The sequence below is a fragment of the Neofelis nebulosa genome, chromosome 16, assembly GCF_028018385.1.
Source record: "Neofelis nebulosa isolate mNeoNeb1 chromosome 16, mNeoNeb1.pri, whole genome shotgun sequence".
Taxonomy (NCBI): Eukaryota; Metazoa; Chordata; class Mammalia; order Carnivora; family Felidae; genus Neofelis; species Neofelis nebulosa.
This window is the reverse complement of record NC_080797.1, coordinates 56,019,803-56,296,284: the sequence shown is the minus strand read 5'-3', so window position 1 is coordinate 56,296,284 and position 276,482 is coordinate 56,019,803. Positions and strand designations below refer to the sequence as shown.

The following is a 276,482-nucleotide window of genomic DNA, read 5'->3' as shown; positions in this document are numbered from 1 at the left end:
GGCACTAGACTCATAATTAGGGTTCCACCCTCATGGCCTAATTACCTCCACAGAGTTCACAGCAGCTAAGACCATCCCCATGGGGATTAGGGTTTCAACATATGAATTCCTGGGGGGGATATAAATATATGGTCCATAGAGTGACCTTTTGTGTCTTGCTTCTTTCACTTAGGATAATGTTTTCAAGGTTCTCCCATGTTGAAGCATGTCAGTACTTAACTCCTTTTTATGGCTGAATACTATTCTATTGTGTGGTTTGTAGCACATTTTGTTTATCCATTCATGTGTTGATGGCCATTTGAGTTGTTTCCACCTTTTGACCTTTGTGAATAGTTCTGGTATGAACATTTATGACTTATTTGAGCCTAAAGGATTTGCTGGATCAGATACTAATTCTATGTTTAACTTTTGTTGTTTTTGTTGTTTTAGAGAGAGAGGGTGAATGGGGGAGGGGCAGAGTGAGATAGATAGATGATAGATAGATAGATAGATAGAAGGAAGGAAGGAAGGAAAGAAAGAAAGAAAGAAAGAAAGAAAGAAAGAAAGAAAGAAAGAAAGAAAGAAAGAAAGAAAGAAAGAAAGATATGTAGAGAACCTTAACCTTGATCCCCTGACCCTGGGATCATGACCTGAGCTGAAATCAAGAGTTGGACACTCAACCAACTGAGCCACACAGGTGCCTCTACATTTAACTTTTTGAAGACTCTTCAAACTGCTTTTCACAATGACTGCTTCCTTTTTACATTCCAGCAGCAGTGATTCCTGTTTCTCTACCTCCTCACCAATACTTGTTATTTTCCTTCTATCATCATCATCATCATCATCATCATCATCATCATCACCATCCTGATAGGTGTGAAGTGGTATCTCATTGTGGTTTGGGTTTGTGTGTGCCTAATGACTAATGGTGTTAAGCATCTTTTCGTATGCTTATTGGCAATTTGTAAATCTTCTTTGGAGAAACATCTATTCAAGTCCTTTGTCCATTTAAAAAAATGGATTGTTTGTCTTTTTGTTGTTAACTTAATTTTTGAAAAACATTTTCATTGGGTATAGAACTCTAGGTTCATAGTTTGTTTTTCTTTCATTGGTTTAAAGACGTTTATCCATTATCTTGTTTTGTTTCTGAAAAAGAACAAAACAAAACAACAACAACAAAAAATCCTAATGTCATCCTTTGTCCTTCTGTGTGTGTAATGTATCTTTTTCCTCTGGTTGCTTTTAAGATTTTTCTCGTTATCATTGGTTTTGGTCAGTTAAATGAAGATGCGCTTTGGTATTGTTTTCTTTGTATTTTTAGTGCTTGCAGCTTGTTGAATATTGTGGATCTTGATCTTAATTTTTTACAAGTTACACCAAATTTGGAAATTTTTCAGCCATTTTTTCTTTTAAAATGTTTTTCTTATTTTAGAGAAGAGAGTGATCTAGTCCCTGGTACTCTATTCTGTCTGGGAGTGGGAGTCTCATGTGTGTAGTTTTGAGAGTCATAGTTTCATAAGACATAATAAGAAAATCAGTGGCCTCTTACCCTCTACTCTGCCCCCTTTTTCTGCTCTCTGGGCATCCTCTTGCCTCTTTGGCTTTTTTGTTCAGAATTACTTATATATTTCTAAACAACATGCTTATGTTTACACACCTCCCCCCCCCCCCCCCCCCCCACCTTAAATGCTGTCTGTTTCTGGAGATAATGACCTCCCTCCTCCACATTTCACTACCCCTTTTCTCCCTACATCCTGCCAGTATGATTACGTCATCATTTCCGGTCAGAACAATATTCAGAGTTGATAATATTATGACTGTCATTTTGTTTATAGCTATGCCATGTAATCAGTTACAGGTATGGTTTTTTTGTTTTTTTTTTTCCAAACAAATGTAGACTTTATTTTTTTTTATTTTTATTTCTTTAAATATTTTTTTTTAATTTATTTTTTAATATATGAAATTTACTGTCAAATTGGTTTCCATACAACACCCAGTGCTCATCCCAAAAGGTGCCCTCCTCAATACCCATCACCCACCCTGCCCTCCCTCCCACCCCCCATCAACCCTCAGTTTGTTCTCAGTTTTTAATAGTCTCTTATGCTTTGGCTCTCTCCCACTCTAACCTCTTTTATTTTTTTTTCCTTCCCCTCCCTCATGGATTTCTGTTACGTTTCTCAGGATCCACATAAGAGTGAAACCATATGGTATCTGTCTTTCTCTGTATGGCTTATTTCACTTAGCATCACACTCTCCAGTTCCATCCACGTTGCTACAAAAGGCCATATTTCATTCTTTCTCATTGCCACGTAGTATTCCATGGTGTATATAAACCACAATTTCTTTATCCATTTATCAGTTGATGGACATTTAGGCTCTTTCCACAATCTGGCTATTGTTGAGAGCGCTGCTATAAACATTGGGGTACAAGTGCCCCTATGCATCAGGACTCCTGTATCCCTTGGATAAATTCCTAGCAGTGCTATTGCTGGGTCATAGGGTAGGTCTATTTTTAATTTTCTGAGGAACCTCCACACTGCTTTCCAGAGCAGCTGCACCAATTTGCATTCCCACCAACAGTGCAAGAGGGTTCCCGCTTCTCCACATCCTCTCCAGCATCTATAGTCTCCTGATTTGTTCATTTTGGCCACTCTGACTGGCGTGAGGTGATATCTGAGTGTGGTTTTGATTTGTATTTCCCTGATAAGGAGCGACGTTGAGCATCTTTTCATGTGCCTGTTGGCCATCCGGATGTCTTCTTTAGAGAAGTGTCTATTCATGTTTTCTGCCCATTTCTTCACTGGGTTATTTGTTTTTCGGGTGTGGAGTTTGATGAGCTCTTTATAGATTTTGGATACTAGCCCTTTGTCCGATATGTCATTTCCAAATATCTTTTCCCATTCCGTTGGTTGCCTTTTAGTTTTGTTGGTTGTTTCCTTTGCTGTGCAGAAGCTTTTTATCTTCATAAGGTCCCAGTAATTCACTTTTGCTTTTAATTCCCTTGCCTTTGGGGATGTGTCAAGTAAGAGATTGCTACGGCTGAGGTCAGAGAGGTCTTTTCCTGCTTTCTCCTCTAAAGTTTTGATGGTTTCCTGTCTCACATTCAGGTCCTTTATCCATTTTGAGTTTATTTTTGTGAATGGTGTGAGAAAGTGGTCTAGTTTCAACCTTCTGCATGTTGCTGTCCAGTTCTCCCAGCACCATTTGTTAAAGAGACTGTCTTTTTTCCATTGGATGTTCTTTCCTGCTTTGTCAAAGATTAGTTGGCCACACGTTTGTGGGTCTAGTTCTGGGGTTTCTATTCTATTCCATTGGTCTATGTGTCTGTTTTTGTGCCAATGCCATGCTGTCTTGATGATGACAGCTTTGTAGTAGAGGCTAAAGTCTGGGATTGTGATGCCTCCTGCTTTGGTCTTCTTCTTCAAAATTACTTTGGCTATTCGGGGCCTTTTGTGGTTCCATATGAATTTTAGAATTGCTTGTTCCAGTTTCGAGAAGAATGCTGGTGCAATTTTGATTGGGATTGCATTGAATGTGTAGATAGCTTTGGGTAGTATTGACATTTTGACAATATTTATTCTTCCAATCCATGAGCAGGGAATGTCTTTCCATTCTTTATATCTTCTTCAATTACCTGCATAAGCTTTCTATAGTTTTCAGCATACAGATCTTTTACATCTTTGGTTAGACTTACTCCTAGGTATTTTATGCTTCTTGGTGCAATTGTGAATGGGATCAGTTTCTTTATTTGTCTTTGTGTTGCTTCATTGTTAGTGTATAAGAATGCAACTGATTTCTGTACATTGATTTTGTATCCTGCAACTTTGCTGAATTCATGTATCAGTTCTAGCAGACTTTTGGGGGAGTCTATCGGATTTTCCGTGTACAATATCATGTCATCTGCAAAAAGCGAAAGCTTGACTTCATCTTTGCCAATTTTGATGCCTTTGATTTCCTTTTGTTGTCTGATTGCTGATGCTAGGACTTCCAGCACTATGTTAAACAACAGCGGTGAGAGTGGGCATCCCTGTCGTGTTCCTGATCTCAGGGAAAAAGCTCTCAGTTTTTCCCCGTTGAGGATGATGTTAGCTGTGGGCTTTTCATAAATGGCTTTTATGATGTTTAAGTATGTTCCTTCTATCCCGACTTTCTCAAGGGTTTTTATTAAGAAAGGGTGCTGGATTTTGTCAAAGGCCTTTTCTGCATCGATTGACAGGATCATATGGTTCTTCTTTTTTTTTTTGTTAATGTGATGTATCACATTGATTGATTTGCGAATGTTGAACCAGCCCTGCATCCCAGAAATGAATCCCACTTGATCATGGTGAATAATTCTTTTTATATGCTGTTGAATTCGATTTGCTAGTATCTTATTGAGAATTTTTGCATCCATATTCATCAGGGATATTGGCCTGTAGTTCTCTTTTTTTACTGGGTCTCTGTCTGGTTTAGGAACCAAAGTAATACTGGCTTCATAGAATGAGTCTGGAAGTTTTCCTTCCCTTTCTATTTCTTGGAATAGCTTGAGAAGGATAGGTATTATCTCTGCTTTAAACGTCTGGTAGAACTCCCCTGGGAAGCCATCTGGTCCTGGACTCTTATTTGTTGGGAGATTTTTGATAACTGATTCAATTTCTTTACTGGTTATGGATCTGTTCAAGCTTTCTATTTCCTCCTGATTGAGTTTTGGAAGAGTGTGGGTGTTTAGGAATTTGTCCATTTCTTCCAGGTTGTCCAATTTGTTGGCATATAATTTTTCATAGTATTCCCTGATAATTGTTTGTATCTCTGAGGGATTGGTTGTAATAATTCCATTTTCATTCATGATTTTATCTATTTGGGTCATCTCCCTTTTCTTTTTGAGAAGCCTGGCTAGAGGTTTGTCAATTTTGTTTATTTTTTCAAAAAACCAACTCTTGGTTTCGTTGATCTGCTCTACAGTTTTTTTAGATTCTATATTGTTTATTTCTGCTCTGATCTTTATGATTCCTCTTCTTCTGCTGGGTTTAGGCTGCCTTTGCTGTTCTGCTTCTATTTCCTTTAGGTGTGCTGTTAGATTTTGTATTTGGGATTTTTTGTTTCTTGAGATAGGCCTGGATTGCAATGTATTTTCCTCTCAGGACTGCCTTCGCTGCGTCCCAAAGCGTTTGGATTGTTGTATTTTCATTTTTGTTTGTTTCCATATATTTTTTTAATTTCTTCTCTAATGGCCTGGTTGACCCACTCATTCGTTAGTAGGGTGTTCTTTAACCTCCATGCTTTTGGAGGTTTTCCAGACTTTTTCCTGTGGTTGATTTCAAGCTTCATAGCACTGTGGTCTGAAAGTATGCATGGTATAATTTCAATTCTTTTATACTTATGAAGGACTGTTTTGTGACCCAGTATATGATCTATCTTGGAGAATGTTCCATGTGCACTCGAGAAGAAAGTATATTCTGTTGCTTTGGGATGCAGAGTTCTAAATATATCTGTCAAGTCCATCTGATCCAATGTGTCATTCAGGGCCCTTGTTTCTTTATTGACCGTGTGTCTAGATGATCTATCCATTTCTGTAAGTGGAGTGTTAAAGTCCCCTGCAGTTACCACATTCTTATCAATAAGGTTGCTTATGTTTATGAGTAATTGTTTTATATATTTGGGGGCTCTGGTATTCGGCGCAGAGACATTTATAATTGTTAGCTCTTCCTGGTGGATAGACCCTGTAATTATTATATAATGCCCTTCTTCATTTCTTGTTACAGCCTTTAATTTAAAGTCTAGTTTGTCTGATATAAGTATGGCTACTCCAGCTTTCTTTTGGCTTCCAGTAGCATGATAAATAGTTCTCCATCCCCTCACTCTCAATCTAAAGGTGTCCTCAGATCTAAAATGAGTCTCTTGTAGACAGCAAATAGATGGGTCTTGTTTTTTTATCCATTCTGATACCCTATGTCTTTTGGTTGGTGCATTTAATCCATTTACATTCAGTGTTATTATAGAAAGATATGGGTTTAGAGTCATTGTGATGTCTGTATGTTTTATGCTTGTAGCATTGTCTCTGGTACTTTGTCTCACAGGATCCCCCTTAGGATCTCTTGTAGGGCTGGTTTCGTGGTGACAAATTCCTTCAGTTTTTGTTTGTTTGGGAAGACCTTTATCTCTCCTTCTATTCTAAATGACAGACTTGCGGATAAAGGATTCTCGGCTGCATATTTTTTCTGTTCAGCACACTGAAGATATCGTGCCAATCCTTTCTGGCCTGCCAAGTTTCAAAAGAGAGATCAGTCACGAGTCTTATAGGTCTCCCTTTGTATGTGAGGGCACGTTTATCCCTTGCTGCTTTCAGAATTTTCTCTTTATCCTTGTATTTTGCCAGTTTCACTATGATATGTCGTGCAGAAGATCGATTCAAGTTACGTCTGAAGGGAGTTCTCTGTGCCTCTTGGATTTCAATGCCTTTTTCCTTCCCTAGTTCAGGGAAGTTCTCAGCTATAATTTCTTCAAGTACCCCTTCAGCACCTTTCCCTCTCTCTTCCTCCTCTGGGATACCAATTATGCATATATTATTTGTTTTTAGTGTATCACTTAGTTCTCTAATTTTTCCCTCATACTCCTGGATTTTTTTATCTCTCTTTCTCTCAGCTTCCTCTTTTTCCATAACTTTATCTTCTAGTCCACCTATTCTGTCCTCTGCCTCTTCAATCCGAGCTTTCGTCGTTTCCATTTTGTTTTGCATTTCGTTTAAAGCGCTTTTCAGCTCCTCGTGACTGTTCCTTAGTCCCTTGATCTCTGTAGCAAGAGATTCTCTGCTGTCCTGTATACTGTTTTCAAGCCCAGCGATTAATTTTATGACTATTATTCTAAATTAACTTTCTGTTATATTATTTAAATCCTTTTTGATCAGTTCATTAGCTGTTGTTATTTCCTGGAGATTCTTATGAGGGGAATTCTTCTGTTTCGTCATTTTGGATAGTCCCTGGAGTGGTGCGGACCTGCAGGGCACTTCCCCTGTGCTGTGGTGTTTAACTGGAGTTGGTGGGCGGGGCCGCAGTCAGACCTGATGTCTGCCCCCAGCCCACCGCTGGGGCCACAGTCAGACTGGTGTGTGCCTTCTCTTCCCCTCTCCTAGGGGCGGGATTCACTGTGGGGTGGCGTGGCCCATCTGGGCTACTTGCACACTGCCAGGCTTGTGGTGCTGGGGATCTGGCGTATTAGCTGGGGTGGGTAGGCAAGGTGCACGGGAGCAGGAGGGGCAGGCTTAGCTCGCTTCTCCTTAGGTGATCCACTTCAGGAGGGGCCCTGTGGCAGCGGGAGGGAGTCAGATCCGCTGCCAGAGGTTTGGCTCCGCAGAAGCACAGAGTTGGGTGTTTGTGCAGAGTGAGCAAGTTCCCTGGCAGGAACTGGTTCCCTTTGGGATTTTGGCTGGGGGATGGGCGGGGGAGATGGCGCTGGCGAGTGCCTTTGTTCCCCGCCAAGCTGAGCTCTGCCGTCGGGGGCTCAGCAGCTCTCCCTCCCTTTGTCCTCCAGCCTTCCCGCTTTCTGAGCAGAGCTGTTAACTTATGACCTCCCAGACGCTAAGTCCCGCTTGCTGTCGGAACACAGTCCGTCCGGCCCCTCCACTTTTGCCAGCCAGACTCGGGGGCTCTGCTTGGCCGGGGAGCCGCCCCTCCGCCCCGGCTCCCTCCCGCCGGTCCGTGGAGCGCGCACCGCCTCGCCGCCCTTCCTACCCTCTTCCGTGGGCCTCTCGTCTGCGCTTGGCTCTGGAGACTCCGTTCTGCTAATCCTCTGGCGGTTTTCTGGGTTCTTTAGGCAGGTGTAGGTGGAATCTAAGTGATCAGCAGGACGCGCGGTGAGCCCAGCGTCCTCCTACGCCGCCATCTTCCCAGGATCTACCACAGGTATGGTTTTTGATACTATTTTTCATTTTGTTCTTAGAGTTATTGTCTTATATTTGTATTTACATGTTTTCCCAAGTCCCTATTACTAATTCAGCCCCAAACTCTCTACCTCTTCAGCTGACTAACACATGAAGCATCCCATTGGTTGTATAGTGTCCATCCACTGAAGCCTGAAGCCACTTGTTCCCATTTTGGATAGTGATCCTCTAGGCCTGCCCCACAGCTGTCATTCTGGGGTCCCATCCAGAGGACTGTGTTGGCTTCTTTTTTTTTAATTTAAATTTTAGTTAGTCAGCATACAGTGCAATATTGGTTTCAGGGGTAGAATTCATCACTTACATACAACATGCAGTACTCATCACAGGTGCCCTGCTTAATCTCCATCACCCATCTAGCCCATCTCCTACTCATCTGCCTCCATCAACCCTCAGTTTGTTCTCTACAGTTAAGGGTCTCTTGTGGTTTGTTTCTCTCTCTTCTCTTCCCCTCCTTCCCGTATGTTCTTCTGTTTTTTTCCTTAAATTCCACATCTGAGGGAAATCATAGGTATTTGTCTTTCACTGATTGACTTATTTCACTTAGCGTAATACATTCTAGCTCCATCTATGACATTGCAAATGGCAAGAGTTCATTCTTTTTGATGGCTGAGTAATATTCCATTACATATATGTATACATATACATATATATATTTAAATATTTTTTTTACTGTTTATTCGTTTTTTTGATAGAGACAGAGAGTGAGTGGGGGAGGGGAAGAAAGAGAGGGAGACAGAATCTGAAGCAAGCTCCAGGCTCTGAACTAACAGCACAGAGCCCGACATGGGGCTTGAACTCATGGACCATGACATCATGACCTGAGCTGAAGTCGGACACAACCGACTGAGCCACCCACGCGCCCCTATATATATATATATCTTCTTAATCCGTTCATCAGCTGATGGACATTTGGGCTCTCTCCATAGTTTGGCTATTGTTGATCATATTGCTATAAACATTGGGGTGCATGTAGCCCTTCAAATCTGTATTTTTGTATCCTTTGGGTAAATACCTAATAGTGCAATTGCTGGATCATAGGGTAGTTCTATATTTAGTTTCTTGAGGAAACTCCCTACTGTTCTCCAGTGTGGCTGCACTAGTTTGCGTTGCTACCAACAGTGCAAGAGTGTTCCCCTTTCTCCACATCCTCACCAACACCTGTTGTATCTTGTTAATTTTAGTCATGCTGACAGGAGTGAGTTGCTATCTCATCATGGTTTTGATTTGTATTTCCCTGATGATGTTTCCCTGATGATGAGTGATGTTGAGCATCTTTTCATGTGTCTGTTAGCCATCTGTGTGTCTTCTTTGGAAAAAGGTCTATTCATGTCTTCTGCCCATTTCTTTTTTTTTTTTTAATTTTTTTTTTCAACGTTTTTTATTTATTTTTGGACAGAGAGAGACAGAGCATGAACGGGGGAGGGGCAGAGAGAGAGGGAGACACAGAATCGGAAACAGGCTCCAGGCTCCGAGCCATCAGCCCAGAGCCTGACGCGGGGCTCGAACTCACAGACCGCGAGATCGTGACCTGGCTGAAGTCGGACGCTTAACTGACTGCGCCACCCAGGCGCCCCTCTTCTGCCCATTTCTTAACTGGGGTTGTTTGTATTTTGGGGGTTGGGTTTGATACGTTCTTTACAGATTTTGAGTACTAACCGTTTATCAGGTATGTCATTTGTAAATTTCTTATCCCATTTGGTAGGCTGCCTTTTAGTTTTTTTGATTGTTTCCTTCGCTGTGCAGAAGCTCTTTATCTTGGTGAAATCCTGATAGTTCATGTTTGGTTTTGTTGCCCTTATCTCCAGCAATGTGTCTAGTAAGAAGATGCTACAGTTGTGGTCAAAGACGTTGCTGCCTGTGTTCTCCTCTAGAATTTTTATGTTTTCCTGTCACATTTAGGACTTTCATCCATTTTTAATTTATTTTTGTTTATGGTGTAAGAAGTTTCATTCTACTGCATGCTGCCATCCAATTTTCCCAGCACCATTTGTTGAAGAGATTGTCTTTTTTTTCCATTGGATATTCTTTCTGCTTTCTCGAAGGTGAGTTGACCATATAGTTGTGGGTTCATTTCTGGGTTTTCTATTCTGTTCCATTAATCTATGTGTCTGTTTTTGTGCCAGTACCATACTGTCTTGATGACTATAGCTTTGCAGTACAGCTTGAAATCCAGAATCGTGATACCTCCAGCTTTAATTTTCTTTTTCAGGATTGCTTTGGCTATTTGGGGTCTTTTGTGGTTCCATACAAATTTTAGGACTTTTTGTTCTAGCTCTATGAAAAATGCTGTTGGTATTTGGATAGGGACTACATTAAATGTGTAGATTACTTTGGGTAGTATAGACATTTTCACAATGTTTGTTCTTCCAATCCATGAGCATGGATAACTTTTCCTTTTCTTTGTGTCCCCTTCAAATTCTTTCATTAGTGTTCTATAGTTTTCAGAGTATGGATTGTGTTTTCTTCTCTCTCTCGGGTTTCTGTCTTTGGTTTCCTGCAACCTGTTTTTGAGGAAGGAAGCTGGATGAGGAGATAGCAGAACATCTTGGTTCACAAAGAACTGTCTTTTGATGGAGACCTGTGTAATTATGTGTGAGTTGGTCTAGTCACTCCTTCTTTTTACTCAACTGCTACCAAAGAGTTAAAGATAAGCAGCTGCAGAAATGTGCATCCCTCACACTGCCCTTCCATCATGAGGTGTGGTTGTCAAGATGGTGTGTGCACACTTTCACTCAGCTTTACCTCTTCTGAGATTCCCTGTTGTCACTTAAAGTTTAGGAAATGCCAAAAGCCCACCTCAACCTGCCAGCTGGGTTGATCCAAACAGTCAATAATTTGTCCGTTTCTAATAAATTATGTATGTGTATGTGTATATGTATACACTTACATATATATATATATACTTACATATATGTATATACTTACATATGTATATACTTATATATGTATATACTTACATATATGTAAAACTTACATATATATATGTAAGTTTTCATGGGATGAGAACTTCTTGAATGAGGGAAAGCTTAAAGATCTGTTCCATAGCAACAATCCAAGAATAGCCCAGTCTCAGTGAGAGGAGAAGGAGCACCGAGAAAATCAATACACATCAACACACCCCGGGGACACCACTGACAGTGAAAGCTTTCTGGTTGCATTGCAGCCCCCGTCCTCATGTATCTTTGCACAATTTCTACTTTTCTGCAGGTGATCTGGGAGACTTTGCCACTCAGAGATCATGGCACAAACAGTTACTAAAATCACAGCGTCAAAATAGTCTCTTGATCATTTCTCGGTGGCAGTGGGCTTCCAGTAGACTTAGCTCCTCCCCTTGGCCTCTGCACTTATTTCATGCACGAAAGTGGCTTCAAACTCTGTGTGCATAAATGAAGTGACCAACTTCAGAAAAGTGGTCTCAAAGTGTCCGTTTTCCCACCTCCCCTATGCTTGTCCTCTTCTAATCGTTCTGTCTTCCTGTTTCTTATATTTCAGGGTAGGAAAAGGACCTGTGCTGAGAAGATGAGTCTCAAGGTTGATTTGGAAACAAACTTTGCTGAATGTGTCTTAAATGCAGGAAAGATCATCCTTGGGGATACACAAAGGAAAGAAATGAATCCTGAATTGCGGAAAAAACAGAGGAAAAACATCTTGAAAGCAATATGTGCTCTGCTGAATTCTGGTGGCGGAGTGGTCAAAGCTGAGATTGAGAACAAAGACTACAATTATGAAATCCATGGAGTAGGCCTGACGATGCCTTCAATTTTTAAAGGCTATTTAGATGAGATGCAGCAGGGAGAACTCTTTTTGATTTTTGTGAGATCCTGGAACGCAGATGCCTCTGGTGTACGAATTGCTACCTTGTGCTCCAATTTGTGCTATAGATACAGAGCATCTACTGATGTCATGGATTCTAAGGAAGCATTGGCATTCCTCAAAGGGAAAACTCAGACTCTTAGGAATACTGATTCCAGTTCATTAAGTCCACACAAAGTTCAGGTTGGTGTGCGAAACGAGTATAACATAAGGGCCTCAGCTGCTGCTGTATTCGCTAGAACTCAGCTTCAGTACCTAGAAAAGCTCAACTTTACTAATTCCCTCCACGTTGAATTTAAAATGTTCTCAACAGAGGAGTCACAGTGCTTTCACCAGAGTCTCCCTAGTTGTGTTTCTGCATTTGCAAACACTGAAGGAGGGTATATATTTTTTGGTGTGCATGATGAGACCCATGAAGTCATTGGATGTGAAAAGGAGAAAATAGATCTTGACATGTTGAAGGCTTGTATTGATTCCTGTATTAGGAATCTCCCTGTCCATCATTTCTGTACACAGAAGCATGAGATAAAATATGCTGTCAAATTCCTTGAAGTACACAATCAGGGGACCCTTCATGGATATGTCTGTGCAGTCAAGGTGGAACAATTTTGCTGTGCAGTGTTTTCCAAGATGCCCAGTTCCTGGCAGGTGAAGGACAATTGTGTGAAACAGCTGGACGCGAAGCAATGGATAGCTTGGATGATGGAAGCCGACCCAGGTCAGGGAGCAGAATCCACAATGATTATAATGTTCATTTGGGGGGACAGAAGGGGAGAGGTGAGGGAGGAACTAGGGTATTATTTCAAGATCTAGGCAAAGAAAAGCACTGTCTTAATTGCACATGCCTGATTTGTGATTTCCGATAGATACAGTTGGTAGGTCACTGCACTTCACTCCCTCTGCCTATCTTGAATACCTTGCATTCAGCAAAAAGATGTTGCCCTGGGCTAATAGACCTACCAGAGGTTGGTGCAGGGGGCTGTCTGAGCTAGTAATTTTTATTTTCACTCCCTTTCTTGTGTTCATTTTGAAGTCTCTTCTTTACCTTTCTGAATATGAACTCCTTTAATTATTCAGGAAATTCTTTTTCACGTGCACATATGTGTCATCTTTAACCCAACTGTCACTTTCCGTTCTTGGTCCCTGGAATAAATATTCTCCCTTTCTCATCGCCCCTCTTCCATTCTGAACCCAAACACAAATAGTCCGTGGCTAGCTCTCTCCTTTCCTACTTTTCCTTTTCAAAGTGAACATGTGCTACTCACCAAGAATGATAAGCCAGAGTAGTGTTGGTGATGTACATCCCACTTGGAAAAAGAAAGTCCAAGATGAAATTAGACAAAATAAATTAATGGTAACATCTTCAAAAGTCCACAAAAATAAAGAACATTTCAGAGTCTTCTCAGAAATATGTATCCATTGAACTTCATTCCTTCTTTTTAAAAAATTTTTATTTATTTATTTTGAGAGGGATAGAGAGAGCACATGAGCGGGGGAGAGAGGTGAGGTGGGGGGGAGAGAGAGAGAGAGGGAGAGAGAGAGAGAATCTCAAGCAGGCTCCATGCTCAGTGTGAAGCCTAATGTGGGGCTCAATCTCATGACCATGAGATCATGGCCTGAGTCGAAATCAAGAGTTGGATGCTTAACCAGCTGAGCCACCCAGCACCCCAAACTTTATACTTTCTAATTGTATTTTTAAAATGTAAGCATTCTAAAAAATAAAACATGAGTTTCAATAGAATACAATTAAAATGAAAACTATTGCTCCATATAGTACCTCACCCTGCCCAAGATATCAATAAACTTTCTTGAGTTGACTCAGAATGTATACACAAGGATCTGTGGGCCAAGGCTTTGGGTTCTAAGACAAAGTGAAAGACTACAACACAGCTTAGCTATAATTTGGAGTCTGCATTTTTGCATATTGAACTGTTACTTCTTACTTCCTAAGATCTTTCCAGATTTTCTGAGATGGTCCTTGCATTGAGTTTGTCATCCACTACACCCCGCAGCAGGACTGTGTGCACTCATAAGAATTTTGAATGTCTGGAAGCACAGCAAAAACGTTACTTTCCAGGTAATTCATGTCTGGTTGCTTTGGAACATGTTGGTTGTTCATTCATATGAAAAAAACCCTGGACTCCTATTTATATTATAGAAAAAAAATCAATTCCAGAAGGTTTAAGGACTTAAATGTCAGAAACAAACCCTTGAAACTTTAGTAGATGTACACAAATAATTTTGCATCATTGAGGTAGGACAGGATTTCCTACACTAGACCTAAAAATTTTAACCTTAAACAAGAAGATTGATAAATTTCACCACACTAAAATTAAGAACTTATGTTACTCAAAAGATACCTTAAAGAGAGTGAAAGAATCCATGACAAACTTGAAGAAGATTATGAAATCCATGCAGTTGACAAAGGACTGGTATCAAGAATATATAAAGAACTTACAAAACTTGTTAAAAGCACAAACCACCCCATAGACAAATACACAGTAGTTATAAAGATGTATTTCTCCGAAAAGGAAACACCCATGTCCAATAAACTTAGGAAGGGCTGTTCAAGCTATCGGGATGAGTGAAATGCACTTCAAAACCACAAGTAGATACTATCCTACACTATTTAACTGAAATAACAGATGTTGGAGACGTTCTGGGTAATCAGAATCTTTTTTTTTAGCGAGATACAGAAAGAATGTGAGCGGGGAGAAGAGCAAAGGGAGAGAGAGAATCCCAAGCAGGCTCCATGCTCAGCATGTAGCCCAATGCGGGGCTCAGTCCCACCACCCTGGGATCATGACCCACGCAGAAATCAAGAGTTGGATGCTCAACCAATTGAGACACTCCAGCGCCCCTAATCAGGATTTTTGTACATTGCTGCTATGAATTAAATTGGGTTGATCCCTTTAGACTAAATTGGTCATTTGGATATTATGCCAGTCAGTAACTTTTTCTAGTTTCTAGGGAAGCATGTGTACATATGCATCAAGAGATGTCTAAAATTGGAGAGATCCCCGTTACTGCTCTAGGTTACTATTCGTATTGTAGTATATTCACCTAGTGGAATACTATTCAGCAGTGAAAATGAATGTACTACAAATATATGCAAGCATAAGGCTGAATCTGAGTGACATAAGTCTGTCTTGTCATGACGTTACTCATAGATTTACCCAATTCTTTTATTGATTGTGTAGTGTTTCGTAGTATCCCTAAACATAGATGTTACTAATTTTAGCTGCTTTTATTGTAAAATATACTATACGTACAGAAAGTACGTTGGGTGTAGAGATTACTTAACTAAATTCAAACTTTAAAAAAGAATAATTAGTACACAGCAAAACCTGTGTAACCATCACCTAGGTCAAAAAATAGAACTTTGCAAACTACCCTGCTACCCACTTCTTTAACCAGTCCTTTCTTTGATGGAATTTTATATGACACCTAATTTTTTTCTATTTTCAACAATGCTACAATATACATTTTTCTAAAAATGCCTTGAGGTGTTCCTTAAAGATAAATTCCAAGTAGTAACAATTGCTTGTACCCTTCAGTGAACGTTGCCAAATCGTAATTCAAAACATAGACCAGAATCCACCAAATGGTATTATCATGGCATTTCTCTTCTAGAAGAAGCTTGGAATCATTTTGTTCCACCTAAAAGAAAAGGACACGTGGAGATTATTGTGATGGCAACCACATGAAATTGATAAATGACTTTGGGAAGAATTGTCATTTTTACAACAATGAATTTCCTCATAGGTGAACATGGGATGTTTGGCCATTTATTAAAGTCTTCTTTTACTATATTTCATCAAACCCAAGGAAACAATATTGTATTATTATTTTATTTACCACGAATAAAGAAAATATTGCCAATTTAAATTAGAAGATGTATCTTGATTTCAGAGATATTAAAGTACACTTATAATCAGTGAAATAGGTTACATCTCTTGATTGTTTCGGTTTTATCTATATTGTTGCTATATATGTCAAATTTTATTCCTAGAATGATAAGTCAGCCAGAGAAAGACAAATACCATATGACTTCACTCCTGTGTGGAATTTAAGCAAGAAAGCAAACAAAGAAAAAAAAGAGGCAAACCAAAAAACAGACTCTTAACTATAGAGAGCAAACTGGTGACTATGAGAGGGGAGGGGTGGGGGATGGGTGGAATAGGTGATGGGCGTTAAGAGTCACTTATCATGATGAGCATTGAGTAATGTATAGAATTGCGAAATCACTGTATTGCACACCCGAAACTAGTGTAATACTATATTCTAACTACCCTAGAATTAAAAAGTTTAAATTTATTACTAGAAGGAGATCCTTATATGATAATAATTTCTGATTGTGAATTGCTGGCATTTAGGAAAGCTCTTAGCTTTAAAATATACATTATACCATTTCCAAACATTTTACTTAATAATCGTATTAATGTAAAACCAAAGGTAGTTTTGAACTAACCTTTCCTATGTTTATATGTTATTCCTTTACTTAGTTGAAATCATTGCTCAATAATTTGTAAATGATGTTAGATTAAAATAGGAGGAGGAGGAGGAGCCCTTAGTTTAGTCCATGGTATAGAAAATAACTTTAGTATTTGTCTGAGCCCAGACCAATGGTACTGGTGTGTCCAGATTACTTCCTGGATACTTGATGTACCACAGGTATCTTAAACTGAACATTTCCAAAATCAGTCTTCCATGCTGACAATCTTCTACTTGTTCTGTATATTCTGAATATTAATCTGTATGAAATATTCTTTTTCTGCCATTTCTTCCACATTGTGTCTATGAATTGGAGAGTCCATCCTCCATCCAGCCAATCACAGAAATCTGGATTCATGCTTGTGTCTTCCATCTACCCTGAATTTAAAATTTAAATTTTGTGTTTATTTTTTTCCTGGGGAGAAGGTTCATAGATTTTGTTAGAGTCCCGATTTGGGCTTGTGATGCCAAAAGTTTCAAGAACCCTTTTTATACATATAAAACACCTAAATCTTTTTTTAAAATACTTATAAAAATTAATTTTTAAAATTTACATATATAAAATGGGATTTTTTCTTAAAGAATTCTAAAGGTATAGATTCATGTAACCACCACCAGAGTAAAGACACAGAATAGTTCCATCACCCAAAAAAGGCCCCTTCATTCTGCCCCTTTGTGGTCAAAATTCTCCAATCCCTAACCCTTAGCAGCCGTTGATCTATTTTCCATCCCTATAATTTTGCCTTTCACAAAATGTCGTGTAGGACACCTCATATAGTTTATAACCGATGATAGGTGTTTCTTCCTGATTTATGGAGACATAATTGGCATATAACATCATCTACATAAGGTGTACAGCATGGGGTTTTTTCCCCTATTTTTAAAAAAATCTTTCATTTTTTAAAGTAATCTCTACACCCCACACGGGGCTCAAACTCACACCCCCAAGATCAAGAGTTGCATGCTACACCACCTGAGCCAGCTGGGAGCCCCCAAAATGATTTTTTTCAAACCTGTACATATTACACAATGATGACCACAATAAAGTTAGCTAACATACCCATCACTTCACATAATTACCATACGTGTGTGTGTGTGTGTGTGTGTTGAGAACATTTACGTTCTCTCTTAGCAACTTTCACATATATCACACAGTATTGTTAACCCTAGTCAGCGTTGCCAGGTGCTAAGATAGCACCATAAGGCCTTTTTCTCCATCCTCATTTCCTCCTTTGTGCCTTTCACTTTAGACATCACAACACAAACTTCTTGGAGGTGCTTGCATGAGTTTCTTGTCTTGTGCTTTACTCATGAGTCCCCTGTTGCCTATCTCTCCATTCTCGCATCCTTCAGAGGGCTAACTCACAGCCATCCCTTAAGCAGCTCCGGTGTCTCCTTCTTCAGAAAGACTTTCACATTTTCTTTTTTCCTGAGGGCTCCCTCTCCTTGGTGATTGCATAATGATCTGTGCACTTCTTGCCCATTGCATTTACCAGTTTGTATAATTATTGTTTGTCTCTGTTATGCCAGTCACTTATCATCTCCATTGGACTGGGAATTGTTTTATTTCCTATCACTAATGCATCCTTATGCTGACACGTGGTTGGGCCCAAATGTGGATTGAATCTATTACGGATAATGATGATTCTAGCTTGTTTGCAGATTCTCGAATTTATTCCAATTCTTTTCCTGTTTAGTATTACCAGACAGAATGGTGTATACACCAGAAAGCATCTACAAGGAGCTGTTCTCAACACATAAAGGACTCAAAAACTTAATAAATAAGGAAATGCGCTCTTTCTCTCAAGGAATATTGATATTCTCTCGAAGCTGGGCTGTGGACGTGGGTCTGCAAGAGAAGCAGGGAGTCATCTGTGATGCTCTTCTGCTTTCCCAGAACAACACCCCACGCCTCTACACTATCCTCAGTGAGTGGGACCCAAGCTGGAAGGGCTACTCTAGGACAGTCGCCCGCGTCTTAAAACAGACGCTGGTGAACACAGGTGGCTACACTGGGAAATTGTGTGTCACTCCCTTGACCTTCCTACTGAATCCTGATAATACAGCAACGACTCTTCATGATTTGGATTTGCAAATTTACCCCAACTCCTATAACCTTAGGACCACCCAGCACATGGAAGCTCTGTTACAGTCCCTTGTGATAGTCTTGCTCGGATTCCGATCTTTCTTAAGTGAAGAGCTGGGCTCTGAGGTTTTCAGCCTCCTCACAGATAAACAGTATGAGTTGCTTTCAAAGAACATTCGCATGACTAAAGAGCTGTTTGTTCATGGCTTACCTGGATCAGGGAAGACCATCCTGGCTCTTAGGATAATGGAGAAGATCAGGAATGTGTTTCACTGTCAACCAGATGATATTCTTTACATCTGTGAAAATCAGCCTCTGAAGAATTTTGTGAGGTATGCAGCCTAACTATAATGATTTTTTAAAAATAATTTTGACTGGTGTGGTTTTAAGTTTGCATGTGAAAAGTCATATTGTAATGACTAGGTCCAGATGTGTTTAAGAGTATAATTGGCTTCCTTTGTTTGAGTGGGGTAACTTGACTGTGTTTCTCTACATTTTCAGCCAGAGACATGTCTGCCAGGCAGTGACCCGGAAAACCTTCATGAAAAATGACTTCCAAAAGATTAAGCACATCATCATCGATGAAGCTCAGAATTTTCGCACTGAGGATGGAGACTGGTATGAGAAGGCAAAAGCCATCACTCAGAGAAAAAAGGATTGCCCAGGAATTCTCTGGATCTTTCTAGACTACTTTCAGACTACCCACTTGAGCTGCAGTGGCCTCCCTGCTCTCACAGCCCAGTATCCAAGAGAAGAGCTCACCAGAGTGATCCGTAATGCAGATCCAATAGCCAAATACCTACAAGAAGTAATGCAGGAGGTCAGAGAAAATCCTCCATGTAACATCCCGCCTGCGTCCCTGGAGATGGTTCATAAAGCTGAATGGGCTCAGGGTATTCCGGGCTACGTGGAGATTATGGAGTACTTGGACATGGAAGATATGGTGTTCCAAGTAGCAAAGAAATGCCACTTTCTCTTTAGGAATGGTTATTCTCCCAAGGACATTGCCGTGCTTTTCAGCAAAGCAAGTGAAGTGGAAATATATAAAGATAAGCTTCTAAGAGCAATGAGGAAAAGAAATACATCTCAGCTCGATGGGGAATCTGATCTTTTAGTACAGATCCAAGATGCATCGGATATCATGGCCAATCACATTGTGTTGGACAGTGTCCGTCGATTTTCAGGCCTGGAAAGAAACATCGTGTTTGGGTTCAACCTAACAGCTGAGCCAGATATTTTCCATAATCTTCTGCTCTGTCTGGCTTCCAGGGCAAAGAAACATCTCTATATTCTGAAGGTTCCTATTTGACAGGAAGATCCCAGGCTAAGAAACAATTAGGTAGCTCTCATCTCTAGTTAACCATGAAACTATTTGATCTAAACATTGAATTATCGAGTATTTTATGAGCCCTCACTCTGAGCCATGTACTCTGCTAGGTGCTGGGGATCAGGGGTAGGGTATCAAACTAGGCAGACAAGATTTCTTCTTTAGGGCAGAGGTAAATCACAGACAAGTAAACAAATACAAGTACAAGACATTTCAGATAGGGGCACCTGGTTGGCTCAGTCAGTTAAGCCTCCAACTGTTGATTTTGGCTCAGGTCATGTTGTCATGGTTTGTGAGATGGAGCCCTCCTGTCAGGCTCCATGATGACAGCACAGAGCCTGCTTGGGATTCTCTCTCTCCCTCTCTCTGCCCCTACCTCATGTTCACTCTCCCCCACTCCTCTCTTTCAAAATAAATAAATAAATATAAAAAAAGAAATTTCAGATAGTAATTAGGGTCATCAGAATAGTAATTAGAGGGCCCTGAGATGCAGACATTGTGTGTGTGTGTGTGTGTGTGTGTGTGTGTGTGTGAACACATAGGCAGGTATAGAGGGAAGAGCTGGTTATTCATGGTGGCTGAGGAAGCACTCAATGAGGGAAGGAGTCACAGGAATATCTTTGAGCCATATGTGCCAGGCAGACTCAGATATTGTGACTTTTAAAAAAATATTTTCACTATTTTCAATACAGCAATGGTGCAGAAATGCTTGATATCATGTACTGGGAGAGTATGAAGGACACAGAGAGGTCATGTGTCTGGCCTTTTATGGGCCAGGAATAGTTGTGGAATATTTCAAAATATAAGATCAGAAAGTACAAACTGCAATTTTTTAGAAACCACATTACATGATTCTTTTCCATTAAGTTTTTTTTAATGTTTATTTATTTTTGAGAGAGAGAGAGAGAGAGAGAGCACAGGCTAAGGGCAGAGAGAGAGAGCGACACACAGCATCTGAAGCAGGATCCAGGGTCTGAACTGCCAGCACAGAACCCGATGCAGGGCTTGAACTAGTGAACTGTGAGATTGTGACCTGAGCTGAGGTCCACTGCTTAACCGGCTGAGCCAACCAGGCGTCCCTATGCCTTTCCATTTTTATTCTGTTAGTGATGGTAGTAATTCTGATCACTATCTTTGAAAACATTTTGTGTGCCTTTTGGTTATTTGGGATCTTGGCTCCTTAGCTCTGCTTTAATATTATTCCCATGGAGAAAATAGGTTACTGCATGAACCTATTCCCCAGGGAGACACAATTCCCCAGGGAGACAGGTTGCATTTTATTTCTTAATTTTAAAATAAAAGGGCCTTAAGAAGATGAATGTACTGGACTTAAAAGGTCCATTTTGCTTTTAATTTAATCTAATAGCCAATGAAATTATAAAGTAAATATACAATATTTTTATTCTGCAGAATCTTGAGGATTTCAGCTAGTTTCTCAAAGGCTATTGCTATAGAAGAATTTAGGAAGTCTTTAAATTCAATGAAACAAGCCTTGAAAGACAAAGTGAGGAAGCAGCCAAAAGAGACAAAGAGGGATCTTGCTAAGGACACAGATTGTGAAACAATACAGAATAAAAAATAAATTAGAAGCAACAAGAAATTGAAAACCCTGTTCCTGACATAGAGGAAGTCTTGAGATAATCACACAAATGGAGAGAAATTAGACAAATATTACTGTAGTTATCAAGAAGATCTATCTAGAGTGTGAGGATCCAGTAAGAATGGATGTGGAGTAGAAAAATCAATAAGTGGAACAATAAAAATGTTCTAAGATATAATATGGGAAAATTATAAAATATATCTTCAGATTGAAAGATTTCTTAACAATCACAGCAGACAAATCCAATTGTCTGATCCTTCTGGCTTCTGATTTCTCTGGAGCAATATTCAAAGCAACAAGACAATGGGCATGCTGTATTTCAATTACATTTGATCTCTTTTATTGGCTTATTGGTTCTCTTTGTATTGTTATTTTAGTGGTAGCTTTAGGGTTTACAGTATGTATCTTTAACTTATCACAGTCTTCTTTCAAGTGATATGATACCATTTCATATGATGTATCAGAACTTTACAACACTATCCTTCCATTTCTCTCCAGGTTTTGTGCTTTGTCCAGATACATTGTACTTCTATAAAAACCATAATATGTTGATGTTATTTTGCCTTAAACAGCCACTTGTCCTTTAAAGAAGTTTAAATAATATGAAAAAAAATTCCTTATCCTTACCCATGCCGTTACCATTCCCGGTGGTGTTCATTCCTTTGTGTCTTGCATCATATTCCTTCTGCTCAAAGGAATTTCTTTAACATTTTTATAGTGTAGGTGAGTTATTGATAAATTTGTTCAAATTGTGTGCGCATGGAAAAAGTACTTTACCTCTGCTTTTGAAACATAGCTTTGTTGGATAGAGGCCTAGGTTGGTAGTTTTGTCTTTCAGTAACTTACATATATTCCTTCATTGTCTTTCATCTTACATCATTTCCAAAAATACGCTGTAATCTGCATCTTTGTTCCTCTGTACACAATGTGGTATTTTCTCTGACTTCTCTTAAGATTTTCTCTTTAGTCTTGGTTTAAGCAATTTAATTATAATAATGTTTGGTAGTTAATAAATTTCTTGGTGAAGGAGACAAAATGACACATGGAAGTTTTTTTGTGTGTCTCACATCCATGAAATACAGCCAGACCAACACTAAACCATCCTGCACACCTAGAAAACTGAGGATTAACACAATAATCTGCACAATCTGAACCACAGAATTCAGCAGGTATGTGGCGCAGAGAGGTGAACTGGGGGAAAGAGAAGCCACGGAGGGCAGGGAGCCACTTTTGCATGCAGAAAGAGGACAGAGATGGGGTGGGAGAAGAATATGGGAAAAGCACTCCCCCCCCCCCCGAAAGCAGCTGGAGAGAAAGTGGAAAAGTGGAAACAGCCGCAGGGACTGAACAAAAAAGGGAGAAAGGAGAAAGGAGAGGGTTTAAATTCTATTAAGATTCTAAAAACAGGGGTAGTGCAGAGCCTGGAACTCTGCCACTCAATACCTGGTGTTGCTGTCATGGGAAGGGCAAATCTCCAGGAGCAGAGAGCAAGGTCCTCAGGGTCATCAGGCCTCATGGAGGAGAGATGGTTCTGATGGAAGGACATATGGTAGATGTAGGGTAGCCAACCCACAAAGTTCCCAGTGGACCCCAGAGAACAACTACATTCGGTGGTGCTGGAACAAGGACATTAAATGGCAAGTCTGGTGCCAGATGTGTGTTGTGATGTACCATAATCCCTGAATCGCTGCCACTCCATGATCACGTGAACTTTCTCTGGGGTGGGTTGGCACCCAGCCACAGTCTCTGGGCATCAGCAGCAGCATGGTCTTGAGAATGTTCCTGGGGACAGGTGGGCACCTGGCCCTTGCTGAGACCCTCCTCCCAAAGGTCTGAGCGGGGCAAGACTGCAGTCCCTCAGAAGTGAGGGGATGGGAAACAGCTGCATCTGAGATAAAACTCAGGAGGGATGTGCTGCCTGGCAAGCTGATGGCTTAGTCATGGACAGTAAAAGTGGGGAGCGGATGGAAGCTGGAGACAAAGGAGGGATACACGATTGCTGGTCAGAGCACAGAGTTCTAATGGTAGAGACTGGGAAGCTGGGTGATGCCATTTTCACCCCTCCCGTGCATGTGCATACACACCCCTAGACTCCACAACAATCTACCCCAGTAAGCTAAGCAGCACCATCTGGTGGAGAATGGAGCCATTACAGTAAGCCCTGCCCATCTGGGCCAACCTCACTATTCAGGAACACCACAAGTCTCTCCATCCTTTCATTTTATTCTATTTCATTGTATTCATTTTTTTTCAAATTTCCAATCATTTTCCTTTTTTCCTTTCTTTTCTCATCTTTCCCTTTCTTCTGTAATCTATCAAGCTCCTTTCAACAACCACACCAGAACACACCTAGGATATAGCATCCTTTATTTGATTTTTTATGTGTTGTTTTTAATTTTTTAATTTTAAGTTTTTAACTTATTAATTCCTTTTCTTCTTTCAAAATGACAAAATGAAGGAATTCAGCCCAAAAGAAAGAACAGGAAGAAATGACAGCCAGGGTCTTAACACAGATACAAGCAAGATGTCTGAACCAGAATTTAGAATTTAATAATAATACTAGCTGGGGTTGAAAACAGATTAGAATTCCTTTCTGCAGAGATAAAACCTAGTCAGGATGAAATAAAAAATGCTATAACTGAACTGTAATCTCGAATGGATGCCACAGTGGCAAGGACAGATGAGGCAGAGCAGCGAATCCGAGATATAGAGGACAAACTTATGGAGAACAATGAAGCATAAAAAAAAGAGGGAGACTAAGACAAAAGAGCACGATTTAGGAATTAGAGAAATCAGCAACTCATTAAAAAGGAACAATATCATAATCACAGGGGTCCCAGAAGATGAAGAAAGCAAAGGGTGTAGAAGGATTAGGTGAGCAAATCCTAGCAGAAAACTTTCCTAATCTGGGGAAGACACAGACATCAAAATCCAGAAAGCACAGAGGACTCCCATTAGATTCAACAAAAGCTGACCATCAACAAGGCATATCATAGTCAAATTCACAAAATACTCAGGCAAGGAAAGACTCATGAAAGCAGGAAGGGAAAAAAGTCTTTAACCTACAAGGGAAGACAGATCAGGTTTGCAGCAGACCTATCCACAGAAACATGGCAAGCCATAAATGAGTGGCAGGATATTGTCAATGTGCTGAATTGGAAAAATATGCAGGCAAGAATTCTTTATCCAGCAAGGCTGCCATTCAAACTAGAAAGAGAGATAAAAAGTTTCCCAGACAAACAGAAATTGAAGGAGTTCATAACCACTAAACCCACCCTGCAAGAGATTTTAAGGGGGACTCTTTGAGAGGAGAAAAGACAAGGAAGAAAGACCAAAAACCACAAGACTAGAAAGGACCAGAGAACACCACCAGAAACTCCACCTCTACAGGCAACATAATGACAATAAATTCATATCTTCCAATACTCACTCTAAATGTCAATGGACTAAATGTTCAAATTAAAAGACATAGGGTAACAGAATGGATAAAAAATGCTGTTTGCAAGAGACCTACTTTAGACCTAAAGACACCTTCAGATTGAAAGTAAGGGGATGATCATGCTAATGGTCACCAAAATAAAGCCGAAGTAGCCATACTTACATCAGACAATCTAGACTTTAAAATAAAGACTGTATCAAGAAATGGAGAAGAGCATTATATCATAATTAAGGGTTCTATCCACCAAGAAGTCCTAACAATTGAAAACATTTATGCGCCAAATGTGGTAGCACCCAAATACATAAATCAATTAATAACAAACATAAAGAAACTCATTGGTAATAATACCACAATAGTAGGGGACTTCAACACCCCACTCACAGCAATGGACAGGTCATCTAATCAAAACATCAACAAGGAAACAATGGCTTTGAATGACACACTGAACCATATGGACTTAACAGATGTATTCACAACATTTCATCCTAAAGCAGCATAATATACATTCTTCTCCAGTGCACATGGAACGTTGTCCAGAATAGACCACATACTGGGACACAAATCAGCCCTCAGCAAGTACAAAAAGATTGAGATCATACCGTGCATATTTTCAGACTACAACGCTATGAAATTCGAAATCAACCACAAGAAAAAATTTGGAAAGGTAACAAATGCTTGGAGACTAAAGAACATCCTACTAAAGAATGAATGGGCTAACCAAGAAGTTAAAGAGGAAATTAAAAAGTATATGGAATTCAATGAAAATAATAATACCACAACCCAAAACCTCTGGGATGCAGCAAAGGCCATCATAAGAGGAGAGTATATAGCAATCCAGGCCTTCCTAAAGAAGGACAAAAGATCTCAGATATACAACCTAACCTTATGCCTTAAGGAGCTGGAAAAAGAACAGCAAATAAAACCTCAAACCAACAGAAGACAGGAAATAATAAATATTAGAGCAGAAATCAATGCTATTGAAACAAAAACAAAACCAGTAGAACAGAGCAAAAGCTGGTCCTTTGAAAGAAATAACAAAATTGATAAATCCCTAGCTACTTTGGTCAAAAAGAAAAAGGAAAGGACCCAAATAAATAAAATCAAGAATGAAAGAGGAGGGATCATAACCAACACAACAGAAATACAAACAATAAGAGAATATTAAGAGCAATTATACACCAATAAAATGGGCAATCTGGAAGAAATGCACAAATTCCTAGAAACATATAAACTACCAAAACTGAAACAGGAAGAAATAGAAAATTTGGACTGATGCATAACCAGTAAAGAAATCAAGTTAGTAATCAAAGATATCCCAAAAAACAAGAGTCCAAGGGCCAGATGGCTTTCCAGAGGAATTCTACCAAACATTTAAAGAAGAGTTAAAACCTATTCTCTTGAAGCTGTTCCAAAAAACAGAAATGGAAGGAAAACTTCCAAACTCTTTCTATGAAGCCAGCATTACCTTGATTCCAAAGCCAGACAAAGACCCCCACTAAAAAGAACTATAGACCAATTTCCCTGATGAACATGGACACAAAAACCTCAACAAGATACCAGCCAACTGAATCAATTAAGAAAATTATTCACCACGACCAAGTAGGATTTATACCTGGGATGCAGGGCTGGTTCAATATCTGCAAAACAATAAATGTGATACAGCACATCAATAAAAGAAAGGACAAGAGCCACATGATCCTCTCAATACATGCAGAGAAAGCATTTGGCAAATACAACATCCTTTCGTGATAAAACCCTCAAGAAAGTAGGGATAGAAGGATCATATCTCAAGATCATAAAAGCCATATATGAAAGACCCACCACTAATATCATCCTCAATGGGGAAAAACTGAGAACTTTCCCCCTAAGGTCAGGAACAAGACAGGGATGTCCACTCTCGCCACTGTTATTCAATATAGTATTGGAAGTCTTAGACTCAGCAATCAGACAACACAAAGAAATAACAGGCATCCAAATTGGCCAGGAGGAGGTCAAATTTTCACTCTTCGCAGATGACATGATACTGTATATGGAAAACCCAAAAGATTCCACCAAAAAGCTGCTATAACCGATCCATGAATTCAGCAAAGTGGCAGGATATAAAACCAATGCACAGAAATTGCTTGCATTCCTATACACCAATATGAGGCAACAGAAACAGAAATCAAGGAATCAGTCCCATTTACAATTGCACCAAAAACCATAAAATACCTAGGAATATATATAACCAAAGAGGTGAAAAATCTATACACTGAAACCTATAGAAAGTTTATGAAAGAAACAGAAGAAGACACAAAAAATGGAAAAATATTCCATGCTCCTGGATAGGAAGAACAAATATTGTTAAAATGCCAATACTACCCAAAGCAATCTACATATTCAATGCAATACCTATCAAAATAACACCAGCATTCTTCACAGAGCTAGAACAAACAATCCTAAAATTTGTATGGAACCAGAAAAGACCCCAAATAGCCATAGCAATCTTGAAAAAGATTGGAAAGGGCTTGAAAAAGCTGGAGGCATCACAATCCCAGGCTTCAGTATGTATTACAAAGCTGTAGTCATCAAGACAGTATGGTACTGGCACAAAAACAGACACTCAGATCAATGGAACAGAATGGAGAACCCGCATATGGACCCAGAAAGGTATGGCCAACTAATCTTTGACAAAGCAGGAAAGAATATCCAATGGAATAAAGGCAGTCTCTTCAGCAAGTGGTGCTGGGAAAACTGGACAGCGACATGTAGAATAATGAACCTCAACCACTTTCTTACACCACACACAAAAAAAACTCAAAATGAATGAAAGACCTAAACATAAGACAGGAAGCCATCAAAATCCTCAAGGAGAAAGCAGGCAAAAACCTCTTTGACCTTGGCCACAGCAACTTCTTACTCAACATGTCTCCAGAGGCAAGGGAAACAAAAGCAAAAATGAACTATTGGGACCTTGGCTAAATAAAAACCTTCTGCACAACAAAGGAAACAATCAGCAAAACTAAAAGGCAACTGAAGGAATGGGAGAAGATATTTGCAAATGACGTATCACATAAAGGGTTAGTATCCAAAATCTAGAAAGAACTTATCAAACTCAACAACCAAAAAACAAATAATCCAGCGAAGAAATGGGCGAAAGATATGAATAGACACTTCTCCAAAGAAGACATCCTGATGGTCAACCGACACATGAAAAAATGCTCAGCATCACTCAGCATCAGGGAAATGCAAATCAAAACCACAATGAGATACCACCTCACACCTGTCAGAATGGCTCACATTAACAACTCAGGCAACAACAGATGTTGGTGAGGATGTGGAGAAAGAGGATCTCTTTTGCACTGCTGGTGGGAATGCAAATTGATGCAGCCATTCTGGAAAACAGAATGGAGGTTCCTCAAAAAATTAAAGATAGAACTACCCTATGACCCAGCAATTGCACTACTAGGTATTTATCCAGGGATACAGATATCCTGTTTCAAAGGGACACATGCACTCTAATGTGTATAGCAGCACTATCAACAGTAGCCAAAGTATGGAAAGACCCCAAGTGTCCATCGATGGATGAATGGATCAAGAAAATGTGGTATAGGGGGCACCTGGGTGGCTTAGTCAATTGAGTGTCCGACTTTGGCTCACGTCATGATCTCGCGGTCCATGAGTTCAAACCCCATGTCAGGCTCTGTACTGCCAGCTCAGAGCCTGGAGCCTTCTTTGGATTCTGTGTCTCCCTCTCTCTCTGCCCCTCCCCTGCTCGCACTCTGTCTCTCTCTCCCTCAAAATAAATAAAATATTGAAAAAATTAAAAAGAAAAGAAAATGTGGTATATGTATATATATATATATACATATATATATATATATGTATATATATATATATATATACAATGGAGTATTAGTAATCCAAAAGTATGAAATCTTGCCATTCGCAACTATGTGGATGGAACTAAAGGGTATTACGCTAAGCGAAAGTTGTCAGTCAGAGAAAGACAAATATCATATGACTTCACTCATATGAGGAGTTTAAGATACAAAACAGATGAACATAAGGGAAGGGAAGCAAAAATAATATAAAAACATGGATGGGACAAAACATAAGAGACTCTTAAATATAGAGAACAAACAGATAGTTGCTGGAGGGCTTGTGGGAAGGGCGATGGGGCTAAATGAGTAAGGGGCTTAAGGAATCTAGTCCTGAAATCATTGTTGCACCATGTGCTAACTGACTTGGATGTAAATTATAAAAAGTAAATAAATTATAGAAAAAAATAAAATATTACTATGTAGTCACCCTCAAAAATAAGTAATGCACCTCTCTCTGGACCAAAAAAAAAAAAAAAACAAAAAAACAAAAACAAAAACAAAAACAAAAAAAACACAACAACCCATAAGGCATTTGCAGAAGGAGGAAAGAGGGGGTAAACTATAGTAATGAACAGTGGCTGACACTGCCACAAGGCCATGTAAGCCTTGTTGCAAACTCAGGGTTGAATCTCCAAGCCAGAAATTGTTGCTGGAAGGCTGAGGCCAATTCTGTCTGGTCCACACTTGGTTAGACCTAGGCCTAGAATTTAAATAGCTATACTCAGGCTTTCTCGCTGTTGGCACTATTGGAAATTTGGGCTGGATAATTCTTTGCTGTGGGGGGCTTTCTGGGGATTATAACATGTTTAGCCGCAACTTACCCACCCCCCAGTTACAATAAGCAGAAACATCTCTAGACATTGCCAAGTGTTCTCTGGGGGGCAAAAGCACTGCCACCATACCTCCTTTGAGTAAAATAGTTTCCAGAAGTGTGGGCAGAATATGCAAGTCAAACAAGTAACATACTACAGTCAAGATTCAGAACATTAAAGATCGTTTTAATCCAAAAGAGAAAAGACTTGGGATCATTTACTAAAAGAAGAATGAAGTTTATAGTACCTATTTCATTAGCAAGACTGGATGCAAAAATAATATGGGCAGTAGGTTCAAACTGCTATGGAACAACAATTTTGAACCTAGACTTCTCTCCCCAAATTATCATTCAAGGTTGAAGGCACAATAAATACATCTTCAGACTTGCAACAACTGGGGATTTTTTTTTTTATCAGTCATGGCCCATATCTGAAAGGGATACTGAAGAATGTACCCAGCACAAGAAAAATGAACTAAGGAGAAGGTTGTGGTTTTAAGAAAGAAGGGTGAACAAGGAAATCCAACATGGCGGAGAAGTAGGGGGACCCGATGTTCCCTGGCCCCTCAAACACAGCAGTGTTGATTGAGGCCCAAGGACTTTGAGTTCCAAGAGTCCAGGCTGCAGAGTGACAAAGACATCTCCGGGGGCCCACAGGGACAACCTGGTGGGCCATAGGTGCGTGATCACAAACTGGGAGAGATAAAACTGGCCATGGAGGCACAGATGGTAGGGATCCCCTTGTGTGGAGAGACAAAGGGAAGAGAAAGAGTGGCTGCGGAAGCATAGGACTGTATCTGGACGAGACAAAAACCACATACTGGGATGGACAAAGATCCAGTCTCCAACTGCGGAGTTTTCTCTGGACTGGGGCTTGGTGCCCTGTTTGTGCACCAGGGGAAAGGGGAGCCAGCCCGGTCTTGGTAACTAGTTCAGGGGTGTAGTCCACAGTGGGAGAAAGCAATCCTCTCCCTCAAGTGCTGTGGGAAGAAGGTATATAACCACTTAAAGGACAAAGACCCTGCCTGCGCCCGCCAGCCAGAGGCCATATATCGGTGGTGGGGAGCAGCACTTCCCCATAACCAGGGCGCACAGAGCGGGACCCTTTAGGACTTCGGGGTTTAAATCCCAGCTGACAGCCAGGGAGGTGCAGGAGTCGTGGGAGCGGAACAAACCACCTCATTCCCACTCCTGGCACTGCAAGGACAGCTTGAACAGAGTGGTTTGGGACACCCGGTCCGGGGAGGAGAGACTGGGGTGTTGCCATTTTTCTCCCCATCACCAACAAGGTGGGGCTTCAGGGAACAGACAGTGGGCCCACAGTGGAGGTAGGACCTGCCTACACGAATCCACACCCCTCCACACCCGGTAACTCGTATCTAGAGGAGTGGAATTGACATTTATGAACCAGACAGCCCCTCCTCCAGATCAGTGCTGCCATCGGTTCCAAGTCACCCAGCGGTTTTGCATTTCCTGATTTAATTCTTGGACAATTCTTATTATATATATATATATATATATATATATATATTTTTTTTTTTTTTTTTTTTTTTTTTTTCCTTCCTTTTCTCATTTCCTCCCTCTGCTAGTCTGGTTACTCTGCTTGTTGGTTTGTACTCTGCTTGTTGGTTTGTTTAAGCAGACATATTTACTCTATTCTTTTTATACCTGTTCTATAACCCCTTTATTTTCCTCTTTCTCTCTCTGGATTAAGTCATATAGTTTCTCTGGTCAATTTTTATTCTTTCTTTTTCTCCACTCCTGTCATTTCTCTCTTTGTATGGGATATAGCCTCTTCCATTAACAATGCCCCCACTCCATCATTCTGCTGTAGCTGGTGTTTTTGCTTTTTCTGTTTTTGGTTTGTTTTCTTTTCCAGAGCTACATCAACGAACAAATCAAAGTATACCTGGTGGATGACCTAAAACATAACTACGAGTAGGGAGATAAAGCAACCAGTGTCACAACAACAGAGAGCAAGTAACACACTCCAAAAAATGCGTCCTGAAGAGCCAGGGCCTGGACAATGTAAGAAAGAAGGGAACATATAAATCAGTAAAACATAAATTTAATCTATGTGTATTATTTTCTAATTGCCAAATAATTCAATAGCCTTCATATATGCAAACTACATCTATTAGAATATATAATGAAAGGAAAAAATCCTATAGTAATTCCAAAAAAGGATCAATTAAAAATAACTGCAGGAGGAAATATACAAACTCCCTAGGAATAAAGCCATCATATGAAACTGAAGAACCCAAAAGAGAACTTAAACTGATGAAAAGCAGACTGTTTTTGGATAAGAAGACTCAAAACCATAAATACATCCATTTTCACCAAGTAATCTATAAATTCAATGTCATTCCAGTAAAATACTAATAGATCCTTCCCTGAAGCATCATAATGATTTTATAGTCATTGAAAGATAAAAAGCAAGAATATCCAGGAAAAATTCTAAAACAGAAGAAATCTGAGGGTAATCAGCATTACCAAATGTTAAAGCATATTATAAAGCTACAGTGATTAAAACAATGTGGTTCTGCTGTTTGGCAGATCAATGGAAGAGACTAGAATGTCCAAAAATGAATTCAAATATGCGTGGGAATGTAGCAAATGCTAAAGGTGGTGTTTAGATGAGCTGGGAAATAATGGATTATTCAATAAATGATGTTAAATGACTTGGGGACCTATCTGAAAAACGTTAAGTTTGTGTCGTACTGGACAACAAAATAAATTTCAGATGGACTCATACCTATGGAATATGGAATCACAGATGTACATGGAGAAAAAGTAGGACATTTATCTTTAAATGTTAGTGTAGGGAAGGACTAAATAGAGCCATCAATCAGAAATCATCAGAGAACACGTTTGACTATTTTTGTAAACAAATATTGATTATTTTAGAGGTGCCTCACTGGCTCAGTCAGAAGAGCATGTGATTCTTGATCTTGGGGCCATGAGTTCGAGCCCCACATTGGGTATAGAGATTAGAAATAAATACATTTTAAACAAATATATTGACTATTTTAAACAGAATTATCTTTGTAGCAAAAACACCACAACTAGGTCAAGAAACAAACAACTGGGAAGGTATTTGCAATGAAATTCAAAGACAAATAGTTAACTCCTTATTTTTAAAAAAGTGTCTACAAATTAAAGAGAAAAATAAATTCTAATCTCCTAAAAGGAAAACGGGCAAAGGATGTGAATGTAGAACACAGAAAAGAGATTTAAAACAATTCCGTGACATCTGGAAACTTCAGTCATGATATAAAAGTATCAATTAAAAACTACAAGACAGGGGAGCCTGGGTGTCCCAGTCAGTTGAGCATCCAACGCTTGAGTTCAGCTCTGGCCATGATCACATGGTTCATGAGCCCACACTGAGCTCTGTGATGAGAGCGCAGAACCTGCTTGGGATTCTCTCTCTCTTCCTCTCTCTCTCTCACTGCCCCTCCCCCACTGGCACACGCGCGCGCATGTGTGTACGCACACACACACACACACACGCTTGCTCTCTCTCAAAAAACTTTAATAAAAAAACCACAAGCCATTACTCATTTTCACTCATTAGGTTGAAAAATCATTGAATTCAAACCTAATGATTTTACTGTTTGACAGGGGGAAAGCCTTATCACTCATTGCCATAAAGTAGTACAACTCCTATCAAGAACAATCTGGTAAAAGCTCAGAAAATTTTTAATGTTCAAATCCCTTTATCTAGCAATTCCTCTTTTAGGAATTTATTCTACATAATGTTCAAACATGTGTGAAATGATTTCTGTACAGTTAATTGAAGTTCGTTTTATTTCATTTCTTTTTTTTTTTAAGTAGGCTCCACGCCCAATGTGGGGCTTGACTTCAAAACCCTGAGATCTAGAGTCACATGCTCTAGCAACTGAGCCAGCTCAGCACCCCAAGTTCACTTTATTTCTAATAGCAGAAGACGGCAAAATAATAGATACCCATCTTACAGGATCAACTTGATTAACTTATGGCATATCAACACACTATAATACTATGAAGCTATACAGAACCAGAGATCTCTATATGTATTAACAAGACCAATTCTATATTGCATGTTGAACAAAGCAACATGTTGAAAAATGCCTCCCTTTTGCCTATAGAATTGGTAAAGTATGTGCTTGTAAATGCATTAAATATCTTTTCAGGCATAATAAGAAATTGGTAATAGTGTTTGCTCTAAGGAAGGACAAATGAGCATCAGTGAGACACAGTTGAGTAAACAACAGTTTTTGCATTGTGTGGCTTTTGGATGTTTTTTAAAAGTTTATTTATTTATTTTGAGAGAGAGAGAGAGAGAGCACAAATGGAGAAGGGGCAGATGGAGAGAGAGAATCCCAAGCAGGCTCCGCACCACCAGGGTAGAGTCCAATGTAGGGCTCGAACTCATGAACCCACGAAATTGGGGCCCTGAGCCAAAGGCAGCAGCTTAACTGACTGAGCCACCCAGGCGTCCGGCTTTTTTTCATACAAATGTAACAATTTTGGGTATTTACTGATGTGATTTTGCCCTGTGTGTTTGTGTTTGTGTGTGTGTATGTCCGTGTTAATTTTTGATGTAACAGTATTAGGACTTACTTTCTTAGTTTTATATAGGGAGTGGGGAGGGATAAATTTGGAAAAATACAAAAAGTTAAAAAATAATATAATAAAGCTTTCCCAACTAGGATTTGTAAGTATTCACATTTTTTTCATAATTGCTTCAATCTTTAAAAAAAATTTTTAATGTTTATTTTTGAGACAGAAAGAGACAGAGCATGAACAGGGGAGGGTCAGAGAGAGAGGGAGACACAAAATCTGAAGCAGGCTCCAAGCTCCACGCTGTCAGCACAGAGCCGGACGTGGGGCTTGAACTCACGGACCGTGAGATCATGACCTGAGCCGAAGTCCGACGCTCAACTGACTGAGCCACAAGGCACCCCTCAATATTTATTTTTAATAAAAGAAATAAAATGCCTTCACAAACTTTTAATTCCTCTTTCTTCTCTTTTCCATCTAATTTCTCTCCTCTTTCCCCAGCAGCAAAAGCCATCGTGATTTCAGTGGGCATCCTTTCAAGCTATCTGTTAATTGTTTTACATATGCACAGTGGTGGAGGATGAAGGAAGGTGGAGGGCAAGGCTCTGGGAAATCATGTGACTGTGGCATTTAGGCTCTGTGGGAACAATAATAATCATAAAAATTGAAGAGTAGAGTGGCTTTTTCCTTTTCTGTTTTTATTTTCAATTTAATTCATTTCTGTCTTTATTTTTAATTAATTAATTTTTAAATTCACATCCCTGTTAGTTAGCATCTACACAACAATGATTTCAGGAGTAGATTCCTTAATGTCCCTTACCCATATAGCCCATCCTCGCTCCCACAACCCCTCCAGCAACCCTCTGTTTGTTCTCTATATTTGAGTCTCTTATGCTTTGTCCCCCTTCCTGTTTTGGTATTATTTTTGCCTCTCTTCCCTTATGTTCATCTGTTTTGAATCTTAAAGTCCTCATATGAGTGAAATCATATGATATTTGTCTTTCGCTGACTAACTTCGCTTAGCATAATACCCTCTAGTTCCATCCATGTAGTTAAAAATGGCAAGATTTCATTCTTTCTGATGGCTGAGTAAAACTCCATTGTATATAGATACCACATCTTTGTCCATTCATCCATCGATGGACTTTTGGGCTCTTTCCATACTTTGGCTATTGACGATAGTGTTGCTATACACATTGGGATGCATGTGCCCCTTCAAAACAGCATACCTGTATCCCTTGGATAAATACCTAGTAGTGCAATTGCTTGGTTGTAGAGTAGTTCTATTTTTAATTTTTAAAGGACTCTCCATACTGTTTTCCAGAAACAATCAGCAATATGGATGAATTTGCATTCCCACCAGCAGTGCAAAAGAGATCCTCTTTCTCCACATCCTCGCCAACATCTGTTGTTGCCTGAGTTGTTAATGTGAGCCATTCTGACAGGTGTGAGGTGGTATCTCATTGTGGTTTTGATTTGGATTTCCCTGATGCTGAGTGATGTTGAGCATTTTTTCATGTGTCAGTTGACCATCAGGATGTCTTCTTTGGAGAAGTGTCTATTCATATCTTTTGCCCATTTCTTCGCTGGATTATTTGTTTTTTGGTTGTTGAGTTTGGTAAGTTCTTTCTAGAGTTTGGATACTAATCCTTTATGTGATACGTCATTTGCAAATATCTTCTCCCATTCCTTCAGTTGCCTTTTAGTTTTGCTGATTGTTTCCTTTGTTGTGTTTTGCCAAGGTTCCAATAGTTCAGTTTTGCTTTTGTTTCCCTTGCCTCTGGAGACATGTTGAGTAAGAAGTTGCTGTGGCCAAGGTCAAAGAGGTTTTTGCCTGCTTTCTCCTCGAGGATTTTGATGGCTTCCTGTCTTACGTTTAGGTCTTTCATCCATTTTGAGTTTATTTTTGTGTGTGGTGTAAGAAAGTGGTCCAGGTTCATTTTTCTGCATATCGCTGTCCAGTTTTCCCAGTACCATTTGCTTAATAGACTGCCTTCATTCCATTGGATATTCTTTCCTGCTTTGTCAAAGATTAGTTGGCCATAGGTTTGTGGGTCCATTACTGGGTTCTCTATTCTGTTCCCCTGATCTGAGTGTCTGTTTTTATGCTATTAAATTTTTTTTTTAATGTTTATTTATTTTTGAGAGAGAGAAACAGAGTGCCAGCGGGGAGGGGCAGAGAGAGAGGGAAACACAGAAACCTAAGCTTCAGGAGTAGAATTTAGTGATTCATCACTTCCATATAAACCCAGTGTTCATCCCAACATCCCATTTATGCTCCTCCCCCACCTCTCCTCCCCTCCAGGAACCGGCAGTCTGTTCCCTGTATTTTACAGTCTCTTATGGTTTGCCTCCCTCTGTTTTTATCTTATTTTTGCTTCCCTTCCCCTTCTGTTTTGTTTCTTAAATTTTTCCTAGGAGTGAAATCATATAGTATTTGCCTTTCTCTGACTGACTTATTTGGCTTAGCATTATATACTCTAGTTCCACCCACGTGGAGGAAGCAATGTTATTTAAAAAGGTGTGTTACTCTGGGGCATCTGGGTGTCTTAGTCAGATGAGCACTCCACTCTTGATCTCGGACTTGGGCTTGTCAATTCGAGCCCCACATTGAGTGAAGAGATTACTTAAAAAAAAAAAAAAAAAAAAGATGCGTGTGACTATCTGAGAGGCAGCAGGAGATTTCTCCTTTTCTATTTGCTTCTCTGTATTTTCTATGTTGTGTACGGTAAGAATAAAGGCCAATAAAAAAAAAACAAAACAAAGAAAGAGTTGGCGAAGCTGGGGCTACCTTCCCTGTGTCAGTGTTCCTGACCTGCAGGCAGAGGTCCCGTGGGCATCCGCATTTGCCTGGTGGGTTTGGCCCTTCCCGCCCTTGGGCGGCTGGTGGAAATTTGCAGAGCCTGCAGTCTGTTAGCCAATGGACCTTACAGGCTTGCCCTGCCAGTGTTATTTGTTTCACCAAGCTGCCAAGTGTCAGGCTCCTGGCGGGGTGATTCTACACGGACTTTTCAAGCCCTCCTCGCATTCCCTCCCCTAAAAACTCAGATGTGTCTGGAGAAGGGGTGAGATCTGCCCTGAATGCTCAGAGAGGAGGAAGGGGTGAGGAAGGGGCTGCTTCGAGGAGGCAGATTCGGGCATACACATCCCTCTGGGTGTAAGGAGCACCTTGGGGCCGTGTGAGATGATTAGTCCAGACCAGACTCCAATGGCTTCTCCCAGGGGATACAACACTCCAGCCACTTTGCTTGTCCCAGGTCCCCTTTTTGTGGTATTGTGGTAATCAAGTTTCTTCAGCTCAACACAGCCAAGACTTGTCACCAGAACCCACAGCCTTTGAAATGCACGGAAGTCATGTTTTAAAACAAGATCTGGGAGGAGCGCCTGGGTGGCTCAGGCGATTAGGTGCCAGACTCTTTATTTTGGCTCAGGTCATGATCTATCTCACAGTTGGTGAGTTCTAGCCCCTGGTGGGGCTCTGCACTGATAGTGTGGAGACCGCTTGGGACTCTCTCTACTGTCTCTCTGCGCCTCTCCCGTGCGCGCTCTCTCTCTAAAGAAGTAAATAAACATAAAAATCTAATAAAAAAAAAAACAGAATCAGAGAGAAAGAGAGAGGGAGAGGGCTGAGGGATTGGGGACGGATAGACAGACAGAAAGAGATGCCTGAGGAACCCTCAACTAGTGAAGTCTCCCTACCCTCAGTTGCAGACCTGTGAGAGAAGCTCCAGATGATGCCAATCCCAACTTTCAAGCCACCCCAAGCTGAAAGTGAATGAAGCAGAGATAAGTGTTCCCCTCTCTGGCCCGTCCACATTCCAGACCCTCTGGTCCATGACTATAAAGAATGGTTATTTATGCAACTTGAATTTCAGGATAATTGGTTATAAACCTGTAGTGACTGGTACAATACCATGTATATTCTTCTCTGACCCTTTTTTCAGGTTGTCTTTTCCCATCAACATTATGTTCCTGAGATTCATATTCAGTAGGGAGGTGCACCTAACGTTTTGAACCCAAGTAGCATCTCCCAGATCCACATTGTGTCACAGAATGTATACACGCTCTCCTTCTCTAAGGACTTTCCAAATTTGATATCTTTAGACTTTTACATTTCTTTCAATCATTATAGTTTTTACAGTTTTTTGGTTACAGTGCTGCAAATATCTATACGTCAGTTTAGATACAATGACATCTCCATGAGATTATGATTTCCAACCCGTCAACATAATATAGGTCTCCATATTTATTTACATTTTCTGCAATGTCTTACAATGCAGTTATAGACAATTTTCTGTAAAGATCTTACAATCTTTTGCTAGATATTCCTGTGTCCTTAATTTTCAAAGCAGTTTTAGGTGGTATCTTTAAACAATCGTTTTTTCCTACCTGTTTGATAATATAACTACAATTGCTTCCCACTCATAGATCTCTGGTTCCAACAAATTGACATGTTTTCTCATTGTACTATGATTTCTGCACTTTTTACCATAGCCAGTCAAATCACCTTCCTTTCAAAACTTTATGCCTTTTAAGAATTGATTCTTACCCAAATGGATTAGCTATGACCTCTAAAGCAACAGAAAATAGAAGTAATGATAGTAGTCACTTTAATTATGTTCTTGACCTTAAGGGGACATCTCTGGGTTTGTTCCACTATGGAAAATGTTTGCTGTATGTTTCGTTGTAAATCCTCTTTGTCCATTTCCAAAAGTTTGCTAATATTTCTAATTTAGTAAGAGTTTTTATCATGAATGTATATTAAACATTTTTTTCCATGAAACCATTAAAAATTTTTTCCACATAGTTAACTTCACACCAGCTACAAAAATCATGAAATGAAGAACCAGTCATGAAACTGCAAATTCAAAGCCACTGGAGTGATAAGCAGGTTTCCCCAGAGGATGGTTAGAACAATGATCCACAATCTCATGAATTCATATTTCAGTAGTAAACATGGCACGTATTTAAAATAACAAATATAGGACAGCAGTAGAGAAACTATAGCATAAACAGCACGAAGTATATATATTTGTTAAGACAGATGACATTTCTAGGCACAGTTTTAGGCAGTAAAGAGGACAGAGACACATAGGTTAGTGTGCATGGGTCTCCACAAAAATAGAATCTGCATAAATTGCATTGTTAGCCATACAGTTATATGTCACTTACCAGTCAGTACCTTGCATGTTTAATAAAACACAGCTACATGGTAATCCATATGTATCCTTTACATTTCAAAGGGGCGCCAGGGTGGTGCAGTGGGTTGAAGGACCTATTTTGCTCATGTCATGATCTCAGGATCCTTGGGTTTGAACTCCCCCTTGGGCTCTTTACTGACAGCTCAGAGCCTGAAGCCTGCTTCAGATTCTGTCTCCCTCTCTCTCTGCCCCTTCCCCATTCACGCTCTGTCTCTGTCTCTCAAAAATAATTGTTGAAAAAAATTGGCTTCAAAATCGTTCTTGAAAATCTTTCAAAAAATGAGATAAAATAAAATTTACATGTTGAACTTAGAAACAGCTAAATGATTGTACAGGAAATCTAATTAACTAGCCCTGCGGAGTACTTTATGCTCTATGTGTGTATGTGTATATTTCTCTCTCAAATGAACAATGGATTTGTAGTTAATAGTTGTGCTTGTAAGAAAGCATCAAACAAACCTAAAGCTGCAAACACATAATGTTTTTTTAATGTTTATTTTGAGGGAGAGAGAGGGAGAGAGAGAGAGAATGAGCAGGGGAGGGGCAGAGAGAGAGGGATAGGGGATCCCAGGCAGGCTCTGTGCTGACAGAAGATTGCCTGATGTTGGGCTCAAACTCAGGAACTGTGAGATCATGACCTGAGCCCAAGTCTGACACTTAACCTGGGTGACTGAGCCACTCAAGTGCCCCAAGACATAATGTTAATGTAGGTGAAAATTCTCTTGTGTTTAATGAATGAGTACTGAACTTTATCAAAACCTTTTTCATCATCTACTCAAATGATCATATGATTTTTCTCTTTTGATTTCACATTAATTACACTGATTGATATTCTAATGCTAGAATCAACAGTAAATTCCTAATTTAAGCCATCCTGGTCATGATGTATTATCATTTTACATACTGCTGGATTTGGTTTGCTAAACTTTTGTTTAGAATTTTCTCATTTAGGTGATGATGCTCTACAATTGTTTTTTCATGCTTTACCTCTCCAATTGGTTATTAAAGTTCTAGTAGCCTCACAAAATCATTTAGGGAATGTTTTCTCTATTCTCTTCCACAGTGGCAAGGTCATCAAAGGCAGAGGCTGGGGAACTGTTCCAGATTAAAGGAGATTTAAAAACAAGTAAACTAAATGTAATGCATGATCCTAGATTGAATCCTAGACCAGAATTTTTTTTCTTTTGCCATGCAGCATTTATTGGACAAGGATAAAATTCAAATAAGGTCTACAGATTACATAACAGCATTGTATCAGCATTAATTTCTGCTTTTTAATATTGTACTGTGAGTATCCTTAGTTTTAAGAATTACCTGCTGACATATTAGAGGTGAAAGACTCTCATGTCTACAACTCATTTTCAAATGTTCCAGAGAAAAATTGGCAGTAGGAGGAGACACAGGGACAAGGAGAGAGAAGGCCATCAGGATAATCTACGGTCCACGGACTCTGGTCACAGTGACATCTAGTAACTAAATTTAAATGTTCGCCTTTCACTATGTACAAACCTTTACAAGTTTTGCTATAGGTAGGACCTGATGTTCCTTGCAAGTTGGGAAATAAAAGAAGAGACCTTTCTTCATGAGATGCAGAGGTGCATGGAGGGGACAAAGCTTGGAAAGGTGTCATGTCAATCCAGGCTGTCCCCACAGAGGTCTTAGTACAACAGTGCAGAGCAGAAAGAGATAGGAGACTACCAGAAGAGATCTGTAGAATGTGGAAGCATTTCTGGCATTCTCAGAACTCTTAATGGAGGGAAACTAGATAAAAGACCAAACCTTCTGTATTTACGCACAATGAGAGCTCAATCTTAGTTGGGCATGAGGGATCTCAGAGCTGGAGAATAATTTTTTCTGCTGCAAAGTAAAAGACAATAAACCAAATACTTTGTCCCTCCCTTCACTTTGTGTCAAATCTAGAGGAAAGAGAGAGTAAAAACAGGTGTTACGGAGTTTGGGGTCAGGTAGATTCCCCAGTGTGTGAAGGGAAACCTCATCCTGGTTTTCAGAACTACATGAAATACATTGTAAATGTGATCCATGCCTTGAAGAGGGAAGCAGATACGAAGGGATGAGATCGTCACAGCCTTATACACGGGAGAATAAAAGGAGGTTGTAGCAAAGTGGGATGTGGTAGACATGGGGATGCACCACGCAACCCCCCTTCAAGGAAAGACTTGCTACCCAGATTCACAGAGGGCCATCAGCACAGCCTCTAAATGCCACCTCCTGGAAGACTGGCCTCAGTTGGGGGTGAGCCGCATTGTCTGTGGTCATGAACAACTCCTAGGCTCACAACTCTCACCTGGCTCCTGGAAAATGAGATATGTGACAACATAAAGGCCCAGCCATTCAGCTCAACGCAAGACTGTTCCACATTGTATACAGTATATATATTAATATATATTATATTATTATTATATTATATATATTATATATATATAATTATTATAATTATATTAATATATATATATAATTGTGCTCTGTTGGGCACAATTCACTCCACAGCATCTGCCGAGTTGGCTGAGGTGGTGTTGAGAGTTGCATCACAGTTCACCTTTTTTTCTCTGCCCAATTCTGCTTCCTTCTATTTTTTCTTTTCATGGTTTCCATCTGTCCTAAACATCTTGCACCTGAAACTCGATCTCAGCATCTGTTTCTGGAGAATTCAGCCTGCAGCATGGGCAGACTCTGTAGCCACAGGAAAAAGAAATAGTGTGGCAGACATAGTGGATTATGGACATAGATATTTTCCTCCCTGGAGTGAGAGAAACAAGGAAGACAGGACCCTGGTTTAGCATGAAGGGAGGTGAGGAGAAGGTTGGCATAGGTTTGGATGTTGGTTCTGATGCTTTCAAAGAAATCCCAAATAGACAATGGCATAAAGAGAGCAGAAGCTTATTTCTCATAGAAAAGTTGAAAAATGGTGGGTTAGCGCTCCTCTGAGAAGTCATCAAAATCCAAGACTCCTTCCATCCTGTTGCTCTGCCTCACTCCACATGCTTCACGTTCTAATCAATTAGGCTATGTTGTGGTGCAGGGGCACATCCTCCCCCAATCTCAATGGCTCACAACAAACCTGTTGTTTCTTGCCTATAGCGCATGTCTACTGGGGGTTCCCATTGGCTTGGCTCCACATCCCCCTCATGTGGAGATCCAGGCTGCCAGAAGATTCCCTGGGATATCACCAGGGTTCTGCCAGAAGGAAACAAGAGCAAGGAGAAGTAGCACACATCCCTTCTATCGGCATTTAATTGGCCACAGCAAATTATATGACCAGGCTTGATTCCAGTGGGCCAATAAATGTAATCCTGACTGAGGGAGGGGCAGAAAATATTTTGGAAATATATACAAAATATCACATGTATGTGCCCACAAAGATTCACTTCTCTCTCTTTCCAATTCAAGATATAGCCCCACCACCACCACCTTTAAGGACACAACTCAAAAATTCCATCCTAATGGGATGTCCCATCATAAACAATGCCCAAATCCTGTGATAGTCTGGATAGGACTATCACTGGATGTCTATGAATTATACATACAAATTAATATATATACTCTATACAATGTGGAACAGTAATGGGACAACCCCAACACCTCCCCCCAATGTAGACAGGGGGAGAATGGGAAGGACAGAATAGTCGCTGGTGCACAGAAATTCTTAAATCCTCCAGGGGAGACTTTGTAGGGACTCCTTTCCTGGTGTTGGGAGTGTTCCCTAATCAGTTTTACTCCCCAGTAAGTGGTTCCTCCATGCATTTTTCCCTGTGGTACCTCGTTTCACCCTTATGGTTCCTTCTTTTCTATCACCTTCTTCAGCCACATTTAAGTGGGAATTGGGAGTCACACCCTCTTTGGATGCTGAGCATCTTTCTCCACACACCACTTGCCCACAGAATGGGTCTAATGGGTTCTTTTAAGTCTCAAAGAGTCAAGGTTTTTACTTTTTCAGCCAAGATTAGGGCTCTTTGGCAATTTAGCTCTGTCAACAATATTCTGTTGTTTGAATCTCTTTGACCCCATTCACTCCCTGTGCCAATACCTACATTGATTTTCGAGTTACACTTCTCTCTGTAGATATAATTACATATATTACCTTGAACTTCACAGCCTTCCATAGGAGACCGTGCATTCAGGCTCTTTTCTCTGAGCCGTTTGGTCCACTGAAAGGATTTGTTTGCTGTCAACTAAGTTGACTCAGAGGCTTCAGTCAGAGGCTGAATGGCCACTGCCATCTTGACCAACCCCAGAAGCGTCTCAGATTTCTTTATTAGTTGGAGATGAGACACATTTGCAACTGTCTACCTCCAAATGTCCATAAATGTCTATATTCTCTATTTTCTTTCCTTCTTGCTTGTAACAAAGTAAAACAAGTAAATGCTTTCCTAAGCACACTAGGGTTTTTTTCCATCCCTGTTAAGTTATTCAAGAGCAACCAAGGAGAATTACTAACACCTGTTTCCTGATCTCTTGCCCAAAGTGCAGAGACCTACTTAACCCATTAACTTTATTCTAAGGTATTGAAGATGACTGTTTTATCAAATATTTAACTATTACATGGCATAGGTTGCCATCTTCCCAGGCTGCAGTCATACTTTTTCACTGCACACAGCTTGGCCCTGGAAACGAAGCCACATATTTTAGTGTTTTGTTATTGTTGTTTTGCAGGATTCCCCCTAAGCACCAATTTCTGTATCAGTCTGAGCAAGCCAGGTTTTGCTGTAGTAACTAATTATCCCAAACGTTTCAGCGACTTGAAACACCAAAAGGAAATTTGGCTGTATACTTCCTTTTTTTTTTTATGCCCAAACTCATCAAATTCTATGCTTTAAACATGTGCAGTTTAACGTTTGTTAATTATCCCTCAAGACAGCTATCTTTATTTTTTTTTTAATTTTTTTTTTAACGTTTTATTTATTTTTGAGACAGAGAGAGACACAGCATGAGCGGGGGAGGGGCAGAGAGGGAGGGAGACACAGAATCGGAAACAGGCTCCAGGCTCGGAGCTGTCAGCACAGAGCCCGACGCGGGGCTCGAACTCACGGACCGCGAGATCGTGACCTGGCTGAAGTCGGACGCTTAACCGACTGCGCCACCCAGGCGCCCCAAGACAGCTATCTTTAAAAAGGAAACATGAAGAAATAGACCGTGGGCTCCCTGTGGGTGACTCTCACTGAAGGTGAGATCCTCCCTTTGAGACTGACGCACCCAGAACCCCCAAAGCCAAGTCCACCCCGATCCTCACTCAACGCATCGCCCTGGGCGTCGGGGACCTGACACTCGCGCCACCCGCAAGTCCAGTCCCTCTCCGCGCCCCCTGTGGTTCCACTGCGGGCTGCGTGGGGACTCAGGAGCCGCACCGCTGCGGAATCCCCGACCGCACCTGCTCCCTCGGCAGGCTGGGACCCCGCGGGCTGGGACTCGCGTAGCCGCAGAGATTGGTGTGCGGGAGGGGAAGAACCGGCCGCCGTGCAGCCCGAGTGCTTTTAAATTCCCCGCGGAGAAACAGAGACGGGGCCTGAGGTCCCGCCCTTTTCTGAAAGCGCAGATTCCGCCAAGTGCAGTAGCCCTAGGTCGCCTCCTCCTCGGAGTGGCTGCCACCGCAGGCGAGGGGCGGCCACGCAAACTGAGGGTCAGTCCCGGAAACTGAGGCTCAGATCAGGAAAGAGACTGGACGACACCACGAGTGGCCACCCCGGGGAGGATGAAGGTAAGAATGATTCTTACAGGGGCACGTGGGTGGCTCAGAGGTTAAGCGTGGGACTGGGCTCAGGACAAGATCTCTGGGCTCAGGGTGAGTGGGTTCCAGCCCCGCCTGGGACTGTGCGCTGACTGTGCGGAGCCTGCTTGGATTTTCTCTCTCTCCCTCTCTCTCTGCGCCTCCCTCTCTCGTGCTCTCTCTCTCTCTCAAGATAAATAAACTTAAAAAAAAATTTTTTTTAAGAATGATTCGTTACATTTTTATTATGAAATATTTCAGATGTACAAAAAGGCTACGGTCACCTGTGTACTATGACCCGTCCTAAAAAAGGATACATTACTACAGCTGAAGAGTCCTGTATATTCCCTCCACGCCTCTTTTCCACCCTCCCTCCCCTCCCCTCTGAAGACCATCTCCCCTCCTCTCCCTCCCTCTTCTTTCTCCATTCACAAGCCATCCTTCTTATTCAGTGGAGATAGTATCTGACCTAGTAGCCAAGTGTAGTTATTTTGGAAGTTCCAAAGCGATCCAAACGTCTGGCACGTGACTTCCTTGCTTCTTGAGTTCACCCCACGGAAAATCAAGGACAAGATACATAATCCGTTTGTATGCCTCAACTCCATGAAACAGTTTTATCAAAGGGGATACCTTGGGGCTCCTGGGTGGCTCAGTGGGTTAAGCATCAGACTTCAGTTCAGGTCATGATCTCACAGTTCATGAGTTCCAGCCCCTAGTGGGTCTCTGTGCTGACAGCTCAGAGCCTGGAGCCTGCTTCCATTTCTGTGTTTCCCTCTCTCTCTGTTCCCCTCCCCACCCCCACCCCACCCCCCTGCCCACTCATTCTCTGTCTCTCTGTGTCTCTCAAAAATGCATAAATATTTTAAAAAATTAAAAAGATTCTGTGTCTCCCTCTCTCTCTCTCTCTGCCCTTCCCCTGCTTGTGCTCTCTCTTTCTCAAAAATAAACATTGAATTTTTAAAAAAAAATTAAAAAGAAACAAAACAAAAGGGATACCTTAATTAGAAGCATTACATCCAATTCTCTTGTATTTATTTTACCAAATGATACTAAAGTCTTCTAAATCTCCACCGAAGTATTAGTAAGACAGAGTTGGAGGGTTTGGGTAAAAATGGCTGAATATTTAGCTTCGATATGCAGGACTGAGAAGGACCAGGGTCTGTGCTCCCGGCTGCACAGCAAACCGACTTTCAGCCTGCCCACAGTGTTGCTTAACCTGTACAGGAATCCACAGAACACCGCCCAAACCACGGACCGACTGCACTGTCACAGGAGTGACGTGCAGGCACTAGAACCCCAGGATGACTTCTCGGAGGAAGTGTTCCCGGAGCTGCAGGAGAAGTAGGCAGAGATGGAAGAGATAAATGTGTGCTGAGGGGCAGGGGGAGGGGACCACCTCAAGGGCTATGTCTAGGTGAAGTTTCCACGGCTAGAGGACGAGGCAGCACAGACAGGGGCTGAAGTCAATAACCGCTGGTTCAACTGGCTGCCCATGCTTCATGGGGAGCTGTCTCCTGTCAAGGACTTCCTGGGAGTCTCCCTGTGGGCAGTATGGGGGCGGGGGGCATGTGCCCACAGTGGCTTCTGCAACTTCAGGCACCTGTGGCCCACCCAGCTCCCAGAACCTGTATGGGAGGGGACCCAGGCACAGACTAGCCTTGAGACCATCCCAAGACCAGTGCCTAAGTCTGAACTCCCAAACCAGCTGGAACTCCAAACCCCCCGACCCAAGATCAATCTGGATCTCCAATCCAGAGATCAGTCCCTGTGCACCTGTCCTGGTACCACCCAGGAACTCTGGCCCCCCTCAAGGTCCCATACTGACCACTGTCCCTGAGAAAGAAACGGATAAGTGCATGGCTGCTTCTGAGACTCTGGCTGCCTTGATCTCCACCCCTAATAGGACAAATGTTCCTGGCCCTCCTGAGAGCTCCCTTAACTCCCCTGTGCCACCCTCCCCAGCTCCAGGGCTCCAGGATGTAATCTGTTCAACACAGGGAACTTCTCTTACCATCCCTCTCCCAGTTTTGTACTGAGGGTTTAAAAAAAGAGGATTAGTAAAGAAGACATTCTCACATTTTTAAAGTGCTACTAATTTCTGGCCTAAAGTTCATTTAAATATATTGTCTCCTTATCAGCAATAAGATCATACTTCCAAAGTCAGATTTTCCTATTTCTCAATTCAAAAGTTTTTAGAGAGAGAAATGCTTTACATTAGATGGAATGTTGTTTAAATTTTATTCTTATTTCTACATTTGTGTCTACATCATGTGGAAACATTTTGTTTCTGTATTTCTTGTTTCTACATCATGTTTATTCTATTCTGAGTGTAATACTTACCTTTAAATATTTTTTCTCAATTTTAACTTTTTTCAAGTAGAAAACATTATAAAATTCAGGCTTCTGAAGATTAAATTAGCTAATGCATTTAATGTATTTGTGTAAGTTTCAGAGAGTCATGTTTATAGGGTGACCAGTGAGCTTATCTCCTTATTTTCTCCATGCCTACTGAGTGTTTCTTAAAGAGTTGACATATTTAAAGGATTGGAGATTTTGGCTTAATTTCCTTTTTTTTTTTTTTTCTTCCTGGAAATCTTAGAGTCCCCTCTATTAGATTCATATAAGCACTTAGTAATATGTCAAAACTGACCAATATAGGACCACAGGATTTGAGGATATTCATGCCTCTTTATTTTCTAATATCTTCTGAAGCTAGACTATTTTCAGAGGAAACTACTTCCCTTAGCTATCCTTAGCATATCCTTAGCACTTCGCAAGGAACAAACAGCTTTCTCAACTATAATACTTCATTTCAGAAATGTTGGGGTCCCCACTGGGGCATAGAATTCCCCAGGATTCCTGATTGCATTTATCAGTTCCCTAGCAGTATAGGAAAACTCAGTCCATCAGGTCTCAATATTCTTAAAGCAAGACACTCCCTCACTTTGATCAAATTAAATGTGGAAATACTGAAGGGGATAGAAATATACTCGGAACAAACTACATACTGTATGATTCCAACCATTCTGGAAAAGGCAAAATAATGGAGATAGTGAAAAGACCAATGGTTGTTCACAGTTTGGGAGGAGGAAGTGCTGTGGGGAAGAAGAGGTGGGATACAGGGATTTTTAGGACAGTGAAACTGTTCTGCATGATACTCTAATGGTGGATACGTGTCATTATACCTCTGTCAAAACCCCGCGGAATGTCCAGCACAGAGAGCGGACCCTAATGTAAACTATGGACCTTACTTAGCAATAATGAATCAATATTGGTTCAGCCCTTATAAAAAATGTACCACACTAAGGCAAGGTGTTATTAATAGGGGAAACTGGAGGGGGAGCAAGGAGGCATATGGGAACTCTTGGTACTTTCTGCTCAATACTTTCCTAGAACTACTTTGAAACATAATGTATTAATTTTGAAAGCTCCAGGTAGAGGGGCACCTGGGTGACTCCTCAGTTAAGCATCCAACTGTGACTCAGGTCACAATCTCACAGATGGTGATTTCCAGCTTAGGGCGGGGCTCTGTGCTGACAGCTCAGTCTGGAGCTTGCTTCAGATTCTGTGTCTCCCTCTCTCTCTGCCCCTCCCTCACTCCTGCGCTCTCTCTCTCTCTCTCTCTCTCTCTCTGGAAAATAAAGCAAACTTTAAATGTTTTTAATAAATAAATATTTAAAAATATAGAAAAATTAAAATATAAAACTCCAGTTGGAAAAAGAACAGGAGATATGAAGAGACATTTCATCAAAGAAGATGTACATGGCAAATAAACACACGAAAAGACATTCAACATCACCAGCCATTGGGAAGTGCAAACTAATGCCACAGTTGGCTATCACTGTTGCACCTATACGAATGGCTAAGGTAAGCAGCATCAGCACTAACAGCTAGTGAAGGCACAGAGGAACCAGATCTCTCATACATCACTCATGGGAATGTGAAATGGCACAACCACTCGGGACAAGGCTCTTTGTTTGAAAACTGTGCATTTATTTATTTATTTATTTATGAGAGAAAGAGAGGAGTGCGTGCAGAATGAGGGAGGGACAGAGAAAGAGAGACAGAGGGAGACAGTGAATCCAAAGCAGGCTCTGAGCTGTCAGCAGGGAGTCTGATGCAGGACACGAACTCAGAAACTGCAAGATCATGACCTGAGCTGAAATCAGATGCTCAACTGACTAAGCCACCGAGGTGGCCCCAGAAAAGTTTCTGGAAAAATGAAGTATGGGCTTACCATAGAACCCAGCAATGGCACTCCTGGGTATTTATCCCAGAGAAATGAAAATCTATGCCCACCCGAACCCTGTGCATAATTCTTTACAGCAGCTCTACCTGTAATAGATTCAAACTAGGAGGAATCAAAGTGTCCCTCAATAGGTGAATAGTTCAACAAAGTCTGGTGCATCCATACCATGAAATACCACACAAAAGTAAAAAGGAACAAACTATTGATGGACACAACAACTGGAGAAATCCTGAAGGCATTATACTGAGTGAGAAGTCACATACTTTATGAATCAGTTCATATAACATTCTTGAAATTACACACTTCTAGAGACAGAAAAAAGATGAGTGGTTCAGGGTTTAGCGATGGTGGGACAGGGAGATGGATGTATATGAGTATCAAGGAGTAGCCTAAGGGAGATCTTTGTGGTGGAATTGTTCTTGATGAGGGCAGTAGGTACCCAAATTCACAATAAACCTATACCATTGTACCAATGGCAATTTCCTGGTGTGGCACATTGAACTATAACGACAGAAGATGTAACTATTGGAAGAATCTAAAAGGCACACAGGACCTCTCTCCACGATCTCTGAAACTTCCTGTGAATATGTACTTATTTCCAAATAAAAAGTTCTTTTAAAGACAAGTATAAGTGGAAAGGATATATTTGCAACACAGAAATGACGGTATTAGCATCAGAATATACAAGGAATGCCTACAAATAAAAAGATTAAGACAAGCAATCCAATAAGGAGCATGGGAAAAGATTTGAACAAACTGCAGAGGAAACACAACTGGCCAATGAATATAAGAGAAGATGCTCAGCCTCGGAGGAACTGGAGAAATGGAAGGGAAGACCGAGGAGTCGTCATTTTATTCCCTTCAGATTGGCAAACGTTTGTAAACCCGGCAACATGAAATGTTGACCAAGATGTAGGGAAGTTGGAACCCTGATTCATTATTGGTAGCAGTATAAAATGGTGCAACATTGTGGAGAGAAGTTGGTAGTAAACTCAACATGTACATAAGCTTTGACCCATCAGTTACACACTTTGGTTTATACTTTTCCTGTTGGTTTATACCTTAGTAAAAAACAAAAACAAAAACACACCCATGTCAATATTGTGCATGTGGAGACAAGAGCAGTCATTTTAGCACTGTGTGGAACACCAAATTCTGGAAATAGCTTAACCATCCATCAATAATATACAATATATATACAATAATATTTATTGGGGGAATATTAGGAATGAGTTTAAGAGAATTAACTAGGGGCGCCTGGGTGGCTCCGTGGGTTAAGCATCCGACTTAGGCTCAGGTCATGATCTCACGGTCCGTGAGTTCGAGCCCCGCGTCGGGCTCTGTGCTGACAGCTCGGAGCCTGGAGCCTGTTTCAGATTCTGTGTCTCCCTCTCTCTCTGCCCCTCCCCTGTTCATGCTCTGCCTCTCTCTGTCTCAAAAATAAATAAACGTTAAAAAAAAAGGGAATAAACTATATAACACACACATTGACATAGATGTGAGAAACAATAGGGGCGCCTGGGTGGCGCAGTCGGTTAAGCGTCCAACTTCAGCCAGGTCACGATCTCGCGGTCCGTGAGTTCGAGCCCCGCGTCAGGCTCTGGGCTGATGGCTCGGAGCCTGGAGCCTGTTTCCGATTCTGTGTCTCCCTCTCTCTCTGCCCCTCCCCCGTTCATGCTCTGTCTCTCTCTGTCCCAAAAATAAATAAAAAACGTTGAAAAAAAATTAAAAAAAAAAAAAAGATGTGAGAAACAATATTGAGTTCAATCGAGTCGCAGAAGTGTACACATAGAATTATAGCTTTTTTTGGTGGGGGAGAGAGAGAGCGGAGGAGAGGGGCAGAGGGAGAGAGAGGATCTTAGGCAGGCTCCACACTGATCTTGGAGCCAAGGCTCAGTGCGGAGCCTTGTGGGCTCCACCTGGGGCTCACCAAGGGGTTCACCAAGGAGCTCGATCCCACAACCCTGGGATCACGACCTGAGCCAAAATCAGGAGTTGGATGCACAACTGACCGAGCCACCCAGGCGCCCCAGATTATGCCATTTATCTCAGCCTAACATGCACATGCGACAATGTTCATATCACTCCTGGATATGTGTATGTAAAACAGCGTGTTAAAAACGCGATAAAGGGGCGCCTGGGTGGCTCAGTCAGTGGAGCGTCCGACTTCGGCTCAGGTCATGATCTCATAGTTCATGAGTTTGAGCCCCGCATCCGGCTCTGTGCTGGCAGCTCAGAGCCTGGAGCCTGCTTTGGATTCTGTGTCTCCCTCTCTCTCTGCCCCTTCCCAGTTCATGCTCTGTCTCTCTCTATCTCTCAAAGGTGAATAAACGTTTAAAAAAATAATTTAAAAAAGGCAATAAAGACATGAAGTAAACTCAGAATATTCGTTACCTTTGGGAGGAGAGAAACATGAAACTGGAGATGGAAGGCAAAGAGAACCTCACATTTATCGACAATATTTTATTTTTCAAATTTTAAAAAGGCTTGAAGTAACTATGGTAAAATGCCAACAGTTGTCCATTTGGGGCAAGAGGGTAACAAAAGGCGGGTAACGAAAGAAATGTTTGTTATAATATCTTTGTACTTAACAGGAGTTTATCTTCCTTGCTCTTATGAAACATACACCACACAAACTCAAAGTGGGATTATCCCAGAATACAAGATGGTACAAGAAAACCATTAATAATGTAAAATATCACATGAACAAAAGTCAAAATTGTCTCACATACAAAAATCTGTTTGATAATAGTCAGAAGGTGTTCTAGAACAGCATTATTTTAGAATAGTAACAGGAAGATTTTTTTTTTACTTTGAGAAAGATTTGAGGCAACATCTGTCTACACACACACACACACACACACACCTCTGACCCTGGAGACAAGGGCTTGGGGTGTGGCAGTCAGAGTGAGTGTGCGTGTGTGTGTATGAATGAACATATGCAGGTTGGAAATGGTGATGTGAGGAGGGGTCCATGGTGAGGGGAAGTAGGGTTATGAGAGACTCTGAGAAAATACAATCCACAAAGAAACAAAAAACAGACACAGGACAGAGGAGACCCACACCTTCATACTGGCTCTGACTGTTCCCCAGCATCTTGCTATGCTGTCTTGTATTTCACAAAGACCCAAGTCAGAAAAGTTATGGTCCAGGGAGCCAGGGTTGATAAGTCAGTTAAATGTACGACTTCAGCTGAGGACATGATCTCAGGGTTCGTGAGTTCCAGGCCCCCACAAGGGCTCTCTCCTGTCAGTTCTGAGCCTGCTTTGGATCCTCTGTCTCCCTCTCTCTCTGTCCCTCCCCCACCCATCCTCTCCCTGTCCCCTCCAAATAAATAACCATTTAAAAAATTTTTTTTAATATATGAAATTTATTGTCAAATTGGTTTCCATACAACACCCAGTGCTCATCCCAAAAGATGCCCTCTTCAATGCCCATCACCTACCCTCCCCTTCCTCCCACCCCCCATCAACCCTCAGTTTGTTCTCAGTTTTTAAGAGTCTCCCATTTTTAAATTTTTAAAAATGTTTATTTACTTTTGAAAGAGAGAGAGACAGACAGACAAAGCGGGAGCAGGGGAGGGGTAGAGAGAGAGGGAAAAACAGAATCTGAAGCAGCAGGCTCCAGGCTCTGAGTTGTCAGCACAAGCCCGATGTGGGGCTCAAACCCACAAACCGTGAGATCATGACCTGAACTGAAGTTGGACACTTAACCGACTGAGCCACCAAGGCGCCCCCACATGAAACTATTTTTTACTGTTTATTTTTTTGAGAGAGAGAAAGAGAGAGCGTGTGCAAGCAGTGGAGGGGCAGAGAGAGGGGGGGAGAGAGAGAGAGAATCCGCACTGTCAGCTCAGAGCCTGATACAGGGCTCCAATTCCAGACCGTGAGATCATGACCTGAGCCGAAATCAAGAGTTTGCTGCTTAACCAACTGAGCCACCCAGGCACCGCCCCCCCCCCCCATCAAACTATTATTAAGGAGGAACCCCTGGGAAGTGGAATTGGAGACGAAGAAGATAGGGAGAGAGGAATTATTTTGTCAAATAAGCCTGAGTTGCTCGGGAAATGTGTCATGCAATAAAGAAAAGCAATGCTGGGGGCACCTGGGTGGCTCAGTTGGGTGAGCATCTGACTTTGGCTCAGGTCATGATCTGACAGTGAGTTCCAGTCCCGCTTCTGGCTCTCTGTTGTCAGCGCAGAACCTGCTTCTGATCCTCTGTCCTCCTGTCTCTCTGCCCCTACCCTGCTTGCCCTCTCTCAAAAATAAACATTAGAAAAAAAGAAGAAAGAAGAGTGATGCTAGAGCCAGTTAGGGAATCAAGCAGTGCATCTCACGGACTTTCTCACTTAATTTTTCTAGTAGGCTCTGTAATTCCAACAGCTGTAGTTAAGCCCCGTTGAACTTTCTCCTGGATTTCCTTTTCTTGATTGGGCTCCTAATGCTGCTGATCTTAGATTTGATTATGGTTTTTTTACTTACCACTCTGATCTGCCACTTCCTTCCACAACCCGCAGAAGTTACAGTTCCTTTGAGCTCTGGTTTGCTTGGTTTCTTTTGGGTGTCCATTTTAGAGATTGCAAGAATATTATAACATGGATTTAGCAATCATTTTTTTAACACTGAGAAAAGGTGTTGTGCACTAGAGGGAATTGAGTTTGAGATGTCACGAGCCAGATAATTAATTCCCAATCTTAACTGTTCATTGGAAACTTTCACAACCTTTTTTAAAAAAATGCAGATTCAAGAGCTCCTCCCACAGACATGTGGAATTCAACAATGAATCAATGAGTCAATAGTACTTTAAAGGTGATTCTATGGTCAGTCAGGCTTCGTTGTTGTTGTGTTTTTTGTTTTTTTTAAATTTTTTTTTCAACTTTTTTTTTTTTTTTTTTTTAATTTTTGGGACAGAGAGAGACAGAGTATGAACGGGGGAGGGGCAGAGAGAGAGGGAGACACAGAATCGGAAGCAGGCTCCAGGCTCTGAGCCATCAGCCCAGAGCCTGACGCGGGGCTCGAACTCACGGACCGCGAGATCGTGACCTGGCTGAAGTCGGACGCTTAACCGACTGCGCCACCCAGGCGCCCCGTTTTTTTTTTTTTTTAATGAAATTTTCTTTTACTAGACTCCCATTTCCTTTTTAAAAAAAATTTAATGTTTATTTATTTTTGAGAGAGAGATACAGAGGATGAGTGTGGGAGGGTCAGAGAGAGGGAAACACAGAATCCTAAGCAGGGCTCCAGGCTCTGAGCTGTCAGCACAGAGCCAGGGGTGGGGCCCAAACTCAGGAACCTTGATATCATGACCCTATCCGAGGTCTGATGCTCAACCAACTGAGCCACACAGGCGCCCCTCCCATTTCTTCTTCTTTTTTTTTTTTTTTTTTTAAGTTTATTTATTTTCAGAGAGAGAGAGAGAGCGTGAGCAGGGCAGGGACAAACAGTGGAGAGAGAGAATCCCAAGTAGGCTGGTCACTGCAAGCACAGAGCCCAAGCAGGGCTCATTCCCACAAACTGTGATATAATGAACCCAGGTGAAATCGAGGGTAGGATGCTTAACCGACTGGGCCACCCAGGCACCCCCCAGACTCCCATTTCCTATCTCTCATTACCACAGTCTACTGGCTCACTATTCATGGTGGATTGCCATAGAAATTACTAGTATTAGTAATTAGTATTAGATTGTCACAAAAACCCAATTTGTACCAAATCTGGCCAGTGTCATTACTTCATGATATTGCCTACATGTGGCAAGCAGAGGGGTAGTTATCTGATTGAGAAAAGTAATACAATACACAAATTAGCTTAGAGTCACAGCATTTCAAAAAATCATGCTTGAGAAGTATCCACTGAGAAAAACCCACAAGAGCCCAGGGGATGTCTTAATAGCCACTGCTCACAGAGGCTACTAAGTGTTGTGTCACACCCTGTCCCAATAAGCATTTCTAGTACCCCCTCAGCCCTAGGAAGAAACTAAGCTTCCCAAGGGTTAAGTAACATTGTTGATAAAGTAATTTCTCATAATCACCTAATCACCATCTGACCGTGTGCCTGGCTCTGAGAATTTAGCGGGGGTTCGATAGCTACTGTCTGTTGACTCTTGGGTTTGTACCAAGCACATGAAACAAAGCATTTAATCTTTACAACAACCATCTGAGGGATATACTGTTGTTTTTTTGCATTTTATACAGAAAATTCGGTTAAGCCGCCCAGATTACATTTGGGTGCTTGAGTCTGAAATTTGAACCTTGTCATGTCTGACTCTGAAACCCATGCAAGTGCACTAGTTACATCTGGGGAAATAAAGATATGTAAGTGACCATCCTTACTCTCAAGGAGCTCCCAGTCTGATTGGAAGAGAAGGGTGTATACATCTATTTCAGGACAGAAAGAAAAGACTTGGAGAAGGGGTCAATAGTTCTCAACCCTGGTGGCATATAAGAATCATCTGGACGACTTTTAATAAATACCGATGCTCAAGCCCATGCCTAGAGATGCTTATTTAATTGGGTGTTTGCCCTCATCACTGGTATATTTTAAAGCCCCTTTGCCCCCGTACAAACGATTTTCAGGAGTAGCCAGGGCTGAGAACCACTGAGTTAGACCTTCTACTTTAAGCCAGAGTGAGTTATTGAAGTAGACTAAGAACTGATAGACTCTCAAATTCAATATATAAAACAATTATTTTTATTTGTATTGTTTTGTTTATAATATTTATTTTGGAGAGAGAGACAGAGCGTGAGCAAGGGAGGGACAGAGAGAGGGAGACACAGAATCTGAAGCAGGCTCCAGGTTCCGAGCTGCCAGCATAGAGAAGGGTGCAGGGCTTGAACTCACGAAGTGCAAGATCATGACCTGAGCCAAAGTCGGATGCTTAACCAACTGAGCCACCCAGGTGCTCCTGAAATAATTATTTTTAAAATGAATTATTTTATCAGATTATATAATGTATACATACAGTTTAAAAAGTTAAATCGTACTGAGGCTTATGACTAAAATATAGCAGTTCCCTGTTTTTTCCATTCCCCTAATCCCTCCTCACTTGACTCTTTAAATTAATTTTAGAGAATTCACACACCTCCCATTATCCAAATGTTAATGCAGTGGTGTCTTTTGCTTCATCAGAAAAGAATTACTTGCTGAACTTTATTTCTCCCACCCAAAGTACCCAAATATCCCCAAGAAACGGTAAAAGGGAGGAAATGTCAAGTAACAGAAGCAGGAAGAGGCAGGGAGGGGAGAAGTTCTTCTGTTCAGTCCATGGTCAGTAAAGCTGACCATTAGGTTTCAGACTGGCCTGTCTGATCCTCTCCCATCTCTTGGAAAGGTGATGGGCTTTATGTGAAATTATAGCCAAAGGAATATTTCCACACTTTCTTTTGCATTCATGCCTGCCCAGCATCAATAAAGTTTTCTGAAACCTTTCTAGAAATTAAAAGCAATCTGGAGGGGCACCTGGGTGTCTCAGTCGGTTAAGCGTCCAACTTCAGCTCAGGTTACAATCTCACTGTTTGTGGGTTCCAGCCCTGCATCAGGCTCTGCTGACAGCCTGATTCAGATTCTGTGTCTCCCTCTCTCTCTGCCCCTCCCCAGCTCATGCTCTGTCTCTCTCTGCCTCTCAAACACAAATAAAAGTTGAAAAGCAATCTGGAAGCTGGAATATTTCCAAAGCAACTTAAAAATCCTTACAAACAGGAAAGCAAGTTTGCATTGAAGAGCACGGCATTGGCTTAGCTGTTTGGGGAGCTGACCAGAGAAAGGGAACTGTGTTTTATTTCTACTTCACATACAGTGGAAAGAAAACATGATAGGAGAGTATTACGTAGATCTTGTTATGCTGACAGCTACTTCTCTGGCACAGTTTAGAATGACTTTGGCACTATCCTCAAAAAGTTTTTAAGCTAGAGAATGGCTGCAAAAGGAGAGACCAAATTTAGGTCAGGGGGATGGCGAACGTTTAATTTGAGGAGTTGGCCTTTTGAACAAAGACTTGATCGACAAGCTAGGATTTCAGCAGGTAGAGGGGCAGACAAGGCTTTGAAGGCAGAGAAGAGAAGCACAGCCAGAAGCCAGGAGTGGGTAGGGATGGCATGGGTGGTAGAGTTGCCATCCAGGCTCCCTGTTGATTAAAATTAACACCAAATCATAATGGAAGAGCTCAGGGATGTGCAAAGGCCTCTTACAGACAGACCATTTCCCAGGCCAGCAGCAGAGGATAAGCAGTTTTGAGCCTAGGTGAACATATGAACAGGTAGAGGATGAACATGAGCAATCTGTGTGTGTGTGTGTGTGTGTGTGTGTGTGTGTTGGGAGGAGTAAGGGGAGGGTTGGTGGTCAACCTGAAAACTTTGGAAACTAGGAGAGAAGAAAAATAAATTTGCTTTATTTTGTAAACCTGACCTGTCTGAGTCCTTGTCGTGGAAATATCCCTATTTTAGAGATGACTGCACTAGTCGAATATTGCCTAGACTCTTCACACATTTGAATGGGATCCCCATTGCTGCAAAGCTATGCTCATAATTTGGCTTCCAATGTTGCCATTGAATATATGGATTAGCAAAAGCATCTGGCCCACTTACTACTACAGTACTCACTATAAACTGACAGGGTGACATTTTCATGTGTGTGTTGGTCTTTTGTGAGCTTGACTGGCATCAAACCATCTCCAAGAGACCAATCCATGCTTAGTGCAAAGAGGAAATCAAGTTGTGGGCCCATGAAGCTCGAGACCCATAGCCAGTATGAGGTACTCAATAAGGTGCTGCCCCTGAGATACCCGGTTAAAGTAAGTAGCCTGGGGGGCATCCTCCCTCCCACTCCCAAAATGGGTCAGCAAGGCTGGGCTGCCTTAGACGCCTTGGGAGAGGAGGTATAACAAAGGACGCATTAGGAGAGGAAGTCAGGGTGTGTCATGGAAAGCCTTGAGAATTGGTTTGGCTTCTAGCCTGCAGGGCCTCCCTACAGATACATTGGCAGGGAATGCCACACAGTTAGTTCCCCATTTAAGGAGAACCGCTGGTGCCTGAAAGATGGACTGGATAGGAAAACCAGAGGCAGGGGACCAATCATCAGTCTGCCATAGTGTATAGGAGGAGGAAAAGGACAGTAACAGCATACAGAGTGAAAGGTCACTCCCAAGAGACATTTCTTGGCTCCACACGGTACTTACTGTGCCTTGACTTTCTCACTTGCAATATGTGAGAAGGAGTAGCTGCCACCTCCCCCAGAGAAGAGACTCTGCTCTTTCTGGCACCTGTATTGTTAAAATAATTTTCAAAAAGCTGCCCTCTTTTCATAAAGCACGTAGAGGTGTTTAATGGCTCATGAGGCAAAACGGAGCTCATGTGCTTCTTCTGACAGTGCACATTCTGGACTCAGCCCAAACGCAATCTTCCTCTCCAGGCCTGAAAACTGTTGAATACGGTCTAAGATGATGTGACTGCCCCAAACACCGGAGGCCTGGCTGAACACAACCTTCGTTGCTCCAGGGGTTACAAATAATTCCACTGCTTTTAGCAGTGCAGGCTCATAGCGTCCTCTGTCCTCCCTTTTCCTGCACAGAACAGCTATGTCTTTGGGCAGGTAGCCACATTGGAACAGGTGGTGACACCTTTCCGCCACGTGTTTCACAATTTGTTCCATAGTGAGGCCAGTCTCTGTGTCATCCACCCCAGGCAGACCCTGGGCACATACTGCTTCCTTGTAGGCAGTTTCCCTGAACAATGGCAGTGTGTCTGGGGACCTGCCAGAGGGCAGATTTGCTCTGATCCCTTCTCATTTCTTCTTTCGTGACCGTTGCTATTTCCAGAGCACAGTGGATCCCATTGGTGATTGTTTTTCGAGGAAACTGAGCAGATGAAGGGGGGAGGCCATTAATATCTGCATGATGGACTTGGAAAGGGTCCAGAAAAACCCAGAGAATCCCATGATGAAGGTTTTCACTCCCAGCTCCCCTCACCTTTGGAAGGGTGATGCTCCTGGCCTTCAAGTACTAGTCTCCATATTTACTGCAGAAATTCTCAGTCTCATCCATCACTATGTGTTTAACCTCTAGGAACTCCCCTTGTAAGAAGGTTTTCTGAGTCACAACTCTGCAGGTGGTTTGTTGGCTAGAGGATGAAAGAGAGAATAAGGTTTCAGGCATATATACAAAGGGAACACCATATGCATCACTATCTACATCGGAATTAGAAGCTCGTTCTCATCTGGAGACTGATTCATTGACTCAGTGGTGTCCTAAACACTACAAAACTACTCTACTTACAAGTTACCTGATAGAATACATAAACTGCAAACTCTACTCTTTGGGGTTATCTAATTAAATCTGCACATGAAAATTTTTGAAATGAACCCAGGTAGGAGATTTCATTTCTATTACTAGTCCATTTCTGCTGCTTGACAATCCCTAAAGACAGGCTCATTACATTGACAGCAAATCTCAAAAGCAATTTCCACTTGTTACTATCATTGCTTAACTTTCTTCCTTTTTAGAGCAGGCGAGCAGGTCCCTGGAGGCATAATTTTTATGTGCAAAAGAGGTATGGGCTAGGATGAATTCCTATCTAAAGCAAATCCTATTTCCCCACTTACTGGTAGTACAAAACCAAAGCCTTTTTAGATTTTGGTAAGGAAAACATCAGGAAGTTGCTGAGTTCCATGACATGTCAAGTAAGATAGAAAATCTACAGGGCTATGCCTCTCTGGGACTGCTACTCTGTTTACTTAGCTCAATTTTCCTTTGTAGTATGTTTTAGTGTACTAGAGGAGGAGGAACAAATTAGAGGAGGCAAGAAACAGCCAATTTCGTTATATAGATAGATATAGGTAATTTTTTCAAAGTAAAGTTGGTTGTTTCTTTCCTCTAATTTAGATCCAAATAACATCATTCATTCCTATAGATTTCCTGATTTACATATGCAGTCCTTGGGGATTTACTCCCCCTATGCCCTGAATCACAGCTACTTACGTTCTCATGTACCTGTTTCGACTGTGTAGACTTCTTGAAGTAAAGCACCGATTCTTAGCCCCCTCATATTAGGGGTTCAATAAACAGCTTGTTGAATTTGCTTTTTGACTGGGATATTTTTAATCTTACCCATACAGCACAGCCCTTAGCACAGTTTACAAGATCCTCCATAATTCGGAATCTACTTCCTTTCTAACTTCAACACCTGCTACATACCTCTACTCCCTCCCTACTCCAGTAAGACCTACCATTCTGATTCTCTCATGTGCTTTTGCACTTGCTGTGTGCCCTTTGCCTAAAAAGCCCTCCACTTCTCCTACTGACTTCTTAAGAGTGTGCCAAAGGATCCTTCACCCAGGACTATTTGCTGGCCAACCTCCAACCTAAGTTAAAATAAGCATATCCTTATTATCATATTAATTATGCAACATTCAATTTGCTTATTTTTTTCTTATCTCCCTTATTGGATCTTCAGGGCCCCATCTTCAATATGTTTTTCCCTGGTAACACTAAATGTACACATTCCTAGCATATAAGTGGGGCCCCAAAAGATTTATTGGGTACATAAGTAAACCAAACCAAAAATTAAAGTGAGTTTGCCCTCATTTGCTAGATTGTATAACAACCAATTTTTTTTTTTTACTACACTGAAAGGTAAAGACTTAAATCAGAGGCAAATTTGCATGTTTTCTGCAATTGTCGATTCAGAATAAGTCAAACAAATGAAAACAGTTTATAAACAAAATGAAATGGGTATTTAAATTCAAGTTCCTGTTAGGTATAATGTCTAATTAACTGAAATACTCTATGACTTTGAAGCATTAAATATCAAGCAAAATGTATATTTAAAACAAAACAGGCTTATTTCCACTTTTCTTAAAGTTAAGGCCAGAGATTGTAGGGAAAAAAATGTTTCTAGTTAAAGAAATTTAAAGTGATATATAGTTGGCTAATTTGTAATGAGATGTTTAAACCTGAGCATTACATAGTACCCATTTGTAGCTCAACTACCTGATCATTTGGAGATGTGTATAGGGTTTGGGCTCTCACATTTATGCAGCTAAGGCCTCACAACATCTTAAACTAGAAATGCAGATTCCTCTTGAGATACTGTCGAAAAGACTGACTAAATATGTTTATCATGTTGAGTCAGTGGCCCTCTTACATCACATAATCCTTTAAAGAGTCACTTTCACAAACATAAAGGATCTCTTTTGGTTTGCAGTGCAACAAATGCTTAATTTTCTCCACGATCTTTATGGCTAGGGCTGTCTTCCTGGTTCCTGGAAGGCAGTGTATAAACAATTCTCACGGCTCCTGAAGGCTTTCTGAAAGCAACTCACATTGCTCCTCTATGAGCAAGTTGAAAAATTCACAGCCCAGCTGGTCACTCAGAAGAGATTGGAACACAGTGAGACTATGATAAAGGCTGGCAACAAGTCTTCCATTTCATCCTTGGCAGCAAGCCTGTAGGACTGGGGGTAGTGAACAGGGATTTCATTGGGGCTGCACTGTGTGCTGGACAGGTGCATCAACCTTGGGATAGCACACACTTTCCCTGTGTAACTACCAACGGTTCCCAGTTTCTGCTTTAACTGATGAACAGTGTTTCGGCCATATTCAAGCCCTCCAATCCAACCGGGGCGTATTAAGATCGTATAGAGTACCAGGGGACTGTTAACTGCTATTAGAAGAGCGTCGCACAGGACATCCCGGTCTTTCCTTAAGCCAACATCACTGGCCCAGCTTCTAGAAAATATCACAATCCCCTGAGAACAAGGATATATCTGTGTCTTCATTAATTCCTTGAGTGCTTTATGATCTGAGAAGAGTTTCTTACAGAGGGATACTGGTTTAAACTGTATCTCTTCCTGTGTCACTGAAAATGCAAGAAATAGAAATTACAAACTAAAATTTACAAAAGCATATTGTAAGTATTCCTGCAACATCATAGGAAGAAAGGAATCTAGCCATGGAACTATGGGTTTCCTCGTCTACAAAGAAAGCACCCCCTCTTTATTTTGATGTAGCCCAATAATTTATTTTTGCCTTTGTTTCCCTTGGCTCAGGAGACATATCTAGAAAGACCTGGTAATCACAATACTGGGTATTTACCCAAAGAATATGAAAACGCTAATTCAAAGGGATATAGGCACCCCTATGTTTATTATTGCAGCGTTACTTACAATAGCCAAACTATGGAAGCAGCCCAAATGTCCATTGATAGTTGAATGGATAAAGATGTGAGAAATATATATATATATATATATATATATATATATATATATACACATGGAAATATATATATACACATGGAGATATATATATATATATATATATATATATATATATATATATAGAATATTTTTGGCCATAGAATGAAATCTTGCCATTTGCAATGACATGGATGGATCTAGAGAGTATTATGCTAAGTGAAATAAGTCAGTTAAAGAAATAAAAATACCATATGATTTCAGTCATATGTGGAATTTAATAAACAAAACAAATGAACAAAGAGGGGAAAAGACACAAACCAAAAAACAGACTTTTAACTATAGAGAACAATCAGATGGTTATCCCAGGAGAGGTGGGTGGAGGCATGGATATGAAGGGGATTAAGAGTACACTTATCTTGGGGTGCCTGGGTGGCTCAGTCAGTTGAGCACGAACTTTGGCTCAGGTTATGATCTCACAGCTTGTGAGTTCGAGCTCTGCATTGAGCTCTGTGCTGACAGCTCAGAGCCTGGAGCCTGCTTTGGATTCTGTCTCTCTCTCTTGCCCTTCCCACACTTGCATTTTTTTAAAAACGTGTTTTTTAAACATTAAAAAAAGAATACACTTATCATTTTTTAAAAATTTTAACATTTATTGATTTTTGGAGAGACTGGGTGTGAGTGGGGGAGGGGCAGAGAGAGAGGGAGACACAGAATCTGAGGCAGGCTTCAGGCTGTCAGCACAGAGCCTGAGGCAGGGCTCGAACTCACAGACCACAAGATCATGACCTAAGCTGAAGTCCGGTGCTTAACTGACTGAAGCCACCCAGGCGCCCCAAGAGTACACTTATCTTTTTTTTTTTTAATTTTTTTTTTCAACGTTTTTAATTTATTTTTGGGACAGAGAGAGACAGAGCATGAACGGGGGAGGGGCAGAGACAGAGGGAGACACAGAAGCGGAAACAGGCTCCAGGCTCTGAGCCATCAGCCCAGAGCCTGACGCGGGGCTCGAACTCACGGACCGCGAGATCGTGACCTGGCTGAAGTCGGACGCTTAACCGACTGCGCCACCCAGGCGCCCCAAGAGTACACTTATCTTGATGAGCACTGAGTAATATATGGAACTGCTGAATCACTGTATTGTACACCTGAAACTAATGTAACACTGTAATTAGCTACTCTGGAATTAAAATTTTAAATTAACTCAATAATTTTTAAAAAGAGAAAGCACCCCCTCTTCACAGGCCAGGACTACAAATTTCCTATTTCTGGCAGCTCTTGTGCAGGAGAAGGCAATAGGGAGGAGTCTTCACAGAATAGAATAGCCTCCTGGTACCTTCTCCTCAACCCCAAGTGGTCCACTACTGTTAGGAAGGTATTTCTTCCGGCTAAGGGGTGTGTGTGTGTGTGTGTGTGTGTGTGTGTGTGTGTGTGTACCTGGTGCTTTAGGGATCCAAGAACTTTCCTTCAGGACATTGATTCTTAACTTGTGGCAGTTTTGCCCCTGGGGGACATTTGGCAATATCTGGAATATTTTTTGTCATAGCTGGAGAAGGTGCTACCAGCGTCTAGTGAGTAGAGGGCAGAAATGCTGCTAAATATCCAACAAAGTCACAGGGCAGCCCCCCTCAACAAAAATTATCGAGCTCGAATATCAATAGTGCCAAGATTGAGAAGCTCTGCCTTAGGAAGAGTCCAGGTGACCCCATGGTTCACCTCTCTCTTTTATTTTTAAAATTTTTTTTTCACTGTTTATTTTTGAATGAGAGAGACAGAGAGTGAGCAGCAGAAAGAGAAGGAGACACAGAATCCGAAGCAGGCTCCAGGCTCTGAGCAGTCAGCACAGAGCCTGACGGGGGGCTCGAACTTACAGACCGTGAGATCATGACCTGAGCCAAAGTCAGATGCTTAACCTATTAAGCCACCCAGGCACTCCAGTTCACCTCTTTCTGATTGGAAAGCCAGGGGCAGCTGTGGTATAGACTTAAAGAATTTAAGGGGCGCCTGGGTGGCGCAGTCGGTTAAGCGTCCGACTTCAGCCAGGTCACGATTTCGCGGTCTGTGAGTTCGAGCCCCGCGTCGGGCTCTGGGCTGATGGCTCGGAGCCTGGAGCCTGTTTCCGATTCTGTGTCTCCCTCTGTCTCTGCCCCTCCCCCGTTCATGCTCTGTCTCTCTCTGTCCCAAAAATAAATAAAAAACGTTGAAAAAAAAAAAAAGAATTTAAGAGAATTCCTATATTTTCTCAAATTTGGAAAACAAAAGCCATACGTGACTGGAAGCCCCAAAGCACACAGAAATAGTGTGGATACAATAACTGAGAAACAAGAGTCCATCGTATATATTATTTCAGGACCATTATGTCTACATTTGACCTCCTTTAAGGACTAATTGCCTTGGACTAATTGCTACCAATTCCTCCCAATTTATTATTTTTTGTAAACCCTATGTTCAATGTGGGGCTCAAACTCATGACCCCAAGATCAAGAGTTTCACGCTCTACCAACTGAGCCAGGCAGGCACTCCCCAACTTTATTATTATTATTATTATTGTTACTATTTTAACTTTAATTTAATTTTGTTTTTTTAGGGTTCATGTCCAGCGTGGAGCCCAATGCAGGACTTGAATTCACAACCCTGAATCAAGACCTAGGCTGAGGTCAAGAGTCAGATGCTTAACCAACTGAGCCACCCAGACGCGCCCCCATTCTCCAACTCAGTTTTAGAAAGCAAAGTCCCTTCAGCTATAATGAAGAAGGAATACCTGGAAACAGACATTGTTGTAGAGGTCTCTTAAATTCCAGGACTTTTTTGGGAGATGATGGGCTTCCTAGGGCTGATGGAGCTGGTGAACTCAGGTGAAAGCTGTAGTCAGTGGCCAGACTGGAAATTGCTAAACAAACACACGGCAAGTTGTTTCAGATGAAAAAAGAAAACTCTTTTTCATTGCCCTTACTACTGTTGACGTGAGATGTGCAGCGTGCCTGAGCCACTCACGCTTTCTACGCCTCAAACAGTTCACATATGTTAGGAAATGAAGACTGGGGACTCTTGGAGTGTCACGCATCTTCTAAGTCACTATGTGGCTCATTTTGGGCAAGTCATTTCCTCTCTCTCGTGCGAACGTGAGCTGGTGGCCCCTAACGTTTCCTTCTAGCTCTGATATTCTGATTCTGGGTCACCCCTAAAAGGAAAGGCTGCTGGTGGCTGATCAGAAAAAGGTTAGCACAGTATTTTTTTTTTTATTTTGTTATAGTTTGTTTAAACCCCCATTCAAGGTTTAGTTGGATCAGAAAGCGGCAGGATCTCTAGATTGGGGTGTGTGTCTATAAGAAAAGTAAACTCAAATTTAGGACAGGAGAATGATTTAGCAAAATCACTCGAGTCTTGATCCCAGCTTCTCTTATCAAATTTGGAACATATTGACCATGAAGACAAACTGAACTGTAAGTCCTTTATGGGTTGATTAGAAATCACCAGGGCTGATTCTGAGCCAAATTGTAAGGGAGGTGAAAACACTATGAGTCCTTCTTCCCCTCCCCCATCCCCTGCTCAGCATCTCCTTTTACATCGGGTTTTCCCCATTTGGTAGTGCCCCAAGCCCACTGGTTGAAGACATTAGCTCTTAATGTTACAGAAACCATTCAAATTTGTCAACAAGCTTCCCTTAAAGGAATTAGTGGAGGGGCACCTGGGTGGCTCAGTTGGTTGGGCAACCAACTTCGGCTCAGGTCATGATCAGCCGGCTGGTGGGTTTAAGCCCCACATCAGGCTCTGTGCTGACAGCTCAGAGCCTGGAGCCTGCTTTTGGATTCTATGTCTCCCTCTCTCTCTGCCCCTCCCCCACTCATGCACGCTCTCTCTCTCTCTCTCTCTCTCTCTAAGAATAAATAAATATTAAAAGAAATTTTTTAAAAAAAGAATCAGTATGGGGCGCCTGGGTGGCGCAGTCGGTTAAGCGTCCGACTTCAGCCAGGTCACGATCTCGCGGTCCGTGAGTTCGAGCCCCGCGTCAGGCTCTGGGCTGATGGCTCAGAGCCTGGAGCCTGTTTCCACTTCTGTGCCTCCCTCTCTCTCTGCCCCTCCCCCGTTCATGCTCTGTCTCTCTCTGTCCCAAAAATAAATAAAAAACGTTGAAAAAAAAAATTTAAAAAAAGAATCAGTGAATTCATCCTTAAACAGTGTTTCTCCCAAATACTGACTTCAGAGTGACCCTGTTGATTAATGTTTTTGACTAGAAAACCAGCCTACAAAATTCTTTCAACAGGCAGTTACCGTGCATAAGGGAACTTTCACTAATTCATAGCTGATCGGATAAACTTCCAAAAGTGGACCAAAATCCAAGCATTTCTTGACCTCAAAGAGTTTATATTCTGGGTCTCTGGAGCTGAAAATATTTTTTTAGGATTGTATTTTTAAGTAATCTCCACACCTGCCGTGGGGCCTAAACTCACAAACCCAAGATCAAGAGTTACACACTCCACTGACTGAGCCAGCCAGGCACTCTGGAACTGAAAATATTTTCAAAAGAACGCTGTAAAGGGAGAATATTTGTAAGCAAAATTGCTTTCTATCCTTCAACGAAATTACCTGACCAAATACCCATGGAAGACACAGAAGGCGTTCCTCCCTGGCTGACTAGATTATGACTTCTCTTCTGCTTTACCTGACTGAATATCCAGCATCATGGCCACCCAGTGCTCCACCGTCAGCCTTGTGACAGAATTGTCCCTCATGATCCAGGAATCCGGGGCCTCTGTGAATACTACACAGCAGAAGGGCCCCATGTGAACCACATAGACATAGCCGTACAGGACATCGTTTTGGTACACATTCAAGGTTTTGGTTGTGAAATGCACCTTTGGCTTCTCACAGCAGAAGTGGAAGGTTGGCAATTTTTCTACACAGCTTTCTATTTCCCTTTTTAGTAAGTCAGGGTTCACTTTTTCTCTCTGACAGCCAAACACTTCTTTGTTCTTATCATCTACTCCAATAATTAGGTATCCCCCGAGGGTGTTGGCCAACGCAGAAACGTAATGAGGCAGCATTTCTTTAATCCGAGGGACAATCTTTCTGGTGGTGAACCTTTTAAGCTCCACACGTGTTGACTCCGTAACATTGAGTCTCTCCTTATACAGGAGCCTGTCCTTTTGTTTTTTTAATTTTTTTTTTAATTTTTTTTAATGTTTATTTATTTTTGAGAGAGAGACAGAGCATGAGCAGGGGAGGAACAGAGAGAGAAGGAGACACAGAATCTGAAACAGGCTCCAGGCTCTGAGCTGTCAGCACAGAGCCCTACACGGGGCTCGAACTCACAAACCATGAGATCATGACCTGAGCCGAAGCTGGATGCTCAACCGACTGAGCCACCCAGGCGCCCCAGGAACCTGTCCTTTTGAAACAGTTCTGAGGCAGACACCCTCCTATCTTCCTCTTCCTGAATGTATCCATAAGGAACTTTCTGAGAACTCCACTCCTTCACCCTTGATCTTCTTCTTTGGGCTCTAGACTGCTTCTCTCTGAGAAGCTCCAAGGCACTGCTGGCGCTCAGGTTGACAGTGGAAGTCACAGCTCTCTGGTAGAGATTGGAACGCAAGCTGCAAATCCTTAGGGGGAGGCTGGAGACATCTGGGCTCCAGGACTTTACAAAAATCAGGAGATTGTGCCCCTGCTGCATGTAGTCAAGGTATTTCTGTGAACCTGAAGGAAGGAGCTTCTGAAAAGAAGTTTCCAGGTCCTGCCCCAGCCCATGGCATCGTTAACTGTAGGTTTTATCATCAATCTCTGCTTTGATCACACCCCCTCCAGAATTTAACAGCGCACAGGTAGCTTGGATGATTTTCGCATTCTCCATTCTTTTCAGATAGCTACTGGCCATCTTCTTCCTGCTCTCTTCTCCAAAAGTCATCCTGCCCACGTGTACAACTGTCTTGGGATAGAGCATTTCCATGTCGGTCTGGACGCCATCCAGCCCAGCAGTCCCTCTGTGCTCCAAACAATAACAGAAAGGGGTTCCAGGAAATGACTTGGACAGAAATGTGGTTTCTACATTAACAAGAATCCTGGAGATTACAATGTTTTCTTTGAATTTACAGATTACTGGAGATACAGTTTAACATTGGAAACACTCTTTGATATTACTATTTTCTAACAACGTTGCAAGCTCCCAAGCCTTTCCAGCATGAACAGGTATAGGTAAAGATGAATGTTTAATATTTTGCCATAACAGAAAGATTCCATTGCTGAAACTGTTAGTTGTTTTTCATTTAAAGTCAGGAAGCAACAACAGTGAGCCCAGAGATAAAGGGCACGGATTGGCACAGGAGCCAAAGCAAGCTATACAGAATATGCAGAGGCAGAAGTTGAGCCAAAAGTTGCTCCTATTTATAATTCAAAGGGAAAGGAAGGCAATAGAGAACTAAGGGAGAATAGTTCTGGGGTATATGTGATGTGGTCTTACTATAAAAACAAACATAAAAGTTGGTGTTCTTTATGCACTATTTTATACATTTAAAACATTTGACTCCTGGAAGAATGTCTATTGATACCAAATGCAGAAACCGTTATAGCTTCTCAAACCTTCTTCTAAAAATACGTTTCTTCATACACAGTGTGAAGTAGGAGCAGGAGTGTTCTTTCTCTTCTAAATAGTTCTACCCTGTGCTGGGGGAGCCTCCAAGGCTCAGAAGAAAACGTGAGCCTTTGGAACATAGTCCTTAAACTATGGTCGATTTCCCTTTTTGCTTCACGGACCAGAGAGCAGCCATCCAATTTGAACTCAGGGCTCTGAAGCAAATGTTTCACAAACGGCCTTGTTAGCTCTTATTTTTTTTTATTTTTTTTTAACATTTTTTATTTATTTTTGGGACAGAGAGAGACAGAGCATGAACGGGGGAGGGGCAGAGAGAGAGGGAGACACAGAATCGGAAACAGGCTCCAGGCTCCGAGCCATCGGCCCAGAGCCTGACGCGGGGCTCGAACTCACGGACCGCGAGATCGTGACCTGGCTGAAGTCGGACGCTTAACCGACTGCGCCACCCAGGCGCCCCTTGTTAGCTCTTATTAATTGCAAAGCAAAATATTTACTAAACCAAATCAAAATTCTTCCTCTAGGAGAAGAGAACCATTTCTTCTGTGTGATCTCCTCCAAGTAGAGGCCATATGGGTGTTGTTTATGCCCAGCAAGAGGGGAAAAAAGCAGGCATCCGCAGGATGGGTACCCTCCTCTGCCATTTGTTTGCTCTTGGCTGCCTTCTCACTTCCTCCAGGCAAACCAGAATCAGCCTGATGAATTGTTTTTTTCATATGTGAGCATCTTCTGTAGGTAAATGTAAACATATGGCTCCTAGAGAAATTTCTGTTCATATAATAGAATCACAGAAGTGTTGGAAGTGTTGGCCCTTTCTAGCTTTGAGACCTCAGTTATGCTAACCAAAGCCTCAGATTCCTTCTGTGTAAATTAGAGATAATAATAGTGTCTTCTTTGTACAATTCTTGTGAGAATGAAATGTAGCCTGGGGCTACATGTCACAATAAAAACTGCTATTTAGTGATTGGCTTCTTTGGGCCAGATATGCAACTCTGATTGTCTCAAATTGCCCTTATGACAACTTGTAAGACATGCATTATTTTCATCATCTTATAAATGAAGAAACTGAATTCAGGGAAGTAAAGCTCAAGGCTACACACCTAGTAAGTAACAGAGCTGGGATCTGAACCCCTGTCTCTTGCAAAACTCATTTACTATCATTCTGCCATGCAGCCTTACTGTTAGCCAGAATAAGATACACGTCCTGCTCACAATCTAGAGAGGAAAAACATGTATTAACTCATTGCAATTCAACAGATATAATAACATCAGTTGAGCACTTTACCTGCTATGCATTCTCTGTGTGCTCATTCAACTCTTATAACAGCTTGCAAATATAGTCACATGCATGACCATTATACCTAGTGCCACTCTGGAGAGCTAATAACATATGAACAGTGTGCTCTGGGTGTTCTGAGGAGTGACAGTAACTATGCTTGTGAGTATAAGATTTCATAAATGAGATGGTACATGAGTTGCAACCTGCAAGTAAGAATGCACCAGGTTGAGGGGCACCTGGGTGGCTCAATCAGTTGTGTCCAACTCTTGATTTGGGCTCAGGTCACAATCTCACAGTTTGTGGGATCGAGCCACACGTCAGGCTCTGTGCTCACAGCAAGAAGCCTGCTTGGGATTCTCTCTCTCCACCTCTCTTTCTGCCCCTCCCCTACTCGTGCACTGTCTCTCAAAATGAATAAACATTAAAAAAAAAAAAAAAAAAAGAATGCACGAGGTTGAGAGGGAGAGATGGGGAAGGAAAGGGAAACCAGGTAGAAGAATTGCACACGAAAAGACCCATTGTCTTCACTGTCTAACGTCCCCTGTCCTGAAACTACAATGGAAATCCTTAATAGGTCTGGTACAGAGACACTCCATTTCTCTTCATTCTTCCCTTTTATTTCTCGAACTTCAATCTAAAATGGAACCAGAGGGGGCCACCTGGGTGGCTCAGTTGGTTAAGTGTCTGACTTTGGCTCAGGTCATGATCTCACAGTTCATGAGTTCAGGCCTCACATCTGGCTTTCTGCTGTCAGCACGGAGTCTGCTGTGGAGGCCACTTCAGAGTCTCTGTCTCCCTCTCTCTGCCCCTCCCCTGTTCTCTCTTTCTCTAAAAAATAAATAAACATACATACATACAAATAAATAAATAAATAAATAAATAAAATAAAATAAAATAAAATGGAACCAGAGGAGAGAAAATGAAATCTCACACAAGGGCCCTCAGGAAAATAAAAAGACTGAGAGACTCATTTCTCATAAATGCCTGATTTACAGAAAACTGATACTTGATATATTTTTGAGAGAGAGAGAGACAGAGACTGTGTGTACAGGGGCACACATGTGCAAACAGGGGAGGGGCAGAGGGAGAGGGAGGTAGAGAATCCCAAGCAGGCTCCATGCTCAGCCCCACACTGGGCTCGATCTCCTAAGTCGTGAGATCAAGACCTGAGCCCAATTCAAGAGTCAAGGCACTCAACATATTGAGCCACCCTGGAATTTTCTTAAATAATAGTGAGTTGGTCAGGGGTTAAGTTTTACTTATGGTTCCCAGAGGCACAAACAAGAAATAACCCAGGTCAGGTTGGTCTTGCAAAAGAAGCTAAATTGAAGTTTGTTTGTATGACCAGACTGGTTGGTCTGGTCTGGTTTGCTTGGTGAATTTTCAAATCTGGCCTCCCTTTGTTTTTTATTTTAACAGACTCTAAACTGAGCTCTCTCCTCCTTACATTCCCTACCCAAATATGCAGCCTATCCCAAACTCTCAAGGGACTCAATGTAACTTGCTAATGTTTGCAAGTCTTGAACTGCAACTCCTCTGCTCTTCCTAAATAAGCTCATCTTTTTGACAATTTTGCACTTGTCTCAGTCTTCCTTTTTATTTAGGTTTACACCTTCTACCCATCCCTTTCTGACACTCATCACATTCCTCACGCTGCTTTTCATATGCCACCTCTCAATTTCCACTTCCACAATCCTAATTTAGGTTCTTCTTAGCCCTCACCTATGCCAATCACTTGCTATAGTTTCCCTTTCTTTCACTTCGCCCTCTTTTGATCTATTTAAAAACACATTTGCATACATAGTTGTCAAAAGTACAGCTCTGATCACTGATCTACTCCCACTCTGAAATCTTCAAGTCTCCCACTTTCTCCAGAGTAATCTACACAGCCAGTAAGCCACCATCTTTGATGAAGTCTTGATTTGTCTTTCAAATTTCCCACCACCTCCTTTCTTTAACACTAATAGCGGTCCTCAGACTTTGGTATGAATCAGAATCATCCCTGGGGCACCTTTCAATAATACATCTGCCTGGGATCCAACGCTAGAATTTCTGATTAGATAGTCTGGGTTGTGCTCCAGGCTTTTTGGGGGTTTTGTTGTCTTTGATGCTAGAAGACATATATACTAAGTATCCCCTGGTGTTTTCTAACTCACCGAATTTAGAAACACTACATTTTTTCGACTTTACTTACATTTCCAAGTTCCTCCATGCTTTCTCATTTAATTCGGGCGTCAAATTATTCCTTCTGCCAGAATCTCCTAATTTTCAAAACCCATCCATCTTTCCAGACTCAGATCAAATGCCACCTCTTCCAGGAAGTCTTTCCAGTTCTCCTGCGCATTTCTTTGATATTTAGCTGCACTTTTCTTGTGGAAAGCTGATCTAGGAAGCGTCCAAGCGCCCGATCAACGAAAGAGTTCACAGAATGGAAAGGGACACATTCCTCCGAGCCCCCAGCCCTCAGCCCTCCCGCGGGAATCGGACAAGTGCAGTAAATCCTATTGGATCACTATCTGAATCGATAATTCTTCCCGGAAATCCCGGGCACAACTCTTTCAGATGCCCTCCCCGGTTGTAAAACAAAGGACCGGCAACTGGCAAAAGACGTCCCAAAGTCCAAGGGCAGGGAGTTGAGAGGCAGGCAGGAATCGCTCAAAGGCTGAAAAAGCACTAGCCTGAAGACGAAGACCCCACACTAAGAAGCAACCGAAAAGGCGCTTCCGCCCTCCATCCCGCTCCACGCCTCAGTGTCGTCTGGCCCTCCGATTGGCTGCTCCTCGCACCACCCCCCCCGGCAAAGGCTGTGACCCACGTGACTCAATGGCGGCCGGAGGATTGGTTGTCCGGATGGGGCTGTTCTGGGCGAGGAGGTCTCGCGAGCGGCAGCAAAGCTAGGCTACCAGCAAGCGAGAAGCAGGAGTGAGTTGTAGCCAAGAGCCGAAAGGCCGGGTGTCTGCTGCTGTCAGTCTCCGCGGGCCTGAGCAAACCTCCCGAGATAGGGCGTAGGAGCTTGAGGAGTTCGGAGAGCGGGCTGTGGACTCGTGCCTGGGTCTTTGGTTTGAGCCCTGGCTTCGGCCTTACTCGTATTTCCCTGCAAGTACGGCCCCTCTCAGTCTTTCCTGAAGTCGGTGCGGTTTGGACTTTATTATTATTATTTTGTTGAGAGTCCATTGTATGGAAGCACCGGTTGACCTGCGCAGCGCGCCGTGGAGACCGCCATGAGGTAGAAGGTAGGGGAGGGAGGGCTTAGAGATGCTTGTATGGTTACCTGCGTGCAGTACTGGAGGTAAGTTGGCTTTTTAAATTGTGCTGATGACTTTGTAATCTAGGTTTAGGAGGAAGGGGCGCCCAGTGACCGAATTAAACGTTCATTTATTGAGCCTCGTCCTATGTACCAGGCACTGTTCCGAGTGCGATGGATGCAAAGGCCAGGAAGACACTGGCCTGGTTCTTGAGGCAGTCCGTGCCATGGGGCCGATGGCAGAGATGGAAGGAGGGGTATGTGCATGGGTAAATAAGTAGCGTGTGGTGGCGTGCTGTGGTGGGGAAAAGTGCTGTGTAAGTGAGACGAGAGGATGACAGAGACCACTTAGAGAAGGTGACGTTTGAGTAAGGTTACTAAAATTAGAAGTTCTCCAGGTTGAAAGGGTTGGGGGAGGCACTCCAGATGGAGCAAAGTGTACTGAGGAAAAGAGCTAGGAATGTGTGCGTGCTGTGAATGGCGGGAGCACACTTGGAGCTCCGCTCCCAAGTTTCGTGCTTTTAGACAAAGTTATTTAAGTTCTCTCAGCCTCTGTTTTCCTCGTTTTTAATGTGTACTTCACCGGTGTAGGAAGATGAACTAAAGACTCCAGCGTAGCCCCTGTAAAACAGGCACTTTGTTAGTCCCCTCGCCCCCCGCCCCTTTTTAATGGAGTTTAATTGCTGAATGGTTAACACAGACCAACAGCTGTCAATTTTTAACTAAGGAGTATCGATCTATTGACATTTATAGATGGCTGAAGGAAGCATGTGCTGTCTCCAGAATTGTTACTTAGGTACTGACAACACCATGCTGAAAGGCTGGGGAGGGTGACATTGTGATCCAAGTACTTTTCCACGTCAGTGACAACATACCACCAGAAGGTGTCATTTAGAATAAATGAAATGCAGTCAGCTTTCTTACTCAGAAATTGATTATCCAGGTTTTGAATTACTTACACTTTGCATTGCTTTTTTTTTTAAACATTTTTTTAAATTTTCTTTTTTTTTTTTTTAAATTTTTGTATTTATTTTTGAGACAGAGAGAGACAGAACATGAGCAGGGAAGGGGCAGAGAGAGAGGGAGACAGAATCTGAATCAGGCTCCAGGCTCTGGGCTGTCAGCACAGAGCCCGACGCGGGGCTCGAACTCACAGACTCTGAGATCATGACCTGAGCCAAAGTCGGATGCTCAACCGACTGAGCCACCCAGGCGCCCCTTGCATTGCTTCTTTTATCTTTCCTATGGCCTGGAGAAAAATGAAATTATATTTAACTGGTAGTGGAAAAATGTAAATCTGATCATCAAACCTCTGTTCTCTTTCCAGCTCCACTGTTAGTTAATTTGTTGTGAACCTTTGGCAAAACGTAGCCTCTCTGGATCTTGGACTTTTAAGATAGAAGATTCCAGTATAAAGATTTTATGATTATACTTTTTCTCTTTGTTAGGAGCAGAATTATAAATCAAACTGTATATTAAATGAGCTGGAGTTTATAATGGAATGTAGTAGAAAATCTTTTCTAAAGCTTTTGCTTTAGGACAATAAATCTCTTCACAGACATCCCTGAAATTTTATCATGCCTAGTGTTTGGGCTCATTAAAAAAAAAGTTGGGGGGCACCTGGGTGACTCAGTCATTTAAGCATCCAACCCTTGATTTTGGCTCCAGTCATAATCTCACAGTTGGTGGGATGGAGCCCTGCATCCGCCGGGCTCTGCACTGACAGCCTGGAGCCTGCTTGGGATTCTCTCTCCCTCTCTCAAAAATAAATAAACATTAAAAAAAATTTTTTTTAATCATAAATGCTTCTCCACTCTCCTGTATTTCAAAAGCAAAAAAGTTCCTCCAAGTTTGCATTTTTGTACAGACTTGCTTAAAGCAAAACATAATGGAAAATAAAGTATTTGTTGAAAACCCATGGTTGAAACTTATCTATAAAGAAGCCTTTATTTTTTTCATAGGTTAACCTAAGTTTTCTTGGATGTGGAGAGTGTTGGGCTGCTCTTAGGTATAGAAAGATGTGAAATGGAATGATGCGATGATGAGTGAAGTATAGTCTGACCTGGTATTGCCACTGCTTCAGTGTTGGCCTTGACCAGGGTATGATCCCTTAATCTTCTCTCTGAGCTGATTCTGGTTGTGGTTTTTCCACATTGGTATGTTTTAATCTATTTGCATACTGATTTTATTATGTATGTTTCTTTGATATTCTTTTGAATTGCTGATACTTTGCTGTTTTCCTTCTTAGGTTGAGGTGAAAAATCTGGCTTTTGATATCTTCGTGGAGGACTACATTATTTCAATCCTGAATCTGGTTCAGTTTTCTTATTGACTTATTATGATATTAAAAATGCTTAATTAACTATGGTGTTTGTTTTCGTAAAACCTTGCGCTCTAACAAGAACTTTCACAAATATCTATTACATTTTTCTTATGGTACACAAAAGTTAATATTTTCAAATCCATAGGTTAATCCATTTCAAAATTGAATCAACTTTGTGCTATCAGAGAATGTGCTTTGAATTGCTAAATGAGTGAAAATATTGGAAAACACTTATCTCAGCAGAGGCACTTAAATTATTTTCATCCTTCCTCTACCCATATATTTTCACCAACCTGACCATCCAGTGGCATGAATTTTACTACACAGAACTGAAGTGTTTCTGTAGTATTTCTAAGACAGGGTATTTCACACAAAGCTGAATTCTTGCTGTTGGAGTAGAGGATTTTTTCTCCAAGTATTAGATTAGCAATAAACACACACACACACACACACACACACACACACACACACACACACAAGATGTCAATACAAAAATACCTCAAAGTCAAAGGTGGTCTGAATTTAAACACCTCAGTAATCTTTAAGTTTCCACATAATCATGACAACTTGGAACAGCTCTTTGCCAAAAACATTTATTCTTAAAATTTGTTTCAGCATTTCACAGAAACTTACTAATAGCCAGAATAATTTGTGCCCATTTTGCAGACTCTTAACAGCAAGAAGAAAGAGCTTATTAAAAGATTCTTTTGCACAAAGTTAGATCAGTATTTTAGTTCATCTCTTAATTAGATTTGCTTTCACACTGAAATCTTCAGACAACAATATACACTCAACCCCTACTTTTCTTTAACCAGTTTCCCATCTGTATGGCTCATTAAGGGATCTTCTTTAAAAGTTGATAAACTATAACAGGTGTTACTTAAGTGGATCACAGTATATGGAAGGCGCTTTTTGTTCTTCTAAAGTGTTTCTAAGTATGTCTATAAAGAGCAGGTCTATGTTTCACATTGTTTGCAAACTGATAAAATATCTTCTTCATAGGCAGATAAATGCTTTCTTTTCTCAAGAAGAAGGCTGCTACCTATTCACTACCCACTTTATGAGGTCTAACTTGGGTTTTTCCTGAGAGCTTCTATACCTCTTGTTCTTCAAGGAAAAGCTTCTGTACTAACTATCCCCTTTTATCCACGTCCTGTACATTGACCTTCATGTCTCCTGTCAGTCCTGATTCTCATTCTAACAAGCTTGGTAAACTCTAAGTAGGAATCTAGAGAGCAAGTTAAAAGGTTAAGATCAATGGATACATCTTTTTAAAGAAATCCATATACAGTTGACCCTTGAACAACACAAATTTGAACTGTGTAGGTCTACTTATATTCGGATTTCTTATAGTACAGTACTGTAAAAAGTATAAATTTTTTTTTAACTTTTATTCATTTCTCAGAGACAGAGCATGAGCAGGGAAGGGGCAGGGAGAGAGGGAGACACAGAATCTGAAGCAGGCTCCAGGTTCTGAGCTGTCAGCACAGAGCCCGATGCGGGGCTGGAACTCACAAACTGCGAGATCATGACCTGAGCTGCAGTCGGATGCTCAACCGACTGAGCCACCCAGGCACCCCCAAAAAAGTACAGTATAAAGGTACTTTCTCTTAATCTTAGTATTTTCCCTATCTTATTTTACTGCAAGAATACGGTATATAATACATCTAACATACAAAATGTGTGTTAATTGACTATTTGTGAGGCTTCGGGTCAACAGTAGGCTATTAGTAGTTCAGTTTTGGGGGATTCAAAAGTTATATGTAGGGGGCCGGTGAACACATGTTCAGGGGTCAACTCTAGTTATTTAAAGTCCATATAATTATGAGTGGAGGATGAGAAGTATCAAACGATGCTACATACTGTGCTGAAAATCAGTCCTGTGGCCTTATAGTGCAGTAATTATGTTGTGAGATAAAATGCTAATCCCTTTCAGTTCTCAGGGGAGTACAGTTTAATTAGATGTTGTACTTCTGTTGGATAACCTGTTATGGGACAAGCTTGGTGACTCCTGACATAATTAAACACACAGCGATAACAAAACACATAGCCAGAGGTGGCAAGAACAGTATCATTCACCCGGGTTTTACGACACAGTGGGCACACAGTCTTCATTTTGGGTAACAGAGGAGAATCAGAATTGTAGTCCAGGTGTACAGGTGGTGGCGGAGTAGGTAGGGCAGTCAGCGATTTGACGGTTTCTTGATTTTCAGATGAGTACCACCACTCAAGGAATTGCAGAAAGAATACTCCCACAGAAAGGCCAGTAGAGAGGGATAAGGCAGCACCTCCCACAGCTTTCTTCAGAGCTGACTTTATCTTCTCACCAACACTGGTGGGAGAACAAAACGAGGAGACAAAAGGAGAAACTGCTTATGTAGGTATCATCACAGAATGGGTACTAAAATTATAGTTCTTACACTCTTCATCAGAATCACCGATTCAGTTTGGGGATTCAATAGTTGCTAGATTGGCACTGTCTCCTTAGTATCTGTTCTAAATGATTTCTTTTTTCTGACCTACAGTCTTTTGGGAGTATAGGAGCTAAACTTTGTATTTAATGACTAGGGTCTTCTTTGTTTTTGTGTTTTAAGAAAGAAATTAGACTGATTATGTAGATTGTGTGTGTGTAAGATAGTATATCCAGAAAAAGGAACAACGCTCTTAACAAAAAATAACTTAGCAATATTGAGGAATATGAACTTGTAGGACACCACAAACACTAACTAGAAGCAGTATAGTATTGTGGTTAAGACACAGTCTTGAGAACTGTTGATCAGGCTTGGATCTCAGTTCTGCCACCTTCCAGCCATGTGGTCTTGGCAAAGGACTTCAGTATCAGGGCTCAGTTTCCTCAGCTGTTAAATGGAACAATGAATTTATTTCATTCAGTTGTGATGAGGATTGAGGTAACGTACGTAAAGCAAACACCTAGCACAGGGCCTGACGCACGCAGCAAGCGTGCACAAAAATGTAGCTAGTGTGTGGGGCGCCTGGGTGGTGCAGTCGGTTAAGCGTCCGACTTCAGCCAGGTCATGATCTCGCGGTCCGTGAGTTTGAGCCCCGCGTCAGGCTCTGGGCTGATGGCTCAGAGCCTGGAGCCTGTTTCCGATTCTGTGTCTCCCTCTCTCTCTGCCACTCCCCCGTTCATGCTCTGTCTCTCTCTGTCCCAAAAATAAATAAAAAACGTTGAAAAAAAAAATGTAGCTAGTGTGATCAGGAAGTTTACCAGGAAGTTTACCACTCTTGTTCTATGGACACGAGAATTTGTCTGCGTTTACAAAATACCTCAAAGTGAACAGAGGAAGGTGGATTTAATAAAATTGGTTCTGATTTTAGAATATGTTAATGAAATATTTGGGGGAATGTTAAAGCCTTACCTCTTGGCTGGTTGCTGCATCATGCTGGCTTCAGCTGGTCTGTGCTCCAGAGCTTGTATATCCTGAACTGTAAGTCGACCTAACCGAACACCAGCCAGCCTCAGCAGTGGTGAGTGATGCTGAGCCTTTCCTAGGATGTATTGAAGTTGTTGTACAAAAAACCAGCCTTCCCATGCCATGTTAACAAATGGGTAGGCTGCCAGGAAGGCTCTATAAAACTGTTTCCAACGGGAAGAAGGGGGATGAATAGAATATTCATCCTCTTCTCTCAGGCTAGAAACCAGCTTCTCTAGCTTCACTTTCAGGTAGGGAAGAAGAACCAGGAACATAATTGACTTCCAAAGCTGCTGCTTTGGGAGACCAGCAATGGCCAACCTCTGAAGCTTGTGTGTGTCCTCCATTACAATGCGCTTTAAGCCATAAAAATTTTCAGAGAATGAGGCACTGGTTTTGGACAAATAATGCTGCTGGAGCAGAAGATCTAGCAGGGTGAAGATTTCATCAAACCACCTCCAAAAGAAGCCATAGTGGGCAGGATTGGATTCTGCAAGAACCTAAAGCAAAGTAAATTAATAAAATGAAATTCATTCCATTTCACAATTACTATGCATTGTATTTGCATTTCCCCTTTTTTCTTCTAAATTCTATACTTTAGGCTTAAATGAGCACTTCTTTTGGGGTCTGCCCTATCCTCCCTGAAGTGCTGGGTTATTCAGTACAGGGCTCTACACATAACATGGACTCAATAACCGTTAAACCATAGGATGTGAATTATAATTATTGGTTTGGTTTTTACCCAGATCCTAAAAACTCTCAGAGAATTGACACCTTACCTTGACCACATGCTGAAGAGCAGGTCTCACTGCTGTCATTAAACTCTCCTGTGCTACCACCTCAAAGATGGATGGCTGGTCATCCACCACAGAAGCAGTTGTGATGTGAGCCCCGTGCTCAGCCATAATTTCCTGTGGGCACTGGGTTTCACTTTGCCCACAAACTCTTTAGTAAGCATGAACTTGTTTTCCTTATCAAATGGGTGCTCAGTCTTAAAGGTAATCTTTCTGCAAGAGACCCAAAACTCCTTTTTCACGGAAGTGGGGGAAAAAGACCTCTTCTGGAGGCAGAAGGGAGGGGTCTCAAACTAAGGAGGTTAAGAACGAAGTTAAGGCGGACGCGGGTGGAAGTGGTCTGTGGGGTAGGGGTGACCTGTCAAATGCTGTACCTCACAGGGCAGAGCATGCCTATGGGGACAGGGATGGGCGAAGGAGTGATATCTTCTGGAGCTGCAGCCCTGGAGGCTGCGAATCAGGGACTCTAACTCGTGAGGGCTCAAGAGCCAGCTAGCTCTGAGGGGTTAGAGGTGCCAGTGCGGACTCGGTACGCGAAGACCGGCTCCAGCCGTTGGCTGCGAAGTACCCCCGCCAGGGACCGTCCTTGCGCGCTGACCCCCGGCGAGGCGCGAAGGACCCACGATTCCACGTTTGTAGAGAGGCCCCCGCTTTATGACAGGAGCCGCACCCGGAAATAGAAGCCACTGGGGACTGGGATGGCTGGCGGACGGGAGGCGCTCTAGCCCCGAACGTGGCCCGGAAACCGGAACGAGCAAACTCTATGACCCCACCGGAGCTTCCGCTTCCGCTTCCGCTCCCGCTGAAATTAAAGAAGTGATTTGGGGAGGTCTGGCTTGGAATTGGATTCTCAGCTCGATTTACTTTTCTTAGCTAGGTTTGCATCGCATCCCCGATGGGAAGCCACACCTCTGAATCTCTCTGCAGAGGTCTTTTTGGAAAGGTGTTTGGGGCGCCGCGCGACGTCTGGCACCCAGAGCCAGGAGTCCGAGCCTGCTGCTGAGGCCTGTGTTCCTTTGGGCGATTTAGTTAAGGGTGGGGGGACGAATGGGAATGTGGACACACGGAAGTTCTCTCTGTGTGCGCCGGGCGTGGTGATTAATTTATAGTCGGCCCTCCCAGGAGGGATTTGCAGCTGGAGATAGAAGTCTTTAGCCTTATTGCCGCTAATTTGAAAAAAAGAAAAAAGATGAGAATGAGAAAGGTTCCTGATGTTCCTCCGAACTTGGAACGGTCACTTTCCATTCTAGCCGGTAGGTTAACTGTCTTGTAGGCGTAGTTACGTTCAAGCATAACTAGGCACTTGCCACACTTGATGAAAATGGTTCCTACTCTCCTATACAGTTGGATGTGTCACAGCGATGTGAATACAGGACTAAGAGGAATCCTGATGAGTTGTAACTAGAATCAACTGGAGACGCTTGGAAGATGGTACTTTTCACTGTATACCAAACTTAGTGTAATTTACAATTAGCAAAGGGCTTTTACATCATATGCAACTTACCCTCTCTTGAGTTGCTTTTTCACGTTTAACCATTCCTCTTTCTTCAACCCCTCCCCACTTCTGTGCTAAATAGATAGGAATAGAATGTATTCACTGCTTTAGAGGACCTTGTGGTATAAAGATAATTGGTTTGCATAATGAGAACTCTCAAAAACAAGATTTGGGTTTAATTGTTTCAATAAAATCTTGCAAGTTAACCTTAATTATAGTTCTAAAAGGTTTTTTTTACTCCACCAAATAACCTGCCAGCGAAAATCACATTGATACAAGATATTTTACTTTAGGGAATTTTAAGGACTAGAGATAATGTATCTGTATAAAGCACCCGACACGTATTAGGTGTTCTAACAATGGTAGCCCTTATTTGCAGGCTTCTCTTTTTTCTTTTCTTTTAAGTTTGTTTATTTTGAAAGAGAGGGAGGGAGAGAGAGAATCCCAAGTAGGCTCCACACTTTTAGCACAGAGGCTGAAGCAGGGCTCAATCTCACGAACCAAGAGATCATGTCTTGAGCCAAAATCAAGAGTCAGGTGCTTAACTGACTGAGCCACCCAGGCGACCCATATGCAGGCTTTTCTTAATTAAACAACAAAAAGACAAAGTTGAGACGGCATCTACTATGACAAGTGGGAAATTGGCTAAACATTTGTATCAATTTTAGGGTTCTTTGGTTACTAGCAAAAGAAATAGCCCACTATTTAAACTAAAAAAAATATTGGAAATATATAGAGTAGTTAACAAAATGAGGAAAGCCAGCTCTAAAAGGACAGGAACTACAGTCCTATTGGATGTCTCTAGCAAGAATTAGTAAAGTCTCACCCAGGCAGCATTGTTAAAATGAATGAGCTTCAACAAATTTCTGCCACTGTACTTAGAATGCAAACTGTATTGCCCTACCTTAGTTCAGATGTCTTCTCCACTCTGTTTCAGGGAAGAGGGCAAGACATCTTGATTAACGGTCTTTGAAAATACCCCAAAAGTAAATTGAAATTGCACAAGGAAAAGGCAGTCAAAAATAGTTAGTGTCAATTATTACAGCCAACAAATAACCACCTCATCATAAATCCCACCCTCATGTTTATAATGTAATAATAGATAAGACACATAAAAAGTGCACTTATGTGAAGAGGTATTCAGAGCCATCAGACAGGCTAATATGACGTGAGTTTAGAGGAAGAGATAACTATCAGCTGGGAGGAATACACACTGCTAACCAGTTTAAACAGAACACCCTTATTGGCCTGCATAACCAAAGGCAAGAACATTGTTTCTAACCTCATATTTTATTTCCACTTCCCTTTGCCAGTTGCTCTTTAATGCAATGATGTAACCTGGTACATTCTGTACCTCATATCATAACAGATGTCCACTGAGAAAGTTTTATGAATCAGGTGGACGTCAAAAGATAAGTACATTTGGGGCAAGTATTAGTAGTGGTGACAGAACTTTTGAGGCTAAGGGAGCAGCATGGAGTGGATAGGAGGAACAAATTGTTGCTTGCTTTAACTGTAGAGGCACAAATAGGAATAGTAGAGAGTATGTTGAAAATAGATTTAGACGGATTATGGAAGGTCTTAAATGCTAGTTTTAGTACTCTGCCTGTGGATGGTAATTTATTTAATAAATATTCAGTAACTTTAAAGTTTATTTGTATTTATTTTGAGAGATACAGAGAGCAAGAAGGGAGGGGCAGAGAGAGGAAGACAATAACAAGCAGGCTCCACGCACTGTCTGCACAGAGCCTGATGTGGGGCTCAAACTCACGAACAGTGAGATCGTGACCTGAGCCAAAATCAAGAGTCGGATGCTTAACCTACTGAGCCAGCCAGGTGCCCAATATTGAGCAACTTTTATGTGTCAGGCGTTATGTTGGGTGATGGGTATAAAGTAGTAATAAAAACAAATTGTATCTGCCTTCATGGAATTTACAGTCTAGTCGAGGAGGGAGATAATAAATAAATTAAGATACAATTTGTAAATAGAATGAGAGGGCTGGGATGGTGTGGTGGTGTGGGCTGGGAGTGCAGAACCTTCTAGAATGGGTAAACAGAGTGCCTTTCTGAGGAGATTGCAATTAAACCAAGACCTAAATTATAAGCCAGCCATGTGAGGAGTTGCGGGAGGAGGGGGTAGTATTAGGTAGAAGGAGCGGTATTTGTGAAGGCCCTAGGATGGGAAAGAGTTTAGCATATTTGAGGGCTGCAATAGCTAGCAAAAGGAAAAATGAAGAGTAACTGAAAGGCATAAAATGATGTTAGAGAGGTAGAGGCCAAACCATGCAATGACTCTGGCCATGAGAAAGAGACTGGATTTTAGCCCAAGTGCAATGGGAATTCATGGAAGAATGCCAGAATCACGATGAGGTTTGTATTTTTAAGATGACCCTGTAATGATTATGTGCTTATGTTTACTTTATGAAAATTCATCTGAGCTTTACATTTATAATGTGTGCACTTTTTGTAAAATGTTTGTTATACTTCAAAATAAGTGCAATTAAAACCTAAGGGCACTTGGGTGGCTCAGTCAGTTAAGCGTCCAACTTCAGCTCAAGTCATAATCTCACAGTTCATGAGTTCCAGCCCCACGTCGGGCTCTGTGCTGACAGCTCAGAGCCTGAAGCCTCCTTCAGTTTCTGTGTCTCCCTCTCTCTCTGTCCCTCGCCTGCTTGCACTCTGTCTCTGTCTCTCGAAAACAAGTAAACTTAAAAAACAAAACAAAACAGAACAAAACTGGCTGCTGTGTGGATAATGGTTGGGAGAAAAGTTGAGGTTTCTAGTATTCCAGGCAAGAGGTGATGGTGGCTTGTATTAATGAGGTGGAATAGAGGGGATTGGATGAATTAAAGATTTATTTTGAAGGTAGATTGACAACTTGGAGATGGATTGGATGTGACAATTAAAGGAGAGAAATCAAGGATGACCCCAGGTTTCTGGCTTGAGGAATGTAGTGTAATTTATCAAGATGATCACGCAGTAAATACATACATAGTATGTGCAGCCATAGTTCTAAGTGCTTTACATATATTAATTCCCTTCATCCTTATAACAATATTTTGATTAAATATTACTATCTCCCCATTTTATAGATGAGAAAACTAAAGAGCATAGAGCTTCGGGGAACTGGGGGAAGGATAGGTTTTGGACATATTAAGCATAAAGGAGCTGTTGAAAGGTTTTGAATAGAAGAGGCATATGAATCAAAGTCTCTAAGATTTTTCTGGTGGCTTCTTCGTTATGAATCCACCTCTGATTTTTGGGAGTTGTAACTGGAACCAGGTTTTACAGCAACCCTCATCCCATGATTTGCTTAATTTGGGTGGGCCATAAATATAGAATTTTCCATAAGTGTGGTTGGCAATTTGGTGGTGAAAAGTTGGGAAAAGGTCAAGGCTAGAGATAGAGATTTTGAAGTCCTATGGGTAGGAAAGATCATTGAACTCATGGTATTGCTAAAAATAGTGTAAAGAAAATGTATCAATTTGCAAATGACATATCGGACAAAGGGCTAGTATCCAAAATCTATAAAGAGCTCACCAAACTCCACACCCAAAAAACAAATAACGCAGTGAAGAAATGGGCAGAAAACATGAATAGACACTTCTCTAAAGAAGACATCCGGATGGCCAACAGGCACATGAAAAGATGTTCAACGTCGCTCCTTAACAGGGAAATACAAATCAAAACCACACTCAGATATCACCTCACGCCAGTCAGAGTGGCCAAAATGAACAAATCAGGAGACTATAGATGCTGGAGAGGATGTGGAGAAGCGGGAACCCTCTTGCACTGTTGGTGGGAATGCAAATTGGTGCAGCCGCTCTGGAAAGCAGTGTGGAGTTTCCTCAGAAAATTAAAAATAGACCTACCCTATGACCCAGCAATAGCACTGCTAGGAATTTGTCCAAGGGATACAGGAGTCCTGATGCATAGGGGCACTTGTACCCCAATGTTTATAGCAGCACTCTCAACAATAGCCAGATTGTGGAAAGAGCCTAAATGTCCATCAACTGATGAATGGATAAAGAAATTGTGGTTTATATACACCATGGAATACTACATGGCAATGAGAAAGAATGAAATATGGCCTTTTGTAGCAACGTGGATGGAACTGGAAAGTGTGATGCTAAGTGAAATAAGCCATACAGAGAAAGACAGCTACCATATGGTTTCACTCTTATGTGGATCCTGAGAAACTTAACAGAAACCCATGGGGGAGGGGAAGGAAAAAAAAAAAAAAGAGGTTAGAGTGGGAGAGAGCCAAAGCATAAGAGACTGTTAAAAACTGAGAACAAACTGAGGGTTGATGGGGGGTGGGAGGGAGGGGAGGGTGGGTGATGGGTATTGAGGAGGGCACCTTTTGGGATGAGCACTGGGTGTTGTATGGAAACCAATTTGACAATAAATTTCATATATTAGTAAAAAAAAATAAAATAAAAGAAAAAAAAGAAAATGTATCAATATAGAACTTAAAAAAATCCTCACTATTCTCTCTTTCCAGTATCCTATATATCTTCTCTTTTCAGCCACATTTTCTTATGGAGTTATTTGTAACTCCTGTTTTCATTTCCTCACCTCCATTATCCTCAAACTTCTGCAGCATGGCTTTTGCCTTCTGTTTCTACTGACGGTCCCAGCAATGATGACCTTTTACATTGCTAAATCCTTGGACGCTTTTCAGTCCTTCCTCCTCCTCTCTCTAGCAAGTGATACTGTTGATCATTCATACATTTACACATTCAACAAATTTTGGAGAGGGGAGGGGGGCTAGGTCGCAGAGATAGAAGAGCGAATAGGTTAGTATGTTCCTACTTTCATAGAACTCTAAAAACATCCTAAAAAGTTATAGCCACCAGCTTTTCCTTCTCCTTTTCTACTTCGCAGTCTCCTTTGCATTTTGGTTTCCTCAGCTACTGCGCCAGGCACTCTCACTCTCCACATTAATAAAAATTAAAGACTTACTATTTTTGAAGCAGTTTTAGGTTCACAGCAAAATTAAGAAACAGGTACAGAGATTTCTAGGTCTCGGTTTCCAAAAGTAACTTACTATTGTGTAAGCACTCCTATTACAAGCCAGGTGCTTTACCTACTTTATCCCACTGAAACTTCCCAAGCCAAGAAGAGATAGATTGTTGGCTCCTTTTCACAGACAAGACTAAGGTTAAGGAGACATTAAGGAACTTTCCCAGTCATTCTCAAGACAGGGGTTTGAAATCAGAAATTCAGATCCGATGCCATCTCATCCTGCTTTCCAACAGGATATTTCACCGTTTCTATGGGAGAGTTTTTAGAGAACTGTGCGAGGAAACAAATCCAGAGAACGACAGTTTGTTTAATACATCCCTCTGTATAGCCACTGAACTCCCTCTTGGGTCCAGTATCCAGTCTCCGGGGAAAGCCTGTCCGTCTCCAAGGCGACAGAGCTCGCCGCCTTTCTGGTTCTGCCGCGCGCGGGGATGACGGTGCGCGGCGAGGTTCTCTGACGTCAGAGTTTCCTGTCCACCATCTTTGTCTCTGGCAAAGTGGGTTTTGCGCAGTGGCTTAGACCTGGAGAAGGAATCGTGACGTGCAGGAAACCATTACAACACCACTCGGGCCGTGCTCTCTGGCTGCTGCCGCCACCCCCGCCCTTGCCTCCGGTGAGTTCAAGGCGGCTAACTTCGGGGTGCGTCCGTCACTGCTGGGGGGAGACCCCAGGTTGACTTGGACACTGGCGGGGGGAAGAGGAAACCCTAGGAGCGTGACCGTTGAGTATGAAGTGAGCCGTCGGGTGTGACCGTTGTGAGGAAGAGGGTTGGAGAAAGGGACTCCACCGCTCTGGCGGGGCGAGGGAATCCTCGGGTGTGGCCGCTGGGAGTTGGGGGGCACCTGAGGGAAGATACGTTCGAGGTCGGGGGGTTGGGGCCAGAGGCCAGGGGTGTGGCCGGTAGAGGCTGGAGGCCAAAGGGGAGAACCTTCCTTCCTCCCGCTTGGCGTCTTTCACTCAGAGGTGGGACGTGTCCAGCTTAGCAGAAGGGGAAAGGGATTCCCCCCACAGGTTTGTCCATTGATGGGCGAACCTCTCCCGTCTCCCGTAATGTGAGGATAAGCGACACCTCTCTCCCACCTTGTAATGGAGGAACATATCCCTAGAATCCTGACCACCTGGGGCAGAAGAGGAATTCCTGACACTTGGGGGGAAGGGAGGAGAAACGTTCAGACCCGATGTGAGGTGGGGGAAGCAAGTAGGGATAAATCTTAGCCCCGAATTTTTTCTTTCTGGGCTTAGCAGGAATGATCTGGTTTGAGAAAGGCTGTAGATTAAGCCAGAGGTAAAGAAACTGGAACAGCCTGTTATTTCCATATTCTTTGAATCGAAAGAATTTATTCACGCTGTTTGTTTTAGGAGCAGTCTTCTATGGGGGTGGGGGGCGGCGGGGATGTTAATGATCTCACCTGGCTGTTTCATTATGGAGCTGAGCACATAAAGTGTTGCTGCTTCATTAAACGGATTTTTAAAAGAAGTGTGTCTTAAATGCCAGAAACTGTTAATCATTGTGGTTTAAAAGAAGTAAAGCACAGTAAGTTTAGAAAAGGCCGTATGACCACGAGGGTGGTCTCAATGAGGAACAATTTAAGTGACTAATTACCTGCTTGGTATGCCTGTATTGCTTAGCCTCAGGGTACACTTCTAAAATAATAATAGAAAGCAGCAGATGAAGGAGATGCAGCTGTACAAGAAAACGTGTAACACATTCCAATGATGACTAAGCGTGGTGGTGAGGTGAGAACTGTTTGCAGGTATCTTGACAGTTTAAACTCCCAGTGAAGCAAAAGGATAGCGTGTTCTGCGGACAGCCTCGCTGGAAGTTGGGTGGTAAAATTAACACAAAGCTAACATTCTGTGAATTAAGAGACAGACTCAAGAAAGCCCAGTTCTTCCATCTTTTTTTCCCCTTAAACATCTATATTTTATTTTATTTTTTAATTTATTCAAAAAAAGGTGTTTTTGTTTGTTTGTTTGTTTGTTTTTTTTAAGTTATTTATGTATTTTGAGACAGAGAGAGGGAGACAGAGAATCCCAAGCAGCCTCCGCAGTGGCGGAGCCTGATGTGGGGCTCAAACTCACAAACCGTGAGATCATGGCCTGAGCTGAAATCAAAAGTCGGACGCTTAACCAACTGAGCCACCCAGGCACCCCACTATCCATATTTTAAAATATTACATTTTATGCACGGATTTGACCCAAGCTGGACAAGGAGTGAATTAGATATGATACGTTCTCCTTTACTTCTTTCTTTACTTCTAGGCTTAAATTTTCCAGAGTTTTGGTATTTCAGTTAAGAATCGGATGTAAAGGGGGCCTGGCAGGCTTCAGTAGGGCATGCTACTCTTGCCCCATGCTGGGTGTAGAGATTACTTAAAAAAAAGAATTGGATGTAAACCTTTTGAACTTCTTACTGTATAATATTAACACATTACTTTGTAGTCTGACATTTTTTTAATGTTTATTTTTGAGAGAGAGTGGGGGAGGGGCAGAGAGGGGGGGGGCCAGAGGGTCCAACGTGGCCTCCACCCTGACAGCAAGTCCGATATAGAACTCGAACTCACAAACCATGAGTGAGATCACGACCTGAGCCAAAGTCTGATGCTCAGCTGACTGAGCTACCCAGGCGTACTGGTAGTCTGACGTATTTAAGTAGAAGTCACATCTTGTGTCTATTGTAATTAGATGTCTTATGATTTCTTATGAGCTAAATGATAATGGAAGACACTATTATCTTTGCATTGAAATTTCTGATTATTGAGACATTGAAATATCTCAGCACCTTTCACACTTGTAATAAAAGATGGCCGAATGGCCTTTCTGCTCTATAATTAGGTTAACTCCTGCCGTTTTTTTTTGCTGTGAGCACCAAACTGTAAAGCCCAGCTCTGTGTGAAAAGAAGGGACTTAGTGGCCTCACCAAGTCTAAGTTAGCCGCCATTTCCCAGAGAGCCATTTGAAATTGAGACCCTATTAATTTTTTTCTGGCCTTATTTTCTTTAGGGGGACTGTAAGGAGGGAGGAATAGAAGAGAAGGGACTTGGGGCACCTGGGTGGCTCAGTCGGTTAAGCGACCGACTTCGGCTCAGGTCATGATCTCACAGTTCGTGAGTTCAAGTCAGGCTCTTTGCTGACACTTCGGAGCCTGGAGCCTGCTTCGGATTCTGTGTCTCCCTCTCTCTCTGCTCCTCCTCTGCTCGTGCTCTGTCTCTCAATAATAAATAAACGTTAAAAAAAATAAAATAAAAAAAAAAAGAGAAGGGTCTTTCACAACCTATATTTGGGAGAAACTAGGTTATGTTAAATCCAGATATGTAATCCTGTGCAGGGAAGCTTTCTCTGAAATGCAGTGACACCACACTCCAGGCTAGGTCAAGTAAGAATGGTTGTGTGCTTTCCCTGTGATAGCTTCCTTGTTCAGCAATATCCCTAGGCCAAACCACAGGCCTTCAGAACAGTCAGTGACTTGTGGAGTTTGATCTGGTGGAAAGGTAGTGTGAGTTCAAACTCCATAATGCCTTTGCTTTTTCCTGGAGTTCTCCTGTAGGAACAAAAAAAAGGGTGGTTTTTTTTGTTTTGTTTTTTTGTTTTTTTTTTTTCGGGAAGAGCTTGGTTTTTGAGGCTCTTCAGTGAATATTTGATTTTTTTTTCCCTATTTTTTTCAGCTCTATCTTGGCTTCTTTTTCTTTGGCTTCTAATGCAGGCTACATTTTTCACCATCTTGTATTTTGGAGAATCTGCTTATGTTCATCCCTGGCTTGTGATTATCTCCTTTAAAAAATACATATGTAATTTTTTTGAAGTGTAATTCACATAACAAAATTAACCATTTTAAAGTGAATAGTGACATGTAGTACAATCCCAGTGTTGTGCAACTACCACCTCTTTCCACTTGTTTTTGTTTAGACTATTTTCATTTTTCTTGGAGTTTTCTTTTGGCTTAAGGCAGGAACTGACTTAATACAATGTGTCCCTGCCAGTATGGGTAAGAGATGTTTCATTACTGTTTTTTCCAACAGCAGGAACTAAGAGTGATAGGTTTTTCCTTTCTTTAAGAGCAGAGATTCTTAATTTAGGATCTAAGATTACTTGACTCTCTTCCCTGAAATTTTGTGGGTGGGTATGTTATTCTCTAGTTAAGAACACAGTGCTCACAACGAATAGGGAAATATATTCCTTGACAATGAAATTTAAGGGAGGTAGTTAAATGTGTGGGTCATTAATAAAGGTAGAACTTCAGACTAGGTTAGTTTTATGTTTAACAGACTGTGGTTAAAACTGTTCAGAATTTAATATGTGGGGCACCTGGGTGGCTTAGTTGGTTGAGCGTTGACTCTTGGTCTCAGCTCAGGTCGTGATCTCATGGGTCATGGGATCGAGCCCCACATCAGGCTCTGTGCTGACAGTGCAGAGCCTGCTTGGAATTCTCTCTTTCCCACTCTCTGTCCCTCCCCTGCTCATGGTCACACACTGTCTCTCAAAATAAATAAGGAAAACTCAAAAAGAAAAAAAAAAGAATTTAATATGTTTGGTGTGCCTGGGTGGCTCAGTGAGTTAAGCGGTCAACTTTTGATCTCAGCTCTTGATCTCAGGGTCATGAGTTCGAGACCCTTGGTAGGCTCCAGGCTGGGCAAGAAGGTTACTTAAAAAAAATTTTTTTTTAAAATATGTGTATATGAATATGAGATCTTGAGAAAACAACAATTTTTGTGCCCCTTTTCAAAGAAACCGGGCAAGGGGGTGGGGGGATGGGGGGGCATCTGGATGGCTCTGTCGGTTAAGCATCTGACTTTGGCTCCCATCATGATTTGTGAGTTTAAGCCCCGCAGCGGGCTCTCTGCTGTTAGCATGAGTGCTCTCTCTCGCTCTCGCTCTCTCTCTCTCAAAAATAAATAAAATGTTAAAAAGCAAAAACAAGCAGTATGAAAAGTTCCAAGCAGATTTTGTTTGTAAATCCTAAACAAGTTTTAAGTTTTGGTGATCTTATTGGACTTAATAGGCATAGTAACATCTTAAGCCATAATGGCCTTGAGCTATGGCTCTCCTGTTAGGCTCTAGTGATCGTTTCTGTATAGCCGTTTCTCTCTTTTTATGTGTAAGTTATTATGTGATAATTTCAGATTTATTCCAGGTCTTTTATGTGAAGGACTCCCTTTCTTCAATTTGCCCATTTCAAAATTAGTGTACATTGTAAATGGATTAAATGATTATAACATTCTTCAAATTTTTTCTAGAAAGGCATTATGAAAATACTGCAGAAGGCAAGCCCCTGTTACAGGTTAATTTTTAATTATAACAACTATCGGGGCACCTGGGTGGCTCAGTGGTTGAGTGTCCGACTCCGGCTCAGGTCATGATCTCGTGGTCCGTGAGTTCGAGCCCCGCGTTGGGCTCTGTGCTGACCGCTCAGAACCTGGAGCCTGTTTCAGATTCTGTGTCTCCCTCTCTCTCTGACCCTCCCCCATTCATGCTCTGTCTCTCTCTGTCTCAAAAATAATTAAACGTTAAAAAAAATTTTTTTTTTAAACAACTATCAAAACGGGAATTTCTTTTTTTTTCAAAACAATTTTTTAAGTTTTATTTACTTATTTTGAGAGAGAGCACACGCAAGAAAGCGCGAAAGCATGAGCAGAGGAGGGGCAGAGAGAGGTAAAGAGAGAATTCCAAGCAGGCTCCACACTGACAGACGCTCAACTGACTGAGCCACCCAGGTGCCCCTAAAATGGGAATTTCTGTATTCTATAATGTTTGTGAGTTCTAGCTCGCGTCTTTTAACAAGGGAATTCAGTGAAATTCTGATACAACCTATAGTGCTCTTGCATAAGGATCAGGACTGTAAATAATAGCCACTTGGAAAGATCTCAGCTGAGTCTAATTTCCTTTAGGTTGTTCAAGTGGCACATTTTAGAGATCAAATTTGAGCCAGGCTGTTTTCATTATTTCATGTTTATTTGGCTCTTTTTCCTTTTCCTTAATTACATCGATTTGTTTAGTGCTTAGGTCTTTTCTCTCTGATCCATATTTACTGTTGTTTGCCATATGTGGTATTGCTCAAGTTTGCCAAATTTATGATCACTCATGTTGTGGCATGACAGTAATGAGCAGGTGCCAGGCATCAGTCCTAAATTTGGTAGTAAGTATTGTTGATGATGGTAAGGAAGAAGATACATGTTTTTGAGTGCAGAAGGGATATTATTAAAAGAAAATTTTAATACATTTAAAGATACCAAGTACTTTGGACGAAGTCTTGAGTTTCTCAAATCAGAAAACATTGTCTCATTATTTAGGGAGAAATGTGACCAGTCCATGCCATTTTTGTTTTACTAGTAAAACCATGTGTCAGCTGGATTGATTTCCTGGGAATTGGAACCGAAGTATTAAACTTGAGGCTGAGATCCGTGATCTTTTAAATTTTAACGCCAGTTCTGGTTCTCTTTTGTATGCAATAGTGACTGAATAAATCTCTCTCTCTCTCTCTTTTTTTTTTCTGGCCTTATTTTTAACTGTAAAGTGATATTATTCTTTTGGAATACAAAAGAATTATTGAAGAATGTTATTCTTTTGGAATATTCTTTTGGGCTAAGTGTAGATTGTTGGAAATATGAAAACTGTAATTAAAAAAATCCATGCATGAGGCATGTTTGCCTCTAGATATTTGTTGTGAAAGAATATTGTCCTATTAATTTAGTCTTTTTTTTCTTAGATTCCTTTTCTCAAGTGTAATAGTGAATAGGTTGGCACAACTGTTTTCTCTTTCTACTTTGACCTTAACATTGCTTCAGGATATGTGTTTTCAGGATATGTCCCTTGAGGTAGGGAGTAAATCGCATTTTCCTGAATGGAAAGTAATTGGGAGATCTTTCAAAACAAACTTTTTTTTATCTTAAATATTTGAGTGCCTAATTGAAGATGTATTTACAAAAAGGTCTAGCTTTAGATCTTCGAGGTGTTGAGATAATTATGGATAAAATTACAAAGCCATAATAGGTTCATATTATCAGTCCATTCCATTTAGCCTGTTATTTTGCCCCAGTTCCTTGAGGCAAGAGTTACATTCTTAATTATCTTTGCATCTCTTGAATCACCAATAACGGTGGTAAGGAAGAAAATACTCAATTTTGAGTACAGAAATTATTATAAATGTTCTTAAAAGTAGTTGAATTCCTTGCTGGACATCAATAATTTGGATAAAGGAATTTTTTTCTCTTGTTGTAGGTGCACATTAAAGATCCAAAACCATGACTGACTCCAAGTACTTCACAACCAATAAAAAAGGTAAGCATGAAAACTTGATTAAAGAACTTTTAAGTTTGAATTCCTTCAAAAATTGTGGTTTAAGATCGTCCCACCTAGAATGTTTCTGACCTCTTTAGACATGCATATTGTGGACTATCTCATTGGGGATCTACTATTTGTACAGAAAAGTGTATTTGAATAAATTATTAAAGGATGGGCTTTTAAATATAGATAGAGCTGGGATGCACTTCATTTTGGCTTGGAGGTTCTGTTTTGGTGAAAGGATGAAATCCAATTTTAATTTGTCGAAGATGGGTAGGTCTGAGGAAGGCAGAAAGGGAAGCAGCAGCACATTTATTCTCTTTTAGTTTTTACTTGGAAATATTAAAGCAGGGGCACCTGGGTGGCTCAGTTGGTTGAGCGTCCGACTTCGGCTCAGGTCATGATCTCGCAGTTTGTGGGTTTGAGCCCCGAGTTTGTGGGCTCTGCTGATAGCTCGGAGCCTGGAGCCTGCTTCAGATTCTGTGTCTCCTCCTCTCTCTGCCCCTCCCATGCTTATGCTCTGTCTCTGTCTCTCAATAATAAATAAACGTTAAAAAAAATATATTTTTAAATATTAAAGCAATACAGATCACGTAAAAAGTAAAAAAGAAATTTCTCTTTCTCCTTATTCTTGTTCCTTAGGTGAACTCAGGGTGTATCCTTAGTTTTTTTCTGTGCATATAAATGCAAGTATTAATACATATGTTTAAAAAATTTTTATCTTTAACAAACTTCATGCAAACAGTACATAGAAACTTGATATTTTCATATCCCTCCATATAGATCTACCTCATTCTTTTAATTTTTTTTTAATGTTTATTTATTTTTGAGAGAGAGAGAGAGAGAGAGACAGAGCACCAGTGGGGGAGGGGCAGAGAGCGAGGGAGACACAGAATCCGAAGCAGGCTCCAGGCTCTGAGCTGTCAGTACGGAACGTGACATGGGGCTCGAACCCACAAGCTGTGAGATCATGACCTGAGCTGAAGTCGGACACTCAACTGACTGAGCCACCCAGGCGCCCCAGATCTACCTCATTCTTTATTTGGGCTTTGTCTAAATATGTTCTTTATACTTAAAACCGGGAACCTTTAGAATCAATTCCATGATTTTTAGGTTATAGACTGTGGATTACTTGAATAGCTTTGAATTTATTAACCTCATTGTCTTTGTAATCAGAAATGTAATGCTGATTTTTACATTTGTGGGGTAGGAACTAAGGATTCTTGGGAAAATCCAAACTCCTCATCTTTTGTAAAATTGTTCCTAAATAATAGCTCATTTCTAGTGTGATAGATGGCCCTCCTATCAAAAACAGACTAGTTTCATTCTTCTCAACCTGTTGTTGAGAAGCTGAGATTTACTTTTCTTCAGGATTAGGATTCTGTGCTTTGTATTTAGCAGTCTTTATATTTACTGAAGCATTCTAACCATGACACAACTATCATTCCTCTTATTCCTCAACAACTTTTCTCCTCAAATGGACCTTTTCTCCTCTCTTCCAGTGGATGAAATATAACTTCTCTGCCTCAGAATTTATCTTTCTTGTTTCCATTGTAATTTACTGGCCTCGGCCTCCTGACTGTCTTCAGATTTAACTAAGTTTAGTCTTGAAGAACCAAGGGTCCTTCTATCTTGTCTGATTCATTGCGTGTATTTATTCCGAAAATATTTATTGAGTGTCCACTGTGGAGTTTCTTTTCTGCAAGAGACAGAGCGCAAGTAGGGAAAGGGCAGAGAGAGAGGGAGACATGGATCCGAAGCAGGCTCCAGGCTCTCTGAGCCGTCAGCACAGAGCCTGACGCAGGGCTCAAACTCATGAACCTTGAGATCATGACCTGAGCCGAAGTCTGATGCTTAACTGACTGAGCCACCCAAGCGCCCCATAACACTATGGAGTTTCTGATTAAATATCCTAATTTCTTTCAAGTCAGAGTAGATGCAAAGGACACTGAATATCCTTTGGTTTCTAAAAATCATTTCCAACTAAAAGGAATCGGGACTCTTTGGAAAAGGAATCAGGACTTTTTGGAGAAATAACTGATTCCAGGGTGCATCAAGGGAAAGTACAAGATGAACATGAACATCTTATGCCAGAAAGCAAAAAAAAAAATTGATGGGACATATCAAGGAGCAGCATGGTTTGAAGGGGCTTCCACTTGCCAAATTTGAGATAATTTGAGCATTAAAAAAAGTGATCATTAGGGGCACCTGGGTGAATCAGTCAGTTAAGTGTCCAACTCTTGATTTCGGCTTAGGTCATGATCTCAAGGTTTGTGAGTTCGAGCCCTACATTGGGCTCTGCACTGACAGTGTGGATCATGCTTGAGATTCTCTCTCTCCCTCTCTCTCTCTGCCCCTCTCCTGCCCACTTACTCTCTGTCTCAAAAGTAAATATTAAAAAAAAAAAATTACCATAGTAGTAGATTATAACCCACTGAATAACATATACACGCATAAATCATAGTTTTAACTGATTTAGGCAAGAGTCATCAATGAATACTAAAGCAACTACCAGGTGAAAGCTTGATGAGGAACAAGATATTTAAATAGTCTTGAAGTTTCCTTTCACAAATTACTAATCACAAAGGAAAAAATAGTAACTTTACAGGGTCGGGACTTGGTATTTACCAACTTAACCACATAGTTGATGTTAACATCACCTATAATGGGATGCATTAACATTATTTGCCTCTTGATGTCATTCACTGAGAAAAACATACCATCCCGTAAGAATTATGCCTGTCAAAATGCATAACCTCAATGTAATCATGAGGGAACATCCATGATAAACCCCGTACCGAGGGCATTCTGTAAAATAACTGGCCTAAACCTTTAATAAATGTCATTATCATGAAAGACAAAGGCTAAGGAACTGTTTCAGATTAAAGAAGACTAAAGAGATACTATAGTAAAATATAACATAGTGATCATTGGATCCTGGCCTGAGGGGGGATGGTGGTAAAATTACTATGAAGGAGGTTATCAAAACTTTTGAGTTGAGTCCATAGATTAGATGATGATGATGTGTCAATGTTAAATTTCCTGATTTTGATCATAGCATTATGGTTATATAAGATAATCATTTTTGGAAATTGTACATTGATGTACTTAGAGCTAAAGAGACAGGATGGCTGCAGTTTACTATTATTGTTTACTATTATTCAGGAAGAAACATGTAAATATATAGAACATATGATAAAGCAAATGTGGCACAATGTTAACAATTGGGGACTCTTGCAACTTTTAAGATTGAAATGATTTTTTTTTTTTTCTTCTATTGAGAGAGGGAGAGCGAGAATCCCAAGCAGGCTTTGCACTGTCAGCGCAGACTCGACCTGGGGCTCAATCTCACAAACCATGAGATCCTTACCTGAGCCAAAATCAAGAGCCAGATGCCTAACTGACTGAGCCTGGTGCCCCTGAAAAAATGTTTTTGTTTTGTTTTGTTTTGTTTTTTAATTTTAAAATAGGAGGGCACACTGTGGTGGTCTAGAGTGAGCAAACAGCATATCTGCTTGATACGCTGTTTTCAGGAAAGTGCAAGCATATCTGGCCTCTTCTGGTCATTTGGAGTTATGTCAGGGTAAACAAACTCTTCTATTACAATACAGAGAACTACATAGTGAGTTTCTTAATTTTATCAACTGCTAGTCCGTGACTTTCAATCTTTCCTACACATTGGAATTTCTCAGGGAAGTGTAGAACAATACTAATATCTAGGACCCTCCACCTGAGATACCCTGACTTCATTGGTCTGGGCTATGGCCTGGGTGTGGGGATTTTTTTAAGCACCCCACATTTTTCTCCTGTGTAGCCACGATTGAGAACCATTGCTGGCTGTTAGCAGTGGTTGGTAGATTTGATTAGTGGGAGGAGGAAGAGAAAAATAGAAGAACTTGTATGTATGAGATAATTTGTGCCCTCTTTGGCTCTCACCCAACTTCTTCCCTCTCTTTATTTTCTATACTTCACAAAAACTATTAGCACTTTGTCATTCATTATCAGCTTTTTTTCTGATTGTCTTACCATTCTGAAATGGTATTTATTTCTTCTTTTGTTAACATTTTGTGTGCTTTATGACCAAGGTATTGTCTATGTTGACATAAAAATGTATAATTAAAAAACTCCCCTAACTCTTCAAACCTTCTTTTGTAATGAGTCCTGGTAACCTTTTTTTATTCAGGGATTTGTAAAAGTTTGAGACCTACAGATTGAATCACGGCTGGGTAAATACCACATTTTAAAAAATGGATAGACTGTGTTCCTTTTACTTCCTGCAACACCCACCAGAGCTGCCACTGGAACATATTCTTTAAGTTTATGCTAGGATTGGAATAGTTTCAGTTACATCCTGTTTTGATCCTTCAGCTCCTGCTGCTATTCACAGTTCAGACTTTTGAAACCCTGTGGCTTGTCCTTTACTGTTCCTAGAAGTAAATGATGGGAACCCTGAGAGCTGGATTTGGCAGCTGAGGACTTGATGGAGAGGAGCATGACTCTAAAGGGCCCAGCTTTCCTGACTGCTATTTTTGCAGTTGTTGATTAAATAAAGCTGATTTTTGTAGCATTAATCTGTTTGCCTTGTTGGTAGTGGATTTTAATGTCACAAGCCTTTTTAGTGGTCAACTTTTATGTTTCTTACCAGTTTCATCCTTCCCATTGAGAGGCTTTAATAGATCACAGAATTTGCTGTCCCCACTGTTCCTGTACTGATGAATGAAGTCTGGTTAAAATGAACATCAAGCACAGTCCTAGAAATGGAGGAAAATGAGGCAGTGTTGTTGAAGAGTTTAAGAGTACAGATGGAAGGTTGAACGGGGAGTAGCCAATTTCTCTTTCATAGGCTTAGTGGTATATTTTCTTCTTTCTTTTAAAACCGGTGGAAGATTGTTACCTTTTCTTTCAGCGCCAGTTTTCTGAAGATAGGTGAGCCTGGTCCTTAAGATAGTGATGATATCCCTGGCATTTCCCAGGGTGGGGCCTGAGTACTCATTCAGGATTGTGCCTTTAGAAATGGTTCTGGTTTGTACCATTCTTGAAGCTTCAAGATTATCATTTTTGTTAGATCAGTTGAATAGGATGGGGCCTTTAAAGCCTGTCAGCTTCTTAAAGTGCTAATTAGAGCAGTGATTCTCAGCCCTGGTTGTGCATTAAAATCACTTGGAGAGGGGCACCTGGGTGGCTCAGTCGGTTGAGCGTCTGACTTCGGCCCAGGTCATGATCTCACGGTTCGTGAGTTCAAGCCCCACATCAGGCTCTGTGCTGACAGCCTGGAGCCTGCTTTGGATTCTGTGTCTCCCTCTCTCTCTGCCCCTCCCTAGCTCATGCTCACTTGCTTGCTCTGTCAAAAATAAACTTTAAAAAAAAAAAAAAAGAATCACTTGGAGAAACTTTAAAAAATATGAACCTAAGAGTTCTGTTTGACATGCTGATTTATTTGCCCCAGAATAGAGCCTGAGCATTGTTATTTTTATTTATTTTTATTTTTTTAGTGCTTATTTATTTGTGAGAGAGCGCATGTATGCACACACAAGTGAGTAGGAGAGGGACAGAGGGAGAGGGAGACACAGTCTGGAGCAGGCTCCAGGCTCTGAGTTGTCAGCACAGAGCCTGACGTGGAGCTCAAACTCACAGACTGCGAGATCATGACTTGAACTGAAGTTGGACGCCCAACCGACTGAGCCACGCAGGCAGCCCGTTATTATTTTTAAATACCTCCCAAGTAATTTAGTGTCTAGCCAAGGTTGAAAACCTCTGGATTCAGCAGTCAGGAGACACAGTTCTAAGGGCAGCTCTGTCACTGACTCACTCTGATCTTTGAGCCTTAGTTTTTTATCTGTGAAGTTGAGAGTGGGTGAATGAGCTGATATCTAGTGTCTCTTTGGCTTGAAAACAGATTTGTGAACCTGTTCCCGTGCCTACATTTATTGTTTCCCTTGGGACCTTGAAATTCTGATGGAAGATCATCCCTCAGACGCCGTTCTCTCCCCTGTATAGTAAGATATGAGATTTGCTTTTTCCCCACTCCCACACTTCTAAGATCTGGATTGCAGCTTCCTCTCTGGCATAACCTAAATGATGGTATCTTTATCAATGGTCAATTAATATTCTAGGGATTTGAATTGTACCTATCCTGTAATTTTTAAATTCTCTACTTCAGTTGCTGCCCTGTCTCTGGTCAGCTGTCATGTTATTTATTACAGAGTGTAGTATTTTGCTCTAGTTTTCTGGTCCTAGGATCTTACCAATTTGTTCTCTTTTCTTGTAGGAGAAATCTTTGAATTGAAGGCTGAACTCAACAATGAAAAGAAAGAAAAGAGGAAGGAGGCTGTGAAGAAGGTGATTGCTGCCATGACTGTGGGGAAGGATGTTAGGTAAGGGTCATCACTCCTGCTGTCGGTCACTTTAGACCCATACCCTATTTTATGGCTTTTACTGCTTTTCATTTAACTGTTGTAAACAAAGAACCTATAAGAATGGGTTTGTCCCACTGAAAATCACAAGGAAGTATAGTTACTTTTACGTGAACTCTGTGACTTTTTTTTGAAGAATGAAACCAGTTTGATTTTCTTGCGTCCAGATCTAGCATAAAACCTCCTGAGAGCTGGCACAGTTACAGATCTGTTGCTGAAGTAGTTTTAGGAGATGATAAAAATGTACCGGGAAGCAGAAGCTCATATGTTCTTTAATTGGCTCGAGCCAATGTTCTTAACTCTACAACTCTAGAATCAGTTGCTGAATTCAAGATGAAAATCAACGTTAACAAAGTCTGTTTTCTCACCCTCCCTGCTCTCCCCGTAATTCAGCCAGACCATTTGGAAATAGGTACAGATTATCCACAAGCCCCTGAGGATTCCCAAAATCCTTTCGGGGGATTTATGAGGTCAAGGCTATTATAGTAATACTTAGGTGTTATTTGCCTTTTCACTGTGTTGACATTTGCACTGCTGATGCCTTAGTGCAAATCAAGGTAGCAGTGCCAAACTGTGATAGTAGTCATTGTATTCTTCATCACCACTTACTTCCAGGAAAAAGGGCAGTTTCACTTAGGGCTATTCTTCATTGAAGCATTAAAAATGTATTTTATTAAGCCTTGAAATATGAGTCAGGTCTTTTTAATATTCCATGCGATAAAATAGCAATTATGCATAAAGCACTTCTGCATAACATAGTGTGATTGGTTGACCTGGAAAAAAGCCAATTGTTTGAACTGGGAATACCATTTTTAAGTAAAAGAATGATTGACAGACAAATTATAGTTAATCAGATCTTCAGTATTTGGGAGACATTTTATCAAAAATGAACAAAGTGAACCTGTCACTTCTAGAGAAAAAAACTGACAGATCCATTTTGAGCTTTAAAGTAAAAATTAGATTGTTGGAAAACTTGTATCTCTCATTATGAGCTTGACAGCATCCCAATACTTAGAGACTTTTCTGATGAGATTGGTGGTGAAATGAATTAATGTATTATTTACTGTTCTCTGATGAAATGTGTCATTGGGAGGATCTGCATAACTCAACCAATATTTTCTAAATGACCAGTGCATAGATCATAGAAGTGTCCATGGGTAAAAGATCCATTCACATTAAGTGAAAGAAGATAGATCTTATTGCAAGCAAGTTTAAAAAGTTTGATATGGTTTCAGATTCCACATTGTAGCTGACTTTTAAGCTGATTAATGTGTGTGCTGAAAAAGACAAAAGAGAAAAAGCCTTTGTCTAGCTTCAATGTATCAAAGAATATCCAGTTATCTGAAAAAGCTGTTAAAATACTCCTCTCTTTTCCAATTAATATATGTGTATGATTTGCTTCTTACACTTCAGTCAAAACAACATTCTACAGGGGTGCCTGGGTGGCTCAGGCGGTTAGGTGTGCAACTCTTGATTTTGGTCAGGTCATGATCTCACAGTTTGTGAGTTCAAGCCCCGTGTCGGGCTCTGTGCTGACAGCTCAGAGCCTGGAGCCTGCTTCGGATTCTGTGTCTCCCTCTCTCTGCCCCCTGCCCTGCTCACACTCTGTCTCTGTCTCTCAAAAAGGGAGTAAACATTAAAAAAAAAAAAAAAAAAAAATTAAAAGCAACATTTCTAAAAGGTATGTCCTAAAATATTATATGTGAAATTATATGATGTCTAGGATTTGGTTAAAAATAATCCAGAGTTGGGGCGCCTGGGTGGCGCAGTCGGTTAAGCGTCCGATTTCAGCCAGGTCACGATCTCGCGGTCCGTGAGTTCGAGCCCCGCGTCAGGCTCTGGGCTGATGGCTCGGAGCCTGGAGCGTGTTTCCGATTCTGTGTCTCCCTCTCTCTCTGCCCCTCCCCCGTTCATGCTCTGTCTCTGTCTGTCCCAAAAATAAATAAAAAACATTTAAAAAAAAAATTAAAAAAAAAAAAAAATAATCCAGAGCAACTAGATGGGATAGGGACAGGGAGGGAAGGAGAATGGATTGAGGACATGTATTAATACTTGTTTATAGCTGGGTGATGGATATATTGGGTTCATTATACTGCTGTTTCTATTTGTTAGGAATTTTTGTAATGAAAAGTTTCGTAAAAACTCTATTTTTAGAGACTTTCTTGAGACCCAGGGTTATAGTTTCTTTAGAAATTCATCTCAGTGAGATAATTATTATTGCCGTGGGGACATTTGTCCTTGCATCAGATCACTTTGTAAAATAAGGCCATTTCTTCAGGTTCTATCCATTGGCTTGACACCAACATCTTTTCATTTTTCTTTTCTCTTTTCTCCTCTTAGCTCTCTCTTTCCAGATGTAGTGAACTGTATGCAAACCGACAATCTGGAATTAAAGAAGCTCGTGTACCTTTATTTGATGAACTACGCCAAGAGTCAGCCAGACATGGCCATCATGGCTGTCAACAGCTTTGTGAAGGTAACATTTCCCCCAGGGACTCAAGACCAGTCTCTTCTGTCTTAAGTAACCTTTTCAGAAGTGTTTCTTGATATAGTTAATGTCTGCATTGCAAATAAGCAACCTCTGTTCCAAAAGAGGGCCTCTGGAGAAGTACTGGCACTGACTAGGAATGTTCGTGTTTTTAAGCCTTCTTTATGCCAGCATTTGTCATCCAATTCAGACCATATGGAGAGCTTTCAGTTAGCTGGTCTTGGTGTCCTTGCCAGATGGAAGAAGAAAAGCAGGTGAAGAAGCCTTAATGTTTTACCTACCCAGGCTGACAAAGCTTAGGTATATCATTGCAGTTTCAGTAACCTGGGCTTTATCTAGTTTCCCTTTGTAAAAATTATGCTTATGAGTTAGAAGTAGTAGAAACCACAGGAACTACTACCTCTGTTTTGTCTTACTTAATAGGTCTTAACACTGGATTAATTTTTTTATTATGGAAACTTTCAAACATAATGAAGTAGAGGAAATAGTATTATAAATTCCTACCCATCTTGTAGTTGCAGTAGTTAATAACCCATGACCAGTCGTGTTTTATTTATTCTCCCATACATGTTTTCCTGACTCCTCCTCATTTTCCTACTAGATAATTTTAACGTAAATCCCAAACATGATAAAGATGAAAAATAATTTCATCCTTACATTTGTCAGAATAAGATCTCTTTTTTAAACATAACTACAATTTTCACATCTTAAAAAATTGACCATTAAGAAATTTCTTATTATTAAACATGCAGTCATAGTTTTCCTATCATTAGATTTGATGGACATAATGAGGCTGTACCTATTAAAAAGTACATATTTTAATATTTTATATATATATGTATACATATATATATATATATATATATGTATATATATATATATGGTTTTTTGCTGTTTTTTCCCCTTTGTTGGGAATTTAGTCTGCATTAAAAAAAAGACAGTATTTCTAAAATTAGCTTTTATTAAACTGTTCTGAAAAATAAACTACATGCTTTCTTATGGAATTTTTGTTCTTTACCTGTGTTTAGCTACATTGTACAAAATCAGAGAACATAACATTCTGTCTGGTGGTTCATAGGTGGACTACATCATTGGGAAGATAATTTAGTTTACTTGTTTTGTACTTTGGTGTATACAAGGTTTAGAGTGTTTAAAGAAATTTTTTAGCATAGTGCAATTTAAGGAGTATTCTATTTGTACTGTATTTGGAAGCATTTGCTAATAAAGGAGAATGTAGGAGTGCCTGGCTGGCTCAGTTGGTAGAATATGCAACTCTTGAACTTGGGTCCATGAGTTTGAGCCCCATGTTGGGTGTAGAGTTCACTTAAAAATAAATAAGTAAATAAATCCCTCATTTGGGGAAAAAAAAAGGAGAATGTATGTTAATGGGGATCTTGGACGGCTCTCTCTGCTGTTTAACTCCAGGAACTTGGGGCAGGCCCAAACCAGTTTCTCTCTCCTTTGCTTTCTTGGCTGTAGGCCCCAGAAAGTCCCAACCTATTTTCTCTCTACTTGATACTTGCAGACTGGCTCTGGAGTGGAACACATCTTTTCAATTCCTCATTTTTTTCCTGTTGTTAAGGCAGGTCCACTAATAGCCATGGGGATGGTATTACCAGCTCACTAAGGTGCTGCCCTTCTGGGCATTTCTTCACTGTGTTTATAAAACAATTAAATGATTTTCTAAGCTAAACTCTTAAATAGGCAACTAAGGTTTGTACTTAGGAAACAATAGCATGGGATGATTTATGTTCTGATATAGAATGTAACTGGAAGCTTACATTAAGGAAATATTTTTTTGTGGTTTGTATAAACTAGACTATTTACTTTTAGTTACCATGTACACCTACAGTTGTCAATGATTTTTTTTTTTTTTTTTTTTAAAGGACTGTGAAGATCCTAATCCTCTCATTCGGGCCTTGGCAGTCAGGACCATGGGGTGCATCCGGGTGGACAAGATTACAGAATATCTGTGTGAGCCCCTCCGCAAGTGTTTGAAGGATGAAGATCCCTATGTTCGGAAAACAGCAGCAGTCTGTGTGGCAAAACTCCATGATATCAATGCCCAAATGGTAGAGGATCAGGGATTTCTGGATTCTCTGCGGGATCTCATAGCAGATTCAAATCCAATGGTAATAAACTTCTGCTTTTATAAAGAGAATAGTGCTTAAAATGGGTCCCTTTTAAAAAAGCATGTTTAAAACAAATCTTATGTTTGGGACATTGAAACCTAGGTTAGCTATGGGAAGTATGAATTCTGTGTGTCCCTCAGATTATCTGTCTCACACTGTAGGTGTTTCTGAGGTGAAAACCAACTACTAAAATACCAGGGTCTTAAAGCAAACCTTTGCATCATACCTATCCCTGTATTTGCTCAGCAACCGGTTCTTTCATCATTTTTTTAAGAGGATTTTACCTTAAATTGATAGCAGTTTTTTAAAGATGATTTCTTCAGATGTTTGTGGTCTTTTCTAGCAGTGTGGCAGTAGAAACAAAGTTATATTTATTGGTTAGTGATTTTTATGCATTCTTCTACAGGAAAATTCTAGGACAAGATTCTCTTTTGACAACTAACGTTTTAAACATTTGGTAGCTAGGAGTGCCTGGGTGGCTCAGTCGGTTGAGCGTCAGACTCTTGGTTTCAGCTCAGGTCATGATCTCATAGGTTGGTGAGCTCGAGCCCCACATCAGACTCTGTGCTGATGGTGCAGAGCCTGCTTGGGATTCTTTCTCTCCCTCTCTATCTGCCCCTCCCACGCTTATGCTTGTTTGTGCATGCGTTCTCTCTCTTTCTCTCTCTCTCTCAATAAATAAATAAATAAACTTAACCAAAAAAAAACCTTTAGACATTTAGGAGCTGGAAAACAACTTAACACCTTAAAGTTTGGAGTACTTTTATTTCTCATATTAACATTTTTAACTTTGTCCATATAATGAAGGGGAGAAAGTCCCAAGTGGTATGTTGACTCTGCTGGTTACTGGAGCTCATTTGAATTCAATGATTGGTCAAAGTATCATTGCTGAGAAGATGAAGGAATATCGCCACCTTTTCTCCCCTTTTTGCCTAATACAATATTTACTTAGAGGTGAATAATTGTGAGTTAATCAAATGAGTAATCTTTGAATATTTTTCTTGTTGTTGAACTTTCTGGAATTTGCCTTGAAATAGACATTGCCTCTCACTTGCAAATTACCCACTCAGATCTCTGCTTTGATATTTCATTTGGTTCATCTTATTCTTTGAATAGCCTTGGCTTCTGTTTATTCTCCTTCAAGTTTAGTATCAAGGTCAAAGGATGAAGCAAGCCCCACTTTTTTTTTAGGGTACTATGGTACTTACTATCATCAGGAATCTTTTTAGCCACCTTCTAGGTACAGAAGTGGGTGCAGATATGGATGTGCTTAAACTATGACTTCTGATAGGATGTCACCATCAGTAAGAATATTCAGCCTTTCCTTTTTTCCACCTCAAGTAAGATCTTGTGACTTCTCCCCTGCTTTTTTTTATTCCATACAGGAAGAAATTTATAGGGGCGTCTGGGTGCCTCAGTTGGTTCAGCGTCCAGCTCTTGATTTTGGCTCAGGTCATGTGATATCACGGTTCGTGGGTTTGAGCCCCATGTTAGGCCCTGCGCTGACAGTTCAGAGCCTGCTTGGGATTCTCTCTGCCCCTGTCCTGCATGTGTGCTCTCCCTCAAATAAGTTTAAAAAAAAAAAAAAAAAAAGAAATTTACAAGGCATTAGTATCTATGTTATAGACTGTGTAGTTGGTCCTAAGTTGTATTTTAGTGTTGTTTCTGAGTCACGGTTACTCTGAGCAGCTGTACTGGAAATTTTCTACCTGAGGACAAATGAGAAGATGAAAAGTATTTGGCTTCCGTGCTCCCAGTTTCAGGCATCCAGATGAATAGGGTATTGTGCACTCATGGAAACTTGTTAAATAGTGGGGCTAGGAATGTGGAGTGGAGTGAGGTGAAAATGAATTCTAACTCATTTAGGCAATTCCATTTTGGGGAGAAAAAGGCATTTTTACACTAATGTAAATTCTTGAAAGTAGAACCTACAAAATTAGATGATTAGGGATAGGGAGTAACTGATGGTTTAGTAAAGGCTTGCTTTTTCTTTTTTCTGCTCTTTTCTTTTTTTTTGTACCCAAGCACTTAGAACTTAAAACTTTATCCAGATCAGTTGAGAGGGTGGAATGATTCTGGAACAAGCCTAATTTAACTTAAGTTTTCATTATGGAGGAAGGGCTGGTTTTGGCCAGATCCTACTCTCAAGTAACATGTATGCCATTTATTTATTTATTTATACTTTATATTATGGGAATTTTCAAACATATTCAAAATTAAAGTGACTAAATGAAAATGAGATAAGTGAAATGAATCCATTTACCATCATCAGATTCGGTAATTATCAGCATGTGCTAGGCTTGTTTTACCTGTTTTCCCCCATGCCATACCTACCTATATAAGTAATATAAACAGGCAACACATCAGTGGGTCTCTGTTTGAATTTAATATAACATTATATTAAACTATACTACTCTTAATAAAATTTCCTAATCTGTTTTTACTACAGCTTATCAGGAGGTGATTTCAGGGGATTTTCACAAGTTACCTTTGAGGAAATATTTAGAGAAAATTTAAGGTCACCTGGTAGATTTTGAGAAACTTTCAGGAGCCACTTTTGTTTACTGTGTCTTTATTGCCGATTTTCCTAGAGCAGGTGTCAGCATTAATTATCATTGGACCTATCGCTCTCTAAATAGAAAATCTTTTTGATTCTCGTCACATTTCTCAGCAGCAGAACTTTTCCCTTGATATTGTTCAATGGAGTGCTAGCAAGGCTCACAGGGTGCAAAATTTAAAATGGTACTCACATTCAGGTGCCAACTCCATACCTGCAGAAGCCTGAAAGTGGAGTGTCTCCTTAAGCTTGTGCCTTACTTGCCTTACTCTTGTTCTGATCTTGTTTTACATACTCTTATTCAAATCATTTTTTGAGCTCTTCATGCTTGTTTTAGTGAAGAACTGAAAAGTTTGTGTTAAGATAGCCAACAGACACCCATGCCTACCTTTGATCTTGAACCCATACTTTTCATCTCAATCGATGTCCTGCTTTTTGCCAAAAAGTATTACAACCGGCATTTAGACCACTGATTTTCCTTTTTTATCAGCTGGGTCAAATACTGTTGATAGGAAACAGGTGAGTACATGAATGTAAGGTTTAATAGCTCAAACATCTGAGAGATTCCAAAGGATTCTGATGACCATACATTCTTAGGAAAAGGGAAATTTAAACTTAAATGCATTCTATACCAGATACATGCTTTTACTTACAATTTATTGCTTCGTTCTCTTATCTTCCCAACGCAGTAGAGGTTATTCCATGTTGAGATCAAGAAGTGTACACTCAGGAAATTATCCCAGAGTCCTACAGCTAGTGGTAATATAGCCAGGATTCTAACCTAGTTCTGAGTCCCAATACCCGTTATTGGTCACTGTCTTCATAGAGGTATGTCTATAATAGAATTTAAATGTGTGTATTCACACGTACACATTTAGAACTGTTTTATTGTCTCAAAATGGTTAAAATTTTGAATATATGAAGGCCTTTAATTATCTGAGACCTGTTTTACTGTGGAAATCCTCTCAAGCTCCTTACTCTGATGCTTGAGTCCTCTTCTGCTCTGGAGGGTATTTTGTTGCACTGTTTCAGAAGTTGTTCCACACGGTGGCAGCACTGCACCAGAAAATACTAGAATCTCTTGCAAAAAAAAAAAAAAATAACGTTTCCAGGGGGTTCTGCTTTAGTAATTTTCTTATAGCTCACTTCAGAAGGGCATCCTAAAGGTGAAAGCACCTGCAGAAATGACTTGGAAATCAGAGAGTAAAATGTTGATCAAGATCTGAATACTTTTGGGGTTATGTTGATTTCCAAGCTCATTCCTGGGAGTAGGGTACCTTGCTGCAAGTAATAGATTTGTTTTCATTTCTTGTCTTTCTGGGGGGGATCACATGCACTTCCTTTTCCTATAGTTATCCAATTTATAACAGTTAAAGCAGACTTTCTAGTGAAATACTATTTGAAAGAGAAAAGATAGACTTTGAAGTAAAAAAATTCTCTTAAATTCTAGCTCAACGTCACTGAGTTTCTTCTTCTGTTGAATGAGGGGCGCCATTGTAGAAAGGCGTTAGGAGTATTTATTGAGCTGTGGTATAAAAAGTGCATATTCAAGGGGCACCTGGGTGGCTCAGTTGCTTAAGCATCCAACTTCAGCTCAGGTAATGATCTCACGGTTCATGAGTTTGAGCCCCGCGTCAGGCTCTATGCAGACAGCTCAGAGCCCGGAGCCTACTTAAGATTCTGTGTCTCCTTCTCTCTTTGCCCCTTCCCTGCTCACACTCTGTCTCTCTCCCTCTCAAAAATAAATAAACATTAAAAAAAAAATTAAATAAAAAAAAGCACATGTTCAAGTGCTTGGCTTATGGGAGCTCATGAGAATGATGGCTGCTGCTCCTGTAACTATGAAATAGACATTAGACAGGGTTAACGTTATTGCTACAATATTAACTTAAAAGGTCCTGGTGCCGATGATAGCTGTACAAACTCATATAGTACAGTCTTTTCTGAGAGAATTAGAGCCAAACTTATTTTCAGATGCAGATTTTATTATTCATTATTTTGAAAGCAAACCTGTATTCAGAATGAGCAACCACTTTGGAGCTACAGGAGAATAGCTCCCATGACTTCTTCACAGATGTCAGAATTTTTTAATTTAATTTTATTTTTTTACATTTTATTTTATTTTGAGAGGCAGAGAGAGACAGAGCACAAGTAGGGGAGGGGCAGAGAGAGAAGGAGACACAGAATCCGAAGCAGGCTCCAGGCTTTGAGCTGTCAGCACAGAGCCCAACATGTGGCTTGAACTCACAAATTGTGAGATCATGACCTGAGCCGAAGTCAGGTGCTCAACCGACTGAGCCACCCAGGCACGCCCACAGATGTCAGAATTTTTAGAATTTCCACCAAATGTATATTTACAAGAAAAAAATGCACTTTTGGGTGATAGTGATTGTTTTGTAGCTTTTTTCCCGTACATTAGGATTTTCCCTCCTTTACTATGGTTTTTATTTTTTCCTCCAAGGCATTTGAGATATTCTGACTTCAGTTAGCATGTTCATGCTAGAGTCTGCCACTCCTGAGACTCCCAACAACCTCATCGCATGGTTGCTTTTGTTTGTGAACTTGGCTCTCCTGAGCCCCATTGGCTTAGGACTTTGCCCCTTTAATGTCTTCTAAACTTTCTCCATTCTGCTTCCATCAGTCACCCTGAGAACTGCCCTGGGAAGCCCCACTTCCCTCTGTCCTGTCCTCTCTGCCAAAGCACAAATTACTGAATAAGTAGGAAACCTATTTCTGTTTGATGAGTGTTCTGCACGAGCAGTATGTTCTCAGAATAGCCTCAGCTTGGCCCAGAATAGCCTTTAGCAAAGGTTCTGGTTAAAACTGCTAGCATCTTGGGGCACCTGGGTGGCTTGGTCAGTTAAGTGTCTGACTTTCAGTTTTGGCTCAGGTCGTGATCTCACAGTTTGGTGAGTTCGAGCCCCGCATCAGGCTCTGTGTTGACAGTGTGGAGCCTGCTTGGGATTCTCTCTTTCTCTCTCCTTCACTGTCCTCTTCCCCTGCTCACAATGTCTCTGTCTCTCTAAATAAATAAATAAACCAGTTAGCTTCTTTTAATTAGAAATTATTCTAGAAAGCTATCTTATAAAGAGGCCTTATAAAAATTTTATAAAGAGGCTTTAACTGGGTTCATTCACATATATCATGCAAGTGAAAGACAAACAGAACCCACATTCCGAGGATCGACATAGGATGAGAAGCCTCCAATGATCCGGTGCCAGCTCACAGGTCAAATGGCAGTCACATCTTTTTGGTGACCATCACCAGCATGTAGAAGCAGCATGGTATTATGGCAGTGGATCTCAACTGGGAGCGATTTTGCTCCCCAGGGTACATTTGGCAATATCTAGGGCACTTTTCATTGTCACAGCTAACCGGAGGGATGTTGCTAGTATCGAGTGGGTAGAGTCCAGGGCTACTTCAGACATCCTGCAGTGTACAGGACAGCCCCCTAGAGCAACCAGTTATTCATCCCCAAATGTCAGTAGTGCTAAGTTTGCAAAAATTTGGATTATAGAAATAATAGAAATAGCATATAACCACATAGGGCCAGAGTGGCTGCTGTTTTGAGTCCTGGTGTGGCTGCTTAATAAAAATGTTGCCCTTAGCAAGTTATTTAAAATGAGCTTCAGTTTCCTTGTCTTTAAAAAGGTAATAATGCTTATTTTACCCAATTATTTTGAATATGAAGGAATAATAAGGAATAATTTAAAAATTTAAATAATGCCTGGGGCACCTGGGTGGCTCATTGGCTCAGGTCTTGATCTCAAGGTTCGTGAGTTCGAGCCCCGCATTAGGTTCTCTGCTGTCAGTGCAGAGCCCACTTGGGATCCTCTGTCTCCCTCTCTCTGCCCCTCCCCCACTTGTGCACACTCTCGTACTCTCACTCTCTCAGTCTCTCCCAAAAATGAACAGTAGGGGCGCCTAGGTGGCTCAGTCAGTTAAGCATCGGACTGCAGTTGAGGTCATGATCTCACAGTTTGGTTCCTGAGTTTGAGCCCTGTGTCGGGCTCTGTGCTGACAGCTCAGAGCCTAGAGCCTGCTTCAGATTCTGTGTCTCCCTCTCTCTCTGCCCCTTGCCTACTCATGCGTTCTCTCTCTCTCTCTCTCTCTCTCTCTCAAAAATAAACATTAAAGTTTTATTTAAAAAAACATCAAAAAATTTTAAATAATGCCTGATATGTAGCAAATATTTAATAAAACTGTAGCTATTGAGGAACAGACCTAATATTGCATACTTTCTGATTATTATAATTTCTATTTAGGCCTTAGAAAGTTGTGATTTGTTGTCAGTCAGTCTGAGATGGTACATATTGAAAAACTCAAGTCTCTAGATCACTTTGTAAATTTGAGGATTTTTATCAGAATATAAATGATGCCCTTGTGGGCTATGTTGTCTTTCAAAGATCAGTCTAGAGCACACAGAAAAACTTCATGACTTCATTTAATTTAGTATTTTCTATGATTTCTGTTATCCCTAAATGTATATTAATAAGTAGAGTTTTAAAGTACAATTTCATACGTAAGTAAAATGAGAAATACATAATGTTCTTCGTGCTAAAAGTCCATAAAGGAGTTCCGGAGCTGGTAGAATTTTAGGTGCATGTGAGAGTGCCTGTAGGTGGTAGGCACTTAATAAGAGTAATGTGGGAGGTAATATCTTCAGTCTGTCTGGGTTCCCCATGTGAGTAATGTTGTATTTGGTACCAAAAGAGGAGCGATTTCTGCAGGAATGGAGTAAGTAGAATCATTAGAGACTGCTTTGATATAAGGCCGATTGCCCAGCTCTTGAATCTCCCACTGGTTGATCTGAGTGTTGTTCTGTCTCTGCTTATAGAGGAAGTAAATGATTTTTGTTTCCTGTGTAATAAACTCTGGAAATCTTTCTGTGATTCTCACTTCTTTTTAAATCAGTTTTCTATCAGTTGTTACTAACTTATAGGTTATTTTTTTTATTCTTTTTACATTTTTTTAAGTTTATTTATTTTGAGGGAGGGAGAGAGAAACCCAAGCAGGCTCCATGCAGAGCCTGATCTCACAACTGTGAGATCATAACCTGAGCCAAAATCACGAGTAGGACCCTTAACCAACGGAGCCATTCAAGTACCCCTGGGTTGTTGTTGTTGTTGTTGTTCTTCTTCTTCTTCTTCCTTTTTTTTTTTTTTTTTTTAATAAGCTCATTTAGGGGGGATAATTTTAGAATAACAGAAAAGTTGCAAAGATAGTACAGAAAGTTCTCATATACTCTTCAGTCACTTTCACTTAATGTTAACACCTTACATAACCATGGCACATTTGTCAAAACTAAGAAATTAGCATTGGTACATTATTATTAACTAAAGTACAGATTTTATTTGAATTTCACCTGTTTCAACACAAATGTCCTTTTGCTATTCTAGGATTCAATCCAAAATACCAAATTGTATTTAATCACTTCTTTTTATAAAGAGTTGACTCACTCTGTATGAAAGTGTCTCAAAAACAGAAAAGTGCTTTGTAATTATGAAATGGTATCTTTTCCTCCCCCCAGTACTGGATAGCATAGTGGTTAAGACTCAGACTCTTAAGCCAGACAGACTTGGGTTTGTATGCTGGTTCTATCATTTCTTGGCTCCCTGGATTTCTTTCCATCCTTATCTACATAGTAGAGGTGATAAATAAAATTTTTCTCGTAGGGTTGTTGTGAACATTAAGGAGAGAGAGCTTGCAGAGCCCTTAATCCTGAACCTGGCAGAGAGAGCCCTCCATAATATAACTGCCATTTATGGTCCATATTGTATAGTCACTGTGCTGCTGGAGATTAATAAGTTTAAAGGGGTTGATTTTTCAATTGCACATTTATTCTTAAGAGATTTAGTTCTTGGGGCGCCTGGGTGGCGCAGTTGGTTAAGCGTCCGACTTCAGCCAGGTCACGATCTCGCGGTCCGTGAGTTCGAGCCCCGCGTCAGGCTCTGGGCTGACAGCTCGGAGCCTGGAGCCTGTTTCCGATTCTGTGTCTCCCTCTCTCTCTGCCCCTCCCCCGTTCATGCTCTGTCTCTCTCTGTCCCCAAAAAAAAAAAAAAAGATTTAGTTCTTTTGTATATGTTATTTATTTAAAAGCAGGCATTGTTTTTAGGGTAATTCTGGGGGCAGCTTACCCACAAACGAAGCTAGGTCTGTTTACAGTGTTACTACACCATTGCAGAATTACTTTTAAAAGGTAATTTTTCCAGGAAATCCCTTTAAAGCAGTTCATCAGCAAGTTCGTGAAAAGTGGATCTGTTGTACATAGTAATACTGAAAGATCACAGCTCATTCCTTTCTCAGTGTTCCCTTCAGGATGATCTCAAGGCTTTTAATGTGGCAGGGGGTTACTTTGTTCTCATAGGGAGATAACTGGTATGGTCATACATTTTTGGTTTGTGTTGCAGCTTGCTCTACTGTAATTTCAGGGTCTGTGGGCCCACTAACCCTGATTGTTAGGAGTGCCTTTTGTCTATTTGTAGATACCTATTTGTGATGTGAGAATATTTGCATTTTGTCAGACCATATCTTAAGCCACTTTAAGTAATGAATTCTATTGAGTCTTATTTGTGAATCTTAATTGTTACCATGTATACAGACTTCCTTGTCATCATGAGCTGTGTTGACTCAACCAGGCAGACGTGTTGACTCAAGTTCCTTATTCATGGGAAGATGAAGGGGGAAAAATGGCACATTTTAGGATGTAATACAGTTGGCATATTATCTATTGGCATTCTGGACAGTGTGTTGGGTAAAAGTACGAGCTCTAAGTTTTATGTGAGGGGGAAAAAATTAACTGGTACCACATAGTCATTGTGTCCTTAAGGAGATGATCAGGACTGAAACATGCTTGGAAGAAATACATGTTGCCTTGTGCTTTCACATGTCAGTTGAAGCAACTCTATAAAGGAGAAAGCAAGATTATGTATATTTCAGCATAATAGATTTTGGTTAGTTATTATGCTTTCACTTGATTTCAGTCTTTAGGGGCACCAACCAAAAGGGTTGTAAATTGAACAGGAAAACTGAAGTATAAACCTGGATAGAGAGTATGTGACCTTGAAGGTCATTGCTGGAAATGGAAGTCCTCTAAATAGTACTTGAGTTAATAGGGAGAAGTCACGGTACTGGAAAGTGATGTCTTTCTTGGGTTCTGAGGCTATGGAAATGAAAGTGCAGGATGAAAGTCATTCAAAGGGACAGGGACATGTGTGAGAGATTTCTCGTAAAGGGGCTTCTGTCTGTGACACTCCAGTCCCACAGGAGATCTGGATTTCCCTTCTAGATTTCTTTTTTTACAGGATCATTTTTATTTTAACCCTACCTGCAGCTCTAGCTTGCTCCTTTTAAAAAAAAAAATGAGGTCAAATTTATGTCCTTATAATTGATGCATATCAGATAGGGGTAGCTTATAAATCAGATTTTATAGCTGGATAGTAAATCCTGCCTCTTTAAGTGCTGTCAGGATATGATTATCTCTGAAATATATGAAGTAGAAGAATACATTTTTCTCCTTGTATAAATCTCCTTGTATAAAGGCGTGTCACCTTTGCCTGGACATAATGCTTTGATTGTATTATCCTCCCCCACCTCTGATGTTTCTTTCCATTTCTCCCAGCTGAAGTTCACAGCTCCTGGAAATTCTGCAAATGCTGAACGCAGAGTGTTTATTACTCAGAAACTGGAAGCAGACACAAACCTTGAGTTCATATTCAAGCACTATCCCTTGCTAGCTGTGTCAACGAAACAAGTCACTAACTTCTCTAAATTGATTTATAAATTCATTTTTAAAGCCTGTTTCCTTATCTGTAATAGGTGGATTTTGATAGCTACTACCTCAGAGTTGCTGTGAGGATTAATGGCACATAGTAAGTGCTCAAAACATTTCAGTAGTTACTGTCTTTTTTTCTCTTTGCGCAGCCTTATCTATTAGGTATGGTATAAAGTAAGTTAAAACACAATTTGCTTACCTTAAAAAAAGCTCTGCTGGCTCCAAGGGTCCATAAGGAACTATCACACTGAAGAGAAGTCTGTAGTTAAGGCAGAGAAAGATGTGTCTAGTATGGAGTGTGATTTTATATGTATCTATATGTTTTGTATATAAATGTGTATATGGATGTTTGTGTTTAACATCTGTATCTATAAAGTATACACATTACATTACGGGGTGGGGTAGGGAGAAGTGTTTAGTTGCAGTCATCCCAAGAAACACCATAGTTGGGAGGCAAGATGAATAAAAAAATTTTTTTACACTATGTATGTGTTCCTTTGTAACCTATATGCCAACTTTTTATAAATCCGCTAATGTACTGAGAAAACTCATTTAAGGAACCCTATTTATAATTATATTTTTAAAGCAAAGCTTCTTTAGAAATTCCTTTCTAGGTTGTCTTGCTGGTTCAGTTGGCGGAGCATGCAACTCTTGATCTCAGGGTTGTGAGTTCAAGCCCCATGTTGGGTGTAGAGATTACTTAAAAATAAAATCTTAAAAAAATATAAAGGAAAAAAAGAAACTCCTTTTTTGGGAACTGTAGTTTTTTTTAAGATTATAGTTAAAAGGCTGTTCTCTTCCTGGCAGTGTTTCCTAAGAGAAGTGCCAGTTTTCCAGGGGAGAAATATTATGCATGTTAGTCTTAGTTCAAATTCAAAGTGATAGTTCAAGTGAAAGAGACCTAACCTTTGGGGTTTTTTTTTGTTTTGTTTTGTTTTGGTTTTTTTAACGTTTATTTATTTTTGAGACAGAGCATGAACGGGGGAGGGTCACAGAGAGAAGGAGACACAGAATCTGAAACAGGCTCCAGGCTCTGAGCCGTCAGCAGAGAGCCCGACGTGGGGCTCGAACTCATGGACTGCGAGATCCTGACCTGAGCCAAGTCGGACCCTTAACCGACTGAGCCACCCAGGCGCCCCCTAACCTTTGTTTTAATACATGGGTATATTAAGGCAGTTACTCCAAGGGTTAGATTTTTTTCTTTATTATGTTGAATTACTGTTTGGAGAAGTCTTTCTGGAAAGAGGAAGTAGATCTTAAATTCTAATCAGTTATTTTTAAAGTTTATTTTTACAAATAGACAATATATGTGCTGTGTAAATAGTACAAAATTCCAAACAAGCAGAGTATAAACATCAACAAGTGAATTGTCCTGTTACCGTAACCACCCAGCTGCTGTCCTGAAGTCAGTCTTTTTTCTTTGTCTACTTTAGAGTTGGTGTGACTAGCTTAAGTTTCCTTTAGAGTGGGAGAAATGTGGCTTAATGACCAGAAGACTACTACTCAGTCCCTACAGGCCCACCGTAGTATGTTTCTGAAATCATAACAGCCTGTGAAGATTAGGAGTTGAGAGTGGAAAGACAGAACAGAGGAACTTGGAGAAGTTTTAGAGGAACTGTGGAATTTTGTTATTGGGGATGCATTTTTCTCTAGTTGGCCATTGGCTCAGTGACTGTTTGGCAGTAATCTCTTTTCTCAATGCAGGCCTTTCTAAATGTAATCCTATAATCTGGTCTCTCTGGATCTTTTAATGAGATTTACTTTTCCCTATTTCCTTTTTTTGTTTTAATGTGATAATGAGTGGAAATTGCCTTATTTTGCCACCATAACATATACTTCATTAGCCGCATTATACACTTGGTTTAATTTCCAATTGCCTATGATAATGACAGGGGAATTCTAATTGTTCGTTCTGTTCAGCATCCTTCTGTTCTCTTTCCTCCATTGCTTTTTTTTTCTGACCTTTTCTTTTTCTACATTTCCTATTAACAGACTTTATATTTAACATGTAATTTTTCTAACTTCAAAAGGATTTAATAGCAAAAATGGTAAATTGTGGTAGGACATCTTATCTTGGACAGCTGGTAACCAAGATTGGGCATGTGTTGTCAGTAACAATTTGAAAACAGGCATTTGGTCTTCTGATATGACATTTTGATCCTTTATAATATAATGTCAGTCCAAGTGTAGAATACATGAGAAATCTCTTTTCCCTGCATGTACAGCACCTGAGATGATGGAGAGGATTAGTATTTCACTCTTCATGCGTTTTGTTTTTCCCTAAATCCCATGCTTGATGATAGCAGACAAAAATTAAGTCAGAAAAGAACTTCATACCTGCTACCATGTGGTATGTGGACTAGACAATTCTTCCTGATTTGTCTTAATAGCAGTAAAATCATATCATATCCATAATCATACTTACAAGTGAGCCTTTGATTTTTCATCTTGGAATTTTGTAATCACTAAATTATAGCTGAAGAGGATTCCATTCATGGCATCATACCTTTTATGTAATTATGAATGTTGTCAGACTTACGTTATGTGATTAAAAAATCATGTTGTCTAGACATTTATATTCTAGGATAAATGCTGGGATAGCCCGCAAACTACTCAGATAAGGTGGATGGTAAAATCAATAGCTGAGGGACATAGTTCAGCGTCCGACTCTTGATCTCGGCTCAAGACATGATCTCACAGTTCTTGGGTTTGAGCCCCGCATCGGCCTCTGCACTGATGGCATGGAGCCTGCTTGGGATTCTGACTCTCCGCCTCTCCCCTTTTTCTTGCTGGCAAAAGGATACAACTCTTAGTTTCTTAAGCTTTTAACAAGGGACTTCAGTGAGAACTAAGAATGAGTTGACGTTTGAACAATTTTAATATATATGACTGAAGCTGCTATCTCTTATCTCATTGATACTTAGAGAATATTTGGATTCAGTCTTTACCTTGCTTGTTTTTAGTAACACCTGGGAGCCTCACTGAAAAATGGGGTTATAGGGGTGCCTGGCTGGCTCTGTTGGTAGAGCATGCAACTCTTGATCTCAGGATTGTGAGTTTGAGCCCCACGTTGGCCATACAGATTACTTTAAAAAAATGTGGTTTTAGGAGCGCCAGGGAGTCTACATCAGTTGAGCATCCGACTTTGGCTCAGGTCATGATCTCGTGTTTCTTGAATTTGAGCCCTACATCGGGCTCTGTGCTGACAGCTCAAAGCCTAGAGCCTGCTTCAGATTCTGTGTCCCTCTGTCTATGCCCCTCACCTGTTTGCATTCTCTCTCTCTCTCTCAAAAATAAACATTAAAAAAAAATTTTTTTTTAAAGTGTGGTTTTAAATTCACTTGTATAGGGCCATAGTATAGTTTCTTGTGTGTTTTTATTTTTGTGTGTTTTTGCAATTTTTAAAATACTTTAAATATTCACTGGCAGGGCTCCTGGGTGGCTCAGTTGGTTGAGCGGCCGACTTCGGCTCAGGTCATGATCTCGCGGTCCGTGAGTTTGAGCCCCGCATCGGGCTCTGTGCTGACAGCTCAGAGCCTGGAGCCTGTTTCAGATTCTGTGTCTCCCTCTCTCTGACCCTCCCCTGTTCATGCTCTGTCTCTCTCTGTCTCAAAAATAAATAAACGTTAAAAAAACATTAAAAAAAAAAATATTCACTGGCTGTAGACTTATTAGTTATATCAGGAATAATCTGTAATTTTGATAAAGGTTCACTTTTTTTTCTTGAAACTAGTATGGATTCCCAGATCTGTAAGTCAGGATACAAGTGTACTTTCTTATATTTGGTAGCAATTTTTCATATGTCATACTGCCTGAAAAGGTTACATTTGAGGCACCATATTTCTTTGAGTCTGAGATGGCATTGATTATAAGATGTGCTATTTTTTGTATTACCTACAAAGAAATATATTTCCTATTAAACTAACATGCTTTTGGTTATTAAATGCATCTTAATTTCAGAGATGTTGATGTGAAAAACTGTGCAACTAAGTCTTGAAGAGTTATGGTAATAGTACCACCTTAAATTTGCATAAGGCTTTATAGAAAGCACATATGTATATCATATATCTGATTGAGCCTCAAACTAAAACTAATCTGTGAGGTGGATTAAATTATCCCCAATTTTCAGATGAGGACCATCTCCAGACATGATCAATAGTGAACTAGGGTTTCAAGCTCATAATTTCTTACTCTGAGACTCATGATATGATTGACAGTATCACCTCCTCACTCCCCCTTACATGCATACCCATACAGCTCTATAATTAGCCTAGATTTTTCTGTCTGTTGCCTGCCTAATGTACATGTTTCATGTTTAAACTTCATTGATCTTATAACTGTTCATGTGTCTTGATTGTATTGATAGTGTTGAATACTATTGAAATTGTTAATGTTCTAACAGTAAATCATGTGTGACTTGTGTGACTGTCTGCTAATACGTGAATTGTTTTAATTCTGGGTTCCTGACCACTAAGAAGCTCTATATACCATCATTGGTGGTGTAATATGTTTTGAAAGCAGTCTATCTGTTTCTAGCTGACTGGGTAAAATGTTCAGGAATGGTTATGAGTTGAGATCTATGAAGTGGTCCAGAGAATATTATTTATTTATAATTGTACTGTTCTTGGTAAATCCAGGTCATGTCTGTTTCTTTCCCAGGTGGTGGCTAATGCTGTAGCAGCATTATCTGAAATCAGTGAATCTCACCCAAACAGCAACCTACTCGATCTGAACCCACAGAACATTAATAAGCTGCTGACAGCCCTGAATGAATGCACTGAATGGGGCCAGATTTTCATCTTGGACTGCCTTTCTAATTACAACCCTAAAGATGACCGGGAAGCTCAGAGGTCAGTCTGTTTTCCTGGATAGTATCTGGGAGACTTGCCTGCTTGAATAAGTTCTGTCTATATTAGAATAAGGGTCTCTTATGTTGGCAGAGATCAGTGGCTTGTGGGGCAGATACTGCTATCCTCATGGTATTTTGTCACTGGATTTAGGAACATTATAGGTGGTGGAGTGAACCATGCACAAATAACTCTTCCTAAGGGATGTGTATTTTTCTTTTATTTAAAAAAATTTTTCTTTTAATGTTTATTTTTTGAGAGACAGAGACAGAGTGTGAGCAGGGGAGGGGCAGAGAGAGAGAGGGATTCACAGAATCTGAAGCAGGCTCCAGGCTCTGAGCTGTCAGCACAGAGGCTGGCATGGGGCTCGAACCCACAAGCTGTGAGATCATGACCTGAGCTGAAGTCAGACGCTTAACTGACTGAGCCACTCAGGTGCCCCAAGATGTGTGTTTTCCATTTCTTGTTTGAATACTGTAGTTACCCTCTGCTGAAATCTCCCTCATCATGGTTCCACATACAGCAGTTTCTGGCCATTTGGTACACAAAGGTTTTTGAGTGTCTCTCACCATAGTGACAAACTTTTCATTTTATGAGATACATAGTAAGTGGCTGGATACCAGTTACTAAGCTGAACTATACCTATCATTCAGTAATAGAGAAAATGTATTCAAGTCTGCAAAATATGTGATGTCTTCCATTAGATACAGAAATCACGTCAGTCTGAATTTAGAGAAGATTTTGGAAGGTGCACTTGGATTGTTGTGCTCAGCCCTTTACCAAGTTCACTGTTGTAAATTTTCTTTGACTATCACAAATTGACTACTAAATTTTGTATGCACCTACACACAGTTTACAGGATTGGCATTATCACCAATTTTTATTGAGTGTTTTGTGCATATAGGCACTATAGTAGGTAAAGTACTTCTGAAGAAATGGTGGCTCTTTGACATATTTTAATTATGTAGATAAGAACCTTCCTTGCCTGGATGAATCTCAAGCTACCATAATGTAAGTGCTCTTCACTTGTCTGGGAAATTGTTCCCTCTGAACCTGATTAAAACTCACCCTGATCGTTTCTTTCCATCCTCTAAAGTACAAGTATCTTATGGAAAGAACTTCATGTAAAATTTTATTTTTTGTTGATCAGTGACATCTCACACTTCTTGTTCATTCACTTAGCAAGTATTTATTGAGGCTATGATGCCTGCCAGGCATTGTTATAGGCGCTGAGGATACACTGTCACCAGAATCGTAGCCCTCGTGGAACATTTATCCTGAGAGATGGTGCAGAAGTATATAATAATATAATATAATATAATATAATATAATATAATATAATATAATATAATATAAATCAGAGCCTGATAAGTACTAATGAGAAAGATAAAGTAGGGAGGAGATCTAAAAAATGCTGGGCATTTGCGGACGAGGAATTGTGTTTTATCAAAGGGTGGTCAAGAAAGGCCTTGCTGAGAAGGTGGCTTTTGTGTAAAGACCCAAGAGCTGAGGGAGGTCAGAGAGTCAGCCAATTAGATATAGGAGGAAGGGAGAGGATCCCAACTTAATTACCTTGAATCCTTAACTGCATATAATCAGCTCACCTCTCATGTTGACCAAGAGCTATCAAAATTAGGTTAATTTCTGAAGAACCCTCAACAGAAAATTAAATACTCAAGATTTAGTGAAGCCTTTAAGCATAGGTAGCAGGGGCTAGGAGAATGGGGGAAAGGTATGGGAGAATATTGCAGTGGTGTTCTGTAACTTACAAACTTTTTCAGTGATTTCCTTAATCATGAAGGCAAGGAGTTGAATAGTTTTCCTGGTCAACTCCCTTCCTTCTGCATCATATAATGACACCTTCAGTGACAGATGGTTGGCATCTCTCACTATGAAGTAACTCTTAAAACTTAATTTGACATCCTATAAGTTGAGGAGAAATAGTCTGTGAGGCAGGAAGCCCTTATGGAATATGGGGAGACCGACGACCATAAAACAGGAAGGTAAGTGGTGTGAGCCTCAAGTATTTTGGGTATTGCTTAGTTTCCTTGCAGTTTGAGCATCCCTTATTGCTGGTTTCCTGAGGTCTTCTGATATCTCTGCCTGTAGTTTGCCTGTAGTTTGCTGCAGTATAGGATCCCAGTTCTGTTTACACATGGAGCTTTGACTTTCCTGATTCTCTAGTTTCTTGATACTGGGGCCATGGTACTCTGACACATTACATCATGGACTGGATTGAACAAAGAAATTTTAATTCAAGATATTAATTTTCCTTTTTTCTCCTCAGCATCTGTGAGCGTGTGACTCCCCGGCTATCTCATGCCAACTCGGCAGTGGTGCTTTCAGCAGTAAAAGTCCTGATGAAGTTTCTGGAGTTGTTACCCAAGGACTCTGACTACTACAATATGCTGCTGAAGAAGTTGGCCCCTCCGCTTGTCACTTTGCTGTCTGGGGAGCCAGAGGTGCAGTACGTCGCCCTGAGGAATATCAATCTAATTGTCCAGAAAAGGTTGGGAAACCAAGAATTGGTGATTAAAGTGTTTGTGATTTTGAATTAAGCTTAATAATATCAATATTAGAGTGTTAAGTTTTATTGATTTTTATTTTTAAAAAGTTTATTTTTATTTTTTTAAAGATCACACTTTTTTTTTTAATTTTTTTTAACGTTTATTTATTTTTGAGACAGAGAGAGACAGAGTATGGATGGGGGAGGATCAGAGAGAGAGGGAGACCCAGAATCCGAAACAGGCTCCAGGCTCTGAGCTGTCAGCACAGAGCCCGATGCGGGGCTCGAGCTCATGAGCAGTGAGATCATGACCTGAGCCGAAGTTGGACGCTTAACCGACCGAGCCACCCAGGCACCCCTATTTATTTATTTTTGAGAGAGAGTATGTGTGCAGGGGGGGCAGAGAGAAAGGGAGAGAGAGAATCCCAAGCAGGCTCCACTCTGTCAACTCAGAGCCCAGCACAGGGCTTGATCCCATGAACCGTGAGGTCACGACCTGATCCGATATCAAGAGTCGTATGTCAACTGATTGAGCCACCCAGGCGCCCCTAAGTTGTTGCTGCTGTTGTTGTTTTAATGTTTGTTTATTTTTGATAGAGCACAAGCGGGGCGGGGAGGGGCAGAGAGAGAGAGAGATGGAGACAGAATCTGAAGCAAGCTCCAGGCTCTGAGCTGTCAGCGCAGAGGCGGATATGGGCCTCAAACCCACAAACTGTGAGATCATGACCTGGGCCAAAGTTGGATGCTTAACCAGCTGAGCCACCCAGGCACCCCCCCCCCCCCCACTAAGTTCTTTTTAATGTATGGAAATGAAAATGTTGAATGGCCAAGCAGCTTGTCCAGGGTGAGGAGGCTAATAGTTGTTTTTGGAGTGTCCCTGTGATAAATACATAGTGCTGCTCTCCAATGTAGTTGTTTTCTGAAGGGCCTCTTAATAGTATACCAGCTTGTGCCTGCTTCATACAGTTCAGGCTGTAGTTTAGAGCCAGATTGTTCTTCCAGCAGTTCTTAGCAGTATGTACCCTAACCCTTAAAAAATTTCTACCAAAAGGGGAACTGGTTAGAGGGATGTACAGGAAGTTTGTCAGGTTTTGGGGATGGGGAGGAGTGAGTAGAGAGCAGAGAGACACAGATTAGATATTAATACAGACTTAAAAGGACATGTCAATATATGCCTCACCTTCCTTATCTTGTGTTTCTGTGTACCGCAGGCCTGAAATCTTGAAGCAGGAAATCAAAGTCTTCTTTGTGAAGTACAATGATCCCATCTATGTTAAACTAGAGAAATTGGACATCATGATTCGTTTGGCATCCCAAGCCAACATTGCTCAGGTCAGACGTAAAGCAGACTCAGGTTTATAAATCACGTAGATCTTAAGGTCTGGCCTTCAGAAAAAGCAAGGCCGTGAAATTGCTTTTTGAGAATCCTTAATGATTTTCTACTTCCTGGATTTTTAACAGGTTCTGGCAGAATTAAAGGAATATGCCACAGAGGTGGATGTTGACTTTGTTCGCAAAGCTGTGCGGGCCATTGGGCGGTGTGCCATCAAAGTGGAGGCAAGTGTCTAGTGTAGTTGTGATCACATTACAGGATTCGGAGTGTTCTCTTCACTCCTTTCTTTAAAATGGGTTTCTTAAGTTTATTAAAATAATAAAGCACATAGGTAAAATTCCCAGAGGGAATCATTTTTATCTCTTTGTAGTTTCAGTTATTTTGACTACTCCCATGTTTCTAAATAATATGCTAATGGTATTTATTGATTTACCAGTTATACACATTATCTGTTAACTTTGTGCTGTAAGTACCATTCTTCATGTACCCCACTGTTCCTACTTGAACCATCCTATTCTCCAATACTTATATCATGAGGTTTTTTGCTCCTGTATTGATTATCTTTGTAAATTGAGATAATATGCCTTCATTTATTTTTCTATTGACTAAAAGTTAGAAAACTCACCGTGCATATTATGACCAAATATTTAGGGCCAGTAGAATACAAATGATTGTATTTTCTTTCCTGTAGAGACTTTTTTTTTTTCTGGAGTTTCTATAATGGCCTTTCTTTTTTTCTTGCATTATATGTCTTCATTGCATCCCTATCTTCTTCCATCCAAACTTTTCAAGCATAGTATCAAATGTGTGTAAGCCTTTTTTTGTCCTAATCCCTTGTCTCTTCAGTCCTCTGTCCTCTCACTTGCCCCAGTCTGGCTTACTGCTTTTTTGGCCTTTGCACAGCCATCATTCCATATAGCTTCTCTTCATACCTCCTTGTTGTTATTAGTCTTCTTTAATAGCATTCCTTTTTGTGTGATTGCCATAGCTTCTTGAGTCTCTGACAATATGAATTACAGTGTTTTGTTTCTACAGTTTAAATTTAATTGTCTGGAGTATTGTATGGTGACCGTTGCAGGTCTATATATAATTTTTTTTTTTAATGTTTATTTATTTCTGAGACAGGGAGAGACAGAGCATGAGTGGGTGAGGGGCAGAGAGAGAGGGAGACACAGAATCAGAAGGAGGCTTCAGGCCCCGAGTTGTCAGCACAGAGCCGGACGCGGGGCTCGAACTCACAAACCGTGAGATCATGACCTGAGCCGAAGTCGGACGCTCAACTGACTGAGCCACCCAGGCGCCCCCTATATATAATTTTTTAATTGAGGTGTATACCATGCTTATAGTAATTTACAGCCCATTTAAATTGTTTAAGAATGAGATAACAGAAAAGATCATCAGGACTTCTGTGAGCACAGGCAGGGCTGCTGATGAACAGGTTTCTGCTTTAGGGCAGGGAGTTGATTTTTACTTGGAAGTCCTCTGAAAGAGCCTCTCTGTGACCCGAGAGGGGGGACTGATTTTTAGCTTGGTTGCAGCCTTCCAGTAGGTGTTAATGGGCTATAGCTTATATTGTTCTCCATATTGTCCTCCATTTGTTTTTCATCATTCAGGAATTTGTTGAAATTAATGAAAACGTCTGTTCACTATGATGTAGTGGATTCGGAACTCCGTATTTGTTCTTGCTACTTGACTCTATGCAGTTCTGCTTAGAGTCAGAGGATTGGACCATCTGATTTCTCAAGGATACTAAAATAATTTGCACAGTATGTCCAGTGCTTCATGGGAACAGAAGGAAACAGATGCTGTGTCAGAGAAGCATCTATGAAAGCCACGTTCCTAATTAGCCTTCCTTTTATTAAGACAGTGCTGCTTTGTGCAGTTACCATTGATAAATCATTTAACCAGAAGTTAATTACTTCTGGTTCTGATCGCTTAGTTCAGATATTTAATGCACTCTGTTACTCCACTGAGAAATAGGAAGTCTATTTATTGGATCTTGATACATCTCTTTTGTCACCATTCTTCACATTCTTTTCTTACTGAAGTATAGCCACCCATTTACTGTTAGATAATTTTCGGAGATTTTGGTAGCATTAAGAGTCATTTTGTGCTTTTCATTGCCAGTCTGTCATCACCTTATTCACTTCTTTTGCAAAGCTCTAGAGTCATACAAAATTATCTCTCATTCCAAAGTTAAAAGAGATTTTCTATCACTGAAATTACTAGAAAGTGTTCTCCATCTGTATTCCTAGAGACTGTTAATGCCATGTATTGTGTAATGGGAAAGTAGTCCATAATCTGGAAGGGATAAACTTCTGATGGCTTTCACTTCTTCCTTTGACTTGGGATGCCCAGGTAGGAATATGAGAGCATGTGAGGAATGAACTTTGGAAACGTAAGATCAGCCTTCTAGCAAGTGCTCTCTTATCTCAGGTTGCCTGGATTTGCTGGAGCACTTTTTCTAGACCTGATTCAGTCACGAAGGTTATCAGTTGGAAAGAGGTGCCTAGCCCGAACACACTTATTAGGGCCAGAGAAGAAATGATGGTCTGTTTCTAATAAAGCATTCACGGGAAGGGGGAAGAGCCAGTGAGGGAATTATAATAGACTTTCTGTATAGCCTCTGAACCAAGCTGCTGCTTGCATTCAAGAATGCCGCTGCATTCTCTCGGGGCCTCTTACCTTTTTTAATGTGTAGTTGGTTTCAGAGATATGACAAATGAGAAATAAATGAATATTAGTTTAATGCTAAGCTGCGAGAGAAGGGCCTACCTAGCAAGTTTAGGGTGTCTTTAAGAGTTAGAGTTGTATTTTTATAACTGTAAAGATCGGTGTTTCTATGTTGCTGTAAGTATTCTGAAGTGAAAAAATATGTATAATTTTGTTATTAAGTTGGTTAGGTTAAAGATTAAGCAGTAAGCTGCTCAATCAATAAATAGCATTAGAAAGGCAGTCCAATAGTACTGGTTTTTTCCATATCTTTTGTCTATCTTTTGCCTATCTTTTGCCTGATTTTTTAGTAGATTTTACTCCACTCCTCCCCCAGCTTTATTGGGGTGTGATTGACAAAGTTATATATATTTACAGGGTATACCTGTTTCTTCAAGGAAGAGATAAACCCCTGGTCCTTCTTAGTCAATTGATTTTATTTGTTTCAGAGAGATTAAGGTACTAAGTTCTCACTTCCCAGTCTTCTGTTCTGTGGTGTTTACTACAGATCAGGGTAAGATACTGATATGTGTCTCATCCCTTAATTTAAAAACAAACAAATGTATTTTTCCTGCTAGGAAAACCATATGTGTTTGCTACATAAAATTATATAAGCTAATTTAAATGAAAATAAAACACTGTTTTCTCCTACCCCTGTTCTACCCTCCCAGAGATGATATGGACATGATTTTAAATCTTTGTCTATATAGTCTTTCATACACCGGTGTACTTTTTACAAAAATGAGATGATTCTAAAAATGCTATTTACTTTTGTGGTCTGCCTTTTTTATTGAATTAGGCATGGACATTTTTCTGTGTTATTAGCATTTTATATCATTTTTAGTGGATTATAGACATGATGTGTGATTGCTTCTAATTTATTTAGCCTTTCTCTTATTGTAAGACCTTAAAGTTCCTGCTCTTTTTCCAAATAATGACATAAAGAGGATCTTATAACCAAGTTTCTGATCTCTAGTGGAGGTGAACATTGTTTCATTTATTAGCCATTTGAAATCACTTGTTCATGTCCTGTGACATGTCCTTTTTCCAATGAGTTATCTTTTCCACAATGATTTTTTAAAAATCTCTTATAATTAAAGATATTAATCCTTCACTTTGTAGCAGTTGTTTTCCCAATTTGTTTTCCTTTTGATTTCATTTGAAGTTGCGATTCACAGAAGTTTACGTTTCCTTGTGTAGTGAGTTCTGTTTTGTTGTCAGGGGTTCTTTAGTGGTACACCTAGAAGATTGTGCTTCACCTCAAACTTCTATAAAACCCACTGTTATTTTCTACTTTTATGGCAAAGATTTTATTTTTTACATTTAACAATATTTTCAATAATTAAAACAGAAGGAATTTTGGTGAAAAATATGAGGGTGAGGATCAAACACCAGACCAAACCATCTTTTCCTTACTGTTAGGAAATGTTGTCTTATACTAAATTTTGTAAGTGTATATTCTGTATTTCTCTGTTTCTGGACTTTTTTTATCTGAACAGTGATTGGATGTTTAATCTTGTTCTTCTGCCATACTGCTTTAATGGTAGTAGGTGTTTTGTTTTGTGTTTTCCTCTTTAATCAAAAGCAATATGGTTGAGATGACAATTTGCTCAAAAATTACTGTTCCAGAGGCGCCTGGGTGGCTCAGTCAGTTAAGTGTCCAATTTTGGCTTAGGTCATGATCTTACATTTTGTGGATTTGAGTCCCGCGTTTGGCTCTGTGCTGATGGTTCAGGGCCTGGAGCCTGCTTCAGATTCTGTGTCTCCCTCTCTCTCTGTTCCTCCGCCGCTCGCTCTCTCTCTCTCTCTCTCTCTCAAAAATAAAGATTAAAAAAAAATTACTGTTCCAGACTTAAATATTTCTCAGATATTGATGCATCATGGGAAATAGCCTTTTGTCTTTATTATAATAATGATACAAAGGGCTCACTAAATGTTAACTTCATATCAAACTCTGTGTTAAACACTTCATTTGTGTTATTTATGATAATTTAAAAAATTTTTAATGTTTATTTTTGAGAGAGAGAGAGAGAGAGCATGAGTGGTGGAGGATCGGAGAGAGAGGGAGACACAGAATCTGAAGCAGGCCCCAGGCTCTGAGCTGTCAGCACAGAGCCCGACTCAGGGATCGAACCCATGAACCGTGAGATCATGACCTGAGCCGAAGTCAGACACTTAACCAACTGAGCCACCCAGGCGCCCCAATGTTATTTATGATAATTTAGAACTTATAGCAGTCTATATCCTACATACTCTATAATTTATCACAACTTATATGTGATAAATTTTTCTAATTTTGCTGTTGCAGTAACCACACAGGAATTACTGGCTGAAAAGGAATAAAATAGAATCCAAAAATGGAAAAAATACATAAAAGATGGCAGAATCATTTCATGGTGCAACAGAATCATCACATAGCCTTAAGATGCAGTTTTGTTTTTATTAAATTGCTTGGAGTGGTTTAACTTCGTACCTTTAAAAGATTATATTCCAAAGTTTTCAGGCATACACTAAAGTGAAATTGATTAATGAGCTGTCATGTACACATCATCCATTTTGAACAAGTATCAACATGTTGCTGTTTTTATCTTCTCCCTTATTCTTCAAGGGAATGAAGTGCTATTGTATTTTTGTTTTTTAAGTAGGCTTCACGCCCAACACAGAGCCCAACCTTGAACTCACAACCCTGAGATCATGACCTGAGCTGAGATCAAGAGTCAGACACCTGGGGCACCTGGGTGGCTCAGTCGGCTGAGCGTCCAACTTGGGCTCAGGTCATGATATTGTGGTTCGTGGGTTTGAGCTCTGCGTCAGGCTGTGTGCTGACAGCTCGGAACCTGGAGCCTGCTTCAGACCCTGTCTTCCTCCCCCTGCGCTCCTCCCCCACTCGTGCTCTGTTTCTCTCTCTCAAAAATAAACATTAAAAATAATAATAATAATAATAATAAAATAAAGAGGCCCCTAACCAACTGAGCCACTCAGGTGCCCCAGTGCTACTGTATTTTTTTTTTTAATTTTTTTATTCTTTCTTTATTTTTGAGAGAGAGACAGATTGCGAGTGGAGGAGGAACCGAGAGAGAGGGAGACACAGAATCCAAAGCAGGATCCAGGCTCTGAGCTGTCAGCACAGAGCCCACCATGGGGCTGAGTCCCAAAGATCACGAAGCTGAGCCAAAGTCGGATGCCCAACCGACTGAGCCACCCAGGTGCCCCAAGTACTATTGTATTTTAATATAGATCCCAGATATGATCTTACAAAAGTAGTCTAATGTGTATATCTAATAGAGTATGTCCCTAAAAAAATACATTGTCATGATACCATTACTATACCCAACAACTAACAATAATCCTTTATCTCATTGAATACCCAGAACATGTTCAATTTTCCCTAGTTGTCTTTTTATAGTTGGCTTGTTCAAATCAAAATCTAAAGAAGATTCACATGTTGCATTTGGTTACTATGTTTCTTAAGTCTTACTTCCTTGAGGTGCCATATATTGAAGTGATTATATCATTAGGTTTATACAGTTTTCCAGAGTCTGGATTTTGCTGGTGTAGTTTAGTGATGTTGTTTATCTCATTCTGTCATCCCCTATAAATAATTAAATCTAGAGGGTTGGTAATGTTCATGTTCAGTGTTAGGCAAAAGTATCTCCTTTGATGCTGTGTACTTTCTATTGCATCTTATCAAGAGGCATCTAATGGAGTGACCCATCAGAGTGCATCATGAGATATGATAAATTTTAGGCTTTGATTTTTAGGGTCTCTTGTCCGAAACCTTTCCCTTTTTAAAAACTATGACCTAGGGACGCCTGGGTGGCTCAGCACGTTAAGCGTCCAGCTTCAGCTCAGGTCATGATCTCACAGTTTGTGGGTTCGAGCCCCACGTCGGGCTCTGTGCTGTCAGTTCAGAGCCTGGAGCCTGCTTCGGATTCCGTGTCTCCCTCTCTCTCTGACCCTCCCCCACTCATGCTCTGTCTCTATCAAAAAATAAATAAACGCTAAAAAAATTTTAAAAACTATGAGCTAGAGTTTTAGTACATTAGTTTTATCACTTGTATTCTCCCATATTCCCTTCATTAATAAAAGGTTAATAGATCCAATTCTATTTTATAAATGAACTAAAGGCTGTGGAAAATTGCAGTTTACTGAGGCCATAGACTTTCAGTTAGATAGTTCAAAAGATCGCAAATTTTCCTTAAGAGTTTTTTGAGCCACAGATAACTTGGAAAATATAATGAAAGCTATGAATCCTCTCCCTGGAAAATATGCTTATATGCACATATGCAATTTGGCAGTTTCATTTCAGGAAGTTTGTTTTATTGGTTGATTTTAATTTTAAGTAATCTGTACACTCAGCATGGGCCTTGAACTCATTACCCTGAGATCAAGAGTTGCATGCTCCTCCTCTAGCTGAGCCAGCCAGGCACCCCTCATTTCAAGAGGTTTAAAGCCATGAATTCCAGATAAAAATCTACCTTGGCTTATTCTTTCCTCCTACCTTGACATATTCTTTCTTCTCATTTCTATTCTCGTGGCTATCCAAGATGATACAACTATCATTTGATCCAACTCATTTGTCAAGTATATTTTTGCAATGAATAAAATTTGGGGTTTATCTGGAAATTCTGTGTATCTCCATCAGATAGCCTAGCCTGTAGTGTAGCTTGGTCAAATTAGGTGCCTGATCTTTTAGTTTAGCTTAGTTGGTGCACATGTATGTCACAAAGCTATTTTTATATTGAGGTTGCATTATTGGAGAGATCGTCTGACTTGTCATTTATTGTGTTCCTCTTCATAGCAATCTGCAGAGCGCTGTGTGAGCACATTGCTTGATCTCATCCAGACCAAAGTAAATTATGTGGTCCAAGAGGCAATTGTTGTCATCAGGGACATCTTTCGGAAATACCCCAACAAGTATGTACAAATACTTCTACCCTCTTCTTCCAACCATATAGGAAATGTGTAAGGCACTTTGAAATTGGCTAGGTATAAATTATTCTTTGTAATGTAACTGGTCATAATAGGATATTTTGTTAAAAATCCTATTAAAATGGATACCTTATGAAAAACAACTTTTGTTTATTTAAAATTTTTTTAATGTTCATTTTTGAGAGACAGAGAGAGAGGGAGACAGAATCTGAAGCAGGCTCCAGGCTCAGCACAGAGCCCGACGCAGGGCTCGAACTCACAAACCGTGAGATCATGACCTGATCTGAAGTCAGATGCTTAACCGACTGAGCCACCTAGGCGCCCGAGCCTGTGCATTCTCTTAACCAAAAGCCTTTATAGTTTGGTGGTTTGGTTTAGGGTACCTTGTTGGTCATTTTTTTTTTTAGCCTTCATTGTTAAATACACTTCTCAGTTGTGCCCTCAATAACTATAGTTGATTTTGCTACATCAGGTATGAAAGCATCATTGCCACTCTTTGTGAGAACTTAGACTCGCTGGATGAACCAGATGCTCGAGCAGCTATGATTTGGATTGTGGGAGAATATGCTGAGAGAATTGACAATGCAGATGAGTTACTGGAGAGCTTCCTGGAAGGTTTTCATGATGAAAGCACCCAGGTAAGTTCTCACCTGTGTCCTGTGTCAGATCTTTTGGGGAAATTTTCAGGGAAAGTAAAGGTTGAGCACTTACGTGTGTGTGTGTGTGTGTGTGTGTGTGTGTGTGTGTGTGTGTGTGTGTGTTGAGAATTGGTGACCTTTTCAATTGTGCTGATTTCTTATGGAGCAAATCTGCCTTAGACCAGTGGTTCTCAAACTTTAGTGAACCTAGAGTTTGTTAAAGCACAGGTTAGGTTGCTGGCCCCACCCTTGGAGTTTCTGACTCAGTGGGTCTGAGATGGGCTTAAGCATTCTCATTTCTTACCAGGTTCAGGGTGCTGCTGCTGCTAGTGGTCCAGAACCACACTTTAACAACTAATGGCTGAGAGCAGTAATTAGCACTTTTTAATTTTCTGTCACCGGAAGATGATGACCTATTCCTGTTCATAATGGTTGTGGCTCATTCCAGCAGGTGTTTTCGCTTAGAGCTGGGGTGAGGGCTGGCATGTGCAGTTTGAAAAGATTCTCTGGATAGCTAGATTTCTTCCCATCTTCTGTCTCTCCTCTACCAAAATGGAGAGACCTGACCTTGGAACTGTGGGCACAGAGAAGCAGATAAATTATAAAACCCTTTTCCCCTGGCATTTGCACTCATTGCAAATTGAAGGTCATGTATGTAATCCACCATAGTAATTTTAATAGACCTTTACAAGGAACACATACAAGCCTATAGCTTTGTGTATGGTTCAGCAGCCCATATTTTTTTTTTACATTAAAAAAAATTTTTTTTAATGTTTATTTATTTTTGAGAGAGAGAAACAGTGTGAGTGAGGGAGGGGCAGAGAGATGGGGAGACAGTCTGAAGCAGGCTCCAGGCTCTGAGCTGGCAGCACAGAGCCTGATGCGGGGCTCCAACTCATGGACCACAAGATCATGACCAGAGCTTAACCAACTGAGCCACCGTGGCACCCTTCAGCAGCCCATTTTTAATTAGCTGTGATCTGGCATAGTTTTACTGTTTTTTGGCTCTTGCCCTAGTATGACAGATAATTCCCTAATTTCTCCCCAAGTTGTATCTTTTGGTGGAAATGAATATAAAGGATTTAATAAATAAGCAATTTTTTGTGCCAAAAATGCAATTTAGGGACAAGAGGCTAGTGAGTTTGGGTTGTTGTTTTTTTAATTAATTTATTTTTGAGAGAGAGAGAGAATGAGCAGGGAGAGGGGCAGAGAGAGAGAGGGAAAAAGAGAACCCCAAGTAGGCTCTGTACTGCCAGTGTGGAGTCCAATGCTGGGCTCAAATTCACAAACCTTGAGATCATGACCTGAGCCAAAACCAAGAGTCTGATGCTCCACTGGCTGAGGCACCCAGGCTTAGAAAGACCAGGTAGTAATTCGTAGATGGGTAAGCACTACTTTGGAAATAATGGTAGGGAGTAATGTAAATGCCTTTCACTTTCTCTGTTAAATTACATCCCCATAGGTGCAGCTCACTCTGCTTACTGCCATAGTGAAGCTGTTTCTCAAGAAACCATCAGAAACACAGGAGCTGGTACAGCAAGTCTTGAGTTTGGCAACACAGGTATGAAATCTAGAAAAAGCATGGGTTTGATTTGTCTGCTTTTATATTGAGGAAATCATGAAACTCTGAGAAGATTCAATTTGGGGGGATTTGTTTATTTATTTTTACTTATTTATTCAGTTATTATTTTAAGTAGGCCCTATGCCCAAGTTGGGGCTTGAACTCACAACCCCAAGGTCAAGAGTCACATGCCCCACTGACTAAGCCAGTGTGGCACCCCTCATTTGGGAAGATTTTAATTGGAAAGGGCGCAGTCTTTAGATCCTGTTAAAATATAAAAATAGTGCCTCTTATACATATAACATCGAATATAGTTCGGTGCCTTTTAAATGAACTGGCTCCAGTTTCTGTTGAACTTAGATGGGCTTAACTTAGATATTTTACTTTTAATGAATGACCTACAGTGTGAAAATGACATCGAGTCTCACAGTACTGGGTGACTCACTTAAGTGTCACTCCTTCTGGGTGACTTAATTTCACCTTCTAAATGAAAGTACAATGATTTAATATTGGTAAATGCCTCAACAAAGGTCTCCGATATTGTTCTTTCTACCTTCTAGAATTGGTTGCCTTTCTCTTTAAGTAATTTCAAAGTGCTTATGCTGCCTCCTTAATTATTCGATATTTTTGGTCCTCCCTAGGATGAGTTTGATTTCAGAAATGTGGCAACTGGAGGCCACAGATGTATTGTCACCATTTTAGGTCCACAGAAATCAAAACAATTATTTTATCTAGTGTAACTAGTATAGCAATCATCAATTCATCATAATTTCGTTATGTTCTTAATTGAATTTGAGAACTGGCTGGCTATAGCAGGCTGTCAGAAGTTCAGGTGTGTGTTGACACATGGAATCAGATTTAGATACTCAGTTTACCATTTTTCTTATTCATCTCTGTATAGTGGTAGATAATCAAAATTTGAAATCTTTTCATAGTACTTTTATCTGTTATCTTTCCTATTATTAATTTTACATCTTTTAATATATATCTGTAAGCATTCTTTGAAATGTTTCTTTAAAAAAAAATTCCCTTTTAAACATCTTCCTTTGCCTGAAGCAAAGCAATTTCTATAACCATCAAGGCAGTGGTTATTTAATTCCTGTATTGAATTGAGCATTCTAGGCTTTTTTTTTTTTTAATTTTTTAATCTTTATTTTTGAGAGAGAGAAATAAAAAGCGTGAATGGGAGAGGGGCAGACAGAAAGAGAGAGAGGGAAACACAGAAGCTAAAGCAGGCTCCAGGCTCTAAGGTGTCAGCACAGAGCCCGATGCAGGGCTATAACTCAAGGATCTCTTGGTGGAAATGAATATAAAGGATTTAATAAATAAGCAATTTATAAATAAATAAATAAGCAATTTATAAATAAATAAGCATCTGAGCCAAAGTCAGCCACTTAGCCAACAAAGCCACCCCAGTGCCCGAGCCTTCTAGACTTCTTAGTGTAGACCCTTGATCACCCACTTGTATCTGTGTTAAGGTGGATTTACAACAAGTTTCTAAAGAGAATTTGGGCCTTGCTCTCTCTCTGCTTATCTCTAGATAGGGATAGTCTTAAAATCAAGCAAGTGTCCTTGGTAGGTTCCATTGTAGTCACCGGTTCTCAACCCTATCTCCATCTCCATTGTCTGTTGAAGGCCTATGGGTCTGTATTTCAAAGGCGTCACAAGAGAGCTGTATTTTGGATTCTTGTCAGATTATCTCCTGTTATTTATCAAAATTTGCCTGAGATAAAATGTTTAGGGAGGATTGCTTAAATAATACAAGGACTCTCTGTTCTTACAGATAAAATTTGCCACTGAATCAAGCCAGACTGGTAGAGAGCTGGGTATCTAGACTGCATTGTACCTGACCCTTAATTAAGTTACATTTACTAAATTATACCGATACATTCATCTAATAGTAGGGTTGTCATGAGAAACTATCCTATTTGGATCTGTTGTCAAAGTCATTTGTTATTCCATTATATGTTTTTTTTTCTTTATGAGGTTCCATCAAACAAATTCCTAACCAGTTTTGGATTCTCCTAAGCATTGGTAGGTATGTAGTTAACTGACCCTCTGAATGGCTTATGTAACTAGATTTCGTGTTCATATGAGTTGGAAACTTTAGAGTCAAATTTAAGGATCTCTTGTAGAAAATGTGTAGGTCATTGTGGCATGCATTTTTCTGTTTCTAGTTCTGATTTATGCTCTCTAGTCCTGGATGCATTTTTGGAAGCTTTGCTAAGTCCTTTTCTGGGACTAGGGCAGGGTATAAGTAGACCATCAGATATTCCTGATTGAGACTTTTTGTACAAGGACTAGTATAAAATCTTTAATAATAACCATTTTTGTTGTGCTTACTATGTACCAGGCATTCTTGTAAGGACTTTACACATTAATTTAATCTCAGTAATGGTTGATACTGTTATTATTCCTATTTTATAGATGAGGAAACTGAGACATAGGCCCAGTTAAGTATGTGGCAGAGTGAGGAGTCAAACCCAGGTAGCCTGGCTCCAGAGTCTTTGCTCTTATCTATCATGCTGTGCTGCTTCTCTAGCCTGAAGGTCAGGGATGACTTTGAGACTGCGTACTCCTCGCTTTACCTCTCTGAAGCACTATTGTGCATAAGCCAGTACATGCAAGTGAACTTAGTGGTTTTAAGATCATTGTAGGTGATTATTTCATATTTGGTTGTAAATAATCATTAAGCAGTTTTTCTAGCCAACCCTTTTCTGTCCAGTTAATGAGATCTGAGGAGTTAGCATAAAAGAACAGCACATTGGTATATAAGTCTTTTCCACTGGAAGTTTTTTTCTCTGTTTTGTGCCCTCCACCCCTACCCTCCAAGTTTGTGAAATAAGAACCTAATAACTTGTTAGGTACCAATATTAGGAACCTAATAACTTATTAGGTACCAATTTCAGTTGAGGGCAGAGTGATCTGCTAAGTTGTGTTAATTAAGTTTATTTATTTTTAATTTTTTTTAAGTTGATTTATTTATTATTTTTTTTTTTTTTAATTTTTTTTTCAACGTTTTTTATTTATTTTTGGGACAGAGAGAGACAGAGCATGAACGGGGGAGGGGCAGAGAGAGAGGGAGACACAGAATCGGAAACAGGCTCCAGGCTCCGAGCCATCAGCCCAGAGCCTGACGCGGGGCTCGAACTCACGGACCGCGAGATCGTGACCTGGCTGAAGTCGGACACTTAACCGACTGCGCCACCCAGGCGCCCCTAAGTTGATTTATTTTGAGAGAAGGACAAAGCCTGAGTCCGGGAGGGACAGAGACAGAGGGGGTGAGAGAGAATCCTAGGCAGGCTCTGCACTTCTAGTGCAGAGCCTGATGCTGGGATTGAACTCACAAAACATGAGATCATGATCTGAGCCGAAGTCAGATGCTTAAACAACTGAGCCACCCAAGCATCCCTAAGTTGTGTTCATTTGAATTGGGTGATGGGAGTTCTATTTCTGCTACATCCCTGGTTCGAGACGTGCCTGAGCAAATTTCTTTTTAATACTGTTCCTTTCCCATTTCAACAATAGAGTTAATTAATACTGGGTTCTTTTGTGTGTGTGTTTTTTAACCTGTGCTGATAATTCAGTGAAGTAATGTGAAATATTTATGCTTCTAACTTTATTTTTATTAAATAAAAACATTTTTTATGTTAATTTTTGAGAGAGAGAGAGGCAGAGTGCAAGTGGGGAGGGAGCAGAGAGAGGGAAACACAGAATTCGAAACAGGCTCCAGGCTCTGAGCTGTTAGCACAGAGCCCGATGTGGGGCTCGAACTCAAGAACGATGAGATCCGAAGCCGGCCGAAGTCAGCCTCTCAATTGACTGAGCCACCCAGGTGCCTCTGTGCTTCTAACTTTAAATAAAATGGTGGTTAATTAGAAATATTATTACAGGAAAAGAAAATGAACCCTAGAATCCAAGGCTTCATTTCAAAGGTTTGTCTTCTCTGCTTTGGTAGTTATAGAGCAATCAGTTAAGAATACACACAGAAGTGTCCAGACTTTAATAATTACCCTGTATAGTATATTCAAGAAAAATTAAGATGAAGACTTCGCTATGAGCTAGAGAACACCATCATCAAAATCACCGGTGCTGTGGGGCGCATGGGTGGCGCAGTCGGTTAAGCATCCGACTTCAGCCAGGTCACGATCTCGCGGTCTGTGAGTTCGAGCCCCGCGTCAGGCTCTGGGCTGATGGCTCAGAGCCTGGAGCCTGTTTCCGATTCTGTGTCTCCCTCTCTCTCTGCCCCTCCCCCGTTCATGCTATGTCTCTCTCTGTCCCAAAAAAAAAAAAAAAAAAAAAAAAAAAAGTTGAAAGAAAAAAAAAAAAATCACCGGTGCTGCTTGCTGGAAATGTAAATTCCTGGGCCTGATCCTGACATAATGAAAATTTCTGTGATGTGGCCCTAGAATCTGCTACTGAATGACTTTCCTGGTATGTTACAATGTTGATGCATAGTACAGTTTACTGTTTTAGAGCATGCCTGGTAAGAATTATTTTGGAAGCTCTTAAATTTTTAGAAATGTACTATTTTTCTGGGGCACCTGGGTGGCTCAGTCAGTTAAGCATCCAACTTTGGGTCAGGTCATGATCTCACGGTTCATGAGTTTGAGTCCCGCATCAGGCTCTGTATTTACAGCTCAGAGCCTGGAGCTGGCTTCAGATTGTTGTCTCCCTCTCTCTCTGCCCCTCCCCCACTCATGCTTTGTCTCTGTCTCTGTCTCTCAAAAATAAACAAACATTAAAAAAAAAAAAACAGTCATACTCCTGGTAATAAAAAATGTGGTATTCACACATACATACTCACACACACAATAGAATGTTACTCTGCCATGAGAAAGAAGGAAATCCTATGGTTTGCAACAACATGGATGGACCCCACAGGCACTATGCTAAGGAAGATAAGTCAGGTAAAGAAAGCCAATACTGTTGGTTTCACTTATACGTGCAACATAAAAATGCCAAATTCATAGAAACAGAGTAGGATGGTGGTTACCAGGAGCTGGGGGGTGATGGAGAATGGGGAGATAGTGGTCAAGGATACAAGCCTCCAGTTAGAAGATGGATAAGTTCTAGGGATCTAATGCTCATCATAATGATTATAGTTACTACTGTGTTATATACTTGAAAGTTGCTAAAAGAATAGATCCTAAATGTTCTCACTACAAGAAAGAAATGGTAATTAAGTGACATGATGAATATATTAGTTAATGCTACACCAGTAATTATTTTGCAATATATAAGCATACCAAACAACATATTGTATATCTGAAATTTATTTATTTTTTATTTTTTTATTTATTTTTGGGACAGAGAGAGACAGAGCATGAACGGGGGAGGGGCAGAGAGAGAGGGAGACACAGAATCGGAAACAGGCTCCAGGCTCCGAGCCATCAGCCCAGAGCCTGACGCGGGGCTCGAACTCACGGACCGCGAGATCGTGACCTGGCTGAAGTCGGACGCTTAACCGACTGCGCCACCCAGGCGCCCCTGAAATTTAAACAATGTTATATGTCAGTTTTATCTCAATAAAGATGACTAAAAAAAAAAAAAAAAAAGAAAGAAATGTACTATTTTCCCAGATCCTGGCCAGGAACTAGGGGGGCTAACAGAAAAGCAGGTCCAAAACCAAATTTTCCGAATCACCAAACAGGGAATGGCACCTTAAAATCATAAAAAGTTTTGATTTTTATGTCACATGTCTTGACTGGGCCTGATTTATTGTGGCCTCCATATAAATAGTGAGGCAGTGTTGACCAGCTTACAGTAAGCCTAACAAATCAGCCCTCAGAATAGCAACATTCGAACAGTGAAGATCCTTGCCTGTTCTTTAGCTTCAGGCTTTGGAAAATTTGCACTCATTTCTCATAGGACCATATTTTTAAAGTGTGTGTCTATAAAGATTTACGGTGCATATACCCTTTAATTCAGGGATTCTGTATGCAGCATTTTGCCTTATTGCCGTGTTTTGAATTTGTGGAGTATAGGGGGACTCCAAACTTCTATCATAGATGTACATAGTTTTGTGAATCCCCACAGGAATTAATTAATTAATTTTGTATTTGGTTAAGTATGTACATAATGGAAGAGAGAAATAATTTGAAGTAAAAAGTAGTTTTCATCCATACATTATTAAATTGTATTATTGTTTAATACCTCAACAATATTACTAATCTATGAAGACAGAAGACTGAATTTTCCTGGGCAAGTGATGTGCAGTATTCATTTTAATTGTGTATAATAAAAAGCATAATTAGTATACAAATTTTAAATGGTGTGCTTTGGGGATTGAATATATAAATTAAGATTTAACTTTTATGTATCAACAAAAGCTGGGGTGGGGATTGCTTTCCTGACCTGATACGTCAAAAAACTGGTAGTCTATTCTTTTAAAAAATCAACTTGTTTCGGGTGCCTGGGTGGCTCAGTCAGTTAAAGCGTCAGACTTCAGCTCAAGTCATGATCTCTCAGTTCGGTTCGTGCGTTAAGCCTCACATCAGGCTCTCTGCTGTCAGTGGGGAGCCTGCTTTGGATCTTCTATTTCTCTGCCCCTCCCCAGCTCATGTGCGTGTGGGCACTCTCTCTTAAAAATAAACATTAAAAAAAGTCAACTTACTTATGTTTTGTGATGTTCAAACTTTGTTTCCAAGTAAAATAAGTAAGGAGATCTCAGCCTATTTATAAACCAATTACTGGACTTCTCAAAAACAAAACAACTTATGTAAATTGAATATTATCACTGTTTCCCTTTTTTAACCCTGGCATTTCAAACACTACAAACATTTTTATATGCTATGTAACACAACCTATGAATGTGATCAATATTCTCTTGAGTTATATTTACCATTTTGATATTCTGTTAACTAACTTGCCGTATTGCAGTGTTCCTTATGCTTTTTAAAGTTTTTATTTGTTTGAGAGTGAGTGGGCGGGGAGGGGCAGAGAGAGGGAGACACAGAATCTGAAGCAGACTCCAGGCTCTGAGCTATTAGCACAGAGGCTAGTGTGGGGCTCAAACTCAAGAACCATGAGATCATGACCTGACCCTGACCCAAAGTCGGACGCTCATTAACCAGCTGAGCCACCCAGGGGCACACCCTTACGCTTTCTTGTTTTTAACCAGTGGTCTACTGTGGCACAAGTTAAACAATACATGACTAAGAATAACCATAGGAAACCATGTAGTCAAAACCATTGGGTCACTGCTAGTATTTATTAAGCAGGGTGTTAAGTGCCTTAAGTGGCTAACTCATGAACCAATTTATCTGCTTACTTAGAAACTCACGTGGAAGCCCTCAAATTGGCCTAGTTTTGAAGAAAATATTTTTGTATGTGTATTTTAAATACAGATACTGAAACAGCGACTTACTGTTGTGGCACTAAAACAGCTGGAATGCCATCATATAGACATACTCTGAGAGGTAGATACCAGGATATTTATCGCTACTTTGTGATGTTCACATAAATGAATGCATGAATGGCAGGAAGGAGAGAGAAAGAGGCAACAACCTAAATGTCCATTGATAGGGCACTAGTAAATAATGTTGCAGTGCTGTATATACTGGGGAAGTTTGCAGGTGTATATGCCAGTGTGGAAAATACCTTGCAGAGGAGTATATATAATGTGAAATTGGTTTTATATAAAATGGATATATATATGCTTAGGAGCTCTCTGGAAGGACACATAACCACACTGTTAAAATGGCTATCCTGGGGATGTAAAGTGGGGAAGGGTTGGATGTTTGGGGAGATTTAAAATTTTTATTTATTTTTATTAAAATATATACATATTTTTAAAGATTTTGTCCTTGACACACAAAAAAATTATTTTTTTAAAGATTTTGTTTTTACACACCTAGTGTGGGGCTTGAATGCACAACCCCATCATCAAGAGTCATGTGCTGTACCAACTGAGTCAGTCAGGTGCCCCAGAGACTTATTTTTGTACTACAAACTTTTTTTTTTTTTTTTTTGAGAGAGCAAGCATGAGTAGGGGAAAGGGGCAGAGGGAGAGAGAGAGAGAATCCCAAGCAGGCTTCATACCTAGTGGGGAGCCTGACAGGGGGTTCAATCCCATGACCCTGGGATTATGACCTGAGCAGAAATCAAGAGTCAGACGCTCAACTGGCAGCTACCCAGGCACTCCGATATGTTACAAACTTCTAATTGTGATGTGGCATTGATGAATTTTTTTTTAGCCATGAGTATGAATAAAAATTATTTTAAAACTACCACAGAAAAAACAAGACCACTAAATTAAAAGGTCACCCCTTTGGGAAATGTTTAGTTCCATGCTCTCCTTAACAGTCATTTATTATTTTAGATAGTAGTACCTCTCATACTATATTGTAATAATTAGTATTCTGGACTTGTTAAAGTCAGGCACTATGTGTCTTATCTCTTTATTTCCAGGGCCTAGCCAGTGTCTCCATAGGAGATACTTAATAAATATTTGAATGAAGAAAGAAGGTATGGGTGAAATATTTTTAAAATCAATTTCATGAATAATTCTGCTGATGTTTATAGCAGTTAAAAAACATTTTTGGGGGAGGCACCCGAGTGGCTCAGTCGGTTAAGTGTCCAACTTTGGCTCAGGTCATGATATCATGGTTCGTGAGTCCGAGCCCTGCATCAGGCTCTGTGCTGACAGCTCAGAGCCTGGAGCCTGCTTCGGGTTCTGTGTCTCCCTCCCCCTCTATCTCTGCCCCTCCCCTGCTCACACGCATGTACCCTTGCTCACTCTCTCAAAAATAAACGTTAAAAAAAATTTTTTTTAAAGAATTATTTTGATGTTCCAAGGCTGTCTCAAGGAGTTAATTTCTATCAGATTAAACTCTTATTTTCCATTTCCCATCTTCCCTTGAATTTTAGTCTTAGAACTAACCCATCTCGATTTATATTTAAATTCTTTGGAACATTAGAGATTACAGAATTATGACTGTATTAAAACTGTGTTGAGTTTAAATATCTTAACAGCCAACTTTATAAATCACTACAGCATTGCCTTAATATAAATCTAACAGGTTGGGTTTCTGTATGGAGAAAACTTCCATTTAAACCTTCTTGCCCTTGCCTTTCATTAGGATTCTGATAATCCTGACCTTCGAGACCGGGGCTATATTTATTGGCGCCTTCTCTCAACGGACCCTGTCACAGCCAAAGAAGTAGTCTTGTCTGAGAAGCCACTGATCTCTGAGGAGACAGATCTTATTGAGCCAACTCTGCTGGATGAGCTAATATGCCACATTGGATCTTTGGCCTCGGTATACCATAAGCCTCCCAATGCTTTTGTGGAAGGAAGTCATGGAATCCATCGCAAACACTTGCCAATACATCATGGGAGGTAAGCAGGTGAACTAGGTTTTGAGTGAGAAGTAACTCTTTTAGACAGAGTTGGTCTTCCTCCTGTTGTTATAGCCTAGAAAAGAACTTGGTATGCATTTTGCAAACTTACTATAATGCCCTGGGGTCTCCATCTGAATACCAGTGACCACATACGTAATAGGTGAAGGGCTCTTCTGTGTTCTAATTTGGGAAGTAGATAAGATAACAGCTTTAGAAAATGATGAAGACCTTTTTTTTTTTTAACTTTTTAGTTTATTTTTTGAGAGAGAGACATGAGTGGGAGACATAAGCATGAGTGGGAGAGGGTAGAGACAGAGGGAGAAAGAGAGAGAATCCCAAGCAGGTTCCACACTGTCAGCAGAGAGTCCAATGTGGGGTCCAAACTCACGAAAAACTGCGAGATATGACCTGAGCCCAAATCAAGAGGTGGGCTCTTAACCAACTGAGCCACCCAGGGGCCCCATTGGTGAAGACCTTCTAAACTGATAAATTTGAAAGTTGTTTATGTCCCCAGATGAGGCTAGAAATCTTTTCAAGGCTGAAAATTTGGAAAAAAAGACTATACGTACCTTTAGCTATCTTATTGCTTTAGTGTAACTTTGGTAGAAGCTTATGGATAAAGTTAGCAGATACTGCTTTTGTGCTATAAAGCTATTAGTGAAATAATATTTACAGGATTGTTTTATAAGAGCAGCCTAGATTCCTTCCTTCTACTGGCTTTGGGCTCTGTTCTTTTTCTGGCTCCTTAAGGTATAAGGTTAGGTTTGGGATTTTTCTTGCTTCTTGGGGTAGGCCTATACAGCTATAATCTTCCCTCTTAGAACAGCTTTTGCTGCATCCCCAAGATTTTGGTATGCAAAATGAAAACAACTGTGTTTTCATTTTCATTTGTCACCTTGTTTTTGATTTCCTTTTTGATTACTTGGTTAACCCATTCATTGTTTAGGAGCATGTTATTTAGCCTCCATGTATTTATGTTCTTTTCCAGCTTTTTTTCTTGTGATTGATTTCTAGTTTCATACCTTGTGGTCAGAAAAGATGCATATGATTTCAGTTTTTTTGAATTTAGGCCTAACGTGATATATTCTGGAGAACACTTGACAAAAATGTGTATTCTGCTGTTTTGGTATATTCTGAATGGAATGTTCTGCATATATCTGTTAAAAAGCATTCAGTCTAAAAAAGAGGTTAGAGTGGGAGAGAGCCAAAGCATAAGAGACTCTTAAAAACTGAGAACAAACTGAGGGTTGATGGGGGGTGGGAGGGAGGGGAGGTAATGGGTATTGACGAGGGCATCTTTTGGGATGAGGTCTGGGTGTTGTATGGAAACCAGTTTGACAATAAATTTCATATACTAAAAAAAAAGCATTCGGTCCTATGTGTCATTCAAAGCTCCTGATTGATTTTCTACCTGGATGATATATCCACTGATGTAAGCAGGGTGTTGTTCCTTGCTGTTATTGAACTACTGTCAGTTTCTTCCTTAATGTGTGTTAATAGTTGCTTTATGTATTTAGGTGCTGCCATGTTGGGTGCATAAATATTTACAATTGTAATATCCTCTTGTTGGATAGTTTCCTTTATCATTAGGCAGTGCCCATTTTTGTCTCTTGTCATGATCTTTGTTTTAATGTCTATTTTGTCCATTGTAAGTATGGCTACCCCATCTTTATTTTTGCTTCCATTTGCATGGTAAATGTTTTTGCATCCCTTCATTTTCAGGCTGCACATCTTTAGGTCTGAAGTGAGTCCCTTATGGGCAGCATATAGGTGGCTCTTGCTTTTTTTGTCCTTTCAGTCACCCTGTGTTGTTTTGATTAGAGCATTTAGACAGAGTTGGATGCAGCAGTGCTGTTCTAAGAGGGAAAATTATAGCAATACCTTCCTGAGACTTAACTCAGGAAGCAAGTAAAATCTCTACTTAACCTTACACCTAAAGGAGCTAGGAAAAAAAAAAAAAAAGCACAAAGCTGGTAGAAGGAAGGAAATAGTAAAGATAGAGCAAAAAGAAATAGAGACTTAAAAAAAAACAACAACCAAAAAAGAATCGATCCAGGAAACTAGGAGATGGTTGTTTGAAAAGATCAATAAAATCGATAAACCTTCAGTCAGACTCATCAAGAAAAGGAAGAGAAAGGACTCAAATCAGGAATGAAGGAGAAATAACTGACACCACAGAAATAAAAAGCATTAGAAGAGAATAGTATGAAAAATTATATGCCAACAAATTAGACAATCTAGAAGAAATGTATTAGTTCCTAGAAACCTGTAACCTTCCAAAACTGAATGAGGAAGAAATAAAAAATTTAAACAGACCCCTTACTAGCAATGAAATTGAAACAGTAATCAAAAAATTCCCAACAAACAAAAATTCAGAACCAGATGGATTCACAGGTGAATTCTGCCAAATAGTTAATACTTACTCTTCTTAAACTATTCCCAAAAATAGAAGAAAAAGGAAAGTTTCCAAATTCGTTCTATAAGGCCAGCATTACCCTGATACCAAAACCAGAAGAAGACACTACAAAAAAAGAAAACTACAGGCCAGTATCTCTGATGAACATAGATGCAGACATCCTCAACAACCTACTAACAAACTGAATCCAACAATACATTAAAAAATGATTCATCTTGATCAAGCGGGAATTTTTCCAGGGATGCAAGGATAGTTCAGTATTTGTGAATACTGAATACAAATGAATTAACATAATGCATCACATTAACAAGAAAAAGGATAAAAACCATATGATCACCTCAGTAGATACAGAAGAAGCATTTGACAAGATACAATATCCATTCCTGATAAAAACTCTCAACAAAGTAGGTTTAGAGGGAACATACTTCAACATAAAGGCCGTATATGAAAAACCTGTGGCTAACATCATACTCAGTGGTGAAAAACAAAGCTTTTCCTCTAAGATTAGGAACAAGACAAGGATATCCATTCTCTCCACTTTCCTGGGTACAGCAGTCAGACAAGAAAAAGAAATGAAAGGCATCCGAGTTAGGAAGAAGTAAAACTTTGAGTGTTTGCAACTGACATGCTATATATAGAAAACACTAAAGACTCCACCAAAAAACTAGTAGAATAAATGGACTCAGTAAAATTGTAGGATATAAAATTAATATATAGAAATCTGTTTTGTTTCTATACACTAATAAGTAAGTGGCAGAAAGTTAAATTAAGACAATATCATTTACAATTGTACCAAACCATAATATACCTAGGCATAAACTTAACCAAGGAGGTGAAATACTTGTACTCTGGAAACTATAAAATGCTGATGAAAGAAATTAAGGACAGCAAAAACATGGGAAGATATTCCATGCTTTTGGATTGGAAGAACCCATATTATTAAAATGTCCATACCACCCAAAGCAATCTACAGATTTAATGTAATCCCTGTCAGAATACCAACTGCATTTTTCACAGAACTAGAACAAACAATCCTAAAATATGTATGGAACCACCAAAGACCCTGAATAGCCAAAGCAGTCTTGAAAAATAAGAACAAAGTTGGAGGTATATTTCCAAATATACTACACAGCTGTAGTAATTAGATAGTGTGGCACTGGCGCAAAAATAGGCACATAGATCAATGGAACTGATTAGATGGTCCAGGAATAAACCCATGGTTTTGTGTTGGAAAACTGTATAGCTACATGTAAAAGAATGAAATGACCTCTTTCTTATACAAAAATAAACCCAAAATGGATTAAAGACCTAAATATGAGACCTGAAACCATAAAATTCCTGGAAGAAAACAGGCAGTAATTTCTGTGACCGAAGGAAACATTTTTCTAGATCTGTCTCCTCAGGTGAGGGAAACAAAAGCAAAATTAAACCATGGGGACTACACCTAAATAAAAGTCTTCTGGACAGCAAAGGAAACCATCAACAAAACAAAAAGGGAACCTACTAAATGCGAGAAGATATTTGCAAATGATATATCCAATAAGGGGTTAATATCCAAAGTATATAAAGAACTTACACAACTCAACAGCAAAAAACACAATCCAATTTAAAAATGGACACAGGACTTAGACATTTCTACAAAGAAAAGATGGCCAACAAACACATGAAAAGATGCTCAACTTCACTAATTAGAGAAATGTGAATTAAAACCACAGTGAGAGGGGCACCCGGGTGGCTCAGTCAAACTTCAGCTCTTGATTTCGGCTCAGGTCGTTATCTCACAGTTTGTGAGATTGAGCTCCACATTGAGCTCCATGCTAACAGCATGGAGCCTACTTGGGATTCTCTCTGTCTCTGTCTCTGTCTCTCTCTCTCTCTCTCTCTCTCTCTCTGTCTCTCAAAATAATATTAAAAAAAATAAAACTACAATGAGATATTACTATATACCTTCAGAATGGCTAAAATCAAAAATGTAAGAAATAAGTGTTGGTAGGATGTGGAGAAAAAGGAAATCTTGTGCATTGTTGGTGGGGATGCACACTGGTGCAGCCACTGTGGAAAACAGTGTGGAGGCTCCCCAGAAAGTTAATAGAATTACCATATGATCCATTAATTCCCTATTGGGTATTTACCCAAAGAAAACGAAAACAGTAATTCGAAAAGACACATGCACCCCTATGTTTATTGCAGCATTATTTACAATAGCCATGATATGGAAGCAACCTAAGTGTCCATCTATAGATGAATGGATAAAGAAGATGTGGTATATATACACTATGGAATAATATTCAGCCATAAAAAAGAATGAAATCTTGCAGTTTGCAACAATATGGATGGACCTAGAAGGTATAATGCTAAGTAAAATAAATCACTCAGAGAAAGACAAATACCAATGATTTCACTCATATATGGAATTTAAGGAGCCAAACAAATGAACAAACCAAAAAGAAACAAGGAACAGACTCTTTTTTTTTTTTTTTTAACATTTATTTATTTTTGGGAGACTGAGAAAGAAAGCATGAGCAGGGGAGAGGCAGAGAGAGAGGGAGACACAGAATCTGAAGCAGGCTCCAGGCTCTGGGTTGTCAGCACAGAGCCCAACACGGGGCTCGAACCCACAAACCATGAGACCATGACCTGAGCCAAAGTCCGATTCTTAACCAACTGAGCCACTCAAGTGCCCAGAACAGACTCTTAAATATAGAGAATAATGTGATTGCCAGAGGGGTGGTGGGTAGGGGGATGGGCAACATAAAAATATACTTGATGAGCAATGGATTAATGTATAGAATTGTTGAATCATTATATTGTACACCTAAAACTAATACAACACTGTATGTTAATTACACTTGAATTAAAAGAATAATAGCCTAGATTCAGTGTAGACAGTTTTTCAGTTACCTGTACTCTTTTTTGCCAAATTGATCATAATATCAAGGGAATTCTATTATGAACAGCTTCTCTGGTAGCATGGAACTCTTTCTTGCTTTTTATTGATCTCAAAATTTTAATTTTAATTTAATAAATTTAATAAACTCTTAGAATGGATATCTTGGAGTTTTTTCAGAATCTCTTTCCTTCCTTAATCATAATAAACCTTAAACCTAAGTTTGATCCCAGATTGACTAAAAGTGATTAATGTGTGTCTTGTACCATTTTCTAATACATATTGTTGTTTAAGTGGTTCAGAGTAGCCAGAGTGTAGGATTTATTGTTTTACAAATTAGCGTAGTCAACATTTTCAGCTCTGTTTAAACAGACTGTGCACACAGATAAACAAAAAGGAAAGGTCAACATCCAAGCAAATCTTTAATTAATATTCATTAGTCTGACTCTTTGGTTTTAGGGCAGGTGCTATGATTTTCACCCAGAGGAGCTGTAGCTTCCTAAGGATTAGGCCTTGTAACAGTAGGGTGTTTTGCCTCTAGGCAAATATATTTAACCTTCTCTAGATGTGATCATTTGACTTTTAAGTTCATGCATCTCATCCATCTCCTAGTCTGTTCTTTAAGTTTGGGTAATAAATAGGGATTTTGTTTTTAACTTGCCTCTGTAACCATATTTATATGCCATTTAAATTACCTGTCTCCTGATAACTTAAAAAAAATTTTTTTTTAATGTTTTTATTTATTTTTGAAGGAGAGAGACCGCATGAGCAGGGGAGGAGCAGAGAGAGAAGGAGACACAGAATCCGAAGCAGTCTCCAGCTCTGAGCTGTCAGCACAGAACCTGATGCGGGGCTCTAACTCATGAACTCATGAACTGTGAGATCATGACCTGAGCCAAAGTCGGACGCTTAACCGACTGAGCCACCCAGGGGCCCCTCTCCTGATAACTTTTGACCCTTGGATGGGGAAAGTGAAACAAATCAAGAAATAAAAACAACCCTTTCTAGAACACAAGAACCAATATTTAAACCATAAAAAGGAACACAATCTCTTACATAAGGTCTTTATCTGATTGATAGTCTTTAATTTGTTACCTTCACAATTCCTTATGTGGTTGCTTTTTAGGTAATTTTTTTTGTCCATTTGTGCTTGTATTGTTTTTTTTTAAAGGAAACACAAATGCATAAAAATCCCTTTTGAAATAAATAGGGATGATATAGGGCGCCTGGGTGGCTTAGTTGGTTGAGCGTCTGACTTTGGCTCAGGTCATGATCTCACAGTTCTTGAGTTTGAGCCCTGCATCGGGCTCTGTGCTGACAGCTCAGGGCCTGGAGCCTGCTTCAAGTCCCATTTCTCCCTCTCTCTGCCCCTCCCTCGCTCACACTTCACCTGTCTCTCTCTCTTTCAAAAATAAATAAACATTAAAAACATATTTTTAAATAGGGATGATATATTGCTGCAAATGGCATATCCATAATAGTACTGACATTACCTAGCTCTCTTCTGCATCACGCAGTTAAGAAGTGATATGCCTCTGACATGAAATACAGCTACACTGTAAAACCTTATCCTGCCTCTTCTAGAGATCTAAAAATGGTTACTAAACTAAATCTTTTAAAATCACTTGGGAAAGGGAAAAGTGCTTTTGAGTTGGGTATTGCTTATTAAACTTGGCTTCTCAGGGCTGTGGGAGAGATGTGAGATGGTAAATAGTAGTCTAATTTAGAAAAATCTCACCTTAAAAAATACTGCTTTGGTGACAGTTAAGCAGTTATTTCCCAGGAGTTCATGATGGGAAACATTTTCACGTTTATTTTCTTGTGTTTGTCATTTAGAATGCATAATGATTTACCATTTTCTTGTAGAAGCCATAGGAGTATTTACGTCTTTTCATCTAATGCACTTTACCTTCTCATGGAAGGAATTTTTGTGCGTTGTTACCTATTCTGCCTTCTATTTAGAGGTACTGATAATATGACAGAACACTTCTTAAATGGCACATGTCATAAGATGATAGAATTTCATGTTCAGAAATATATTTTATAGAGATTTCATATATTTCTTGGCAGGTGTATATGAAATCGCTTCCCTTTTTGACTTCCTTATTAATTTTTGGCTATTTTTGCCTCTCTTCCCCCAGTCTAGATACTTTTTATCTTGGTTTCCTTGACACTTTTTGCTCCTAAGTCATCTTTCTTAGATTGGTTTTCTGTATTTTATCTTTGCCATTCTGTGTTCATTCTTTTCTCGGATTATTAATCTTGATGGTGTTGCAAGACTCATTCTGAACCTTCTCTGTTTGTGCTTCTCTTTATTCCTTTAGGAAACTGATCTAAACATAGGTACCGCTGATCTATTACAAGGCTTTACGGTTTACACCATGTTTTCATTTCATCCTCCCTAAAATAGATCCTTGTGTTTTGATGACATTGTTATCATTTTATTGATGAGGAAAGTTTGTCTCAGAGAAGTTGTCACTTGCCCAAGATCACACAGCTGGTAATTATTGGAGCCAATACTTGATCTTTGTCTTCTTAATCTAGACCATCTACTCTTTACACCACACCCCGTGGTACTCTCTTACAGTCTCTTCTCCTAAGCTATCTGTTAGACTTCTTGACTTATTTTTCTTACTTGAAACTTAACAATGGAACCACATTTATATTTCCCATCATCCCTTCAGATTTCTCTGTAATTATGAGGAGCATCACTAGTTTTTTGCTTCTTAGTTTTTGTTTATTCTCCAAATTTGATTATTCGTTCTTCTTTCTTGTATGTTCAAGAAAATATTGTTAAAGGAATTTTTACAGTGTTTTTTTTTCCTTTGTATTATGTAAATCTTAGAAAACATGCAAGGTAGGGTGGTATAGCAAACTCATGTCTCCTTGTCCCTCAGCCTCCACAGTTACCACTATATTGCCAATCTTGTTTCATGCATTACCCCCACAATTTTTTATTTTTTGAGGGAGCTGGAGTATTTTAAGTCAAATTCCAGACCTCCTATCATTTCACCCATAAGTACATTACTGGTAGCTCTAATAGATAAGGATTTTTTTTTAATGACATTAAATTATCAAGCCTCACAAAGTACAATTAATATTGAATAAGCAGTCTGAACTACTTTCAGACTTTCTTAATTGTAATTCTCTATTGTCTTTTAAAATTTATCTAGGATTGACTTTATTGTTCCCTTAAATGTTTGGAAGAATTCACAGTGAAACCATCTCAGCCTAGAATTTTCTTCCTGGGATTTTCCCCACTTTTTAAATAGATAAATCATGTATAGTAATCTTAAAAAAAATTTTTTTTAATGTTTATTTTGAGAGAGAGAGCATGCAATTGGGGGAGGGGCAGAGAGAGAGGGAGACACAGAATCCAAAACAGTTTCCAGGCTCTGAGCCGTCAACACAGAGCCTGATGCGGGTTCGAACTCATGAACCATGAGATCATGACCTGAGCTGAAGTTGGGCACTTTACCGACTGAGCCACCCGGGCACCCCTCATTTATAGTAATTTTAATGCTGTGCTAACCTTTAGTGTATAGCTCAACACATTTTTACATTTGTATACAATCATAACCACCACCCTGATCAGATATTTCCAGCATCTTAGAAGATTTCTCATGCCCCTTTGCCATTAATACCCACTCTCCAGAGATAACCATTGTTTTAACTTATATCACGGCAGTTTTGCTTCTTTTTTTTTTTTAGGTTTATTTACTTTGAGAGCGAGAGACAGAGCAGGGCAGAGAGAGCATCCCAAGCAGGCTCTGTGGTGTCAGCGTGGAGTCCGACACAGGACTCAAACTCATGAACCATGAGATCATGACATGAGCCGAAATCAAGAGTCGGATGCTTAACTGACTGAGCCACCCTGGAGCCCTTGCTTATTCTTGAACATGATATAAGTCAGTTGTATGTATGTTGGGGCTCTTATGGATAATGCTGCTATGAACATTCTAATGTATGTCTTGATAGACTTATGTACTTACTTCTCCTGTATATATACCTAGGAATGGAATTGCTGGGTCATAGAAGATGACCCAGTGGCTATACAAGATACTGCCAGTTTTCCTGAGTGATCAGGAAATACACTCCTTCTAGCAGTGTATAAGAGTTCTGGGTGATCCACATCCTCAGAAGCACTTGGGATTGTCAGTTATTTTAATTTTTGCCATTCTGGCAGATGTGTGGCAAGGCCTTGTTTTAGTTTTCATTTGCATTTTCCTGTTGAGTAGAGATGGCTTAAGTCCCTCTTCATGTTTATAGACATGATCCGCTTTTGGTAGAGGACCCTCTACTTTAGGTAGTAGATCCTCTTTTGTGACATGCCTGATCTTCTTATTTTTTAATGAGTTCTCTTTGTAGGAATTCTTTATGTAATGATTGAATGACTTGTAGGAATCTTTTATGTGATTTGAATACACGTCTTTTGTCAGATATATGTATTGCAAACATCTTTCTGTAGTCTGTGAGACAAAGACTCGTTTTTTGTAAATGGTGTTGTTTGAAGAAAAGATGCTCTCAATTTTAATGAAGTCCAGGTCATCACTTTTTTTTTTTCCTTTTTATACTTAATGTTTTCTGTAGAAACATTTGTCCACTTCAAGGCCATCAAGGTCCTCTCCTCGGTTTTGCGCTTCACATTTATGTTTGCTATGTCTCTTTAATTTTTATTTTGTGAGATAATAGGAGTCAAGGCTCATTTTTTCCTCACACAGCTATCCAGTTGACCCAACATCACCTAGTCTCGGCGCTCGCCACTTTTTATTTTCGTGCGTGGTGGCTGTAGCAGTTTAGATTACTCTTCGCTGATCCCCATGCTCATTCTCCCATCTTCGGTCCATTTTCCATACAGCTGTTAGTGTTTCTATAATATTTTTAGTTCTTTGTTCAACAAATCAAAGTGATTCTGTATTGCCTATCACAAAAAATTAACTTCCCAGGCTAGTTTCCAAAGTTTTATCTCCCTCATTTTCTCTTTCCCAAAATCTTAATCCCAATCTCTTGTCCTGCCAGTACAATTTTTTCACCACCTCTGTTGTCAGATTGCTCATTTCTGTGCTTTTGCACTAACCATTCCTTCCTTTTAGGAAGGTCTCTCTCTAGTAGTTCCCCATAACTGTTCTGTTCTTCAAAAGCTAGTCATAACATCATTCTCAGAAGCTTTTAGAATCAGCTGCACCTGGTTTTGTCTCTCTATCCTATCAGTATGCAGGCACTCCTACGGTACTCGGTTTTACCTGTTACACAGTAAGTGTGCTTTTCAGTCATTTTGTAAATGCTGCTTTTTGTTGTTGTTTGAGTGTAAGTTATTTGTGGGCAGGAAATATATTTTCCTTTTTTAAACATACTGCCCTGGAGGGCGCCTGGGTGACTCAGTCGGTTGAGTGTCTGACTCTTGATTTCGGCCCACATCATAATCGTATAGTTCATGGGTTCAATCCCCACATTGAGCTCTGTGCGCTGGCAGCACCGAGCCTGCTTGGAACTCTCAGTCTGCCTCTTTCTCTGCCCCTACCCTGCTCGTGCTCTCTCTTTCAAATAAGCAAACTTAAAAAAAAATGGGAAAACCCTGGTGTTTTTATTACGGTGCTACATCTTAGAGTAGGTGCTCAATTAAAATTGACTGATGAGGTTCTGTAGTATACATTTAGTTTCATTTTAGCAGCTATATTTTGTTTTTTTTTAATTTTTTAATGTTTTATTTATTTATTTATTTATTTTAATATATGAAATTTATTGTCAAATTGGTTTCCATACAACACCCAGTGCTCATCCCAAAAGGTGCCCTCCTCAATACCCATCGCCCACCCTCCCCTCCCTCCCACCCCCCATCAACCCTCAGTTTGTTCTCAGTTTTTAACAGTCTCTTATGCTTTGGCTCTCTCCCACTCTAACCTCTTTTTTTTTTTTTTTCCTTCCCCTCCCCCATGGGTTTCTGTTAAGTTTCTCAGGATCCACATAAGAGTGAAACCATATGGTATCTGTCTTTCTCTGTATGGCTTATTTCACTTAGCATCACACTCTCCAGTTCCATCCATGTTGCTACAAAAGGCCATATTTCATTTTTTCTCATTGCCACGTAGTATTCCATTGTGTATATAAACCACAATTTCTTTATCCATTCATCAGTTGATGGACATTTAGGCTCTTTCCATAATTTGGCTATTGTTGAGAGTGCTGCTATAAACATTGGGGTACAAGTGCCCCTATGCATCAGCACTCCTGTATCCCTTGGGTAAATTCCTAGCAATGCTATTGCTGGGTCATAGGGTAGGTCTATTTTTAATTTTCTGAGGAACCTCCACACTGCTTTCCAGAGTGGCTGCACCAATTTGCATTCCCACCAACAGTGCAAGAGGGTTCCCGCTTCTCCACATCCTCTCCAGCATCTATAGTCTCCTGATTTGTTCATTTTGGCCACTCTGACTGGCGTGAGGTGATATCTGAGTGTGGTTTTGATTTGTATTTCCCTGATAAAGAGCGACGTTGATAGCAGCTATATTTCGATAAAAAGTAAGAATTGCTGTCATCTTTTCATGTGTATTAACGAATTATTATAAAGTAAGAGGTTTTTTTCCCCCCTCTTGTGTTTTACAGATTTGACGTTCATTCGTTGCCTTGTTATTATGTCCCAGGTGAAACTGACTTTTCTCTTTCCTCCTCTTTGTGTGTGTGACTGCAGCACTGATGCGGGTGACAGCCCTGTTGGCACCACCACTGCCACCAACCTGGAACAGCCTCAGGTTATCCCCTCTCAAGGTGACCTTCTAGGAGACCTTTTAAACCTTGACCTTGGTCCCCCCGTCAATGTGCCACAGGTGTCCTCCATGCAGATGGGAGCAGTGGATCTCTTGGGAGGAGGTCTAGATAGTCTGGTGAGTATCTTTCTTCTGTCTTTCTTTTGGTTATTTTTAATTCTTGATGTGCTAAAAAGCTTTAGGACTATTCAGCTTTTTAAATTTTTTTTTTTCAACGTTTTTTATTTATTTTTGGGACAGAGAGAGACAGAGCATGAACGGGGGAGGGGCAGAGAGAGGGAGACACAGAATCGGAAACAGGCTCCAGGCTCCGAGCCATCAGCCCAGAGCCTGACGCGGGGCTCGAACTCACGGACCGCGAGATCGTGACCTGGCTGAAGTCGGACGCTTAACCGACTGCGCCACCCAGGCGCCCCAGGACTATTCAGCTTTTTAGAACTAGACCTTTCCTTGATGAGCAGAGCAACGTCCTTTGATAAAGGACAGAATTATTTGTCTTCAGAGAATTAATTGATACTAATTAATTGGTATGGGGCACATTTACAAATGCACAGGATGGTTTTGTTGCCCTGCCTCTAAATAGAACTTGTGATGTTTAGCCAACCTGTTGTTCAGCAATCTTAATATTTAGTATCCTTTCCAGAGCTTATTACTGTTCCTGCTTCTTAACTCTGGATAGCCCCTATAATTCCTTTTTCCCTGAACAGCATATAAATGATCTCAGAGAGATTATCTTATCTTGAGTCTTTCAAACCTTTGGCTTTTTTATATTTTATTGGCTTATGCCCTAATTCTGAAAGGCTTTGAGGCAGCCATTTGAGCCATTTGTGTAAAAACGTACCTTGATTACAGTTGGGAAGTACTGCTTGATTGGTTCTTTTTATCCACCCTGCCCTTCCTCCCACCCATACTTCCAATTTAATTAGCTTCCAGGATTCTAATAATAAAAGGCTCCAACGTCCAGAGTATCTGTGACTATGTGCTAATGCTAGTTTTAGTGGGAACTAAAATTAGTTTTTCTTGCTGTACAAGATAAATGAGAAATATTAAGGATAACCTTCCGTCTGTGTAGCAAAGACTAGAAAAATAACAGGTCACATCACATGGCTCCCTGGAAACTAGGTTTTTAACTGAGGTAGAATTAGAGGGACTCTTTTAGCCAGACATTTGCACGTTTGTATGTAAAGACACCCAAACAAACTTATTTCCCAACATGAGAAATTGGAAGACATGCCATAGATAAGAAAATATATGTTCTCAGAGATTGCATAATGCATTATGTCTGGGATTTATGCCAGCCAGTACAGGTGCATTTAATTTTTGGCTGGCAGAGGATCTGAGAAAATTATTGTTTATTTATTGTTTTTCCTTATTGTTTTTCTTGGCAAAGTAAGCATTTGCTTTTCATAATTCATATTTTTAATGAGTAGAGTTGACTGATTATGTAAAAATAGCTTTCTCGTGTGATCATTCTGCATGGCTGTATAGCCTCCGTGTAGACTCAGAAGAGTCTATGGAGTCTCAGGAGACTGAACAGTGAATACTGAAATAATAATGGAGACTTCCAGGAATCCCACATAAACATTGAAATAGCTCTTCCTGTTCTGTTGACAAATCACCCGCAGGTTATGTGTTATGTCCTTCTTAAGTGTATGCCTTACAGCCCTACTTATTAATTTACCTGATGGGTGACAACATAATGGACTCATTGAACCTAAGAATGACAAATTAAGCTTGAAGGATGGAGGGGAGAAAGAGGCCCTATATTTTAATGTTGTCTGGCTCTGGCTCAGGATTTTCTGTTCTTCTTGACCCACTTTAGTGGAGAAAGAAACAGACATGTTATTTCGGTGTGGCTTGTATTAGCAGTTGCTGGCCCTTAATGCCAGTGAGTTTGCTCCTTATATTTTGCTTAGCTATCCACAAGTGTTACTTCAAATAGAAAAAATGTTGCATTTTTTAGGTTGTAGTAGCTGAAGTCACACATGGGCCTTTTTTTTTTTTTTCTTGGTAAAGGATGTTCTTTTGGGGGTGGGGAGTATGTTTCTCCATTTGGATTTGTAAATCCATAGCCTTTGCTATGTAGGCCCAGTCATGTTCCTATGTAACTCTATTATTTTACCTCTTGCTGACTTCAGTATTCAAAATGGTATATACTTGGTGTTATAGCCCTAGAAAGTCATGTGGTTTTCAACTTATTCTGTAATATAAATTTATCTCAGAAATTAAGGGGTAAAAGTTTTGCTTTGTCTGTATGGGGTTAAATATGTATTCACTTAGAGAATTAATATCCTTTTAAGAGACTATCACAAAGAAGGCCTAAACCCAGCTGTGTGGAAGATGAATTTCCAAGACAGCCTATGCCATGATATTTTTTAAATGCTTTATTGTTCTTGTGTAAATTATCTAATTTAAAGGGAAAATAGTCCTCAGAGTTTTTACTTAATCTGTATAGATAGTGCTGTTTCTTGAATGAATCTTTTCCTTATGGTAATGCTTCTCAAACTATAATGTAAATCTGTATAAATCTTATAAATCTCCTAGACATCTTGTATAAGGTAGATTCCGATTTAGTTGGTCTGGGTTAAGACCTAGAAGTCTGCATTTGTAACACGCTCCCTGGTCCATGAGTCAGATTTTGAATAGTGAAGCCATAGAATTTCTGTAACCACTTTGAACCACTTCAGTTTGGTGCTTGAACCACAGCTGTTGGTAAACCCAGATGCCTTTTGCTCTTGACCTTATTAGTAAACACACTCCTGGAAAGAGGGCTTCTCGAGAATTCTGCCCCAAATTGAGGGAGAGAAACTCTTGAAATTAACTTCTTAAAGGACCTTCTTTTACTGTCTCAGATGAATAATGTTGCTAGGAGTGGTAGAATTTGACCCAGTGTAAAATTAGGCCTAGGTTAGAGTTATGTGTTCCCCTGGCAAGCAGCTCTTGTTACCTTAGTCAGCAAGGCCTCTACAGTGTTTCTGCCGCTTTTATCATTGCTGACTAATAGAACCCTACCCGTAGGGGTCAGTGCTGTGCTGCTTATGAAGCATGACAGTTACTAACCTTTCATTTAGCTTTGGGGTTCTCAACTCCACCTGCATTAGTCCCACATTAGTACCATATTAAAAAAATACCATCAGTCTTTGGGCTCAATCCTAGAGTAATTAAGGAGAATTTCTGGGAGATAGGACCTAGACATTGGTAATTTTGGAAAGATGCCCAAGTTATTTTAATTTTGTATCCAAGGTTCAGAACATTGAACCAAAGGAAGTTGCAAATGGAGTTAGGTAGAGATGTTAAAATTGATCTCTAAGCCAAGACATTGGTTTTGATAGAAGATTTATATTCTGGTGGGCCTCTTCAGTACCTCCTACAAAAACAGACCTCTCTGACTTTACCTCTGTTCCTTCCCCCCATGACATTTTTCTGTTGTGATTTGCAATTAGGTGGTCAAGCCTACCAGAAATTGGCCAGGAGTTGAATTTGATCAATTTAGATTTAGTTATTCAGTCCCAGCATTCTTTTTACTTTTACTCACTTTGCATAATTGGAGACTGGAAATTGTTTTTGTATTTTGGATTGTCTCCCATTTTTCTGCCCTTCTGTCTTATAACTTGATATTCACTAGAGAATGTTCTTCTCTTTTCATATTCTTGTGATCCTCCCATTAGATCTTGTTTTACCTTCTTTCATTATCGCATTTATAAAATTTTGAGATTTAGGGAATAGAGGCTTTTTCTAGAATTGTTGTTAAGGAAATATTTATCTGTTTATCATTGTTATTATTCTTATTTGCCATAACACCTGAAGACTTCAGCCTTCTTCCATCAATAACAGTGACTCCTAACAGCTGTGATTTTTAAACTGAAAAAAGAGTGAGTGGGGATATTGTTCTGATATAGAGAAAATACACAGGGGTGCCAGGGTGTCGGTTGAGCATCCAACTTCAGCTTAGGTCATGATCTCGCAATTCATGAGTTCAAGCCCCATGTTGGGCTCGCTGCTGTCAGCGCAGAGATCACTTTGGATCCTTTGTCCCCCCCCCCCCCCCACAGCCACCCCCGCCCTTCCCCAGCTTGCCCTCACTCTCTCTTTCAAAAAGAAACATTCAAAACACACACACACCCCATGTCTCCTAGTTGATATATATATATATATATTTAGGAGGCAGGCATCTTTGAAAATCATTGATTTAGGCAGAGCTGCAGATTTAAAAAATGGAATGCTTTTTCATCATCGGACTCGAGTCAAAATGGATTTCCTCCATACTCTTTTCGGTCTCCTTACTGAAATAACCCCATTTTTAGTTTCTGCCTGCCTTAGCATATTCTCTTTTGCTTGAACTCTGCAGATAGTTTCCTCCTTCCGTTAATATAAACTTAACTGTCACCTTGATGTTGGATGAATTGTATTGAAACTTCCATAGTTGATATAAAGCAGGATAGTATACTATCTAAATGTAGGCTTACAAAAGTAGTACTTGAGTCTTTGTTTCTTAGTTTCAGAAATCGTGTATGGGTCTTTTGTGCCTCTAATACGAAACCTAAGAAAGTGCTCATTCTGGGTAGCGTGATTTTTCTGACAGTCCAAATCCGGGTTTGGTGTAGTGTGGGAGATGACCTGACGCCCATACTCATAACTCCTGCATACGTGTTATAAACGTACAGCATTCGCTGATAGGTCTGATATCTCTGAGATCACTGAAGTAATAATAATTGAATCTTGATTTTTGTTGTTGTTGCCTTTACTTTCAGGCTGTCAGCATAGACCTTGGCTAAATTATAGCCTTTTATTCATCCAAGGTGCCATGCACTATTCTATTTAGATAAATAGCGCTATTGTACATGAAGAACGGAAAGGAAGCATTATCCAGAGTGCCCTTTCTCTTTGCTGACAAAGGTTTTCCTGCCAGAGAAATGTCCATTCAGTGTGCCCAGCTGGAGTATTGTGGGATAGAGGAGAAATGGCCTTTTCCTAACTCCAGTGTATGTTTTTCAAATCCTCCCACTCTATGTTGTTGTTTTTTTCCAGTATAATTAACATGCAGCGTTATATCAGTGTCAGGTGTACAATAGAGTGACTCAGCAATTCTCTACATTCCTCGGTGCTCACCATGATAAGTGTGCCCTCCCACCCTTTCTTTTATTTTTACCTTTCAGAAATTTTAAGTCGGGAACTATTTTAGTGATAATTTTAGGTTTTTTTAGCCCACAGGACTAAACCACTACATACTAGCTTTGCATCTTCCTATTTCTTCCTCTGGAAAATATTTGCAGTGATTAAAGAGCTTAAGTTTTAGAGTTGGTGCTGTTGTGGAGAGAGGTTTTTGAATTTTAGCCCAGTTTGCCTGGTAAATCTTCAGTGTGACTTCTGTAACCCCATTGTCTTTTTTTTTTTTTTTTTAATATTTATTTATTTTTGGGAGACAGAGAGAGTGCAAGCAGGGGAGGGTCAGAGAGAGAGGTCGACACAGAATCTGAAGCAGGCTCCAGGCTCGGAGCTGTCAGCACAGAGCCCGATACGGGGCTTGAACCCACGAAGTACGGGATCATGCCCTGGGCTGAAGTCGGACACCTAACCAACTGAGCCACCCAGGTGCCCCAACCCCACTGTCTTTTTATCAATGTGTAGATTTGACCAAGGCTGGCCTCAGGCAATTTGGGGGAATAATTACGCAATACTGAGTTCCTATTTCTGTTCTGGTTTCCTGTGCTGCAACTCTTATAATTTCTAAACCTCAGAATAACTCTGCAAGGAAATTGGTATTGAACCCCATTTTATAGAAAACTGAAGGTGTCATAGCAAGTAAGTCTCAGAGTCAAGATTTGAACCCAAGACTATCCTGTGATTCTTCTAGTTTGTTGTCATCTTCTAAAATAGAGTGTGGTCTCACCTAACTTTGGTACTTGTCAAACTGGAGTACACATGGTCTATGGAGTACTCAGCAGAGTGCAGATGCATTTATAGCTGCAGAATAAACTTGGCTCATTGTCTTGCAGTGTCATTCTTATTTGATGGTAAGGAATATAAACACAGACTAAACACCGCTGTGTAAAGGCTTAGACTGTAAAATTGCATGAATGTTTAAGATAAAACACAAGGCTTGTTTGCCCTATGCCTCTTCTCGCTGTACATCCCAGGTGTTGAGTTTGGGCTAGCGTGCCACTAGGAGGCACATGAAAGCTTGAGAAAGACTGTAGAAGTGTATTCATTTGTGAAAACAGGGACCAAATAAGTTCATACATCTGTTTTGCAGCAAAAGGAACAAGATTGTTCATCTTACCCTCTTTGTAAGCAGAGCCACAAAATGCTGTCTTCTCATCTCTTTGCCAGTGAACTGTGATATAAACCACTAGTGCTATCAAAGCAAATAAATGATGCACAGGGCATTCTGCTGAAAACTTGCTGTCAGAACTGCTCTGACAATAATACACTTCCTCTCTAGAAAGGACTTTGGCCTTAGGATGGGGACTGGGTCCTTTTTTTCCCTAATTGGTTCTGTTCATGTGTGTCAGAAATGTCGATGCCGATAGGATGCTCTAGGCCAGTTGATGAAACAGTTTTGTCAGGCTTCTGTCCATTTTGTGATAATTTTCTCCAATAAAATGATTCATTTCAAAATTGTCCTCCCAAGAAGTAATCTTGCTAGTATTCCTGTTTATATGGTTAGTAGAACATTCATTCCCTGAATAAATATTTGAGTGCTGATTCTATATCAGACTTCATTCTATGTACTGGGAACATAGTTGTGTCTAGCCCTTGCAAGCATACGTTCCGGTGTGGGGAAGAGAGATGACAAACAACTCTATAGGTAGGTAGTGAGGACGGCAAAGGAAAATGAGACAGGAGGAAGAGCTTCTCCTGTGGAGTTTTACTATACTCCTCATTGGGTTCTGTTGGAGCTAAGAGACTGCTAGTGACACATTCTGTTCCTTGTCCCACCTCAGGAAGTGTTCTGTTACATCCCCCTACTTTGCTGTTGATAATCAAAGCCCTTTTTTTCTGTCAAGCTAAAGAGTCATCTGATGATTTTGTGGGATCTCAACTAATTTTCACTATTTCACATTTGGTCCATTCTTAGCTGTCAGTTTGTTTCATAGCTTTTGCATGGTTACAGATCCTTTTCACCAGTTTTAGTTGTATTTTATGATACTTTTCTGAATAGCTTTTTGAAGATCAAATTAATATTTGCAGCCAAACAGCTGAAAATTACACTTTTACCTAGGAGATGTTGAGTGCCTTCTAAAATCTAAAACCCTAATAGGAAAAACATAGACTAATGTTTTTAACACCAATAGGATTTTGGTACAAATTTTATTATTTGTGATGGAAAGCACTGTATGCTATTTTTACATCATTCTATTTTGACTCCTTAATAATAACAGAGCTATCAGTAAGCATTCCTTTAGACTCCCTTTAATTAAATCAGTTCTGAAAAGCATTAAATGAAAAAGGTAATAACTCTAGACAGAAGCAAAGAAATTTGTGAGCTTAAGATCTGCACTTCTAATTAAGAGAATGTCTTGAGACACTCAGCACCACAGGTTTAGAAGAGGTCAGTATATTTTGGACTGGCCAGATACACGTACCTGAAAGGAGCTAACCAAGATTGGCCATTGTGATCATTATTTGTGGAACTTTTTCTTCTTTCTTTCTTTCTTTCTTTCTTTCTTTCTTTCTTTCTTTCTTTCTTTCTTTCTTTCTTTCGTCTATTTGGTGGCCATCTCAGCTGATAACCCTTTTTTTTTTTTTAATATTTATTTATTTTTGACAGAGAGAGACAGAGACAGAGTGTGAGCAGGGAAGGGGCAGAGAGAGAGGGAGACAGAATCGGAAGCAGGCTCCAGGCTCCTAGTTGTTAGCACAGAGCCCGATGCGGGGCTCGAACCCATGAACCATGAGATCATGACCTGAGCCAAAGTCAGACACTCAAGTCACCCAGGGGCCCCTGATAACCCTTTTATAAAAAGACTTCTTTTCTTTTCTTGGAGTCGGGTAGACTTGTTGCCTTTAGAACCTTAGTCCTGAGTTCTCCCTCTGTATTTCTGCTATTTAGCATTTTGCCATTGGATGAGGGTGTTTTCTTTTGGTATCTAGCTGAACTAGAGTTGTGGGCAGACTCAGCTAAAACTTTTGGCTCAACCTGGTTCTGTTGCAGAGATCGTGTAACAATGCTGAAATCCCTTTAGCCCATAAGTTACAGTAAATCACCATGAACTCATTGCTTTCCATCCAGTTAACATTGCAAGGATACATTATTATATAGTTCAGCATGAACTGAGCCCAGTTCAGCACTACTTCAGGGATGGTAAAGTGGCCAGTATTAGCAGTGGCCAAATGTTAATATTATTTTCAGTGCCATTTAATGACTATCGCCACTATGATTTAGATAGGGGACGGGGGGAACCAAACCACTATGGCTTGGTTCACTAACCATACCACCATTTGGACTTGGGTATCAGCTTCAGACCTTTCAGAAAATTCTCACTTTTCAACATTTGAAATATTGTTTTGCCAAAATTGACACTTCTCCTTTCTTCATCTTCATCTATCCTGGTTTAGCTGGCATTATTTCCTTCATGGAGATTCTGGGAACTGTGGGAAGTGGTTAGCTCCAAGAGACACTTAAAACACAGTATCTAGACACCTGAGATGGGGATTAAAGCCATGCTCTGCACACCTAACCCTTTTCACTCGGCTCCCACCAGCTCATTGGATAACAGATATTACTAAATTTTTACAAGTCCTAGTTTGGCTGATTTTGTACCCTACCTGATAAGTATAGCCGGACTAAGATGAATCTAGTCTGACTCCAGATAATACCAACAACTGAACTGAAATGGTTGATGGCTAGTTGAGGCCAACATGAGAACTTTTCTGAGTTTTTTTCAGTTTTCCAGCTGCTTTTTCTTAATATTTGCAATCATCCTGCTTGTCACTGTAGACAAGAGAGGCCACTCACTGGGTAATTGGTCCCATCCTTGCTGACATGTCTTTATTAGTCACTCCTGCCCATGACTGTGCTATCACCTTTGTCATGTTTTCCAAGAGGAGGATGATAACCTCCCTAGGAACTTTTTCAGTCAAAAGGAAAGATGCTGAATAAAGTCTGAGTAGATTACAGTTTTGCTAGTCAGAAAACGTATTGAAGCTATCCTTTCCCTTTGCTCTCTGGACATAACAGTACTGTTAGGTGAACCTTTACATATTTGGCTATGTGTCTCTTGATACCCTTTGGGTCCTGTCTCTTAAGATCAGATTTCCTGATTCTTGGTTGAAGCTGTGTTGTATCTGATATATTGAACATAAACATGGGAGTATTGGAATTGCTTTTCAGTTTCTTTAATGGTTTTGAATAAAATTGACAAGCAGTGTGGTGGGGAGAGTACATTCAGATCTTATCTGGCTAAGATAATGTTCATATAACACTCAAAGATAATAAGAATGAAATCTAAGAAAATAAAGGCTGTAAATGGGCTTTATTTCCTTTGGAAATAATACCACCAGTGAGTGCCTTTTATCAATGTCTTTTATTGAATTTAGCATATTGGATAAAACCACTGTTTCTCTTCCAGTGTGTGGTTTCTTCCTTGCCAAGTGCCAACCAGGTCCGTAAAGAATTCGCTCTTTTAAGCTTGGATTGTACGCCTGGCCAGAGGGGAGGAGAATGGTTGGGGGGAAGAAGGGATAATAAGCCCATCAGAAAGTCAAACCAGATCAAAGCAGCAGGACAAATGAGACATTGTACATCCATCCCATCCTTATTAAGAGTTTTTTTTTCCTTTCTGCTCAAGTTGTAACTTTCTTTTTATTCAGGAGTTAGCTCCAAAGTAATTTTGAACGGATCAATCTTTTCTGATTCCAAATATTAGTTAATTCTTTAAGGCATTGGTTTTCAACCTTGTCTATACATTAGAATCACTAGGAGAGCCTTTCAAAATTCTGATGCCCGGGCTCCACCCCAGCACAATTAAATCACTACCTTGGGGGGGGGGGGGGTGAAACTTGGGCATAGTGTTTTTTTAAATGCCTCCCCACTATACACACACAGGTGGTTGACTGAATTGTGTATCTAAGGTTGAAAGCCATAGTTGATAGAACCCAATTGAAGTACTCTTGAAAAGTTTATATCTTATTCCATAAACCTCCTGTAATCAGCCTGCCTTTGCAAACTTATTTTCTATGGCTGTTTTTTTGTTTTGTTTTGTTTTTTTATATACACATATCTACCCTGTGCTCAGTCTAATTGGACTACTCATTCTTTTTGATCCTACTATTATTCATGCTCTTTCAGCCTTTGTTCATGCTATTTGGGAAATAACCTCCCCATTTTTACTTTTTATAATCCCACATTACCACCTCTTTGAAGCTTTTCATTATCCTTCAGCCAAAAGGAGGCTCTTCCCTTCAGTACTTATCTTTTTTGCTTTAGTATATTCTGTATGGTTTTGCATTCATGTTCTATTTCTCCTGCCAGTTTGCAACATCTGGGTTTTATTCATCTATGTATTCCCCTCACTGCCTGGCATCTTTACATTCCCCATAGTGCCTTGTATCCGGTTGACATTATAGGAGTGTTTGTTTGAATAAAAGGTGGTTTTCAGATGTCATGCTACAGATGTGTGCTATTCCAGAACCAGGGAGAAAGCAGGTGTGTAATATCTTTTCTCTTTACTTTAGACTTTCCCAGTTATTTGAATTCTTAGTTGTGATGACCTTTTTATTTATTTACACATGTTGATTTTTGGCTTGTATTCAACCATTAAGTAATTTTCAGGAACCACGTTCTAGAAATGGCTCTTTGAGGTTTGGAGTGCTCTGTAACTTAGTGCAGAGGATGCTTAGTAATGCTAGTTCTGAAGCACCTGCCTTTTCTGTCACGGTAGAAACAGAATTTTGTCATATGTCTCCAGGTTTTTCAATGTAGAGTATTTTTTAGATTTTGGCAACACTGTTTCATGTATTTTTTCACTGCGAAGATAAATACTCTTTCTCAAATCCTGAAAACCAGTACAGTTTTGTTTTTTAACATAACCACACACAAAGATTTCCAAGTTTCTACCACTAAATGACAGATAATAAAGGAAACAGTGTTTTGTAGAGTAGACAAGGCATTTGGTGATTCAGAGAAGAACTTCAAATGTACAATGAGAACTAGGGAAGAGGCAAATGTGGAACCGTAGCCAAAAAAGGTGGTGCTTGCTTTTTAAACAGCGCTGGTGTGTGTGCGTGTGCGTGTGTGTGCGTGCGTGTGCGTGTGTGTTTCTTCATGCCAGCTATTTTCAGCTTCTGTTCTTCTTTAATGCTTTTGTCGTGGAAGACTGACTTCAGGGTGCATTATATCAGAGCCCTGAGGGGAGAAAAGGCCAGATTAAGACCATGTGGAATTATTTTCCTGTCACCTAGCTAATTAAGTCCATCTAATTCTCCAATAGTTAGCATCCTTTTAAATGATCTCCAAATAAATCACAGCATTTCTCCTTAGTAGTGTCAACTGTGAAAGAGATTTGAAGCACTGCATGCCTTCCTACTTCCTCCCCAGATAGGATATCTTCCTCTCCCAGCTGTTTTCTTTCTTAGGAAAGTTCTAAACTCTAAAAATCACTCTTGTTCCACCTGTAATTTTTGAAGCTTGAAATTGCTCAATACTGGTTTGGTTCCCACTTTCTCAGTGGAACAGCAGGTTTTGTAGATCAAAGCACATTTTAGTTTTTCTTTGCTTTTCTTTTTTTTTCTCCCTTAAATTTCCTTTTAAGGAAAAAATAAAACACATTCAAAACATTACTCCTTGGAGATAGAGCTTCTTGGAATATGTAAATTCTTTAAGTCCTGTTTCGGTTTGTGCCTATGTACCCCAGTGGGAAGATTGGATCTGAAACATCCCTGAGATGTCCCAGCTCCATCTTCTTTCCAAGTTTTCTCAGAACTCCCACACACCGTCAATGCCACTACGCGGTTCCCCTAGGACATATTTTCTTTGCAATCTAGAATTTCTTTAGGCTTTGGGAGTCAAGTTGAATAGCATGTATTCCTAGCAACTTGGTAGAGCTATTTACAGATTCTAAATGGGCATCTAGTACTTAGCTAAATGAACTCTACCTCTCTCTCCTCTCTCTCCTTCTCTCTTTCAGCTTGGCAGTGACCTTGGCGGGGGCATTGGAGGAAGTCCGGCAGTAAGTGCCATCCGTTTTTTTCACCATGGGATGCGCTGCCCCCTGTTTGATGCCTTTCCTATGCACACATTCTCAGGCCAGCCACCGCTGCTATCTAGCATTGTACACCAGAACCTCTGTAGAAGCATATGAAGAGTAGAAAGTGGCATAGGGTTACTTGGAATCTTCGGAGGTGTACACCACATGTGGTGTAGGGACATCTTTAGGGATTGGCGCTCTGGTGTCTACAGAGGTCTTTGTCTTCCTGACATTAAAGAGCTAAAGGAAATGGAACCTGCCATCTTGACTAGAGAATGTTCTTACTCTTTAGCATCATCTAGAAAGAACTTGAGAGAGTCAGCTGGACTCAGAGGGAGATTCTCCTCGTAAGTGACTGAGTTTGGGGGTATGAATATCCATCTCCCCCAGGAGAGTTTCCTACCAGATATTTATGCCTAAATGGGAAAGTAAGACTTGTCTGCACCCAAGTGGAACTAGAACTGCTTTCTAAGTTGGATGCTTCTTCTTTCTATAGAAACAGCCTCCCCCTTCATTAGGGTGCCCGTAGGCCTTTTGCACAGAATCATGGAAGCTAAAATTGGAAACAAACAGAAAAGATCTTGGATCACTCTGTTCCTGATCCTACTGTTTTAGTCTCTCTTGATAGAACTTCTAAAGAGTGTTTGTATATCATCAGTGATGAAAAAATAACTGTGATGATTAAAAGGATAAAGAATATACTAATTCAGCTCCTAAGAATATTATAATTATGATGTATTCTTGTTGTTTTATCAATACTACTAAAATATAGAGCAACAGGCTAAGGGCTATTAATGTGTTCTTCCTGGTCCCCCCTGCCCCTTCCCTTTTTCCCTGCAGGTGGGACAGTCGTTCATCCCATCATCAGTGCCTGCAACCTTCGCTCCTTCACCTACTCCTGCTGTGGTCAGCAGTGGTTTGAATGACCTGTTTGAACTCTCCACAGGGATAGGCATGGCACCTGGTGGATATGTGGCTCCTAAGGCTGTAAGTAAAGCAATACTTTCGTAATGAACAAGACCTGAATAACTTGGCATTTTTTGTTACTTCCACTGATAATAAATCCGAAGTTTGGGCACTTGTCCTAGGGGATTTAAGAGGAAGATAAAAAGTGGTCTAAAATTTGGCAATAAGAAGCACTGTAGCATCCTCATTAACCATTTTTATAATTAGACTTAAAATTAGAAGTATTAAATATTTGTGTTTTGTTCTTGTGTAGAAATGTTGTCTGGTTTGTCAATGCTGATGTCAGTCTAGTATAAATCCAGTTAACAATGCAACAGCAGGGTCAGGGAGGGTAGAATACACTAGAGGGGTACATATACACTAGAGGGGTAATGTTTTTACTTGTCATCCTTTCCATTCCCTGTTTCAGTTGGTATTACAGATGGATTCTACTACACTGTTGCTCACATGCAGCCTTCCTGGGTTTTAGTGTACCTTTTTAGAGTGCTGATTTGGGTTTCTGTCATTGGTGCTTTTCTAGTCTCAGCCTTGCTTAATGTCATGCTCAGACTGAAATTCAAAAAGGGAAACTCACTGTAAGTGAAGCTTACTTCACCCTTTGGTGAAGTACCATCCAGCTAGGCTCAGTCTCTTGTAATTGCCTTTCTGAGGGACAACCTGCCTGTCTGTTTCCTAAATTCTCTACCTGCTCACCTGACTCGTGGAGGATCCCTGCTACAGAAATATAGACCAGTTGTCCATTCCAGGGGTCATAACTTGATCTACGCAGCAGCTGAAGAGAGAAGCCAAAAATAGGATTTAAAACTGAACCGTAATATTTTGGCACAATACAGTAGCTTTGTTGTGAGGTTTCTGTGTTGGATATTATCCCATAGACTTTTCATTGTTGATTAAAAGATTATCTAATGCATTTTTTTTACTAACATCAAAGTAATACATACAAATGACAAATGTAAATAATGCGGAAATAACAGATGGAAAATTAAGTCTTTCTGCCCCCACTTTCTCATAGATAGCCCCTATTAACTTTTGTGTGTTCTATAAGAACATATACCTATGTCTGTGTCCTTTAACTACTAATGTCAATGGAATATACTGTTTTCCATCTTGTTTTTTCCCTGCTGTATTCTTTTGAATGTCTGTATCCACTGTATTGATGTACCACAACTTACTTAATCATTCCCCTGTTGATGGACATACAGGTTATTCCCTTAGTCCTACCACACTCCTCCCTCTTTCTTTGTCATTATAGCACTGCAGCAAACATCTTTGTGTATGTATAGTGTGGTATATATATAAATATTAAAATAGACATTCTCTGGGGCGCCTGGTTGGCTCAGTCAATTGAGCATCTGACTCTTGATTTCAGCTTAGGTCGTGATCTCACGGTTTGTGGGGGTGAGCCCTGTCCAGCTCTGTTTTGACAGTGGAGCTTGCTTAGGATTCTCTCTCGCCCTCTCTCTCTCTCTCTCTCTCTCTGCCCCACCCCACTTGCACTCTCTCCCTCTCTCTCAAAAAATAAATAAACATTAAAAAATAAAATAAGTATTCTCAACTTACCTTCTAAAAGGAGACTTCAAATTACATTCCCAGCAGCACAATGCAAAGTGCCAGGTTGTTTATATTCTCCATTAAGGGTTATTGACTTTTAGGATTTTTGACCCTCTGATAGATGAAAAATATCTTATGGTTGTTTTGTTTTATTTTCTTCTTCTTTATTTCTTTAGTGTGGCTGAATATGTTCCCAAGTTTATTCACTACCCACTGATGCTTTGGTATTTAATCTTTGGTGGTCAGAACAATTCATGAATTTTCTGATTTTTTTTTTTTTTTTCTTAATTAACTCTTACAGTCCAGGGGTTTCTGGGGCCAGGGGTGGGTTATGGATGAATTATATAGAAAGGATAGACATTCAAATTATTTAAACAACATCTAAGTACTATTTACCAGAAGCTATAGCAAGAGTTAAAAATCTACGTAAGACATGGTCTTTGTCCTTAAGATTACTGATAATAGTTTTGGTGATGATTAAAAGAAAAGTCTTCAAAGATACAGACATACTATTTTCATTAGTAGATTCAGTTTCTTCACTTTTAAGCCTGTTACCAAAAGTGCCAATAAAAAAAACCAAACACATTATACTCATTGGAGTTTTTCTTTTCCTTGTCTATGGAGTTGGTAGCAGTACTGAAGCAGTAAAATGACCAAGTTGAACAGAAATGGAGAAGTAGCCAGGGTTACTCATACTGTGTGTGTGTGTGTGTGTGTGTGTGTGTGTGTGTGTGTGTGTGTGTGTGTTTGGTTTGGTTCTTTAATTGAGGATGATCTCAAAATTCAGAAAATATGACATTATCCGGAGCCTTTTGGATCTAACTTGATATTTATGGTATAAAAATCACCATAATTTCCTAAAGAAGCGAAATCTTAATTTAATCTTTATATATTCAAAACAAAGAGCATGAAGATAAATCTTGTGTGGTTCCATTGAGCTTTATACTGTCTTTTAGGTCTGGCTGCCTGCAGTAAAAGCTAAAGGGTTGGAGATTTCTGGAACATTTACTCACCGCCAAGGACACATCTATATGGAAATGAACTTCACCAACAAAGCTCTGCAGCATATGACAGATTTTGCAATCCAGTTTAACAAGAATAGGTAAGAAGTCTGAGTCCTTGGCTCAATCACTAAACAGCATTGTGCCTTATGTCCAACAAGAGAATGTTCCGTTTAACAATACGTTAGATATGCATGTCAGAAGGGCGCCTGGGTGGCTCAGTTGGTTAAGCAGCTGACTGCCAGCTCAGGTCATGATCTCGTGGTTCATGGGTTCAAGCCCCACATCAGGCTTTGTGCTGACAGCTTGGAGCCTGGAGCCTGCTTTGGATTCTATATCTCGCTCTTTTTGCCCCTTCCCTGCTCGTACTCTGTCTCTGTCTCTCTCTCTCTCTCTCTCTCTCAAAAATAAATAAACATTAAAAAACCAACTCTCATGTAGGCAAATGTTGAGTGTAGAGTGAGTGCTGGCTCTTGTGTGTCTGTTCACTTGTCAGCTTCAACTCTGGAAGCCCTGAGGAATTTTCTTGAGAAATTTATTCATATGGAATAAGGAAATCAGAACTTACTGTCTTCTTAAAGGATTCTAGGACTAGAATGTTTTTAATAAACCATTTACCAAAAAAAAAAAAAAAAAAAAAATTCTAATTGAAATCCATTTATTCATTCAACAAATAATTGTTAAGCATCTATGTGCCAGACATTCCTAGGTGCTGGTGCTAAAGTAGTGAACAAAACAAATGTCTGTCCAAATCCCACATTTTGGTGGGAAAAATGAACATACTTTGATTTATGTAAGATATTTGAAAGATAATAAACCTGTTAGCTGAATATATAGGCTGACAATCTGCTTTGCCTTAATAAGGAAGAGAACATGAAAATGTAAAATATTGATGTCCTGTAGTTCTGAAACATCACTGTTCATTATTAAATATTGTGGTTCAGGAAACTGCCTGCTAGACTTTGATGGCAGATTCATAAATACAAGATATTCAAACTTGTTTCTAACAAAGTAGTAATTGGACCCCATAAAGCAGATTTAATAAAATTTGTTGATGGCAGCTTGCATCGGCGACTGTCTTATTTACTTCTAAGCATTTGGAAATAACTTCTATACCCTAGATTTGAAAGTTGGCACATTAGAAATCACTTAAGTGTCTAGAGAGAAAACTTTCTCAGGTTAGTTCTGTTTCCAGCTATTTTCAGGGAGCTGGCCAGGTTAAAAGCCAAGGCTGATGGACAGATCTGTTGTAATAATGGCAGTCTGCATAGCCTATCTTCATACTCATATCTATTTGTGTTTGCTTTTTTTTTAAGTCTGATATTGAGAAAATCTTATATCTTTGTTGATGGCTCTGCTTCTTTTTTTTTAATAAAATTCCGTTAGTCCCTGTTTTCTGTGAAGATAGTCTCTTGATTTCCTACTGTAACTTATATCTATTCTGCCCCCCACATTGCCTAATGTCAATAGTACTATCTCTCTTTGGATTTACTTTTGTACCTGAAGTATACTTAAAATTCTACTACTTGATTTGTCATCTTTGAAGTCCATTTATGACAGATGAGAGTTGAGGCCAAGAGTTTATTTTTCTTTTTTCTACACACTTACCCCTCTCCCCCCACCCTTTTTTTTTTGTTTTAACCTTTATCCCCATCTTTGTTTTGGCTTGGATTTGTGCTTACTGCCAGTCCTTTTATTTAAGTTGTCCTTTCTTGAAGACATGTCCTTTCTTGAGGTATGTTCCTCAAAGGGGGCTCATGTAAACAGCAGTCCTGTGAATTAGACAGTCTTTTGTGGTTAAAACTATGACCTTTATCCTTGAAAGTCCTTGACTCAAATTCTTTGTTTCACTCCCTTGTCTTTTGTCATTGAATATTCCTGTGGAAAAGTCTATGGCCAGCCTCATTTTTCCCCATGTTAGTGTGTAAGTGATGACATCATTTTGCCTGGCTGCCCAAAATTTTGAGGTCCAATAATTTTATTAGGATATTCCCAATATTAACCAATCTTTGTCAGTTTTTCCTGGAATAAGGTGTGCCTATTCCATGTGTACATCCAAGTCCTTTACTTCAAGAAAATTTTTAGGGTTATATGTTTAAATTTTTATACTGTTCCATTGTTTAGATTTTCCTTTTTGGAGAACTATGTTTTTATTAACTCTTTTTTGTCTATCTTTTATAAATGCTTTTTTCCTAATTTTTTCTTCTGTATAAATATATATATATATATATATATATATATATATATATATTTCATGACTTTTTTTTATTCATAACCCGAACGCTATTATCGTACCAAAATTTTCTTTATATCATTAAATTCTTTAATATTATTAAACATCCAATCAGTGGGTTTTTATGGTGGTGTAATGTTCTTGCACAGTTTGCTTTGTCTGAACAGGGTTCCTAATAAGGTCCCCATACATGCCAATTGGTTGATTGTGTCTTGTCTCTCCAGACCTATAGGTTTCTCTTCTCTCTTTTTTTCTTGAATCTATTTGTAGAAGAAATTACATATTTTTATTTGTGGAGTTTTCCACAATCTAGGTTTTGCTGATACATCTGTAAATTGGAGGCAGATATATAGGCTTGATCAGATTTAGACTTGATCTTCTGGCAAGATTGCTACATGGATGGCGGTGATTTTATTCTCTATGTCTCTTACTGTGTTTACCATCGTGTCTCTTGTTCTTTGTAACTCTCCCTAGCACTGTAATTGTATTTTTTTCTGTAATTTTTTATAAGTGATGAAGTCGTCTCCATCTTTTCTTTTGCTTAGCATAATGCTTTGTGGTGTATCAGTAGTCTGTCCATTTTATTGCTGAGTGGTATCCATTGAGGAGTGTACCACAATTTGTTTACCTTTTACCAGTTGGTGGAATTTAGGGTTGTTTCCAGTTTTATATTTTATGATTAAGGTTGCTTTGACTATTTCATATACAAGACTTTGGTGGATGTATGTTTTCAGTTTTCCTGGGGAATTACCTAGCAGTGGTATTGCAGGGTCATATGGTAAGTGTGAGAATTTTAGCTATTCTATATCCTTACCAATTTTAGCCATTCTTACGGATTTATAGTAACTTGCATATAATTTATTTCTCATTTTAATTTTCATTCCCCTGGCCCCATCGATTGAGTGTCTGACTCTTGATCTCAGTTCAGGTCTTGAGCGTATTGACCATTCTTATCTTCTTTAGTGAAATATCTGCTCAGATCTTTCTTTTTTAGTTGTTTTATTATCAAGTAGTATAAGTCTTTGTATATTCTAGATACAAGTCCTTTATCAGATATATGTCTTGCATATACTTTTTGTGGCTTTATTTTCTTAACTGTCTTTCAAAAAGCAAAAGTTTTTTATTGCTTATACTTTTTGTGTTTTTAAGAAATCTTTGTCTGATCCATGGTTACAAAGGTGGTTTCTTTCTGTGTTTTTTTTTTTCATAGAAATGTTCTAGATTTAGCTTCTACATTAACTTCTGTTATCCATTTTGAGATAATTTTTAATGGTGTAAAAGTAAGAGTCAAAGTAAACTTTGTTTTCCATAATAACCCTTGAAATCAGATACTATAAACTGTCTTTGTTCTTTTTCAAAACTGTTTTGGCTATTCTAGGTCCTTTGCCTGCTGGGATTTTGATTGAGAGTGCAGTAAATATGCAGATCAGTTTGGCAGAGAATTGACTTCAAACAGTATTGAGTTCTAATCCATCAGCTTGCTTTATGTATTTACTTAGATCGTCTTTAATGTCTGTCTGCACTGTTTATAATTTCTCATGTATACCTCTTGCACATCTGTTGTCAGATTTAAGTATTTCATGGTTTTGATGTCGTAAATAGCATTCTTTTCATCTTAATATTTGTTTCTTACTGGTATATAGAAGTAGAATTGATTTTTGTATATTGAAGTCATATCTTGCAACTTTGTTACACTTTTTTTTATTCTTTTCTGAGTTTTATTGACTCTCCTTTACCTTCTCCTGCTGTCTGGCCATCTCTTCCCCAGGTGCTTCCTTCACTGTTGTGCCCTCCTTTGGTAGCTGCAGTTGCTTTATTAAGTCTGTTTTCCCCTTAACTTCCTGTATAAATGTTTCATAATTTCCATTGTTTTTACGGCAAATCATTTTCAAGTATGTTTTGTTTGTCAATAAGGAAGTTTGTACTGCTGTTTTTCCACTTTTATGTAATAGTGTCTTTGAATGTGTGCTGTGCTTACACCATTTTGATACTCCTTTTTTAATGAGTTGGAACTTGTAAGACTAGCTTAGCAGGAGACTCCTGTAGATGAGGAAGATAAGCCAGGGTCATTTTTTAGGCTTTGCTGCTCAGAGACTCTCCCTCTTTACTGCTGTGTGGCTACAACTCCTTTACCTCTCAGAACCTGACTTTATTAAAGTATACTTTTTATTTCAATCCTGAGCTCTACAGATTTCCTTATTGGTCTCTACCTCTGTCTTCTAAGGTATCTGTTTCCCCTTTAGAAGGTAGTGCTTTTTTTTTTTTTTTTTTTTTTATGTTTATTCATTTTTGAGGAAGAGAGCATGAGCAGGGAAGGGGGAGAGAGAGAGAAAGGGACAGAGGATCTGAAGCAGGCTCTGCCCTGACAGTAGCAAGCCCAATGGGGGACTCGAACTCACGAACCTGGAGATCATGACCTGAGCCAAAGTAGGAAGCTCAACCAGCTGAGCCACCCAAGTGCCCCTGAAGGTGTTGCTTTTTTGAGCTCTATCACCTCCAGGCCCCGCTGGGGATTTTCCACCTTCTTTCTTCATCTCACCTCTGTGTTGTTTCCTGTTTGATCTTTGGCCTACTCACAGCACTTGGCACCAGAATGGGTGGGGGGGGTCTCTTCTGAGAATGGGTATTTCCCATCAGTATGTGAGGCCTGCTACCTGCCACTAGTTGCCTCTGAACTCGTTGTGCGTTTGCACTGCACCTTTCTCTCTCTCACTGGTTCTGCTCATCTTGTGTGCTTTGGCCACACTTTAATATAATTGGGAATTTGTAGGTTTTCTCTAGCTTATAATTTTGCAGAAGATGAAGCTGTAGATTAGTAAGGAATTTTTTCCTCCTTTGTTTCTTCTATATCATTTCTAAGAAGAGCATTTAGAAGATTAGGTTGATGGCATGTTTCTATCCTGATACTGCTTTCTTGACAGAGTTTGCTGACCATGAGAGCAAGATCATAAGAGCAGAATGGCTTTTTGATCTACAAATGTTACACCAAAATGAGTGATGTGTATTCTCAGGATCACTTTATTATTACATTTTGATATTCTAAAGCATAGTTTAGGAAAAAGAGAGTGTTTCTTCTGCCATCCTGTGACTCTTGAAAGATGTTAACTATGTAAGCTCTGTATTTATTTTATATAATCTTAAGTGTTCTTTCCCCTAAGAATTATCTAAGAAAAGATATTAAAAAAAAAAAAGAGAAACAGAGACTTATTAAATCTGTCCCTCTGGTTGTGTGAAAACATAAGAAACTAACAAAGTAATTCTGTACTTATGTTTTCTCCTTCCTCAAATCCATTTCATGGGAAACAAGGGCTATATTGTAATCAGTGTTATAGGAAATTAGAATTGAGCACCTTGGTTCCTGCTATTCCTTCCATTTAATTTTTTTTTTTTTTTTTAATTATGTTTTCAAGGCATCTGGGTGGCTCAGTTGGTTAAGTGTCTGACTCTTGATTTTGTCTCAGGTCATGACCTCATAATTCATGAGATTGAGCCCCACATCAGGCTCTGTGCTGACAGCATGGAGCCTGCTTGGGATTCTCTCTGCCCCTCCCCTGCTGTCTCTCTCTCTCTCTCTCTCAAAATAAATAAATAAATAAATAAACATAAAATTAAAAATATGTTTTCTTGATATGGAGTAAAGAGCCACTGGAACCCAAAGATGTGCCTAAATCCTGCCTCCTGGTTAACCTCTGGGATTTCTTCATTCTCTTTCCTAGCTTTGGTGTCATCCCCAGCACTCCTCTGGCCATCCATACACCACTGATGCCAAACCAGAGCATTGATGTCTCCCTGCCTCTCAACACCTTGGGCCCAGTCATGAAAATGGAGCCTCTGAATAACCTCCAGGTTAGAGTTTTACTTCACTCAGGGATGAACTTGATTATCTTCCCAATTTTATTTCATTTATATATAACACAACTCCTCTCTCTTCCTTATATTAGGTTTGGTAATGGAATATTCAGGTCTGAAACAACTATGGAGAAGAGTTTTATTTTTTATTTAAAAGAAAAATGCGTCAGAGCAGTGCCTGGCTGACTCAGTCAGTAGAACATGCAACTCTTGATCTTGGGGTCATGAGTTCAAGCTCCACATTGGGCATAGAGTTTATTTTGTTTTATTTTTTTTTTAATTTTTTTTTTTTAACGTTTATTTATTTTTGAGACAGAGAGAGACAGAGCATGAATGGGGGAGGGTCAGAGAGAGGGAGACACAGAATCGGAAACAGGCTCCAGGCTCCGAGCTGTCAGCACAGAGCCCGACGCGGGGCTCGAACTCACGGACCGCGAGATCATGACCTGAGCTGAAGTCGGCCACCCAACCGACTGAGCCACCCAGGTGCCCCTGGAGTTTAAACATAAAAACAGATTTTTTTAAAAAGTCCTACATTGATATAGGAAGTTATTCATTATTTTGCTCAACAAACATTTAGAAACTTTTTAAGATCTTATTTACAAACTTTTTTTCTTAAGACTTTTGTAGTGAATTTGTCATTTATATGAGAAAAAATTTCAGTAGAGATTTATATAGAGGTTATCTTTGAGCACACAACCAAAATATAGTTATCTGGATTTAAAGACACCCCCCCCCCCATTAGCACATAACTATGCTAAGTAGCATCTTACAGAAGCTCAGAACTTTATCAGGTCTACAAGAGCCTCTCAATCTTGAAAATATTGAATTTTTTAGAATGCTTAGTACTAGCTGAGAGTTTCATTCAGTTTTCATCTGTTTTGAATTTCTCTTTGAAATATAAGCCTTCTGGAGTTCAAGAAACATGAAGGCACAGTAGTAAGCTTGTAAGCTAAAGTGTGGCAGTGTTGAAGGGTTATTAATACAGATATAAGCCCTAGGTGTTGGGGATTTGTAAATGCCCACAAGGACAAGAGAGACAGTCTTGGGCCCACCAGAGATGGGGAACTCTAGCTGATCTCTGCACAGAGCTGATACCCTGGAAGGGGAACTCCCTCAGTGAAAGGGGACTGGGAAAAGTGTTTCCACTAAGGCAGGTGATGGAAAAGTATCTCTCTGACCAGCGTTCTGGGTGCCCTCTTATGACAAATCCATGGCCCAGTATTTTGCTATACATGGCGTAATATACGGGCGTGTAGTCCAAATATAAAAGCTATTTGGTGAAGTGTTCTCCAAACCAATAAATGAATGTAACATTGGCCCAGGACTGGTGAAACCCAGGGTACCTGGAACAAGCAAATACAAAGCAATCATTTTGCAAGAGCTCTAAACTTCAGGGCCATCAGGACTCCCACCTGAAAAGAAACTGTCTATTGACAATGAGTTCACAAATTGAACCATAAAAAGAGGGAAAGGTGTACTGTGAGAGACAGAAGTCACAACAAAGCAGAGGACAAGTATTCCTCTTCCACCAAGAACTTGAAATGAATAGTCTGGATGAGACTAAAAATATAAAATATGTTGGAAATGATGAAAGAAAAATATCAACCTTCCACTTCCCAGTCAGGACAGGTGAGATAGCATTGCTCAGTGTTTCTGGAAACACCAGTGTGAGACCTACTACTGAGACACCAGCAGCAGAATTACTTGGAGTTAAAACCCATGTTCTTCTGTAATTTAAATACCAGCGCACCAAGCCTGTTCGCAGGTTCACTACCTCAGTGCCACAGTTAGTTGATGCCTCTTTCTCAGCAAAGGGTATAATGATTCAGAGCAAAGATGAGTGAGTCATGATAGAACTTGGCTCAGACTAGAAGAACAAAACAAGACTTACCGTGCAGATGGAGCTGGCTGTTACTATGACGAGAGCAGTGTGTTAAGGGGCTTTTCCAGCACAGAATCCTGAAGTAAGGAACTAACCCAAATCTCCATCTGCTCCCTTTCCATTGAAACCTAACCTCCTGTTGGCCCATAGAGCCTCCAGCATAATATTTGAGGACAGTCGGCAAGAATGCTTTACTTTAGGAGTAGGATAGGGAATTTGGGTCACAGAAACCAGGGCAAATTTTCTGCTCTTAGAACAAAAAGGAAACAATAAAGAAATGAATGTCAGTTTACTTTCCTTTTTGTATTTCCATTTTTCATTCAGTGAAATGAACATCTGGAATAACGAACCCTCATAAGAGCAGTTGATTCTTAGTCCAAATCCCTCCCTCAAAAGTGTTGATTAGGACTTATAAGTATTTGTTTTTGCAAACCTGAAGTTATAAGAAGCAAACATTTAAAAAGTTTCCATCTAAGTAGAGTATAACAAATCATCTCAGCTTTCTCTAGGAGAAAAGAAAAAAACTTACATCTGTAGTCAAGTACTTATTGTTGGAGTTTTCTCCATGGTTCTCTTCCTTCACGGATGTCATAATTATCGCTGTTTTCTCATTAATTGGCATTTCCCAGTGGAGAAGATAAGTAAAAACTTAAAAGAGAAAAACTTTTTTCCCTATGAGCAGCTCTATTTAATGTCTGCTGGTGGGAGTTGAAAGTTATGGCTAGTTTTAAGGTGGGTGGGTTTCTGTAGATTTCAGCTTCCATTCTGCCCTTGTCCCAATATAAACAAAAAGAATCCAGTATTAACTCCAACAAATTTAGATCATGAAGATCTAGGATAAAGCCAGATAAAAATTGATTGACATTTAAACATTATATTTGCATAAGTGTTTAAATTCAAGAACTCATGTAGGAAAATTAGTACTTTTCTACACTTTAGACTATAAAATCAGAAAGAAAAAATGGGGTTGGAGGAAACGAAATTTTGAATGCAGTGTGGGTTTAACTATTTTGGCTGATTTGATATCAATATATAGGACAAATAAACCCAGCTGCCAGAACTTAATGTAGCACTTAGTACAAAAACTTTTCATTGTAATGCTCATCAGACTACTTACTTACAGCCTGTCTGAAACACTATTGAAAGGTTGAAAAGACACTGTTACTGTTCCCTCCTAAAATATAAAATAGATTATACCTTAGAGACAAGAATTAAATACCTAGTAGAGGTGTGAGCCTAGAAAATGTCTCCTACTGCACTGATGTTGTTAAAACCTTCATGAATCCAACTTATAAGTATTACACAAAGTAAAGTTTAGCTTGCCTCTGCTGGGATTCTTTTGAGTTTATTTATATCATACAATTATATTCTTTGAAAAAGAGACTTGGGACGCGTGGGTGGCTCAGTCGGTTGGGCGTCCGACTTCGGCTCTGGTCATGATCTCACGGTCTGTGGGTTCAAGCCCCGCATCGGGCTCTGTGCTGACAGCTCAGAGCCTGGAGCCTGTTTCCAGTCCTGTGTCTCCCTCTCTCTCTGCCCCTCCCCCACTCTCACTTTGTCTCACTCTGTCTCTCAAAAATAAATAAATATATAAAAAAAAATAAAAAGAGAGACTTGATTCCCTCTATTTAAATGAAACCAAAACACTAGCAAATGTCTAAATGAATTATTTCTAAATGAGTCTTCTCTGACATCCTTGACCTTCATTTCATCTGTGTTAGTTGCTTAGAAACATTTTCCCAATATACTTCTTCAAACTTGACACCTGGCAGGCTACTGCTTCAAGTCAGTGTCTGCAAAAAGACAATAGACTTACAGCGTCACATGTATTCATTCTGGTCTTTGCACAGATGCTGCAGAGTTCTCACAGCTGCTTGGCTTCCCTTCCCACTGGGCTATAAACTCTTATGGGATCATTGGTAGCACCATTCTTTCAAGTTTTAATTTTGTCAGGGTTATAAAAACAGTTTAAAGAGTCAACCGGTTCTATAGTTAATTAAGAAAAACCCAGTCTCCAGCCTTCTTGCCCCGACATGACCCCCCAATTTCTCTTTCCACAGAGTCCATCCCTCTCGCCTCTTTCAGTTGATACCTTTTGCATTTACTTCTGTATGTCTGAATAACATGCTTGTATTGTGACTTCTGAATTTTTCCGTTTTAGGTGTTCCTGTACATCTTTCCCCACTCACTGACATTATCTTCATGCCAATTTCCTCTCCTTCTATTTTCCCTCCTATTCTGCTAGCTCAGAATTTGCTTTAATCAGAGCCCAGTGTTTACATTATTATTGCTGTACTTCAGAGCAGAGCTATAAAGGATAATTATTTTTCTCTCCATAAAACTTTTTGTAAGTAGTTAGTTGCATGCTTACCTGTTAATACCTGTCTCTTCTTGTTTGCTTAATTTTTAAGTTTATGTATTTTGAGAGAGCCTGTGCATGAGCAGGGGGAGGGGCAGAGAGAGAGGGGGAGAGAGAGAATCCCAAGTAGGCTCTGTGCAAAGCAGATCCCAGCGTGGGGCTTGATCCCACAAACCTTGAGATCATGACCTGAGCCAAAATCAGGAGTCAGATACTCAACTGACTGAGCCAACCAGGTGCCCCAGTTTTTTGTGTTTTTAACTATAATTCAGTCCCAACTTCCAATGAAGTCAGAGCCTTCAAACACAGTTTATCACGGGGCGCCTGGGTGGCGCAGTCGGTTAAGCATCCGACTTCAGCCAGGTCACGATCTCGCGGTCCGTGAGTTCGAGCCCCGCGTCGGGCTCTGGGCTGATGGCTCGGAGCCTGGAGCCTGTTTCCGATTCTGTGTCTCCCTCTCTCTGCCCCTCCCCCGTTCATGCTCTGTCTGTCTCTCTCTGTCCCAAAAATAAATAAAAAACGTTAAAAAAAAAAACAAAAAAACAAAAACACAGTTTATCACTTTTCACTTTATTGAGGGTCCCCTCTGGAGTTTTCTGACTTGCTCCATTCTGGACTGGTTTTCTTTTATGTGTGAAACATGGCTGTGATCCTGGGAACTCCCTTCATCACTATTCCACGGTTCATTGCCTTCACCTCTCTTCTATGTTGGGTCTCCTTACTGTATTTTTCTTTTCTTTGTTTACTCCCTCATTTTGATGGAAAACATCCTCCAGTATCTTCCGAGAATGGTACATGGAGAATAAAGGTTTTAAAGTTTCACGTGTTTTACGGTGTCTTTATACTTTTTGACAATTACTGTATAACATTCTAGGTTACAAATCACTTTCCTCCTAGTGTGATGCCATTCTAATTTTGCGCTTTTGTTTCTTATTGACAACTTATATTATTCTTTATCCGTCATGTTCTGAAAGTTAACAGTGATGTGCCTGAAGAGGTATGAGTCCCTTTTCACCCATTGTACCAGGTACTCATTGGGCTTTTTCGAAGTGGAAACTTGAGGCCCAAATTCTGGGTGGTTTTTTGTTTGTTTGTTTGTTTGTTTTTTAACTTTTATAGATCTCCCATTATTTGCTTGCCATTTAGATGTTGACCCTTCAGGGAAAATCCCTGTTTTTCCCTCCTATTTTCCATCTCTTTCTCATTTTGCTTTACTTTCTAAAAACTTTTTATGGAAAATTGTTAACATTACAAAAGTAAACGGAATAGTGTAATGATATGTATGCCATACCTGTCATTCAGTAATTATCAATCCGCGGTTAATATTGTTTCATCTATACCCCTATCCCCAGCCCTACTCCATATTATTTTGAGAAAATATCGACATAGCATTTCATTTGTAAATATTTCAGTATATAACTTTAAAAAAAAGAGTCTCTTTTTAAAAAATATAACCACAGTAACTTGTTCACATTAAAAAATTAACAAGAATTCCTTAACATCAAATACCCAGTGTTCAGGTTTCTAATTATCTCAGCACCTTAACCTTTTTGTTTTTCTCATTACTGTTTGTTTGAATCAGTAAAGTGCACATATTATGATGGCTTGATATCTCATAACTCTCTTTAATGTGTACTTATTTTGAGAGAGAGAGAGAGCAAACAGGGGAGGGGCAAAGAGTGAGGGAGACACAGAATCCGAAGCAGGCTCCAGGCTCTGAGCTGTCAGCACAGAGCCTGACACGGGGCTCAAACTTACAAGCCACGAGATCATGACTTGAGCCGAAGTTGGATGCTTAACCACCCAGTCCATCCCAAGCTACCCAGGCCCTCCTCTCATAACTCTCTTTAGCTACAGTGTTCAGTAAGGTAGCCACTAGCCACATGTGGCTTTTTAAATAGAAATAAAATTAAATAAAATAAAATTTTCATTTCCTCAGATGTATTAGCCACATTTCAAATGCACGTGTGGCTAGTGGTTACTAGGTTGGGCATTGCAAAAACAGAACTTTCCCATCTTTGCAGAAAGTTTTCTTGGTCAGTGCTGATCTGTGGGTTCCCTCTCTTTTTTTTTTATCTTTGGTTTTCAGCAGTTTAACCATTACGTACCTAAGTGTTTTCCTTATATTTATCTGGTTAGGGGTAAATTGATTGTCTTGGGTCTGTAAGTTGATTGTTTCTCCCAAATTTGCCATCATTTCTTCAAAGTTTTCCTGCCCCATTGTGTGTCTCCTCCCTCTGGCACTCCAGCTACACAAATGTTAGACCACTTAATATCGTCCCTCAGATCATTGAGGCTGTTCTTTTTATCATTTTTCTCTGTTCTTCAGATTGAATAATTCCTACTGATCTGTTTTCAAGTCTATTCACTCTTTCTTCTGTAGGCTACAATCTTCTATTACTTCATGCAGTATAATTTTCTTCTCAGATAACATACTTTTTAATTCTAGGATTTCCATTTGGTTCTTGGCTAAAATTCCCCATTTGTCCACTCAGAAGTACAACTGGAGAAGCCTGTTTCACACCATACCCTCCTTCATCCCATCTCTACCCTTTGGCCATCCCTTGGGCCTAAGGGTATGCTAACTGACCCTCAGCAAAAGTGATAGAAGTTCTCAAACAGGCCCTGGAAACAGTGTTGGGTCTGTCTGCCAGGAAATTCTGTGTGTTCTATCTGCGCATATCTCTTTGGTCCTGAGAATTCTTCTATCCATTGGTTGCAGGGAGGCCACAGGAGGATCAGAGTATGGCTTTCTAAACCAGGAGATCCAGGGCTGGACCACCAGTTTATTCATCACTGAGGGCAGCTGGAATCCTCTATGTCAGTACTTCCACATCTTTTTTCTTGGGCTGGCTTAATTCTTCCCGAAATTATCTTTGACTCTCTTGTCTAGAATATAAAGGCTTTCTGCCAGCATTCTGGAAGCTAAATTAGGAAAGATGGCTGAAGAGTCTCAGCATTCATTATGCATAAATTCGCTGAATTCATCACCCCTATTAAAGAATTAATCTTTAGTTTTTCGCAAGGGTTGAGGGCCTAAGGTAGCTTAGAATGGTGGTGGGGATCTCAGACTCCCAACAGCACCTTAAGCCTGTTTCTTTTAACACCGTCTATCCACAGTCCCCTCCATACATTTCTAGAGGTGTTGCCAGTCCTGAGCCTTTGAGAATTCTGTGGTGGTGTTGCTAATGCATGTATTTTACACTACCGAGATTTTATTGCTCCCCAGTCTTTATAATTTATACCTTTAATTTTTTTCTTTAATTATGACAGAATTTCTTCCAGGAGAAAGAAAATTTGTAATTTTCAGTCTGTTGTCTTTACCTGAAAGTCTGATAACACCTTTATAAAAATTCTTCTTTCTATAGTAGTTACAATTAGGAGCCTTGGAGGTAAACCTATATATGGTTTTTGTTATCAACCTATTGCTTTTAAACCCTACATAAGCATTGTTTGATAGCAGAATGAATACTAATTAGGGAAAATGTCTCTGGTTTTTTTTCTTTGAATGTCTCTTCTAAAACAACTTCTATTCATTTTACCCTTGGAGTGATTAGGGGAAGAGCCTAGCTCCAGAGAACACAATCTTACAGTCCTATTTATTCATATCTTTAAGATCTTTGTCAGCCAAAAGGGTTTTTTTGTTTTTTTTTTTTTTTGCGCCAGTGTATGGCCCTGAGAAAATTCTGTCCCTTGCTACTCCTACATTGCAGTTCCAGCCTGTGAGACAATCAGTTGCAGATGGTGCCTGTCCCTGATATTTCATGGCTTACATATGTCAGTTCACACTCAGAAAGCCCATAGCTGTAGCTATTGTACCAAAAAAACTGGTAAATGCTTCCAAATGGAAGACCTTTTCAGCAGCTTCCATCAAATGAAGCTAACCAGCTTGGCATTTGCTGATTTTTCTTGACTGTCGTGCAAGCCAAACAAGTTCAGTGTTAAAAAACTTCTTTGGTCTTCCAGGATCCACAGTTGAGGACTCTGCACGCTGATTGCTTTTATGGGACTACATGCTGCTTGAATAGCTGTTGAGTCCTTGAAGTGGTGGATTTTATGGGAACTATAAGAGGTTCCCAGGCCGGACAGATAGATCCAATGCTGAAAATAACCTCTGTAGACAGGACGGAACCTGAAATGTTCCATTAACAATATGTAGGTCATGGAGTCTTGGTTATGAAAGATGAAAACATTTTACTACCAAAGAGAAGAGAAAATTACTTTCTGTGATTGCTGCTTCAAATTTTTTTTCTAATCTTTACTTATTTTTGAGAGAGAGAGACAGAGTGCGAGCGGGGGAGGAACAGAGAGAGAGGAAGACACAGAATCCGAAGCAGGCTCCAGGCTCTGAGCTGTCAGCACAGAGCCCAACACGGGTGTCAAACTCACAAACCGTGAGATCATGACCTGAGCCAAAGTCGGATGCTTAACTGACTGAGTCACCCAGGTGCCCCTTTGCTGCTTCAAATTTGATTCATTTTTCATGTCTCATCTGAGAAATTAGACTATCTTTCATACTAGATACTGCTTTTTTACTAGGTTATCCTTACTGAGAATACTCCTTATCCTTTTCATCAAGATAATCAAGACTCTACTAGGCAATATTTTTTGTCTTTCTAAAATAATCAGCACTCAACAACTGGCTTATGGGACTCTCTTTTAGGATATACTTATTAATAGCAACTGCCCTGCTTGAATAACCACCCATAAGCAGTAGCCAGGAATTCTGTACCCAGATAAGCAGAGGTGGTCCAAAGCATCATAAATCTGGCATCAGTGGCAGGACACAGTTGTTCCTGAAATTCAGAATTCAGTTCTGAAAACACCCAGGCTTGTGACCTAGTTCCTCATAAAGAAGGGTCTCTCAGATCAGATTACTCAAGTAGCTGAAGCCCATGCTGCAAATCTTCAGCAAAAAATGAATTTTATAACGTAGTTCTAAAGTGGTAATAAAAATGATTTGTGGGTTTTCATCTATTAAAATCCCAGCCATCTTTATATCATGATGGTAAGTTAGGAGTTGATGATGAAAAATGGAATCAATTTTGTGGCTTTGGTTTGATAAATAATTAGAAAGTAGATTTAACAATGTGATCTTTATGCAGTAGGGGACTTTGAATTCTGAGTAAAAAGTAGGCACCTCTTTCTAGTCCCTGTGTTCTCATTATGGCTGATAATTTATGCAAAGCCATACAGTACGTTGTGGGTTGGAATTAAAGAGAGTTTACTCTGATTTTTCTGAGCTGGATTGAAGCCCACTCAAGAGCCATATCCTGCCCTCATTCATATTTACTCTCTTATATTTTGCCATAACATCATGTTCATTGAGATAAAAGAATTTGCTTTATTTACAATTTTTATGTAGGAGTTAAGCATTGGCTTCATGGTATTGAGGTCCATGTACCTTGAAAATAAAACTTCAAACTATTTCTGATGGAGTTTACCCTATATTAGCAGTAATGGTATCAACATCTACATGAATACTGGTAGTGATTTACTACCCTAGAATGGCCCATTCCATCTTAAGCTAGAAAGTTATTTATATTGACTAAAACGTGTCTTCCTTTAAATTCTGTCTGTAGATCCTAGTTCTGCAGCTTGTGGTTTTATAGAACAAGTTTCTGTCTGAATCAAGGTTCATAGGGCCTGAAAATCTGTCAGTCTGAATTCATTTCCCTTTCAGTCCACTTCAGGAAAGCCTAAATTTATGGAAGGACATTTATTTGTGTGCACTGCAAGTAGATGCCAGTTTTCTTCTAATTTTAAGTAGAAAAATTGGTTAGAAATAGAGACACTGGTGAATGTGCTTAGAATCAGTTACAGTTTGGAGACCAAGGGAAATAGTATTTAGCCATTTTTGAAAAGTGTGTGAGTAAATGGTGGTCCTTGGTTTGATAACATTCCTTTCCAGAAGCCATTAAAGGAGTTGGAAGGCTGAAAGCACAAAACTTCTCAATTCCATAGCTCATGCTCTTCACAATAATTTCTGTCCTTCTATGTGTGACCTGTTTCCCCAGTAAAACTGCTCAGAGCCAGCATCTGTGCATGGTGGCCTGTCCATGTGTCCAGTCATCTTGAAAACTATATGCCCTCCTTTTGTCCATGTTAAGATTAGATAATATACCGGGGCAGAACATATGCACACCTGTGAACCCCTTTGATTTCTGACTTGCTGCTAACTAATCTGAGACTGTATGTTTATTATCTAGAACCTAGTTTCATTCTAGATCAGTTTTACCCCAAGATTTAAAACTGAGTAATGTTCGGGGCTCCTGCGTGGCTCAATGAGTTGAGCATCCGACTTCAGCTCAGGTCATGATCTCACGATCCGTGGTTTAGAGCCCCACATGGGGCTCTGTGCTGACAGCTCAGAGTCTGGAGCCTGCTTTGAATTCTGTGTCTCCCTTTCTCTCTCTGCTCCTCCCCCACTCATATTCATTCTCTCTCTCTCTCTCTCTCTCTCTCTCTCTCTCTCAATAAAGTAGATAAACATTAACAAAAAAATTTTTTTTTAATGAGTATTGTTCATTCATTGAGGTCTGTGCATTTCCATTGGGTCTTCTGTCTTATGACATATCAGACTGGGGTGTGGAATATCTAATACTTTAACTGGTGGTTTACTAGTCCTGTTTTCACCATTTTGTGATTCAGTACAGTATGTATTAAATGTATTTTTTAAATTGAACAGTAAGCCCTACATAGCAAGCAGTTCATGCTGTTACAGCAAATAGTATTCCGAGATGCAACAGCTACAACCAAGGTCACATCAGCTAGACCTAGCAAACAAAGGAGGGAGAGAGATGGGTACCTTTAGGTTTAGAACCTATATAGATCTGGCAGAATGTTTAAGGTAAGACTTTAGGATTTGGGGAACTGTCAGGCAGGCTGAAAGGCCTGTGAGAATGTTGCTAGCTGTTTCTGGCAACTGAAACTGAATAGAGTCATTCTGTTGTAGGCTGCTGGAGGAAGAGAGAATTTGGGGTTTGTAATAGAGGTTTCTGGATAGTAACCAGATTGGTCAGTATAGTATGGCAGGTGAGTTCTGTGTTGGCAGAAAGAGATCACGTACACATTTGCTATAAGTTTCTGATTTATTTTGCCTGACATCTAAAACTTCTTTAAAATAAGGAAGCTAGGGAGCACCTGGGTGGTTCAGTCGGTTGAGTGTCCTGAATTCAACTCAGGTCATGATCTCATGGTTCGTCAAGTTCAAGCCCCGCATCAGTCTCTGCTGTCAGCATGGAGCCCTCTTTGGATCCTCTGTCCCCCTGTCTCTCTGTGCCTCCCTCCCCCCGCCTCAAAAATAAATAAGCTTTAAAAAAAAAAAACAAAAACGAGGAAGCTACCAGAGCTTCAGTGTATCTTAGCATTATTTTCCCTTATCCAGGTTCCTTGTGCACAGCTGCCCTCTCCAGTGACCTTCTCCATATAGGTGTGGTCCTATCAGAGTTTCAGTAGCGGCTTAATTTTTGCCATACCATTGCCCTGTTCTACTCAGGTATACATTGCCTGTCTGAAAGAACTTGTGTTGATATTTTTTTCTAAGCAGAAAAGCCAAAAGCCCAGCAGTTGTCTCTAGGGCCCTGTGTGATCTAGCCCTGCCTTTCCTCATTGACTGCGTCTGGGACACCTTTCAATTTTAATCAGAGGACTACAAGTACAAATTCATTTTCTTCCAAGTAGGCAAAGCAAACATTAGAAGCTATTGCTTCTTTACTCTGTTCATCAATATTTGAAAGGGCAAAATCACAGCACGTTAATGGACCCCAATTCCAAGGTTGGAGATAACTAGGAAAATAGAACGTATTTCTATTCAAATATTTGGAGAACGTTTTCTGTTGCTAACCTATGTCTGTGTGCCACTTTAAAATAAATTGCCACTACACAGCTACTTATTAAACTGTTATCCTAATTGCCTAAGACTATTTTGGATAATATTTTCAGAGTAACTTTGGAGGCTCAAGGGTGCTCTGTAAGTGTCTTAGAGCCTCAGAGAAAACCAAAATCATTTGGATGCCTGGTAAGAATTAGAGCTGAGCAATTCCCTTTTTACTGTAAGACTAGAAAGAAACCTGTCTTTTTCATAATTGTGATAGACACAAAGCTAGAAGGAGACAAATTTTAAGAGCGGAAAATGATTATCTTTTGCCAGTGGATATTCATTGTATCTCATTGCTCAATTCTTTGCGAGGTAACAATTTATTCAAATACTCAAAACAGTCTAGGGGTGGTTAGGGGTGGCTCAGTTGAGCATCGGACTCCTGAGTTTAGCTCAGGTCATGAACTCACGATCTATCCATACCACTTTACAATCTATCTTTCTTTCTTTCTTTCTTTCTTTCTTTCTTTCTTTCTTTCTTTCTTTCTTTCTTTCTTTCTTTCTCTTTCTTCTTTTTTTTTTTTTTTTAAGTTTATTTTGAGGGGCAGAGAGAGGGAGGGAGAGAGAGAATCCCAAGCAGGCTGCACACCCAGTGTGAGCCTGACCCAGGCCTCAATCTCATGACCATGGGATTATGACCTGAGCCGAAATCAAGAGTCAGACACTCCACTGACAGAGCCACCCAGGCGCCCCACATGCCACTTTACAATCTTAACCTTCTCTTTGGTGTTCTAGAGATACTAAGTTGGCCTGCATTCTAATTCGTGGTATAAACTTTTTGGGAGTTTTTTTGAGATGGAAATTAAGCAGATCTCATGACAGGATGGAGACCATAGGAGGAGTCAGGGTCCTTTTGGTTTCTTTTCACCTCCTCTCAAAACGGCCTACTAAGAGAGCTTGGCTCTTAGGATCTCCTTGCCTTTCTAAAACCCAGTGATTATAAGGCTCTTATAGTAGAGGGTTTACAGTTTAAGAGATCATCTGGGGGTCTGTTCAGAGCTTTCCTTTCCCTTCTAAGAGCTCTTTGGTCATGGAACCTTCAAATGCTGAAGTGCCATGTTGTTGCCCAGGAGTAAATTACAGACATGGAGCCACTGCTTATATCAGGAGGAGGGGAACCTGTCGAATTTTCTCTGTACAGAGTCCCACTGTCCACGCACTCTTAACAATGAGAAAATCCTATCTGTTTGAGAGTGAACAAGTCTGGCTTTTATCTACGATAGGCAGCAGGTTGGTACCGTTCGAGGGCTTCTCGGCTGCTGTGTAATCCCGTCTGATTTGTTGGTGGAGTGAGAAAGAATATATAGAGATTCCAACAAGATTGGAATCTCAGTCTTGGAAGTAAACTAAAGATGCTGGTCAAGTTCAAATATGATTAGCATCAGAAGGAAAGTAAATTGACACTTTTGGTGGCAGGTTTCGTGATTACTTCTGCTCTGTTTTTAGCTGTAATTTCTTTTAAACTTTAAACTTCAGTTTCTCAGGATTCTCAACTTATTGGTCCACAGGATTTGAGATGGAAGACCATATTTCATACTACAGATGGTAGATATTTGGGGGGCATTGACCAGAGATGCAGAAGTACAGGTGGGAAGTCCAGCAGCTAGCAGATTGAGTCTCAGATGACATACATCACACAGTTGGAGTATGTGCCATTAAAAACCTGTCACTCAGAGCCATTCCCTCAGGATCTGTTGACTAGGTGGTGTGGCACTTAAAACACATCTGAATCATCATTCCTCAGAGAACTGGAGATGGTTGGCGTCACTGCCTGGTCCTAGCTTGGACCAGCCTGCAAATACTCTTTCCAAAATCTAAATGGAGAGGAGGAATGAAAGAAAAAAAAATATTCTTCAGAGACTTGGAAAGGTCACAAGTGACGTCATGAAAGAGTAGATGATATACTCTTCAGAGGTGAGCTGTGTGCCACTTGCCTGGGTTTTTCTTGTGGCCCTGCCTCCTGCGGTTATCTCTGGTGAGAGGCTGCATTTACCAGAGTTCAGACTGAGTTCATCTCGTACCTTTTTATAGTACTTTTGAGTACACTGGAACGAGGTTAGAATATTAATTTAGCCTGCTTGTCTCCAGCTGTGCACCATAAAGAGGCTTCAGCTACCGCAGCAGGCTTCCTATACTACGGAAGGAAACTAATTGCTACTTACAGGCCGAAGCTGACAGGCTGCACTTTCCCCGGCAGCCACTGAAAGTAACTTTTGAAAATCATTATTATTATTAAACATTTATAGCCCGCTTTTGTGTTTTCCAACTGCCTCATAATCATTTCTTTTTGCTCCTCCTATTGATGTCCCTGAAAGGCAAGTTGATATTGTTATGGTCACACGCTGCACGTGACAGGGCAGAGGCACAGAAGATTAGGTAATCTGCTCTTTGGTGCCATCTGTGATCTGTTTTAGGCGTCCTCAGAGCAGCTTGAGGTATGCACTCTGTTCCTTTGTCCGTTGAATCCATTTCCTCACTGCTTGCTTTTTACATAGCGTGTGAGTATTCATGGCTTTTATACTTTTTTGACTGACACTTACAGTAAGAAATACAGTTTCTGTACACACACACACACACACACACACACACACTGCATACGTAAAACCAAAACAGTTTTGGGAAACTGTTCATAAGATGCACTATCATATTTTCCATCCTGTTTTATTTTTTAATTTATTTTAGATACATTTTTATTTTGAGAGAGAAAGCCAGCGTGTGAGCGGAGGAGGGGCAGAGAGGAAGAGAGAGAGAGAGAGAGAGAATCGATCTCAAGCAGGCTCCATGCTCAGTGCAGAGACTGACACGGGGCTCGATCTCACAGCTGTGAATCATGACCTGAGCTTAAATCAAGAGTCTAACATTTAACTGACTGAGCCATCCAGGCGCCGCTGTTTTATTATTTTATACAAGTTTCAACCCACTATCTTAATCTTAAGAAGCATCATTTGGTCATGATCCACAATTTTTAAACACACTGCTAGGAGGTACTTGAAGAATACACATGGGACATTTTCTGGAGCATCAGTTTTACTCAAAAGTAAAGGGAGAAAACCCATTTTCATATTAAAACATACAGATGCATTATGGAATAGTGTGGAACTTCAGAGAAATTTTGTTCTTATGATGGGCTACTTCATCATCTACCCCCAATCCTCACCCTTCCTTCTACTTCCACCCTGGTATATATGTCCATACTTTCCTCTTCTGTTAAGGGAAATAACACTATAAAAAACTTGAGAAGTACTGTCCTTTTGGAAACTTTAGACCAAGTTTATATCTTGTCTAAACCTGAATGGTTTTCAGGTACTTTGAGTAGTACATTTTACAGTTGGTATTCTTATTGAGTACTCACTCTGTACCAGTCACTGTTCTAGAAACTGAGAGCAGTTTCGTAAATAAGACAAAACCCCTCCTCTCATAGCATTTCCATTCTGCTGCAGGGCGGAGTATGTGTGGCACGGGGACAGGCAGTGAGTAAAACAACAAATAAGTAAAATAGTAAGTCAGATGAAGGCATTGGAGAAAAATAAAGCAGAGATTGGGATAGGCAGTCCTGGGGTGGTGTAATTACACCTTGGTGGTGTAATTTTATAAATACATTGATCATGGAAGACCTACGTGGAAAGATAATATTTGATTAAAGCAAAGACCTAAAGGAGGCGGGAATAAGCCATGCAGATTTTTGGAGGAAGAGAATTCCAGACAGAAGATACAGCAAATGCACAAAGCCATAAGATAGGAGAGTGCCTGTTCTGTGCCAGAGAAAACAGCAGGCCCCTGTGGCTGACATGGAGCTAGCAAGGAGAGAGTCACAGCACATAATATCAGAGAGGTAATAGGCATCAGATTATAGGCATTCGTAACTTTGGTTTTTATCCTTAGTGAGATGGGAAGTCATTGGAGGTTTGAGCAGAGAGGTATTTATGAGCTGACCCACATTTTAAGAACTCTCTGGCTGCTGTGTTGAGAATAGACTGGGGTGTTACAGGGGGTGGAGGAGGCAGGTGCAGAAACAGGGAGACTGTTAGAAGGCTTTGTGGTATTTATTTACTGTTTAGGGATAGGGAGGGGAGATCAAGAAATTGGTTTTAGACATGTTCAGTTTGAGATAATTAGTTATCCAAGTAAAGATACTAAGGCAGTTGGGATATATATGTTGTAACTGATTTCCCATACGCAAGCTAGGTATTGATATTAAAGCTCTCGGAAAGTAGTTCTTCAGCTTGTCAGGATTATGCCTTCCTATTCTGTATATGTTGGGATGGTGAATTTCAAAATAAGAAAGCTCTCTAAAGCAATCAGTATTATCCTCTTTAAGGTTCTATTTAAGAGTAGCTGCTATCCGGATTGGAACTGAGCTGGCTTCATACTGTGTTTTTCCCTTGATTCTTTTTGGCCTCAATGCCTAAAGAGTGATTGGCATGTCATCCTTGGAGAATCTAGTATTTGGGTTGTGATTTACTCCCTATGTTATTCTTAGCATATAGATGTTCTTCTAGCTCAGTGATTTCAAACAAAAAGCTTTTATCTATCATCCACCTGTCCCTGCCTCACTGAGTACCAGTATACCTAACAATAGATGTTAATGGGATTATGTTAGGCATACAGATGATAATAGAGGTAGAAAAAGTTGGGAAATGAATGTTTCATTCCATTTGCTCAACATCTTCCCCTTAATTTCATGCAACAAATATTTATTGAGCCGTGGGCATGTCAATGATAGAGCCCCTGCCCTCAAGGAGCTTATTATATTATGAGGGAGGCAGATGTAAACCGTTACGTTATGGTGGAAGTGTATGCACTGGGTGTGTGGAGAGGGATTAGAGTTTTCCTGAGAAATCTTAAACTTGAACTGAATCTTCAGATTAAATAGGTATTGGGACACCTGGGTGGCTCAGTTGGTTAAGCATCGGACTTTGCTCAGGTCATGATCTCACGGTTCTTGAGTTTGAGCCCTTAATCGGGTTAGTACAAGCCCCACTTCTCTTTCTCCCTCTCTGCCCCTCCCTCATTTGCACCCTCTCTCTCAAAACAACAACAACAACAACAACAACAAAAGATATTTTTCAGACAGCTGAAGCTTCAGGGGAATATATTAAGCAGGAAGAACAATATGTAAAAAGGCACAGAGCTATGAGTTTCAGTGTTTGGAGAACAAGAAGTAATTTTGATATGGTTAAAGTTAAGGAAATAGGCTGGAGAGGAGGTAGGCAGGGGTCAGATCCAAGAGAACCATATACTCTTGAATGGATGCAGTAGCCAAGAGTAAAACTGGGAGCTACCAAATACAGAGTCTGAAAAGCTAATGTAAGAGGGGAAGTGCCTCCTCCAGAGTGACCTGTGCTGTGGATCCCATAAAGAGAGATTTTACTAAGGGCACAGTAGCAAGAAGAATCATTAAGCTAACAGTTTGCTAATACGCCTTTTTTTTTTTTTTTTTTTATCTCTTCTGATCTCTTTTTAGCATAGCGGTAGTACTACATTTGAGCATTTGTAAGTTTTCACTTGAGTCTAGTATGGTTATCCTTTATATGAAAATTCTGAATAAAAAGGCAAAAAAGAGGATGAAAGAAGAGGGAATTTTTCTTTCACAGACACTTGTTAGCTTACTTACTGTAAGCCAGGCACCATTCTAAGTGCTTCATCAGTACTCACTCACTATTCTCTTAACAATCCATGCATTCAGCACCATTATCTTCATCTGCGGACAGGACACTGAGCTGAGTACTCCTTGCCCAAAGTCACAACAGCTAGTAAATGTGACAGAGTCAGAATTTGAAATCAGGTGGTCAGGTCTGGTTCCCAAGTCCACGTTCTGAACCACCACTGGTGTCTGCTGCCTCTGATCTGGGTGTCCCAGCTTCTCAGAATTATTCTAGAGCAGAAGTCCCAGGATAGTATTCAGGGTGTCCTGAAATCCCTGAAATTGTATGTCAAAATGTTGCGTGTATGTTTTTCAGGAAGAGGCTCCGTGACTTTTATCTGTTGTCAAGGGGGTCCCCGAGGTAGAATGGTTTAGCACTACTGACCTAGAGGAGCTTTTCATGTCTTTTCCATTGTTAAAAGGCTCCAATTAGAAGGATTCCTCAGAAGAATAAGATACTTGCAATCTTATTCAGACTCCTTAGGTGACACTGTTTGAAATTAATTGCTTCTCTGCTTGGTCTTCCTAGGAACTTTTTCCAAACTAGACCACACCAGGCTCCAGATTTAGATTGTTATTTACATAGGATGAAGCCTTGGCTTCTGTTTTGAAAAATCTCTCCAGATGATTCTAATATGTCTTTGGTTAAGAACCACTAATGTTATCCCCTGGAGGACAAAGATTATATTTTCTGTATTCTTCCTTCTATTTCAAATGCTTGGGATATAGTAAACACTAATAAAGGTTTGAATGAGTGGCACATTGTGAAATATGACTGCTTTATATTCAAAGATGATAGTAATGATAATCACTCACATTTCTCATAAGACTTTTCTATAACCCACACTAGCCCACCTCAGTTTTCCCTTCTAAATAAATACCATTTACAGAGCCCGGCACTACCTCAGGATCTTCTTGATGCCCTTATTTGAAGTAAGAGTTCTCTCATTGCTGAGTACCGGATGATTTAGAAAATACCTCTTTCCCAGCAGCCCACAACTGGTATAAATCTTTTCAAGTGGTACTCCAGTACATGTAAATGTCTGTGGTCCTCTTTCCTGAGGTTAGTTACTCTGCTTACATTTACTAGACTCTAGCTTTTTTAGAATCCTGCTGTCTCAGCATTTGGGGCATCAGATTATGTGATATAGGTCAGAAACTCCTAGGGGATTGGTAATTGAAAAGCACAAGTTACAAAGAAAGTAATTTGATGGGTTCTTCTGGGAGAGAGAGAAGAGAGACAGTGTCAAGTAGACATAACCAAATTATGGAGACGAAGTAAAGGTATTATTTACGCTGGGGGAGTTGAGTTGATGATAAACGTCAAAGAACTGGAAAAACTTGAAAAGAAGATATCTATCTGTATCTCGTGGCCAAAGTTTTGATAAAGAGCTAGATACGCTGTTGAAGTTTGGACATTTGCCCCAAAGGGGTGAAGGAGGGGTGCTAGATAAGCCCCCCCCCCTTTTTTTTTTTTTTACTTTATTTGTTTAGAGCAAAAGGAAAGAGAAATAGGCATGGTTACTGATTATAGGACTTACCCAGAGAACTGTTTTCCTGCCGTGCCAAGAGCATAGATGGGAAAGTTACTAGTGACTGAAACCAGTGGGAAGTGGTGGTTTAGAGCAGTTCTCCTCCTCCTCTCCCATCTTACAGTATGTGGTTTTTGTCATCTGCTGCAGTGGAACCTGCCTGTTTCTGAATATATACACCAATCAGTGTCACCCCTGAATAAAAGTACTTATTGTAGCTTTTTAGAAATATAAACAGCATGCTCTGAATTGAACAACAGGCTGTGGTAGAATTCACAGCCTCCCTAAATCAGGAGCTTGTATTGTGACAAGAAAACTCATTTCTTTGCTTGCTGTAAGTCTTTTCCTTTTTCTAGTCCTCAGATTTAGCAGTGTTTGACCAGCAAGCTTTTTCCAACCATAGGGCTTAAGAAAGAAGATTTTATAAAAGAAAAACTTTAAAACTTGTATTTAGAAAGGTGATGGGGGGTGGGTAGTGCTGTCTGGCACCAGTTACTTTGGAAAGAGGAAAAAGTAAAGGTTTGGAGTCAGATTTGCATTTGAGCCTGCTACGTCTGTGCACTAGCAGTGTGACCCTGGATGTTACTTAATCTTTCGGAACCTCAGTTCCTCATCTGTCAGATGTGAGCAGGGAGTGACACCTACTTTGGGATAATAACAATGAGGATTAGAAATAATACCATTAATAGTACTTAGTAAGTGGGAACAGAAGCTACTACTGTTAATAACCATGGAAACAAACAATAACTGAATAGTTTATTCTGGGTACAGAACTTAACACCTTCAATTTATCCCTCCAGGGCTCCTTCTGGAAAGAGGTAGAGTTGTGGGTTGTCCAGGGCTCTGACAGTGGAATGAGTAAGGGATGTGCTTTGCAGTGTATGGGCTGGTATGTCTTGATTTGGGAAGTCCTGCACTGTCTGTAAGAGGAAGGAAATAGAGTGATATATTTCTAGACACATACTGTTCCTTCCCTCCTACCTGGCTTCCTATGATGTCCTGATTTTCCCTCGATACTTTCTTGGCAGGTGGCTGTGAAAAACAATATTGATGTCTTCTACTTCAGCTGCCTCATCCCACTCAATGTGCTTTTTGTAGAAGATGGCAAAATGGGTAAGTACGTCCTCCTGTCCTTCTGCCAAATATACCTTTGCCCTTCCTCTGAATGTCAGAGTATACCCCAGAAGCTTTTTTAAGATTAAAAAAAAAAAAGGTGGGGGAGGGAGGGTAAGTCTGTTTTAAAGGCCTAATGCTTACTAATTATATTTATTCTCCTGAGTCACAGTTGATCTTGCTTTGCTGTCGGTCTCTCTATCATAGTGCCGGTTTTCTGAATAATCCGGTCACTCCAGCACAGAGTAAGTGGTTTGGTGACAAGGAGATGTGGATTTGAATCTCACTTTCGCTGTTGGTTAGCTGTGTGGTTGTGGCAAGGTGCTTAACTTTCCTGAGTTTCAGTTTTCAAGTTTGCAAAGCGGAAGTAGTTATTGTAAAGACTTGATGAGATAATATATGCAGATTTAGCACTTAGCCCTATACTAAGTTCTTACTGTCTCAAAATAAGAATTCAGTAATTTGCAATAAACCATTAGTACTCCTCATGTGGTTGTTGACATTTCTGTCTTCCCTTACTTAAGAAACCACCACCTAATAACACTCACTTATACTGGTACATATTAATTGTATTGGTACTTAATTGATTTGATTCTTAAAATGGCTCTTTGGGTAGGCAGGACAGATGTAATTATGTATGATGAGATTAAGGGTCAGAAAGATCACAAGACTTACGCAAAGTCATGAAACAGGAGAACAGTGGAGCCAGCGCTGAATCCTGGATGTAGACTTTTTTCCAGTAATGTGAGATTGATCGGTGTGGAGTATTTGCACAGCTGAGGACTGGCTCTGGGTCTTGGCCACTCCTGGCTGTGTTGTAAGAGCCAGCACTCCTGAAGAGAAGTGGTTAAGGCATCAGAAATCGGAATATTGGCAGACTGCACATCCTCCCCTTCCCTCTGCTTCCCCACACAGAGCGCCAGGTCTTCCTCGCAACATGGAAGGATATTCCCAACGAAAATGAACTTCAGTTTCAGATTAAGGAATGTCATTTAAATGCTGGTGAGTAATGACTCTGAATTTCTTGTGCAGCTTAGTAAATCAAATTAGGTACTTGAAAAATTTGTTTTTAATTACCTCTGCTTTCCACATCTACTTGTTTCTGGTGGCTATATGCTAGGTATTTGACTTTGTAAACTTCTCTTTAAAAACTTGAGATGTTTTTATGCAGGGTACTACATTATTCACAAGCTAACAGATTTCACAAACTAGAATGGGTCCATCCACCCAGTTCCTTAGCAGTTGAACATGTGTTAGTCATGTCTCTTGCACATCCCCCTGTAAGCCTCAAGTAATTGAAGTGGCATTTGAGGATATACACTCTCCCAAGGATTAAAAGGACTGTTTCTCCTTTTGTATCAACCTTCAGTATTAGAAGAAAGGTGACTTTCTAAGATCCTTATGCAGAATCTTGTGATTGTAATTAAACAAAAATACATCATAACTGATTAAATTAGCTTTTTTTTCTTGAGTTGTATCAACTTTCATATGATGATATTAACCTCTATAATCACCATTAAAAAGCCCCAGGCCCTTCTGTAGTTAATTTTATTACTGCAATAGAACATCAAAGCAGGAACCCAAAGAGGAGAAACCATACAGCTGTATTATTCCCTAGGTCTTGATAGGACTTGTCTCATGGAAGTTTCCTGAGGAGTTAGAAGGGGCCCTGAGCTTTGCAGTGTCCTGCCTTGGTCCCAGGCGCTCTTTTTTTTTTTTTTTTTTTAATGTTTATTTATTTAGAGAGAGAGAGAACAAATGAGCAGGGGAGGTACAGAGAGAGGGGGAGAGAGAGAATCCCAAGCAGGCTCCGCACTACCAGCACAGAGCCCGATGCAGGGCTCAAACTCATGAACTGTGAGATCGTGACCTGAGCCGAAACCAAGAGTCGGATGCTTAATCGACTGAGCCACCCAGATGCCCTGGCAGTCGCTCTTTTTTGAGGTTAGCACAAAGCTTTCTAAGTTTGAATGAAAATGAGGCTTGGTGCTTGGTACCTTCTCCTCCTCCTTTTATCTATTTCCTCCTCATTTGTCAATGGTTTGCACATGGGGTTTTCAGTGGCTGTCCCACCATAACTGCAGCACAGCAGTGGGAGAAAGGGGCAGTATGGGAGTACAGAGAAGGGTGAGAAACTGTCTTCTCTCATTCCTACCTTTTCTTTTTAACTTTTGTCTTTTGGGGCTCTATGATATATGTATTCATCCTCTGTGTTCAGACAGATCTTCTCTTATGGGGCTGCTCCTGAACCTTTGAAGAAGTGTCTGAGGAGATAGTCTTCTATAATTTCCATTGTAATAACTATGTAGTTGATTCTCTTCAGGAACACCACAACATCTGCCTTCTTCCTAATGTAGTCTTGATCTAGGTTTCTCACCCTGACTGGTTATGTATGTATTAAACAAAACTAAAGTTTTTGCTACATTTTCTTTTTTTTTTTTTTTTAATTTTTTTTTTAACGTTTTATTTATTTTTGAGACAGGGAGAGACAGAGCATGAACAGGGGAGGGTCAGAGAGAGGGAGACACAGAATCGGAAACAGGCTCCAGGCTCTGAGCAGTCAGCACAGAGCCCGACGCGGGGCTCGAACTCACGAACCGCGAGATCATGACCCGAGCCGAAGTCGGCCGCTTAACCGACTGAGCCACCCAGGCGCCCCAAGTTTTTGCTACATTTTCATAAAAAGTCATAATCCAGAGGCACCTGGGTGGCTCAGTTGGTCAAGCGTCTGACTTCAGTTCAGGTCACGATCTCTCCATTCCCAAATTCGAGCCCCACATCAGGCTCTGTGCAGACAGCTCGGAGTCCGGAGCCTGCTTCGGATTCTGTGTCTCCCTCCTCCTCTGCTCCTCTCCTGTTCATGCTCTGTCTCTCAAAAATAAATAAATGTTTAAAAAAATTGTTTTAAAATTCATAATCCAGTTGAGGTGCTTTTGGTGCCATATTCTAGGTAGATGACGGTGTTACCTGTCCTCTCTGAGGCTCACGGTCAGCTACCACAAGCCTCATTTCATGAGTGTAGGAGCTTGGGTAGCCTTCCATGGCAGAAGCTGTGCTGCAGGAAGCTGTCAGGTGCAGAATCCACAGTGGCTCATGGTGAGAACCAAAGCAGATCATGTTAGAGAAGCACTCGTACCCAGCTTAGAAGACACCCTTTGTTCAAGTCACTCTTGCGGTAGTTGGTCCTATGGCAGCATTTCATATATTATTGTCCTGAGAACATTTGTCTCTCAAAGAAAAAAGGGGGTTCTGTGGTTACAGCTGCAAAAGGCAGTGCATGATGGGCCTCTACTAGAAGTTGCCATTGCATGTGAGCACACATAAAAGCTGAGGAGCCCACCATTGTGGAAACCTGTTTAACTCAAGGTTAACTGAATTTATTGACCATGGAATTTAAAATCACAACACGCTTATTAACATCCTGTGGAACACAAGTGTTCCTTTTTTTTTTTTTTTTTTTTTTTGAGATTTAATTTTAATCTCTACACCCAGTATAGAGGTTCGAACTCACAACCCCGAGATCAAGAGTCACCTGCTCCACAGACCGAGCCAGCCAGACGCCCCAACACCAGTGTTCCTTGAGCATGATCTGGGAAACACTGGCCTATAGGGAACAAAGGAAGGCCAGAGTAATTGGAAAGGTTTGGTTTCAGACATCCAGTATGAAAGGGAAATGGTTTTTCAAAAAAAAAAGAAAAAGAAGTTTGGATGACTGATGGTTTTAGTCTGGCCTGCCAAAATAAAAGATCCCCCTACATCCAGATTGGAGTTCTGAACCCTTACTGCACTTTAGTGTACATTTATGATCTTGCCAAGGAAGAGATGTCTGGCCTTTCTCCCAGTGGGGCTATGTCCTCTGCTGTAGCCTGGCACAATTTCTCAGAGCAAATTCAGTTTTGATCAATTCTGCCATGGCTTCATGCCAGTTCCTCACTGCCTTGGGTGCTCCAAATACCAGCGAATAGGTTTTTCAGTGACATACTGCCTTATGGCAGCACAGCATATGGAGTGGAAGGAAAAACAGCCACTTTTGTTTTCTTCAGGAGGCCAAGGCCATCATTTTCCCACACTAAATCACTGCTAATCTGCAAGACCACTTCCTGCAACTAATCCTTTCTAGCTTTTCCTCTGCATCCACCCCAAAGTCTGGAGTGGCCTGGCCTTTACATTTCCCTCCAGTCCTGAGGGCTCTATTAACAGTATGTTTCCAGGTTTAGTGCCTTCTGATTCAACACCCTGGGTCTAGCTGGGAGCTAAAAATACCATCCTTTCCAGCTGATCTGCCCTAATCACAATAGCACCAACACTTTAAATAGCTTTTCTGTGCCAGAGTAGACATTTGACAGATGGAACTAACACTCTGAGGGCTACAGGAAGTCACAGGCTTAAAGGACTTAGCAACCTGGCCTTCAGTTTTCACTTTTGCTCTTCCATTTCTTTCCATAGAAAATAAACAGGAAACCTCTTCCCTTCCTAAGCCTTAAAAATTATAATCAGATCTTAATAGAAAGGTGTATATGATAAGGGGCTTGTGGGACCACTAGTTGTGTAAATACTAGAAAATGTTAAATCACGAAGGCACTAATGTATGGGTTTCCCTGCTTCCTAGCACTTGTCATCTCTCCTGGTGTCAAGAGTTTGCATGAATCTGTTCTGCAGCTTACCATTAGCTACATGTCAGGGTTAGTGTATGTCTGGGATCACTATCTTAATTGCACAAGAACTAGTTGCAGTGCTTCGAGAAAGGAGCCTTTCTAGCAAGCAGTCTACAAACCTGTTTTTTTTAATTGTTTATTATATTTTTAAAAGCTCAGCAGCATATTGTATCTGTATTCACTAGTTAGGCACTACAGTAGGGGACAGATCTTTCTTCTGGTGGGATACTTAGGTAGGGGTGAGTTCTGTTTCTCTGTTTTGTTGTCGCTCTCCCTGTCCTTTGGAACATGTCAGAAATGGAAATGCTTCGCTGGCCATCACTTAAGTAGAGTTTGGTTGCTCAAATGGTAAAATGTGTTTTTTTCAGCAGTCGTAGTTTAGGACTCAGTTGGCCCCAAATGTAAATTTCCCCTTCCCACTCTCAAATATAAGTACCATCTCCACTCTTCCTGGTGCTGGAAGAGATGTGACCTTAGCTAAAGTAGGAAAATGAAGATCATATCCACACCTCCTCAGATTTTAGGCCCCAGATTCAGCCAACTTTGGGGAAGAAGACAAATGAACAAGAAGAAACCACATCTGAAAGCAAGTATAAACCTATTTGATATCTTTTTTAGTCTATCCTTTAGGGCAGATCTCCTTGTCTTTACAACTCCTCCTAACATTCTCAGACTCTCAGAGTGGTGGTAAGATTACATCTTATTTCCCAGAAGTTCAGGTGTGTTAACACACACACACACACACACACACACACACACACACACACATATATACACAAATGATACCTTGTCAAGAAATGTATCCCAGTCTGGCTGGGAAGCCTCCTCACATCTGGCTCCCATTGCTATTCTTTTTTTTTTTTTTTTTTTTAACATGTATTTATTTTTGAGAGACAGAGAGAGACAGAGCATGAGCCAGGGAGGGGCAGAGAGAGAGGAGACACAGAATCCAAAGCAGGCTGCAGGCTCTGAGAAAGCTGTCAGCACAGAGCCTGATGCGGGGCTCGAGCCCACAAACTGTGAGATCATGACCTGAGCCGAAGTCGGATGCTCAACCGACTGAGCCACCCAGGCGCCCTTCCCGTTGCTATTCTTAATAAGTACATTTAGTACAGTCCGATTTTTCTTTCCTCTATCTGTCTTCAAGCTCAAACCTAATATGTAAGATTTATAAAACTTGACTCACGCATACCTATGTTCTAAACCCCTCCCTGCAGTTGGTCTTCTGGTAGAAATTATAAAATTATATACAGCCATTCAGTAGGAGCAGAGCCAGGTTTCTGGCCAGAATGTTTCCTAAATGTATTAACGTTACCTTCATTCAACTTGTTTATTCTGCCTGGCTGTTTGCCACGTTTTTTAATTCTGGAAGGCTGAGTGTGTTTGTGTATTTGTGTGCTTCCATTTCTTACCCTGTCATCTCTTACGTAAGTGGTGAAATCATGAGAAGTCTGTAGGAACCTGGGCCTTGCTATATATACAGTCTAGAACACATTTTTGCCCATGCAGCAAAGTGCCTCTTCAGTAAAAGCTCCTGTGTGTGTTTTCTGTTTCCTTGGAAATGGGCAAGAGCCTTGAAAGTTAGGAATAGCTTTTACAACTTAAAACAAGCCCCCCTGTCTTAAAACAGGACATTTCTGTCAAAATACATTAGCCAAACTCCAGCTGGTGATGTTGCCTAGCAACTCAGTGTAAGCTGCAAGAGCCCTTCATTATGGGAACCAAGGTGGCAGAACTGCCTGACCCTCAAGAAGGTGATTAAAAAGCACGTTGAGGCCCCCTCCTCTAATAGTATTGCACATAATTACCATGAGATACACTTTTTAGCTCCCCAGAGATAGCCGGTTCTTAAGTTATAACTGCTTTGCTTGGTGTTAGTGAAAACTTGGAGGTAAAAGGGGAAGAGTTAAGTAACAACTAAATATGGTGCAAATGTTTAATGAATGGGCTTTAATGCCTCCTTCACTGAGCTCTCATTGGTTTGAATGTGGGAGAAAGACATGAGAGTAAGAACTACTTCCAAGATTAGCCCACATCTAAGTAGGTGGTTTTTAATGCCTATGGCTGTGTGTGTGTGTGTGTGTGTGTGTGTGTGTGTGTGTGTGTGTGTGTGTAAATCGGCCTCTCTAGCACCAGTCAGAGGCTCATTCGCCGGTATTGATGGCAAGTACCCATTGTGCCCCAGATACCATGGGACAATGATGAGAAACTCCAGGATCCCTGTGCTCAGAGAGCTTCTTCTCTAGGGAGAGCAGAGAGGCCAGCCATCGTTGCATTTTTTTTCCTAGAGAGCACAACAGAATAGGACAGATGTTTATGTGGAGAATTCCTGAAGTCAGCATGAGTAATATGAATTCTCATCAGAAACAAACGTAATAAACTCTCAACAAAGAAGCAGCATTTATTCGTCTCTGTTCTTAGGAGTTTCTTTCTCTGATGCTTCACCATCTCTCCTTTTGGCAGTCAGAGAACAAGGAGATTGAAATGACCTTTAATTCTGGACCTTCATGTCTCTGGGATGTGGCAGTCACAGGGAAGACCACAAACACCAACCAGGTCTTACCCTGGGCCGGGGGCCACAGACGCCTCTGCTGTGCTGAGCAGCCACAGTCCCGGGTATAGGGCCAGGTGGCCGTCCTCTTAGCATGACTTCAGTCTTTCTCACAGTCTTTGGTTGAGACTTTTTTTTTATTAATTTGGAGACTTGAGAAATCATTTGCCGGCTTAAAAAAAAAAATTCTGAAACATCCAGGTTAATACATTTGACTTGCAGGATTTCTACAACTCTGGGCCCTTTTCTGATCCTGGCAGTTGAGGCCAGAGTGGCTCACAGTGAAGTAGTAGCGATTTGGGAAGTAAGTGTGGATTTGATCATCAGTCTGTGTATCCCTGTAGATCTGGGATCAGTGTTCCAGAAGTGGATACCAACATGGCAGGCACTATAGCAGTACCTTTACACCTGCTGTCTTTGTCCTCTTCAGAACGTTTTTATCTGTCTAGCCCCTGGTTTCAGATTACCAACTCTCTGACCCACCATAATCTCCACAGGTAATCTTTACACTAATGTTTAGGTGCACCTTACTCTGTTTTTCTCTCCTGGAATCTGTTAGGCACTTCAAGAGCCTCTTCCTCACGCACTGCTGTTGTGGGTGAAGGGCTTTCTGAAATGTGTGCCTGCGTGAGTATGACCGTGCTTCTCAGGAGACTATACTTGTGGCTCATGAGGATGTCAGAAAAGTTAGCATGCATTTGTTATTTTAACTGAAGGTTAACATTTTGAATTTTTAATCTGTGTTTCTAGACACTGTTTCCAGCAAATTGCAAAACAACAACGTTTATACTATCGCCAAGAGGAATGTGGAAGGGCAGGACATGCTGTACCAATCCCTGAAGCTCACTAATGGCATTTGGATTTTGGCTGAGCTACGTATCCAGCCAGGAAACCCAAATTATACGGTAAGGCCTTTCTGAAAATAGGTGAGATGGGTTCAAGGAGGGAGGTAAGAGCCCTTTCATTTCTTCTTAGCACCACGGAAAGACCTGGTGGAGGCGCTGCAGACCCCAGACATCCAAAACAAGCAGTCAGTCAAGAAGCCCCCATTCACCTCGTTGGAGGACCTTGTCTCTTCAGTGTCTGTCTGCCCCATCCAGTAGGCACGGTGGCTCTGGCAGCAGGGAGTGTGTGGACTTGCTCTGGAACGTGCAGGGTTCCTCACGATACTTCTCTAGCATTTCTGTGCATGTGGTGCTGTCACAAGCTGCTAAGAGGGCTGTTTACATAGCTCATGTCAAGAAGGCCTTCTTTCCTGCCCTTGGAGTTCATGACTTAAGACTGTCAGAGTCAAAGACACATGAGCCTTATAAGCCTTTGTTTTCACAGCACCGTGTGTCCTGAAATGCCCGCTGAGAAAGGTGAGGCGAAACTGGGGCACACCTTTGGAAGACTGCAAGGGGACTTTAGTTTGGAAAACTCCTTTGGTTCCATAACTGGACTAAAATTAAAATTCTGGCAGTATTTTTAGAGCAGGAGTGATTGCCTTGAACAACAAAGACTGACCCCTGAGGCACTGGACATTGTTTGCTGTTATGACATGTAATCTCCCACCAGGATGCTGCTTGTCATCTGCATTTTGTAAAACGAAAGCTTCTGGGATGGGGAAAATATCTCAATCTTATGTTGTCTTTGAGGTTTCTGTAGGCTGTTTTGAAGGAAGGGACAGGAAAGTGACAGAAGAGAATATGGTTCAATACTGAAAAAGCTGAATAGGAGATTAAGAGGCCATTTTAGCCACTGAGTGAGAAAAGTCTGTGACCGCACTCCTTAATTTTAACAGCCAAGTCTGTTTTCATTAGCATACATCAAGGGAATAGTACCACCCGGAACTGAGAATTCTTGTGTTTTCCCTACTAGTTCCCTCCTTTGAAGCAGCTGGAAGCACACGTGTGTGTGTGTGTGTGTGTGTGTGTGTGTGTGTGTGCGCGCGCGTGCGCGCGCACATGCACGCACGCACACACTCCTCAGTTCTGTCAAGCTAGATTTTTGTGAGTGGGAAACTTCAGGCTTCCTCCATGAAGTAGACACTCCTTCCACCCACCTTCTCCTCCACCAGTCTCATCTTTTTTGGAAAGAAACTACCCCATCGTTTACTTTGAGTTCCCTAAGAAAGGAAAAAACCCTTCTGTGCTGTTGCTGAAAGGGCAGGTCTAAACTGTCGAATCAGGTCTTGTAAAATAACTCTATTTTCTTCCTTAGAAATGTGCTCTTAAGAGAGGGGCGCCTGGGTGGCTCAGTTGGTTAAGCGTCTGACTTGATTTCAGCTCAGGTCATGATCTCCTGGTTCGTGGGATTAAGTCCCACATGGGGCTCTGTGCTGACATTGCAGAGCCTGCTTGGGATTCTGTCTCTTCCCGTCTCTGACTGCCCCTCCCCTGCTCTCACTCAGTCTCTCAAAACATATAACTAAGCATTGAAAAATAATAATGTGCTCAGAGAGTGTGTGTGTTTTGTTTATCTATTTTATTGTGTACAGGCTTTCATCTCAGCTATGTTAAAGAAGCGTGGTCACTCCTTGTTTGCAGATAAGGAAACCAAAGTTAAGAGTGTTTATCAACTTGTCCAAGATCATGTAATTTGTTGGTAGTTGTGTTATGCTTAGAATTCAGGTTATATCTTGACCCTTACACCATCTTCACTGTGAGGATAGTGAGAATTTGGAGAAGGACCTCTTAATGTCACTGTCTTAAACATTGCTTATTTAAAATTTTCTAACTTTTTTATTTTGAAATAAGTTGAGACTGACAAACTTTGAAAATGGTACCGGGTTCCCACATGTCTTTCACCCAGTTTTCCCTACTGGTAACATCTTATATGCCCATAGTACATTCTCAAACAGGTTATTGATATTGGTACAATACTATTAACTAAACTGTAGCCCTTACTCAGATTTCACCAGGTCATACATTATTCTGTTACTGTTGATGCGGGTGGTTGGCAAGTGTACAGCACTGTGCACTCTTACTACATGTATGTAGATTGGTATAGTCATCATCACAGGCAGGACATCGAACTGTTGCGTCACTGCAAAAAAGTTCCGTTCTTGCTCTCCCTTTATAGCCAGATTCTCATCCAGCCCTGTGCCCTGGCAACCACTGATGTTCTCTCCATTACTGTAATTTTGTCATTTTGGGAGTGTACTATAAATTTAAATTCTTAAAATATGAAATCTTTTGACGTTTTGTTTTTGTTTTTGTTTTTGTTTTTGCTTTTCGGTTAGCACAATACCCTTGACATTCATCCAGGTTGTTAATGTGTAACAGTAGTTTGTTCGTTATGACTGAGTAGTAGTCCACCATATGGATGTACCACTGCTTATCCATTCACCTGTTGAAGGACATTTCCTCCCCTATTTTTTCATTTTAACAGTTTTTATTTAAAGTCATGTATAAGATTATTTTATTCCTACATCTTCCCAATTATTTCTTTTTTATATTTGCCCTTTTCCTTTCCTACTTGCAAGATTTGGCTTTATGTTCAAGGATCTTCTTGCAGTCTTTGCAGTTTTAGTCTAGTAATAACCACCTTGCCAGGCTGGATGCCCACATGGACAGTTGTGCCTTTCGCCCTCTCTCGCTGTACTCGTTCAGTGTAGATGACGTATTTCTTCCTGTAAACCTGGACTACGTTGCCAATTTGCTGACCTCTGTAGTGCCCTCGCACAACCTGTACTTACTTCCTCATCCTTTTGGATGGGCGTGGATCGAACATTGTACTTCTGTCTCAGCTGTTTGGAAAGAGGGGAAGACAAAATCTTCCTGCAAATGCGGGAGGGTACATTGACATGCCTTTTACGGTGCTTCCTCTGGTCAGAAGTCACAAAGGGATTGAACTTCGTTTTGGCCACTGGAGCTTCAGCAGTGGCCACAGAAGGGAAGAGCCTCCTATATATTTTTTTTAATTTTAAAATACAGATTTATGTGCGGTTGTAAGAAATAATCCAGTGGGATTTTGTCCTCATTGTGCCTTTTTATAGCCACACCCACCTCCCTTCTTTCCTTGTATTTATAAATGGTAAATTTGTTTATACTTCCTTGCCCTCTTTCCTGTTTTCCATCCATCTGGTGTCTAGGTTCCTTCTGCCCACAGAACAATCCAAATTTTCCATCACAACATGTGACACAGACCTAATCCATTCCCCTAAATGGCGCTGCAGACTTCAAAGTCCCTGGGGTCTGTTTTCTTCCTTCCATCACCCTAACACCTATTACACTATTGATCTGTCTCAGCAAGGTATTAAGGAGGAAGAAAATCTGGTTGAGCCAGTACTAATGCTAGAGGACCGATGGTCCCTAAGCCTCCCCCCTGCCCCTTACTGTATTTCATTAGGAAAGATGTTTATCCTGTAAGGATGAGGCCCTGTCACTCTAAGTAGCTACATCTTATCGGGAAAGGTAACTTGTCCCTGGTAAAAAAGTATGTGTTCCAGACTGTAAACCAGAAGTAGATGTGTTAAATACCTGGCTTACTGAGGCATAAGAGGTGATTCTTCTTTCCTCACTGGGTCTGGATGTGTGACATTCCAGAGTGGTTGGTATTAAAGATGTGTCACATAAGTAGGCCAGCAGTTCAAAAGTTAAAACCCTGGTAAGGTCTCTTTTCCCTTAGTAACCCAAAACAAGACCCAGAGTCGCACCTTTATTTTATAAGTCAAATTATTTGGTTTTATTAATTGTTTTTTTTATGTATGTTTCCCTTGTACTTCAGGATTTAGGAAAATCTTTTTTTTTTTTTTTTTTTTTTTTAATTCATTCTAGCTTGTCTTAGTTGGAAGAGCTAACAAAGGGGAAGACCCCTTTGTTAGAGGTCGGCATGGCTTGGAGAGGGGAGTATGATATAAGGAGAGAAAGATTGATTTCCTCATCCAACCCCCTCTGCAAAGAGCAGCTGAAACTTAGAGTCCAGGCCTGATCTGTCCATGATTACTCCTCCCCTCCCCCCAGTGCTAGCTTGGCAGATCGGGCTTTTGTAGAGGAAGGCAACATTTCCTTACCAGTAATGAACAACAACAACAAAAAAAGAGTCTCCAAATGGTACATCTTACAAAGGTGTGGAAAAAATATTTGGGGAGAGAGGAACCACCCCTCTGTAGTCTGAGAGTTAACTCCCTTAGGCTGGTCGTCCTCTTTTTAGCTTCCTCTCCTCCTCTTCTGAACCCACCTACTTTCCCACGAGAATTTTCCACGACACTGGCAGTGGAGAGGCTGTGGAGGAGGAGGTAGAAAATTGCCTCTATAGTCAGGGAAATGCCTAGAGCTGCAACTTTGACCAAAGTAGGGAGCTGTTTTCTATGCATAATGACATTCTTAAATTAGTCGGGGTTGTTTTTTGGTTTTGGGTTGTTTTTTGGTTTTGTTTTTGTTTTTACATTTGTCAGAATTGCCTTCCTGATTAATGTCAAACAGCAACTTTGAAAGTGCCTTAGAGACCGAATATTAAAGCTGTAAATAAATAGAGCCTCTTTTGATGTTCTTTTGTTTGGCTGGTTTTTGGGTTTTACCTTTTTTTTTTTTTTTTTTTTTTTTTTTTAAAGTAATCTCTGTGCCCAAGGTGGGCCTCAAACTCACAACCCTGAGATCAAGAGTCACATGCTCTACTGACTGAGTCAGCCAGGTGCCCTGGTTTTTGCATTTTTTTAATTTGCATTTTTAAACTTTTGAGGATGTACGTTTTTTTTCAAGAAATTCAGGGTTGCAACAACATGGATGGAACTAGAGTATATTAGGCTGAGCAAAATAAGTCAGTCAGAGAAAGACAAATACTATCTGATTTCACTCACATATGAAATTTAAGAAACAAAACAGGTGAACCTAGGGGAAGGGAAGGAAAAATAAGATAAAAACAGGGAGGCAAACCATAAGAGACTTGTAAATACAGAGAACAAACAGGGTTGCTGGAGGGGAGGTGGATGGGGGATGATGGGCTGACTGGGTGATGGGCATTAAGGAGGGCACTTGTTGGGATGAGCACTGGGTGTTATATGTAAGTGATGAATCACTGGATTCTACTCCTGAAACTAATACTACACTGTATGTCAACTAACTTGAGTTTAAATTAAAAAAAAAAACAAAAAGAAATTCAGGGTTGACCAATATCTTCCTGATATTTTTGCTAAATATATTGTCACCTTTTGTACTATGTGAAATTGCCCAGTGTCTCTGAGAATAAAGAGGTAAAGGAATGTAAAATCTCATAGTGCTATATGGGTAAAGACAGGTTTTACTTACATACCCTAATAGATGAAAACAATGGTGTCAGTAATGCAGAAAGCAAATGTTCAATTTTCTGGTTCTAAATGCAATTTGCATGCTTCTGTTATATTACTGTTAATAATATTTTGGTTACTGTGATACAGTCAAGGATTTCAAATCTGAGAGGGAGGGAGAGAGAATCTTCAGCAGGCCCCATGCTCAGCACAGAGCCCGACATGGGGCTCGATCCCATGACCTGAGCCGAAACCAACAGTCAGACGCTCAACCGACTGAGTCACCCAGACGCCCTAATCTGGGTTTAAGTTTTGTGCTTATTGACCCACTAAATGAAAATCTCAGTGTTCAACATTGAAATTGTTTTATTAAAGTTTTCGTTTTAATTTGATGATTGTGAGACTAGAAGAAGAGAAGTGGTAGACGAGTGGCATCAGGAGTGTCTTTGCCTGTTTAGGGAGGCAGCAAATGAGGAAACTGGTGCCGTAAATTGCTGTCTGGTTATACTAAGTCAGTGTCTCTTGGTGTTCACATTTGCCTTCCATAACAGTGTTTTTGCTGTCCTCCGTGTAATACAAAAAGGACTAGTACCTTGGATATCTGTCCTCTCTTATGCTTTTATTTTGCTTGATCGTACATCTTGAATTGGAACTGAGATAACCATCCTTGTCTGAGTGAGAAACTGGGGCAGGCAGCCGAAATGACCCCAACAAGTTAGACTTTCACCCTTCCCTTTTCATTTGGTAATAATCCCTGTGACCCTTAGCAGAGCATTGGAGTAGCTGTTCCCCCACAGTCAGAGGTTTTGATGTTTTTAGTATGGATGATTCCTAACCTCACAGACCCACAGAGAATGTAGGTGGAAACACAGCACAAGTTGACATTGATTAAATTGAAATTTTAAAACCCACAGAACTTAACAGAACCTCTCTTGGTTTGGCCTCTCAGTGAAAGAGGCTCTTCTCTCTTTGCATCAGAAAGAGATTTCCTTGAACTGAGTACTGGCTACCTTTCAAGCCAATGCCAACCTCCATGCTAATCCTCTTCTCCTTTTCTCCCTAACAGCTGTCGCTGAAGTGTAGAGCTCCTGAAGTCTCTCAGTACATCTATCAGGTCTACGACAGCATTTTGAAAAACTAATAGACTGGTCCGGCGCCCTCCGGCCATCCTGTGATTGGTGCAAGCCAAGAACTCTTAACTGGAAGAAATTGTGTTGCCGTGTAGAATCTGAACCCAAACACACTGAGGCCACCCACCAAGGTAGTGACTAGTCTAACCTGTGCTAACATTAGGGCACAACCTGTTGGATAGTTGTAGCTTCCTGTGAACATTTGTAACCACTGCTTCGATCACTTCCCTCCTCTTGCCACTCGCCACCGCTATCTGTCCTTACTTGTGAGCTTCTCCATAGTGTGCCAGTGGCTGGCATTTTTGAGTGTAGTTTGATATTTTGTAATTGAGAGCTCATTTCAAAAGCAGAAAAAGACAAAAAATATTAAAGCAAGGAAAAGTGTCACTGAAACATAAACTGCACTTTATTGTTTTATATTTTTGTACATATGAGAAATGGAGGGCATAGTGTACCTGGTAGAAAGTGTTAAAACACCTGACTGCCATTAACCACACAGTCCTGGAGAAAGAAATGCAGTTATTTGCATCCCCTGTTAGGGGTTCTCTTATCTGTGGCAACCTTGCCCCTGCTCATTTGGGTTTTCACTTTCTTCTCTCTCCAAAGTCCCTCCCTTTCTTTATGATTTCCAACCCCCCCCCGCCCCCCCACACCCCTTATTATCATCTCATCTGATTGCTCTGCAGTTGGGAATGGTGGTCTTCCTTGAATGGTGTTTCAGGGTGCCGGAAATAGGGCCTGTTGGCACTAAAGCTGAGAGACGTTAGAGCGTCCTACATTCCTTTCCCTCGATCTAACCCGTTAACACTGATCAAGGAATTTGAGTAGAGATGGGGATCAGGAACCAAACTGTGCTTCCCCCTCTCCCTGCCCTGGATTTAATTTAATTCTCAGCTCCAATTCAGATCTAAAATCCTAGTTTTAGAGTTGAAACAGACTTTAAATAATAACTTATCCAACCCTGTTTTTCCTAAAATGGAAAAAGACAAAGATGTAGACTGCCTGAGGCCTTTTAGCTGTTGAGTCGCAGAGCGGGAGGACTGGGTCTCCTAAATCCCCATCAGTGTTGTTGGAGACTGCAAGAGCCGCTCACTCATTTTTCTTTCCTCAACGCCTTTCTCTTACCTTTTCTGTCCTGCTTCTTCGTGGCTCTTCTCCTACTCCATGCTGATTTTGGCCCTCCATTCACTGGCATCAGGTGGCAGCAGAGTGTCTCTTCAAGTTACCGGGAGGTAAATCCAGATGCCAGAATGAGAGGGTAGCTGAGTGTTCCCACACGTGCTCCTAGAGCCACAGTTCTTGAGGCCAGCAGGGTGGGTGCAGAGATGAAGTGAGCTTAGAGAGGTCATGGACTCGCTCTATCCTTTAACAGTCTGCTCTGCCCTTTACTTATGTTAATTAGGCTTCACAGGCAGTTGACACCACCTCAAGAGGGATGGTCAGTTGTTGTCATCTCTCCGAAGACTGGGAGATACGAAATCCCCTAACACGTTGGGCGTGTTTTGTCCAAGAGTGCTTTGTGCCCAAAGCACCAACTCTTTAGCTGTGTTCACACTATTACATCTGTGGGCACTTGTCACACTGCCTGGTGCCCAGTGCTCAGGGTCCGGGAACAAGACCGCTCTTCTCCGATGCCCTGTTCAAGTCAGAGGCACTTTGGGGCCCAAAGGCCTCATGTTGAACTCAGACCTCAGAGTGAGTCCAAGGGGAGAAATCCTAGAAAACAGCAGAAACTACCCTACAGCCCTGTCATGTCTGAAGTGACCCTGATTCATACGAGGTACAAAGCTTTGGGGGGGTGGGTCCCCCAAAGCAATTTCCTAAACCTTGAGACTCTCCAAGAGAAGAATTACTGGGGTCGGGGGCCCTTGTCCTGCACTCACCACCCAAGGCACGTGGAGGATAGGAAGTAGCACAGGGGACGTATGTGGGAGGTGGGTAGGTTGGCTGTGTGTCAGGTGGAAAAGCAGGTCGATAAGTTTCCTTGTTGGGAGATCATGGAGTCGGATGGACACAGGCAGTGAAGAAGGTTCACACTACAAATACCAAGTTCTTATCTCCGAGCAAACCGTGGTTGCACAGGGAAATGTACGTGTCAGCTAAACAGACAGCACACAGTTTTATACCAGAGTATGTCCCTCTGCCTCTGAAACGAGGCTTCTCTCACCTTCCCCAGCAGTGGTGGGTAACAGCTGCTGTTCTCAGCTCACCTGACTGAGCCAATCCCGGAATCCTTCGCTCCTTGGGGAGGCTGCCTCCTGTCGCAGCCCCGAGCGTTCAGGGAGGGATCCTGCTCCGTGGAAGAGGACCTCTCTCCTGAAGAGACAGACTGTCGCCTCCACTGCAGCTTCCCTTTTGGCCCATGTCAAGCTCGGCCGAATCGGGGAAACAGAGTGGAGCTTGCCCTCCATTCTCCTCTCCTCTGCCTCCGTATGTCTTTGTAACATCAGCTGGTATCCTACAGAGGGCAGGGAAGCACACACACACCCAGAACTCTTGCTGGTCAGAGATTCCCTGAGTGTCTGTCCTCGCCTGAGCCTGTTTCGTGTGTCTGTGTTGTGGAGAGCAGTTGGGAGTGGGAGGGGAAATGTTGCCCTAAGAATGCTTATCATTCTTTGGTTATTGGGATCTGTTCTTGGGGAGGGTGGGGGTGGGGGGAAGCTTGACCTTGTGTCTTCGTCAATAAACTCATTTACACAAAAGGAAGTTTGTGGTGTGGACTTTGTTCCCAGAACCGACCCTCTAGGATGCAACACTGGTGGCCAGGAGAGGGATGGAGCACTAATAAGCATACTGTTAGAACTTTTCTTTTGGCTGCCTCACCGTCCCAGGGATTTAGCCAGATGAAATTAAGACTACATAAGGAAGAAGCCTGTATCTCACGGAGGCTCCTGTTAACCAAGCCCCCTGTCACCACCAGCACCATGGGCGGGAAGTGCTCACAGGAGCTAGTCTGTATCCCCTGGCAGGTTCTCTGCTAGGGCCCCAGGCAGATGGTCCCAGGGACAGCCAGCCAGCCAGCCAGCCAGCCAGCCAAGGCACAGGGGCAGAAGCGGCACAGCAGAGCTACTCACCGGCTTCCTGTCACCCAGGACGACTCATCTCGATGTATAAGTGCCGCTGGGACCTGAACTCAGGGCCGGCATGTTCCCAAGTGAAAAGAATTCATGCTTCAAAGCAAGCTTCCCCAGGAGTTCAAGTCCAGTCATGGGCATTTGTGTCGCAGGGAGCACAAGACCCAGGTGTTGTCAAGATAGAGGCCCTAGATCGTGATGAGCAACAGCCTCTGAAGTCTTCTAACCTGAAGCTCAGTAAAGAGGCTGAGGGATCCAGCACCAAGGTGCCCTGAGCCTCTCACCACTAGAGTGAATGTAGAGAAGCTGCTTAGCACTTAGGCGTTGGGACTTGGATGTCCCAACTCCATGAATGAACTGCCTTTGGCAGCCAGCAACTTTTGGGTTGTCACCTTGTTGCTGGCTTGCAGTTAGCCCAAGCTGTAACAGGAATAACACTTGGGAAGCAGTGGGGTCAGGATGGTCTTTGTTGATGTTCAAGGCCAAAGAAATGAAGAGGGATGGGCTGTGCTGAGATCTATCTGGATTTACCAACTAAGAATGATACCAGGTTGGGCAAAGAAAATCTTTAGGGCAGAGGGTTTCAACTCCTCCCCCGCCCCCGCCACAACTCTATTTTTAAGTAGTCTCTCTACCCAACATGGGGCTCGAACCCACAACCCTGAGACCAAGAGTTTCATGCTGCACCGACTGAGCAAGCCAGGTGTCCCCAGAGGCTCTCAAGTCTTATGTGCACATTGACACCACGTCTTGGGTTTCAAAAACCGATGATTCTGCTCAGCCAGGCTGGCGTGCGGCCCTGGGGAAATCTGCATTTTTAAAGAACTCCAGTGTTTCTAATGTGCAGCTCGAGAAAGAACACCTGTTTGTCTACTTTTAAAGGGATACAGGTGACAAATGGTAAAGCACTGGGACGGCAGTGGGGGGGGGGGGGTTTGGGGGGAGTCGGTAATCAGGGAAACAGGTGAAGGGGATTAAGAGGTGCAAACTTCAGGTTTATAAAAAGCCACGAGGACGAACCGCATAGGGCGTTGTAGTCGATAACGTTAAAAAGTTGCATGGTAGCTACAGATGCTGTGGTATCATCTCATAATGTATGTAATTGCAAATCACTGTGTTGTACACCTGAAACATATATTGCATGTCAGCTATACTTCAGTTTTTAAAAATAAGAAAAAAGTGAAGTTGCCAAATAAAATGCCAGTTACCCAGAATCATACTGGGAAAAAAAAATGGTAAAGTACTTTCATGCGCATGACACCTGCCTACCCCATGAACCTGGCATTATCCCCATTTTTCAGGTGAGGTGCGACCGAGAGTGGAACAGTTCCACTGAAAGTTCTGTAATAGGCCCTCCAGCCCCTCTACACTCAGCCACCAAGCCAATGGCTGGCCTTGCTAAAACCCCAAGCTACCAGGATATGGAACAATAAGCAGGGCTTGCCGGCCCCAGACTTTGACCTTCGATCGTACCATCCTTCTCAGCCTCCAGAATGGCGAGTAGGAAATTCTGAGATATCAGGTACATTGTTTCTGAAGCTAAGAAACAGTTGAGGACTCCCAGAATTGAGTCTTCCTACTCCCACCTCATGCATTGATGCTTTTTCTGATTTTGCTTGGACCCAGATTTCTTTTCCCCGCCACCCCCAGCTCCAGGAGGCAAGAGTCTGTTTATTTTAATACCTGGTGTGGCACTTGGGAAAGATCACACCTCCCCCGTTGTTACCCATTTCTATCTCCTGAGCACTAATCCTAGAATCCCAACCAGCCCCCAGACATGTTATTAGCAACAAGGATGTTTCTTGAAAAGTTTCCGAGTTGGCTGCAAACTTACCATCACAGTTTTCTCATTTAGCTTTTGCCCTGCCATTCTTGATGCTGCCAACAAGGGGAAGGCTGATTTGGGGGTTGATAGGACGCAGATGGACTTAATCTCCAGAAGAATTGCTTTGAAACGGGACTGCCCCAGCACTCTGGGACCGAGAGAACGGCTCAGGAAACAGGACTGCCCCTGCACTCTGGGACCCAGAGAACGGCTCAGGGCCTTCTCCCACTATATGGGTATTAGAGGAGAATGTTCAAATCCAGCCTTGGGCTTCCCCTCCCTTGTTTCATTCACTTTCCACTTAAGGTCTTAGGCTCCAGGGTCTGGCCAAACAGCCTCTGAAAGCTCAGCGGGGGTTTCAGCTTTGATGGAGGGTTTGGGGGCCTGTGGACTAGGCAGCTCCAGGTCTCTGGTTTTTTTGTCCCCCTCGGGTGCCTGGGCCTCAGATGCTGCAAATGGACCCACGCATCTCCTCCCCCAGAGTCTGTGCTTGCATCTCAGGTGCCCCCACAGGAGGCCCAAGGTCAGACCCAAGGACAGAGCCTCTCAAATTTTTTCACCAAGGTAACTGTAATGATAGAGGAGAGTGAGCAGGCCTCTACAGTGTAAGAAGTTCTTAGCCCAAAGTGACTCTCAATAAACAAATGATGCAGGGGCCCCCTGGGTGGTTCAGTCAGTTAAGCGTCCAACTCTTGGTTATGGCTCAAGTCACGACCTCATGGTTCGATTCATGGGTTCGAGCCCCGCATAAGTCTCCCCGCTGACAGCATGGAGCCTGCTCAGGATTCTCTCTCTCTCCCTCTCTCTCTGCCCCTCCCCACTCATGCTCTCTCTCTCAAATAAATAAACTTAAAAAAAAATGACTTAGGAGAATCTTAAACGCAGGCATATTTTGCATTTTATATTAATACTATGGCTGCTTGTTTTTTATATAAAAATGTTTTAAATGACCTACCACCGAAGGCAAGTGTGAGGCTCCATGATGAACCTTTGGCTTTGTGTTCCCCTAGTAGGAGAAGCTTCTGAGAAGCCTGGTGCCAGGTTATGAGTATGAGCACTGCACAATTTCTCTTTCTAGTCTACCTTGGGCTAAGATAGAACCAGAATGGAGGTGTTGGCCAGTAGACACAAAGCCTGAGATCTTTGGTCATAGTAAGCATTAACGATTTTGAGATACAACGCGGGGGATGGACAATGCCCCGGACAATTAAGTTAGGAAAAGTTTCACTCTAGGTGACACTGTTAGGACCCCATGGGTCAGTAAAATCTAATTTCTCCCTGGGAATTCTTCCCGAAGGAAGCCATATCCTTCTCAACCCTGTATTTGTTTCTAGCTGCTGCCCTGGCCCTTCTCACACACCACCCCAAACCCCTAGAAGCCCACCTAGAATAAAAGGAAATGCTTTTCCAAGGTGATGTTCAGCCATTCCCATATGAATGGCTGTATGTCTTTTAAAAAGGCAAGAAAAGGGGGCACCTGGATGGCTCAGTCAGTTAAGTGTCTGACTTTGGCTCAGGTCATGATCTCACGGTTCGGTTCATGAGTTCGAGCCCCACATTGGGCTCTCTGCTGTCAGTGCGGAGCCGCTTCGGATCCTCTGTCTCCCTCTCTCTCAAAAATAAATAAACATTAACAAGAATGAAAAGGCTACATGTTGAGACTTCCTACAGGTCAGGCACTGCTGTTAAGAACGCTACACTCTTGTAAGTCCTTTATGCTGAAAGGACGACTGATCGCATCTCCGCTGCTTTACAAATAAAGCAATAGCTGGGGCGCCTGGGTGGCTTAGTCGGTTAAGCGTCCCTTGGTTTCAACTCAGGTCATGATCTCACGGTTCATGAGTTCGAGCCCTGCATCAGGCTCTGTGCTGACAGTGAGGAACCTGCTTGGGATTCTCCCTCTCTCCCTCAAAAATAAATAAACTTATTACAAATAACGCAATAGGATTAGGATAGTTCAAGTTACTTGTCTTCAGTTACCATCATGGTCACATAGTCAGTGGAGGCCCAGGATTTAAATCCAGATCTGTCCGATTCTGAGGCCCAGGCTCATAACCACTACACTTTCTGTCTGGATAGAAGAGAGAGGAGGAGCAATTGGGAACATGCCCAAAATGCAGAGCCCAGAGGGAGGAGGAAACTGGCTCCATGAGGAATCTGGAACCCAGGAGTAATAGGAAGTCTAGAAAGTCGCAGGGGGGCATGCTGGGTCCCAGGGATAAAAACACGGGTGAGCTCTCTGGGCTTCCCCTTCCTCTTCTGCCCTGCAGGCAAGTACAATGTGACTCTGGCCAGGTGGTCACTGCCCTGCTTCAAGACCCTTCATTACCTTACCATCCAGCACAGGGCTAGGTCCAAATTCCTTACCCAGCAATCACCACCGCCTTTGAGACCTCACCTCAAGCCCCCTCTCTGCCTCCTCTCACCAAGCTGCCAGCCCCCTGGGCTCCCTTCTCAAAGCCCTGTACTTGCTCCCATCTTCTCTCATCTGTAGCCCTCCTCTCCCACAACCTCCTCTCACCCTGACGCCCCAAATCCATTTCTTTCAAGGCTCCTTCCTTGAAACTTGCCTCCTCTGACACCTCCACTGACTCCCCTAACTATTTGGGCCCCTCCCTGCGCCCTCCCTCCAGAACCCTGGCTTTTCACACAGCACATAATTAGTGCTGCTGGGCCAGCTTCTCCCCCTTGGGCTGGGAGGGCCACCCAACTAGAGATCCCCATCTTCTATTCCAAATTTTGCCCTTCAGTAAGACAAGTCACTCCACCCCTCTCAGTCCCCAACTATCCCATCTGTAGAATTGACCTCACATGGAGCACCTGGGTGGCTCAGTCAGTTAAGCAACTGACTTCAGCTCAGGTCATGATCTCACGGTTTGTGGGTTTGAGCCCCGTGTCAGGCTCTGTACCAACAGCTCAGAGCCTGGAGCCTGCTTCAGATTCTGTGTCTCCCTCTCTCTCTGTTCCTCCCCTGCTCGTTCTCTGTCTCTCAAAAATAAATAAATGTTAAGAAAAAAAAATTTTTTTTTTTAAAGAATCAACCTCACAGAATTGTGAGGATTAAGTTTGAGGACGCAGGTAAAACTTAGAGCCCGTTGTCTGGCACACAGGACGCACTCCACAAATGCTAGCTATGATGAATGACACTGTGGCCGGTGGGTTTAGAAAAAATATATAGGTGATTCTGCCTGCATGCAGCCCCTGCAAATGCTGGCATCTCCCGGTGTGGAGAAGACAGGGGAGCAGTGGGTTGAGGGAAGTGGAGGTCATTCACTGGCAGGAGATACGCTGTGCTCTGCGGCCAGCCTGGTGTGCCCTTCTTGCACTGCTGCGGTGAAGGGCGAGAGTGACCACCCTGCACTCCGTCCTCCAGCGGGACGGCACAAGGTGCAGGGCACACAGGTGCGCCCGCCCTGCAGCGGACTGTGGCGTGGGAAGGGTCAGAGGGGGACCTAGAGAGAGCAGCTGGGGTGGACGCGGGGTCGGGGGCGGGGCGGGAATTGGAGTGAAGGAAGCAAAAGGCTCTAGGGCCTTTCTGGCGCCTTCCTCCCACCCCTCCAGGGGAGAAATAAAAACCTGCCAGGGGGAGTCGGGAGGGGGTGCAAGTCTAGAGGCGCAGGGTTCAAGAATTCGTCCTGGGCCGCGCGAGCGAATCTGTCAGGCTCAGGGACCCAGCGGAACGCCAGCCCGAACCCCCCCACCCCCCTCCCCGCGGCCTCGCGCTCCCCTCCGCCTCCCTCCAGCCGGCGCAAGCGGGCGGCGCGCTCCGGAGGGAGAGCTGGGCTGGAGGTTTCCTGCCCCCTCGGCGCCCGCACCTGCCCTCCGCGCCCGCCGCTGAGCCCGCGCCGACTGGGCAGCCGGGGGCGCCCCCACCCCTCTCCCCCCGGGCCGGGGAGCCGGGGGGCAGCGCCGGAGCCCGGGGGGAGCGCGGCCCCGCCGGCCGGCCGGCCAGGGCCGGGGGCAGCTAGGACGGCCCCGGGTAAGCGGCGGGAGGAGGGGAGGCGGGCGGTGCAGGGCCGGGGGCGGGTGGGAGCGGGGCGGCCGGGCCCGGGGGCCGGGACGAGGAGGGTGGAGGGGGACGGCGGGCTGGCGGGGAAGCGGCGCGGGGCGGCCACGTGAGAGCGGGAGCTGGGGGGGGGGGGTTGCCTGCAAGGTGCAGGAGGCGGAGAGCAGGCAGGGCTCCGGCATCCCCCCCAGACTCCCACCAATCAGGTCATGGGGAGCCCAGCATCCTCTGCCGCCCCCACCCGCCCACTCCCACATGAACGTGTGGGGACAGACAGCGGGCAGACGTGTGACTCCTGCCCATGGGACCGCAAAGCCAGGGCCGCCAGTCTAGGGCAGGACTCCTGTGTCCAGGCCTAGGGGAGGGGACAAGAAGCAGGCTTTGGCCCCTGTGTGTGTCCCCGGTCTCTTGCCGGGGCGCTGTCTGCAGACTCACTGCGGAGCGCAGGCCTTGGGGAGGGAGCCCTTAGGGAGCTGGGCCCTGATGCTCCGGACAGCCCTCTTCAGTCCCCACCCAACTAGGGATGTTGGGTTAATAGGCACTTAGACCCAGGACCCCCGCCTGAGAAGAGGGAGGGGACACTAGTCACCTCTGAGTCAGGGACAGGGCCACACTTGGGCCTGGTGAGTTCCAGGAGGGTGGCCCCAGCCTAGGGGCCTCTCTTGCATCCCCTCCCTGGCTCCAGCACTATGCCCCGTTTATTTCCCAGCAATTCTCCAGAAAGGGTTGATTTCTGTGCAGGGAGCGTGGCGTCCGGGAGAATCTGCAGGTAGGACACATCCTAGATACCTCTAAGTTGCCACACCCAGAGAGAGGTCAGGGATTCTTCTTTCATTCTTTGTCCTCTCTGCCTCCCCCAGTATGCCCCCCTCCTCACCTGCTTGTGCTGGTTATGTAATTAACCCAGCTGAGGCTCTCTGCCAAGCTCACAGTGTCCAGGGATGCCTGAGGGGCCCAGGGCCTGGAGGGATTTGGGGGGAGGAGGGACTGGTACGTACCCCAGTGGGAAGCCCATAGAAGTAGATAAAACACCTGTTGGGGAAAGGACACCACATGGGACAGAAAGGAGATCAGGGTCCTCGTTTGGTTGATAGCTCAGCTGGCTGTATGCTTTTCACTTCCCTGAGTCTCTGGTTTTTGGTTTTGGTTTTACCTTCAATAAAACAGGGAGAAGAGTCTCTCTCCCTCCCTCTCTTTCTCATACACACACACACACCATACAACATGTATGTGAACAACAGCGCAACAGTGGATAGTGACCCATCCTGGGGTTGCTAGGAGGTCCCACTGAGATCTTAGTAAACCTCAGGTGAATGAAGGACCCCCGTACATAACCGTGGCCGCTGTTAGTTGAACACCTGCTGTTCCTGGCACTGGGTTTTACTTTCATGACCTCACAACACCCTATGAAGTTTCTTGCCCATGGACACATTTTAGGTGGCAGAGCTGGGAACCAAACCTTGGTGGGTCTCACCCCAAATCCTGCCTTCTGTTTACTGTCTGTACACATACCCAATAGATTGGATTTTCTGAGCCAGGCCAGACTGAGGGACATTCAGCTGTGAACTGCGCATATATGGAAAGAACATATATCCACAGAGAGGACATGCACATAACCTGAAAAGCATGGCCTTGTCGGAATCCAGCAAATCCGTCTGCCCTGGGCCCACATAGTAGGCACTGGTGTCACCCTCCCGTGAACAGTCCCTGGACAGGAGGTCTCAGGCGTGGACCAGCCTCCCCGGTCACCATCCCCAACAGAAGGAGAAGGCATCTGGTTAGGAGGTTTGCTTGGATTATCCCAGAAGTAGGGCCTGTTAACCCCACTTTATATGTGTGCAGACTGGGCAGGTGATTTGCCCTCTGACCACAGCTAGGAAACATCATAGCCGGGGTTTACCCCTAAGCTCCGAAGTCACCGAAACTGAGCATAGCAAGGTCCAACCCTGTAGCAGTCCTTTCCTGGGCACCTGCTATGTGCCAGGCCCTCTGAGTTTGGGAGGATGCCAGATAATGAGACATAGCCCTTGGCCTGTAGGCATTGACCAGCTAGAAGCACTAAACTTGGAGGAGGTCGGAGGTATTGCAGCTTTGTGGAGGGGAGGCTGTTGCTGTCAGCTGTGTGCCCTTGGGCATGCTTCTCGCTCCCTCTTGAGTCTTCTGGAAAGGGGGATGGTTACCCATCCCTGAGGGCTACTGTTTTGACTATGGATAAGCATGTGGCTGTGCTAACACTAAGTGTTCAACAAGTAGTGTGCTCCAGAGCCAGAGCAGTCATCTGGGCCAGGGTTCCCAACAGGATGTAAAACGTCCTGCCCAACAAAGGACTCTCTCCACAAAATGCTGTGAATGTCTCTGATGAGACACGCTCAGCCTTGGCTCATCCTGGGCTCTATGGGAAAGTGGGGATTGGAGCAAGTCTAGGGTGCGTCCCACTCTGCTCTGCAGCCTGGCCTGGCTGGGGGGGGTCGGAAGTGGCCACATGTCTGATCATAACACAAGAAAGAGTGATTCCCACCGGTGGGCGGGTGGCAGGAAAAAAAATGGAGAAGGGAGGGTGGAGAGGCTCTGGGTAGATGGAGCTAGGTGTTCTGGGAAAGGAAAGGCTTTCTGAGAGGCAGTAACAGCTTCAGCCAAGTTCCTGGGCTGGGGAAGTACAGGCCAGGTCCAGGGAAAAGCGGGCCCACCAAGCCCACCTCTTGTCCCCACAGTCCAGGTGGAGGCCGCAGAGGGCCCGGGGCAAAACAGGGGCAGCAATGGTGGGTCCTGACGGTGGCTGAGCCCCCAGCCCCTGGAATATGCAGCCCGGGGGAGCCCCAGGCAGCGGCGAGGACGCGGTGGCGGAGCGGGGCGGGAGGCATGGTCTCCACCTACCGGGTGGCCGTGCTGGGGGCGCGAGGCGTGGGCAAAAGTGCCATCGTGCGCCAGTTCCTGTACAACGAGTTCAGCGAGGTCTGCGTGCCCACCACCGCCCGCCGCCTCTACCTGCCTGCTGTCGTCATGAACGGCCACGTGCACGACCTCCAGATCCTCGACTTCCCACCCATCAGCACCTTCCCTGTCAACACACTGCAGGTAGGAGGGCCGGCTGGTGTGGCCAGCCAGGGAGTGGGGGGGTGGGGGAGGAGCTGGACTCCTGCCTTTTCCAGGCTCTGGCCCTGTCCCCATCCTTCAGGCTCTGAGGGCTCCATGCAGCACCACAGGCTACCCTGTCTCGAGCCATCACGTGTGTGCGGCTTTATTCAGTGCATCTTTAATGAGTGTATAACGTGTGGTGGGCACCAGGGCAGACTGGCGGGCAAAACAGATGTGCAGTTTGCTCTCCAGGAACTAACTCACCGTCGGGTGAGAAGGCAAACCGGCAATTATTACATAGTACAGTAAATGCCGTGGTCGGCATCAGCTCAGTGAGATTGGGCAGGTAAAGGGCAGTGGAGAGAAAGGCAGGAACACTAGATGCTATTAATACTCTGGGTTGTGCCCATCGTGGCCTCAGACCCTTGTCATCTAGGACAGCGGAAGAAAAAGCCAGGGCCTGGGAAAGGTATGTTCTCCGAGACTGGAGGCCCCAACCGGTCCTTTGCCTCCAGGCGTTCTTTAAGTGATGCCCCGCCCCCTGGACTCAGGACTGGCTCACTGGGCACCCTTCCTGCAGGGGGTGGATTCAGATGCCCCCAGTGTCCTGGCTTATAGTGCCCCTTTCCCCAGCCTGCAGGGACCAGGCCCCCCTTCCATCTCTCTACCTCTGGCTTGAGAGGGGATAGGGTGCAAGTGGAGGCTTAGCTCTAAGACATATCTGCTCACCGAAGGAAGCCCCTGACCAGAGCGTTCAGAAGTTTCTCTGGAAGGAGAGGCAGGGGCCACAGCTTGGCCAGTTGTGACCACAAATACAGCAATCTCTGGGGCAGGGTCTAGGTCTCAGCACTGTCTCAGCAACTCCGGGCAGGAGGACCTTGGCCCAAGCCCAAGGGTACCTGTCTGTCCCACCCCAGGTGTGGGGGATTGACACCAAAGACAAAAACCTGATCCACACATGGGCCTCTTGGAAAAAGTGAGATCAGGGCAGCGTGTCTGGGGTCAGGGCCTTCTGGTTCTCCTCCACGGTGGACTTGAACAGCGGCCCAAGTGGATACTCAGATCTTGTGCCAGTTTTGCACATTGAGCGGCTTATTTTTTCACATTTTGTTGTAGATTTAATTTTAATTTAATATCGACTTTGGAATGGGTAGGACATAGTTTAAAAGTCCAAACTTTGTGGAGTGCCTGACCGGGTCAGTCAGTTGCGTATCCAACTCTTGATTTCTGCTCAGGTCATGATCCCAAGGTGATGGGATCAAGCCCTGCATCGGACTCCATGCTCAGCCCGGAGCCTGCTTAAGATTCTCTCTCTCTTTCCCTCTGGCTCTCTTACCTGCTCATGCCCTCTCTCTCTTAAAAAATAAAAAAAAAAAAAAAAGTCCAAACTTTTTTTTTAAAAAGTTCAAACTGTAAAAAGGTACATACAGAGAAATCTCAATCTCGCCCCTGCCTTCTTCACCCTGATTCTTGCCCCACTCTCTATGGCCATTGTCAATTGGTTTTTTACTCCCACTTCCAGTGTTTCTATAGATAAATAAGAAAATGTATTCTTATTCCTTTCTTACAGAAAAAAAAAAAAATTGCTCTACACCTTGTCTTTTTGCTTTACGTTTTAACCTGGAGATCTTCCCCGAGTGTTAGTACCTGAATGTCAGTAGCATGGCCACACTGTGCCCTATCAGAGAGATGTACAATGGAGTCCCCTCTTGTTGGACAAGTGGGTTGTTTCTAGTCTTTTGCTGTCTTAAGCAATGCCACACAAATAGCCTTGTTCGTAGTCTCTCTGCACACAGGGAGGTGTTTCTGTGGAAACGAGCCCCCAAAATGGCATTGCCAGGTCAAAGGATGAATGCAGCTATATTTGGAAGGTATTGCCAGATTTCCCTCCCCTTCTAGAAAGTTGCACATTTTGTGTTGCGAGGACTGTACGCGAATGCTAGTTTCCCTAAAGCCTTGCCATCAGGATGTATTGTCCACCTTCTGGAGTTTTGACAGTCTAATGGATGAGATGAGATATTCTCAGAATAGTTTTTATTTGCATCTCTGGTTGTGACCAAAGTTGAGCATCTTTTCATATGTGTAAGGGCTTTTGTGTTTCTTTTTTGACAACTAGTAATGCCTTTGTCCATCTTTCTGTTGGATTGTTGGCCTCTTTCTTCCTGATTGATCCTGAGTTTTAGACTCTCCAGGCTATCCAGGCTTCACACAAGAAAGGGACCCTGAGCAGAGAAATATAGAGAAAGGACCCTGCATGCCCAGAGGCCAATATAAAATCCCAGTGGCCACTGTCTGAAAAGAAAAGAGAAATACATTCTTCCCCAATGACAGATGAGATCCAGCCCAGAAGAGAGTGGCATTTTCTGAGCCTCAGTCATTCCTTCTGTAGTCCCTCTCCTCCTATCAGAGGAGGAAGCTGAGGTTAGAGCAACAAATGCATGGTCAGCAGCCAGGTGTCCTTAGAACTGGACTCAGTTTTCAGTGCTCTTTCTTTGTTGACACAGCCCCAAGATGATTTCTTACAGTCTGGAACCCCGCACAGAGCTAGCTGGAAGGAAAGGTCAGTTTTCTTGCTCCCTCCCTTCAATCAGGAGTGAAGGCACAACCCAGACAATCAGGAGACTTCCTCTTCTCCCTTTTAGGCGCCCCCCCTCCCCAGAGCAGTGGGCGGGAGGGCAGGCTGGAGGCCCTCTGGAAGAGGCAGCGTGTTGGGGGAGAGGTGGGCTATCACTCTCAAAGGCCGGCAGCTGTTCCCTCTCCCCAGCGAAGGGCTGGAAGAAGGTGGGAGCCTCTCTGCCCATCTCCCCGTCCCTCCTATTTCCCGCTGATATCCAACCCTTGCATGAGATGAGGGAGGAGCTGTGTGCACATGGGGGTCCCAGGCTCCCAGAGGGCACCGTGTCCAGCTGAGTGCAGTCTTCCCTGGCCTGAGAAGCCAGCTCCTGGTTCCCTGTGGTTTTAGATTTGTCCTCAGCATCTTCCCCCTGCACCAGAGTTAAAACTCAGCACAAAGAAAAGATGCCACATCATCTCCCTGGGGAAATCCACTGCAGCAGCTTCTAAGCCTTTGAGTTGGGAAGTGCTTTTCTGGAGCTGGACTTAACTCTCTACCCCTGCCTCTTTTCTTCCTGCTCTGAGGTGGAGAACCAGCTGTAGTCCTGCAAGCCTGGCCCCTGCCCCAGCACAGCTCATAAGCTGGCACCACGGGGACATGTCTGCACCTCCTCCGAGTCTTTTGCCAGGGCCCTCAAGGCAGAAGACCCTGGGTCTCTTTGTCCTCGGAGGCCTCCCCTCCCCCAGCTTCAGGGACCCCCTTCTTGTTCACACACCAGCTGCCTTCAACTGCTCTTGCATTTGCCATCTGCTGGAAGGTTAATCAGCTCATTAGTCTCCTAAGGAACCTTCCCTTTAGTACACTGAGCCTTTCCAGGAGCCTACTCCTCTTGAGCTGCGGCCCCTCCTTGAGAATTTGCGACAAGCATTCAGGATGCTCTGACTCCCCGGAGCCGCCTTTGGGCCCTGCTCCACATCAGCCCCCACTGTGCGTCCAGTCTCAGTCTTTTTCTCCTCGATCCTGAGGGCAGCGTGGAGCACACAGAAAGGACAATTCGGGTAGCAATCCAAGGGCAGTTTTATAGGCGGCAGTTGCATTGATTCCAGCATGGAACAGGTAGGGTTCAAGACTGCAGAGAGCTCACCAGTCTAGGCAGTGCAAGTAAAGAGCCTGCTGAGAGCCAACACAGCTGGGAGGCACTCAGCAGGGAGGAGAAGGAGGCGTGTAAAAATGTGGAAGACCTGGCTAGGGCCCTCTCAAGAGCTCACAACAGAAGCAGGGAACTGGGGATGGAAACAGCTCTAACCAAGGTATAACTAAAGGATTCTCAGAACACAGATGTTCTGGGTGCTCGGTCAGTTAAGCGTCTGACTCTTAACTTCGGCTCATGTCAAAATCTCACGGTTTGTGAGTTCGAGCCCCCCATTGGGCTCTGCACTGGTGCCATGGAGCCTGCTTGGGATTCTCCCTCACTGTCCCTCCCCTGCCCATTATAAATAAATAAACAAACAAACAAACAAACATTAAATAAAAATAAATAAATAAACATTAAAAAAAAGAGGAAGAAGAAGAACACAGGAGATGAAAGGCATAGTCTTCTGCTTGCAGGAAGGCTTCCTGGAGGAAGAGGAAGCATTTAAGCTGAGCCCTGGAAGATGCAGGATTTCACAGGATCCATCAACTAGCTCAGAGGGCTGGGCTCTTAGGGGCACTTAGTAAATGTACTGGAACAAAGGTCCGAATGGACGGATGGATGGATGGACAGGTTGGGTGATAAAAATGGGACAAGGCTGATCTCAGCTCCAGATGTGCACAGGACAGTGAGGGCATTAGCTCTGGAGGTCAGATAGTGTGACCTTCCCTATCCTGGCTTGGAGGTGGGGGAACCCCAATACTGAGCTTGTACATTTTCCTGGGCCAGGCTTCCTGTGATGGGTGGGTGTGGAAGGTTTGGGGTGCAGTGGCAGGTGAGAGTGCTGTCGGGTGTTTGGCTAGAGGTGGCTGGGGGCAAGGGGAGGTCTCCGAGTGGCTCTGACCTTGGCACTGGCTGGGGGTGTTGCAGGAGTGGGCAGATGCCTGTTGCAGGGGACTCCGGAGCGTCCATGCCTACATCCTGGTCTACGACATCTGCTGCTTTGACAGCTTTGAGTACGTCAAGACCATCCGCCAGCAGATCCTAGAGACGAGGTGAGGGCTGGGATACCAATGCTGGCTACTTCCTGTTTAAGGGTGCAACAGTGGGGTGCGCGCAGAGTTGCTAGATGAAATATCCTCTGGTTCCCGCACATTCTCCCTCTCTCTCTCTCTCTCCCTCTCTCTCTCTCTCTCTCTCTCTCTCTCTCTCTCTCTCTCTCTCACACACACACACACACACACACACACACTATGTTATGTCCCCATTTCTAATAACTCACTTTGGGATTCTTACCATGGGGTGGCTAGTCTAGTGCAGTGCTTAAGAGCAGGGGCTCTGGGGAGGAAAAAAAAGTGTCAGGGTCACTCTTCTGCATGACTTTAAGCCACTTAACAGGTTAGACTCAGGTTCCTCATCTGGAAAATGGGGATAACAATAGTACCTACCTTTCAGATCAGTTCTGATTGGACAATATAAGGTATCCCGAGGGCTTAGCGCTGCAGGCGGAACACAAGTATGGTAGTAGCAGTATTGACCAGGCACAGCCTGCCCTTCTCGAAGTCCAGTGGTTGTGAGACCGGACTGTGGAGTTCTGAGATTCCCCCCTCACCCCCGCAGGGTGATCGGCACCTCGGAGACGCCCATTATCATCGTGGGCAACAAGCGGGACCTGCAGCGCGGGCGCGTGATCCCGCGCTGGAACGTGTCACACCTGGTGCGCAAGACCTGGAAGTGCGGCTACGTGGAGTGCTCGGCCAAGTACAACTGGCACATCCTGCTGCTCTTCAGCGAGCTGCTCAAGAGCGTCGGCTGCGCCCGCTGCAAACACGTGCACGCTGCCCTGCGCTTCCAGGGCGCGCTGCGCCGCAACCGCTGCGCCATCATGTGACAACGCGCCCGCCCGCAGCCGCATCCCGACGGGCGGGGACCTCCCCGGGGACTGCCGGGCTCGGGCGCGGAGGGGCGGGGTAGGACTCTGACGGTCCGGGCCTGCGACGGTCCCGCAGCCGCGCGCCTCCCGGTGAGGGGCGGAGGACGAGAGAGCCTCCGGTAACTGCCCAGTCCAAGCCCTCTCCTGGGCCAGCCGTCTTCCTGGGCCCGCTGCCCTTAGTGCTGGAGTTAGCGCAGTGCCCGGCCAGGCCCCCAAGGGGCGCCTCAGCCTTTTGGGATTGGCGGTGAGCGCGGGGGGTGGGGGTGGGGAGGTGCTGCCTTGGCCGGGGCCCCCACCGGTCTTCTCCAGAGAGTGTGTCTGTCATTGCCCTGCGTCGTCTACTCCTGTGTCTGTCTGCCCAAGCGTCTGTTGGCCCTTAGCTGTCTTATCCACCCTCCGGTCCACCTTCCCGCCCCCGGCTCCGTTCACAGGGCTCTCACTTCGTTCACCCCCTTGTCGCAGATCCTGGCAGCTTCTCTGTGAGGCCAGCCTTTGGACCGTCAGCACCACGGGCACAGGGCAGAGAGATGCGGGTGGCCCAAGGACCATAGTCAGGGTCCGAGGGTTGAGGTCAAGGGTCAGTCAGGGGGAGAAGGCTGAGTTCTCCCCCTTCCAGGGAGATCTCCCCGCCCAGCAGCCCCCAGAGACACAACAACCTACCTTCCAGCCTTAACTCGATGGTCCATCCCTGCCGGGTGCCCCTCATCCCCTTCCTGACCCCAAAGCCAGATCACCTCCTGGGTTAAAACTTTTTGTTTTCCTTGACAGTGTGGAGAGGGAATCCCCCAAAGGATAAATTTATTTCCATGATGCCAGATTCCAGCCCTCTCTTCCCCCTTGCGTTGGGTGGTCTGCAAGATTGGAGGATGTTGGGTTTGGGGGGCTGGTGGTGGGCAAGGTGGTGCCCTGGGAGGCGGAGGGATTAGGTTGTGCTAGTGAAGACTCTTATCTCCCCATCCCACTCCAATCTGACTGCCCCAGACCCTACCTGCCTTGAATCTCAGATTTCTCTGATAAATCTGGGGAGGGGCAGAGCCAGGATAAGAATTATGGAGACCCCTGTCCTTGGGGGAGATATGCCCACATACCCACCCCTAGATGGAAGCCCTCAGGATCTGATGCCCCCTTGTCCCAACACCAGTTGGCCCTATGACCTGACTCACTCCACCCCATTTTCTCCGGCCACCTGGCCGGTTTCTACCTCTCGTCACCGGAGCTGATCACTGTCAGTTTTGTACCGATTTAGAAATAACAAAATCCATTGAAGATACTAGGAGCAGCCTGAGGGATTACTGGGGTACTCGGAGGGTGGGACCAATGGCGTGTGTCCCCTGCCCCCAGGTGAGTGCTCCTTGAGGCTGAGCCCTGAGCCCTGGTGTGGTGAGAAGATAGGAAGGTCACTTGTTAGAAGACGGGCAGATAGAACAACCCAGCCTCGATGTAGCCAAGCTGCAGCGTCTAGACCAGAAAAATCAGGTAGCCCAGAGTGGTGATGGAACGGAGTCTGGGGGAGGGGTCATGGGTGGGGAATTTATCCAGATCTAGTGTGAGAGGGAATCTGATTCTCCCTTCTACTTCCCCAGCTGATTCTCCCTCCAACCATGGGGTGTATCCGCAGCCCTGCAGTGACTGCCCTGACCTGGGGCAGTCCCATATTCCTGGGTTCTAGTCCCTGCTCTGCTCCATGACTTTGGGCAAGTGACCCGCTCTCTCTGAGCCTCCCTCTGAAACAGAGGAGGTGGCTCCCCTTCCCCACACCTTGGGAGTGGCTGGGAGGGTAAGGAAGAGGGCCTGCCCCTTTTATCCCCTGCATCCCTGCCCCCTGGTTCACCAGGGGGCTGGGGTGAGGGATGGCAGCATCTCACCTGCCCCATCACTGTCACCCCTAGCTGAGGCACCTGAGGTGGGTGTGGGGAACCCAGGCCTCTGGCTACCCCTTGTGGGAGCCATTGGAATGTATTGCCTGGCCAACCCCCCTCACCCCCTCCACTGCACCCCAGGTATTTGATTTTGATTCCCTGCACTCCCATTCTGAGTCTCTGTCCCCACCCACCCAGGGTTTCCCACCACAGGGTCTGGAAGTTTGTGTGTGTGTGATGCCCATTGCGCTGTGATTGGAAGTCAGATTAAAAATCAGGGAGTGTTTTCCCTCGTTTCTGTACAATGTGTTGGCTCAGTTCCTGCCCTGAGAGGGAAAGGGTTCCCTACAGGGCCTGCCTGCTGAGATCTGCTGTGGAAGGACCACCAGGGTGATGAGGTGGCTCTGAATCCCAGAGCCTGGAGCAACCAGGAGAATTAAGAGGAAGAGTTTGGGACTCATCTTCTCTCCCTAGCCCCCTAGCCCTCCAACTGATCAAAACCATCCTGAGGGAAAGCGAAAGGTCTCACCCTCCGCCCCACTCTTGGGGAAACTTTCATAACTGGACTCAATCCCAGCTCCTGCTGCTGTGTCTTTGTTCCCACTTGTGACCAAGCTTCAGCAGCCCTTTTGTGGCTGTGAATGGGATAAGAACAATCTCAACCATCCTTCTTGACTGAGTGATCTCAGTTCCCAAACCCCAGAGCAAAGTTTTGAAGTCCTGAAGTGCTCTGTCCCTGTCCATGGTGCTGACACACAAGCAGCTTCCTGGAGAGATTGGCTGTCTGGCTAGGTTGACTGAACCTCAAGAGAGGAAGCGTCTCTCACCCCCAGTTCCCTGCGCCTCATCCCCTTCCACTCCAGTGGGTAACACTTGAAGCTTTACCTTCCTGCACCACCACAATGCTAGAGTGGGGGAGTCAAGAAGCTGGGGACTCAGGAACAGACCCACATAAGAGTTGTGGAAATGGTAGGCATGGCCAGAGGCCAGGAGTTTGGGGAGCTGTTCTGGGGGACGGCAAGAAGACATTGGGTGGCCCCAGTGCCCCTGGAGTTGGAGTGGTCCCTTTGGTCAACAAGCAGACTGAGTCTATATTTGTCTTCTGACCCCACCCATATCCTCACCCCCCACCCCCACCCCCGCGACAAAGGCCCTGGATAGAGGTGAGGGACCTAACTTTCTGTTCAAAACTGGGGTCCAGCAGCTACATGGCATCCTTTTACTTCCCTTCTTCCCCAGAACCACAGCTTCAGGTCTGAGAAGGCCCCTCCTCAGACCCAGGACTCCTCCTCAGGTTGGAGTGGGTCTTGATCAATCTGCTGGAGACCCCCACCCTCCAAAGCCTGGAGGCTGCTCTTCAGTGGAGCAGCTGCTTCTTTCCACTTCTTTCCTTCTTCCTCCTCCCCTGCTGAGGGGCCATCCACTGGGTGGGACTCCACTCCCTTGCTGTCCAGCACTGCTCTCACCAGCCTGCCTCTGGGGAGTGCCCTGGCTGAACCCAGGTGGAGGTAGGCCAGTGGCTTCGGGATGCGTGAAGGCTGCTTCTCGGGCCTGTGGTCTCTCCGGGGCCGGATCCTGGGCCTCAGCTTCAGCTTGTAGATGGATGGAACTCTCTGGGGCTTTCGGAGTGTTCTCTTGGCCTTGCCCAGACATACCTTGGTTTTGTCAGAATTGGGGTCTGAGGGTGAAGGTGAGGGGGCTTCCAGGCTGGCAGACACAGTAGGAGCTGAGCAGTCCTGCCCTCCTTGAGCTGGGACCTTCTTCACTCTGGTGACCTTGGCACTCAGGCTTGCCTTTACCTTTGGCTCACTCTTAAGGGCTCCCAGTTTCCCTTTAGGGCTTCCTGGGCCTGTGGTAGCAGCTAGTTTAGGGCAACCTGTAGGGGCTGCCTTCCAGGCTCCCAGGTCCACTTTAAGGAGGGCTGGGGGACCCTGAGCCAGTTCTTGGATGACTTTGTCGTAAGGACCCCCAGGCTCAGGCCATCGCCCACATAGGCTGGGGACATAGACTCCACTTCGAGGGATGACCCCAGACCCTGTGCCCTGGGGGCAGGCAACTCCCACCTCTAGCAGCTTCATGTTGGTCAAAAGCTCTTCCTCGAGCGTGTGGTACATGGCCTGATCCTTGGTCCCACCCAGGAGCAGGGGAGGATATCGCCCCTCCCACTCGTGTGGGCCCAAGCCCCGAGGCTCCCCAGCCTTTGCTGTCACCTGGATGTCCAGCTTCTGGTCCCCTTGCTTCGCATCCACAAAGGAGTCCTCATGTCTCCACCCAGCCGGGTCACCAGTGACAGCCCTTACTGGGATGGATCTGCTCCCCAATTCTGTCATGGTACCTACACTTGCAGGACCTGGGAAGCTACTTCCTGGAGTTGGGGGGCGGGCAGGGGGCAATCGGACAGGGATCTTGGTGGGCCCTTTAACAGGGGTTGGAGAGCGGACAGCTGCTGGCTCCCTGAGCTGGGCAGAAGCACCCTCAGCCTCACCCCTGGGTGGTGGCTTGAGGTTCATGGGCTTGGTTGGGCTGGAGGAACGAGGCAGTGGAGATGGCCCTCTCACTGGTGTCCTTTTGGCTGTGGCTTCAGGGGCTTGGAATCTCTGGGAGGTGGGGGCTCTGGCATGAGTTCCCTGGCTGTCCATCCCGTCATGAACCCAAGATGTGGGAGTCCTTCCTCTGGGGTGTTCAGGGGAGTATCTCTCCTCCTTTTTCCCTGAGGAGGTGCCCTGTGGGTCTTGGCTCCGATGGGGGGATGAGGATTGGGGGCCAGGTGGGCTGTCCCGAGCTGGCAGCTGCCTCCGAGATGGGGTAGGTGACCTCTCCTGGCACCTGAAAGGGAGAATCACAAGGTTGACAGGATCATCTAGTCCATTCCCCTGGCTCTGGGAAGGGAGGACCTTTCCCCAGCCAGAACACCAAGGGGACCAGACTTCATGTTGAATGACACCGAAGCTCTCTCCCTCTGTGCCTGCCCGAGTCTTCCTTATGACTTATTCTCCCTCATTCCCTGTGTGGCAGATAGAAAGAAGCCTGGTTTGGACCCCGAATTACTTCAGGTCCCACAACTAAAGGTCACCAGTCTTGAGGGAGGGAGTGTCTATCTATTCTACTGTGAAGTGGCAGAAGGACCTTGAGAAATCTGTTCCCTTTATGGGCCTCAGCTTCATCTGTGAAATGGGAGAGCATATGAAAAAGCTACATGATTCCAATGGTGCCGACTGGATGCCTTTTTGGTTCTGAACACCTGGGATAAGGACATTGCCAGGACACTGCTTCCCTTATCTTGGGGTGGGGTGGCCCCCTGAGAATATGGACTCCGTAGGGGAAAGAGAACCTACTCTGTCCTTCTCCCTTGTACCTCAGGAATGATGCCGTCTCTCTGGGGACTCCCGCCTCTGCTCCTCTTTTACTGTGGGCTCTAGGGGAGGAGGAGGTGAGGGCCCTCAGCTTTCGGCCTGAAGAGGTGTATGTCTTCCAGTCCACGGGGGGCAGCGGGCTCTGGGAACGGCTGATAGTCATCGTAGGTTGAGGCAGCGAGGGCCCATCCTGCACCTTCACTTCATGCTGCACCGGTGGGACAGGGGGCTTCTGGAAACTGCCCGTCTTGTGTGCTACCAACACAGGCCCCCAGAGAGAGGAGAGGAAGAAGGGGTTAAATTCCTGCTGATGGAGCCCACTGTTCTCCTTCCCCAACTGTCCTACCTCCCCCCCCCCCCCGCCCACAACCCACATTAGAGACAGTGGGACCTACAGTACCAGTGCCGGTGCCAGAGCTTCCTTTTAGGGGTTCAGGGGATGAAATCCGGTCAGAAGGCCCAGCTGGGGGACTTGTTTAAAGCTGCATTTGTATTGCAAGTTCAAATCTTACTTAGATTACATGTTTATATGGGGTAGCTTGAGGTGCTAATAGAAATTATGGAAGGACTGAAGACCCCTCCGAGTCATACTCGGTGCTTTGGAGGCTGACCCATGCTCTGCCTAGAGGCACCCTGACCAAATGCTGATTCTGTGTGTTTGGCGTCATCTTGTGGATATAATTGGTATTGCAATTTGGCTGCCCAGCTTCCTTCCCATGTCTGAAGGCATCCCACCAGTATCTTTATCTTTTTCTTCTTTCTTCTTCTTCTCCTCCTCCTTCTTCTTCTCCTTCTCCTCCTTCTCCTCCTTCTCCTTCTCCTCCTTCTCCTTTCCTTCTCTCTTTCTTCTTTCTTCCTCTCCTTCCTCTTTTCTCTTTCTTTCTTTCTTCTTTTTCTCTTTCTCCTCCTTCTCCTTCTTCCACCAGTACCTTCTATAGGATCTTCCTTTCTCCATCCCCTGCATACTTCCTGGCCCTGGAGATCAGACCTACCTCCCACCGCTGCTCCCGGCCTCCCGACCCAGAGCCACAGAGACTCTCAGAGGACTCACAGAGGGAGGTGCACCGGCAGGGGTCATGTTTGTCCAGATAATGGCCGAGTGTGTCCCAGCCGCCCCCCACACGCACCATCACATGGTTCCGGAGGATCTGTAGAGGACAAGGATAAGGTTGAGGACGGGATGGAGGGTTTTCCCTCTTCCTGGAGCGGCCCACAGTTTTCCAGCATACACTCCCATGCATGTACATATGCACACGCAGGTACTCCGCACAGGTGTGTATTTTGCAGCCTGCCTCTCCACAACTAGCATTGGATAACGTGTTGTTAAGGGTGGTGACCAGGCTGACAAAGAGTTGCCCCACAGCTGGACAAGGGATCTCCCAAGCACTGGGCAGCCTGGCCCCAGAACACTCTCCTCTCCCCCTTCACCTGCACATGCCTATGTCAGAAACGTGGCCCTGGCTTTGCTCTATAGTGTGTGTGTGTCGAGGAATCCCTGGGAATCCCAGTCTTACCCCATTCTGGGGCAAGTCACAGTTTCTCCAGGCTTCCATTTTTCAACTCAGTTTTCAACTGAGGAACACAATCCCTTGTCCTTACCTACTTCACAGAGCTATTGGCCCAGGGTCTGGGTGAGGGCCCCAGGGAGCTGGCTCTGCCCCCAGGCATGGCCTGTGATCAAGGAAAGGGCGTGCATACCTATGAGCTGCTGGCCAAGCCTCTGGGTACGATCTGTTTCTGGTAAGGCATTGCCAGGTATGAGGGTGTGGGTATGGGAGGTACGTTTCAGACCTGTACTACTGCTCACTCCGCAGAATGTACCAAGCCAGGCATGTGAAGGGTGGACTATGGGGCCCATGCACTGAACACAAACTTGGGGTTCTCAGGCCCCCTGCTCTGACAAGGCATGTGGATGGAATGGAGGCAAAGGAAATTCAGCAGTACCCTTCACACTGCACTTCTGCCTGGACACCCCTCTGCACTCAGCTAAGGTGGAGCAGACGGGGACAGGGTTCTGGCTGTCGTAATGGGAGGAGGGGATAGGATTGCCAACTCTGCCAACAATCTTCTGGAATTCTGCAAGGGAGAGAAAGAAAGCCCTAAGGCCCGATAAGTTGGAGTGAATGATGAGTTCCTGTCCTTGCCCTCAGTCCTGGGTATGTTCCCATGAAAGGAAACTCTATTCTGCGGATCCTGGGGGACACCCCCACCCCTGTCCCAGACTTACCCGGATGAAGATGAGAGTGTTGGAGTCCCCCACGCGGTACTTCCCCTCAGACACCTTGACCATGGAGAACTGAACTGGGCACGTGCAGTGGCTGACGAGGCTCTGTACCTGTGGGTAGTGACGATGGGCTCAGCCCTCCCTCTGCACAGGTGCCCAAGCTCCCTACTCCCCACCCTGGGTCAAGCCCCGGGAGAGGGAGCTGGTCTGTCCCCAGAGCTAGCACCTTGGCTTCTGCTGAGGTCAGGGCTGGGAGCTGAGAAGCAAGTGCAGAAGACTTTTAATGACCCAGTGAAAACAAGACCTATAGTCCAGTCACCTATAGTCCAGTGGTCTGTGGGTCAGCTGACAGAGGCAGTGGAATGTAATGGTGAAGAAGATGGACATTGGAATTTGACAGGCTTCGGCTGGAGTCCTGTCTCCACCGCACCATAGGCCTTGGGCAAGTTAAGGAGCCTCCCTGAGCTCGATTCCTGGATAGCAGAAATGGGTTCATCCCAGTAAGAGCTAGCTCCTATGAAGCGCCCCTCTGTGCCGGACACTGTTCCCAGTACTTCATACGCACTGGCTCATTTAATATTCAGCAGTCATATAAGGTAGGTACTATTACACCTCCACGCTACAGAATTGAGGCACAGAGAGGTTAAATAATTTGCCCCAAGTCACACAGCCGGGGAGCAGTGGAACTAAGATTTGAACCAAGGTGTCAGAAACGGTGCCAGGGGCTGGGTTCTTAAAAGCCGTCCCGCAGAGACTCAGAGAGGTCTAGAGCGCGGGATTGTAATAAAAACGTAATAAGCGATTTAGCTGCTACTATATGCGATGAGGATTGAGGCTCAGAGTGGAACAGGACTTAAAGCCGCGGTGTGAATTCAGACAGGGTGGGGGCTGGAGCTCGAGAAGGGCGTGGGTGGGATCCCGCAGGCGGGGCTGGGGGAGGGGGCGTGGCAGAGGGAGGCGGGGCCTGGAGGGCGTGCCCCAGCCCCTCACCATCTGGTCCAGGTTGCGGAAGTGGCATGGCCGACGCGCAGGGGGCTCGGGCGGCGGGGGGTCCGGCGGGGGCAGGGCCAGCTCCTGCCGCAGCTCCTCGTCGATCTCCTCCTCCAGCCACACCAGGGTCGGCGCCGCCACACCGAAGCGCCAGGCTCGGCGGCCCAGCTCCAGCAAGCACAGCACCACGTTCTTCACGTTCTTGCGTAGCACCAGGTCCTCGGTCTCGAACATCACCACCTCTGGCAAGCGGAGGTGGGGGAAGGGGGCAGGCAGCTGGGAGAGCCCTGGGGCCATCCCTGGCACCGGGTGGAGGCCCGAGGGGGTGACTCGGATGGCAGGATCTTGGAGTCAGGCCAGCCCCCTAGGAGGGGTCTGAGCAGAATTGCACAGGCACTGAGTGCAGACTAGGTGGCCCGTCTCACAAGAGAGGCTGGGGTGGGAAGGAGGTGACACAGCCAAGCCAGGAGCCCGGAGCCCAGCTGTGGGTTAACTCCACCTTGCCCTTCTTCCTGTTCAGTTTGACAAAATGGGTAGGAGCAAGGAGCACTTCTGCTTCCCACCCACGCAGCCCACCTCCAATATCCAGCAGACATCTGGAACTCAACCTTCAGCCCACATCTAACCAGGTAGGGCTGAGTGCAGGCTCTGGAGCCTGACTGTCAGGGTTGGCGTCCCAATTCTCCCACCCAGCAGCTGTGTATCCTTGGGCTAGAACCTGAGCCTCAGTCTCCTCCTCTGTCAGATGGGGTGTAGACTATACCATGGGGTTGTTGTAAAGACAGTTGTTAAGTGTCTGCAGACGAAATCTGGCTACATGGGAAGTGCTCAGTGAGACACTAGCTTTTCTCAGCCCTCCAATCCTGAGCCGCCCTGCCTTGCCACCAGCCAGCAGCTGGCCTGACTCTTCCCTCTGTCTCACCCCACTCTGCCTTTGACCTGGAGGATGGCCCAATATCCAGCTTCATCCCACTGCCGGATCCAAGGCCTAGGAGATGAGGGATCCTGGCAGGTTACTCCTCTGCAACTCACAAGCCTCAGCACGACTGCCTCTCCCTAATGTCCACTTGCCTGCCCCCCTTGTCCTCCCTCACCCCCACCCCAGCCCTGTGCCCTTACCCACACTGGCTTCTGCCAGTCATCCGAACACAGCATCTCTGTGCCTATACCCCTGCGGTCCCCTGCCCAGAATTCCCTTTCCTCCAAACTTCTATTTGTTCCCCAAGACTCAGTTCAAATCTGTCTCCTCTGAGTGGCCTTTCTTGGCCCCCACTTTCCACCTCATCAGGTAGCTGTTTCCTCTCCTAGTTCCCCAGCACACACACCTCTATCTTGGGCTTTTATCACATTGGACTGTAATCTGTGTATCTATGCATCTATCTCTCTAGACCATGAGCTCTTTGGACACTGAGTCTTAGTCTTCTTGGTCCTTTGTGCTGGGCACAAAGATAGGGACTAACTATATATTTGTTGAATGGATGAATCATTCAACACGTTTATTTTTTGAAGATTTACTATGAGATGGGGAAACTGAGGCACGAGAAGGGATGAACTGGCCCAAATGAGGAAAGAGGACCCTGGCTCCTGACTCCAGCTGCAGCCCGAGCCTCAGAGAGTAGATGGATGCCTGGCAAGATAAGGTCTGGGGAGAGGGTGCAGGGTGGTTACCTTGGATGCCCATCTCCTTTCGACACCAATGGATGAAGTTGGAGACATTGTCCCGGGCCTGGAAGGTGCCTGGCTGGGCAGCCCCGTTGCAGGAAACCCCAGCCCGAGGCAGGGGCATCCTTTGGGCTCGAGCAGGTGCCTCAGCCAGGAAAGCCAGGGCAGCCTCCGTGATGGCATTGGCGTGCCGGCACAGCACCAGGCCTGTCTCCAGGACCTGCAGGAAGTTGGCCGCGTCGATGTCCAGCCCATAGAGATCCCGAAGCCACTCGGCCAGGTCCTCCTTCATGGCTTCCAGGTAGTGCTCGCTGGACTTAAAGGGCCGGATGCTACGCACTGGTGGCCCAACAGTCCCAGGCCTCCTCCCACGTCCCCTAGGCTTGGACATGGTTGGACCCTCAACAGGGAGGAGGTGGGTGCCTCCTCTCTGCCGCTGTTGTGCCTTCACTACTACCTGCTGGGTCGTGGCTGACCCTGACTCAGGGGTTCCCCGTCTACCCTCCAAGAGCCCAGAACTTCTGGCTCTGCTACTTGCTGCTGGCTTCAGCCTGGTCCCCCGCCCCCCCACATTCCTCAGTCCCTGCCGGAACTTTCCCTACTTGGTGGCCCTGCCAGGACCTCACTCTTGGGCTGCCCAGTTCTCTTAGAGTTTGCCACCTCCCGGGACAGGTGGAGGTGAGGACACTGCTCTCTCCCCCCAGGACTAGACAGGTCCACTGGCTGCCTCCCACCCCCCAGCGGCTGGCGGAGCCCGGCTGTCCGGCTGTCCGCCTCTCCACTCTGCTTTCCCCTCCTCTCCTTGGAGACAGCGGCTGCTACAAACACTCCTTGTTAACCCTTCCTGGCAGCCAGCCGAGGACTGCCCTGCAGAGCCCGCCCTGGGATCCAATGGAGCAGGGAGGAGAGGCTGGGGCGGGCTTCTCTCCCTTGTTGGAAGCTGGGGGATTCTGGGAATTGTGGGAGAAAAGCAGGGCCAGGGGTTGCTGAGGCCCTCGGTGTTAGTGAGCACTGTAAGATGGGGATGAAAGAGACAGTGATAGGGGCTAAAGACAGGACTCAGCCCTGGCCCCTTTCCTTTATCCTCCTGGGACCTTCATATGCTGCCTAACCTCTCTGTGCCTTAGTTTCCTCTACTGTAAAATGGGAATGTCTACCTCTGTTGGGTGTTGTGAGGAGTAAAGGAATTATGTAGGTGGAAAGTTTCAGGACACACGCACACACAGGACTGGGTGGGTCCCAGCTCTCGCTGATTCTCCCCGCAGCCCCGTCTATGCCCGGTGATCTCCACTTTCTCTAAGAACCTGCTCCATCCTCCCCTCCCACCACTGATTCTGCTAGAGCAGGTTGGAGCCGTCAACCACAGTACCTCACCCTGGCCACAGCAGCACATCCCTTCAATAAATATCAAGTACCTCCTATGTGTCAGGCACTATTATAGGCCTGAAGACAGAGCAGTAAATGAGGTGTCTGACCTCATGGAGGCTACATACATGTTAGTGGGGATGGATGACAGGTGACAAATAAATCAAGAGTAAGTCCGATGGTGATAAATACCAGGGAGAAAAATCAAGCACTAAGGGAGATGGAGCAGTGGGTGGAATTTTATGGGAGGTGGTCAAGGGAGGGCCTCACTGACATGATGTTCAAAGGGTAAGAGGCTCCAATCTCTTAAATATAAAATATTGTTATATATTTAATATGTATAATATATATTTTTAAAAATATATTATAAATCTTGTTATATATACATATATGGGAATATATGTATGTATGTATATATATACATGTATATACATGTGTATATATATTATATATTATATATTATATATTATATATATATATATATTCCCACTTGGGTAACCCTTACATACCACCTTATTGGATATTTCTTCTTGTAACTTACCTTTATTGCTCAACTAAAATGAACATGGAATCTCCGTGTTATACCTGGTCATTACAAGTTAATGTGCTATATGTGCCATTAATTTACATATTAAAATCTTAAAAAGTACAAAAATTATAGCTTTACTTTGGACACTCAAACTCATCTTGTTCTCCAGATTTCTGGGAATGGCAGGAAATAATGCTTGCCAATAAAATGTAGCTCCTTCTCTTCCGGTTTTAAGCAGTTTCTTCTGGATAGAGATCCAATTTTGAGTTCACACATCAGTGCAGTTTCTCCCCTTTCAAGGGGTCTTCCCAGCTTGGCATCTGAGTCCAGGAGGGATGCTTATGTCCCTGGTGGAGTGGGATTACCTGTCTGTTCTCGTGCTTTCCCTGCTGACTCTATTACTACTCTGTGATCAATTTCCAATGGGGTTTTATGCTGGTATTGTTTGTTTTGACAATCCCGCTTTTTATGAAGGTCCCACGAAACCCAGAATATCCCTGAGAAAGTAAATGAACACCCTAAGGATGACAAAGGACCTCTGAGCAAGTTGAAGTGGGTGAGGCAGGATGAGGTGAATGACCAGACATGAGGGACACCCTGTCATGGTTGTTCGTGGGATGCTCCCAAAAAGCCACGGCACAGACTCATTGGTTTGGATGTGCCTGGCCAGGGACATTAAATCTTAGGTAGTGACTCAAGAAGGTTGTTCATGGGGCCAGTGACCAGAGGTGTCCCCCGCAGTGGCTTCTGAACTGTATTATTCCTGTGGTGTGCTCTCAGCTGTGCTCGCCCTCACCAGCCTTCTATAGTTCCTGTCCGATTGCCAAATTGGCCATTCTATGAGCTCCCGCTGCTCTGTCTCTTTAAATTAGCCAGAGTAGGGGTGTCTGGGTGGCTCAGTCAGGTGAGCGGTTAAGTGTCTGACTTTGGCTAGAGTTATGATCTCCCAGTTCGTGGGTTCAAGCCCCCTGTCGGGCTCTGTGCTGACAGCTCAGGGCCTGGAGCCTTCTTTGGATTCTGTGTCTCCCTCTCTCTCTGCCCCTCCCCCACCCACTCATGCTCTGTCTCTCTCTCTCTCTCTGTCTCAAAAAATAAACATTAAAAATAAATAAATAAATTAGCCAGAGTGAGCTTTGAATTTTGCAATGAGGAATCCTCGTGGCTCTAAGGTCTTTTGGGAAATGTAAGGAGAACAGGTTTGTTGGGAGACAGTTCTCCATGGGCCTTTTGCATTTCTGCCTGTCTCACAAGTAGAGGCACGGACTTTTCAAGGATGTTTATATAGTGAACAACCTTTGGAAGATAGTGACCATGTCTCTCTCTGGAGCAGAGAGCAGGTTTGCTTGCTGCCCATTAGAAAAGACTTGTGTTCCAGGGCCCCTGGGAGGCTCAGTTGGTTAAGCGTCTGACTCTTGATTTCAGCTCAGGTCATGAACTCTTGGTTGTGAGACTGAGCCCCGTGTCAGGCTCCCGTGGAGCCTACTTAAGATTCTCTGTCTCCCTCTGCCCCTTTCTCCCTCAAAAAAAGTTAATAAAAAGATTTGTGTTCCTAAGCTCAGAGTTTCTCTTGTAAACAAGCCAGTGCACATGCAGGCATTCACTGACACCCATCCCTGTGGCACCCGTGTCAGCAAGAGGTGCTGACACACATATGCTGATGTTGCTGTGCCATGAGGAATCAAGTCCTTGTCTCTGACCCAGGAGCCTCGTGTTTTTTGGCACACCCATGACACTCGGGCAAGTTAACTCGTTAGCATTTGAGAGCAAAACTTCAGACCCTCCACAGTTCTTGACAGAATTGTCCCCATGTGACTAGGACATTCCTGGGAGCCGTTCTGTTCTCCTTGTCCTCCGTCCCACCCACCCGCCTCCACCAAACTGGGAGATGCCCGAGGGAGTGACCCCATTCTCCTCCACCCTCAGACTTGAAGGGAAACCAAATCATTCTTCCCCGTCAGACTGAGGCTCTTCAGAGCTGGGTTTACATCCTCTGACCCCTCTGCATACTCCTGTCTCTGCCAACACATGCCGCTGTGAAGGCCAGGAAAACTCATTTCCAGGCTCCATGATTTTGTCCCCTCCCCAGCTCCAGTTCTCACACACACCTACACCACATTCTGGAGCTACACCCAGCTCTTGCCTGGGTCCTGCTTCCTACTGGACTTGGAGGCGTGTCCTCTGCTTCTTGGAGCTAAGGCAGTGAGCTGGAAGTAAGTTGAGGGGGGAGCCAGAGCGAGGAAGGATAGAGATAAGACAGAAAAGGGAGGAGAGAACATAATGATACAAATAAACATAATGCTTTGAATGGTTTCTGTAGGCCAGGTAAAGTCTGGTACTGTGTGACTATCTCTGATTTACAGATGAAGAGGCTGAGGGTCAGAGACAACATGCGGAAGGTCAGATTTTATGCTTATGTGGTTGAGCTGGGATTTGAACCCAGCCTGCAGCGGACCAAAGCCACTCCTTTCTCTCTTATAATGCCTTGCCAAGAGGGGAAGGTAGGGGACGCCAAGGTTTAAGTGTTCTTGGAGGCTCTAGAAAAGGCAGCTATTCCTTGGTGGGACCCTTTGGGCAGGTAAAATTCTAGCCCCACCCCCTGTGATCCAACAGAGGCCCTGGAGATCAAAGTTCTATGTGTCCTGGGACTTCCCTCTCATCCCGGTCCCTGATCAGGGGAAGAGGACAGCCCAGCCTTGGCAAGAATGGATAAGCACGGTGAGTGGGGCCGGAGGCAGGGTGGGGACTGAGGACAGGGCCATTGACTCCTGTTAAGTGTGGATGCAAACCCAGTGTGGACCAACTCACCCATCACCATAGCAACGCCAGAGTAGAAGTCAAGCCTTTTCTCAGTTACTTGTACAAGCCCTCTCCTCTCTCTTTCCTGAATATTCTCGACATCTGCTCCCTCATCTTCACCTGCTGTTTTCGGGACCTTTGTCTTCTCTGCCCGAACCACTGTGACGACGCCTAAGTGGGTCTCCCTTGTCCTGCAGAGAGGCCATCCTAAAACATAGCTCTGAGCATGTCCCTCCATCAGAATGTCCAGTGGCTCCACCCTGGAACGACAAAGTCCAAACTCCACAGCCTGTCACCCAAAGTCCCAACCTTCCTGTCTAACGTCGTTTCCTATTCCCATTTCAAAAAGTTCCAGCACCCCTTTCTGGCTGCGCACTAAGTCTGGCCTTTTACGACCAAAAAGCTCCTTAGTGTGTTTTCCTAAAGAAAAGTGCAGTGGTCCCTGGCTTTCCAGCTTCAGCAACATCAAGAACTGGCAGAATCTTTGAAACAGCTTTTTTGGGGAAAGATTTCAGAAGGCTTGGATGAAATTCAGAGGCCCCTCTGTTACCTACCTCGTCCCTGCCTCAGATGGTTGTGAAGAAGAAGGGGCACAATGTGTGGAGAGTTTAGCACAGTGATTGCATACTGTGAGTCGTGATGAGTTGGTGCTCATTACGTGTGAGCTGGAACACTAATTTTATCATTCTTTGTCCCCAACCTCTTTAAACAGGACAGGCAGGAGTCAATTGCAATTTTCTTGACCTTTTCAGGGCAAACCACGGTTGTATCCTCCCTGCCTTCCTCCCCCTGCTTTTTGTTAGAAGTCTAGCTCCCCAGATCCAGCGGATAGCAGGGCACACGGTGGTGCCAGGGGAAGAGAGGGAGGCTGCTGAGTAGTGGACACCTCCCAGTAGAGGCCAGGTTACTTTCAATGCCCCCCACCCCCCGCCCCGGGTGGGGGAACTGCCTGCCTGCCAAGACTACTGTGATGAGTTATGAAGTCTGTGCTCTCAACAAGGGAGGGACGGTGGTGGCTGAAATCCGGCTGGCAATTGGGGTCAAGCCCGGAAGGAGGCTTTTCCTAATTGGCTCACTCCCAGCACCACTCCTTTTCTTAACTGGCCTGTCCATGTTGTTGTTGTAGGTGGTGGTGCTGATGGTGTGTGTATATAGTGGGGTTTTTAGTCTGCCCAGAGGGGGCACTTTTTTCAATTATTTTCCTCATCGCAGCTGGGCTTCCTCAAGGCCAGGCCCACTTTGAAGAAGGAAATCCTACCCAGAAAACAAAATCTAAACAACTCTCTGGAAAAGCTGCACTTCAATGTTTATTGACAGCCTACACAGAGATCAGTTCCCACCCTAGAGCCAATGAGAAGGAAGGTGGTGATGAGCCAGCACAGCCTCTGGGTTCAGGTTCGGGTTCGCAGCCCTCGTTGCTGCGCCTTGATGATTGCCTCCCAGCAAGCCCTGGGCTGGGCACTTTACAGAGATGCGACCTGATACCTGCCTCACGATGGGCACCACTTTTGACAGATGGGGACACAGAGCTTGACATGACTTGCCCCGAATCCTCAGCAAGGAAGAGTAGAAACCTAGGAAATGGCGGGGGGTGGGGGGACAGCCCTGCAGGCCTTGTCTCGCCCGGGAAAATCCTGCACACTCTGTAACCCTCTCTTCGAAATCCTACTAGCCTGGTGCGTCTCGTGCACACCGTCCTTCAGGCGCCTGTCTTTTTGGGGGGTCGGGTTGTGGACAACAGCCAGGGTACCCGGCTCTTCCCCGGGGACAGCGGGCCCGCGCTGACCTCCTCCCTCCCGCAGGAGTGAAGACTCCCTTGTGGAAGAAGGAACTGGTAGAGCCGCAGGCCAGAGAGGTTGCGGCGGCAGAGGAAGAGGAGGAGGGGTTGGAGGAGGAGGAGGACGACGACGACGAGGACGAGGAGGAGAGGCCGCGGGAGCAGACGGCGGCCGAGGGCGAGGCGCAGTGCCGGGAGGTGGAGGGCGGCGAGGGTCACGAGCGGGGCTCCGTGTCCTACTGCCCGCTGCGCCAGGAGTCCAGCACCCAGCAGGTGGCGCTGCTGCGGCGCGCGGACAGCGGCTTCTGGGGTTGGCTCAGCCCCTTCGTGCTGCTTGGCGGCCTGGCGGCTCCGGCGGACAGGTGAGGGCGCGCCCTGGCCGGGGCGGCCGCACGCGCGAGGCCGCGGTGGGCGGGGACCGCGCGGGGCACTGAGCGTCCCGGGCCCCGCGCAGGAAGCGGAGCCTCCCGGAGCCGCGGTGCGTGCTGGAGACGCGGCGCCGGCCGCCGCGCTCCGGGGGCTGTGCGCGCTGCGAAATCCTTTTCTGCAAGAAGTGCAGGAACCTGCACAGCCACCCGGCCTACGTGGCGCACTGCCTTCTGGAACACCCGGATCTGCGTGAGGCGCGGGCTTCGGGGGGCGCGGGAGCCGCCGGGGGCCCCTGAGCGCCCCCACTGCCAGCCTTTGTGCCCTCCGTCCTCGCCTGACCCCAGCCTCCCCACCACCTTCTCCTCTCCTCTGACGCGGGGCGTTCTCCAGCACATTCCACAGAACAGCCCCTTCCCAGAGCCGCCCTGCCCGGAGCGCCTCCTCTGAGCCGGCAAGTGGGCCCACCTGTCACCGAGCGTCCACCCAAGGCTGAGCCCAGCATCACCTGGAGCTCCATGCCTCCGTTAGCGCCTCCCGAGGGCTTCCGCCCCGGGGGGCACACAGTGCCTACCGCCCACCTGACTCACGTCCCCTGGCACAGCCTCACATTCATCTCTTGGGTATTTCAGGTCCGTCTGACCCAGTGGGCAGAGGCATTGCCTCGAGAAACTAACCCCTGGGTTCCCTCACCGCTGAGAAACCTGCCCCTGCCCCTCATTCAATAAAGCCTTTAATCAAAGTGTCAGTGCCTTGAGGTGGGGGCCAGGCGGCTCCCTTGAGGGTGATAAAGACCCTCATTTCCCCTCCCCAGGGTTCAAGCCAGAGGGAAAAAGGCAGGCCAAGAGCCTCCTCCCTCTATCCCCGCCAGGACTGGGAGGAACAAAGCACTTGCATCCAAGGGCAGTCAAAGGCCATTTCCCCCCACTGCACAGAGAAAAAAAATGAAGGCGCAGGGCCAGAAATGCCCGTGGGGAGCTGAGGGCTGAATCTTGCCAGATCTTTCTCCCCTTCTGCTGGAAGCCTGGTCTTGCCAAGGTCAGTGTGTGTGCAAATGAGGCACCGGCAGGTGTGGAGGGCGGAGGACAAGAGACCCAGATGCTAGGACGGAGACTGCCTGAGGCAGAAGACAGTCTGGGGAGCTGGTTCCTTCTCCAGGAATCCCAGCTATTCTTGGCCAGCCAGCAGGAGCTCCTGGAATGCTGCGTGTGTGGCCCGAAGAATGGGGCCATTGTGAGTACCAGGCCTCCCCCAGCCTGCAGAGACCCCAGCGCCTGCAGCAGAGCAGCCCTCCAGAGAGGCCCCTGTCCTCTCCTTGCCACCCATGACTCTCCATCTGGCCTGGGGGGTAAGGGAGGGCAGGAACATGTTGCTTTTTCAGGCCCCCTCTCCGCATCGCAACTACTCACACAGAAGTCTGTGGTCTTGGCTTGGATGAAAGAACATGGTTCCAGCGTCTCCAGCATTCGTGCCCCACCTGTTCTTCACTGGCAACCATCCCAAGGAAGATTGATGCCCGCCTCCAGGCCCAGAAGCTGGGGGTGGGGGGCACCTCTTTATTCCAGCCTCCCCACCCCCCACCAAAAGTCAGGCCCAGCAGGCCTGCATCAGTCTCCCTCTTGTTCTGGGTCCTAACCACCCCCTTCCCTCCCACCCAAGGCTCTCTGAGGTTGGAAATCCTTGTACCCAACCCACCCAAGCTTCCTGGAGGTGAGGCCTCTCATTTAAGACAATTCTCCAAGAACTGAGCCAGAAGGTCCTGAGGGGAAGGAGAGGTTGCCAAGTGGTCGCAACCTCTCCATGGAGTTTTACATCCTCCCCAGTTGCCCAGTGCCACGGCCTCATGGACAGGAAGTGCACCTTTAGCAGAAGGAACAAAATCCCCAAGGCTTAGGGAGGAAAGTCCTTTGGGGAAAGGTTTGAGACCCTTTTCGGCTTCTGCCTGGATTGATCCCACAATGTTCAATGTCTTGAGAGCACATTCTTCAGGGAACAGACGCAGACGTGGTCTGGTCTTCTGCAGGGAGGCTCAGAGGCTTCCAAGACAGGGCTTGCCCCTGGGGCAGGGGACACACGTTGGCCATAGGGCATCAGTTCACTAAGAGGTGGGGGCATCTTCAAAATAGGGCACCCCCCGAGTTGGCTTGCCAGCAGCCCATCCAGGGCAGCTCTGTGGCCCAGCGGCCCGAGTCCGTCACCTGCAGTTTGGTCTGGTCAAGGCGCCAGTAGCGGTCATCTCTGAAGAAGATGATAGAACCGTCGGGCCGGGGCAGGGCGCCACTGACCTCCTCAGGGACACCGTCCCAGTCCTGCAGGCCTCGGGGGTAGTAGGGCTCCACCTGCAGTCCACCGCGGGCCAGCACGTAGTAGCGGGCACCCTTGAAGAGTATCAGTCGACCCAGAGGAGGGAAGAATAGGGCCGCGTCTGGGTGGCGGGGCAGGCCTCCTGCCCGGCACAGCTGTGGTGAACCCCACACTGGCTTAGGGCCCCGGAACCTCCAGCATCGGCTCCCTGTAGGGCATCGGGAGAGCCAGGGTGAGCAGGTGGCTCTCGCCCTTTGGTCCTCCACCTCACCTGTGTCCCCCCATTCCCCTGCTCCCCCTCATCCTAGAGCCCAAGGTGGTTAGTATTTGTGATAATCAAAATGGATCACACAGCGCTAGTAATTCGTTACACCCAGTACGGAGGGACTGTTGTGGCCTAGACCTCCAGCAGGTGTCAGCAGAGGGCAGAGGGCACTGTGGGAACCCATCCCTGGGAGGCGGGAAGCAGGCCCCTCCCTGGGTAGGGAGTGGACTACCAGGAAGGCCAGTCACCATCTTTTCTACAGAGTTCTATGAAGGCAGGGATTTCTGTTTTGTTCACTACTGTAGCTGTAACACCTCCAACAGTGTCTAATGAATACAAGACATTCAATATTTGTTGGATGAATGAAACTGCTCAATATACTGCACACTCCTCAGACATCATGCTGTTTGAATTCTCCTTCCCCAAGAAACCTGAGGGATTATTTTCCTCATTCAAGAAATTCAAGTCCGAGAGTTAAGTGACAGGCCCAACCTTACACAGCCAGGATGCCAAGGAGGTAGGACTTTCCGCTGGATCGCAGAGCTCGGGAGTGGTTCTCTGTTCCCCTTCTAGACTCTTCTCTGCAGCTCTCCCACCCTCTCTCTCTGGGACAACCTCCACACCCACGCCCCCCAACCCATCACTGAAGGAACCTCCTAGTAGAGGTCCCTGGGGTCACAGGTTCAGACTGGAATTGAGACTCCTCCCTTCTGTTGACCTTGGACAGAACACCTCCCTTCTCTAGGCCTCAATTTTCTCATCTGCCCCAGGGCTGGTACCTTTGAAGAAGTAGAAGTCCCCATCATCCAGTGACACTGCAGCAGCCTCAATGTGGGGGGGCAGCCCTGCCCACCTCTCCTGTAGTGGGTGTGGCTCAGAGACATTGCCATTCGGTGTCACCTCCCAGAAGCGGCTTCCTTGAAAAACGTACAGTCGCTGTTGCCCATCTGTCCGGAGACAAGAGAGTTGAGGAGTGACCATTGGCCTCCTGCCTTCCTTCCAGGGAAGGTGCTTCCCAGGCAGAGGAGAGAAGATGTGGCCTGCTCAGCTGGGACAGAGGGAAGTGCACAGGACGAAGCAGCGTTTTGCTTGGTGTGGGCTTGCTACCCTGCAGGATGCTTGTGGCTTGGGATTTCTGGATTTTATTACTCATAACCCCACCTTGTATTCCAGCTCTGGAGACCCCTGGAGATGTGGGGGAGGAAGGAAAAAGGAAGTGAGGCACACGTGGGACCATCTTACCTACAGTGATGGCATCGAAGGAAGCATGGCAATATTTAGGACCCTGAATTTCAGGGCGCCTTCCCTGTGTTCTGTGGGGGTCCCAGGCCTCGAAGTCAGTGAACAGCTTTCCTGGGAGCTGGATGGCCACTGAGCCCCCCTGGGGCTTCCCTTCATGGGGAAGGAGAGAAGAGGGAAAGAACACACACGGGTTGGGGCGGGTGTCGAGGGCTCAAGACCTCCCCTTTGGCTCCTTTCTTTCATCTTTATCTGGTATGAGAGGCAGGGAAGGAGAGTGGGGGTGGGGGTGGGTTAAGAATGGTCCTTGGTTGTTAGTATTAACCACAGCACTAAACTCAAAAGTCCTCTCTTCTGCCCAACAGTCTGGGAGAGAGGGACCCGTTGGAGTGGGGGACCAAACAAGAGTTTGGCACTAGGAAGGGCAGAAGGTTCTCTTCCCCGAGTCCTGGGCAACATAGATGGCATGAAGACATGGTTCGGGGGCCCAGGCTGTGATAGTTACAGCAATTATAATAATTACAACACTATTTCACTTAGGAGACTGAGGCAGAGTCCAACAAGCTTAGAATTTGGGACCAGCTCCTGCGTCCGGGTCTACAGCTTTCTAGCTGTGTGACCTTGGACAAGTGTTCTAACCTCTCTGAGCCCCATTCTCCTCCTCAGTGGACAAAAGGATACTTATGTGGTGAGTGTATTGCATGTTAAGTGACTGGCCGGTAATATACATCCATGAAATAGCAGCTGTTTGTGTAGGTTTCTTAGGGTACAAGAGAAGTTCATGGCCACTAGTACTACCGCCCTGTGAGGTAAGCAGTTATTATCTCGCAGAAGGTGAAACTGAGGGCTCCCAGGGGGTAAATGCTCTGCCCAAGAGCAGCTGCTTAGCACGAATGGCATGGGCTCTCGGCCCTGCCCACGCACCGTGCACTCTGAGGGAGGACAGCCCTGGTTGGGCGGCAGCACTGGTCAGTTCATCCTGGGGAGCAGACCTCGTCTGAGTCTACCTCCAGGCAGAGGCCCAGGCTTGGAGGGAAGTGGGCACCAGCGTCAGCGACGCGGGAGGCTGGGGGGGAGCAAGTGGAGCGGGAGCGAGGGCTGGCATGGGGGAAGACGTGGGACCCCTGGCTGGGTGTGGGTGACTGGGCAGGGATGCGAGAGGAACTGCCAAGACCGGGGCTGGGCGGGAATCCGGAATTGCATGGAAGGGAGGGCTGTGCGGCGCGGGACCTAGTCGGGATAGAGAGGCCAGGCATGGGGGACAGCAGGAGCGCGAAGGTTTTGGGATTTGAGGGGAGCCTGCGGCTTCCGGATCGGGAGGGATCGGTGGCGGGGAGGCCGGGTTCCCACGCCTGGCTTGCAGCGCGGGCGTCCAGGCCCCGGAGGCGGGGCGGCGGGGGCTCACCATACAGGTCCTGCACCGCCAGCACGTCGTCCCAGCTGAGCAGCGCGTCGCGGCCCAGCCTCTTGTAGTAGGGCGCCATGAGCGCGCGCGGCGCGGGCGAGTGGGCCAGGCCGAGCGTGTGGCCGATCTCGTGCGCCAGCACCACAAACAGGTTGCGCCCGCGGCGGCGGCTCAGGGACCAGCGCTCGTCGCGGTCGAAGTGCGCTTCGCCACGGCGGGGCAGGAAGGCGTGCGCCAGGGCGCCCCCTGCAGGCGGCGCAGAGGGTCAGGGGGAGCCACCCGCCCGCGACACCCCCAAATTCCACCGTCCCGCGCAGGGGCCAAGGGGTGGGTGTGGCTGTCTTCTGCTGCATAATTCCCCTCCTAACGACGTCTGTCAGAGGCTGAACTGTGGAGCGGTGAACTGATGGCGAGGCTATGGGGTGGAGGCGCCTAAGAGGCAGCGTGGTATACACACAGCATGAGACCAAACTGCCTAGTCTTCTATCCTGGTTTCACTATTTTCTAGCTGTGTGACCTTGGGCAAGTAGCACCCCCTCTGATCTGAAATGGGAATGATGATAATGAGCTTCTTCCTCACGGGGTTATGCTGAGGATTAAAGAGGGATGTGGTATATGTGTGTGTTACGTATAATATTTAGTGCCTCGCCCGTAATAAATGCTGCATAGGAATTATTTTCAAAAAGATATGGGAATAGGTGTAGTGGTTATCCCAGAGGTGGGCATGATGAGACCTTACGGATGTTGGTACTGTTTCTTGATCTGGGTGCTGGATATGTGTATGGGTGTGTATAGTATCTTTAATTAAAAGTATATATACTTTTGTGTTCTTGCCTTCTTCTGCCGGGGCCCCTTTGTGGGTCTCTACCTGCCAGGTTGTAGTAGGAGTGAGCAGAGGGAGTGAGCTGGATCAGTGATGTTCGAGCTTGTGACATGCCCCAGAGGGAGTTATCAGTCATGCAGTTCCCAGGGCCTCACTGTTCACAGTTCACTTTCTGCAGGGGCAGGGGTCAGTGAACTGCGCAGCGATGATGTTGGCCTAGAAGCCTGCTGAGGGTGCTTCCAGCGTTGCCTTCTTGGGGCCCAGGCCAACGGGGAATGCCTGCCATTAAAGGAGAACCGCAGGGAGTGTGGGGAATGGGCCGTGTATACGAGGAATACATGCCTCCTGTTTTGAATATGCCTCGAGCAATGTTAGCCCTTTCCATTCAATTCTCCCAATAATCCTGGGAGACAGATGGCAGGTTTCAGAGGGAGAAGGCCTAAACTCAAGAAGACAAAGCACCTGTTCTAAATCAGAGAGCTTTCTCCCAGTCCAGCACCCTCTTAGCCACCGGACCCCACCTGGGTGTGGGCATAAACATCTCATGTAGATATCATGGGTGAAGTGACTCACATGTAAGAATACGTATGTGTTACATGTGGATTCCTGAAAAGCTTAGATTTCTCCCAGTCCTACCCTGGGTACCACCAGCAGGGCCTGGATGTTGGCTTTGCTCTGAGTGGGCTTGTTGGAAAGCAGAGGAGTGTAAGGGAGGTGTGGGCCCTATTGCCCAGGCCACGCAAGGTCTCAAGTCCCCACCATGAAGGGATCTGATCAGGTCTCCTTCCCCCATTAGCAGGAGGAGATGCATAGGGAGCCTGCGTTCAGGTTCTGAAGGCCAGTGTTGGGCAGAATGGGAGGAGAGCAGTTTAAACTGCCTTTAGGTTGGGGGCAAACAGGAGAACTGTCTGGGCTGTGGGAATGGGAAGCACTTCCGTGACAGGTAGGGGGTAGAATGCCTCTTGCCCTGTGGCAGTGACTGTGGTAGTGGATGCAGGGAGGGTAGGAATGGGGTAGCGGTGGCCTCTGGGTGTTTTCAGGGTGTTGGTCTGGAGAATATCCATGTTTGGAGGACAGGAGAGGTATGGGGCTCTCTAGAAGCAGAGGATGGATGACGGGACCTCAGAAGATTCTCCCAGAAAATACTCTGGAATTTGCAAAGCACTTCCCATGCAGAAGCTCATCTGGCTGTCCTTTCAGCCATGTGGCACACAACTGGACAGAAACCATTGTTCCCATTCTACAGATGAGGAGCCTGAGGGCTCTTTAAAAGGGAGTGCAGCTTGGTCAAGGCCAAAGCGAGAGTTTAGGCTCCATTGCCCTCCCCAGACAGCCTTTTCTACCGGGTTCCCCTCCTGCCATGGGAGAGAGGGCCTCTGTGTCAGCACCTGGGCCATCAAAGGCGTTGCCCAGTCCGTCGTTGTGGTCCCCTTGGAAGAAGGTGAGGCGGATGTCAGCGGGGACTGTGGCTGGGGCCTCCCAGAACTCCAGCGCTGAGACATTGCTCCACAGCTGGAAGGCAGCTCGAACAGCCCCACGAACTGCCGGCTCGGGTAGGTGCTGCGGCCAGTTCACCAGGCGGTAGGAGAGGTGCTGCTTGTACCACTTGCTGCCTGCCAGCCAGAGAGGCCACATCAGTCATACCTGCCTGAAGAACCTGGTGCTGGTCCCCAGGGACCCGTATGATGGGGAGACAGGCCCTCATCCAGGGAGTCCTGGATGTGAAGGCAAGAAAGGCACAGCCCTCGCCCTGGGAAGATCCCATCTGGCTGGGGAGACGCTGCTCTCCTGCACACAGGACTACCTTTGTCCTGGAGAGTCCCCGGCCTAGTGGCTTAGTCGGGGGGAGGTCCCCGGGGAAAATGTGATCTCTGCCCAGGAAGAGCCCCCAAAACCTGAAGGACTCTCTGGTCTGGGGTCTTTTTCTTCCCCACAGCCTGGGCTGAGCCTGAAAACAAGTCTGCATCTCTTGCTGGTGACAAATCCCTACCCCTGCCTACTGTGTCAGGGGCTGGAGGAAAGATGGGGCCACCAGGGCCACAGCTGTGACCCCCTCTCACCCCTTCTTCCTCTCTACTCTTCAGGCCCACCTGCCCCTCCCGTTCCAGTGCCTCAGGCCTGCTGCCAGAGAAGCTACCAAGACCCATTTATTAGCGTCTTTCCCTGACCCCTAGCCCCCACCCCTCACTTCCTCAGGGACTCTCAAGAGCTCGGAGGTGAAAACAAATAAGAACAAAGGGTGTGTTTTGTCACTCACTGACAGAGAGAAATTTTTCCATCTCCAGTTATGAGTTTCTATTCCTTTGCCCAGAATTGTAATTCCTCCCTTAGGCCTAAGACTCTGGACTCTTGCCCGAGCCTCAGGTCAACTGAGTCCCCCTACAGCTTACCACACACCCAGGACCAGGGTGCTTAGAAGGTCCAGAACCCGAGTTTTTCACAGACTATTTCTGAGCCTTGTAAGCTCAGGGGCTGAGACGGTGATCCCAGGTGGTGGAAGATTCACAGCTCAGAGGCAGACCTCATGGGCCCAGGGAGTGCACAGGTATCATGCTATTTTGGGGGCCCCAGTTTCCCAAATGGACCAGAATTCCTGATGTATGGGTGACAAGGACAAGGAGGTGGCCAGGCCAGTGAGCACAGCCCTCTCTTTCCTTGGAGGAACAATTGAAGATTCAGACCTGCTGCCCTTCTGTCTTGGGGAAGTCCTTGCCCAAACTGGGGAAGAGGGCTAAAGTCATGGAAGGTTGGCCATCTCCTTACCAACCTCTCTGCTGTGTTCTCGGGAAATTGAGACCAGGGGGAAGGGACCTGTCCAGGGTCACAGAATGAGTGAGTAGCCAAGCTAGGCCCTGAGCCCAGGCCCTGACATCTGACACTGTGTACTTTCCACTATACCACACAGGTAAGCAGGCACATTTGCTAAGACTCAGGGCTTGTACATTTGTGTAAACATGGCTCCTTTCGGTCAAAACAGGGGCTCTGCATGAGCTGAAATTCTCCAGATGGAAGCGAGGGTGGTAGAGAGCAGAGGAGCTGAATGCCCTTTCCCTCCCCCTCGCCCCCCTTCATCCCCCATGGAAGTGGGGGAGGGGCGGGTCTTTTCTCCCACCCTGAGCCAAGCTCCATTCAAGGCAATGCTGCCTCCCTGGGCCTGTTTGGCCTGGCGGCCACCCAACCCCTCCCAGCCAGTGACCCAGCCTCTGGGAGGGAAGAGGGAGGGATTCTTAGGAAGGGAGGGAGAAAAGAAAGGCAGAGGGAAGGTCTGGGGTCCAGAGGTGCCTCAGAGGGCTCTAGACTGGCTGGCGCTGGGCACTTCCACACCTCGCTGTGGATGACTGACCCCCAGACTCTCCCCGCCCACCTTCAAGCTTCTAGAAGTGTGAGGCAGCTCCTTCTGCCTCTTTGCCAATTGTGGGGGAGGAGGGGCTTACTCCCTGGACAAGAAAGGGAGAGGGTGGGCACTTCTCTCACTGTAGGTAGCCAGGGAAGGTGACAGCTCACAGGATAAAAATCCTCTGAATCTGTGTGTGTGTGTGTGTGTGTGTGTGTGTGTGCGCGCGCGCGCGCGCGTGCATGTGTTTGGGGGAGAATGGGGAGGACAAACAGGAACAGGACTGAGAGAAGAAAATGGCTAATTTTTCTTGGGAGGGGTTGTTGGTGTGCCCGCCAGGAAGGAAGGAATGCCAGCAGCCTGAGCCCTCTGTCCATCCTAGAGCAGGCTGGCCGCCTCTGGCCCCATCCTGAACTCCGGGCCAGGCAAGGCTGGATTCTGTAGTGACTTCTAGGCCACAGAAGCACCTGGCAGTGCATCCCCCACACCCTTGCTCCAAAATCCAAAAGGGAAGAGGAAAGGTAAAGGACACCAGGAGGAGTGCAGACACCTCGCTGGGGGAGGACCCTGGAGTCCTGACGTCTAACAGGCAATGGATACTGAGGAAAGAGCATGGGTTGGAATCCCAGTACTTCTGCTTATAACCTTACGTAGCAAATTATGGAATCTCTCCAAACCTTAGTTTCCTTATTTGCAAAGTGCAATTTATAAGACTTGTTTCTGGTAAAAATGAAATGGCAAATGAAATGGCAACATATAGCTGCTGGGCGTATGGTAGGTGCTCAGTAAATATCCATTCACTTCTCCTTCCTTTTCCACCCCAGATTCACCCCTGTGTCCCCCAAACCCACCAGATTCACCCCTATGTCCCCCAACTCCCATCAGATCCACCCCTGTGCCTCCCCAACCCCCACCAGATTCACCCTTGTATCCCCTCCACCCCCACCAGATTCACCCCTGTGCCCCGCCCCCCAACCTCCACCAGCCCCAACCCCCCACCAGCTCCATGAAGGACCAAGGGGGATTGAAAATCTCCCCTGCAGGCACAGAGCAGACCAGACATTCAGAATGAGGTTGCCAGATTTAGCAATTAAAAATATGGAACACCTAGTTAAATTTGAATGTCAGATAAATAACAAATAATTCTTTTAATAAAAAGTGAGAACAAAACAATTATTTTTTGTCCATCTGACATTCAAATTTAACTGGACATCCTATATTTTGTCCGGCAACCGTACCCTTGAACCCGACTTTGTCAGCATAGCATTCTCCACAGAATAGACAGTCATGGGCCTGGAAATCCACATTTTTAAAGCACCTACCCATGTTCTGGGGTTTTCACATGTGGAATCTCACTCAGTCCTCCCAATGACAAGAAAGCTTGGCCACACCCTGGCTATGTGGCCCTGGGGAAGTTCCCCAAGCTCGTTGTCCCTTAGTTTGCCTAACTGTAAAATGAGGATAAATGGCACCCATCTCACAGGGTTGTTATGGGATTAAGTGAGTTAATCCATTTAGAACCATGCTTGGCGCATCGTAAATGCTCAGTAAGGGTCAACTGTTATTATTACATTTTCTTTCCTAAGGAAAACATAGAAGTGTTCAGTGCCTACCAAGCATACAGCTCCTTTCTAGGGAACCTCTTCCCCTAGGGGATAAAGGATGTCAAGCTTCTTCGGGTCACGCTGTGAGCAAGAGGGACAGTCCCTGCCCAACTTGGCCACTGCTGTCTGGACCAGGGGTCAGTGTCAGACAGTGGCATGGGGCCAGGCTGGCAGGGCAAGGCCACCTGCCTGGGAGATGCCTTAGCTTGAATCTCTGTCCCAGATGGAGGCTCCAAATTAAACAGCGACAAATGGACTCCATCGGATTCAGATACTCCCTTGAGAAAGCATGAGAAGATGTCGCCAGAAGGAAGTCTCCCTACTGCTCCTGCATGCCCAGGAGGCATCGTCCCAGTTCTCTGGGAGACCACCTTTAGCCTGGTGGTGGCATGCTGAGACTGTGTCTGGGGCTGCCCCCACCCTCCACTGCAAGCCCCTTCCCCTGGGTGGTCAGGGCCCATCTCTACTTTGCAGGCAGAAAGGGCCTGGGTCTTGGGTGAGGAAATGGAGCAGTGACACACTGCTGAACCCAGAGCCCCAGCTCCAGGAAGGCTGAGCCTTCCACCTTGCCTGTCCAGAAACACAGTGGGATGCAGAACAGGTTGACACCAAGGATGTCTGGAGCCCAGAGTCTGGCCCCCATTGCTGCCATCCTCCAGTAGCTAAGGGGAGCCGCCCACGACTTCCTTCTGGATTAGCTAAGAAATAAAAACAACCTATGTGCCTCCTGATCTGCTCATAACAGATATCGTCGGTGAAAGTGGTTAATGCAAATTAAAAGAGGCAATGACCCAAAGTGCTCATGGTAAACTCAATTGTAGATGAAAGCCTGACTGAACAAGCCTATCTTGTTGGAAATCTTAAGAACTGCCGACATCGATCAGAGAAAATTAGTACAAACAAGATGTTAAAACCACACACAGTGAAACCTGTTATCGATGAAGAATTGCTAGAAGTAATCAAATCTTCGTAAATCTTAGATCTGTAACTTTTGACCCTGGAAGATTGCATTTGGACAAAAAGGAGAAAGAGGAGGAGAAGGAAAGATAAAAACAAAACTACAAAAGGAAAATCGCAATAGCAGAAACTGTGGTGTGTAAAATGAGCTGTAATGAAATGTCCAGAAGAGGCAAATCTGTTCTACCAGAAACAGAAAGTAGATTTCCTGTGGCCAGGAGGGGCTGTGGGGAGGGGATAGGAGGTAGGGGGGAGGGGAGGGGGAGGAGGAGTGACTGCTACCAAGCATGGGGTTTCTCTTTGAGGTGATAAACATGTTCTGGAATTAGATGGTGGTAATGGTTGCACAATTCTGCGAATATACTAAAACCCATTGAATTGTACTTGTTAAACGGGTAAATTTTATGGTATGTGAATTATATTTCAATAAAGCTGTTAAAATGTGCTGTAGACAAAATAAAACTGATCAATAGGTCATGTCCTTGTTGAAGAATTCTTCTGAAAAAGGCATTGAACCTGACGAAAATAACTTTGGGACACTATAAAGCAAAATGTTGGCAACAGTTGAACTGCCCTGCATCACAAACTGATGGAGGGCTTGATGGGGTTTGCTCTGGAAAATATGTGCCCAATGAAAATTCATCAACGTGGGTGTAATTCTGATTTAAATGTCTGTGTTCACAAACACGGCCCTCTAGTTGAGGGGTCCTGCTCACCCACTGCTTACCCACTGCTCACCCCTCTCTCGCCCTAGGGAAGAGTTTACAGACAAAGCCCCTTGGAGGCTGAACTGGGTTTTTCTCTGGCCACGGGGCTTCCGGGTATTGAGGAATCCCAGCTCAGCTAGATTTAAACAGGGCTCACTCACCTTGCTTTGCAAAGCGTTTCTTCCGCCTCATTCTGGCCAGGCGTCCAGCAAACAAGGCACTGATCCTCTCCGTCCAGGCTGCCTGACTGTCTGTGTCTGCAACCCCACAGCGGGGCCGTGTCATCTGGCGCAAGGTGGCAGTATCCAGCACGCCACTGATGGGCAGCTGGGACACCCACTGGAACTCTCTGTCAGGAGGAATTGAGATAAAGGGTCACAGAGCAAGGGTGGGGGGTGGAGGTGAGGGCAGGGAGCTTTCCCTGGGGACAGAGAAGGGAGGGAGCCATGGAGTGTGGCCCTTGGACACAGGTGGGAGGCCAGCCTCCCAGGAAGATGGAGGAGGCTACCCAAGCTTTGCCCTCCAGCACCCCCAAGTTCCCCACATCCCTCCATCCTACTTGAGGGCATTGCTGAATCTTGTCGAGGTGAGGTCTTTGGGAACCTGGTCCTTGAGATATCCGTACTTCTCCAGGAATGCCTGGGGGAGAAAGGAGTGTCAGCCTTCCCATGGTATGGCATCCTTTCCCCTCCCTTAGTCTCTGAGACTCGGTGGCACATATATCATGCCCAATCTCACCTTCATCTCAACAAAGGGGAAGGAGTCCTGGGACCAAAGTCAGAAGGATATAGACTCAGTTCCTGGCCACCACTGACTAACTTGATGGTCTTGGGCAAGTCACTCAATATTTCTGAACATTAGTGTCCTTCATTCTCAAACTGGCCAAGCAGTCCCCACCCAGCATATTTCACAGCATGGTCAGCAATCACAGCAGAGCATGCGGCACAGTGGAGTTAGGGGCTCTGGAGTCACGTTGGCCTGGGTTTTAATCTCAGTTAGCAAGCTATTTCTGTAAACCACAGGTTTCTTATCTGTAAAAGGGGCTTAGAAATAGTACATAACTTACAGGCTTTTTGGTGAGGCTTAATCACAATAGTGAATACAAAGTACTCAACACAGTGCCTGTCACCTAGGAGGGGTCCATACAGAGTAGCTATTATAAATATAAATATACACTGTTCATATGCCTCAACTGTGCTCCTGAAGCATCTCTCCTCTCTAGGGAGCTGCCCCGTATTATTATTATTATTATTATTATTATTATTATTTTTTGAGAGGTGGGGAGGGGCAAGGGAGAGAGGGAGAGAGAGAATCCCAGGCAGGCTCCATTCTCAGCATAGAGCCCGATGCGGGGCTATACCCCATGACCCTGGGATCATGACCTGAGCCCATATCAAGAGTTGGATGCTCAACCGACTAGCCACCCAGATGCTCAGGGAGTTGCCCTGTATTGATCAGAAGTTGGGCTGGTCACCTGCGGGCTTTGTCATGCCTGGATTGGGAATTAATTCCCTTTCTAATTCTGGCTTCTTCCTAAACAATCCCATCCCCCGCCCCCCCCCCCCCGCCATATATATTTAAGGCCCTGTGAACAACAAATGCACTTGCTCTCAATTCTAAAAATTTTGTTTGTCTAAAAATTTGGCTCCTTAGGAAAGTCGTTTTGGGGGGGTGCCTGGCTGGTGCAGGTAGAGAAGCATGCAACTCTTGATCTCAGGGTTGTGGGTTTGAGTCTCTTGCTGGGTGTAGAGATGATTTAAATACATCTTTTTGAATTAGAAACCTACAACATGGGGCGCCTGGGTGGCTCAGTCGGTTAAGCATTGGACTTTGGCTCAGGTCATGATCTCGTGGATCGTGGGCTCGAATCCCACATTGGGCACTCTGCTGTCAGCACAGAGCCGGCTTCAGATCTTCTGTTCCCTTCTCTCTCTGCCCCTCCCCCGCTTGTGCACACACTCTCTCTCAAAAATAAATAAACACTAAAAAAAAAGGAACCTGCAACACTCTGTTTTCATGCATTCATTTGTTAATTCATACAATGTACTAGGTACCCTGCAATGGTCAGCAAGATACCCCTAAAGGAGCTTATACACTTGTGGATAGAAACAGACAATAGAAACCCAGATAACAAGTAAAGGGGGCACTTTTGGTGCTATAAAGAAAAGAAACTGGGCGATGTGATGGAGAATAACTTAAATAGAAACTTTCCACCAGGAGGAAGAAGGACCATGTCAGAGAAGGACCACCAGGTCAGAGAAGGGCCATCTGAAGAGCTGATAGTTGATGTGAGCCCTAAAGAATGAGAAGTCGCTGGCCATGCAATGAGGTAGGAAAGGGTATTCCAGGCAGAGGAGCAGCCAATGCAGAGCGCTGAGCTAGGAACGATGTTGCTGCGTCCAAGGAGTGGAAGGAAGGCTGGAACACAGAAGTGTGAAGAAGCAGTATGTGGGATGAGGCCACAGGGAGAGGCAGGACTGTCACCAAGGTAGGAAATGGGAGTTTTATTTGGGTCTTGATGATGGGTTAATTGTGGGGAATGAAAGAAAGAGAGGAATCCTGGGGGCGCCTGGGTGGTTCAGTCGGTTGAGCGTCCGACTTCGGCTCAGGTCATGATTTCATGGTTCGTGAGTTCGAGCCCTGCGTTGGGCTCTGTGTTGACAGCTCAGAGCCTGGGGCCTGCTTCGGATTCTGTGTCCCCCCTCTCTCTCCGCCCCACCCCTGCTTGTGCTCTGTCTCTCTCTTTCAAAAATGAATAAACACAAAAAAAGTTTTTTGTTTTTTTTTTAAAAAGAAAGAGAGGAATCCAGGATGGCTCTTCAAGTATTGCCTTGGATGGCGATGCTATAGACTGTATGAGGAAACCAAGGTGGGGAACAGATGGGGGTGGTTGGGACAAAGATGGACACTCAGATGTCAGGCGGCCCTGGTTGTATGATCCTGAAGCTCAGGGGAGAAGCTAGAATCTTCCAGCATGTAGATGATGTGACCACTATGATATCACAGCTGGATGTGATCCTCCGGGGAAATTAGTGTAACTGGAGAACATCTTGTGGCCCAAATGCCTGTTACCCACTGCCTGTCCTCACACACCTGGAAGTTGCTCTCCCCGCAGCCACGTGTTTGGAGGCCAGTGGAGAGAAGCGTGTGACTCACTGTCCTTACCTATCACCAGCCCTACCCTTCTGGGAAACGATGCACTTGACTCCCTGCTTGCCCTTGTCACTGTGAAAAGCCTCACCAATGGATTAAAAGAAATGTCACCTCAGCTGCTTAATTCTTATGCAGACACACATTGTGTCTCCAATTTTACCCTCCTTGCTGTGTTACCTATATGGAAATAATTTTCAGTCTTCCTTGTCCTCTCACTCACTTTTCTTTGCTATATATTTTTTTTTTTTTAGGTTTACTTATTCTGAGAGAGAGAGAGAAAGTGAGCAGGGGAGGAGGGACAGAAAGAGAGGGAGAGAGAATATCCCAAGCAGACTGTGTGCTGTCAGCACAGAGCCCAATGTGGGGCTCAATTTCACAAACTGCAAGGTCATGACCTGAGCTGAAACCAAGAGTTGGATGCTTAACGGACTGAGCCACCCAGGTGCTCCTCTTTGCTGTATTTCTTTTTTTATTGTTATTAATTTTTTAAATATTTATTTTATTTTTAAGGGAGAGAGAGAATGCACACGTGCTCTCATGAGCAGGGGAGGGGGAGGGGCAGAGAGAGAGGGAGACACAGAATCTGAAGCAGGCTCGAGGCTCCGAGCTATCAGCACAGAGCCTGATGGGGCTTGAACTCATGAACCTTGAGATCATGACCTGAGCCAAAGTTGGCACTTAACTGACTGAGCCACCCAGGCGCTCCTGCTGTATTTCTTAAATCAATTCCAATCACAGCTGCTGTTTCAAGGAAAAAGTGCAAACAGAGAATGAAATGAGACACTAAGAGCCAGGATGGGCAAGTTCCTAAGCGTTTGCAAGTATCCAGCCTCTGTTTTGTGAATTTCATTATATCCACCTTCAGCGACCTCCACATCCTCTTCTCAATAAAGGGTTCCCATAAGGAACCCTTATTCTAGACAAAAGAATACTCCCCAAGTCCATTTGATTATTTTTCTGCACTAATTTATTAGTATTTCAGTACTATTTTCTTTTTTCTCTTTCCAAATGTATACTATTTGGGGATGCATAATGGATTAAAGGGGTTCTAGTGGCTTAATCTGGAGACTATGTATTGCCTAAAATAGTGTGGCATCATGGACTAGCCACCAGGGTTGGAATCAAGCATCTGTTCCTGACCCTGACTTTGGGTGGCCAGGGACAAACTACTTAACATCTCTGAGCCTCTGCTTCTTTACCCACAATGTGAAAACAAGAATAGCCTCAAAGGATTCTCAGAAGGATGAAGTAAAGCAACGGACATCTAGCGTGCATAGTAAATACTCAATGAACAGTTGATCTAGTTGATTTACCTTAGTAGAAACCTAACAGACTTTTGGAATGTAACCCATCTAACAAGATGGGAAATGAACGCTCTGAACAAGGCAGTTACACCTCTGTTCTCCATTCAGGTGCTCTATCTTAGACTTGCCTCACCCCAGCCAGGTACCTTATTCTCTTCCTTGCCTCCTCCTTTTCCCTCGGTGAGGATGGATAGAGTGGCTTTAAAACAATTTTTTTTTAATGTTTATTTTTTATATATAGAGAGAGACAGAGTATGAGTGGGGAGGGGCAGACAGAGAGGGAGACAGAAACTGAAGCAGGCTCCAGGCTCTGAGCTGTCAGCACAGAGCCCGATGCGGGGCTCGAACCCACAAACCATGAGATCATGACCTGAGCTGAAGTTCAATGCTTAACCAACTGAGCCACCCAGGTGCCCCAGGTGCCCAGCCAGGCTTTCTAAAGGAAGCCAGGAAATCAATGTCCCTTAGAAGCAGATTTGCCGAGTGACTTGGGAGAGGCTGGGTCACAAGCTAACAAGCTGGCACTCCCTGTGCTCCTCCCCGCAAGCCCGCCCAGCCCTTATCAGAAAGTTGGCTCTGGTTCTGGAACTATGAGGCCTTGGACAGTGCAGGAGAAGGGAGGGGGTACTGACTAGCGGCGTCTCCTGTTTCCTGGCTGGGCTGCCGCGCCTGGTACTTTGGCAGGCACGGTGGTGTAGAGGGCAGGATGGGAGTGGAGGCCTTTTTTTTTTTTTTTAGGGGTCCTTCAGAGAGGAAATCCTGGGCCTCTCTTCCTGACTGGTCTCTGGGACCCTGCGGGTTGCAAGCCAGAGCTGAATTCCCAGGAGGCTGTGTGAGCACGTGACCAGCCCAAGGGACAACAAAGGAATGAGAAAAATAAATTTTAAGAATTTGACATTCTATATTTCCATAAAAGCACTAAAATATTATAATAGCAATGATCAGAACTTAAGGATTCCCTTATACTTATTTTATTTTTAATATGAACATTAATTTTTTAATGTTTATTTACGAGAGAGAGAGAGAGAGAGAGAGAGAGAGGGAGGGAGAGCGAGTGCACAAGCGAGGGAGGAGGGGCAGAGGGGGGAGGCTCCAGGTTCTGAGCTGCCAGCACAGAGTTTGACGTGGGGCTCAAACTCACGAACCCTGAGACCACGACCTGAGCCCACGTTGTACACTTAACTAACTGAGCCACCCAGGCGCCCCATGAATGTTAATATTTTTAATATGAACATTTTAAAATTACATATAAGAAGGGGCCCCTTCATGTCCTCAGTGCTGAGGGCTCTAAAGTCCTGCAGAGAGGAGGCAGAGCCACATCCCTGGGTGTTATCCCCTAACTCTCTTCTGTGAGCTCATTTGCCAAGCCTCAGTTTTTGCCTGCCAAGGTGACAGAAATGCCCTGTCTGCATGGGATAAAGAGCAGGGGTGTGGGGCAGGTGACAGTGTGGCCAAAGGATTCCAGGAAGAGACACAGGACTAGGAGGTGGAGCTCCTGTTCTCATTCCAGCTTGATCACTAACACCTTGGAGGTGTCATTTCCCTTCTGGGCTGTCATTTTCCTAGGGCTTTTCCTGGGATCTCTTAGGGACCCCCTGAGCTCCACTTGGGGTCACCCCCATGGAGGCTGTGTCCTGGCAGCTCCTCTCAGCCTTGCAGTTCCAGACACCACGTTTTCTCTTTTCCCTGTTCTCCACCCATCCTCTCTCCTGCAGATCCCAACGCTTGAACTGAGCAGAGAGGAAGGTGGAGGACTGTGCCCTTCCGTGATTCACCCTGCTCAGACCTAGAAGCTTGTGACAACCTGCCTCACCCACTTGCTCAGGGCTGGGGCCGCTTCCCTGGGGAGTCGTCTCTAAGAAGTCCTGGGAGGGGCTGTGGTGTCTGGGTAAAATGAAAATGATTCTCCCTGGGACCCAGGAAGCTGAGTGGAATTGGAACTCTGGGGTTCTAGCCTTGCATCTGTCCTGACTTGCTTTGGGAGGGTGTGTAGAGCCCAGCCCCTTTAGTGCTTGAGGGATGGGGAAATTCTGGTCATTTTGTATCAAGGCAAGACTAGCAATGAGGTGTAGCAAAATGAATTGAGGCCTGAGTCGAGAATTCTGAGTCACTAGCCTGCCAGGGCAACAGCACTGGGCTGTGTCTTGAGTTTTATTCCTTTGCTACTAAGAACTGTGTGTCCTTAGGCAAGTTCTGTGCTTCTCTGGGCCTCAGTTTCTTCTTCCATAGAATGAGAGAGTTGGATTAGAGCTAAAATGTACTCCACCTTAATCTACCATCATGACCTTGCCTCTGTAACTGATTAGCTACATGAACTATGACAAAGTTACTTAACCTCTCTGTGACTCAAAGTGTGACATGGGGGTAAGAATGCTTTAGGTTTCTCACAGGAGTGTGGTAAAAATCCAGTAAGTACATGCCTTGGGAAAGCTTTATGATAGTTGCCCCATTAAAAACGTTGTGTCCCCCACTATAGTCACAGAGAGTTATTGCTAGAAAGGAACTGTGTTAGGTAAGTCTAGGAAGGGCAGGGCCCAGTCTTACATCTAAAGAGTGGCCGTGATACCCTCAGTATCAAAGAACTGCAGGAGCAAAACTGAGACCAAGACTTTTTAAATTGCAAAATGGCAAGCTCATGCAGAAACCATGTTGCTTTACCTGTGACTTATTTCATCTCGTATCACCTTTCATTGTGATTTCATTCTTTCCAGAGTGACTCTGTGATTATCTTTGTCATTCAATACATCTTGAGCACTATTAACCAAGTCAAGATGCAAGAGATGATAGTTGGTGTTCTGCCTTGGCATGTTCTAGAAATAAAAATATTTTCTGGTAATCAGGAACACAGTGAGTCCTTGACTAGTGCAGAGCTTTTAAGGGGTTTCCACCTTTGAGTTTCAGAATCACCTTGCAAGAACATAGGCAGGATGGGTGTTGCTAATCCCATGTTAAAGATGGGGAAAGAAAGTCTCAGGAGAGCAAGCAGTGCCTTGCTAAAGGATCCTAAGTGAGTTCAGATCCTCTCTACCTATCCCTGGATGTCTTATTTGACATTCAAACAAGTGACTCAGAAGCTTTAAAACTGAAGGCAAAGCTTCCAACCTGCTCTCTCCACTGGGGAGACAATTCTTAAATGAGAAAAAGGCAAAGCTGGGGATGTTTCTAGCTGGATTCCTCCCACCTCTTCTGCAAGCAGGTTCAGGGGCAGAGCAGAGGAAAGAAGATGTTTAGGTGGTGGACTCTGGCTTTCAATAGAAGCTGAGATCACATCTCCCATCACACCCCAAACAGGTCTTCTGACAAGCTACAGGTATTCATTCATCAGGACTCAAGCATGTTCCTTCCCAAAGACAAACATGTTTCCGGGATGCTTTGCCTTTGTTCTCTAGCTCCTGGAGTCTACGGAAGGCCCCAGGGCAGTAGGACCAGCTCAGACCCTTTCCCTTTATTTTGGGCAAAGTTTCCCCTTCCCTCTGACTCCCTGCCTGTCCCCCCTCTTTCCCTTGTCCCTAGTCTCATATTCACAAAGTTCTGTCTGGGAGTAGCTTTGATATCTCTTGCTGTATTCCCCGCTTCTTTCATTTTGCATCCTTAAGGAAGTTGGAAAAAATTAGCCGGTCAGTCTCCACCCAGACCCCTCTTGTACTTCTTCTAACGCCAAATAATCATACTGAATGGTCCTCACTAGGATTGCAGGGCTAAATTTAGGGCATGAAATCATGCTCTAACCAGAGTTGTCTACCTATCTTGCTGCTATGTTCCTGCTTCCACCACCCAGCTTTTGCTAGATTTCTTGGTTTTCTACTGTTTTGACTACTGCTTTTCCACCAACTCATGGTTCTCTGGGACCCTTGAGAGCCTCTATTTACCCTGCATCCATGAGTCACTGAGCTGAGCTGAGGAATGGCTTCCACGCCCGGGCTTCTGGGCTTCTGACTCACAAAAAGTCAAATGAATAGCTCTGGGGTATGAGAAACAGACACTGCATCTGGGGGTGGAGACTCCACAGAAGCTCCAATGTTTCCCTGGAGAAATGAACTAGCCAGCCCCTTATTGTACTGACACAACGGGAGTAGCTATGCAGATATGCATAGACCACCAAGGGGAAGGCAGGTCTTGGACGTACCACCTGGGTGTTTTAAAGCAGGTCCAAGCACAGCACAGTAGGTAGATCCCTTGGGACAGTCTGTGTCACCCAAAAACAGAGTAGGGCCTGATTGGGATCAGGAGGGGGGCCGGGGTGATGAGGTCATTCATCAACTCTCAATCCTGCAACTCAGCAGTGGAGGCCCTTCCTGCTCACTAGTGTCTCGTAAGCAGCCCTAGTTTTCCCAAGTGGGCAACAATGAACTTGTTCATAATGTAACTTTGTGAGCAGTCAGTCTCCTCCTAGGCAAAGCCCACTTTGCAAAACCCTCAACTTTATTACTTTGTATGCATACAAGGGACACATACAGCCATGCACACAGGACGCAGGGATAAATACGGAGACATGGGAATGGGAATGCAGACACATGCACACAGACAGACATGGACACACAGGCAGATGAAACGGACACACACTCACACACCCATATAGGCACTGGCACACAAACACACCAAAGCCAAAGAATGTTAGCTCTGGGAGAGTCATTTAAGAAATTTTACTCCCTCATTTTAACAAAGGAGGAAACTGTAGCCTGGAGAAGTGAGGGGACTAGCTCAAGATCACACAGCTGGTTTTTATTCTTTCTTTCCTTCTCTGTCCTGAATTCTGAACTTTGCCCACAAGCTCAGCAGGAGTGCTGTGCTTTGCTTGGGGGTCTAGCTCTGTACCGCAGTCAGGGAATTATACCTGAGCAAAGAGCCAGGGTGATCACGGGGCTCACTTTGTGTGGTTCCCTTCTGTGGATGGTTGTATTTCCCCAAGTGACCACAACAATAAGAACATTCCCATGCTCTTCTTACAATGACTTCAACACTCCTGCCACCAGTTGTGGGGTCTGTGTTCCTTCCCCTTGATCTGGAGCTTGTGACTGCTCCAGCCGATCGATGGGGTGCAGCAGAAGCAATGCTGTGCAACTTCCTAGTGTCAGTCATAAAGAGGATAGGACTTCTGCCCTCTCTCTGTCTCTCAGCACACTCATCCTGGAGACCCAGCCACCACATTTGGGCCCAAACCAGCCCACATGGAGAAACCATGTGGATGGGCCCATAGGAGAAAATCGTGGCCCCCAGTTGACAGCCAGCGAGCCTTCAGATGATCCCATCCTCAGACATTGTAGAGCAGAGACAAGCTGCTCTTATGTGCCCTGTTTGAAATTCTGACCCACAGTATCTATGAACATAATAAATGTTTGTTTGACTTTACTAAGTTCTGGGGTCATTTATAATGTAGCCATAGTAACTGCAACACCATCTCTTAGGAATTATAGCCCTGTGCTGCCTCTTGTCCGATGCTGAAAATAGTTGCCTCACATATTTTGCCCTGTGTTATTGTTCTAGGAGACCTAAGTCACCAAGCCAGGACTTTAATCCGTTCTCTAAAATAATGATAAAGATAAATAATAACAGCAACAATATTGAAAGCAACTTCCTTTTATAGACTGCTTTCTATGGACTGGGCATTGTGTTGAGCATTTTATATACATTATCTCAACGAAGCCGCATAGCAGTCTTATGAAATAGGCATTTATTATTAACCTCCTCTGTACAGAGAAGAAAACTTCATAGAGATTAAATGATTCACTTATGGTTTGCACACAGGTCTGTCTGACACTGAAGCTGATACAATTGACCATATACAGAAGCTCATACAGACACACTCACACCCCCCAATCTGCATTATATATACATACATATGTACATGCCTAGGCATATAAAGATGCATACACACCCATTACACTTTTCCAGGATTTTTTATACATTTAAAATATTTCTTGTTCTCAGAGGTAAAAATCCCCTTCCCCCAATTTATGTTAAATAGACTGCAAGAGACCCAATCTGCTTAGTATTATGCTTCCCAAGCATACCCCAAGATAAAATTCTCTCCATCTGGGGCCACCACAGGCATGGGTGGCAGAGATATTGTCTCTGTTCTCCTGCCAAGGATTGTCTGGGACCCAGACTTTGGGGGAGGTGGGGCGGGACTCTTAATAGGACTTGGCTTGGTAGACAGAAGCCTTCTCCTGGGGCCATGAGAACTGTGCACTTGATGTTGTAAGTTTCAAAATTCAGTGAAACACAGTGATTCCCAAACATGCAAAAGCAGAGAGCACAGAACAAGAGACCAGTGCTTGGAAGGGGAGCAGGTGAAGGAGTTTGACACAGGACCCCCCTTGTTGAAATAAGGTAATTTCCAAATATTCCAGAATAGTGATGGGAGCTGGCTGATGGGATGAAGAGCCATTCAATGGGGGCCTCTTCATTCTGTAGGTTTACTAGATTCAGCATGCCTCTTCTTAGGAAGAGGAATGGGAGGTACTGAGAATTTCTTGGCTGGCAGTTTCAGAACAGGAAAGAAGCTCTTAGGGAGCAAGAGTCTCAGGGCAGAGCACTGGGCTCAAGAACTTAGAACTTCTCCTTGGGGCGCCTGGGTGGCTCAGTCCGTTAAGCAATGGACTCTTGGTTTTGGTTCAGGTCATGATCTTGGGTTCATGAGATCAAGCCCCCAGTGGAGCCTGCTTGAGATCTCTCTCTCTCTCCCTCTGCCCCTCCCCCTCCCTCGCTTGTGTTAGGCACGTTCTCTCTCTCTCAAAAAAAAAAAAAAAAATTAGAACTTCTTAAAATAGTGGAGACCCCAGTTCTAATCTTGCGAATACAGACAGAGATGGATACTGATGTATTGTTACAATCATCTTTATCTGGAAAATAGATACCCCAAGTGGATCCCCACCCCTGCCTTCAAAAAGTTCCCCTTGTGCAATCTACAGCAAGCAGCTGAATTCCAAAAGAAGGAAAGTGAAATGGGAAGTGTTTAAGGTTCACCTCCAACTCTCTGCCCCCTTTGTCAAATTCGGTCCTGAAGCACTGTTCCAAAGCTCCTTAGAAGCAATCCTTGAGACTATATGTAATATTCTTACCCATTTTACAGGTTATGAAACTAGTCCCGAGCTTGGGCGCTGACAAGCCGCTGGCTCAGTGGCAGTACCAGCCCAGGAAGCCAGTGTTGTCTCCTGTGTCCCTGGCCAGTCAGCGGTACTCTCTCCACCTCACCAATCTGGGGGGCTTTGCAGCCTCTGAGAAGGCTCGGGGCATCGGATGAATGAATGGCCAAGTCTCCCCAGCCTAGGCGGTGAGGGGCAGTAGGTCCGTGTCAAACTAGGGTGCAGAGGCCACTTCTCTCTCCGTTGTTGCCCGCCTGTCCCATCTTGTCGCTCCCTCCTTCCCCCGTCCGGGAAAATCAATGCAGATCCGCGTGCCTGGGTGGTCCCAGCCCTGGCACGGGGGAGAATGTTCCCCAGACTCTTTGTGTGCAAGTGTGTAGAGCGCGGACACCGGGAGGGTAGTGCAGATTGCCGGCTCAGATGGGACGGCTGGGTGACCTGACTGCAAAGTTCTGGGGGGTCTCTAGCCCTCGGCTCCCTTTCCGCCCTGCACACATCCTTTACCTCCGCTTCCCTGCGCAGCTCCTGGCCTCCGCGCTCGGCGAGCTGGGCGTCCAGGCCGCCCCACAGCAGCAGCGGCAGGGCGTGCAGCAGGAGGCCGACACGCGCCGCCATCTCGCCGCCGCCCCCGCCACGGGGCGCGGGCACGTGGGGAGCCGCTGAGTGCGCCGCTGCCCGAGGCGGTCAGTGGTGCCTGGGACCCCGCGGATGCTCCAGCTCTGCGCCGCCCCCGCGCGGAGGAGGGAGGGCCTAGGGGCGCTCCGGGGCCCCGGCTCGGTGCGCCGGGCCGCCCCTCTGGCCGCTTCGCGGGGATCCGGCCCCAAGTGGTGCAGACCAGGCAGTGCCTGCCGGCGGGTCGCCGGCGGGGGACCTGGAAGGCAAGGGAGGAAGGGAGGGAGGAGGGGCGGGGGCCGGGCACTCCGGCCCCACCCACTCCGTTCCGCCGCTGGAACTCGCCGCAGTCCCGGAGCCTCTTCCTCCGGCTGCAGAGCCTGGCCCGGTGCCCGCCGCCGCCCTGCCCACCCGTTCTCTCTCCAGCCACCTCCAGTTGATCCGAACTCTCCGGGGAGGGCGGGGGAAGAGGGGTCTTCTGGAGACTGTAGCTACCCTAAGACTTCGATCAAGCGGGGGCGGAGCGGTGGTGTCCTGGCCTACCAGAGGGTCACTGATTATTTCAGTCAGGCTGGCAGGGAGCGAGATTCTGGGCTAGGAGAGAAGGAGCCCTGGGCTGGGATCAGAAGAATTGGGTTTGAGTTCCAGATCTGATTCTTTGCTAGTCGTGTGAATCCTGCCTCAACTAACTTGCTGTCTGCGTGGTCATGGGCAAGTCACTCACCCTCTCTGAACATATTTTTCTCATCAGTGAATGGCGATAATGAGAATACCAATGTCATGTGGTTGTAGGGCGCATTTAATGAGCGAATAAGATCTGTAAGTAACTGAGTACTGCCTGACATCGTGCAGTACCCGATAAATAAATAGCAGAGTGAAGCTTTGTGACTTTTGGCAAAGGATTTAACTACTTTCAAGTGCCAGTTTCCTCATCAATAAAATGAGAGCAAAGTGATGTTTAGTTCCCAGAGTCGCATGAAGATTTTAAAAAACAAGAGTAAAGTGCTTTCGCTTTATATTTCACATAGTCTGTATTGAAGGTGGAGCGAAGCGATTTGTGGAGAGCCTTCGCTAAACTCGCACTAAACACAAATAAACTGTCTTTATTATCTGCCTGAGTAACAGCGAGCAGGTTGCTGCTCTTCTAGTCTCAATTTGCTAATCTGTGAAATGCAAATGGCCCAATGTTACCCACCACCAAGGGGACTGTTGTGGCGATTCCAGGAGTTGATATGTGTAATTTGGAATGTCTAAAGTGCTAAGCAAATGTAATGACTTCTTATCCTAAGACTTAAAGCCTTAGTAGTACACAGAAGGTTTTTGTGTTACTTCAAAAAAAGGTGGCACTCTCCATCAGAGTTTTAAAATTTTAAAAAGGCACCTCTTTCTTTTAAATTTTTTTTTTCAACGCTTTTTATTTATTTTTTGGGACAGAGAGAGACAGAGCATGAACGGGGGAGGGGCAGAGAGAGAGGGAGACACAGAATCGGAAACAGGCTCCAAGCCATCAGCCCAGGGCCTGACGCGGGGCTCGAACTCACAGGCCGTGAGATCGTGACCTGGCTGAAGTCGGACGCTTAACCGACTGCGCCACCCAGGCGCCCCAAAGGGCACCTCTTTCAGTGGACTTAGAGAGAGAGGTTCCGTGAGCTAAAAAATTGGAACAGGCCACGCCCACTTCCCCACCCAACCAATGAAAAGGGGGCAGTCCTCTCAGGCGAGCCAATTAGAAACAGGCGCACCTTTGCGCAGGCCAGTGAATAAAAGGCGGCCTTTGCCAACCCTCCGCCAGGGCAGCCTACAGGTTTAAGCAGAGTCCCGTGGTGAGCTTACAGGATGGAGATTCTGAAGGCGAGTAGGGTAGGGTTGCTAGATTTAGCAAATAAAAATACAGGATGTCCTGTTAAATTTGAGTATCGGATTAGCGACAAGTAATCTTTTTTAGGATAAGTATGTGCCAGTGCAATGTTTGGGACATCTTATACTAAAACATTCACCAGGATCTGAAATTCAAGTTTAACTTGGTGGCCCCTACTTTATCCGGTAACCCCAGAGTGTGTGTATATGTGTGTGTGTTGTCTGAAGGTTGCAGGTATGATGTGGTATATAGTGCCCTTGACCAATAGGTGGATTATTTTTCAGTTTTTATTTAAATTCCAGTTAGTTAACATACAGTGTAATATTAGTTTCAGGTGTACAATTTAGTGGTTTAACACATACAATACCCAGTGCTCATCACAAGTGCACTCCTTAATTGTCTCACCTATTTCACCCATCCTCCCACCTACCTCCTCTCTGGTAACCATCAGTTTGTTCTCTATAGTTAAAAGTCTACTTCTTGGTTTGCCTCTCTCTCTCTTTTCCCCTTCGCTCATTCATTTTGTCTCTTAAATTCCACATATGAGTGAACTCATACGGTATTTGTCTTTTTCTGACTTATTTCACTCAGTACTCTCTAGCTCCATCCATGTCATTGCAAATGGCAAGACTTCATTCTTTTTTATGGCTGAGTAATATTCCATTGCATATAACCACCTCTTCTTTAGAGGTGGCTGTTTTTCAATTAACGGACACTGGGCTGTTTCCATAATTTGGCTATTGTGGATAATGCTTCTATAAACATCGGGGTGCATGTATCCCTTTGAATTGTATTTTTGTATTCTTTGGGTAAATACCTAGTAGTGTGATTGCTGGATCATAGGGTAGTTCTATTTTTAACTTTTTAAAAGTATTTTTAAAAAAGATATTATTTAAAAACATTTTTTTTGCTTTTATTTATTTATTTATTTAATTTTTTTTTAATATATGAAATTTACTGTCAAATTGGTTTCCATACAACACCCAGTGCTCATCCCAAAAGGTGCCCTCCTCAATACCCATTAAAAACATTTTAAATGTTTATTTTTGAGAGAGAGAGAGAGCACATGAGCAGGGGAGGGGCAGAGAGAGAGGGAGACACAGAATCCAAAGCAGGCCCCGGGCTCTGAGCTGTCAGCACAGAGCCCGACACGGGGCTCGAACCCACAAACCATGAGATTATGACCTGAGCCGAAGTCGGCCACTTAACCAACTGAGCCACCTAGGCACCCCCGAAATGTTTAAGTAATCTCTACACCCAATGTGGGGCTCAAACTCACAGTCCCGAGATCAAGAGTCTCATGCTCTACTGACTGAGCCAGCCAGGTGCCCCTATTTTCAACTTTTTGAGGAACCTCCATACTGTTTGCCTGAGTGGCTGCACCAATTTGTATTCCCACCAACAGTGGATGGGGATTCCACTTTCTTCCCATCAATGAGTGGATTTTGAAAGGCCAGATACTACTCTGTTTTGGAGCAGCGAGCTCTGAGGAACACCAGTTGGTAAGGACATTGTGGGCCAAGCTGGAGTCTACCCCAGGTTTTCCAGTTCTTTCTCCAGGCAGAATTTCTCCATCCCTCCCTCCAGTACATCCCAGGGGGTCTCCATTTCAGCTGCACTGGGAGGGGAGGGGAGGGCAGGAAGCAATGCTTCCCTGGGGGGCTGAGTGACTGGGAGGATTCAGCCACTCAGAGAGCTGGCCCTCTGGCCTTTCTCTGCATCTCAGGCTAGCCATTGTTCCTGGACCTTGAAAACTAGCACCACTGCTTTGTTTGAACGTTGACTTCCTCCACTTTCCTCTTGTATTCTTGGCTAGATTATTTCATCCCATCCTCACTTGTCCCCAGTCTGCCTGTTTGTGGTCACTTGGAGATGCCATCCAGACTTGAAAGTGCCTGCAAGAATTTATGTACAACAGAGCCTTGTTTGCCCACTTATTCTGGGCTTCAACCATATCTTGGGACAGGATGTCTCCATTTCCCAGAAAGACAGCATGTTTCCATAGTTAGAGCCTGGGTAAGCAGGAATTTCAGTTCCCTTCTGCCTCCAAAGCTTACTACTAAGCCCCAGAGCACCTGATTCTCTGATCTTCTTCAGGAATCCAGGGGCCTACGCAGCTCCACAACTTACCTGCCGTATGTTTTTACTTTCCAGGACACATCCTGAGCCAAATCACTTTGATGGGGTGGAGGAGGGTGACCTGCTATGTAGAGGGACACTGAGGAAGAAGGGAAAATGGGAAAGGGAGGGTAGTTTATTGGAAGAAGCTCGCTCCACAGCAAGGGCATCAGAAGAGTGACGGGGATACTCTTCTGGGGGAGAATAGTTTTGGATCAGCCACATGCAAAACAATACTGTGATGACAAGTCCCTATGTGAATCTAATACCTTCATTTTCTCCTTCGGTGGGAGTGGGGGTGGGGATGGGAATGAAGAGTTGGAACAAATAATAGTGGTTGATACTTGTTGAGAAATTAACATGTGCCCTGTATGTGCTATGTGCTTTATGTAAATCATGTCATTGAATCTTTGCAGCTTCCTCGGGAGAAAGCTACTATTATAAGCATCCTTATTAAAAATTTTTTTTTAAATGTTTATTTGTTTTTGAAAGAGAGAGAGCAGGGGTGGGGGCAGAAAGAGAGAGAGAGAGAGAGAGGGAGAGAGAGAGAGAGAGAGAGAATGTGAGCAGGGGAGGGGCAGAGAGAGAGGGAGACACAGGATCTGAAGTGGGCTCCAGGCTCCGAACTGTCCGCACAGAGCCCAAAGTGGGGCTCGAACCCATGAACTGTGAGATCATGACCTGAGCCACAGTTGGACACTCAAGTGATTGAGCCACCCTACAAGCATCCTTATTTTAAAGATGAGAAAACTAGGGGTGCCTGAGTGGCTCAGTTAAGTGTCCGACTCTTGATTTCGGCTTAGGTCATGATCTCACAATTGTGAGATCAAGTCCTGTGTCAGGCTCAGTGTGGAATCTGCTTAAGATTCTCTCTCTCTCTCTCTCTCTCTCTCTCTCTCTTTCTCTCTACCTCTAACCCTTCCCTGTTAGTGCTCTCTCTCTCTCCAAAAAAAAAAAAAAAAAAAAAAGTTTATATAATTTGTCCAAGGTCATGAATCTGGTAATGGAGCCAGGGTTCAAACTCAGATAGCTCTTAAACACTATGCTGTCTCATTTCAAGTCAAAGGATCAGTGGATCACCTGCATGGAGAAACTTGTTAAAAATTCAGATTCCTGGGGTGCTTGGGAGGCTCAGTCAATTAAGCGCCAACTTCAGCTCAGGTCATGATCTCGCGGTTTGTGAGTTCAAGCCCCACATTGGGCTCTGTGCTGACAGCTCAGAGCCTGAAGCCTGCTTCAGATTCTGAGTCACCCTCTCTCTCTGTTCCTCCCCCACTCACTGTCTCTCTCAAAAATAAATAAACTTCAAAAAAATTATTAAAAAATTCAGATTCCTGAGCTCTACTCCAGGCCTACTGAATCACTAAATACTAGATACCGATGTTCAAGGGGAAGATAGGACTAGGTTTTCCAAAGGCCTGTCTCTCTCCTTCTCTGCCTCTCCATTGTGGTTGAACAAGT

At 43.2% G+C, this 276,482-nt stretch overlaps 8 protein-coding genes, 1 long non-coding RNA gene, 1 other non-coding gene and 1 pseudogene across 37 annotated transcripts in view; 6 read left to right on the top strand and 5 right to left on the bottom strand.

The window, feature by feature from the left end:
* The window catches only part of LOC131497052 (schlafen family member 5-like), a 29,104-nt gene extending 6,853 nt beyond the window's left edge, over window positions 1–22,251 (top strand). For 5 of the 21 annotated variants that reach the window (XM_058702983.1, XM_058702975.1, XM_058702976.1 and 2 more), the window contains 6 exons: window positions 7,768–7,856; window positions 9,794–9,936; window positions 11,387–12,425; window positions 13,659–13,784; window positions 17,899–18,619; window positions 18,789–22,251. In XM_058702983.1, the coding sequence (XP_058558966.1) occupies window positions 11,414–12,425; window positions 13,659–13,784; window positions 17,899–18,619; window positions 18,789–19,596 (2,667 nt within the window). In that variant the 5' untranslated portion in view covers window positions 7,768–7,856; window positions 9,794–9,936; window positions 11,387–11,413 and the 3' untranslated portion in view covers window positions 19,597–22,251. Of the gene's footprint in view, window positions 1–7,767; window positions 7,857–9,793; window positions 9,937–11,386; window positions 12,426–13,658; window positions 13,785–15,340; window positions 15,596–17,898; window positions 18,620–18,788 lie in introns of those variants that run through there. The other 16 variants (XM_058702989.1, XM_058702981.1, XM_058702973.1 and 13 more) reach the window with 7 other exon arrangements.
* Window positions 22,252–54,138: 31,887 nt separating this feature from the next.
* Window positions 54,139–68,328, bottom strand: LOC131496982 (protein SLFN14-like; the record flags this gene model as incomplete). Its single annotated transcript, XM_058702851.1, is given in 7 exon segments — window positions 54,139–58,811; window positions 58,813–59,152; window positions 61,175–61,412; window positions 61,415–61,888; window positions 64,984–65,112; window positions 66,886–67,361; window positions 67,607–68,328. Coding segments are annotated over 7 exon segments (2,874 nt in total), but the record flags the coding sequence as incomplete, so codon positions are not given.
* Window positions 68,329–72,626: 4,298 nt separating this feature from the next.
* LOC131497748 (uncharacterized) lies at window positions 72,627–75,694 on the top strand. Of its 4 annotated transcripts, none has more exons than XR_009255123.1 (4): window positions 72,915–73,376; window positions 73,489–73,588; window positions 75,293–75,487; window positions 75,580–75,694. It is a non-coding gene; the product is annotated as an uncharacterized LOC131497748 (long non-coding RNA). The 4 variants fall into 4 exon arrangements; XR_009255121.1 differs by having other exon boundaries at window positions 72,922–73,376; window positions 75,293–75,431; XR_009255122.1 differs by lacking the exon at window positions 75,293–75,487 and having other exon boundaries at window positions 72,928–73,376.
* LOC131498630 (Z30 small nucleolar RNA) lies at window positions 75,365–75,461 on the top strand. Its single transcript, XR_009255512.1, has one exon. It is a non-coding gene; the product is annotated as a Z30 small nucleolar RNA (small nucleolar RNA).
* A 537-nt stretch (window positions 75,695–76,231) lies between the features above and the next one.
* Window positions 76,232–80,623, bottom strand: PEX12 (peroxisomal biogenesis factor 12). The gene is made up of 3 exons (XM_058704309.1): window positions 79,868–80,623; window positions 79,035–79,588; window positions 76,232–77,986 (listed from the first exon to the last, which is right to left on the bottom strand). The coding sequence occupies exons 1-3, from the start codon at window positions 79,991–79,993 to the stop codon at window positions 77,587–77,589; spliced, it is 1,080 nt and encodes a 359-aa protein (XP_058560292.1). The 5' UTR covers window positions 79,994–80,623; the 3' UTR covers window positions 76,232–77,586.
* A 6,226-nt stretch (window positions 80,624–86,849) lies between these two features.
* AP2B1 (adaptor related protein complex 2 subunit beta 1) lies at window positions 86,850–212,132 on the top strand. 4 transcript variants are annotated; one of them, XM_058704305.1, is made up of 22 exons: window positions 86,850–87,019; window positions 93,622–93,681; window positions 99,953–100,058; window positions 102,438–102,573; window positions 104,472–104,717; window positions 119,708–119,898; window positions 122,183–122,404; window positions 123,613–123,733; window positions 123,863–123,958; window positions 131,248–131,363; window positions 131,851–132,016; window positions 133,479–133,577; window positions 142,661–142,920; window positions 154,914–155,106; window positions 167,118–167,159; window positions 168,018–168,164; window positions 170,651–170,796; window positions 176,645–176,774; window positions 197,105–197,189; window positions 198,105–198,191; window positions 205,146–205,300; window positions 211,670–212,132. In XM_058704305.1, exons 2-22 carry the CDS (start codon window positions 93,645–93,647, stop codon window positions 211,742–211,744), a joined length of 2,856 nt encoding a protein of 951 aa, XP_058560288.1. In that variant the 5' UTR covers window positions 86,850–87,019; window positions 93,622–93,644; the 3' UTR covers window positions 211,745–212,132. The 4 variants fall into 4 exon arrangements, with proteins under 4 accessions (XP_058560288.1, XP_058560290.1, XP_058560289.1 ...); XM_058704306.1 differs by lacking the exon at window positions 86,850–87,019 and adding an exon at window positions 87,044–87,138; XM_058704307.1 differs by lacking the exon at window positions 167,118–167,159.
* On the bottom strand, window positions 207,804–211,638 carry LOC131498038 (large ribosomal subunit protein uL24-like; annotated as a pseudogene).
* Window positions 212,133–220,359: 8,227 nt separating the features above from the next.
* On the top strand, window positions 220,360–231,496 carry RASL10B (RAS like family 10 member B). The gene is made up of 4 exons (XM_058703435.1): window positions 220,360–220,611; window positions 223,350–223,713; window positions 228,330–228,454; window positions 229,020–231,496. The coding sequence occupies exons 2-4, from the start codon at window positions 223,498–223,500 to the stop codon at window positions 229,288–229,290; spliced, it is 612 nt and encodes a 203-aa protein (XP_058559418.1). The 5' UTR covers window positions 220,360–220,611; window positions 223,350–223,497; the 3' UTR covers window positions 229,291–231,496.
* A 670-nt stretch (window positions 231,497–232,166) lies between these two features.
* Window positions 232,167–240,146, bottom strand: GAS2L2 (growth arrest specific 2 like 2). Its single transcript, XM_058703434.1, has 6 exons — window positions 239,427–240,146; window positions 237,759–238,000; window positions 236,772–236,879; window positions 235,596–235,692; window positions 234,547–234,799; window positions 232,167–234,017 (listed from the first exon to the last, which is right to left on the bottom strand). Exons 1-6 carry the CDS (start codon window positions 239,809–239,811, stop codon window positions 232,463–232,465), a joined length of 2,640 nt encoding a protein of 879 aa, XP_058559417.1. The 5' UTR covers window positions 239,812–240,146; the 3' UTR covers window positions 232,167–232,462.
* Window positions 240,147–243,907: 3,761 nt separating this feature from the next.
* C16H17orf50 (chromosome 16 C17orf50 homolog) lies at window positions 243,908–246,998 on the top strand. The gene is made up of 3 exons (XM_058703190.1): window positions 243,908–244,029; window positions 245,913–246,249; window positions 246,342–246,998. Exons 1-3 carry the CDS (start codon window positions 244,017–244,019, stop codon window positions 246,550–246,552), a joined length of 561 nt encoding a protein of 186 aa, XP_058559173.1. The 5' UTR covers window positions 243,908–244,016; the 3' UTR covers window positions 246,553–246,998.
* Window positions 246,999–247,678: 680 nt separating this feature from the next.
* On the bottom strand, window positions 247,679–271,393 carry MMP28 (matrix metallopeptidase 28). Of its 2 annotated transcripts, XM_058703188.1 has the most exons (8): window positions 270,938–271,389; window positions 259,451–259,530; window positions 259,053–259,240; window positions 253,678–253,902; window positions 251,467–251,712; window positions 250,065–250,214; window positions 249,602–249,769; window positions 247,679–248,765 (listed from the first exon to the last, which is right to left on the bottom strand). In XM_058703188.1, the coding sequence occupies exons 1-8, from the start codon at window positions 271,046–271,048 to the stop codon at window positions 248,371–248,373; spliced, it is 1,563 nt and encodes a 520-aa protein (XP_058559171.1). In that variant the 5' UTR covers window positions 271,049–271,389; the 3' UTR covers window positions 247,679–248,370. The 2 variants fall into 2 exon arrangements, with proteins under 2 accessions (XP_058559171.1, XP_058559172.1); XM_058703189.1 differs by lacking the exon at window positions 250,065–250,214 and having other exon boundaries at window positions 270,938–271,393.
* Between the last annotated feature and the right edge of the window lie 5,089 nt (window positions 271,394–276,482).

Excerpts from the sequence above, each read along its gene's own strand:
- RASL10B (XM_058703435.1), top strand. The coding sequence starts at position 223,498 with ATGGTCTCCACCTACCGGGTGGCCGTGCTGGGGGCGCGAGGCGTGGGC. Across the intron at positions 223,714-228,329 it reads TCCCTGTCAACACACTGCAG|GAGTGGGCAGATGCCTGTTG; the intron begins GTAGGAGGGCCG and ends GGGGTGTTGCAG. Across the intron at positions 228,455-229,019 it reads CAGCAGATCCTAGAGACGAG|GGTGATCGGCACCTCGGAGA; the intron begins GTGAGGGCTGGG and ends TCACCCCCGCAG.
- AP2B1 (XM_058704305.1), top strand. The coding sequence starts at position 93,645 with ATGACTGACTCCAAGTACTTCACAACCAATAAAAAAG. Across the intron at positions 93,682-99,952 it reads CTTCACAACCAATAAAAAAG|GAGAAATCTTTGAATTGAAG; the intron begins GTAAGCATGAAA and ends CTTTTCTTGTAG. Across the intron at positions 198,192-205,145 it reads GGAATGTCATTTAAATGCTG|ACACTGTTTCCAGCAAATTG; the intron begins GTGAGTAATGAC and ends CTGTGTTTCTAG.
- PEX12 (XM_058704309.1), bottom strand. The coding sequence starts at position 79,993 with ATGGCTGAGCACGGGGCTCACATCACAACTGCTTCTGTGGTGGATGAC. Across the intron at positions 79,589-79,867 it reads CTCTTCAGCATGTGGTCAAG|GTTCTTGCAGAATCCAATCC; the intron begins GTAAGGTGTCAA and ends ACTTTGCTTTAG. Across the intron at positions 77,987-79,034 it reads ATGCAGCAACCAGCCAAGAG|TGTTGGTGAGAAGATAAAGT; the intron begins GTAAGGCTTTAA and ends TTCTCCCACCAG.
- GAS2L2 (XM_058703434.1), bottom strand. The coding sequence starts at position 239,811 with ATGTCCAAGCCTAGGGGACGTGGGAGGAGGCCTGGGACTGTTGGGCCA. Across the intron at positions 238,001-239,426 it reads AAAGGAGATGGGCATCCAAG|AGGTGGTGATGTTCGAGACC; the intron begins GTAACCACCCTG and ends TCCGCTTGCCAG. Across the intron at positions 236,880-237,758 it reads TCCGCAACCTGGACCAGATG|GTACAGAGCCTCGTCAGCCA; the intron begins GTGAGGGGCTGG and ends CACTACCCACAG.
- C16H17orf50 (XM_058703190.1), top strand. Across the intron at positions 246,250-246,341 it reads CTGGCGGCTCCGGCGGACAG|GAAGCGGAGCCTCCCGGAGC; the intron begins GTGAGGGCGCGC and ends GGCCCCGCGCAG.
- MMP28 (XM_058703188.1), bottom strand. The coding sequence starts at position 271,048 with ATGGCGGCGCGTGTCGGCCTCCTGCTGCACGCCCTGCCGCTGCTGCTG. Across the intron at positions 259,241-259,450 it reads AGATTCAGCAATGCCCTCAA|AGAGTTCCAGTGGGTGTCCC; the intron begins GTAGGATGGAGG and ends TCCTCCTGACAG. Across the intron at positions 253,903-259,052 it reads GAAACGCTTTGCAAAGCAAG|GCAGCAAGTGGTACAAGCAG; the intron begins GTGAGTGAGCCC and ends TCTGGCTGGCAG.